Source organism: Anolis sagrei, chromosome 6, assembly GCF_037176765.1.
Source record: "Anolis sagrei isolate rAnoSag1 chromosome 6, rAnoSag1.mat, whole genome shotgun sequence".
Lineage (NCBI taxonomy): Eukaryota > Metazoa > Chordata > Lepidosauria > Squamata > Dactyloidae > Anolis > Anolis sagrei.
Window position 1 is genome coordinate 132202861 of NC_090026.1, and position 242240 is coordinate 132445100.

Below are 242240 nucleotides of genomic sequence, written 5' to 3' on the forward strand. Positions count from 1 at the left end.
TGGATGTTTGTGCAGGCGTTTGAGTAATTTAGTGCAATCTGGTAATGGAACATAGGAATGGAACAATGGACGACGAACCTGGACTACGCTTGGATGATGAGAAGATTGGCTACGGTTGTTTTTCGTAATAATTGTGCATTGTAATTGCTTATTGGTAATTTATGGATAACGTGTTAAGTCAATTGTTCTATGTTGTATGGAACCACTGCTGTTTCTACTGTTTTTACTGTTTGTGAACCGCTGTGAGTCGCCTTCGGGCCTGAGATACAGCCGTATAGAAGCAAAGTAAATACATAAATAAATAAATATTATTATTATTATTATTTTATTGATACATTCTATAAAGCAGTTTATACATTTTATATATGGTATACAAAAAGATACAAGTTGTAAGAAAATCAAGAAAAATATATACAATTTGTTGAAGGGTTAGAAACAATAGCGTATACAGCTGCTACTGGTTTGGTCTCGATCTTCTAATGCTTTGAACTTGCACAAGTCCAGAAAGGGTCTTTTCAAAAATGAAACATTCTGAGCCCTTGGTGAGCTATAATTCTTCTGGGGGGGGGGGGGGGGAGGGGTATCATGGCTTGACAAAAAGAAGACTTATAGATAGCAGTAGTTTGGATGGCGGCTTTGCTCCAGCACAGAAGAAATCCAATCTTGAAAGCCTTTGGCTGTTTGACAGGGTTCAGCTTTTGGATCCAAAGGAGAAAAGCTGCATCTCTTCTTGAACTTGAAAGGTGGACTTTTGAGGATTGTAGGCAGAGATCCAAAGCACAGGTTCAACAGAATGTCCAAAGAAGTCCAGGCCACTTGGGTCATTTCCCAGTTCCCAATATTTTCCTCCAGCTGGAAGAAGATATGGATGGAAATCAAGGGGTCCTCTTGGCAGAGGACAACCTGGACCACCAGAGGAGGCTTGTTGTGGGGAGAGGCATACGGATACCTGGTGTTGGATGTTCAGGATGCCATTGACATCCAGGGGTGGGGTCAGTTTTGGTGTCTTGTTATTCAGATAGCATCACGTACACCAAGAATACACCAAGGAAGCCACAGAGAGGAGGGAGCAAGCTTGTTTTCTGCTTCCTTGCAGACTAGGACACGGAGCAATGGCTTCAAACTACAAGAGAGGAGATTCCATCTGAACATTAGGAAGAACTTCCTGACTGTGAGAGCCATTCGGCAGTGGAACTCTTTGCCCCGGAGTGTGGTGGAGGCTCCTTCCTTGGAAGCTTTTAAGCAGAGGCTGGATGGCCATCTGTCAGGGGTGATTTGAATGCAATATTTCTGCTTCTTGGCAGAATGGGGCTGGACTGGATGGCCCATGAGGTCTCTTCCAACTCTTTGATTCTATGATTCTATGAATAGTACTTCATGAGAACTTTGTGGGAGCTGAGCAGACTGCTCGGTGTGGGATGTTCAGGATGCTACTGATGTCCAGGGTGAGGTCAATCTTGGGATCTTATAATTAAAATGGTAGCACCTACATCAGGCCTGCACAACCTGTGGCCCTCCAGGTATTTGGGACTCCAACTCCCAGAAGCCCTGGTCAGTCTGTTTAATGGTCAGGAATTCTGGGAGATGGAGGGCCACAGGTTCTTCAGGCCTGATCTACATGAAGGAGAGAATTCATGAGAACTTTGTGGGCGCACATTGGCTTCTTCAATGCAGGAAGAAGTAGAAAGGGTCTTGGCATGGGATGTTCAGGATGCTGTTGACATCCAGTGTGAGGTCAATTTTGGGGCCTTATAATTAAAATGACAGCATCTTCACCAAGGAGAAAGCGTTATGAGAACTTCATGGGAGCAGAATGGCTTTTTCAACGCAGGAAGAAGGAGAAGGGTCTTGGCATGAGATGTTCAGGATGCCATTGCCATCTGAGGTGAGGTCAGCTTTGGTGTCTTGCTATTCAAATGACATCATTCACCCCAAAAAGAAGACTTCACAAGAACTTCATGGGAGTGGGATGGGCTCCTCAGCGTGGGGAGAAGCAGAAGGGGACCTGCCGTGGGACATTCAGAATACCACTGACTTCTGGGGTGAGATCTATTTTGGGCACTCCAGGAGCGTGTTTGAGGCAGAAGCTTTGCAGGATGGTGGTGATGAAGATGAAGAGCTCCATCCGGGCCAGTCCTTCACCAAGACAGTTCCTCTTTCCTGTAGGAGAGGGGAGCAGAAAATACGTACTTCATTAAGGGTGGAGGGAATTGTTTACAGTCAACCAGAGGCTGGATGACCATCTGTCGGGGGTGCTTTGAATGTGATTTTCCTGTTTCTTGGCAGGCAGTTGGACTGGGTGGCCCAGTCCAACTCTATGATTCTATGATTCTATGACCCTCTGGAACCACAGACTCTTCATGCATGGATTCTACCACCCAATAATGGAAATTATTTCTTTTAAAATCAAAAAAGTAAACCTTAGTTTTGCCACTTTATATGAAAGACACCATTTTACTATTCAGTTATATATAAGTAGCATATCTACCCAATGTTACCCAGGTATGCATTTTCCAATGCATTTCCCAATAGGACCTATTTTGCATTCATAAAAAATACACTGCTCTGAGTACAGGATTCTGTCAAGGACTGAATTATTATTACCCAAGTATTTCCATCTTAAGAGCTCCTTCCTCCCTTCTCCAGATTGCTTTCTTCCTGTCTGATCCTCTGAGAAGGCTTCTCTTAGAATGTCTTCATGGCAATACTCTTGCCCTCTAGAAAGGATTCCGAGCATACCTTCCTACTGATGCTATAAGCCACAGGGAAGAGGGAGCAAGCTTGTTTACTGCTTCCATGGAGATTAGGACAAGGAACAATGGCTTCAAACTACAAGAAAGGAAATTCCACCTGAACATGAGGAAGAACTTCCTGACTGTGAGAGCTGTTCAGCAGTGGAACTCTCTGCCCTGGAGTGTGGTGGAGACTCCTTCTTTGGAAGCTTTTAAACAGAGGCTGGATGGCCATCTGTCAGGGTTGCTTTGAATGCAATATTCTTGCTTCTTGGCAGAATGGGGTTGGACTGGATGGCCCATGAGGTCTCTACCAACTCTTTGATTCTATGATTCTTCTATTTGTCATATCTCCCTCTGAGTTAGCCTTTCTATCTCTATACTACCCTCTTGTGGTTATATTCGAGCATTGCATGTATACATACCCATTTATTAGTTTTTGGGACCTACTCCTGAACAAACTGGATTGTTTAGTTGAAACCCTACCAGTATTTTAAGTTAGATAATGATGGGTATTTGTGTCAAGTTTGCTGCACATTCAGGAAGCCATGTAGGAGTCTTTGTGGAACAAATATATATATGTTCTATCTATCTATCTATCTATCTATCTATCATCTATCTGTCTGTCTGTCTGTCTATCTATCTATCTATCTATCTATCTATCTATCTAGTTAGCTATCTATCTGCCATCTATCAATCTACACACACATACACACACGTGTGTGTGTGTATATGTGTGTGTGTGTGTGTGTGTGTGTGTATATATATATATACACCCTGATACATATCAGGGAATCCCTATAGGATTACATGTAGCCTTGTAAGTCAGTCTATGGCTAGCTATTCCCCAAAGCTGGCAATTCAGAAATACTTACCTGCAGAGAAAGGCATGTCAGCTTCATTCTTCTTGAAGTGCCCATCTTTGTCCAAGAAGTGCTCCGGGTTAAACTGATATGGATCTGCAAATTGCTTAGGATCGCGGAGCGAAGAACTCAGGATGGTGCAGACAGTCGCACCCTGTTCCAAAAAAACAAAAACAAAACCAAACAGGGAAGAGAACTAGGTAAAAATCTACACACAACTACTAAAAGAGCCAGCAATTCTTTTGCAAAGCTTATACAAAGGTATGGGAGGCATTGAGTTGCATGTTGGCCCCTGGACTCCTAAAATTCCCCTAAAAGCTTCCCCAAGAATCCCAACTCCTTAATTTAAGTGGATAGAGGTTTAAGCAATTGGCGTTCCCAAACCATATAGAAACAACTCCAAATTATGAAATATCCCCACCTCTATGGGGTGCCCAAGAACCACATACAGCATGCATATATGGCTTTTCCCCTTCTCAAAATGGTGACAGGAAATGGCATGATTTTGCTTCCTTTCATCATTTAGAGAGAGAAACACAGGTACTTGGACTTGGAATGAGGATCAAGTCTATGAGAGGAGTTGAATTTGTGACCGTATGCACATATTGAACAATATGTTCTACCTCCAGAATCATAAAGAAAACAGGAAATTGAAAGTTACCTGGGAAGGTCAAGAGCTTGAACATTGTTTCTATTGTTTCCATACTAAATATCTTGGTGTCACCTTAGATCGAACATTAATATATAGGAAACCCTGCTTGAACACCAAGCACACAGTAGCTGCACGCAATGACATCCTGTGGAAATTTACTGGCAGCACATGGGGACCCAAAATTAATAAGATCCTCAGCTCTGGCCTTGTCTTACTCAACTGCCGAGTATGCCTGCCCTATTTGGCATAAGTCTGCCCAGGCGAAACAGGTGAACGTAGCATTGAACTAAACGTGCAGAATAATCACAGGATGTCTTAAACCTAAACCTGTTGATAAACTCTACAAGCTAGCTGGCATTGCCCCCTCTGATGTGCAATGGGAAGTTGCTGCTAACTGCGAGAGAAATAAGGTTGAACACTGTGAAAGCCACTCACTGCATGGCTATCAGCCTCTTCCCAGTAGACTCAAATCAAGGAAAAGTTTCACGAGAACCTCCACTCCTCTTAACATTCCCCCAGCAACATCAAGAATATCCCTGTGGGCAGCAAAATCAGGCAATTTCAACTGGATGGCCCCCCACGAGGGAGGGTCTTCCTTCAGGGGCAAACCAAGAATGGGCAACTTGGAAGTCCCTGAACAGACTCAGAAGTGGAGTGGGCAGATCCAAAGACAACCAGGCAAAATGGCACTACTTAAAAGTATCCCACACCTTGTGTGACTGTGGAGCAGAACAGACAACTCTGCATCTGTATGCTTGTCCGCAATGTCCTGCCTCATGTACAGAGGAAGAATTGTTGGAGGCTACAGACAGAGCGGTCATTGACCGCTGACTGCTTGATTGTTTTTATACTGTTTTATATTGTTTTATACTGTTTTATATTGCTTTATATTGTTTTATATTGCTATTATGATATTGCTGTTAAATTGTATATTTGTGTTTTGATGTGGGCGCCGTGGGGTGCTGATTTGTTAGTCGCCCTGAGTCCCTCTGCAGAGGTTGAGATAGGACAGGATATAAAAGGCCCAAATAAATAAATAAATTTTTGCCTGTTTTTGGTCAAAAGATATTTAGCCACTGTAACGACGCCACCAGTTGTAGGGGCGTTACTGATTTGTCAGGGTCTCCTACAATTTGTAATGGATCTACAACTTCGATAACACAGCCACTAGCCTGTAATATTTTGTTTGTCTTCCTTCGATGTGTAGCGCAGCTTGATTCCAAAGTATACGAAACAGAGGCTTGGATTTAAGAGAAACTGTAATAAGTTTATTGATGTGTAGAAGAAGCTTAATGGTTTCAATGTTTCCTAACTCCTAGAGGCACATTCCTTTAGTGGTTACATTTATAACTTTTCATAAAACAACTCTTAAGAGGGCTGTTCTTTCCACTAGACAGGTTTTAAACCTATTTTCTTCAAAATGTGTCTCTTTCCTTAACAGATCGCTCCAGGTACTAGCCTGCTCTTTCCCTCTGTTATCTCTGTTACAGTAAAGATTCTTACTGGGGTTCTGTTCCCCTTTTTGCTCAAACTCTAACTACTAATCTAAATAAGTCAATTTGACCTATCTAAACCACACAGGCTAAAAGCCTAAACCTTCCTGATTCTCAACACAGTAGAATCAGCCTTCCCTGCGGTTCTCTGACTACAGACTGCCTATTTAAAATGCCTGCTCCTGCCAAGTGGCAGTTGGCTCCTCCCCTTTTACCATGGCAACCCATCTCAGAGTGAGCTGAGCTGGCTACCATCCCCCCAGTTATGCTATTTTAAATACTTAACCCTTTAAACACCTACCGATAATTATACATGACTGTAGGTTAAAATTCACACCTCACCACAGTTACTTGTGCTCCTTCTATTTTTATCAGTTGTATACTAATGTATGCAATGCTTTTGCTACAAAATAAATAAATAAGCTATGAACTTGCCAGAACCTCAGTGTGTGTGTGTATAATTTTTAGGAAGCAATTAAACAATGTATGGATCTTTTTTTAAAAAAAAGGTGAAAAGACAACTAAACAGCATACTGTTCATATGCTATAATCTACCAGTATTCTTAAAAGCCCCATGGTATAGGAGGGCCCTTTTCACTTGATAGCAGGGGGCATCCCAGTCTCCCAAAAATTTAAAATTGGGAAGCAATTGCCGAGGTTTATCTACACAGTCAAATGAATGCAGTTTGAGACCACTTTAATTTCTATGGCTCAATGCTGTGGAACCCTGGGATTTGTGGTTTGGTGCAGCAGGACTCTTTGGCAGAGAAACCTAAAGATCTTGTAAAGCTCCAGATTCCATGATTCCATTGCATTAAGGCATTGAAGTGGTGGTGTCAACCTGCATTAATTCAGCAGTGTAGATGCACCCGCTTATCTTCCTTATGCCCATCAAATGTGCCTGCAAGGACATTGGGAAACAAGAAGGACCTTCTGTGGAGATAGTAGATCTCAGGAAGGCTCATATGGAGAGATATGGTCTTTCAGAGATCTGCTGAACCTAAATAGAATTGGACCCGGAATTGGACTTCAGGTAAAACTGCAGCCAGTACCTTTGGGATGGTGAAGCCTTCCAGCTCGATGTCCCTTTTCGTCACACGGAAGATGCCTAAGGGGACAAGGTCAAGGAACCTCTGGCCTTCATGGATGGCGGCCTCAGTGAAGGGCATATCCAGGCGGTCCTTCATGGTGGGTATCCGCTCACGGCCAATCACGCGGTCTATTTCATCATGGATTTTGGCTGTAAGGAGATTCAAGGGCAGTGCATGAACAGTATCCAGAAAGACAACCAGTGCTGTTCCCCTTCATTCAACATATTGCAATCTCTTAAGGCTTCCATACTAGGTATCCTTCCAGGTTTTCATTCAGAATTCCATGAAACTCCCCAAGATATTGGAACCGTTTTGGTATCAGCACTTTGGAGAGTGTTACGCAGCACGTGTTTTATTCCAGCGTCCTAACACCCAAAAACCCAGATGCAAAATAGTCTCAGAGCAATAGCCAAGGTAAACAGCAAATCTTTACTCTCTTAACTTTGCAGAGATGAAACAAACTGGCAATGCAGCACACAAAAATCAGCAGTGCAACATATTTACACAGTCTTTGTAATATGCATAAAATAAAGCATCTTCTAAGCAGCAAATGGGAAATCAAAGCAACCTGAAGTAAATAGCCATTTCACCATCAGCATCTCCTGCTGGTACTCTACATTGGTGAAACAGAACTCCAGCAGCAGCCCTCCAGAAATCCAGCACTCACCACAATGTATTGAAAAACTCAAACAGTTCTAGCCCCTTGGGTGTGGCACAAGATTGCTGCTTGACCTACTTAGTCAGCTGAACAAGATAATTACAAACAATAAGATTTTTTTCACACACATACTTGTGTCCTGCAAGGATTTCCGTAACACTCCTCCTTGTGTTAATAAAAACCTTCATAATTCAAACTCAAAAACTCCTAATTCTTCCAGGACCTGGTTGTGTTTCTGTGCTCCTAGTGGCTTGGTCAAAATATCTGCAAGGTTCTCTGTAGTACTACAATAGGTCAGTGAGATTTTACCATCTCTTACAGCATCCCTGACACAAGTGTACTTAATGTCTACATGTTTGCTCCTTTGCTTCACCCTTGCTTGTGTGGCCATTAAAATACAAGTCTGGTTGTCCTCGAAAATATTGGTTGGTTCCTCAACAGGAATTTGTAGATCCTGCAAAATGAATTGACTGCACTTCTAATAGCATACCAGAACAGTGTTGGAAGAGACTCCAGGACTATCTGCCAAAGGTCTTCTGACATAATGTGGATGGCAACAGCTGACAGGACGGAGCAAAGCTATACCAACAGCTGATAGCACTGGGCAAAGCTATACCTGATGCTAAACGGTCAGGTTCAGTTGCCTGAAATCTTAGCAGGCTGGGTGGTAGGACTGAGAATGAAGCACAAACAAAACCAAACAGGGAAGAGAACTGGGTAAAAATCTACACACAACAACTAAGATAGTCAGCAATTCTTTTGCAAAGCTTGTACAAAGGCATGGGGGATACTGAGTTGCATGTTGGCCCCTGATCCCCAGCTTTGGGACGCCAAAAATTCTCCTAAAAGCTTCCCCAAGAATCCAAACTTCTTAATTTAAGTGGTTAGAGGTTTGAGCAATTGGCGTTCCCAAGCAATATAGAAACCCCTCCAAATTATGAAATACCTCCAACTCCATGAGGAGCCCAAGAACCACATATGGCATGCAAATATGACTTTTCCCCTTCTCAAAATGGTGACAGGACATGGCATGGTTTTGCTTCCTGTCATCATGTGGGAAACCAGCAATGATTATCTTCCAGTGTTTGTACTATTAAGTATTATAGTTTTTTTCTGTAGTGCCTAATGCACAGGTCTTGGTCCTTTAAAAATATGGAGCAGTTTAGTGGAAGGAGCAGACACAGCATGGTATAGATATTTGGGCATTAGACAATGACTTTGGGGAAACATGGGAACCCACTAACAATGGGCAAGTCATATTCTCTCCTCTGAAGTCCCCTCTGAAAAATAATTTGCCAAGAAAACCCCATGATGGGGTCATCTTAGGGTTGCCAGAAGTTAGAAATGACTTGGAAGCATTCAATAACAAAGATGAAGAAACTTTTCTGGTAAACAATGACCCAAGACATCTTGCTTATGAAAATAATTGGTGCACTTTTGAGAATATACAGCAAAATAGACAAGGTAAGAGAAACCTGGAGTTGAGTCATGTTGGGGGTTGGGAGGCTTGCTTAGAGCAAAGCTTTACTCTTTAAGTAGGAAGGACATCTGAGGAAAGCTAAGATGTCTCTCCTCCAAGAGGATGGAGGGGTGTGTGAGAAGGAAGAGGAAGTGACATCAGCAACCTCACCAAATATGTCAATCCAAAGTCTGGACTCTTTTAGTAACCTCAACTAGAGTGAATCTCATTGAAACTGAAAGCCATGGCAAATTCCATTAATTCAGAAGATGAGACAACAAATGAGACAACAAATGGGATTCTGAAGGTCCTCAGAAGGGAGAGCAGACTTGAGGAAGGAGACAGTCAAGGAAACCTGGGGAGATCTTTTCCTCTTCACCATCCCAAGATAAGACACTCCAGGTGCAACTATGTATGGGGCCACCAGCTGAAAAAAATGAGTCAAGTACTACAGGAAAAGGCAATGGACTCAACTGCTGGGAAATACCTTGGACCTCTGGGTGCTCCACCAACGTCATGAAAAAGTATCTCATGGTGGTGCTGCTGGTTTCCGTTCCGGCAATAAATAAATCATAAATGGTCATCATCAGATTCTCTTTAGTAAATTCTGTGTTGGGGTTGTCCTTCTCCTGCAAATGGGGAGAATTATGGTGGAACCATCATCCACAACACAAGAGTCCAGTCAGCTTGGTCATCTCTTTGAAACATGAAAGAGTTTGATACCACATTAACTGCCACTACCGCATCCTATGGGATTCTGTTATTTGTAGTTTGCTGTGGTATCATTGCTCTCTTGCATAGAAGGAGAAATATCCCACAAAATCACAACCTCCAGAATTCTCTGTGTGTCCTCTGAAGAAGCACATGATGGTTTTGCAAGAACACCAATGCCAGGGTCTTAACAGTCCAGGTGTTCTCACTGACCCCCCCTCCCCCACAAACACTGGGTGTTTACTTGTCATGTCCCATCCATCCCCAATGTCCCACCTGCTCCATTTTGAGGAGGAAGGCATCTACGAAGTTCTGAGGAACATCAGTGTGATCCGAGGTCTTCTCACGCTCTTCTACTTTTCGGGCAATAAAGGCCTGGACACCATAAAGGTTTTTGAATAAGTTTTGGTGTTCACCAGGCAAATAGTCCATGATCCTGGGGAAGAAGTTGTAAAGCTGAAGGGGAGAAGAAGAGGGAGAGACAAGATATTGAATCCCTTCAAGGAATTAAATCCACCTCCTTAGTTAACTTGATACAATTGTTTAGCAAGTTGCAACTAGCAGAGACAACCATCTAGTGAATTAAATGGACCTTGGAATGGAAAGTACAGGGTGGACATCATTTTTCATGGTCGTATCATCAAGTGGATACCTGGGACATTTCTACTGAGGTCACCCTTCATGATGGTGTCCCCAGATGTCTTCAGACCCCTCCTAATAGTACCACTCATCCAAAAAGCAAATTTTCCTCTCTGCAGTCCTTCACCTGATTCCAAGTTGCTTTCCATTCCTTTGGTGACTCTTCCTCCTTCTCCATCTCTTCCTCAACACTTCTTCTTCCTCCTCCTCCTCCTCCTCCTCCTCCTCCTCCTCCTCCTCCTCCTCCTCCTCTTGCTCCTTCATGTCCTCTTTCTTTTCTCCACCTCCATTGCTTCCTTACTCCTTCTCCTTCCCCTCCTATTCTTCTTCTCCTCTCCTCCCCCTCCTATTCTTCCTCCTCTCCCATCCTCCCCCTCCCTCTCCTATTCTTCTCCCTGTTTTCCTCCTCTCCCTCATCTCCCTCTTCCTTCTCCTCTTCACCTGTCCTGAGACTGAACTCTCCAGGCGGGTGCCATCAATGAGCTGCTTGAGGGTCTGGAGGTACTCCTCATCATGGTAGTCAAACCGTTCCCCCAGAAGGATGTGGCTGATCACATTGGCTGTGACGCAGTTGAAAAGGTGTTGTGGGTTGTAGGCTTGCCCTGGATGGAAAGAGAACAAAAGTGGCAGAGGTTTGAGAATGAGACAAGGACTGTAGGAGACCAGGTTTTGAATCCTACTTGAAAGTCAGAAGTCCACATATTTCTTTAAAGTGGCTGTTATCTGATGTTTCACCAGTGCTAGGAGACCCTTTTTGCACATGACTTTTCTTTCATGGAAGTATCACCTTGTAGTCAAGTAGGACCGCGGTTAAAGAGGATTCGTACCTGGTAAGCTATATGCTAAAAACCAGATAAACCAGGACAGAGAAACCAACTGACCAAGTTGAAGATAAGCCACAGAGGTTTATTTCAATTTGACCAAAACAGATAATAATAACTTAATTTGTACCCCACCATCATCTTTCTATATCTCATCTTTATTTTCCATTGCCCTTTTATCACTTCTAGACGTATATATAGATTACTACATTTTACACTTGAGAGGTAGAGGAAGGAATGGGATGGCACAATGGCACGTGGAGATGGCTTCTACATCTGGAAGCTAGCTTCGGGAACTTCTGTATCCAACCCTGGATTCCACCCCCCTCCAGAAAGAAACCTTTATCTTTTCATAGATTTCCTAAAATGGCAAATATGGTTCTTCTTTTCCTTTTGAAGAACCATTCCATTTAATTGCCTTAAATTCAAAGCACCAGACCAGCGGTCTTCAATAATATAAGTACTAACTAGACAGCCAAATTCAAAGTTAGATTTGTAGCAATGACTAGGAAATTAGTATTTCTCTCAATGGTCACCTTAAGTAACCAGATAACAGAAAAGATGGTCACATTACTTCTCATTTGGATTAATTATTAAAAAGTGCCAGGTGTCAAGGTGTGGGCACTCACCCCTTGTGGCCCTGAGCTCCTCCATCATGTGCTCCGCCTCATCCTGGATACGTTCCTCGATGCTCTTCTTTCCCATCCCAAAGTTCCTCAACGTCATGAGTGAGAAGCGGCGAAGTTGAACCCACCGCTCACCGTTGGACATGATGATGCCTGGAAGAGGAAAGCCAAATGAACATCTAGCCCATCATGTTTGGAGAAGAAATCACTGGACTCTGCTCCAGAGATATAAGGCCTATCCTGTGTGCATGATTTCAAGTCACTGGCTGATTTATGGTGACACCACGGATATCAGAGGATTTTCTTAGACAAGGAAAACTCAGAGGAAGTTCCTTCCTCTTATATACAGTTTATGCATTAGTTGACAGCCTCCTATCCAAGTCCCAACCAGGGCTAACTATGCTTAGTTTCCAAGATCAGATGGGATCTGGTGCCATTATGTCATTTGGCAATGGGATAACTCTCTTTATCTTCCTGGGTTAAGAGTTTAAGTTCATCTGGTTCATTTCTCAGCCTCTCTGTCTGTCTACCTTCAGGTTGCCTATCAACTTAGGTGTGAGGATTTGGAAATTACCTCATTTTTTAAGCGATAGAAGGGTTAATATCTCTGGCCTAACCACCTGTGAGACTTCAGTCACTGTAATTAGGGTGTGGTTGGAGTAATACATAGGTTGTAAGTTTTGATGAAGTTTTGTTGAAAGTTGTTGAGAGACAGATGGTGTGCTGCTATGAGTAGTGAGGAAGAAGAAGCTGTACAGTTTGTATATTTTGTATATACTTTGTATACTGCTGCAAAAAAGGAGGAAGAAAAGCCTTCTTGTGTATTTTGGAAAGAACAAAAGTATCTCTGTATTTTGTTCTTCTAGTAAAAGACCATTATACAAATGGTTCTCTTACCGGAACAGGAGTTTTGTGAGTGCATAGAAGCCCTGACATCATGGTGACTGCATTGATTTCAGTGGGTTTTCTTACACAAGGAAGACTCACAGGTAGTTTTGCCAGTTGCTTCCTCTGAAGCAGAGCCTAGGGTATCTGGGATTCCTTGGAAAAGGTTCTTTTATTTGGATGACCACAGTCTTAAAAGGCACTGTTCTCCAAACTCTGGAAGTTCTAGCCTGTAGGACTTGATTGCCTTCAAGTCCCTTCTTGACATATGGTGACCCATGAATTTCACAGGGTTTCTTTAGGCAAGGAATCCTCAGAAGTACTTTTGCCATTACTTTCCCCTGAAATACAGCCTATAGTATCTGGTTTTCCAAGGCAGTCTTCTCACCATGGGGCTAACAAGGGTCAATACTGTTTACCTTCCAAGATCAGATGAGACCTGGTCCCATTAGGTTATTTGGGCAGGCTAGGATGTTGTCGTTCATTCGTTCAGTCTTTTCCGACTCTTCGTGACCTCATGGACCAGCCCACGCCAGAGCTTCCTGTCATCCGTCACCACCCCCAGCTCCCTCAAGGTCAATCCAGTCACTTCAAGGATGCCACCCATCCATCTTGCCCTTGGTCGGACCCTCGTCCTTTTTCCTTCCATTTTCCCCAGCGTCATTGTTTTTTCTAAGCTTTCCTGCCTTCTCATGATGTGGCCAAAGGACTTCATCTTGGCCTCTACTATTCTTTCCTCCAATGAGCAGTCGGGCTTTATTTCCTGAAGTATGGACTGGTTGGATCTTCTCGCAGTCCAAGGCACTCTCAGAACTTTCCTCCAGCACCACAGTTCAAAAGCATCTCTCTTCCTTCGCTCAGCCTTCCCTATGGTCCACCTCTCACATCCGTAGGCTAGGATGTATCATACTTACATTGTTGGTATGGGCTCCAAAATCTGTTGAGTTTGATGCAAGACCTCCATATACAGCTTCCCAAAAACAGGAAGATATCTAGAAAATAAGAGTGTTTTGGACAGTGGAAGCAATAGTCCAAAGAGAGATGGTGGGCCCAGAGAAGAAGACCCATCGCCTTTCTTTGGGCACTTGGGTCCACCATCCAAATGTTCTTTCTGATGTTCAATCAAAATCCAATCTGGTTTTGGAATGGAAATGGAGAAAATTGTCCTTAGATGGGGTGGTCCTGGAAATAAAATGATGCCACATCCAGTAGTCATAGAGCAGATACAACAATTCCCTTATTTTGACATGTTCTGGCAACTTCTGGAGAATTTTCCTCTGGATATTTGTATGAATTTAGATGGGCATATGGCACAGTTTTGGCCAAATTTTCTCCAATTATGGCAACTTTAAAAAATTGGGTCTTTTGGGGTGTCAATCTGGTGCTTTGGTTGGTTGGTTGCAAAAATGAAGATTTGGATTACACACTTTTTTTGGGTGTCAATCAAGAGATAAAAGCGGGGTGAAGAAGAAGTAGAAGCAACAGCAGGAGCTTCCAACCAAGACATGAACTCTGTAGAAAGCTTGTTTTACAAGGAAAGAAAAAAGGGGTTCCAGTACTGGGTGATCTTGAGCATGTCATCTTTTCTCAGCCTCATAGTGTCACCACAACTTGAAGGCACACAACAACAATAACATCAACAACATTAACCACAAACCGAGTCCTTTGTTGGTCTTATCTGCCGAAGGGAAGCTTCCCCTGTTGAGGAATTCCTCTCCGTTGTCCAATAACACCTTCCTCACCACCTCATAGCCGTAGACGATGACCATTGGGTCTGAGCCGAAATACACCATGAAGACCGATCCATACTTTTTACTCATCTGTAAAGATATTGGAGGAATGTCAGAATAGGTTTTGGAGCTAAAAGAGTCACATGTATTGTATTTTGCAATAAAGGCCATGGAAAAACAAGCTAAACATGGAATATAGATGATTCATTTAGTCTAGGGCAGTGGTTCTCAACCTTCCTAACACTGTGACCCCTAAATATGGTTCCTCATGTTGTGGTGACCCCCAACCATAAAATTATTTTTGAGAGTGCGAGGCAGGCAAGGGTGGCTTTGTGTGAGACCTGGCCTTGTGCAAAGCCTTGAGGGATGGGGGCCAAAGCCTTGGGAGGTGGGGCCAGAGGAGGTGGCCTCGCGACCCCTCCGAAATGGCCAAACGACCCCCTTGGGAGTCGCGACCCCCAGGTTGAGAACCGCTGGTCTAGGGTTAACCCACTAAGGCCCCTTCCACACAGCTGAATAAAACCCCAGATTTTCTGCTTTGAACTGGACTATATGGCAGTGTGGACTCAGATAACCCAGTTCAGAGCAGATATTCTGGATTATATGGCTGTGTGGAAGGGCCCTGAATCAACTGTTGAAAGTTGAGTCAAATCATAGACTCATAAAATTCTAGAGTTGGAAGAGACCTGGTGGGCCATCCAGTCCAACCCCATTCTGCCAAGAAGTAGGATAATCACATTCAAAGCACTCCTGACAGATAGCCATCCAGCCTCTGTTTAAAAGACTCCAAAGAACAAACCTCCACCACACTTTGCAGCAGAGAGTTCCACTGCTGAACAGCTCTCCCAGTCAGGAAGTTCTTCCTAATGTTCAGATGGAATCTTCTTTAGGAAGAACTTCCTGACTGTGAGAGCTGTTCAGCAGTGGAACTCTCTGCCCCAAAGTGTGGTGGAAGCTCCTTCTTTGGATGTATAAGTAAGCTCAATGGATTGGATGAGTCTACTCTACTTGCAATCAATACTGCATTTTTCCAACTAGGGTGAACCCACTGGATTATCTGTTGAATGAATCAATTGCTAAGTAAGTCCTATTGATTGACAGGGCTATTCTGATTGATTTTTGGACTTAGGCCAAGGCTTTAGTTTGTGAAAAATAGGCTGTGCGAGGCATTATTCTGGAATAAAAATAGGATTTGAAAGCAACCAGTGAGTCAACAGCCACACCCACCATCTTCATGCTTTGACCATTGGGAGCGCTTTGACCATTGGGTGACCTCAAAGGTGGGGTGTCTTAGGGTGCATCTACACTGTTGAACTGATGCAGTTTGACACCACATTGACAGACATGGCTCTGTGTTGTGGAATCCTGGGAGTTGTAGTTTTACAAGATCTTGAGCCTTCTCTGTGTGCATCTTTCCAATAGAATGAGTGCAATTTCAAACCACTTTGGCTGGCATGGCTCAGTGTTATGGAATCCTGGGATTTGTAGTTTGGTCACTCCCCAGCTCTCTATAGCATTGAAGGCTAAAGACCTTGCAAATCTACAACTCCCAGGATTCCATGGTATTGTGACACAAGTTCCAGTCATGCTCAACTGTATTGATTCTGCAGTGTAGACCCACCCCTTAGCAAACAGCCCAGCTCAACTCTGCTTTATAGTTATGCAATGCTCAAAGTATTCTTGGCCAATGCCAAGCTGTTGCGCTCCTTCTCTCAAACACACAAGCACACAATCTCTCCTCGTCTAAGATGGATTCTGCTCTTTTAATCTTTGCCCTGAAATAACTGCGATATCCACATGCTTTGGCTTTCTGCCCTCGGGAAACAACATCTCTCGGAAAAAGACTGTATCTCCAGGAGGAACAATTATACAGGCCAACATACATTTTGGGGTCTCAAATGTTGGATTTGCTTCTGGGTCTGTTTATCCTGCTGTCTCAAAAATGGCACCAGTTTCCCCCTTACTCTTAGATGGCATATGTTTTGAGATATAGAACACATGGCGTCTCAGAGTAAGAAACAAGCCCTATGAGGAGTGGCTTCAAGAGCTGGGCACCTTTAGCTTGCAGAAGAGAAGGCTGAGAGGAGACATGATGAGGGTCATGGATCAAGATGTGAGGGGAAGTCCTAGGGAGGAGAGAGCAGGGCTTGCTTTCTGCTGCCCTGGAGACTAGCATGCAATGGAGCCATGGCTTCAAACTACTGGAAAGAAAGGAGATTCCACCTGAACATGAGGAAGAATGTATTGTCGAAGGCTTTCATGGCTGGAATCACTGGGTTGTTGTAGGTTTTCTCGGGCTCTATGGCCATGGTCTAGAGGCATTCTCTCCCGATGTTTCGCCTGCATCTATGGCAAGCATCCTCAGAGGTAGTGAGGTCTGTTGGAACTAGAAAAAAGGCGTTTACATATCTGTGGAATGACCAGGGTGGGACAAAGGACTCTTGTCTGTTGGAGCTAAGTGTGAATGTTTCAACTGACCACCTTGATTAGCATATAAAGGCCTGACAGTGCCTGGACACAGCATGTTATTTGAGAAGACAGAAATGCTGGGCCACTCTCACAACCACCATGTCAGACTACACAGAGAAGCCATTGAAATCCACAAGAAACATGTGGACAATTTCAACAGAAAGGAGGAAACCATGAAAATGAACAAAATTTGGCTACCAGTATTTTAAAAACTCTAAAATTACAACAGCAAAACAACAGAGAGTAAACAATCTGGGACATCTAATCACCTCTCATCAAAAGATTCCCCCAGGCACTTCCAGGCTATCAAATGCTAATCAAGATGGTCAGTTGAAACATTCCCACCTAGCTCCAACAGTCAAGAGTTCTTTGTCCCACCCTGGTCATTCCACAGATATATAAACCAATTTTCCTACTTCCAGCAGACCTTACTACCTCTGAGGATGCTTGCCATAGATGCAGGTGAAACGTCAGGAGAGAATGCCTCTAGACCATGACCTTATAGCCCAAAAACATTTACAACAACCCAGCAACTAAAATAATGTTAAGGTTGGGGGTCACCACAACATGAGCAACTGTTTTAAGGGGTCTCTGCATTAGGAAGGTTGAGAAACACTGTATTCGAGGCATAAAGGGGACTTCTGCCCAGCTCTGGTGGTGAGGTTCAGAAGCCCCTTCCAAGGTCTTGCTCCTTACCTTCTTAAACTGTTCTGCCATGTTGGTGGGCTTCAGCTGGAGGAGGTTTCCAATGACCGGGAGGGGTGTTGGGCCTGGGGGCCAATTCTTCCTCTTGGCCTCCACTTTCCTCCAGGCCACAAGGAGGACCAGGAAGACCACCAGGAAGAGAGTGGTGGTCCCCAAAATCTCCATGGCTCTTCAGCTCTTTTCTCTCTCTTTTGCAGTGAAAAGTAGCAAAGAGACTGAAGTCCAGAGACCTTCTCTGAAGTCCACAATCCTAATCAACAGGAAGCATGAAATGGGATCAGTTATCATCAGAGAAAAAAAAAAAACCAACCACTGTTATATAACCATGGAACAGAGCCCATGTTTGTATGCCTCCTTTATTTACTAGATTCATTTCTCAACTTTGTCCTGGGATGGGACTCAAGTTGGCTCATGCCAAGTTTGGAACAGAGTTTACGTACAAATGAAAAGGAGGCTCCACACTTGCAGGGTTTAAAGGCACGGGACTCCCATCGAAGTAGGAACAACAGACTGGACAAAGAACACTCACATTACAATACTTGTTATGTGTAAAATCATAAGTATTTCCCTGTATTTTCAGTGCAAAAAGAGAAACAAATAAAGTTCTATGTCCAAAATACTGTTTTCTGCACACACAAAAAAAAGCATGGGTGAATTTTCTACACAAAAAAAAAAGCATGGGTGAATTTTCTGCACACACAAAAAAAAGCATGGGTGAATTTTCTGCACACAAAAAAAGCATGGGAGAATTTTCTGCACACAAAAAAAGCATGGGAGAATTTTCTGCACACAAAAAAAGCATGGGTGAATTTTCTGCGCACAAAAAAAAGCATGGGTGAATTTTCTGCACACAAAAAAAAGCATGGGTGAATTTTCTGCACACACAAAAAAAAGCATGGGTGAATTTTCTGCACACAAAAAAAGCATGGGTGAATTTTCTGCACACAAAAAAAGCATGGGTGAATTTTCTGCACACAAAAAAAAAGCATGGGTGAATTTTCTGCGCACAAAAAAAAAGCATGGATGAATTTTCTGCACACACAAAAAAACCATGGGTGAATTTTCTGCACACAAAAAAAAGCATGGGTGAATTTTCTGCACACAAAAAAAGCATGGGTGAATTTTCTGCACACAAAAAAGCATGGGTGAATTTTCTGCACACACACACAAAAAAAAAGCATGGGTGAATTTTCTGCACACCAAAAAAGCATGGGTGAATTTTCTGCACACAAAAAAAAGCATGGGTGAATTTTCTGCACACACAAAAAAAAGCATGGGTGAATTTTCTGCACACCAAAAAAGCATGGGTGAATTTTCTGCACACACACAAAAAAAGCATGGGTGAATTTTCTGCACACAAAAAAAGCATGGGTGAATTTTCTGCAGAATATACTCAGAACTGCAAAGATCTCCCTCAATCCAGGATTTTCCCTTAATGGGATTTAAGGGTTTGGAAAATGATTTGGGTATGAGATCATGACTTGATATTTTATATGGTTTTAATCTGCTTGATGATTGATACGTGTTTTAATTGCTTATTTATTTAGATCGTTTATGCTTTGATGAGATGTGTTTTATTGTTTGTATGGCATTGAATTTTTCCCGGATCTGTAAGCCGCCTTGAGTCCCCTTCGGGGTCGAGAAAGGCGGGGTCGAAATGAAGTAAATAAGTAAATACTAGGCCTGGGTAACAACGGAAAAATTTGTTTCTAAAATCGATTCGTTTTTTGGGGGTTTTTGCGTTTCGTTATTTAAAATAATTACAAAATTTTCCTTTTAAAAAGTTCGATATTTACAAAATTTCGTAAATGTGAAAAAATTACAAAACATTAACGAATCGATTTCCGAAACAATAACGAATCGATTTGTTAATGGCGGACGCGACCGCGAAATGCGCTAAAAAACCTCCAAAAACTTCTGAAGCTTCCCTCTCCCTCTGTTGTTGACTGTTGGTGTGATATTATAATTTTTTTTTCACTAATTAAACAAAAAACTTGCCCCAGACATGCGGAAATAATATCGAAACGACCTCAGAACAATAACGAAACGAATACAATAACGAAATACGAAGCATTTACAAAACGTGTTTAAAAATTTGTTTTTTTTAAAAAATGCTCCAGAATGGTTCGTTATCATTTTGTAATTGAAAAAATTAACGAATTATTAACAAATTACGAATTAACGAAACGAAACCACCCAGCCCTAGTAAATACATTTCCTAAAACTCAGCAAAAATGATCAATAGTATTTGAGATATATGAACTAGCTTAATTTTGCACATATAGAGGAAACATAGTGTAATAGAAGAATTTGGAAGAGTCTGTTTATGGAGCTCCAAAGTCCCACTGGAGTTCCCATTCTCTGATTTTGCAAAAAAATGCAAAAACACCTGCTTAGAAAGAAGAGGCAGATTCTCCCTCCAATCCAAGCATAGGGCAAGACGTTTCATCTGACCCTAGTCTGAACCATATGCAAATACAGTGTTCCCTTGCTACTTCGTGGTTCACTCTTCGTGGACTCGCTGTTTCACGGTTTTTCAAAAAATAGAAATTTAAAATATATATACCCGTTACTTATGAGGACCTCCATGTGGATTTGGTGGTTGTGGTTTGTTAACATCATCCCCTCCAATGCCAGGGAGGAAGAGAGAGGGAAAGAGGAGAGGAAAGATTTATTTATTTATCGGGTCAGGAGCAAGCCAAACAGTTGTATTGCATTTTTTTAACAAACAGATAAACAAACAAAACACAAAGTTTGCAAGCTTTGTAGTTTATTAAATGTCCTTTGACCAGTATCTGGCCCCTTGGAGTGCCTCTGGTGTTGCTGCAAGAAGGTCCTCCATTGTGCATGTGGCAGGGTTCAGGTGACATTGCAGCAGGTGGTCAGTGGTTTGCTCTTCTCCACACTCGTATGTCGTGGATTCCACTTTGTAGCCCCATTTCCGAAGGTTGGCTCTGCATCTCGTGGTGCCAGAGCGCAGTCTGTTCAGTGCCTTCCAAGTCGCCCAGTTTTGTGTGTGTCCAGGAGGGAGTCTCTCATTTGGTATCAGCTACTGATTAAGGTTCTGGGTTTAAGCCTGCCACTTTTGGACTCTCGCTTGCTGAGGTGTTCCAGTGAGTGTCTCTGTAGATCTTAGAAAACTCTGTAGATGCTCCTTATAACCAGTAAAACCCAGCTGCAACTCATCTCTTGCATGCCTCCACCCTTAACTGCTTTCACCTGTAAACTTACTTATGGATTACTCTGTCCTTTAGAACTAAGACTTACATTAACCCATTCCATCACCAACTTCTAGGCCTTCCACCACCAACCACCACCAACTGTGGAACATGATACATGACAACTATAGTTCTGAGCACTCTCTGGGTTTGGTCTGCCCTAAAATCAAGATATATTGCATTCTCTGCATTCCCCTGATCTACCAAACTTACATTAACCTCTTCCATCACAAACTGCTAGGCCTGCCACCACCAACCACTACCAACTGCGGGACATGATACAGGACAACTATAATTCTGAGCACTCTCTGAGTTTGGTCTGCCCTAAAATCAAGATATATTGCATTCTCAGCATTCCCCTGATCTACCAAACTTACATTAACCCCTTCCATCACCAACTGCTAGGTCTGCCACGGCCAACCACCACCAACTGCGGAACATGATACATGACAACTATAGTTCTGAGCACTCTCTGGGTTTGGTCTGCCCTAAAATCAAGATATATTGCATTCTCTGCATTCCCCTGATCTACCAAACTTACATTAACCTCTTCCATCACAAACTGCTAGGCCTGTCACCACCAACCACCATCAACTGTGGAACATGATACATGATAATAGTTCTCTTCTTGAAAATAAGTGATCAGTGGGGGTGTCTCTGGGTATCTTATAAATGACTTAAATGATGGAATATGTAACATCCTCAGAAAAATGGGAGATGTTAAATTAGGAGGGATAGAGTATAACCCAGCGGTCAGAATTCAGGAGTGACACCAGGGTTGGAAGCAGTGCTTGTGAAAGGGACTTAGTAGACCACCAGCAAATGTATTTGCTCCTCGCAGCTTCCTCGTCATTCTCTGGATAGCTTTGCAATGAACGGTTGTGTGCTTGGGCCTAGTTAGTGCAGACACCACATAAAATGTAGAATTGTGGGAAACATCAAAGGAGAAGTTGCAGAATCATGCGGCTTGGCAGAAGATGCTCCTCTGTGGTAGAGAAAAAGTCACACCTGGCTGAAGAAGAATAGGAATCCTACACAAACAAGAGATTTTCCAGGCTGAAGGTGTGCCAGACTTGGCAGCTCTGCGACATCTGCCACCCAGAGAGTCAAATCTTCTCTGGAGGGTTTTGAGCAGAGGCTGGATGGCCACCTGTAGGGGGTGGTTTGATTGTGCTTTTCCTGCATGGCAAGGGGGTGGACTGGATGGCCTCTGGGGGTATCTTCCAACGCTATGATTCTATTATCAACTCAAAGAAGAGACAGGAGTATGTTGTGAGTATGAAAGGAGAAGGACAGTTTGAATGGGATATTTCACCTTCTCTGAGTAATCAATAAAGCAACTATAACATCCATGTGTGTCTACTTGAGTTCTCCATGAGTTTGGGAAACTCTGTCCCAGGTTCAAAATGTGCAGCATCCTCACACAGAGAGTCCCAATGGCAGTGGGCTCCCTTTCATCCTCAGCCCCCTCCATGTCCGTCCCACAATTCTCCAGCAGCCCCCAAGTCCTGGAATGGATGCTTCATGCCTGTGGTTGCCACATCTACTCAACTCAAGGAGACTGAATGGAGCCAAAACTTAGCCAAAAGGAGAGGACCAGGTGGCCGTGAGCAGAGAACAGAGTTCCAGGTGGAAGTGGAGGCAGATAAAGCAAGAGAAAGCATGGCAACCAAGTAACAAGAGTCTTCTAAGTCAAATGGCATCATCAACACCAACGAGAGAACTTCATGAGAACTTCATGGGACGAAATGAGCTGCTTAGAATGGGATGTGCTTGGGATATTTAGGAAGCCACTGATGTCTGGGGTAAGACTGATCTGGTTTCATAAATGTTGATGTGCACTGCCCCATATATCTTGAGCTTCCCAGTTAAGATTAGAATGGCAGCTTCAACACCGAGGAGAGAACTTCATGAGAACTTCGTGGGAGCAGAGCAGGCTCCTCAGCGTGGGGAGAAGCAGAAGGGGATTTGGCGTGGGATGTTCAGGAAGCCACTGACATCTGGGGTGAGGTCGATCTTGGTGACCCCAGGAGGGTACTTCAGGCGGAAATTCTGCAGGATGGTGGTCACAAAGAGGAAGAGCTCCATCCGGGCCAGTCCTTCACCAAGACAGTTCCTTTTGCCTGTAGGAGAAGGAAACAGGAGACATCGCAAAGATCATTCATAGCTTGTCCATATGTAGAATATCTTTCTAAATCAGTGGTTCTCAACCTGGGGTCCCAGATGTTTTTGGCCTACAACGCCCAGAAAACCCTGCCAGTTTACCAGCTGTTAGGATTTCTGGGAGTTGAAGGCCAAAAACAGGGACCCCAGGTTGAGAACCACTGTTCTAGATCATTGGAGAATTACACTCTTTGACTACAGCTTGTTTAATCCTCCAACTATTGGCACCCCACAGAATACAGGATTCTGGGAACTGTAGTCCAAAAAAGTAACTTTCCCAAGCTTTGTTTATTTCACCATGCCAAATCTACTTTAATTGGGGTACTTTGATTCCTTAAGTTATACCACTGGGCAGATAATGGCAACTGGCTTGACCCAATGACTTTCCACTGGCTGACCACTCCCATTATTCTTTCTGATTTCTTTCATGTAGAATCATAGAATCCTCGAGTTGGAAGAGACCTCGTGGGCCATCATCTAGTCCAACCCCATTCTGCCAAGAAGCAGGACATTTGCCTTCAAAGCACCCCCAACAGATGGCCATCCAGCCTCTGTTTAAAAGCCTCCATAGAAGGAGCTTCCACCACACTCTGGGGTAGAGAGTTCCACTGCTGAACAGCTCTCACTATCAGAAAGTGGTTCCTAATGTTCAAGTGGAATCTTCTTGATTCCGCCTGAACATTGTTGTTGTTGTTCATTCATTCAGTTGTCTCCGACTCTTCGTGACCTCATGGACCAGCCCACGCCAGAGCTCCCTGTCGGCCGTCACCACACCCAGCTCCTTCAAGGTCAGTCCAGTCACTTCAAGGATGCCATCCATCCACCTTGACCTTGGTCGGCCCCTCTTCCTTTTGCCTTCCACTTTCCCCAGCATCATTCCCTTCTCTAGGCTTTGCTGTCTCCTCATGATGTGGCCAAAGGACTTCCGCTTTCCCTCTAGTCTCCTTCCCTCCAGTGAGTAGTCGGGCTTTCTTTCCTGGAGGATGGACTGGTGGGATCTTCTCGCAGTCCAAGGCACTCTCAGCACTTTCCTCCAACACCACAGCTCAAAAGCATCGATCTTCCTTCGCTCAGCCTTCCCTAAGGTCCAACTCTCACATCCGTAGGTTACCTGAACATTAGGATGTGATATTTCCCCTTGTCATCATTATTGTGTTAACAATACAGATATCATAGGTCACATTTTCTGTCCAGGCATAGGGCCTCTCTTCATAGGAAACCATTTCTTCTGTGCAGGAAATGTCCCTCCTTCTTAGGAAAGTCATGTTCTATTTCAAAAGATCTTATGGGCTCCCTCTGCTTCCCACAGAAGAGGTCCCATAATGCAAAGATTCTTACTCCAACTGTTTTGAAACCCGCTTTTCATCTCTCCCCCTCCCCAGTATTTGAATCTATCCCCTTCTCCACTGCTCCAAAATCCAGCCATTTCTCCAGACCTGCAGAGAAGGGCACGTCGGCTCCATTCTTCTTGAAGTTCCCTTTCTCATCCAGGAAATGTTCCGGGTCGAAACGTTGTGGGTCTTTAAACTGCTTGGAATCATTCAAGAGAGAGGTCAGCATGGGCAGGACAGTCGCACCCTGACAGAAGGAAACACACAACGGAACAATGTGAGAACCCAAAAGTGGCAAATAAATCCCTAAAACTAACTGCAATTGGAATGAAACGTTGGCTGTTTATTTACTCTAGTGGATCAGTGTATCTACACTTAGAATGAGTGCAGTTTGATGCCACTTTAACCACCATGGATACGTACTAGGCATGGTTAGGTCCAGTCGAAATCTTCAGAATTCGGAATAAAATCGGAATAAATCCCTTTTTGAAGCGATTTCGAAGCGATTTGGGAACCCGGAAGTATCCTTGCCATTTCAAATTTTATTTATTTATTTATTTATTTATTTATTTATTTACAGTTCTTATATTCCGCCCTTCTCACCCCGCAGGGCCGATTACAGTCAACACATGTATGGCAAACATTCAATGCCAGTTTGACAAACAACGTTTAACACACAAATAGAATCATAGAATCAAAGAGTTGGAAGAGACCTCATGGGACATCCAGTCCAACCCCCTGCCAAGAAGCAGGAATATTGCATTCAAATCACCCCTGACAGATGGCCATCCAACCTCTGCTTAAAAGCTTCCAAAGAAGGAGCCTCCACCACACTCCGGGGCAGAGAGTTCCACTGCTGAACGGCTCCACTGCTGAATACACCGAGGCTATTTAACTTTTTTCTGGCTGCCGGGGGAGCTGCTGCTTTTCATCGTCCATCAGCGACACCGATGAAGTTCTTCCGCATTCCACATTCCCCGGAGTCTTTTTTCTTTATGGCTTCATAAATTAGTTAAATTTAGCCTCCCACACAAGGTGGTCCCTTATTTTCCTACTTGACAGATGCAACTGTCTTTCGGGTTGCAAAGGTTGACGACGGGCTACACAACGGGTTACACAATGGCTGGACACCCACTTCAGCCCGGGCTGGCTTCGAACTCATGACCTTTTGGTCAGAGTGATCTTAATGCAGCTGACACTCAGCCAGCTGCACCACAATCCCGGTGCCACTGTCACCATCAAAGCCACTGTCACCATCTTTTTTTCCGATTCAGGAAGTGAATCGGAAATGAAACAACGTTTGGAGGCAAGCAGATGGGGCGGGGTTTCGGCACGGCAGCCATTGCCCTTTAAAAAGGGCCACACTTTTTAAAGTTCGAAGCCAGCCCGGGCTGGAGTGGGTGTCCAGCCATTGTGTAGCCCGTTGTCGACCTTTGCAACCCGAAAGATAGTTGCATCTGTCAAGTAGGAAAATAAGGTACCACCTTGTGTGGGAGGCTAAATTTAACTAAATTAACTTCGCTGGGAATGCGAAGGGAAAGGGACGAGGGCAGGCTTCTTCAGTGGGAATGGTGCCACGCCACCACTTTGCAAGGGAAGGACAGGGTTGGGAACAAATAATTTCCTTGGAGAACCACTCAAAATACTAGGGCTGGGCGGTTTCGTTTCGTAATTTCGTAATTCGTTAAAAATTCGTTATTTTTTTATAACGAAGCGATATTGAACCATTCAGGAGCATCTAAAAAATGAAACGAATTTTTCAATTCGTTTCGTAATTGCTTCGTATTTGTTTCATATTCATTTTGAAATTGTTTTGAAATCGTTTCATTATTATTTCCGCATGTCTGGGGCAAGTTTTATAGCTGTTTAATCAGTGAAAAAAAATTATAAATATCACACCAACAGTCAACAACAGAGGGAGAGGGAAGCTTCAGAAGTTCCCCCTGTCCCATTTGGAGGTTTTTTAGCGTATTGCGCGGTCGCGTCTGCCATTAACGAATCGATTCGTATTCGTTTCGTATTCGTTTCGTATTGTTTCATAATTTTACGAAATTTCGTAAATATCGAACTTTTTTAAAGAAAAATTTCGGAATTCTTTTAAATATCGAAAAGCAAAAAACCCCAAAAAACGAATCGAGTTTAGAAACAATTTTTTCTGTGGTTGCCCAGCCCTACAAAATACCACTAAGGAGCCCCCTATGTCTGTTTTGGGTTACACGTTGTTGTTTTGGAAACTAGAAATCTACTACAATCTGCTTGATAATTCCCTTCCTGAAGCAGGGAATACAAGTTTTAAGAGCCTTTCCTCTCCTGGGGTTTGACTTCTCTCATGAAAGCCGAGTTGGTACAGAACTGCACCCATTCAAAAGTGTAGTTACTAGGGCTGGGCGATTTCGTTTAGTTAATTCGTAATTCATTAATAATTCGTTAATTTTTTCAATTACAAAACGATAGCGAACCATTCTGGAGCAATTTTTTTAAAAAACGAATTTTTAAATAGTTTTGTAAATGCTTCGTATTTCGTTATGTACTCGTTTCGTTATTGTTTTGAGGTCGTTTCATTATTATTTCCGCATGTCTGGGGCAAGTTTTATGGTTGTTGTTTGTTTAATTAGTGAAAAAAAAATTATAATATCACACCAACAGTCAAGAACAGAGGGAGAGGGAAGCTTCAGAAGTTTTTGGAGGTTTTTTAGCGTATTTCGCGGTCGCGTCCGTCATTAACGAATCGATTCGTTATTGTTTCGGAAATCGATTCGTTAATGTTTTGTAATTTTTTTTTCACATTTACGAAATTTCGTAAATATCGAACTTTTTAAAAGGAAAATTTCGGAATTATTTTAAATAACGAAACGCAAAAAACCCCAAAAAACGAATCGAGTTTAGAAACAATTTTTTCTGTGGTTGCCCAGCCCTACAAAATACCACTAAGGAGCCCTCTATGTCTGTTTTGGGTTACACGTTGTCGTTTTGGAAACTAGAAATCTACTACAATCTGCTTGATAATTCCCTTCCTGAAGCAGGGAATACAAGTTTTAAGAGCCTTTCCTCTCCTGGGGTTTGACTTCTGTCATGAAAGCTGAGTTGGTACAGAACTGCACCCATTCAAAAGTGTAGTTGCACCCTTGGCCTGATCCTGATTCCAGCCCACCTCACTGTACCTTTGGGATGACAAATCCTTCCATTTCCACATCCCTCCTTGCCCTGCGGGCCAGTCCTAAGGGAATGAGATCGAGGAACCGCTGGGCTTCATGGAGGGTGGCTTCTGTGTAGGGCATCTTGGGCCTGTCCGCCATGGTGGGCATCCGCTCTCCGCCAATCACTTGGTCTATTTCCTCATGGACCTTCGCTGGAGGAGAAACAAAGGTAGGGAATAGACAATGAAAAATGGGAGGTCTATTTTAGTGGATTGTCCACCCCTCCTTCAGATTAGGCAGTGGTAATTGACTAATCCTCTGCCATCCTGGTTTCTCCCTTTTCCCATTGTCCTCAGTTTACTCCACTTGCTGCATCCTCAACTTTAAACTGCAAAAGGAGTTAGTCTATAATTTTTCATTGGGGGAAAAGAAGGTAGAAAAGTAGAGTTGTGCCCTTCCCAGGGCCAGCAAACCTGCCACCGCCGGGTGTTCCAGCAAGAGCATCAGGATGAACCTCAGGGTGGTGCTGGTGGTCTCCATCCCAGCAACAAACAGGTCGTTAATGGTCATCGTCAGGTTCTCTTTAGTAAATTCAGTCTTGGGATTGTCCTTCTCCTGTGAAGAACAAGGGCAAAAGGTTTCTCACCAGCCACCAAGCACGGATATATTTGAATCAGAACCAATAGTCCAGCTAGATGGGAGTTTAGTCTAGAAAGAGCGACACTTTCATAGAATCATAGAATCAAAGAGTTGGAAGAGACCTCATGGGCCATCCAGTCCAACCCCATTCTGCCAAGAAGCAGGAATATTGCATTCAAATCACCCCTGACAGATGGCCATCCAGCCTCTGCTTAAAAGCTTCCAAATAAGGAGCCTCCACCACACTCCGGGACAGAGAGTTCCACTGCTGAATGGCTCTCACAGTCAGGAAGTTCTTCCTCATGTTCAGATGGAATCTCCTCTCTTGTAGTTTGAAGCCATTGTTCCATTACGTCCTAGTCTCCAGGGAAGCAGAAAGGAAGCTTGCTCCCTCCTCCTCCCTGTGGCTTCCTCTCACACAGTTATACGTGGCTATCATATCCTCTCTCAGCCTTCTCTTAAGCTCCTTAAGCCGCTCCTCATAGGGCTTGTTCTCCAGACCCTTGATCATTTTAGTCACCCTCCTCTGGACACATTCCAGCTTAGAGTCAATATCTCTCTTGAATTGTGGTGCCCAGAATCGGACACAATATTCCAGGTGTGGTCTAACCAAAGCAGAATAGAGCATGGGGAGCATGACTTCCCTAGATCTAGACACTAGGCTCCTATTGATGCTCCTTTAAAGTGCTCAGCATCAAACCAACATTGTAATGCTAAATTGTGGTTGGAATTGTATCTTCCTATATCTAGTTAAACTAGGTCTCCCAGCACGCTTTATTTTAACTATATTGTCATGGCCAGCTCCAGTAGTGAGGACGAGGAGTTACTGGAAGGGTCAGCGGAGGAGATGAAGGTCAGCAACCCCCAGTGTCATGAATGTCAACAAGTTAAACATGAGCCAACAATGTGATGTGGCGGCAGAAAAAGCCAATGGGATTTTGGCTTGCATCAATATAAGCATAGTGTCTAGATCTAGGGAAGTCATGCTCCCCATGCTCTATTCTGCTTTGGTTAGACCACACCTGGACTATTGTGTCCAATTCTGGGCACCACAATTCAAGAGAGATATTGACAAGCTGGAATGTGTCCAGAGGAGGGCGACTAAAATGATCAAGGGTCTGGAGAACAAGCCTTATGAGGAGCGGCTTAAGGAGCTGGGCATGTTTAGCCTGAAGAAGAGAAGGCTGAGAGGAGATATGATAGCCATGTATTATAAATATGTGAGAGGAAGCCACAGGGAGGAGGGAGCGAGCTTGTTTTCTGCTTCCTTGGAGACTAGGACGCAATGGAACAATGGCTTCAAACTCCAAGAAAGGAGATTCCATCTGAACATGAGGAAGAACTTCCTGACTATGAGAGCCGTTCAGCAGTGGAACTCTCTGCCCCGGAGTGTGGTGGAGGCTCCTTCTTTGGAAGCTTTTAAACAGAGGCTGGATGGCCATCTGTCAGGGGTGATTTGAATGCAATATTCCTGCTTCTTGGCAGAATGGGGTTGGACTGGATGGCCCATGAGGTCTCTTCCAACTCTAGGATTCTATGTCTCCCAGCACGCTTTATTTTAACTATATTGTCATGGCCAGTTCCAGTAGTGAGGACGAGGAGTTACTGGAAGAGTCAGCGGAGGAGATGAAGGTCAGCAACTCCCAATGTCATGAATGACTTTTCAATAACTCTGAAGCATGGGTTCTTTTTATTGCAATTTCCAGTGTGAGAGGGTAGATCAGATTACAGAAAAAACATTTAGACAAAGAATGACATTGGACAGACAGACATGCAGATTCTATGCAACTACATTGGATTTACAATTGCATTGATTAACAAGCAAACAAAGAGGAATTACATTCATCCACATGCATCCAAATATGACCATATCCTTTTCTCCCTCCTTGGAGAAGCACCTGTTAGGCCAGACCCTGCTTTCCTGCAGCCTGTCAATGCATAGTTCCATATCTTCCATAACACCAAAACTTCAAAATGCGGAGATGCCAAAACTTCTTTCCCTAAGTACAATGCCAAGGACCAGATCTCTGTTTTCTATACAACAGAACCTGACTCCCTGCAAAAAACCCAAGACTCCAAAAGCACACTTCTTTCTCTTCCCTTGAGAAAGAAGCCCCAAAGTGTCCAGAATCATGCTTTCCCATAGCATATCTGACACTCTCAGGATACACCACCTCTCTCCTTCCTATGGAACAACCATATGGGTGAACCAGACTCCTCAGGTCTGCCACACTTTGAGCATTATTAGACTGAGTCTTTTATAGGAATATTCTGCTGATTTCATCCCAAAGTTGTAAATTAATAATAGACGACTTCCATCCTGGATCCATCTCAGTTTCCTGGCCAGATGTTGATCTTCTTGATTGGTGTTGACAAACACAAGGATTCTAGCTTATTCGCCTAATATTTGTTGAAACCCAAGTTCCTGATAATCGGGTTGTGGTCACAACAAATGCAAGCCAAGGCCATTGATGTTGCATTCCAAGAAACTCAGGAGGGCTGCATGATTTCCATCCGTGTCTTAAATCTTTGATCCAACACAGGGACTAAATCTGCACTCTAACAATGGAAAGCTAAAACACCCGTGGCATTCTTTCTCAAAATCCCAGATGTTCTCAATTTCCCTCCAAAAGGAAGGAACCCTCTCTTGTTTAGGCTCACCTGCTCCATTTTGAGGAGGAAGGCCTCTATGAAGTCCCGAGGAACATCCGTGGCATCAAAGGTTTTGACGTGTTCCTCGATCTTCTGGTTGATGAAGCCCTGGATGCTGAAGGCCTCTTCCAGTATTCTTAGATGAGGACCAGGGAAGTAGTCAATGATCCAGTGGAACATGTTATAGAGCTGAAAGGGAAAGAGAAAGAGGATGAAGGTGGTGGCCAACAAAAGACGGGCTAGGAAACACATCGCTAATTGGAATCCAAATTAAACCTGCTCTCAGATTCTAATGTCACAAAGCCATTCATGGGTCATTGTCAACAAACTTATTTCAAATGGATTTAATGACTTTCTGGTTATGTGTACAGGACCTAAATTAATTTCATGATTAGACTTGTGTCCTATATCCAAGATCTTTCATGATGATGATGATGAAGCATAAAGTACATGTATATGTAAATAATGGTATTCCAAAATTTTGGAAAACATCTGAAATACCAAACACAAATGGTCCCAAGCATTTTGGACAAGGGGACTCAAATGTGGTCATTTGGAGCTTGGGAATATTACCTAGTTGTATCACAAATCCCATAATCCTTTGACCACCACAGATATTCTGTCTGGGTGCTTCTGGAAACCGTTGTCCTTTCTCATCGACAGACTCTTCTCTCAGATCATAGCTGCCTTTTGTCATGGTTGTCCTCCTCCTCCTCCTCTTCCTCCTCCTCCTCTTCCTCCTCCTCTTCCTCCTCCTCTTCCTCCTCCTCCTCCTCCTCCTCCTCCTCCTCCTCTTCCTCCTCCTCCTCCTCCTCCTCCTTCTCTTCCTCCTCCTCCTCCTCCTCCTCCTCTTCCTCCTCCCCCTCCTCCCCCTCCTCCTCCTTCTCTTCCTCCTCCTCCTTCTCCTCCTCCTCCTCCTCTTCCTCCTCCTCACCTGTCCTACTAAGCTGCTTTCCATTTTGAAGCCATAGGTGAGGATTTTGATGATTCGGAGGTACTCCTTATCCTGGTAATCAAACCGGTCACCCAAGAGGATGTAGCTGATCACATTCCCAGTGGCGCAGTTGAAAATGCTGGTTGAGCTCAAGGGTTGACCTGCGTTGGAGAGCAGCAGAGTTAGTGGGGTGGCAGAAACATGTCTCAACCCAGTGTCACCAACGCACAACCCAAAGCACCCCATCCTGATCCTTCTATGGTTGCTGGTGGCTTCCAGGTTAGAAACGCCTGAATCCACTCTGGGTTTAGTCCAGATTTGAAAGCCCGACATGGTTCTGAACCTGAACCAAAGAAAGGATGCCAAGATGGTCCATGTTCTGAAAACCATGTCTTGTGAGACATGACTAAGGGAGCAGAGTTTGTTCAAGCTGGAAAAGCGAAGGGATCTGAAGGGAGCTTTTAAACAGAGGCTGGATGGCCATCTGTCAGGGGTGATTTGAATGCAATATTCCTGCTTCTTGGCAGGGGGTTGGACTGGATGGCCCATGAGGTCTCTTCCAACTCTCTGATTCCACGATTCTATGATGTCATGGAGAAGATGGAGCCATCTTGTTTTCTGCTCCTTCAAATATTAGGACAAGAACCAATGAATTGAAATGGCAAGAAAGAAGACTTTATTTATTTATTTGTGAAATTTGTACCCCACCTTTCCCCAATCAAGGGCCCAAGGTGACTTACAGCCAATAAAAACATACAGTATACAAATTAAGAGCAAGTTAAATCCAAACATATTAGTAAGTGCTGTTAATCCTTATTAAAACCCCAACAAGATAGATAAAACCACCCTAATAAAACCTAATGGAATCAGATGGTCTTTACCAAAACATTGGGAAGAACTTGCTGAGAGTTAAAGCTATTTTCTTGAAGGGTAGTGGGACTCTCGATCTGTGAAAGTTCCTAAATGGAGGTTGGATGGGCATCTTTCAAGGATGCTTTATTTGGGTATTCCTTCATGGGTGAAGGGGGTGGAATGCACAGCAATACCCTACTTTGCTCACAATAATTATCAAATGTTGTTTCCAAACTATAACTGGAGACTTCACACCCTCAGTAAACCAAGGACATTTACAAAGACTGGGATAAGATTTCTTCAAGAAGCAAATACAAAAGCAAAGTATGGGCACGCACCCTTGGTCTCCCTGAGCGCCTTCACCAAGTGCTGGGCCTCCTCCTGGATCCGTTCCTCAATGCTTTTCTTCCCCATCCCAAAGTTCCTCAAGGTCATGAGGGAGAAGCGGCGGATCTGGACCCAGCGCTCACCATTGGACATTAACACACCTGAAGGAGGCAACCAGAGAAGCAGAATGTCAACTGTATCCACCAGTTGAACAAAGGACAACAAAGCCATTGTTTGCCATTGAGAATCTGTGTATTTCCACTTGGCGAGTAGGCAAGATTGGACTCACATCTCCTCCACAGTGCATGACCTGGAGAACAGAATGGTGACCGTGGCTTAGGTTCAAGGGGAACGCTTATAGCCCCAAAGCATAGTGAATGTCTTGTGCACAGAAGGCTTCCCAGAAGGGATTTGATGATTACACCAAGGCTACTCACTAGATCAGTGGTTCTCAACCTGGGGTCCCCAGATGTTTTTGGCCTCCAACTCCCAGAAATCCTAACAGCTGGTAAACTGGCTAGGACTTCTGGGAGTTGTAGGCCAAAAACATCTGGGGACCCCAGGTTGAGAACCACTGCAGTAGATGTTAGCAGAGATTTAAAACCAGAACCCCAAAGTCATGTGGGAGGGAAATCTGTGGTCCTCCTCATCAACTTCTGATGGTCCCAGGCCATTGGCCTTCTGACCTGAGGCTGATTGGAGATGGAATAGTGCATCATCTTGAGGGACACATGAGGTGGACCACTCAAACTCTAGAGAAGGGGAGGGCAATTGCCTGGGAACCAGGCCCCAATGTGCCCCCCCCCCCCCCCGTCCCAGACACCATCACAATTACAAACACCTCTCTACTTTTCCACAATCCTCTAGAACAGTGAGAGGAAGGGACATCTTATATGGGGACAGTATGGGGTTCTGGGAACTTGTAGAGGAAATGATGTGGACACTGGAGGGGCTTTTTGTGGTGTTTGTGGGGTGCAATGCAAGAAGCAGCTTGAAAAGTGTCAAATTTGAGTGGGGGGGGGGGCAGGACAGCCAGATTTCTCCCCAGCACCATGGGCTTCCTCATATTGCCTCTCCCTTCTCCTGGCTACTGGTGTCTTGCTTGGTTCAAGGACCTTACCAAGTCCTCGGCTGGCCTTTTCTGCCGACGGCAAACTTCCCCGGTTGAGGAACTCATCCCCCTTTTCCACAAGAACTTTCTTCACCAAGTCAGACCCATAGACGACCACCATCTGATCTGAGCCGAAAAACACTGTGAAGATGGGACCGTACGTTGCGCTCAGCTGCAAAGAAACAATAATACGTGAAGAAGACAACAATTGTCTCAGGAATCCTAAAGTGATTTATTTGTATATGCCATGAGGCTTCTAAATGAAGTTGAGTGATGTCAATCATACTCAGGAAATTTGGCGAACAGTCTCAAACTGCATGTAATCAATTGTATTCAGATAGATAAATGTGAAGGAAGAAGACACATTACACTGGGTCACAATCATTGTGTTATTGTTTTGTTAGCTAGCACATAGAACCATAGAGCTGGAAAAGACCACAAAGCCATACAGTCCAAAACTCCTGTAAAATCATTTAGACCAGAATGGTGCAGTGTATCTATATACAGTATGTGCCTTCAAGTTGTCTGTTGACCCATGGCAACCCCATGGATGCCTTGGGATTTTCTTACCAAAGGAATCCTCAGAGGTTCCTTCCTCTGAAATAGAGCCCACAGCACCTGAGATGCAAAGAGACAGAATGGGGGACAATGAGGCCTGGCTCGAGAGCAGGACGTGTGGAAAAGATCTTGGAGTCCTCGTGGACAGGAAGTTAAACATGAGCCAACAATGTGATGTGGCGGCAAAAAAAGCCAATGGGATTTTGGCCTGCATCAAGAGGAGCCTAGTGTCTAGATCTAGGGAAGTCATGCTACCCCTCTATTCCACCTTAGTTAGATCACACCTGGAATATTGTGTCCAATTCTGAGCACCACAATTGAAGAGAGATATTGACAAGCTGGAATGTGTCCAGAGGAGGGCGACTAAAATGATCAAGGGTCTGGAGAACAAGCCCTATGAGGAGCGGCTTAAGGAACTGGGCATGTTTAGCCTGAAGAAGAGAAGGATGAGAGGAGATATGATAGCCATGTATAAATATGTGAGAGGAAGCCACAGGGAGGAGGGAGAAAGCTTGTTTTCTGCTTCCTTGGAGACTAGGACGCGGAACAATGGCTTCAAACTCCAAGAGAGGAGATTCCATCTGAACATGAGGAAGAACTTCCTGACTGTGAGAGCCGTTCAGCAGTGGAACTCTCTGCCCCGGAGTGTGGTGGAGGCTCCTTCTTTGGAGGCTTTTAAGCAGAGGCTGGATGGCCATCTGTCAGGGGTGATTTGAATGCAATATTCCTGCTTCTTGGCAGGGGGTTGGACTGGATGGCCCATGAGGTCTCTTCCAACTCTTTGATTCTATGATTCTATGATTCTATGACTCCCATCCAAAAAGTAACCTGGACTGATCTTTCTTGGCTACGCTAGTGGGAAAACTGTTGCACTCTTAGAGGCTGTTTCAGCATGATTTAATGTGCGGGCAATGGTCTCCAGGTCACAAATAAACACAAGTCTCTTGCATGCATTTCTGACTTAGCGGGTGGAGAGCGATTTGACTGTTGCACCTCCAACCCATGGGTTTCCACAGGGCCATTGCTCTCATAGCCTTTGCTCTCATTTCATGTTGTGCTAAAAAGGTATAAAAGTTTGACCCCTCCCAAGCCATCCTTCTATTTCTTGTGCCTCCCATCCACTAAGTCTGTCTTTCCGTTTACAGGCGGAGTGCAGTCCCCGCCCACTCCACATTCTTTTTCGTAATGAAGGAAATCTTTGAAATCATAGAACTCTGAAACCTCATGGGACTGAAAAGTTTCTTCTGTAGTTAGGAATCTAATTTCCCATAATGAGGAAATTTAACATTCGAGGGAGGACGTTGTTATAATTCAAGTTATTTTGAATGTAAAGACTGTATTGTTCTGTCGCCGCTGGACCTGAAATGAAGTGCCTTTAAGAGAGGATGTATGGCTTGGATCCAGCGGGAAGCCAGGCCCCTCGAAAAGAAGACTTTAGAGAAATTTCCCTTATTCAACAGTCTTTATGAGGCTTGAGCTTAAATATAACAGTCTTTTATTGATGAACAAACAGGAATTGTAAACTTTTCTTAACAGTCTCTTAGCTCTTGCAGTCTTGTTCACAGGGAACAGGCACTATCTTCAAAAACCTTGTTCAAAGGAATATTCCCCTTTCTAGCTCCTCCCAGGCTGCTGTGAACCTAAACCTGACTGATTTGAATCCACTACCGGCTGAACTGCATCTCAGAACCGAGTAGACATACCAGCAGGCCTGTAGTCACTTAGCTGCTTTGATGGTTAGAGCTGTTATTCCCTCCGGAATTCCTCAGGGCTGTAAGGCTGTTTCCCCAGAAAGTCTTAAGGGACAAAGCCTTTGTACAGGAGGACGTCTGTATACATCCTCTGCATTGACTTCCTTTGCTGAGACTAACTGAAAAATGGCCTCTTCCCTCCAAAAAAACCCAGAGAGGGGCGGGACCAGGGATCCTAACTATAATAGACTTGCCCTATGATTGAAAACTATAACAGGAAGCCACCCTGCTGCAAAATCCCAAGCCTGGGATTGCAAACCAACATTTAATTCAAAGCAAATAAAATTGGAGCTCCTGGAACAGCTGTTCCAGAACAGTATATATTAGATTTCAACTATATAAATAGAATTGGCAAAAAATTCAATGGGCTTTTGGCCTGCATCAATAGGTGTCTAGTGTCTAGATCCAGGGAAGTCATGCTCCCCATGCTCTATTCCGCTTTGGTTAAACCACACCTGTGTCCAATTCTAGACACCACAATTCAAAAGTGATATTGACAAGCTGGAATGTGTCCAGAGGAGGGTGACTCAAATGATCAAGGGTCTGGAGAACAAGCCCTATGAGGAGCGGCTTAAAGAGCTGGGCATGTTTAGCCTGAAGAAGAGAAGGATAAGAGGAGATATGATGGGGGCCATGTATAAATATGTGAGAGGAAGCCACGGGGAGGAGGGAGCAAGCTTCCTTTCTGCTTCCCTGGAGACTAGGACGCAAAACAATGGCTTCAAACTACAAGAGAGGAGATTCCATCTGAACATGAGGAAGAACTTCCTGACTGTGAGAGCTGTTCAGCAGTGGAACTCTCTGCCCTGGAGTGTGGTGGAGGCTCCTTCTTTGGAAGCTTTTAAACAGAGGCTGGATGGCCATCTGTCAGGGGTGATTTGAATGCAATATTCCTGCTTCTTGCAGGATGGGGTTGGACTGGATGATGGCCCAGGAGGTCTCTTCCAACTCTAGGAATCTATTCTATGAATGTGGGTATCTATTTTAAAATAATAATTTTGGCCACTCAGAAAAAAAGAACACTTATAATTTAGAGGATTAAATGTAAGGAAGATATATGATGGTGTAAGTAATGATTATTGACCTTTGACGTGACTGCAGTGGGTCAAAAAAAAAAAAAGAGTTATAATAGTGCTATTGTTAAAGCATAGCATACTACCGAGGGAGGAAATACACTTATATTACAATTGGTATATCCTTGTTGTTGTTGTTCATTTGTTCAGTCGTCTCCGACTCTTTGTGACCTCACGGACCAGCCCACGCCAAAGCTCCCTGTCGGCCGTCACCACCCCCAGCTCCTTCAAGGTCAGTCCAGTGGTATATCCTTAAATTGCATAATTGCTTCTATTAAAATTAAATTGTTAAAAGATCTAGCTCATATGGAAGGACTTGGGACAAGAACTGGGTCCTTGCTACTCTCCAGAAGACCCCCCTTAGGAATGCCCATTGCTTCACGTCACTTAACCAAAACAACATGGGCAAATCTGACAGATCGCATCCCATGTGTTTTCCCTCACTGTCTCCCATTTCCAGGTGCATCAGGAGCTCAGAAGATGACTTATCTCTGTCCCCTGACCACCACACCCCTTTTACCTACACTTCCACTACATTTCAGGACAAAGTGCAATGAATGGCAACAGGAAGTAGTTTTATGTCATGTAAAGGACTTCATGACCATTTGTTCCTGAAATGCCTTGGAAGTATGTGGAAACAAGGGTGGACTTCCATCTAATGAGGTCCTAAGTCTTGGGGTCTTCACCCAAAGCCACAACAATCACAAATATTTTGAAGTCTAATTTCAGTTTTACTCCATGTGACGAGTTCAAAATACCAATGGCTAGAATTACAAATGAACATGGCCAACTTTGAAAGGGCCGGGCAAGCGCTAGTGCAATAGAGTATCCTTGGGCCGGGGAAGTGGATAAAGTGCAGAGCGGGGTCTTAGCTGATGGCCAAGAGAAGGGTCTGGGGACTAATCATTCTCAAAAACCTGCTGGAACAACAAGATTTTCAGATCCCTACGGAAGGAGGGGATTGCCTAATTCCTCTGGGGAGGGTGTTCCTCTGGAGGGGCAACCACCGAGAAGGCCCTCTCCCTCATCACCACCAACCATGCTTATGATGGTGGTGGGAGTGAGAGGAGGACCTCTCTGGCAGATCTTAGAGCCCGCGCCGGTTCATAGGGGGAGATGCAATCACAAATATAGGCCAAAACCATTTAGGGCTTTGTAGATCATAACCTGCACCTTGAATTGGGACTGGCAACCTATTGGCAGCAAATGGAGCTGCTTTAGTAGGGGTGTTGTACGCTCCCTATAGTTAGCTCCAGTTAGAACAGTAATTCTCAACCTTCCTAATGCTACAACCCCTTAATACAGTTCCTCATGTTGTGCTGACCCCCAACCATAATATTATTTTTGTTGCTACTTCATAACTGTAATTTTGCTACTGTTATGAATTGCAGTGTAAATATCTGATACGCAGGATGTATTTTCATGCACTGGACCAAATATGGAACAAATACCCAATACACCCTAATTCGAATACTGGTGGGGTTGGGAGTGGGTGTGTGTCTGATTTTGTTATTTTGGAGTTGTCGTTGCTAGGATATATTAGGGTTCACCTGCAATCAAAACGCATTCTGAACACCAGCAACGATGGAATTGAACCACACATGACACACAGAACTCCCATGACCAACTGGGAGTGGAAGGATTTGGTGGGCATTGACCTTGAGTTTGGGAGTTGTAGTTCACCTACATCCAGAGAGCACTGTGGACTCAAACAATGATAGATCTGGACCAAACTTAGCATGAATACTCAATATGCCCAGATGTGAACACTGGTGGAGATTGGGGGAAATAGACGTTGACATTTGGGAGTTGTAGTTGCTGGAATTTATAGTTCACCTACAATTAAAGAGCATTCTGAACCCCACCAATAATAGAATTGGCCCAAACTTTCCACATAGAACCCCCATGACCAACAGAAAATACTGTGTTTTCTGGTGGTCTTTAGTGACCCCTCTGATACTCCCGCATGACCCCTCCAGGGGTCCCGATCCCCAGGTTGAGAACAACTGGTTTAAGGCTTTGTAGATCATAACCTGCACCTTGAATTGGGACCGGCAACTTATTGACAGCCAACGGATCTGCTTTAGTAGGGGTGTTGTATGCTCCCTATAGTTAGCTCCAGTTAGAAGCCTGGCTACGGTCCTTTGTACCTGTTGGAGTTTCCTATCCATCTTCAAAGGCAGCCCTACATAGAGTGCATTGCAATAATCCAATCTGGATGTAATGAAGGTGTAGACCACTGTGACCATGTTCAACTTCTCAAGATACTAGCCACCGCCAACACCTGAGCATCCAGTGTCAGCCATGAATCCTGGGGGACCCCCAAGCTACGGACCTGTGTCCTCAGGGGGAGTGGAACCCCACTGAGCACAGGTTGCCACCCGATACCCCAATTGGTCCCACGACTGACCAGGAGGACCTCTGTCTTGTCTGGATTAAGCTTCAGCTTGTTAGCCCTTCAGTTTTGCCTTCTGCTGAGGTCTCGTTCCTTACCTCCTTCAGATGTTTTGAAATGTTGAACCCCTTCAGCTGGAGGAGGTTTCCAATGATGGGAAGAGGGGTTGGCCCAGGAGGCCAGTTCTTCCTCCTGGCCTCCACTTTCCTCCAGGCCACCAGAAGGACCAGGCAGACCACCAAGAAGATGGTCGTGGTCCCCAGAAGATCCATAACCCCACAGCCTCTTTCTCTTTTCTTTGTGGCAGAAAGACTGAAGCCCAGCCTCTTTCCCTCTCCAGATGCAGAAGGACTGAAATCCAGAGACCGCTTCCAAACTCCAAACTCCAAACGCAAAGGAGAGGCGAGATTAGTTCAGTCAGTGGCAGCAATTCATGGCTGTTCCTGAACTTTGGAACCGTCTCTGTGTTTATGTCCTTCCTCTCTTTGTTTGATTCAGATCTCAGCTTTCTCCTGGGATGAGAGCCAAGTTGGCTCAGGTCAAGTTAAGGACAGTGTGCGCTAAATAAAAATCACAATCGGTCTCCACATTTGCTGGTGGGAGAGAACAGAACCCACACAAAATTGGGAAAATATCAAATGAAAAGCTCTTTTTAAAAAACTGGGCATCCTTCTAGGAATGTCTAGGTCTCTGGCACAAATCTATGGCCTATTTCCTGCTCTGATAAACTTGGCAAAGGCTCTCTCATAGAGCCAGGGAATTACCAAGTATTATAGAATCAAAGAATCAAAGAGTTGGAAGAGACCTCATGGGCCATCCAGTCCAACCCCATTTTGCCAAGAAGCAAGAATATTGCATTCAAATCACCCCTGACAGATGGCCATCCAGCCCCTGTTTAAAAGCTTCCAAAGAAGGAGCCTCCACCACACTCTGGGGCAGAGAGTTCCACTGCTGAACGGCTCTCACAGTCAGGAAGTTCTTCCTCATGTTCAGATGGAATCTCCTCTCTTGTAGTTTGAAGCCATTGTTCTATTGCGTCCTAGTCTCCAAGGAAGCAGAAAACAAGCTTGCTCCCTCCTCCTCCTCCCTGTGGCTTCCTCTCACATATTTATACACGGCTATCATATCCCCTCTCAGCCTTCTCTGGACACATCATTTTAGTGTCCCTCCTCTGGACACATTCCAGCTTGTCAATATCTCTCTTGAATTGTGGTGCCCAGAATTGGACACAATATTCCAGGTGTGGTCTAACCAAAGCGGAAGAGAGCATGGGGAGCAGGACTTCCCCAGATCTAGGCACTAGGCTCCTCTTGATGCAGGCCAAAATCCCATTGGCTTTTTTTTGCCGCCATGTCACATTGTTGGCTCATGTTTAACTTGTTGTTCATGAGGACTCCAAGATCTTTTTCACACGAACCGCTCTCAAGCCAGGCATCATCCCCCATTTTGTATCTTTGCATTTCGTTCTTCCTGCCAAAGTGGAGTATCTTGCATTTGTTGAACTTCATTTTGTTAGTTTTGGCCCATCTCTGTAATCTGTGAAGATCCCTTTGATTCCTGCTCCTGTCCTCTGGAGTCTTGGCTCTCCCTCCCAATTTGGTGTCGTCTGCAAACTTGTGATCCTGCCTTCTAGCCCTTCATCGAAGTCATTAAGAAAGATGTTGAACAGGACCGGGCCCAGGACGGAACCCTGCGGCACTCCGCTCCACAAGTATTAAAATATGTCCCCCGTGCTAGGAATCATTCTATAGCATGTTGATACTATTTTAACCTGGGAATTAATGGAGTATTCTGTAAATTATGTGATCATGCACAACTCATTGCAATAACCAACACATTCTTGTTATTGCATTGTGTCATTCTTCACAATGAACCTTGGCTGAACCTTCGCAATGGTGGATTGGTTGGGATTTGTTGCCCTTTGCAAGAGTGGCTTGCAGCAATTCTGAGCATTCAGGCACTGGACAGCTGCCCTTTGAAATGGTAGATTGAGTGAAACATTGGATTTGTGAATCTGAGAAGAGTTGCAATGTATCGATCTCTATATCTATATATGTGGATACCTAACATGACCTACTTTAAATACTACTAACAAGTGTATTGTCGAAGGCTTTCATGGCCGGAACCACTGGGTTGTTGTAGGTTTTTTCGCGCTATATGGCCATTTTCTCCTGACATTTCGCCTGCATCTATGGCAAGCATCCTCAGAGGTAGTGAGGTCTGTTGGAACTAGGAAAAAGAGTTTATATATCCATGGAATGACCAGGGTGGGACAAAGGACTTTTGTCTGATGGAGCTAGTTGTGAATGTTTCAACTGACCACCTTGATTAGCATTTGATGGCCTGGCAGTGACTGGAGCAATCTTTTGTTGAGAGGTGATTAGATGTCCTTGTTTGTTTCCTCTCTGCTGTTTTGCTGTTGTAATTTTAGAGTTTTTTTATTACTGGTAGCCAGATTTTGTTCATTTTCATGGTTTCCTCCTTTCTGTTGAAATTGTCCACATGCTTCTTGTGTATTTCAATGGCTTTTCTGTGTAGTCTGACATGGTGGTTGTGAGAGTGGTGCAGCATTTCCGTGCTCTCAGATAATATATTGAGTCCAGGTTGGTTCATCAGGTGCTCTGCTATGGCTGATTTCTCTGGTTGGAGTAGTCTGCAGTGCCTTTCATGTTCCTTGAAACACAGAAATGTTGGACCACTCAAACAACCACCATGTCAAACTACACAGAGTCTGGCTACCAGTATTAAAAAACTCTAAAATTAGAACAGCACAACAACAGAGAGGAAACAAACAAGGACATTTAATCACCTCTCAACAATAGATTGCTCCAGGCACTGCCAGGCCATCAAATGCTAATCAAGATGGTAAGTTGAAACATTCACACCTAGCTCCAGCAGACAAGAGTCCTTTGTCCCACCCTGGTCATTCCACAGATATATAAACCCCTTTTTCCTAGTTCCAACAGACCTCACTACCTCTGAGGATGCTTGCCATAGATGCAGGCAAAACGTCAGGAGAGAATGCCTCTAGAACATGGCCACATAGCCCAAAAAAACCTACAACAACTACTGACAAGGTTTGGGAAAAATTGACCTTGAATGCTGGGAGTTGTAGTTCATCTACATCCAGAGAGCACTGTGAACCGAAATGGCAATAGATCTTGACGAACTTTGGCACGTATACCTAACAGGACCAACTTTCAATATTGGTGGAGTTTGCAGGAATTTATATTGGATGCTGTTAGTTATAGTTCACCCACATCCAGAAGGCATTGTGAACCTGGACTATGATGGATTTAGACAACATATGGCACACATACCCAAAATGACCAACTTTGAAAACTGGCAGGATTTTGGGGGAAAATGACCCATGATGAGGGGAGTTGTCGTTTATCCACAATCAAAGAGCACTATGAACAAACCAACCATGAATCTGGACCACACTTGACACTTTTATTCAGCATTGCCAACTAGTGTATTCCAACTATGGAACTCAACCAAACTTGGCACGCATACCCCTATGGCAGTGGTTCTCAACCTTGCTAATGCCGTGACCACTTAATGCAGTTCCATATGTTGTGGTGACCTCCAATCCACAATATTGTTTTCGTTGCTACCTGTCATTTTACTACTTTATAAATTGTAATGTAAATATCCAATATGCAGGATATATTTTCATTCACTGGACTAAAATGAGCACAAATACCAAATATGCCCAAATGTGAATGTTAGTGGGGTTTAGGGAGGTTGATTTTGTAATTTAGGAGTTGTAGTTGCTGGGATTTATAGTTCACCTTTAATCAAAGAGCATTCTGAACTCCACCAGTGATGGATTTAAACCGAACTTGGCACACAGAACTCCCATGATGATTAGAAAACACTGGAAGGGTTTTGTGGGCATTGACCTTCAGATTGGGAGTTGTAGTTCACCTATATCCAGAGGAGTGCTGTGGATTCATGCAATGATGGATCTGGACCAAACTTGGCACGAATACTCAATATGCCCAAATGTGAACACTGGTGGAGTCTGGGGAAAATAGACCTTGACAATTGGGAGTTTTAGTTATTGGGATTTGTAGTTCACCTACAATCAAAAAGCATTCTGAACTTGACCAACAGTAGAATTGGATCAAACTTCCCACACAGAATCCCAATGACCAACAGAAAATACTATGTTTTCTTATGGTCTTTGACGACCCCTTTGACAACCCCTCACGACCCCCTCAGGGGTACCGACCCCCAGGTTGAGAAGCACTGCCCTATGGGCATGGGCATGCAATATTCAGCATGTTACTGAGGTCTGAAGTAAGATCAGCTTTGGAAGTGGAAATAGATGCATATGAGGCGAGACAAGGTATTACAACAGGGTTACGAGAGTCTTGTAATTACATCAGCAAAATGTAAACGGAGGAGAGAACTTCAGGAGACAGAGTGGGGTGTTCAGAATGGGACTCTGCATGGGATATTCAGGATGCCACTGATGTCTGGGTAGGATCAGTTTTGGTTTCATGTAATTAGAACAGCAGTGTCAACACCGAGGAGAGAACTTCATGAGAACTTCATGGGAGCGGAGGGGGCTCCTCAGCGTGGGGAGAAGCAGAAGGGGACTTGGCGCGGGATGTTCAGGAAGCCACTGACATCCGGGGTGAAGTCCATCTTGGTGACCCCAGGAGGGAACTTCAGGCAGAAATTCTGCAGGATGGTGGTGAAGAAGAGGAAGAGCTCCATCCGGGCCAGCCCTTCACCGAGACAGTTCCTTTTGCCTGTAAGACAAGAAAACAGGAGACATCGCAAAAGTCACTCATAACGTGTCCATGTGCAGAATATATTTCTAGATCAGTGGTTCTCAACCTTCCTAATGCCACGACCCCTTTATACAGTGCCTCATGTTGTGGTGACCCCCAACTATGAAATTATTATCATTGCTACTTCCTAATGTTAATTGTGTTACTGTTATGAATCATAATGTAAATATCTGAAATGCAGGATGTATTTTCATGCACTGGACCAAATTTGGCACAAATACCCAATAACAGCACTCCCTGTAGTCATGCCGGCCACATGACCTTGGAGGTGTCTATGGACAACACTGACTCTTTGGCCTAGAAACTGAGCACCAACCCCTAGAATTGGACACTACTGGACTTAATGTCAGGGGAAAACTTTTACCTTACCTTACCCAATATGCCAAAATTTGAATGCTGGTGTGGTTGGAGGGAGAATTGAGGGGGTTGGTGGGCACTGATCTTGAGTTTTGGAGTTGTAGTTCACCTACCTCCAGCTAGAGCACTGTGGACTCAAACAATGATGGAATTGGACCAAACCTGGCACAAATACTCCATATGCCCAAATGTGAACACTGGTGGAGTTTGGAGAAAATAGACCTTGACATTTGTGAGTTGTAGTTGCTGGGATTTATAGTTCACCTACAATCAAAGAGCATTCTGAACCCCACCAATGATAGAATTGCCCCAAACTTCCCAGATATGACCAACAAAAAATACTGTGTTTTCTAATGGTCTTTGGCAACCCCTCTGACAGCTGCTCACGACCCCTCCAGGGGTCCCGACCCCCAGGTTGAGAAACACTGTTCTAGATCATTGGAGAATTACACTCTTTGATGACAGTTTGTCAAATCCTCAAGCCATTAGCCCCACAGACTAAAGGATGCTGGGAGCTGCAGTCCAAAAAAGCAACTTTCCCAAACTTTGTTTATTTTGCTATGTCAAATTAACTTTAATTGGAGTACTCTGATTCATTCAGTTCTGCTGCGGGGCAGATAAGGATAACAGGGTTGACCCAATGGTTTCTATTTTGCCCCACCCGCACCCCCAAAAGTCTACTGCTCCCATTATTCTTTCTGACCTCTTTCATGTGATCTTTCCCCCTTTGTCATCATTATTGAATTAACAATACGGATATCATAGATCACATTTCCTGTCCAGGCATATGGCCGCTCTGCACAGGAAACTCTTTATTCTGTGTAGGAAATGTCCTTTCTTCTTAGAAAAATCATGTTTCAGTTCAAAGGATCTTATGGACTCCCTCTGTTTCTCACAGAAAAGATCTCCTACTGTCCCAACAGTTTTGAAGCCTCCTTTTAATCTCTTGAATATATTTCAATGTATCCACCACATCCACTACTCTGCTGATGAGTCTGCATGCCCAGTGTGGAACACATCTCACCACGCTAAAACTGTGGATGTGGCTCTTAATGAGACATGCCGCATTATCACGGGGTGTCTGCACCCTACACCACTGGAGAAATTACACTGCTTAGCCGGTATCGCACCACCTGACATCCGCCGGGAAGTAGCATCCAATAGTGAAAGGACCAAGGCAGAGACATCTCCGGCTCATCCCCTGTTTGGGTATCAGCCAGCACGTCAATGACTTAAATCAAGAAATAGTTTTCTAAGATCTACAGAGACACTCGCTGGAACACCCCAGCAAGCGAGAGTCCAAAAGTGGCAGGCTCAAACCCAGAACCTCAATCCATGGGTGATACCAGATGAGAGACTCCCCCCTGGGCACACAGAAGACTGGGCGACTTGGAAGGCGCTGAACAGACTGCGCTCTGGCACCACGAGATGCAGAGCCAACCTCAAGAAATGGGGCCACAAAGTGGAATCCACGACATGCGAGTGTGGAGAAGAGCAAACCACTGACCACCTGCTGCAATGCAACCTGAGCCCTGCCACATGATGCACAAGGGAGGACCTCCTTGCGGCAACACCAGAGGCACTCCAAGGGGCTAGATACTGCTCAAAGGACATTTAATCAACTACCAAACTTGCAAACTCTGTGTCTTTTGTATGTTTGTTTGTTTTTGTTAAAAATGTAATACAAATGTCTGGTTGCTGATGACACGATAAATAAATAAATAAATCCAAAATCCAGCCATTCTCCAGACCTGCAGAGAAAGGCACGTCGGCTCCGTTCTTCTTGAAGTTCCCTTTCTCATCCAGGAAATGTTCCGGGTCAAAACGGTGTGGGTTTTTAAACTGCTTGGAATCATTCAAGAGAGAGGTCAGCATGGGCAGGACGGTCGCACCCTGACGGAAGGAAACACATGACGGAACAATGTGAGAACCCACAAGTGGCTACCAAGGGAGCATTGTTGTTGTTGTTGTTGTTGTTGTTGTTGGAGCAAATTACCGGGAGTGGTCAACCCCCCTGTTCAAATAGCTCCACTGGCTTCCAATAAGTTTCCAATCCCAATTCAAGGTGCAGGTTATTACCTATAGAGCCCTAAATGGTTCGGGACCTGCTTTCTTTGAGATAGCATCTTCCCTTACAAACTTGCACAATCTCTAAGATTTTCTGAGGAGGATCTTCTCTTGCTCCCACTCCTGTCTCTGTTATGGTTGGTGGGAATGAGAGATAGGACCTTCTCGGTGGTGGCCCCCGAGAAGGATGTTCTGCTGTGTTTTTGACTAGACAATTTCCCAGGCTAACTTGGTCCCAGCCAGAGCCCAAAATCCTCGCACTTTACTATTGTTCTGTGCCCAAAGTTATAATGTTCTATCTTACATTGCCCTCTATCTCCAATGTTGCCATTTGACTTATGCATTTTATCCATCAGCCCTAGCTTGCATGCTGGTCGACATGCGAGTGTGGAGAGGAGCAAACCACTGACCACCTGCTGCAATGCACCCTGAGCCCTGCCACATGCACAATGGAGGACCTCCTTGTGGCAACACCAGAGGCACTCCAAGGGGACAGATACTGGTCAAAGGACATTTAATCAGCTACCAAACTCGCAAATTCTGTATTTTGTCTGTTTGTTTGCTTTGTTCTGTTAGAAATGTAATATAATTGACTGGTTGCCCTGACACGACAAATAAATAATAAATCAGACCTAGTCTCACAATTGATTTGCACCAGTCCGCCCACCCGTATCCAGAAACGGATCATTATTGCAGGTTCATTGGATATTGGTTTGATGGTTGCTCTTGAGCACTCTAGCTGGAGGTCAGCTGTGACCAGCAGTGCTGTAGAATTTGAAGAGGCACGAATGGAGGGCAAAAAAGAGAAATGTGCCACGAGGAAGGAGATGGCCTCACTGCGGAAGGGAGAACATGCAGGTCACGAATAGGGCTCCACAGCCACCTTGTTCTTGGAGGACAATCTTACTCGGACAGTGAGGGATAGCCTAAGTAAGTAAGTAATTGCCTTCAAGACATTATGACAACCTTAAGGCAGGCAGAATTTGTTCAGAGGGGGCTTGCCTTTGCTTTGAGGCTGAGAAAGTATGTCTCACATAAGGTCACCCAATGGGTTTCCACGGCCAATTGGAAATTCAAACTCATCTCCAAAGTCATAGCCTGAGGGTCAAACCACTTTGCCATTAAGAGACATTATCACTGAATTTTTCAGTGCTGATGTGCTCCAAAGTACTCAGATTCTGGGATGAAGTTCTATTGTGGATAAAGCAAATACTGGGGGAAACAGTGCTTTTCAGGGGAGCTCTACTTATGATTTCTATATGCGAAAATAAGAATAGGATTTGGCAAATAAAAACCTTATATTGCTCCTCAGGATCCCAATGATGTGGAATCCTGAGAGTTGTTACTGCAACTCTCAGGATCCCACATCATTGAGCCATGGCAGTTCAAGTGAAGGCAAGCGGCATTAATCCCACAGTGTAGATGTGTCCTTCACCTCCTGGTGAGACCCCAGTCTCCTCTCTCCAAGTACCTTTGGGATGACAAAGCCTTCCAGCTCCACATCCCTCCTTGCTCTGCGCGCCAATCCCAATGGAACCAGGTCGAGGAATCGCTGGGCTTCGTGGATGACAGCCTCTGTGTAGGGCATCCCAGGGCGATCCTTCATGGAAGGCATCCGCTCACGGCCGATCACCCGGTCGATTTCCTCCTGGACCTTTGCTGGATGCAGCATCAAAGACAACGTGTTGTTACAGTAAGTCACAGCAGGATCAAGTGTGTGTTGAAGAAAAACCTTATGATGGTAATTATTCTGTGCAGCTGGTAATGTAGGTCAGCAAGCATGTTTGGGCCACACCCGATGGGGTATAACTGTATGGGTTTTAGAATACAGTTCAGCTTTTGCTCTGAGGAGGTCTATGCTCAAAGGCTTTGCTCTGGGGAGCAGTTTGGAGAAGCAACTCTGAAGGAGGCTATGGAGGAATAGCTGTTTACTCAAGGTTTATGTTTTGCACAACACATGTTTACATACATAAGGAGAAAAAGGAGGCCGGTTTTAGTTGATCATCCCCATCCTCTCGATTAGGCAGCAACAGTTGGTTGTTCCTATTGCAACTCATCTATTTTACCATCAGAATCTTAGAGTTAGAAGATACCCCAAAGGCCATCCAGTCCAACCTCATTCTGCCAGGCAGGAAGAAACCACCCAAGCCCTCCTGACTGATTGCCATCCAACTCCATAGGTATCAGCAGACCATCCAGTCCAATCCCATTGTGACAGGAAGTAAAAGCACAATCACAGCACTTCAGGCAGATGGATATACTGCCTTTGCTGAATGTAAGACACTATCTAAGCCAGTGGTTCTCAACCTGTGGGCTCACAGATGTTTTGGCCTTCAACACCCAGAAATCCTAACAGCTGGAAAACCTTTCTGGGAGTTGTAGGTCAAAACACATGGGGATGCACAGGCTGAGAACCACTGATCTAAGCCTTCCCAACATATGGCTGTCCAACCCCATGGATATTAGCAGGCTCAAGGAGAAGTAAGGCTCTAGAGTCATAGACTCACAAAGTTGGAAGGAACCCCAACAATCATCCAGTTCAACCCCTTCTTCCAGGCAGAAAGACACCAACAAAGCCCTCCCAACAGTCATCCAACCCCATGGATATTAGCAGGCTTATGGAGAAGTAAGGTTATAGTCATAGAATCTTAGAGTCAGAAGGGACTCCAGGGGCCATCTAGTCCAGTCCCATTCTGCCAAGGATCCTATGTTCCTCCTCACAAATAAGTGAAACATGTGCAAGCCAATAAGTGCAAAAAAGAGGTAACCTTGCACGGAGGGGTGTCCCACCAGGAGCATCAGGGTGAACCTCAGAGTGGTGCTGGTGGTCTCTGTCCCGGCGAAGAACAGATCATTAATGGTCAACATAAGGTGTTCCTTCGTGAATTCGGTCCTGGGGTTGTTTTTCTCCTGTAAAGGATTGGGAGAACAAGGGTGAAAGTGCCTGCTGTAGCTGTGCCTTCTCATCAGCCACAAGCCCTGAGTCTGAATCATAGAGTTGTAGAATCATGGACTTGGAAGAGACCACATGAGCCATCTAGTCCAACCTCCTGCCAGACAGGAAAAACACCATCAAAGCATCTCTAACAGATGGCCATCCAGACTCTTTAAAAGCCTCCAAAGAAGAATCCACCACTATGAGACAGAGAGTTCCATAAAAATATCTCTAAAATGTTGTACATTTTAGAATTAAAGACATATGCATAGGCCCAACTTCCAAAGGTTTTCACAGTTTTGAGGCAGAGGATCTCAGATGGAAATTTATATGCAATCTTATGACACTTCTGTGATCTGAAATTCATACAGACAGGAACAGATTAGATGTCAAGCATCATTAATCTGAAACATTCCAAAATCCAAAATTGCATCCTGGGAGTGTGAGAGAGTAACACCATTGCTTTCTGATAGTTCAGCATACACAACCTTAGCTTTGCACATAAAACTATGTAATAATTCAGACTATATATACATATAAAGGATATTTGAAACATCAACAGAATGTCTATCTAGACTTGGGCCCCACATCCAAGATATCTCACTATGTCTACACAAGTATCCCCAAGCTTCCAGAAATCTCTGTAATCCAGTGGTTCTCAACCTGGGGTCCCCAGATGTTTTTGGCCTTCAACTCCCAGAAATCCTAACAGCTGGTAAACTGGCTGGGATTTCTGGGAGTTGTAGGCCAAAAACATCTGGGGACCCCAGGTTGAGAACCACTGCTGTTATCCAAAGCCCTTCTGGTCCCAAGTGAAGGGAGCTAGGACTAAGGTAGTGATGGAAAAATCAGCTCAGATGAGGGAGGGAAAGGAGATAAAGAGAGGGGACCGTGAATTGGAAATTTCCCAGCCAAAACAGAGATATCACACAAGGGGAAAGTTTAAAAGGTTTTTGCCTAGTAACAAGCAGGCATAGAAGGGGGTAGGAAGAGGAATGTAGGCTGTGGAAGAAAAGCAAACACAGGAATACTGAGAAGAGGGAACAAAAGAAGAGATAGAGATGAAGCCTGGGCACATGATCAAAGTATGCTCAGTGTTGATTATAAAAAAACTGAGCTGCATCTCCGACTGTGTGGCATTTTTTCCTTTTGTTCACCCAGCAGGGTGAGTTGGCCAAATAAACCTGTTGAATGATCTCCTTGCTTCCAGTATTGATTGGAAAGAAACCCTGGAGGTTTTGGTCCATAAAGAAAAGAGGGAGACTTGCATAGTCAAAATGTTTCTGCAGTGCAGCAAAAGAGATCGCTTTCCCACATTACATGCTTTTCCTCTATGTGTCTTGCATGTAGCATTCTTTTCTTTGGGATGGGTCACCAAGAAACAAATATGAGTTTAATCTGTGTTTCAAGGCTGAACCTCGCCCCACCTCTACCTTGTGTTTAATGGCATTTGGGGGGATCCCTTTCCCCAAGATACTTTTCTATTGCCCTTCCTGTTTGGTCTAATGAAAACGAGGCTATCTTGCGCACCAGGGCAGCCACTTTGTGAGTGTGTCCCCCATTCTGGCAGCTGTTTTTGCCCTTCCGAACTCTTATTTTCAACCCATTTTTCCCAAATGCTCCCCAGATGTTGCTTGTTCTCCTCCAAATGGAAGAGCACTCTCTTGTTTAGGCTCACCTGCTCCATTTTGAGGAGGAAGGTGTCTACAAAGTCCCGAGGCGTGTCTGTGGCATCAAAGGTTTCAATGTGTTCCTCAATCTTCCGATTGATGAAGTCCTGGATAGCGTAGGCCTCTTGGAACATGGTTTGATGGGGGCCAGGCAGGCGGTCCATGATCCGGGGGATCATGTTGTAGAGCTGAAGGGGAAAGAGGAAGAAGGTGAATATGATGAAGGGTGAGGAGGCTGACAAGCACATTGGCGATTTAGAATCCAAATTAAATCCACTGAGAGAACCCAATATTACGTAGCCATCCATAGGGCTCCTGCCGTCTTCCTCCCTCAATCACCTTTGGTCACTTTGATGACTGGGAAATAGAATATGGATGAAACCTTATGGGTTCACCATGAATTCCCATTCTATCCTTAGTACAGGTTGAGCATCCCTTATTTGTACTTCCAGAATCCAAAATGGTCCCTGAGGGCAGCTGAGGTACCTGAAATAGTGTCCCCTTTGCTTTCTAATGATTCAATGTCCTCAAACTTGGCAGAAATTATTTAAAAGATTGTATAAAATGTCCTCTTGGCTATGCGCAGAAGGCATCTAGAAGACTTAAATGATATTTTGTTGGAGATAGCAACCTTCTCAAGCCTCCTCTATCCAATTTTTTGTCTGTTTATAATGTGTTGTTTATTCCATGAAATGTATGTCTTCTTTGGTTTGCAGTTTTCTTATCTCTATGTACCTGAGGCAGTGGGAGGGGCTGCAGACCACGTGACTGATTCAATTCCTGTTTAGAACGCAGTTTTAAAAAGGATGACAGCTGAGGAAAAACAGTTGTTGCTTGAGTCTGTTTGAGTGCAGAAGCCAATGTTAGAAGTTCAAAGTCTGTTGAGGCTTGAGTTCCTTGGAAGTAGACTCCTGAAACTCTGCTATTCAATGTGTTATGACCCTAACAGGTCATAATCCAACAGTCCAATAATTTTATGTTTAGACTTGGGTCCCATCTCCATAGAATCATAGAGTTGGAAGAGACCTCCTGGGCCATCCAGTCCAACCCCATTCTGCCAAAAAGCAGGAATATTGCATTCAGATCACCCCTGACAGATGGCCATCCAGCCTCTGTTTAAAAGCTTCCAAAGAAGGAGCCTCCACCACACTCTGGGGCAGAGAGTTCCACTGCTGAACGGCTCTCACAGTCAGGAAGTTCTTCCTCATGTTCAGATGGAAATCTCCTCTCTTGTAGTTTGAAGCCATTGCTGCCTTGCGCCCTATTATTTATTTATTTACTTTATTTGTATACCGCTCTTCTCAGCCCTTAGCCCTTTATTACATGGCTATCATATCTCATCTCAGCCTTCTCTTCTTCAGGCTAAACATGCCCAGCTCTTTAAGCCGCTCCTCATAGGGCTTGTTCTCCAGACCCTTGATCATTTTAGCCGCCTTCCTCTGGACACATTCCAGCTTGTCAATATCTCTCTTCAATTGTGGTGCCCAAAATTGGACACAATATTCCAGGTGTGGTCTAACCAAAGCAGAATAGAGGGGTAGAGAGAAGCTATGTGCAAATACAGGTATACCAAAATCCAGAACAACAACACAGTGTTTTGTATAGATACTTGTTAGATGTTGTTTCTTTTGATGTAAATGCATATGACCATTGTTCGGAGCAGTAATAAATGTATGGATTGATTGAGCAATCAAAACCCAAACATTTCTGGTCCCAAGCCTTTTGGATAACGCATACTCAACCTGTATTTGCCTGTAGAAGTTGGGAGCTTTGCAGGATTGAATGTGGTTCTTCAGGAAGTCAAAAGACCAGAGCAAAAGATTTAAGAGAAGGCAGGTTTCCCGAAACATTTTTGGTCAAGATGCTTAACATACTACACTGACCAGCCAAAACTCATTTTAAAACAAGTAAGATTGTTGCATCTAAAGTGAAGCTCAATGGTAAGCTGATCTAGATGACATGTCACTGTTTTCCAGGTATAGCAAAGGGGACAGGTACATTTGAACAGTAATATGTATGCCATCAAATAGTTCTGGACTTTAGCTCTAAAGGACAAAATCAGAAGACAATTAGTGGCTCAAGGAAGGGAAGAATCTTGACAAATTGCAAACATATCATGGCCAGGGATTTTAGGCAAAGCTGTAGCTAGCCCTTTGATCTAATGATGAAAAGATGGCATTCCAAAGCCCAAACTTCCTGTGCTCCCGAGCATTTCAGGTGAAGGATTCTCAACCTTTGTGATACAATTCCTCCATTTGGAGCTTGGGAATGTTGCACAGTTGGAACACAAATCCTCAAATCCTATGGCCACCATAAACATTCAACCTGGTGCTTTTGTAAACAGTTGGTCTTTCCTATCACTCGGTTCATAGCTGCCTTCGATCCCCTTGATGTCTCAGTCTCAAAATGACCATTACTATCGTCCTCCTCCTCACCTGTCCTGCAAAGCTACTTTCAAGCCGGATGCTATTGATGACGAAATTGATGATCTGGACGTACTCCTCGTCCTGGTAGTCGAACCTTTCGCCCAGAAGGATGTGGCAGATCACGTTCCCTGTGACGCTGTTGAAAAGGCTGGCGGGACTCAAGGGCTGGCCTGAGTTGAGGGAGACAACAAGTTACTGTAGGTGGACACATGCCATAGAATTAAAAAATCCTAGAGTTGGAAGGGACCCCCCAAAGGCCACCCAGTCCATCCTCTTTGGCCAGGGAGGAATGCACATTTGGAGTCCTCCTGACAGAGTCATCCAGCCTCTGGTTGGGAAACTCCAGAGAATGAGACTCCACAGACTCCCAGGTAGCAACATATTCCACAGTCAAACAGCTCTTCCTCTCAGGAAGTTCATCCCAATATTTAGGTGGAAACTTTATTTTTTTTTCTTGTAGTTTGGCTCTGTTACTCCATTGTGTCTTATCCTATGGAGCAGCAGAAAACAAGTTTCCCTCCCCATTCAAATATTTAAATACGACTCTCATGTCCCCGCTAGAAACTGAGCCTTGCGAGACTTGACCTGTGAAGCTTGGAAAAGTGTGCATCTACACTGTAGAATGAATGAAGTCTTACACTGAATTAACTTGCACAGTTCTTTCAAAAAGCAAGGTATGGGCACGCACCCTTGGTGTTCCTGAGCGCCTTCACCAAGTGCTCAGCCTCCTCCTGGATCCATTCCTCGATGCCTTTCTTCCCCATCCCAAAGTTCCTGAAGGTCATGAGGGAGAAGCGGCGGATGTGCACCCAGCGCTCACCGTTGGACATAAACACACCTGAAGGAGGCAACCAGAGAAGCCAAATGAATTCAGAGCTCAAATCCCAAGCTGGATGTGAACTAGACCCATCAGTTGGGCAAAGGACAACAAAGCTCCCCTTCACCATTGAGAATCTGTGCCATCTCCCCTTGGGGAGGAGGCAATATTGGACCAACATCTCTATACGGTTTTGGGCCAGCTTACTTGTCCGAACGCATCTGCCTCTACGTCTCACCTCGTAACTTAAGATCATCCGGGGAGGCCCTGCTCTCGCTCCCACCAACATTGCAAACGCGGCTGGCGGGGACAAGAGACAGGGCCTTCTTGGCTGTAGCCCCCCGCCTGTGGAATTCCCTTCCAAATGAAATACGTTCGACTCCATTCCTCCTGGCGTTCAGCAAGAAATTATAATCTTGGTTTTGGGACCAGGCTTTTGGACAATAAACATAAAGCAGCACTTTGACTGGAAATAGACTGGCAAGACGATATGTATGAGGATACGGTTTTATTGTTCTATCAGTGGGTTTGTGGACTGCGTATTGTTTAATGACTGTTTTAATGACTGTTATGATAATTTGGTTAATTAATTGCTATTGTTTTAACTCTGAATGCATTTATGGTTTTATACTGTGTTATTGATTGTGGCATCAAACCGTTGCCATGGTGTGGTTCAAAGGGAATGTTTGTAGCCCCACAGCAGAGTGCATGCCTTGCGCACAGGAAGCTCCCTGTCTGTGTAGTGTTCACCGAACAGAGATTGCAGGTATCAAAATCATTCAGTTGTTATAGAAGAACTAAAAAGCCATTTGAGTTAGCACATGCAGACCTTACTGGGCCATTTCCACCTAGCGAAGGAGGTTCAAACTATCTTTTGATATTGGTTGATGACTACACCAGGTTTACTTACTGTGTTATGCTAAAAATTTAAGCTTCAAGTGTTTGCTAAATTCAAAGAATGGTTGGCAACGATAGAAAGAAAATTTCCCTAGAAATTAGGCAGTTTGATGTCAGACAGAAGAGGAGAATTTATGGGGAAACAAATACAAGATTGGTTAAAAGAAAATGGAATTGTAGAGAACCAATTCTTATTCTCCAGCAGAGAATGGTGTAGCTGAGAGAAAGATTAGCGTGCTCAAAGTAATGAAAGTTTGCATGACAGACAATGCAGAGGCACCTAGCAGGCAGTGGGCTGAGGCGATACAAACAGCTACACATATTCTAAATAGAAGGTGGAGCTTTTGTGTTAACAAAACTCTATTCTTCCTGCTATACAATAAGAAACCAAGCATAAAATATTTGAGAATATTTGGTAGGTTTGCCAATGTACTGTTTCCTAGGCAGCCTGGAAGAAAGGAGCAGAAAAGTGGCAAAGGTTTAGGTTTATTGTCTATGATGAGAGACCCAAGAATGATCAATTATCAGGAATTTGACTTGGAAAATGGAAAAGCAATGTCGTCCAAAAGTGTAAAGTTTTTGTAAGATTGTGAGTTTCAGGCACTAAAAGGTCTAAAGCTGGAGAAGGGGAGTGGAGCAGCTTCTAAGTAGAAGCAGATAAGGAAGGAATGCAAAAATGCAGGCACCCTGTTCTCCCCGGTATTTACTTTTAGTTTGCTCAAAGACATAAAGACAAACTATTTAATTTGGTAATGTTTCTGAAATGTAAAATGATTGCAATCAAATCTGTATTGTGAAATGTTTTTGGTGGTGGTATGATGGAAGAAAAGTATGCATTTGTTTTGGAGCTTATCACTTAAAAAATGAAAGGGGTGTCAGGATTTGGAAATTACCTGACATTTCCTAAGTGATAGCAGAGTTAATAACTATGGCCTTGAAGGAGGCATAAGCCTAAGAAATATTAAAAATTAAAAGCTTTAACCGAAATGTTAGTATAGAGGTCATACAAAGTTCAAGGTTTTGGCTTTTTGAAAAATTGCTATATTAGCGAGCTTACATAGGAAATTGGTTTGTGGTTAAGCGCAAAGTCTGCAGGTGCGAGAAGGTACTTTCCATCAAGAGGCTGATGGGAGGGGGACAGGAAGAGAAAAGGTCAAGGTACTTTCCATGACAAAAATATTCTTGTTTACCTGAGGGTATAAAAGTTTGCAAAAACCAAGGAGGGAATAGCAGTCTCTTGCAAGTGTTGGTGCCTGCGTGCACTCACCTTGACTGTCCGACTTCCTCATGGCTATGATGAAAATAAAACCTTGCTTTTGATCTTACTCCTGGGACTGAATCATTTCTTGTGCCTCCTGTGGCCTGGACCTTAGTGTTGAGACTCAAATTAGGATCCCTAATAGCCTAACCCCTTGTACAAGAATTAAGCTCCACTAGCTGTCAGTCTGCTACCGGACAAAATTCAAAATGCTGGCTTTAGCCTATAAAACCCTAAACGGTTCTGGTCCGGTTTACCTATCCGAACGTATCTCTCCTTATGGACCATTTAGGACTGGGGAGACCCCTGTTCTCGATCCTGCCTTCCTCACAGATGTGTTTGGCGGAGACGAGAGACAGGGCTTTCTCAGTGGTGGCCCCTCGACTATGCAATGCCCTCCCCAGGGATATAAGATCAGCTCCATCCCTTCTAACATTCCACACAATGGTTAAGACCTGGCTCTTCGAGCAAGCTTTTACTACTGGAGTATAATTAGACGAAAACGGAAATATGGAATGACTGACAATGCAATTTGACAACGATTTCAGTAAGGAGATGCTGAGGATCTTGTTTTTTTATAGATATTACTCTTTCTTTTATATTACATTTTAAATGTTGAATTGTTTTTATAATTGTTTTAACTGTATTTTGAGATTTGTTATGGCAAATCGCTGCCGACTGTGAACCGCCTTGAGTCATCTCAGGCTGAGAAAGGTGGTATACGAATGCAGTAAATTATTTATTTATTTATTTATTAAGCCAAAGTAATTAGTGTGCTGTGGTTAATGCAATGGAAGTAGTATATAGGCTGTAGTCATACTGAATAAGTTTGATGAGGGTTGAAGAGAGTTGTGAAGGGGTTTGGAGCAGCAACATTTCTTCCTAGCTTCATGGACTCCCTCATATTGCCTCTCCCTGCTGCTGGTCAATGGTGTCCTGCTTGGTTCAAGGGCCTTACCGAGTCCTTTGCTGAGCTTCTCTGCCGACGGGAAGGTTCCCCGGTCAAGGAAATCATCCGCATTGTCCACAAGGACTTTCTTCACCATGTCATAACCATGGACAACCACTGCTTGATCTGAGCCGAAATAGACCATGAAGACGGGTCCATATTTGGCGCTCAGCTGCAAAGGGAGAAATCCAAGCAACGTCTGTGGTTCAACCAAGTGGGAAACTCCAGAATGATGCAGCCAGCCTCCCACAACTCCCAACTGTTTCAAGAATCATAGAATCAAAGAGTTGGAAGAGACCTCATGGGCCATCCAGTCCAACCCCCTGCCAAGAAGCAGGAATATTGCATTCAAATCACCCCTGACAAATGGCCATCCAGCCTCTGCTTAAAAGCTTCCAAAGAAGGAGCCTCCACCACACTCCGGGGCAGAGAGTTCCACTGCTGAACGGCTCTCACAGTCAGGAAGTTCTTCCTCATGTTCAGATGGAATCTCCTCTCTTGTAGTTTGAAGCCATTGTTCCATTGCGTCCTAGTCTCCAGGGAAGCAGAAAACAAGCTTGCTCCCTCCTCCTCCCTGTGGCTTCCTCTCACATATTTATACATGGCCCTCATCATGTCTCCTCTCAGCCTTCTCTTCTTCAGGCTAAACATGCCCATCTCCTTAAGCCGCTCCTCATAGGTCTTGTTCTCCAGACCCTTGATCATTTTAGTCGCCCTCCTCTGGACACATTCGAGCTTGTCAATATCTCTCTTGAATTGTGGTGCCCAGAATTGGACACAGTATTCCAGGTGTGGTCTAACCAAAGCGGAATAGAGCATGGGTAGCATTACTTCCTTAGATCTAGACACTATGCTCCTCTTGATGCAGGCCAAAATCCCATTGGCTTTTTTTGCCGCCACATCACATTCCTGGCTCATGTTTAACTTGTTGTCCACAAGGACTCCAAGATCTTTTTCACACGTACTGCTCTCGAGCCAGGCATTGTCACCCATTCTGTATCTTTGCATTTCATTTTTTTCTGCCAAAGTGGAGTATCTTACATTTGTCACTGTTGAACTTCATTTTGTTAGTTTTGGCCCATCTCTCTAATCTGTCAAGATCGTTTTGAATTTGAAGGAGAATGTTATATTACGACTCATGGACACTCATCCTGAAGCACCCCCTTTGATCCCACCAATAGACTTATCTTCATACAACAGCTCTACTGTGCTTATGGTGGGATTTGGGAACAATCTTGTCATGATCATGAGTACAGCACAGTGATGAACCTTTAACTAGTTCATCACACTAAAGAATGAATTCACTTTAAATCTGGTTTCTGCCTCCTGCAGAATTCTGGGGTTTGTAGTTTAGTGAGGATGTTAAAGGCTCCTTCATAAATTACAAACCCCATCATTCTGCAGGGGGCAGCAACCAGATTTAAAGTGGCTTCATTCTCTCGTGTGATGGATAAATTCATACTTCCAATGATACTTTGGTAAAAGTATGATAGCTGATACTGAGTGCTGGTAGTGTTACGCTGATTCTGCAACTGTGGTTGTAACTGAGGAACACGTGTGTGACCACGTGGTCACGAGAGCGGGTGGAGTGAGACTGGGTGGAGTGAGAGACGCAGTTATAATCTTTGCTTTTGTTTTTAGGAGACAGCATAATGGCAGTTTTTTTTTAAAAAAAAGTATCGGTAAAAGTATGATAGCTGGTACCGAGTACTGGTAGTGCTACGCTGATTCCGGTACACTACTTCATCAATGCTGATAGCACAACCTGGCAGCAGGATAGCACTGAACTCAGTTAACACAGGCAGAACACAGATAACAGTGAAGTAATCCTTCCCTATTTATTGTCCCCCCCCCCCCTTTCTGTCCCTTCCCCTTTCTGACCCACGTACGGCTCATCTTCCGTTCCTACGAACTATCTTGGCGACTGTGTCCTGCCTGTGTCTCTCACTCTGCCCGGTCTCACTTTACACGCTCTCACGACCACGTGGTCACACATGTGTTCCTCATTCACAACCACAGTTGCGGAAACAGCGTAGCACTACCAACACTCGGTACCAGCTATCATACTTTTACCAAAGTATCATCTTATAAAGAAAGGTAGAGGTTTTATAGCTATGCAGTAATAACCACAAATGCTACGTTTCAGAAAATAGTATCTGAACAGCATCCCAATAAATACAAGGAGATTGAGAAGAGGATTCACAGTCATGGTTTGGCAGAAGAAGGGCCTAGCAATAGGGCCCAAGGCCAGACCCTCACAATATTCTCCTTGCTGCTGATGGTTTCCATGTCAGGAAGGCATGGAGCTACTCTGGGGTTTAGTCCAGACTTGAAAGCTCGGCACAGTTCTGAACCTGTACCAGAGCATGGTAACCAATGTGGTCAAAGGTCTAGAAACCAAACCTTGGAAGATATTACCGGAGAAGTGGGTCTGTTGAGCTTAGAGAAGGAAAGATGGAAGGTGCATCTACATTGGAGAATTAGTCTTGGTCACTGCTAACTTGTCTCTCTTTTTTCTCCCAATTCCATCCATCTCTCCATTTACTCCAATTTCACCTATTTTAATCTCTGTTCCCATATAACTGCAGTACCCAACTCCTGGAAGTCTTTCTCTTCTTCCCACCTCCAATGTGACATGGCGGCAAAAAAAGCCAATGGGATTTTGGCCTGCATCAAGAGGAGCATAGTGTCTAGATCTAAGGAAGTAATGCTACCCCTCTATTCTGCTTTGGTTAGACCACATCTGGAATATTGTGTCCAATTCTGGGCACAACATTTCAAGAGAGATATTGACAAGCTGGAATGTGTCCAGAGGAGGGCGACTCAAATGATCAAGGGTCTGGAGAACAAGCCCTATGAGGAGCGGCTTAAAGAGCTGGGCATGTTTAGCCTGAAGAAGAGAAGGCTGAGAGGCGATATGATAGCCATGTATAAATATATGAGAGGAAGCCACAGGAATGAGCAAGCTTGTTTTCTGCTTCCTTGGAGACTAGGATGTGGAACAATGGCTTCAAACTACAAGAGAGGAGATTCCACCTGAACATGAGGAAGAACTTCCTGACTGTGAGAGCCGTTCAGCAGTGGAACTCTCTGCCCCAGAGTGTGGTGGAGGCTCCTTCTTTGGAAGCTTTTAAACAGAGGCTGGATGGCCATCTGTCAGGGGTGATTTGAATGCAATATTCCTGCTTCTTGGCAGGGGGTTGGACTGGATGGCCCAGGAGGTCTCTTCCAACTCTTTGATTCTAGGATTCTATAAGGCATGGAGCTACTCTGGAGTTTAGTCCAGACTTGAAAGCTAGGCATAGTTCTGAACCTGAACTGGAGTAGGGCAACCAATGTGGACAAAGGTCTAGAAACCAAACCTTGGAAGATATGACCAGAGAGGTGGGTCTGTTTAGCTCAGAGAAGGGAAGATGGAAGGTGTATTTACAATGGAGAATGACTCTTGGCCACTTCTAACCCGTTTCTCTCTCTTCTCCCAATTCCATCCATCTTTCCATTTACTCCAATTTCACCCCTTTTACTCTCTGTTCCCATATAACTGTAGTACCAAAGTGCTTGACATTTGACTCCTGGAAGTCTTTCTCTTCTTCCCATGTCCCATCAATTTCTCCCTTCCAATCATTTCCCCCAAATGACTATGATGTCAATGTGCTTGGCCCTCTGTCTCAAGGTCTCATTACCTTCAGTCTAGGCACTGGGTGAGTTTAGCCTGGAGAACCAGCCATCTTTAAGGACTTGAAGGGAATTCAGATATCTTAGAATCATAGAATCATAGAATCAAAGAGTTGGAAGAGACCTCCTGGGCCATCCAGTCCAACCCCATTCTGCCAAGAAGCAGGAATATTGCATTCAAATCACCCCTGACAAATGGCCATCCAGCCTCTGCTTAAAAGCTTCCAAAGAAGGAGCCTCCACCACACTCCCTCCGGGGCAGAGAGTTCCACTGCTGAACGGCTCTCACAGTCAGGAAGTTCTTCCTCATGTTCAGATGGAATCTCCTCTCTTGTAGTTTGAAGCCATTGTTCCATGTCCTAGTCTCCAAGGAAGCAGAAAACAAGCTTGCTCCCTCCTCCTCCCTGTGGCTTCCTCTCACATATTTATACATGGCTATCATATCTCCTCTCAGCCTTCTCTTCTTCAGGCTAAACATGCCCAGTTCCCTAAGCCGCTCCTCATAGGGCTTGTTCTCCAGACCCTTGATCATTTTAGTCGCCCTCCTCTGGACACATTCCAGCTTGTCAATATCTCTACTTTTTTGTCTCCCTTTTCTCTCTTTCACCCACATATAGTCTGGAAGGCCTGCAGAGCTAGTCTTCAGGTCTTCACCCAACCTTACAGAGTCCTCTGGACTCTGATTTACATCCTTCTTATTCTACTTTTCTAATTATGATTAATCCTTTCCAATTATGATTTCATCCCTTGAAGTCTTGTTCCTTACCTTCTTCATCTGTTCTGATATGTTGGTTCCCTTCAGCTGGAGCAGGTTTCCAGTGATGGGAAGAGGGGTTGGACCAGGTGGCCAGTTCCTCCTCTTGGCCTCCACTTTCCTCCAGGCCACCAGGAGGACCAGGAAGACCACCAAGAAAATGGCCGTGCTCCCCAAAAAATCCATAGCCCCCCAACCTCTTTCTCTTTTCTTTGCAATGGAAAATCCGGAGCTCAGCCTCTTTCTCTCTCCAGCTGCAGAAGGACTGAAGTCCAGAGACCTTCTCCAAAGTCCAACATGCAAATAAAACGATAAGCACAATGATCACCGCCCAATCATGGCTGTTACATAAGTTTAGAATGGGTTGCGTTTATGCCCTTTCTCTATTTATCTGATTCATGTCCCAACTTGCTCCTGGGATGGGAGCCAACCTGGGTCAGGTGAAGTTCAGAACAATGTGTACTAAAGAAAATGACCATCTGCCTCCAGATTTGCTGGTGTCAGGAGACAGGATCCTCACAAAAGTGGGAAAATCACAAATAAAAAGCTCATATTTTAAAATCTAACTTCAGTCTACGAAGTCATGCTATCTCTCTATTCTGCTTTGGTTGGACCACACCTGGAATATTGTGTCCAATTCTGGGCACCACAATTGAAGAGAGATCTTGACAAGCTGGAATGTGTCCAGAGGAGGGCGGCTAAAATGATCAAGGGTCTGGAGAACAAGCCCTATGAGGAGCGGCTTAAAGAGCTGGGCATGTTTACCCTGAAGAAGAGAAGGCTGAGAGGAGATATGAGAGCCATGTATAAATATGTGAGAGGAAGCCACAGGGAGGAGGGAGCAAGCTTGTTTACTGCTTCCATTGAGATTAGGACAAGGAACAATGGCTTAAAACTACAAGAAAGGACATTCCATCTGAACATGAGGAAGAACTTCCTGACTGTGAGAGCTGTTCAGCAGTGGAACTCTCTGCCCCGGAGTGTGGTGGAGGCTCCTTCTTTGGAAGCTTTGAAACAGAGGCTGGATGGCCATTTGTCAGGGGTGATTTGAATGCAATATTCCTGCTTCTTGGCAGAATGGGGTTGGACTGGATGGCCCATGAGGTCTCTTCCAACTCTTTGATTCTATGATTCTATGTTTAGGTCTCCAGCACAAATTTGTAGTATATTCCCTGCTATTTCTGACACACTTGCCAAAAGTTTCCACATGGGGCCAGGATACTATCTAGTGGTAAATTATGTCAAATGTGCCTGGAATCTGTAGCATGTTGATAAAATTTAAAAGGTGGCATCCTTGGAATTCATGGACCCTTTGGTGTCACCACAAACTACAAATCCAAGGATTCTGTTGGGTGCTGCTCAATTGGGAACTCCTGGTTGGAACCCCTTTTTAGGATTCTATTTAAAGATGGGCTTAAAGACAACCTTAAAACCTGTGGCATAGACAACGAGAACTGGGAAGCTCCAGCCCAGTAGTTCTCAACCTGGGGTCCCCAGATGTTTTTGGCCTACAACTCCCAGAAATCCCAGCCAGTTTACCAGCTGTTAGGATTTCTGGGAGTTGAAGGCCAAAAACATCTGGGGACCCCAGGTTGAGAAACACTGCCCTAGCCCTTGGGTGCTCTAGCTGGAGGTCAGCTGTGACCAGCAGTGCTGCAGAATTCGAAGAGACACGAATGGCGGGCAAAAAGGGAGAAACATGCCAAGAGGAAGGAGGGGAATCAAACCAACGCTGACTGGGACTGTCTTCCACCTGGAAACTGATGTCCTCACTGCAGGAGAACATGCAGGTCAAGAATAGGGATACACAGCCACTTATGAACCCACCGCCAAGACACCAGACTTGGAGGACCATCATCCTTAAACTATGAGGGATCGCCTCAGTAAGCAGAATTCTCTTGTTTGGTGGCTGGCCACCAATGAGGCACAAAAAGGCCACCCAAATCCAAACTTTATTGTAAATGTGCACAGGTAGAACTTTTGGAAAGCAATCATGCACAACCGAATGCAAAACCCAGCATCCATACTTTGTTTTTTAACACAATTGTGAGGTCAGGAGTATTGTACTCCAAAACTCTGTCTGTCTGAATTCAGAAGTCCCAGAATATCTTGATGTGTTCATTTTCTGTAACTTTTTCTGGCTTGTGACTCCACCAGTTCTTTGTCGCAGGCAGATGGTCTTTGTGGCACAAGTTCCAATGAATCATCTGAGCAAGGGTGTTGTGCCTCTGCTTGCAGTCTGTCTGTGCGATCTTCTTGCAGCAGCTGAGGATGGGATCGATGGTTTCATCTGCTTCCTTGCAGAGTCTACACTTGGGATCTGTCATCGTTTGATGGCATACTATAGTTGGAGAATTTATTATTATTATTATTATTATTATTATTATTATTATTATTATTCCAAGATGGCTCCCACTTTGAAAGAGCTCTGTGAATCCCACTGGTGATGAATCTGGAACAAACTTGGCATAGAACCCCCCCCCCCCCATGACCAACAGAAAATACTGGAGGGGTTTGGAAAGGGATTGACTCTGGATGATGGGAATTACAGTCTACCTGCATCTGATGTCAAGCACCCCCCCCCCCCCAAAATAAGGGATAGTGATTTATAGTTCTGCAAAGGGCAAGGGCACCAGACTACACAACAAGGGTTAAGTCTTGGTCACATTGCCAAGGCACTGACAACAATAAGGACCCCACGAGGCTTTTGGGAAACGGCTGGATCTTGGGACTTCTGCCCTTTGTGAGAGTTGTAGTTTCCCAAGGACCAAAGTGTGAATCAGTTGCAGCACAGCTGGGGTTTCATCTGCCAGCCTTCCCAATGATCATGGACTCTCTGCCTGCATGTCTTGGACTTCAGTACATACTATCTCCCTCATGAACTTTCCTCAAAGACCTTTTAAAACATTGGACTTCAGGCTTCTTCATGAAAATTAATTCTCTTATTAAATATACTTGGAATGTGGGACAAAGATAGGGTTTTGTTGCTATGAAATGCTTATGATTATGAATGTATGTATCTTGCTATGAAATATTGCCTTTCCCCTTTTGCCTTTTGTCCTAGAAAATGTGACCCAGGACTGTTGAAATGCTTGAGGGAGAACCACCACCTCTCTTTCTTATTTGATTATTTCACATCTGCATGGAACAATAGCCATTTATGGTTTCCTTTGTCTCGCCCTCGGAGTTGGTCCAGTGAGATGAGGAAGTCTATTTGGAATATGGACATTATGATTGATTTACAAAGGGCAGCATTGATCCCCCGCCCCCCCGAGGTCCGCTGCCCTGAATCCTGTTTGTTTCCCTCACCAAAACCCCTCAAAGGACAATAAGCTGCATCGGCTGGAGACATTTTTTCTTTGTTTCGCTGAGCACATGGCTAGTTTCCATTGACCCATTCATGAACTCTCTTTGTGTTCTGTCGTCCCGCCTCCCCTCTTCTGATTCGCTGGCCGGCGGGCGACAGGAGCCCTCCCCCTTGGATCCAGCACGCCCCTGAAGCTCCCTGATTGGTCCAGGAGCCCAGGGGGTGGGAGGCTCCTCCCCAGCTGCTCGCCCTGTTGCCCAATCACAGTGGGGAACGTCAGAGGAGCCGGGGCGGGAAGTTTGAACTTTGGGTTTTCAAATATTGTATAAATATGCCTGCATCACTGTGCTCCTGCATGCTTGTGGTGGAATTATTCCTACAATGCATCCGATCTCAGCTGAATCGCTAATAAAGACACCTCGATTGCTGAACTTCTTCCGCTTTGGTGAGGATTTATTATTTAATTATTTTTGCTGCTGAAATTGGCTTCGCTGGCCTCCCCAAGGTTCCAGGACTCTCTTTGGTGCAGTCCTCAGGGATCTCCTCGGCTGGGGAGACCCTCCTAAAAGCAGCTCGATATCACATCCAGGGAGAAATTCCACTATGAATCTCTCCACCCTGACGATGGAACTGGACCAAACATGGCACACATACCAACCATGACCACTTTACATATTGTTTGGGTTTTCCTTTAGGGGCGGAGTGACTCTGCATGATGGGAGTTATGGTTCACACACACACACAGAGCATTGTGAGTCCCACTGATGATAACTCTGAACCAGACTTGGCACACACACTCACCATGACCAACTTTACATACTGGTGGTGTTTTTTTGGGAGGCGGGGGAGGGCGACCTAATCATACTCATCGTCATCAGTGTTAACAACAGCTGCAGATAAATGGCAATGACAGATGATGAGTGTATTTAAAAATAATTTGGAAACAATGGTTTAAAAATACAGATAATTGGTAGCATTAAGACAGGACAACATTGAAAGTGGAGTGCATTCAGCCAGGAGGAAAGCCTCCCCGGTGGGTAGTTTAGCTTGGCTATTTATTTATCGTGTCAGGAACAAACCAAACAGTTGTATTGCATTTTTTAACAAACAAACCACAAAGTTTGCAAACTTGGTAGTGGATTAAATGTCCTTTGACTAGTCTCTGTCCCCTTGGAGTGCCTCTGGTGTTACTATAAGAAGGTCCTCCCTGGTGCATGTGGCAGGGCTCAGGGTGCATTGCAGCAGGTGGTCAGTGGTGTGCTCTTCTCCACACTCGCATGTTGTGACGGCACGGGTGGCGCCACCTGTGTGTAGAACTTTAAAGTGCAAAGGTTTAAACTGTATAACATGCCCAAACGTGCCTAGTTTGTGAATGTACAGTTGAATTGTTTGGCTATCTATTAGGGCTGGGCGGTTTCGTTTCGTAATTTCGTAATTCGTTAAAAATTCATTATTTTTTTGATAACGAAGCGATATTGAACCATTCAGGAGCAACTAAAAAACGAAACGAATTTTTCCAATTCGTTTTGGAATTGATTCATTATTGATTCGTTATTGATTCGTTATTGATTCGTTATTATTTCCGCATGTCTGGTGCAAGTTTTAGGGTTGCTGTTTGTTTTCTCAGTGAAAAAAAATATAATTATCACACCAACAGTCAACAACAGAGGGAGAGGGAAGCTTCAGAAGTTTTTTTAGCGTATTGCGTGATCGCGGCTGCCATTAATGAATCGATTCGTAATCGATTCGTAATTGTTTCGTAATTGTTTTATGATTTCCGAAATTTCATAAATATCGAATTTTTTTTAAGGAAAATTTCGGAATTCTTTTAAATAACGAAATGCAAAAAACCCCTAAAAACGAATAGAGTTTAGAAACAAATTTTTCCGTGTTTGGACAGCCCTACTATCTATTGCTTTGTATCAATGTTGTTTGCATCTGTTAAAATTGCCTCCCCTGCTTAATTGTTTGGCTCCTCCCCTTCCTGGGGAAGAGGGCAGGGCTTTCTTCTCATTCCACCATCAAACATCTCAGCAGATAGACGTGAAAAAGGACTTGGGTCTAAAAGCCCTTGGATAAGTTATATCTCATTCCCAATTCTCAGGTTTTACCCTTGGGACTCATACTTCATGCCCAGTTCACCCTGGACGATGTTGAGGAGACCCAAGCGCCTTCAAACTGGTCCTTTGGCATCAAAAGGAAGACTGTGCCTTCAACATAGGCCATTGGACTGGGGGTTGTGTTTGTTCTGACTTTCACAGCCATTGAGAAAAGAGGGAACAGGGAAAGCTTCTCAGCTGCAAAACTCCTTGGACCTAAGGCTTCAGAGACTGTAAAGTATATTTTCCTTGTCCCTTTTGAAATATCAAGTTTAATCCCCCAGAAAGATAACACTTTCTCAACAATAAATACCATTTCGAGTTATCTGTTGTGTCCTGGTCCTTGGGAGTTCCAGTTCCCTAAAGGAGGGCAAGAAGCAATCCCCTGGGGAAAAGATGTCACGTCCATGTCTCTTTCACTAAGAGCTGCAGCCCCAGGCGTGACGGCATACATGTCGTGGATTCCACTTTGTGGCCCCATTTCTTAAGATTGGCTCTGCATCTCGTGGTGCCAGAGCGCATCCTGTTCAGTGCCTTCCAAGTCACCGAGTCTTCTGTGTGCACAGGAGGAAGTCTCTCATTTGGTATCAGCCATGGATTGAGGTTCTGGGTTTGAGCCTGCCACTTTTGGACTCTTGCTTGCTGAGGCGTTCCAGCGAGTGTCTCTGTAGATCTTAGAAAACTATTTCTTGATTTAAATCGTTGGCGTGCTGGCTGATACCCAAACAGGGGATGAGCTGAAGATGTCTCTGCCTTAGTCCTTTCACTATTGGCTGCTACTTCCCGGCAGATGTCAGGTGGTGCAATACCGGCTAAACAGTGTAATTTCTCCAGTGGTGCAGGGTGCAGACACCCCGTGATAATGCTGCATTTAGCTCGGCTAAAACCCCGGGTTTGGAGCCTGGAGTGCCAAGCTTCCAATGAACCAGATAAGACACAGGTGGGATAAAGGCTTTCTTCTCAATGGCCAAAGAGGATGTCAGCAGAGATAGCTCTCCAAAGAACTGACATCCCTCAATGTAAACATGCATTATAGCACTTTGGCCACATTTTGAAATAGGACTTCTTAACCTAGTTGGAAGCCTTAGTTATACTTGAGAATCTTAGCAAGTTTGGAGTAAAATTATGTGAGTTATACTACTTAATATGTTATGAGTATACTTTGTGAATAGTGGATAAATAGAATACCTATATGAGAAGTATTATACTACTCTATACCATACACCCTCTTTCCTGTCTACTGCATATTATAGACATCTGTGTGTCTAGTTAGTCTTTAGGAGGAGCCTGAAAACATGGCTGTTCCAGTGTGCCTTCCCAGAATAAGGAAATTCCCAGCAATATGTCCTCAAAATGCACTTTACTATTAGTTTAGGATTGATTGCGCTCCCTCAATTCTTTTAAAACCCTATACCAGATATATCCTACCTTGTTCATGTCCAGATTTTTTTAAAAATTTTAAACTATTACATTTGGCCCAGCCATAGGTTTATAAATTCTTGTGTGTTATTGTTTATTGGTTACTAGCTGTCCCCTGCCAGGCGTTGCTGTGGCCCAGTCTGTTGATCTGGAAAATAAAGTAATGAGAAAGTGTTGGTTTCTAATCTATGTAATGTCTTTCTGCTTGTGGGTTAACAGTATTTCTTGCTGTTTCTTTGTCAGTGTTGATGTGGAGAGTGCCTGGTTTGCCTACTCTGGAACATGCAAGATGTCATTGTCCTTCTTTAAGGGTCCCTTTCAAATCTTTGATACTATATCTGTGTGTGTGTGTGAATCATATCTATCTATCTATCTATCTATCTATCTATCTATCTATCTATCTATCTCTATGGCTGGATAGCTCTTTGTCTGGAGGTCTTTGATTATGTTTTCTTGCCCTGGTGAAGGGAGTTGGATTGGATGGCCTTAAGTATTTTCTGTAGGTCATGAGTGTTCTGTGTGGGAAGTTTGCCCCGATTCTGTCGTTCGTGGGATTCATAATGCCCTTTGATTGTATGTGAACTGTGAATCCCAGTGACTACAACTCCCAAACTCAAGGTCAATGCCCACCAAACCCTTCCAATATTTTCTGTTGGTCATGGGTGTTCTGTGTGCCATGTTTGGTTCAATTCCATTGTTGATGGAGTTCAGAACGCTTTTTGATTGTAGGTGAACTATAAATCCCAGGAACTACAACTCCCAAATAACAAAATTATAATTTAATGTGTGATGTTCACTCCTTGTGTTGTGAGATGTTTTGTTGCCAAATTTAGTGTGATTTCGTTCATTGGTTCTTTTGTTTTTAAGGTATTCATTATGCACAGAGCATTTTTATATATATAGATTGTTTATATATGATTTATATTAATTGTATTGTATTTATTGTTTTTGTTTATTGCTTTTTGTGTTTATTGATGTGTTGTTGTTGGGCTTGGACTCATATAAGCCGCTCCGAGTCCCTTGGAAAGATGGTGGTGGGAGTATAAATAAAGTTTTATTAATTAATTATTATTATTATTATCATTGGAAGTGGAAATGGACACAGAGGAGGCGAGGCCAGGCATCACAACAGGGTTACAAAAGTCTGGTAATTAAATCAGAAAAATGGAAACTTGGGAGAGAACTTCAGGAGAACTTCAAGAGGCAGAGTAGGCTGTTCAGAATGGGACTTTGCACAGGATATTCAGGATGTCACTTATATCTGGGTAAGATCAGATTTGGTTTCTTGTAATTAAAATGGCAGCATCTACATTGAGGAGATATCTGACTGCTCACTGGAGGGAAGGACACAAAGATGAAGTCCGTTGGCCACCTCATGAGAAGACAGGAAAGCTTGGAGAAGACAATGATGCTGGGGAAAAGGGAAGGAAAAAGGATGAGAGACCGACCAAGGGCAAGGTGTATGGATGGTATCCTTGAAGTGACTGCCTTGACTCTGAAGGAGCTGGGGGTGGTGACGGCCAAGAGGGAGCTCTGGCCTGGGCTGGTCCATGAGGTCACGAAGAGTGGGAAGCGACTGAACAAATAAACATCAAGGAGAGAACTTCACGAGAGCAGAGTGAGTTAGGTTCTTGTGGGTTTTTTCGGGCTATAGGGCCATGTTCTAGAGGCATTTCTCCTGACGTTTCGCCTGCATCTATGGCAAGCATCCTCAGAGGTTGTGAGGACTGTTGGAAGTAGGGCAATGGGTTTATATATCTGTGGAATGGCTGGGGTGCGGCAAGGAGCTCTTCTCTGCTGGAGCTAGGTGTGAATGTTTCAACTGACCACCTTCATTAGCATGTGAAGGCCTGGCTGAGCCTGGGAAAATCTTTTGCTGAGAGGTGTTAAGATGTGCCTGGTTGTTTCCTCTCTGCTGTTTTGCTATTGTATGGCTACCAGTATTAAAAAACTCTAAAATTACAACAGCAAAACAGCAGAGAGGAAACAACCAGGCACATCTTAACACTTCTCAACAAAAGATTTTCCGAGGCTCAGGCAGGCCTTCAAATGCTAATGAAGGTGGTCAGTTGAAACATTCACACCTAGCTCCAGCAGAGCCCCACCCCAGCCATTCCACAGATATATAAATCCATTTTCCTAGTTCCAACAGACCTCACTACCTCTGAGGATGCTTGCCATAGATGCAGGCGAAACGTCAGGAGAAATGGCCCTAGAACATGGCCCTATAGCCCAAAAAAACCCACAAGAACCTAGTGATTCCAGCCATGAAAGCCTTTGACAATACGCAGAGTGAGTTCCTCAGCGTGGGGAGAAGCAGAAGGGGACTTGACGTGGGATGTTCGCGAAGCCGCTGACATCCGGGGTGAGGTTGATCTCGGTGACCCCAGGAGGGAACTTCAGGCGGAAATTCTGCAGGATGGTGGTGAGGAAGAGGAAGAGCTCCATCCGGGCCAGTCCTTCGCCAAGACAGTTCCTCTTTCCTGGAGGAGAGGGAAACAGAAGATGTTGCAATAGATATCACAGGGAGGGGACGTATCCCGTGGGATCACTGGAAAGTTCCATCTTTAGACTACAGCTTCTACAACTCTCCAAAAGACTGAGGGATTCTGGGAGTCAGAACAAGTAACTTTCCCAAGGTCTGTTCATTTCATGATGCCATATCTACTTTGAATGTCTTGGATTTGGAAGTTTGAATGTCTTTGATTTAGAGTACGTTGCTTAGAGTACTTGGAGAGATGGAAGGGTCCTCTCAATGCCCAAGTAGCCACAGACATGCATTGTGTGCTGGGAGCAGCCTGATTCCAGCATTTCTGAAACCTGGAGATCAAGGCCCTTGAACATTATGCATGCATTGATTTTCCATCCCATGTGTCCACCCCATATGTCCCTTTAACTACAGTCTACTGTCTACAGACGTCACATGCAACTCCTGGAACGATTCCATCAGCGTTGTCTCCAAAAAATCCTGCAAATCTCTTGGAAAGACAAGCAGACAAATGTCAATGTGCTGGAAGAAGCAAAGACAACCAGCATTGAAGTGATGGTCCTCCACCATCAACTCCGCTGGACCGGCCACGTTGTCCGGATGCCTGACCACCGTCTCCCAAAGCAGTTGCTCTACTCCGAACTCAGAACGGAAAACGGAACGTTGGTGGGCAGGAAAAGAGATTGAAAGATGGGCTCAAAGCCAACCTTGAAAACTCTGGCATAGACACCCAGAACTGGGAAGCCCTGGCCCTTGAGCGCTCCAGCTGGAGGTCAGCTGTGACCAGCAGTGCTGCAGAATTTGAAGAGGCACAAATGGAGGGTGAAAGAGAAAACGTGCCAAGAGGAAAGCACATCAAGCCAACCCCGACCGGGACTGCCTTCCACCTGGAATCCGATGCTCTCACTGCGGGAGAAGATGCAGATCACTTATGGACCCACTTCCAGGATACTACACTTGGGGGACCATCATTCTTGGACTACGAGGGATCGCGTAAGTAAGTAAGTCCCCTTAACTATCTCTTCACAATGTGTCCCAGAAATGGCCAAATGAACACTTAATGAAGACAGTTCCCAGTGGTTTTGAGCACCCTTTTTGATCTTTTCTACAAATATTCATATATATTATCCCCCACCCTTTACAAAATCCAGCTATTCCTCTGACCTGCAGAGAAAGGCACATCAGCTCCGTTCTTCTTGAAATTCCCTTTCTCATCCAGGAAATGTTCTGGGTTGAAACGGTGTGGATTCTTAAATTGCTCGGGACAATTCAATGCTGAGGTCAGCATGGTCAGGACGGTCGCACCCTGATGAAAGGAAACACAGCAACAGCAGACAAGAGTCCTTTGTCTCACCCTGGTCATTCCACAGATATATAAATCCATTTTCCTAGTTCCAACAGACCTCACTACCTCTGAGGATGCTTGCCATAGATGCAGGCGAAACGTCAGGAGAGAATGCATCTAGACCATGGCCATATAGCCCGAAAAAAACCTACAACAACCCATAAACTTATTAGTATTTCAATGGAGAGTGTGTGCCTGCTTTTGGCTGATGATATAGGATTGTGGTTGTTGTTGTATGCTTTCAGGTCATTTCAGACTTAGGTTGACCCTGAGCGAGGGCCAGGTAAATGACCTTGGAGGGCTGTATCCAGCCCCTGGGCCTTAGTTTGAGGACCCCTGGTTTAGGGCTTTGTAGGTAATAACCTGCACCTTGAATTGGGACCAGAAACTTATCAGCAGCCAGTGGAGCTGTTTGCATCAATACAGCGAAAAAGGGCAAAATCCATACACTTGAGAACAAAACGGAGAGTAAATCAGATCAAAAACCATGAAGACATGAACAAGACCCAAAATCCAGAAACTTGAACACATGAAGCAAGGCCACAGATCTTAAGAGTTGTTCCCACTTGAAATGCAACATTGTTCTCACAAAGAGCTGTACACTCGGAGCCCACTTAAAAGCCTCAATTCCCTCCCATGACATCACTCCTCATACACCTGGTTCTTCACTGCTTATCTCAAAGCCACTGAGAAAAGTGAGCCTGTCCCTCTCTCACACTCTTTCAGCACATTCCCATGGGAATAGATTTTGCTTTCTCTAATATCCTGAGAATTACAAGCAGAATCACTAACACATCTCTCCATGACACTTCTACCCCCCCCCCAAAAAAAACTCCTCCCTCCTGAGACTCCCCCTTCCTCATCCTCTGAAGCATCAGATTGTTTACAAACCACAATACACTGGAGTCTCTGCCTTCCTAGAAAAATAATCCCAGGTCAGCAGAAGCCGGGTGGTGGTGGTGGTAGTAGAATACGTTCCTAAGAGGACACCACTGAATGCACACTGGAGTATGGTCACACTGCTGAAGCCATGCCTTTGACATGCACTGAGGGGGAAAACATGATTTCAATCCCATATTTCTTTACTCTATTTCTGACAACCTCTGCCTATAGTTGACTATGGGTAGCTTATGAAGGGGACCATGATTCATGTGAAGGTTCCATCAGATGAAGAGTCTCAAGACTGTGTGAGGAGGTCCTCTGTCACAGTAGGAAGACATTGCTGAAATTACCAGTGGCTTCCATCACTAATGAAGTTGGTAAAAAATACATCCCTAAAGCAGTCTGCATCTCCCAATCAGAATAAAGATCTGACTGTCCATTCAATAGGCCTACATCAATAGGAGCCTAGTGTCTAGATCTAGGGAAGTCCTGCTCCCCATGCTCTATTCTGCTTTGGTTAGACCACACTTGGAATATTGTGTCCAATTCTGGGCACCACAATTCAAGAGAGATATTGACAAGCTGGAATGTGTCCAGAGGAGGGCGACTGAAATGATCAAGGGTCTGGAGAACAAGCCCTATGAGGAGCGGCTTAGGGAACTGGGCATGTTTAGCCTGAAGAAGAGAAGGCTGAGAGGAGATATGATAGCCATGTATAAATATGTGAGAGGAAGCCACAGGGAGGAGGAGGGAGCAAGCTTGTTTTCTGCTTCCTTGGAGACTAGGACGCAATGGAACAATGGCTTCAAACTACAAGAGAGGAGATTCCATCTGAACATTAGGAAGAACTTCCTGACTGTGAGAGCCGTTCAGCAGTGGAACTCTCTGCCCCGGAGTGTGGTGGAGGCTCCTTCTTTGGAAGCTTTTAAGCAGAGGCTGGATGGCCATTTGTCAGGGGTGCTTTGAATGCAATATTCCTGCTTCTTAGCAGGGGGTTGGACTGGATGACCCATGAGGTCTCTTCCAACTCTTTGATTCTATGATTCTATGATTCTATGATTCAACACCATGGCGTCAAGGTATTTTTTTGTCTCCTTAAAAGAAACCAACAGTTGCGGATCCCCTTATGTTCCATGATACCTTTGGGATGATGAAGCCTTCCAGTTCCACATCCCTCTTTGCCTTTCGAACAAGCCCAGAAGGGATAATATCAAGAACTCGCTGGGCTTCATGGGTGACTGCTTCTGTGTAGGGCATCTTGGGGCGGTCAGCCATGGCGGGTGGTCGCTCCTGCCCAATCACGGAGTCTATTTCCTCATGAACCTTTACTGGAAGAAGAATCAAAGGCAATGTGTTTCCATACATATAGAAAAAAAGAGACCCAGCTTTGGTTAGCTTCCCATCCTTTTTTCAACTTGTCTGCACAGGATAGTGAGAGTCTGTTAATTCTCAGCCATCCCATGTGCTTTAAATGTGTCCTGGTTTCTCCCTTCTTCTCCTACCTTTCCTCTTTGTCCTTGGTTTACCCCACTTGCTTATTTATTTATTTGTCGTATCAGAACAACCAGTCTAACAGAACAAAGCAAACAAACAGAAAAATACACAACTTGTGAATTTGGTAGCTGGTTAAATGTCCTTTGACCAGTATCTGGCCACTTGGAGTGCTTCCAGTGTTGCTGCAAGAAGGTCCTCCATTGTGCATGTGGCAGGGCTCAGGTTGCATTGCAGCAGGTGGTCAGTGGTTTGTTCTTCTCCGCACTCGCATGTTGAGGATTCTCCTTTGTAGCCCCATTTCTGAAGGTTGGCTCTGCATCTCGTGGTGCCAGAGCGCAGTCTGTTCAGTGCCTTCCAAGTCGCCCAGTCTTCTGTGTGCCCAGGGGGGAGTCTCTCATTTGGTATCAGCCATTGGTTGAGGTGCTGGGTTTGAGCCTGCCACTTTTGGACTCTCGCTTGCTGGGGTGTTCCAGCGAGTGTCTCTGTAGATCTTAGAAAACTATGTCTAGATTTAAGTCGTTGGCGTGCTGGCTGATACCCAAACAGGGGATGAGCTGGAGATGTCTCTGCCTTGGTCCTTTCACTATTGGCTGCTACTTGGTGGTGCAATACCGGCTAAGCAGTGTAATTTCTCCAGTGGTGTAGGGCGCAGACACCCCGTGATAATGCGGCATGTCTCATTAAGAGCCACATCCACTGTTTTAGTATGGTGTTCTGGCAGTGGCTGGTCATTTGTGTAGATGTTGAACATGGATGGAGCGAGCACGCTCCCCTGAGGCAGGACATTCTTCTGTTTCTGCCATCTGCTTCTCTGGCCCTGGAACTCAACAAAAAAGCTCCTGTTTTGGAGCAGGTTTCCTATGAGGCGGGTGAGGTGGTCGTCCTTTGTGATATGATACATTTTTCTCAGGAGGAGGCGGTGGTTCACAGGTGGTTCACAGTATCATAAGCTGCTGACAGGTCTATGAAGACAGCTCCTGTGATCTGCTGCCTTTCAAAGCCATCTTCTATGTGCTGAGTCAGGTTCAGCACTTGCGATGTGCTACAAATTGACTTCAAATTGCAAATGCCCTTAATGAACTCTTACCCTTCCCAGTTGGCTCAACCAAAATCAAACTGCTGCAACCTCTGCTCAAGAATAAGGAATATGAGTTCAAGCAACAGTGTGTGGCGCAGCTGGCTGAGTGTCAGCTGCATTAAGATCACTCTGACCAAAAGGTCATGAGTTCGAAGCCAGCCCAGGTTGGAGTGGGTTTCCAATCAATTGTGTAGCCTGTTGTCGACCTTTGCAACCCGAAAGACAGTTGCATCTGTCAAGTAGGAAAATTAGGTACCACCTTAAAGTGTGGGGAGGCTAAATTAACTGATTTATGAGGCCATAAAAAAGACTCCAGCAAAGCACTCCAGCAAAAAAAAGCAAGCAGGGAATGCGGAAGTACTTCATCAGTGTCGCAGATGAACGATGAAAGCAACAGCTCCCCTGGCGGCCAGAAAAAGTTAAATAGCCTCTGTCTATGTCTGTATATGTTGTATGTCAAAATTGGCATTGAATGTTTGCCATATATGTGTACACTGTAATCCGCCCTGAGTCCCCTGCGGGGTGAGAAGAAGGGCGGAATAAAGATGCTGTAAATAAAATAAATAAATAGATAATTTTAGATAGATAGAAACGGCAAAACATTTCTAATCATAGAATAAAATAGTGTTGGATGAACATGTGGTATATTGATAGCACCTGGGTATGACTGAATGTCGTAATGCAATACCTAAGGGGGTGTGGTAATGGCTGAGTCCTAACCATAGGAGAGTTATTGCAAAGAGGTTGCATCAGCCAGTGACCCTTACTGATCTATGAGCAGGTGGATATACAAGAAGCATGAAAAAATCCATCTTTCTTTCTCCTGTGTGACTCAGTGTGAATATCTGCTTATGTTGTATGTGATTATTAGATAAACTCTGATTGTTTGCAAAGACAACCTGAAAGTGGACCTGTGAATCCTGTTTATACATTGTGTAAATATTGCAACGGTGAAGATTAAAACCTCCGGATATTTTGGATGAACACCTGAATCCATGAGTTTACTAAACAGGACTCTGCTGATAGATGCATGTTTATGCCATGAAAGAACTCTACTGTATTTTGCTTGCTTCTGGGACACTTGCAGCGGTTCAGGGAGATTGCCTGAATATCAAGCACAAAGTGGGTGCTAGAAACAATATCATACGAAAGCTGACTGGCACAACCTGGGGATTACAACCAGACACAGTGAAGACATCTGCCCTTGCGCTACGCTACTCTGCTGCTGAGTATGCATGCCCAGTGTGGAACACATCTCACCACACTAAAACAGTGGATGTGGCTCTTAAAGAGACATGCCGCATTATCATGGGGTGCGCCCTACACCACTGCAGAAATTACAATGTTTAGCCGGTATTGCACCACCTGACATCTGCCGGGAAGTAGCAGCCAATAGTGAAAGGACCAAGGCAGAGACATCTCCAGCCCATCCCTCGTTTGGGCATCAGCCAGCATGTCAACGACTTAAATCAAGAAATAGTTTTCTAAGATCTACAGAGACACCCAGCAAGCGAGAGTCCAAAAGTGGCAGGCTCAAACCCAGAACCTCAATCCATGGCTGATACCCAATGAGAGACTCCCCCTTGGGCACACAGAAGACGGGGCGACTTGGAAGGCGCTGAACAGACTGGGCTCTGGCACCACGAGATGCAGAGCCAACCTTAAGAAATGGGGCCACAAAGTGGAGTCCACAACATGCAAGTGTGGAGAGGAGCAAACCACTGACCACCTGCTGCAATGCACCCTGAGCCCTGCCACATGCACAATGGAGGACCTTCTTGCAGCCACACCAGAGGCACCCCAAGGGGCCAGATACTGGTCAAAGGACATTTAATCAACTCCAAGTTTGCAAACTTTGTGGGTTTTTTTAACCTGTTTGTTTGTTTTGTTCTATTAGAAATGTAATACAATGGTCTGGTTGCCCCTGACATGATAAATAAATAAATAAATAAAGGGAGATTGTGATTTGAAAACTATAAATCACTTCATGTATCAACATCCCATGACAAATAAGACACAATAGGTTCCCGGGCTGGCAAACCTGCCACTGCTGGGTGTTCCAGCAGGAGCATCAGGATGAACCTCAGGGTGGTGCTGGCGGTCTCCATCCCAGCAACAAACAGGTCATTAATGGTCATCATCAGATTCTCTGTTGTAAATTCAGTCTTGGGGTTGTTCTTCTCCTGTGAAGGGAAAGAGCAAGTGCAAAAGTTTTTTCACCAGCCAACAAGTACAGATGTAAGATCAGAACCAATCCTGGACTGGATGGGGAATTCTGGACATTGGTAGTAATGCTTCATGTCACTTGGGCATAATATCAACATCCTCCTGCTAAACGGAGGTCAGAATTCGATATCTTCCCAGATCATACCATGTGGTTCTCAGCATTCCTGATTTTGACTACACAATCAAAAACATAAATAAAATATGTATAAACATAAATAAAATACGACAAACTGATCAGCTTTGATGTGGTATCTCTATTTACCATGGTCCCGGTAGCAGACACCATGGCACTCATCAACCAGAGGTTCCCAGAAGACATCATGGCTCTGTTTCACCATTGCCTCACCACCAGTTACTTTCAGTGGGACAATGAATTCTACGAACAGAAAGATGGAGTAGCTATGGGGAGCCCTCTCAGCCCGGTCATAGCTAACTTCTACATGGAACACTTTGAAGAACAAGCCCTGGAGACAGCAACCAAAAAAGCCCACAATATGGTTCAGATATGTGGATGACACCTTCACCATTTGGAGCCATGGAGAAGAAGAAGTCAACAGGTTCCTGGACCATCTTAACAGCATCCACCCAAACATCCAGTTCACCGTGGAAAAAGAAAATGAAGGAAGACTGCCTTTTCTAGATGTCCTAGTCATCCGCAAACCAGATCAACAATTGGGTCACACCGTCTACAGAAAACCCACACACAAAGGTAGATATCTACATAAAACCTCCAACCATCACCCAAGTCAAAAAAGAAGCACCATCAAAGCCTTGGCAGACCGTGCAAAAAGAATCTGCGAAGCCCACCTCCTTCAAGAGGAACTGAACCACCTCAACTGGGCTCTCCAGGCCAAGGGAGACTCCACCTCAGACATCAGAAGAGCTGCAAGACCAAGAACAAGCCACGAGAGTCAAGATGAAGATCCACCCAGAGGAAAAGTGTTCCTGCCATACATCAAGGGAACCACTGACTGCAGAGGGAAGCTGATGAGGAAACACAACATACAAACAATCTACAAACCCACCAAGAAAATCCAACCAATGCTACGTTCAGCAAAGGACAAGAGGGATCCTCTCACCTCTGCAGGAGTCTACCATTGTATACCATGCAGCTGTGGACACGTCTACATAGGGACTACCAAACGCAGAAATGCCCAAACACGCATCAAGGAACATGAAAGGCACTGCAGACTACTCCAACCAGAGAAGTCAGCCATAGCAGAGCACCTGATGAACCAGCCTGGACACAGCATATTATTTGAGAACACAGAAATGCTGGACCACACCAACAACCACCATGTCAGACTACACAGAGAAGCCATTGAAATCCACAAGCATGTGGACAATTTCAACAGAAAGGAAGAGACCATGAAAATGAACAAAATCTGGCTACCAGTATTAAAAAACTCTAAAATTACAACAGCAAAACAACAGAGAGGAAACAACCAGGCACAGATTAACACCTCCCAGCAAGAGATTTTCCCAGGCTCAGGCAGGCCTTCAAATGCTAATGAAGGTGATCAGCTGAAACATTCACACCTAACTGCAGCAGGGAAGAGCTCCTTGCCCCACCCCAGCCATTCCACAGATATATAAACCCATTGTCCTAATGGGTTTAACTACCTCTGAGGATGCTTGCCATAGATGCAGGCGAAACGTCAGGAGAAATGCCTCTGGAACATGGCTCTATAGCCCGAAAAAACCCACAAGAACCTATAAATAAAATAGTCTTGATTTGTAGGCCTGTTTCTGGGGTTATGTGGGGTGCCAGTTCAAAGAACTGTTGGAGAACATTGTTGGAGAACACCCTCTCATGCTTCTTCCTGTTTTTATGACCCCCCCATCTCATTTGCATGCCCCATTCTCCACGACACATGGGACTAAAGGCCATTCCCCATCTCCTTTGAGGTAGGAGAGTTAAAAGTTGTTGTTTCTTTGTTCTCAGTCTGTGTTAAAATGCCAACCTGTCGTATTTGTTTTTACCATTTTGCATGATGCTCTAGTTCAGTGGTTCTCAACCTGTGGGTCCCCAGGTGTTCTGGCCTACAAATCCCAGAAATCCCATCTAGTTTACCAGCTGTTTGGATTTCTGGGAGTTGAAGGCCAAAAACATCTGGAGACCCCAGGTTGAGAACCACTGCTCTAGTTGATTTGCATCCCTGTCTTAAACATTCATCCAACACAGGGACTAAATCTGCTCCTCATTGGAGATCATAGAATCCTAGAGTTGGAAGAGACCTCATGGGCCATCCAGTCCAACCCCATTCTGCCAAGAATCAGGAAAATCGCATTCAAAGCACCCCCGACAGATGGCCATCCATCCTCTGTTTAAAAAGCCTCCAAAGAAGGAGCCTCCACCACACTCCGGGGCAGAGAGTTCCACTGCTGAACAGCTCTCACAGTCAGAAAGTTCTTCCTAATGTTTAGGCGGAATCCCCTTTCCTGAAGTTCGAAGCCATTGCTTCATTGCATACAAGTCTCCAGGGCAGCAGAAAACAAGCTTGCTCCCTCCTCCCTATGACTTCTTATCACATATTTATACATTGCTATCATGTCTCCTCTCAGTCTTCTTGTTGAGATTGACTTCACAATTCAGCAGCAAATCAGTTACACAACTTCAGTGCTTTCCAGTAGCTTCTTCCTGCACAGGATTTTCAGTCAACTGCTCCCACAGCCTGCAGTCACTCTGGAACTCTTTTACAGACACTTATTTATTTATTTATTTATTTGATGCACTTATTAACCGCCATTCTCAGCCCATAAGGGCGACTCACTTGAGCACATGTCTGGCCATTCTCAGTTTTACAATTGTTTTCCCCTCCAGTCTAAATGACACTACAAACTTGCCACGGCACATGGTTATATCTTGTCTTAGCAGACAGGTTCCTTTAATAAATTACACAGAGCCTTCAGCAAACAGCATCACAGCACAAGGAGAGGAGTATACACTGTACATGACTTCCTTATATACAATTCTATACAATTACACATAGCAATCTCTGATTGGTTCTCAACTCATTAACTTAACTCAGACCCAGGATTACATCATTCACAATCACCTGGACTAGGCCAGAACACATTCCCCAAATGAAGTTCTATATACAGTTAATGCATGACTCAGCATTTCCAATAGAAGCCCATTAGCAGTGCATGACTCAACTATATTACATTACAATACATTGTAAAACCTGACACTTCTCTTCTGAGATCTAACATCTGTGCCAGATGTTCCCAGTTTCCCTCCAAAAAGGAGGCGAACTCTCTGGTTGAGGCTCACCTGCTCCATTTTGAGGAGGAAAGCCTCTATGAAGTCCTGAGGAGCATCTGTGCCATCAAAAGTCCTCTCATGTTCCTCAATCTTCTGCATGATAAAGTCCTGGATACCGAATGCTTCCTTGAACATGGTTTGATGTGGGCCAGGCAAGTGGTCCATGATCCAGGGGAAAATGTTGTAGAGCTGAAGGGGAAAGAGAAAGAGGGTGGCATCACCAGGCAACCAAGTCACATTTTCCTTCCACCCTGAGCATCCCTTATCCAGAACTCAGAAACCCCAAATAATACAAGATCCAACAATGTCCCAATGCTTCTAGAACATGGCCATATAACCCGAAAACCTACAACCATCCCAATGGTTGGCTGAGACCTTTGCTATCAGATGATTCAGTGTAATGAAACCCAGTATACAATGACCACCAGGCTATGTGTATAAGCTGTCCATGAAACCTAGATTAGACATGGATCCCATATCTAAGATCGAGAATTGTTTTAATCTGTTTTTACCTAAATATTAATTTAAGAGGTTATTTAATATTGTATGGAACATTGAACATCTGCCTTGTTTTGGAGTCCCCTTGGGGAGAGAGGGTGGGTTAGAAATAATAATAATAATAATAATAATAATAATAATAATAATAATAATCTATCATTATGTACATATCTATAAATACAAGCATTCCAAAATCTGGCAGAAAAAAATCCGACATATCAAACACATCTGGTCTCAAGCATTTTGGACAAGGGAGACTCAACCTGTAGTCATTTGGGTCTTGGGAAGATTACATACTTGGAACCCAAATCTCAGAATCCTCTGCCCACCACAGATAGTCTAGCTGAGTCATTCTGGAAGCTGTTGTCTTTTCTGAGCTGCAGACTACAGCCCCACTCACACTCCTGTTTAAAATCCAGATTATCTACTTTGAACTGGATTATATGGCAATGTAGACTCATATAATCCAGTTCAAAGCAGATAATCTGGATTATATGGCAATGTAGATTCGGCCTCCATCTCCCAGTTCATAACTGTCTTTTGTCCCTTTGGTGTTTCCTTTCCAAGGTGGTCATCATGGTCCTCCTCTTCACCTGTCCTGCAAAGCTGCTTTCTATCCGGAAGGCGTTGGAGATGAAATGGAGGATCTGGAGGTACTCTTCATCTTCATAATTGAACCGTTCGCCCAGGAGGATGTGGCAGATCACGTTCCCTGTGGCACAGTTGAAAATCCTGGATGGGCTCAAGGGTTTGCCTGTGTTGGGGGGCAGCAGAATTAGTGGGGTGGCAGAGACATGCCTCAACCCAGTGTCACCAATGTACTGCCCAAAGCACCCCATCCCAGTACTCCCATGGCCGCTGTTGGCTTCTAGGCTAGGAAAGACTGAATGTACCCGGGGGTTTAGTCCAGATTTGAAAGAAGGACATGATTCTGAACCTGAACCAGAGAAGGGATGTCAAGATAGTCTAAGTTCTGGAAACCAAGTCTCGTAAGACAAGACTAAGGGAGCTGGGTCTCTTTAGCTTGGAAAAGAGAAGATAAATAGGTGTCATGGGAGCCATCTTTAAAGGTCTGAAGGGAAGTCATGGAGAAGATGGTACCCTCGTGTTTTCTGCTCCTGCAAACTGTTGCATCCCAGTTCAAGAAACAAGACCATAAGATTAAATCCACCACTCTGGACTGTAGGAAAAGCAATCCTTGTTTATTGATGAAAAATTGGTTACAAAAGAAAGGTAAATGCAGAGTAAAAAGCCACAGAAAAACACAGCAGTCAGTAGAATCTCTGAACTTGAGCAAAACTTCAAAAGCCACAAAACAATAACCAGGAGTCTGTTAGCCTTTTACTAACCATGAACTTGGAAACTACAAGCCTCTGGGATTACTGGCCATGGAACACAGGAATTCTGCCAAGACCAGCCACAGTCCCGAACGTTGCTTGACCTAAAGAAGCACCCGGCAGGGATGCTCTTAAACCAAAGAAGCTATTCTTAGAAACGCCCCTTTACTTTTCTGTTTGGGCCTCTTTCTGCTGAAGACGCTGTGACCTTCGTACAGACTGGGAAACAAATCTATCTCTCACTATCTGTTCTCTTCGGACCTCATTATCAAGCCCAGGTGGGGAGATATCACGGCTAACTTCCAAAACATTCTCTTCTAACTGCTGGGTTTCGTTTTCATTCCCACTGACCTCTGCATCAACAACAGATTCCACACTGTCAGAGTCAGGGAGAGCTTGCTCAGTTTGAAAAACTATCAGAGAATCCTGTTCACACAGATCACAATCAGACTGAACCCCAACACAAACATTAAGACAAGAACCAATGAGTTCAAATTGCAAGACAGGAGACTGTACCTAAACATTGGGAAGAACTGCCCGATGGTAAAAGCTATCTGACGGTGGAACAGAATCTCTTGAAGGGGGGTGGACTTTCCATCTTTGGAGATTTCTAAATGGAGGTTGGATGGGCATCCTTCAGGGATGCTTTATTCTGGTATTCCTGCATTGCTGAAGGGGGGGGGTGCGATGTACACAAATACCCCATTCCAGGCATCCTCAAATTGCGGCCCTCCAGCTGTTTGGGCTTCCAACTCCCTGAAGCCCTAATGAGCTTGTTCAATTGTCAGGAATTCTGAGAGTTGAAGGCCCAAACAGCTGGAGGGCCGCAGTTGGAGGATGCCTGCTCCATTCTGTTCACAATAAGTACCAAAAGCTGTTTCCTAAATATGACTGGAGAACAAATGTTACTACTCACACCTTGTTGTGGTAAGTCATAGCAGGACCAAGTGTGTGTGTGTGTGTTGAAGAAAACTCTTATAGTGTTAATTATCATGTGCAGCTGGTAATGTAGGTCAACTAGCAAGCTTGAGCCACACCTGATGGTGTATAACTGTATGGGTTTTTGAATACAGTTCTGGAGAGCTTTAGGAGAGCTTTTTCTCTGAGGAGATCTATGCTCAAAGGCTCTGCTCTGGGGAGCAGTTTAGAGAAGCTACTCTGAAGGAGGCTATGGTGGAATTGATGAAGGCAAGATGAAAATACATAATACACATATTGGAAAATATATATTGGATGTAACCATATTAGAAATAGGAATTAGAAAATATAAAGGATGTATGTGTCAGGATCCAGTTTCCGGAGCCTGGGCTTTGGCACCGAAAACTAGAGTCCTGACGCTTCACTCTGATAAGGACCGTGCAGCTGGTGGCCTTGGAGGAAGGCAGTTGCCTGGTGGCGGGAAGCTTTACGCGGGGGTTTTGGGTTCGGCAGGAATCTGCTCTTCAAATAAGTGGGTGTGTATATAAGGAGCTGCCAGCCATGGCCAGTCAATCTCGGCTTTTTCCATGTCCATGCATCCACCAGTAAAGTTCTTCGTTTGATAACGATGGAAGTCTCGTGTCATCATTGAGCATGACTGTTGTGAGCTGACATTAAGCCGAGATTGACTGGCCACGGCTGGCAGCCCCTTATATACACACCTTATATACACATGTTGTGAGCTGACATGTATGCATGCATGAACTTCACTTCACTTGGCTTCTTAAAAGCTGCAAAATTAGATGCCTCAAGAGAGGCTAGGGTCTAGGAAAGGAATGTCAAGAGACCTCTGGCAAATTTCGAGAGACTCTTTCCATTTTGGTGCCACGTGAAGCTTATCATAAGATTAATGAGCTGGCCATCAAGAGGCTTCAGGAAGGACTTATCTCAGGATGGAGGGAAGCGCTTGCTATCAGTGGCCTAGTAGAGACTCTGGCGCATGGTCCTCATTAATAGCAGCTCCTACGATAAAGATGCTTAAATGAAGATTGACAGGTGTTGAAGTTAAAATATGTAATTGAAGTCAATGTAAAAGTAGAATTTTGTGATGCACATTGTGATGCCTGTATGATGCATGCATATTATTTTAAAGGGTATATAAACCTAGGTGTTTCTTTGTTCGATACCCTGCCCCTGACTACCAGCAGGGTCCATATCCGGTTGGCACCAACCGAGAATAAACCGTGCTTTTGCAGACCTCAGGAACTCTCTTTGTCTCTTTTCCTGAAACCTTCTCCCTGCCATTTCAGAATAGCTATTTACTCAAGGTTTATTATTTTGCTCTCTCATTTGATTCAAGATGAAGATGCCTTATTCTATGTTTCTTACAAGGACTATGTAAGTTTGTTGAACTGTCTGATTTTTGTATGCAGCATTCAAAGTTAATGTTTCATCTCTGCTATGAAGAGTAAAGGTTTTTCTGTTCATTTTTACTCTTGTCTGTGAATCTATTGCATTTGGACTTTGGGCACTGGGTAAAATCCGCTGCTGCACAACAACGCTTAGCTAGCCATGCATTGTCTACAAAGGCCAGGATGTGAGTTCTTCAAGAAGCAAATACAAAAGCAAAGTATGCGCACGCACCCTTAGTCTCCCTGAGCGCCTTCACCAAGTGCTGGGCCTCCTCCTGGGTCCGTTCCTCAATGCTTTTCTTCCCCATCCCAAAGTTCCTCAAGGTCATGAGGGAGAAGCGGCGGAGCTGGATCCAACGCTCACCGTTGGACATGAATAAGCCTGAAGGAGGCAACCAGAGAAGCTGAGTGAGCTCAGAGCTTAGCTCAGTAAAGATAGACATGGATTGAACATTGCACATCATTTCTGGACATGTTGCCTTAGGACAGTGGTTCTCAACCTGTGGGTCCCCAGGTGTTTTGGCCTACAACTCCCAGAAATCCCAACCAGTTTACCAGCTGTTAGGATTTCTGGGAGTTGAAGGCCAAAACATCTGGGGACCCACAGGTTGAGAACCACTGCCTTAGGAGAATGTTACACGGCTTATGGGATGATTGGGGGCTTTCAAGGCCACAAAAGCAATGATCTGGTGTTGGATGTGGCCTACAGGCTGAACTACATGCCAACTTCTACTTTTGAGCAGGCAATAGCATGTTTACATGTCCCCAAGATTACTGGTCCTTCTTGGCTCCATTGTTGGTGGTTCACATGTCCCTGAGATACCTTCTTTTAAAAAGAAACAGCTTTCTTTGTGGAACATTTCAACAATGAAGCCAAAGGTGGGCAATGGCACCTAATGCCATTTCTGGTGGATTTGGGGCCAGTCAAATTCCTCCCCAGCATCATGAGCTGTATCAGACTGGTTCTCTCTTCTCCCAATGAATGGTGTCTCACTTGGTTGAAGGACCTTACCAAGTCCTCGGTTGACCTTATCTGCCGTTGGAAGGCTTCCCCGGTTGAGGAAATCATCTCCACTTTCCAGAAGGACTTTCTTCACCACATCGTAGCCATAGATGACAACCACCTGATCTCTGCCGAAATACACCATGAAGACAGGACCGTACTTGGCGCTCAGCTGCAAAGGGAGAGCAGATGGGAGGTGTTTCAGCACACTGTCAAATGAATGCAACCACTTCAACTGTAATGGTTCAGTGCTGTCGTTCAGTGAGCCTCCAGCACTTTTCGACATAGAGGAGTAAGGACTTTGTAAAACTATGTGTCCCGCAATTCCACAATTCCACAGCATTGGGCAATAGCAGTTAAATTATTATTGCAAATAACCTGCTCCTATTTTTATCTCATTAGAACAGTGGTTCTCAACCTTCCCAATGCCGTGACCCCTTAATACAGTTCTTCATGTTGTGGTGACCCCCAACCATCACATTATTTTCGGTGCTGTTTCACAACTGTAATTTTGCTACTGTTGTGAATTGTAATGCAAATATCTGATATGCAGGACATATCTTCATTCACCTGACCAAGTTTGGCACTATTTATTTATTTATTTATTTATTTGCTTTATTTCTATACCGCGTTTCTCAACCTAATTAGGCGACTCAATGCGGTTTACACAATTAATTACCACAACAATAACAATTAAAACACAGCATACACAATAGCAAACACACAACAATTATACATAATGCCTCGATCACAAACAAGATCCAGTCTCATATCCTTATGCCGTTCCTATTTCAGTTTACCGTCATTCTGTGTTCAATTGCGCTGATTAGCCAAACGCTTGCTCAAAGAGCCAACTTTTGAGCTTCTTCCGAAACGCCAGCAGCGAAGGGGCCTGTCTGATGTCGTTTGGTAGGGCATTCCATAACCGAGGGGCCACCACCGAGAAGGCCCTGTCTCTCGTTCCCGCCAGCCGTGCCTGTGACGCAGGCGGAACCGAGAGCAGGGCCTCCCCGGACGATCTTAATCATAATAACCAATATGCCCACATTTGAATACTGGTGGGGTTGGAAGGGGGATTGATTTTGTCATTTGGGAGTTATAGTTGCTGGGATTTATAGTTCACCAACACTCAAAGAGCATTCTGAACTCCACCAATGATGGAATTGAACCAAACTTGGCACACAGAACTCCCATGACCAACATATATATACTGGAATGATTTGGTTGGCATTGACTTTGAATTTGGGAGTTGTAGTTCACCTACATCCAGAGAGCACTGTGGATTCAAACAATGATGGATCTGAACCAAATTTGGCATGAATATTCCATATGCCCAAATGTGTCCACGGGTGGAGTTTGGGGAAAATAGACTTGACATTTGGGAGTTGTACTTACTGGGATTTATAGTTCACCTACAATCAAAGAGCATTCTGAACCCCACCAATGATAGAATTGGGCCAAACTTCCCACACAGAACTCCCATGACCAACAGAAAATCCTGTGTTTTCTGATGGTCATTGGCAACCCCTCCAACACCCCCTTGCGACACCCCCAGGGGTCCCGACCCCCAGGTTGAGAAACACTGCATTAGAGTTTTTAAAATCATTTTATCCTGTACTTGTGGCCCGCCCATTGTTATCGTGAGTGTGCTTATTGAATTATTATTTTATGACGGTGTTTATATTGATTTTCTTTCTTTTTAAATTTCTCTTTATGTAATTTTTGATGATGTAGTTTGATGTTTATGTCTTGGTGTTGTTTTGCTGTAATATGCTGCCCGGGCTTGGCCCCATGTAATCTGCTCCGAGTCCCCACTGGGGAGATGGTGGCCAGGGCCGTAGCCAGAAAAAAATTTCGGGGAGGGTTGAACATTTGGGGGGGGGGGGAGTTTTGAAAATTTTTTGGGGGGGGGGGTTAAAAATTTGGGGGGGGGAGAGTTGAAACCTGCCTCTTAGGTCACGCTGAAGCAAAGAGCACAGCGGGGGGGGGGGGGGGCAGAACAACCTTCAATAGCCTGCAGCTCCGCCCCTGTCAACCACCTCCACCAAGTCTGGCCTCCTTAGTGAGAGCATTCAACACCCCCCCCCCCCCCCAACATGGTTGCTTTGCTACATCGGCTATTGCTGCAAGTAATGACAGTGTGAATAAATTGTCAATATTTGCTTGAGATAGTGCTTGCAGGGAGGGACTCTTAATTTTTTGCGTCTCATAGACTTAGCATGGGTATAAGCCAATGCCAGAAGGGACAGAAAGTTTCATCTATGCTGATGATCGTGCCATTACTGCTCAAGCAGGGAGCTTTGAGATGGCGGAACACAAGCTCTCCGAAGCTCTAGGTGCTCTAACTGCCTATTACAGGGAAAACCAACTGATCCCCAACCCATGTAAAACACAGACATGTGCCTTCCATGTCAAAAAACAGACAAGCATCCCGAGCTCTGAGGATCACCTGGGAAGGAATCCCACTGGAGCATTGCAGCACACCCAAGTACATGGGAGTCACTCTGGACCGTGCTCTTACCTACAAGAAGCACTGCCTGAACATCAAGCAAAAAGTGGGTGCTAGAAACAACATCATACGAAAGCTGACTGGCACAACCTGGGGATCACAACCAGATATAGTGAAGACATCTGCCCTTGCACTGTGCTACTCTGCTGCTGAGTACGCATGCCCAGTGTGGAACACATCTCACCACACTAAAACAGTGGCCCTTAATGAGACATGCCCCATTATCATGGAGTGTCTGCACCCTAAACCACTGGAGAAATTACACTGCTTAGCCGGTATTGCACCACCTGACATCCGCCGGGCAGTAGCAGCCAATAGTGAAAGGACCAAGGCAGAGACATCTCCAGCTCATCCCTTGTTTGGGTGTCAGCCAGCACATCAACGACTTAAATCTAGAAATAGTTTTCTAAGATCTACAGAGACACTCGCTGGAACACCTCAGCAAGCGAGAGTCCAAACCTGGCAAGCTCAAACCCAGAGCCTCAATCGATGGCTGATACCAAATGAGAGAATCCCTCCTGGGCACACAGAGGACTGGGCAACTTGGAAGGCGCTGAATAGACTGCGCTCTGGCACCACGAGATGCAGAGCCAACCTTCAGAAATGGGGCTACAAAGTGGAATCCACAACATGCGAGTGCGGAGAAGAGCAAACTACAAACCACCTGCTGCAATGCAACCTGAGCCCTGCCACATACACAATGGAGGACCTCCTTGTGGCAACACCAGAAGCACTCCAAGTGGCCAGCTACTGGTCAAAGGACATTTAATCAACTACCAAGTTTGCAAAGTCTGTCTTTTGTATGTATGTATGTATGTATGTTTGTTTGTTTGTTCTGTAAAAAATGTAACACAACTGTTCGGTTCCCTGGCACGATAAATAAATAACGCTATGGAATTCTGGCAAGTTGTAGTGTGGTGCATGCTGAAGACCTTGCAAAACTACAACTCCCATAATGCTCAGTTTAAAGGGATGTCAAGCTGCAGCAATTCTACAAGTCTAGGGGCACCCTTAGAAAGGCATATATAAAGGGAACGCTCGTGATTCAATATATATATATATATATATATATATTGAATCACGAGCGTTCCCTTTATATATGCCTTTCTAAGGGTGCCCCTAGACAATAAATATATTGGATCACGAGCGTTCCCTTTAAGAGACAGGCTCTCCTTGGCCGGCTCTGCCTTCTTCGCCTGCTCCTGTCAATCAGGCTGGGAAGGGGCGCAAGGCCGAAGGCGATTGGCTAGCTGGAGGGACGCCCCTCCCCGCGCTGCTTCAGAGAAGAGAGAGAGGGGAAAGGAGAGGCAGAGATGGCAGCAGCAGCAGAGGCGCACCGGGTGCTGGTCTATGGAGGGCGGGGAAGTTAACCAGTTAACCAAATTCATTAGTAAACCTGTTAAAATTAATGAGTAAACCAGGTTTATTTTTATTTAACGTGAAAAATTTCGGGGGGGGGGGTTGAACCCCTAAACCCCCCCCCTCGCTACGGGCCTGGGTGGCAGGGTATAAATAAAGTTTGTTGTTATTGTTGTTACTCTAAAGTAGCTTACAGAAAACCAACACAACCCAATTTAACCCCCCAAAATATGCAAGCATTAAAATAGAATTGAAAATTAGCAGTATTAACAACGGTGTTGAACTGCATTCATTTGAGAGGAGGTGTGCCAAGGGTTGCCGTTCCCAAGCAGCCTGAAAACCAGGGTTGCCAAAGTGGAGGGAAGAACCAAGCCGGCAAAAAAGGCATGTCTCGACTTACTGGGCAAGGAAGTTGCCCCACCGCCATTCTTGCCTCAGGGGGCTTCTTCCTCCCAGAAGCCCCCTCGGGTGGCGGGAAAGTTTTCCGCCGTCTGGCCAAGTAGCCAATGGCCAGTTGACCATGCCTCACAGCGGGAGAGGCCGGAGCTGGCCTCTCCCCATTTGCTGGCAGCCTACATAAGGCTGCCTCAAGCCCCCCAGCAGGCACTGTGCCTGCACCAGCTGATCCACCCCACCCACCCTGCATGCTGTTTATGTTTTCTTTGGCGGTTAGCTCTGTTTTGTTTTCACCTGTCCTGGTTACCTGTTAACAGTTACTTGTTTCTATGCTCCTCGTCACAACTCCCTGTTGGAGTGGGGCATGGGCCCTGGATCTGGCTTGGTATCCCCCCTAGCAGAAAGGGGGAATGGCTGGTGGTCCCAGGAGTGCCGAGTTACGTTGACCTGGTATTGTGCCAGCGGCACCCTGGCAATTTTGCGGTATCGGACAGCAGCGGGCTGCCCGATCTTGATCCAGGACCCATGCATGGCTGCCAACCCTTGTTCCTGATATCCCCCCCAGGCGGCAGGATCTCCCGCCTTCAAGCTGGTCTGAACCGCAGCAAGGAGTTCCGCAGTTCCGGAGAGCCAAGTTGGGTCTGACTGATGGAATGTGCCCCAGCGAGCAGCTCAAGCTAAATGCAAGGCTGCCAGAAGCCTTTCTTTCACTTTCCCCTCTCCCTCTCTTTGTAACAAAGCCCCTAATAAAACACTTAAGATTTGAAACTTTGAATCCTTTCCGCTTGATACTTTGTGTCCTTTACTGACTGGAACTTTCCTAACACAAAATAAACCTTTTTCTGAGCTTCGGGGAACCGTGAGCTCACCGGGGGTGCCTTCCTGGCTTCCCTGGGCCCCCAAATGTGCGTTAGTTAAAACCGTGGAAACGGAGGTTTTCCTAATGGGCCCCCTTATCCGCCAAAACAACAACATGGCGGATCGGCCCCGTTCAAATTTCATATTTTTCTGCATTAAATTCTAAGACTAACTGCCATCTTGGTTTTCTCATTTTGGACTCCTGCACCCGGGAAATAATTGTTTTTTGTTTAAATATTAAATCTGGCCAAGTCAACAGCTGATTGTCAAATTTTCGCTGACTTTTCTGGACCGCTGCATCCCGCTCGCTGCTGCTTGCTCCTGTATGGTCCCCGCCGCCGGGGACCCACCGCCGCTGCCCAAGGGGGAGCCTTGGGAAAGGAGGGTCGGGCAGGGAGGCCCGATCCTCGGTTGGGAACACTAGTTCTACCAAGGACAGAGTAGTGGGACCCAGCTCCCCCTTCAGCTCCAGCTCCTGCTTCAAGGAAGAACCAATCTTCTGTTGGCCAGCCCGGACCATGGGCTGACCTCCACCTCCAAGCCCCTTCACCCGGACTTTGGGATTTCCAGTTTTCCTTTTTTTCTTTTTTATGAAATAAATAAAGATATTTTCTTACCGCAATGAACTGGGGCTGGGATGGATTGTGGGTTGTAAGAATATGAAATGCCTGTAAGTTTGTGATGCCTATGCCTTATGATTATGATATATGTAACCCTTATGAATTCCTCTGGATCCTCACCCCCCTTGACCCTCGCCCCACAAAGAACCAGCGTGACCAGGAACTGCCTGAGGAAAGAGCCCCAGCCTCTTCCTCAATCACCCATTGATTGACTCATCAGCACGGACAATGCTACTGGTCCCCAACCCTAGCCCTCGGAGCAAGGCCAGCGAAGGGAGGGGGTCAGCAGAGCCTCAGAAAAAGAGACTGATTAATTCACCCAGATGTTGTTGACCCTCCGGGTGGTCCGATATCGATCTAGCCCATTCAAATCACTCGCCAGACCCATCAAGGACAGGAAAGCTCTTTGTTTACCAAATATCACCCTTTTCCCACCCAAGACAAAGCCCGCATTCCAGCGGACAGGAAATCCAAATCCCATCATCTCTTCCCTTTGTCTACGGCCGTCCCGCCCTCCTCGCTCCTGATTGGCCCAGGCTCGGAGGCGAGCGGAGGGCGCCCATTGGCCCTCCCGAGGCGCGGGAACGTTCTGATTGGCTGAAAACCGAGGCGGGCCGCCAAGCCTCCTCCCAGCTGTTCCAGCCTCAGCCAATCAGCGTCAAGCCGGCCGGCAAGGGGCAGCGGGAGTTTCAAACTGCTTTCTTTTGTCCTGTACTGTATAAAAATGCCTGAAATCTTTGTATCTGTATGCTTGTAGAGGAACTATCCCTACAGTTGCATCCAACTCAGCTGAATTGCAAATAAACCTCGATTGCTGGACTTCTTCCGCCTCTGGTGAGCTGATTTCATATTAAAATATTCCTGCGCTCTTGGATTGGCTTCCGGAAAAATCTCACCAAGGTATCCAGGACTCTCTTTGGTGTAGTCCTAGGGCTCTCCTCTCCGGAGGGGCCCCCAAAAGGAGCTCGATATCATTCCTGTTATCAATAAATGAGTTGTGGCCATTGCTCATCCCAACAACATATTGTCAGGATAATTGCAAATATGATATGTATGTTTTTCAATGTGTTAGTATTGTATTTCAAGATGGATTCAGTCATGTTCATTTTTGTTCATTCGTGTAGTAGATTATTATTGTTATAGGCCAGAGAGTTAAGACCTTGGCTAACGTTAGATAAGACTTTTCCTTTGCTGTGAGAAGAAAAGGGAGTTAACTGGCAAGAGACAGATAAGACAGGAGGGCAGATGTTTCTTTGTCTGTGTATTTTATGCTGTACTTGTGTCAGTTGCCATCTTTCCTCATTAACATGTAGTCGCATATAGAAGATGCTTCCAGTAAAGTTTATTGTTTTGAAACCGGAGAAGACTGCTGCGTGTTAATTGAATCTATGTGTTTTTGTATGCTGCACAGCCCGGAGGGGCTCACCCTGACACATGTGTGTGTGTATTTCTTGGGTTGGCGGTGGGAGGTGTATCGCCCTTGCACACGCAACAGGTCACTTATAAATTCAATGTTTTAAAAGATCCCAAAAAGATAGGGAGCAGGGAGCCAAGCATTATACAGTTTTTAAAATGTTGTTTTTGGGGCTAAAATGAATTGAAATATTTGCTCCCTCTCTCCCTCCTTGTCTCTCATTCTCACATGCAGAGTCTGGCTGGCATGCAAACTCATCTTGTATTCGCCCAGCACCATTCTTGCTTTATTATCCATTCTGGAAGGATTCCCCGGTTGAGGAAACCATCTCCACTTTCCACAAGGACTTTCTTCACCACATCGTAGCCATGGACGACCACTGCCCTCCATTTCCTACCTCTCTAATTGGGTTTAATTCCATATTCTGCTTGAACTCCTGCAGTTGATTCAGGGCTGTTTCCTATTCTTTCCCAGAATAAAAAAGCATCCTCTTGGAACTACAGTTCCAAGTACCTCCCAAAGGACTATTTTTGAGTCATGGAACAATGGCTTCAAACTACAAGAGAGGAGATTCCACCTGAGCATGAGGAAGAACTTCCTGACTGTGAGAGCCGTTCAGCAGTGGAACTCTCTGCCCCGGAGTGTGGTGGAGGCTCCTTCTTTGGAAGCTTTTAAGCAGAGGCTGGATGGCCATCTGTCAGGGGTGCTTTGAATGCAATATTCCTGCTTCTTGGCAGAATGGGGTTGGACTGGATGATGGCCCATGAGGTCTCTTCCAACTCTTTGATTCTATGATTCTATGCTTCTATGGTGAGCCTTAAAAATAACCCCCAAAGTTCTCTCCCCTTAAGTCCAGTTCTTTTGCCTTTCGCTCCTTACCTTCTTCAGCTGTTTGGCAATGTTGGTTCCCTTCAGCTGGAGGAGGTTGCCAATGACGGGGAGAGGGGTTGGCCCAGGTGGCCAGTTCCTCATCTTGGCCTCCACTTTTCTCCAGGCCACCAGAAGGACCAGAAAGACCACCAAGAAGAGCATGGTGGTCCCCAAAGGATCCATTGCCTTTCTTCCTTTCTCTCTCTTTCTCTCTCTTTTTCTTTTGTCAGCAAAAAGTCTGAAGTGTCAAGGTCCGCAGATCAGATCAACAGGACACTTGGAGTTGGTCAATCAGTAGCAGCACAAGGCCAGTTGCACACCCTTGGACGGAGCCTATGAATGTGTCCAGAGGAGGGCGATTCAAATGATCAATGGTCTGGAGAACAAGCCCTACGAGGAGCGGCTTAGGGAACTGGGCATGTTTAGCCTGAAGGAGAGAAGGCTGAGAGGAGATATGAGAGCCATGTATAAATATGTGAGAGGAAGCCACAGGGAGGAGGGAGCAAGCTTGTTTTCTGCTTCCTTGCAGACTAAGACACAGAACAATGGCTTCAAACTACAAGAGAGGAGATTCCATCTGAGCATGAGGAAGAACTTCCTGACTGGGAGAGCCGTTCAGCAGTGGAACTCTCTGCCCCGGAGTGTGGTGGAGGCTCCTTCTTTGGAGGCTGGATGGCCATCTGTCAGGGGTGCTTTGAATGCAATATTCCTGCTTCTTGGCAGAAGGGGGTTGGACTGGATGATGGCCCATGAGGTCTCTTCCAACTCTTTGATTCTATGATTCTATGCTTTTATTTTGGAGAATTTCTTTCCAGGAATGCCTTGAAGATCCTCTAGCACAACTCTGGGTCAACTCCCAGCTGTGAGAAACTGGCCGAGAACACCCTCTTGTGGCCATGGAATCAGCTAGTGTTATAATGTGTCTGCCATGCCAGGAATCCGCAGCATGTTGATACCATTTTAATCCTGATAATTTATTTATTTATTTGTTATTCGAACTTCTATGCGGCCACTCCCCTGGGGCTCGGAGCGGCTTACAAGAACAGGCTAAAATCGAACACAATTTAAAAACAATTTAAAAACAGCAATATCAAAGATCAAAGTCCTGTCGAAACCGATATGTCTTACATGCCCTGCAGAAAGCTGATAAATCCCGCAAGGCACGGACTTCAGGTTCCAGAGTATTCCAGAGCGATGGTGCCACTGCTGTGACGGCTCTGCATGTGGTTACTGTTAGACACAAGGTCTTGACACTGGGAATTTCCAATAGATCTTGGTCCTCAGAATGGAGGGATCTCTGGGGTTGGGAGGGGGTGAGGCGGTCCCTCAGGTACATCGGCCCCAGACAATGCAAGCCCTTCAAGGTGAGTACCATCACTTTGAAAGTGATCCGGTGCTCAATTGGTAAACAGTACAGCTGCAGTCAGATTGGAATGATGTGGCATCTCATCGGAATTCCCACAAGAAGCCGAGTAGCTGCATTTTGTACCAACGTGAGCTTCCGGATCACCGACAGAGGAAGGCCAATGTAGAGGGCGTTACAGTAGTCCAGTCTTGAGATGACCGTAGCCTGGATCACCGTAGCTAGGTCGTCCCTGGACAGGGAGTGGGCCAGCCGTCTAGCCTGACGCAGGTGAAAGAAAGAAGGCGGTTCTGCTCGCGGCGGAGACCTGGGCCTCCATCCTCAGCAGAGGGTCCAAAAGGACTCCCAGACTCTTGACCAACGATGATGGGCGTAGTGCCTCGCCATCCAGGGTAGGCAGCTGGATATCCCCACTGCCCGGTCGACCCAGCCATAGGATCTCCGTCTTTGCTGGATTCACCCTCAACCTGCTGGCACGCAGCCATCCAGTAACGACCTCGAGGCACTGATGGAAATAAATATGAAGTATTTATATCTCACAAACTACAAATCCCAGTGATATTGATCAGTTGAACCCCCAAAATATGAATTATATAAAATTATATGAAATGGTAACTGTGGGTCCACAAGACCCAGAGAGCTGTGCCTTTTGTTTTTCCTTAAGCTTTGGACCTCATCAAATGGAAGATTTTTTCCTTTTCTACATACCTTTAAAACATTTCAAAGATGGAGTCCCATGGAGCCCATCTAAAGATGCAAGAGTACTTCTGCCCGTTGTTTGTGGGACTCAGTTTCAAAGTGAGTAGAAATGGAGGTTTTTGAGTCGAGAAGCAGACGAACCCAGAGAGTGCTCACCAATGCTTCCTCTTCACCTTGGAAAGAAGTGACGAGTGGAGCGCCATCAGCAGGGTTCCGTCCTGGGCCTGGTCCTGTTCAGGATCTTTATTAATGACTTAGATGAAGGGTTAGAAGGCAGGATCATCAAGTTTGCAGATAGGACCAAATTGAGAGGGAGAGCCAAGACTCCAGAGGACAGGAGCAGGACTCAAAGGGATCTTGAGATGAATGGCCAAAAGTAACAAAATGAAGTTCAACAGGGACAAATGCAAGAGACTCCACTTAGGGAGAAAAAACGAAATGCAAAGATACAGAATGGGGGACGATGATGCCTGGCTTGAGAGCAGTACGTGTGAAAAAGATCTTGGAGTCCTTGTGGACAACAAGTTAAACATGAGCCAGGAATGTGATGTGGCGGCAAAAAAAGCCAATGGGATTTTGGCCTGCATCAATAGGAGCCTAGTGTCTAGATCTAGGGAAGTCCTGCTCCCCATGCTCTATTCTGCTTTGGTTAGACCACACCTGGAATATTGTGTCCAATTCTGGGCACCACAATTGAAGGGAGATAATGACTCTAAGCTGGAATGTGTCCAGAGGAGGGCGACTCAAATGATCAAGGGTCGGGAGAACAAGCCCTATGAGGAGCGGCTTAAGGAGCTGGGCATGTTTAGCCTGAAGAAGAGAAGGATGAGAGGAGATATGATAGCCATGTATAAATATTAGGCCTGGGTAACAACGCAAAAATTTGTTTCTAAAATCGATTTGTATTTGGGGGGTTTTTTGTTTCGATATTTAAAATAATTACAAAATTTTCCTTTTAAAAAGTTCGATATTTACGAAATTTCGTAAATGGTAAAAAATTAACGAATCGATTTCCGAAACAATAACGAATCGATTCGTTAATGGCGGACGCGACCGCGAAATACGCTAAAAAACCTCCAAAAACTTCTGAAGCTTCCCTCTCCCTCTGTTCTTGACTGTTGGTGTGATATTATAATTTTTTTTCACTAATTAAACCATAAAACTGGCCCAGACATGCGGAAATAATAACGAAACGACCTCAGAACAATAACGAAACGAATACAATAACGAAATACGAAGCATTTACAAAACGTGTTTAAAAATTCGTTTTTTAAAATAATTGCTCCAGAATGGTTCGTTATCGTTTTGTAATTGGAAAAATTAACGAATTATTAACGAATTACAAATTAACGAAACGAAACCGCCCAGGCCTAATAAATATGTGAGAGGAAGCCACAGGGAGGAGGGAGCAAGCTTGTTTTCTGCTTCCTTGGAGACTAGGACGCAATGGAACAATGGCTTCAAACTACAAGAGAGGAGATTCTATCTGAACGTGAGGAAGAACTTCCTGACTGTGAGAGCCGTTCAGCAGTGGAACTCTCTGCCCCGGAGTGTGGTGGAGGCTCCTTCTTTGGAAGCTTTTAAACAGGGGCTGGATGGCCATCTGTCAGGAGTGATTTGAATGCAATATTCCTGCTTCTTGGCAGAATGGGGGTTGGACTGGATGATGGCCCAGGAGGTCTCTTCCAACTCTAGGATTCTAGGATTCTATGATTATATCTTCAGAGCTTCTAATTTACACAGAAGCGACTAAAGGCACTTATTTGAAGGTGGGATGGGAACTGTAAGATTCCTCCATTTTAGATCGTTGTCGTGACATCAATGGGAGGGCATTCTTGCCTGCTAATACATCTTCTGTTTCTATTAGTGGTTTCAAGATGGCATGGGTCTCATTGACAGAAGTGAATTTTAAAACTGCATTGTCTTCTTTAGTGTAAGGGGCTTAAGGCCTAAAGGATCCCAAGGAATAATAGTGTGCCTTGTCTCTCCTCTAGTGTAAGGCAAATGATCCCAGGGAATGTAGTGCCTCAAAAAGTAGTGTTGTAAGAAGTGAACTGGGAGGAGACATTGTGTGCTCGTGTGATGGGAATTAAGTAGGTGGTTTAGGGATGGGCTTTAGCACAGCTGGTAAATCACCAGCAGCAATAGATCTTACCAATTGGAAGGTTGGCTGTTCGAAGCCCAGGTTGGGTTGAGCACCCAACTTTCAGACCAGTTTACTGTCCACCTAAGTTTGATAACAACTGTGAGTAGAGAAATTAGGCCTTGCTTAAGAGATGAGTTATTTTACGGCACCATAAATACCCGAAAAATGCCAGCAATCAAAGGTTCAAGGCTCATTGTCATAGAGCAGTGTTTCTCAACCTGGGGGTCGGGACCCCTGGAGGGGTCGCGAGGGGGTGTTAAGAGGGGTCACCAAAGACCACCAGAAAAGACAGTATTTTCTATTGGTCATGGAGGGTCTGTGTGGGATGTTTGGCCCAATTCAATTGTTGGTAGGATTCAGAATGCTCTTTGATTGTAGGTGAACTATACATCCCATCAGCAATAACTCTCAAATGTCAAGGTCTATTATCCCCAAACTCAATCTGTGTTCACATTTGGGCATATTGAGAATTCGTGCCAAGTTTCATCCAGATCCATCATTGTTTGAATCCACAGTGCCCTCTAGATGTATGTGAACTACAACTCCCAAACTCAAGGTCAATGCCCACCAAACCCTTACAGTATTTTTCTGTTAGTCATGGGAGTTCTGTGTGCCAAGTTTGATTCAATTCCATCGTTGGTGGAGTTCAGAATGCTCTTTGATTGTAGGTGAACTATAAATCCCAGCAACTACAACTCCCAAATGACAAAATCAATACCCTCTCCCAATCCCACCAGTATTCAAATTTGGGTGTATTGGGTATTTGTGCCAAATTTGGTCCACTGTATGAAAACATATCCTGCATATCAGATATTTACATTACTATTCATAACAGCAGCAAAATGACAGTTATGAAGTAGCAATGGAACCAATTTTATGGTTGGGGTCACCATAACATGAGGAAGTGTATTAAGGGGTCGCGGCATTAGGAAGGTTGAGAACCACTGTCATAGAGGATGGAGTGACAGCACTCCCTCTGTGGCCAGAATCAAGTACAACTTCCAAGACGCCGAAGTTGGGAAAATTGCCAATATACCTCTATCTGTTGTCTGTTCTGACTGTTTAACGGCATTGATTATTTGCCATTTATGTGTTTTGTGATTCGCCCAGATACAATTGCAGATTGATTATTTGCCGTTTATGTGTTCTGTGATCCGCCAGACATAATTGTCTCTTTCGAGCTTCCCGGCATGTTTGAAATGGCTGATTTTCAAGTGTGTTTTGGTCTGTTTTTAAGTGTTTTTCCTTTGTATTGATTTAAATGGTTTTTATTCATTCATCACCTTGGAATCCCTGATGGACCTGGAGGCAATATGAAAAACAACAATAGATTTATTTATTTATTTATTTACAGTATTTATATACCGCTTTTCTCACCCCGAGGGGGACTCAAAGCGGTTTACACATAGATAATGGCAAAAATTCAATGCCTTACCACTACAACAGTAAAACCACACTTTGAACATAAATCATATTAAAAACAGTACATCACCAAATAGCAAAAGTGATTAAAACCATAAAACAATCTCATCAGTCGAGTCGCCGTTCCAGTCCTCGTCCCACTAAAAGCTGCATACATCTATTGTTCAAAGGCCTGCTCCCAGAACCATGATTTTATTTTTATTTTTCTAAAGGTTAGGAGCGAGGGAGCAGATTTTACCTCCTTTGGGAGTGTTTTCCATAGGCGGGGGGCCACAGCTGAGAAGGCCCTGCTCCTCTTCCCCACCAGCTGCATTTGCGCTGTTGACGGGAGCGAGAGCAGGGCCTCCCCAGATGATCTTAAATTGTGAGGTGGGACGTAGGGGCAGATGCGTCCAGATGTTTTTCAGCACATAGTCCCTTCAATGCTTAACGCTCTTGTCACATCCCGGTTGGATTACTGCAACGCACTCTACGTGGGGTTGCCTTTGAAGACTGCTCGGAAACTACAACTAGTCCAGCGAGAAGCAGCCAGATTGCTCACCGGAGCGACGTACAGGGAGCACACCCCCCCCCCCCCCTGTTACATCAGCTCCACTGGCTGCCGATCCAATTCCGAGCACAATTCAAAGTGCTGGTTTTAACCTACAAAACCCTATACGGTTCCGGCCCAGTGTATTTGTCCGAACGGATCTCCTTCTACATCCCATCTCGAAATTTACGATCGTCCGGGGAGGCCCTGCTCTCGACTCCGCCACTATCACAAGTGAGGTTGGCGGGGACGAGGAGCAGGGCCTTCTCAGTGGTGGCCCCTCACCTGTGGAACTCACTCCCCGGGGAGATTAGATCAGCGACCTCCCTTCTGATGTTCAGGAAAAAACTGAAGACCTGGATATGGGACCAAGCTTTTGGACATGCTGGCAGCTAAAGGAAGATCTGACGACAAACATGGACGAATGGAATGGAATGGATATACGGAACTCTGAACACTGAGCATGAGATTGTTTTGCTATTTTATTATGTACTAATGTTTTTAACTTGTTAACTGTCTAAATTGTTGTAGGTATTGTTTGTTTATTGATTCAGGCATTGAATTGTGCCGTTGTTTGTAAGCCGCCCTGAGTCCCCCCTCGGGGGTGAGAAGGGCGGGGTAGAAGTAATTGAAATAAATAAATAAATAAATAAATTAACCCGAAAGAAGCAAGTCAACTGCAAATCAGGTTGCGGGTTGAGTCTTCCTTATCCAAAATGCTTCGGACCAGAAGCATTTTGCATTTTGGAAGCTACATTTCATTCTGTTGGTTTATTGATCAAGTTGAACATTGTATTGGCCCACGAGTAGGCATTCCATTTCACACAGAAACCATTCTTGTTGTGAGAGAAAGGGGAAATTCTTCTTCTGATGAAGACCCCATTGGCTCTGATGGTTTTGGAAGCAGTCATCCACAAAAAGTCCCTTTTCCCGTAAATATATGCACAGGAACAAGTAATCAATGAGGAGCCCCAAATGTGGCCTTCTGCCAATTCACTCAAATCTGAATTGCAGTCCCCAGCCTGCCTGCACAGCAGGGCTAATGATTAATCTGATTGAAAAGCCCATTGGTTTTGGGGCAGGCGGGACCTGCTTTCTTTCCCCGAAATGACCAGAGAGGAAGAGTCAAGGTCCCGGAGTAGAGATAGATATCAGCAAGAGCTTCCAGAGACACAGGGATACTTCCAACCATGAAGAAGGTCTGGCTGTTTCTGGCATTTGCAGCAGTCGCTGTTGCAACAACGGAAAGGCAGGTGAGCTGGTTTCTCCATCTCAAACATCAGGAATGTGGGGACCATGGAGGGAGGACCCATGCTGAAAAGAGAGACAGGGCACTCAAATCTGAAGAGTTCATGCTAGGTTTGGACTGCAGGTGGAGTGGATACGGGATTCCACCTCTGCATTGAAGCTGCCACACTCTGGGCAACCAAATGCTTCCCCCTTTAAACAGGATATAAAGAAACAACAACAACAACAACAACAACAATAGTGTACCTTCAACTTGGATTTCAATAGATCTCTTGTTGTTTATTCATTCAGTCATTTCCTACTCTTCATGATCTCCTGGACCAGCCCAGGCTAGAGCTCCCTGTCATCCGTGGCCACCCCCAGTTCTTTCAAGGTCAATCCAATCACTTCAAGTATACTATCCATCCATCTTGTCCCTTCTTCCTTATTCCTCCCATTTTCCCCAACATCATTCTCTTCTCCAAGCTTTCCTGTCTTCTCATGATGTGGTCAAAGTACTTCACCTTTGCCTCTCATCTCCTTCCCTCCAGTGAGCAGTTGCGCATTATTTCCTAGAGTATGGACCGGTTGGATCTTCTCGCGGTCCAAGGCATTCTCAGGATTTTCCTTCAGCACCACAGTTAAAAGTGTCTCTCTTCCTTTGCCCAGCCTTCCTTATGGTCCAGCTCTTGCATCCATAGGTTACTATGGGGAATACAATTGCTTTAACTATAAGAATCTTTGTTGCCAGTGTGATGTCTCTACACTTCACTATTTTGGGGCTGGTTTAGCTCGGTTACTCAAGAGGGGGTGTTCCGGAGTGATTGTGTCTATTGCCCTGGTCATCTCACTGTCCCAAAGAGAGACCAGAGCATCAACAGAATCACCTACCGAGGAGGTGAATAAATCCCCAAGAGCCATCAGTAAACCATTTGGATCCATAGGTCTTCTGGGGCGGACCATTCTACTGCGGAGGCTAAGAGACGCAGTGAGTCTAAACCTGATCAGGTGGTGGTCGGTCCATGGCAATGGAGCGATGGACTACCTGTTTGAACATATCTCCTGCCATGAACCATCACAAAATTTAAGATCTTCAGGAGAGGCCCTGCTCTCGATCCCACCACTATCGCAAACAGGTTGATGGGGATGAGAGATAGGGCCTTCTCAGCAGTGCCCCCCCCCCCCCGCCTATGGAACTCCCTTCCTAGAGATATCAGATTGGCCACCTCCCTCTTGTCTTTTAGAAGGAAAATCAAGACCTGGTTATGGGACCAAGCAGTGAGCAGCAAGTGGAAGAAGGTCACATAACTTATGGCAATGAGTTGACCCGGACTGGTTTTTTGGATTTCAATTTTAATGGATGTGTCTTAATTAATTGTTTTAATTGTTGTTTTAATATTTTTAATATTTTGATTGTACTGTGGTTGTTTTTATGATGCTAGCATTGTATGATGCTTTTGTTAGGCTGCCCTGAGTCCCCCTTCAGGGGGTGAAGGGCGGGGTATAAATATAGGAAATAAATAAATAAATAAATAAATGGTCAGCTCCTCCACCCCGCCACCTTCATCCCATCCCTAACTGAAAACCATATCCAATGTGTGCCCAGCATTATGGGTGGGATCAGATACTAATTGGGACAGGCCCATGGTTGCCAAGGCAGCCATAAAGTCCTGACAGAACAGTCTCGGCATGTACATTGAAGTCCCCCAGCACTAGGAGCCATTGAGACTCCAATGCCAGGTTCGAGACCACTCCAGCTAGCTCAGGTAGGGAGACTGTAGTGCAGCGGGGTGGTCGGTACACTAACAGAATCCCTAGCCTGTCCGGTCACCTACCCTTAGGCCGACACACTCAAAGGAGGTTGAATGTGGGATGGGCACTTGGTCAGGGAGATAGAATGGACTACTGCGACTCCACCTCCATGCCCTCCAGGTCTCAACTGGTGCTGCAGAGAGTAGCCTGGTGGACAAAGCTGGGAGAGATTAACCCCTCCCGCCTCATCCAACCAGGTCTCTGTTATACAAGCCAGGTCTGCGTGTTCTTCAAGAATTAAATCCTGGATAATAAGATGTCTTCCCATGCCCTGACCTGGCATTAAACAGCACCACTCTAACCCAGAGGGGACACCAACCTGGGTCCTCATCTGTACCGTGTCAGGAGAATGTTTTGGGATTGCCAATGTTCTCTCATAAATTTGGGGCCAAATTGGTTGTTTCGTTCTCCCTTTCCCATATCTCCCCCTCCCCGTCACCACCTCTATGGTGGCCCCTCTGCCTGAAGAAATACCGCCCGCCTCCCCGGAAAAGCTCCCACCTCTCCCCCCCGGTCCATGATCTAGTTGTTGATATTTGATGATACTGTGGCGCAGTTGGCTGAGTGTCAGCTGCATTAAGATCACTTCTGACCAAAAGGTCATGAGTTCGAAGCCAGCCTGGGTCAGAGTGAGCTTCCGACCAATTGTGTAGCTTGTTGTCAACCTTTGCAACCCAAAAGACAGTTGCATCTGTCAAGTAGGAAAATTAGGTATCACCTATGTGTGCGGAGGCTAATTTAACTAATTTACGAGGCCATAAAAAAGACTCCAGCAAAGCATGCAGGGAATGCGGAAGTACTTTATCAGTGTCGCAGATGGACGATGAAAGCGACAGCTCCCCTGGCAGCCAAAAAAGTTAAATAGCCTCTGACTGTCTGTCTATATGTGTTGTGTGTTTTTGGCATTGAATGTTTGCCATATATGTGTACATTGTAATCCGCCCTGAGTCCCCTGCGGGGTGAGAAGGGCGGAATATAAATACTGCAAATAAATAAATAATGAACTGGATTATTAATTGAATCTGGACCTCAATATTCCCTCCCCCAGCGCCCCATTCCCCAATGCCTCCATTTCCCTCCAATATCCCCAGAATCCGCAAAGTGCATGTGCAAAAAGCAGTTGGGTCAAGAGAGACATGTAAACATGGATTATAAAGGCAAATTGAGATTATAAAGTTCTGGTAGCATAAATATTCCTATGGGTAGGTGGTCTAAAGTGCTAGTGCAGGGCCACAGTTCAGTTATCTAAAGTGCTAATGCAACAACAACAACATGGTGTGGGACCAGTCAATTGCAATGTATAGCAGCAATCTTGATAATTTAATGGTGATAAGGGGGTAATGGGGTTGGGGAAAAAAGGAGAAAAAGAAAAAAAAGGAAGGGTAATAAAAATGAGAAAAAATTGAATAAAAAGTAAGAATTATGGATAAAAATGGAAAAAGGGGGGGGGGGGAACAAAATGGAAAGATGAAAAGATGAAAAATAAAAAATGTTGATTTCCAAAAAAAATTCTGTTCAAGTTATTAGTTTCTTAGATATCGATTGTAATTAGTCTCTCCGTCCTCTCATACTTGCTTCATTTCCTTCTGCTTTCAAAAAGAAAAAAACATTTAGTACATCCAGTCCATTGGGCATTTGGGTTTGCCTTGATGTCCTTTCAAAAAATAAGTCAATCTGTCCATATTCATTATATTCATTATTTTTCATTTCCACTCCTCTTCCGTTGGATTTTCTTTAGTCTTCCACTTTCTAGCGTATACAATTCTGGCTGCAATTATCATTTAATTAAATAGGATATCTTGATTCTAAAAATATGGAGCGCTTCTCGAATTTGCATGTCATCCTTGCGCAGGGGCCATGCTAATCTTCTCTGTATCGTTCCAATTTTAGTATATGTGCTGCCAAAGTGAGCATGCAGCAGTGTTGTATTTCAGCATCGACTTCTGTGGAGCGGTGGCTGCCAATGTAGCAGAAATGGTCAAAATTTTCTAGCAACACACCATTAAGCGGTGTTTATGGCATTACAGAGAGACTGGTTGAGGCCAAACTTTTCATAAGCTTCTTTGAAGAAGATATTTGGAGTGGCTTGTAGGTCTTTTTCTGAATGAGCACAGACTACCTTATCATTAACATATTGGAGTTCTAAAACAGACATTGTTGTGGCCTTACTTTTGCTGAGGTTAAAGAGCTTGGATGGGCAGCCTGGGTTGGTCTTTCCTGTCTGAAAGAGGGTGTGCTGGATGTGGGGATTCTTGCTTAGGAGGAGAAGTCTCTGACCTCTCTTTGCTCTCTCTGGACAGGACCAAATCACAACGGAATTACGAAGATGGCCTTGCTATGGATGCTACTCACCTTTTGGAGACGTAAGCACAGGGGGGATCATGGGAGTGAGTTTGCCAGGTTTGCATTGAGACAGCGAGACCCTGAAAATGGAGAAGGGTCCATCGGGGCAATGAGAACATGCTGCATTTGAATGGACTGGCCACTTAGGTCCCAGAAAGTATCAAGTACATAGTAATGTCCATTGTAATCTATATAAAATGACAAAAAGCTAAATGGCAATACAGAAAAAAGGGAAGAAAGAGGGAGGGAAGGGGAGAAAAAAACAAAGAAAGAAAGAAAGAAAGAAAGAAAGAAAGAAAAGAAAAGAAAAGAGGAAAGGGAGAAGGAAGGAAGGAAAGAAGTAGTGAGGAAGAAAGGAGAGAAAGAGGGTGGGAAAGAAAAAGGGGGTATAATGTAAAATAAACCACGTGTAGTTCATGTTTAATCAGCCCACACACTTCTTGTCAGAGAAAGAAAATATGCCACGCAGTGAACCATAAAGTAGTTTACTCTTCTTAGTTCAAAGCAACATATATACAATGTGATCAGTTGCATCAACTGACATAATGTCCCTTTATGAGAGATTGAAAATGGTCTTTCTTTCTCATGTGGATAAACTCCTTCAGCAGCTCATGAAGCGAGAGCATACTCCAAACTCTGTCTCTCTCTGCTTCTCTCTCTGAACACCCGCATAGCTCAAGCCTGAACAAAAATGTAACAGTAACCCAAAGTCCCAGGCACAGCTATCTCCCTGGGCATTGCCCGACTAATCAGTTTCATACATCTTATTTTACAGTTGAGACACACATTAACTGATTCCTTGTGCCTTTGTGCATAGTTCATAATTCCCTTGATTTCGCCGTCCCCCAATTAACGTTGCTCTTCCCAATAGGATTAGGAAAAAGCAAACTGCAGCAGCCTTTTATGTCTTGTGTGTTCTGTGGTGTAATGTAAAATAAACCACGTGTAGTTCATGTTTAATCAGCCCACACACTTCTTGCCAGAGAAAGAAATTATGCCACGCAGGTGAACCGTAAAGTAGTTTACTCTTCTTAGTTCAAAACAACATAGATACAATGTGATCAGTTGCATCAACTGACATAATATCCCTTTATGAGAGATTGAAAATGGTCTTTCTTTCTCATGTGGATAAACTCCTTCAGCAGCTCATGAAGCGAGAACACACTCCAAACTCTGTCTCTCTCTGCATCTCTCTCTGAACACCAGCATAGCTCAAGCCTGAACAAAAATGTAACAGTAACCAAAAGTTCCAGGCTCAGCTATCTCCCTGGGCATTGCCCGACTAATCAGTTTCATGCCTCTTATTTTACAGTTGAGACACACATTAACTGATTCCTTGTGCCTTTGCGCATAGTCCATAACTCCCTTGATTTGGCCATCCCTCAATTAACGTTGCCCTTCCTAATAGGATCAGGAGAAAGCAAACTGCAGCAGCCTCTTCTGGCGTGTATATTCTTCCTTACTTATACCTTTCTCCCTCTTGACCATAACCTGACGTTATTTGGCCACCCAAATCCTGATTTTGAAATGGTAAAGGATGCGTATGTGTGCCTATCTATCTCCCATTAATTACTTAACCATGGTTCTTCTGGACAAAGACACAGGCGTGGGTGTTGCTGAATACTCACTAATGTTTGTTCTTTCCTCAGCGAGTCCCTCAGGAAAGAGTCACTTTGGGAGAAGATGTCTCTCTTCAAATGGCTGTGAAGGACAGACAGGTAAGAGGCTTGGGAATGGGGAAGATGACAAGTGAGGGGCTTCAAGGGGTCAGATGGGGAGTGACACTCTCTAAACTCCCACAACGAAGGACCAGCAGCATTCCTCCTCCCCATACTCACAACTGGACCCTCACCAGCCACCAAGACACACATTTGGGATGAGTAGATGTTCAGCTTCCCAGTAGTAGTTGTGTGAGTGCTGGGCCAGGATGGGAATGATCCCGGAATGGCAGGGAGGTGGATCAAAAGTCAAAGCCAAAACCAAGGTTACAACAACATCTATTATAGAACTCCAGTATGCTGATGACAACGTCGTCTGTGCGCATTCAGAAGAAGACCTACAAACCACTCTAAACACCTTTGCAGAAGCATATGAGAAGCTCGGCCTGTCATTAAACATCAAGAAAACCAAAGTACTCAAGGTTACAACAACATCTATTATAGAACTCCAGTATGCAGATGACAACATCATATGTGCGCATTCGGAAGAAGACTCCAAGCCACTCTAAACACCTTCGCAGAAGCATACGAGAAGCTCGGCCTGTCATTGAACATTGAGAAAACCAAAGTGCTCTTCCAGCAGTCACCAGCCAATCCCTCTCCAATGCCAGAGATACAACTTAATAGTGTAATATTAGAAAATGTTGACCATTTCCGCTCCCTTGGCAGCCACCTCTCCACCAAAGTCAACATCGACACTGAAATACAACACCGCCTGAGCTCTGCGAGTGCAGCCTTTTTCCAAATGAAACAGAGAGTGTTTGAGGACCGGGACATCCGTAGGGAGACCAAGGGGCTTGTTTATAAATCTATTGTCCTCCCAACCCGGCTATACGGCTGCGAGACGTGGACTGTCTACAGACATCACATGCAACTCCTAGAACGATTCCATCAGCGCTGCCTCCGGAAAATCCTGCAAATCTCTTGGGAAGACAAGCAGACAAATGTCAGCGTGCTGGAAGAAACAAAGACCACCAACATTGAAGCGATGGTCCTCTGCCATCAACTCCGCTGGACCGACCACATTGTCCGAATGCCCGACCACCATCTCCCAAAGCAGTTGCTCTACTCCGAACTCAAAAACAGAAAACGGAATGTTGGTGGACAGGAAAAGAGATTGAAAGATGGGCTCAAAGCCAACCTTAAAAACTCTGGCATAGACACTGAGAACTGGAAAACCCTGGCCCTTGAGTGCTCCAGCTGGAGGTCAGCTGTGACCAGTAGTGCTGTAGAATTTGAGGTCGAAAGAGAAAAACGTGCCAAGAGGAAGGCGCATCAAGCCAACCCCAACCGGGACCGCCTTCTGTCTGGAAACCGATGCCCTCACTGTGGGAGAAGATGCAGATCAAGAATAGGACTCTAGTTTCTTATGGACCCACCTCCAGGACACCAACCTTGGAGAACCATCAACCTTGGTGTACAAGGGATCGCCTAAGTGAAGTGAAGTGATCCCAGAATGAGAAGGTGATGGATCCAAGCCTCACAAGAGAATGCAATATACAGGCAGATCCGACTTACAAAAAACTCCTAGTTCAGAACGGGCCTGAGACAACAGGAAGCGAGAGAAATCTTCCCGTAAGAAGGAAGGGAAATCCACTCCTGAAAGACTTATTACCATGGGTGAAAGGTGTCTCCACTGAAATGTTCTAGCATTGCAGAGAAGGAAGCAAGGCAAATGGTTCACGTCTAGAAGTTTCTCAATGTCCTGATTCCCCTTGATCAGTTTGCCAGCCTTTCTTCTCAGTAAACCCAGATTGAAGCTGAGCATTGAGATCCAAGGAAGCCATGCTGCCCATGCTCTATTCTGCCTTCGTCAGACCACACCTGCTACTTCATCACGACAATAAGAAATCCACTTAAAATCTGCCTCCTGCAGAATTCTGGGGTTTGTAGTTTAGGGAGTTGAGGCCTTTAACAGCATCACTAAACTACAAAGCCCAAAAATCTGCAGGAGGTAGAAACTAAATTTTAAGTGGATTTTTCTCTCTAGTGTGATGAGGAATCACATTGTGACCAATTCTGGGCACCACAGTTGGAGGGAGATGTTGATAAGTTGGAATGTGTCCAGAGAAAGGTGACTCAAAGGATAAAGGTCTGGAGAATAAGCCCTATGAGGAGTGGCTGAAAGAGCTGGACACGTTTAGCCTGAGGAAGAGAAGAAGAGAAGAAGGCAGAAAGGAGACATAATGAAGCCACGGGTCACAATGAGAGGGGAAGTCACAGGGAGGAGGAAGCTTGTTTTCTGCTGCCCTGGAGACGAGGACGCAATGGAACAATGGCTTCAAACTACAGGAGATTGTTGTAGGTTTTTTGGGCTGTATGGCCATGTTCTAGAAGCATTCTCACCTGACATTTTGCCTACATCTGTGGCAATCATCCTCAGACCTCTCAACCTCTGGGGATGCTTGTCACAGATGCAGGCGAAATGTCAGGAGGGAATGCTTCTAGAAAATGGCCATACAGCCCAAAAAACCTACAACAACCCTGTGCCGTTGCACCTGGGGGCTATTATTCTCAATAAAGGAGGGATGGACGTGGCATCTTTTCCCCAGGGGATTGCTTCTTGCCCCCCTATAAGAAACTAGAACTCCCAAAAACCCAAAACGCTGTAAATAGCTCAAAATAAGTTTTATTTATCACAAAGTCATTTCTTCAAAGCAATGAGCTGGAAAACTTTAGAGGGGTGAAGAAAAACATACTTTACAGTCTCTATTAGTCCTGGGTCTAAGGGGTTTGAAGCTGAGAAGCCTCACCAAGTTTCCTCTTTCCTCAATGGCTGTGAATGACGGAGCAAACCACAACCCCAGTTCAGATGGCCTATGTTTTGAAGATTCAGGATCTTCCTCTGGAGCCAAAAGAACCGGCTTGAAAGTGCCTGGGTCTCCTCAATAATTGTCCAGGATGATCTGGACATAAAGCATGAGTCCCAGGGGTAAAAAACCTCAGAACTAGTGCTAAGAGGTAACTTAAATCAGGGTCCTTTAGAGCCAGGTCTCTTACTCACGTCCATCTGGTATGAACTCTGATGGCAGAATGAAAAGAAAAAGGAAGTTCTCCCCTCTTGCAGGAAGAGGTGGAGCCAAACAGTACTGATTGACAGCTACAAGCAACCAATCCATACAACTATACATAAGCAGGGTAAAAAGGGGCAGGATTAAGCATGATACAACAGTTTAAATCTTGCAACTAACAGTTCTATACATAGGTGGTGCCACTCGCGCCGTCACAAACCCAAAGGTTTTATTTCAGAGCTGGACCAGGGGACACAAAAGGTGGGCACCATAATTGTGCAGAGAGTGTTATCTCGTCCTGGAGTCATCACAGCCACCTCCTGGTTTCTTTCATATCTTCTTTTCTGCTTCCACAGTTTCAGCTTCCAGAGGAAAGGACTGAAATCCTTGAAGAGCCCAGGCCCTCTGCTCCAGAGCGCAGCAAACTGGTATGTTGGTTTCTTCCCAAAGGGAGCGTTGGCAAGGCTGTCCAGAGGACAGGAGCAGAATTCAAAACGATCTTGACAGATTAGAGAGATGGGCCAAAACTAACAAAATGAAGTTCAACAGTGACAAATGCAAGATACTCCACTTTGGCAGGAAAAATGAAATGCAAAGAGACAGAATGGGGGACAATGCCTGGCTCGAGAGCAGTACGTGTGAAAAAGATCTTGGAGTCCTTGTGGACAACAAGTTAAACATGAGCCAACAATGTGATGTGGCGGCAAAAAAAGCCAATGGGATTTTGGCCTGCATCAAGAGGAGCATAGTGTCTAGATCTAAGGAAGTAATGCTACCCCTCTATTCTGCTTTGGTTAGACCACATCTGGAATATTGTGTCCAATTCTGGGCACCACAATTCAAGAGAGATATTGACAAGCTGGAATGTGTCCAGAGGAGGGCGACTCAAATGATCAAGGGTCTGGAGAACAAGCCCTATGAGGAGCGGCTTAGGGAACTGGGCATGTTTAGCCTGAAGAAGAGAAGGCTGAGAGGAGATATGATAGCCATGTATAAATATGTGAGAGGAAGACACAGGGAGGAGGAGGGAGCAAGCTTGTTTTCTGCTTCCTTGGAGACTAGGACGCAATGGAACAATGGCTTCAAACTACAAGAGAGGAGATTCCACCTGAACATGAGGAAGAACTTCCTGACTGTGAGAGCCGTTCAGCAGTGGAACTCTCTGCCCCGGAGTGTGGTGGAGGCTCCTTCTTTGGAAGCTTTTAAGCAGAGGCTGGATGGCCATCTGTCAGGGGTGATTTGAATGCAATATTCCTGCTTCTTGGCAGAATGGGGTTGGACTGCATGGCCCAGGAGGTCTCTTCCAACTCTTTGATTCTATGATTCTATGATTCTATGATTCTTGGAAAGGCTCCGAGCCAAGGGTTTTCCAGGGAATCTGGAGGCCAGTTGCGTCCCATGTCAATATTGATGGACTTTGATGGCTAATCATTAGCTGGTTCTGGCAAGGCCTTCCTAAATCCCCAGAATTGGGATGGGCGGGGCTTATCTTTGCTAATAGCAACCCTCAGTCTAATTCCTGTGCTTGAATTGGAGCAGGCTTGTTGGGAAGGGAATGGCCAGGGAACCGTAGACCACGGGAGCCCTTTTCTCTGATCCCAAGATAGGGCTGCATCACTTCAGTTGCCCTGGGGTTCACCTACACCAGTGGTTCTCCACCTTCCTAATGCCGTGACCCCTTAATCCAGTCCCTCATGTTGTGGTGACCCCCCAACCATAACATTGTTTTTGTTTCTACTTCATAACAGTCATTTTACTACTGTTATAAATCATAATGTAAATATCAGATATGCAAGATGTATTTTCATTCACTGGACCAAACTGGGCACAAATAACCAATGCACCCACATGTAAATGCTAGTGGGGTTGGGGAAGGATTAATTTTGTAATTTGGGAGTTGTAGTTGCTGGGATTTATAGTTCACCTATAATCAAAGAGCATTCTGAACTCCACCAGTGATGGATTTGAACCTAATTTGCCACACAGAACTCCCATGACCAACGGAAAACACTGGAAATGTTTGGTGAATATTGACCTTGAGTTTGGGAGTAGTAGTTCACCTATATCCAGAGAGCACTGTGGACTCACGCAATGGTGGATCTGGACCAAACTTGGCACAAATACTCAATATGCGCAAATGTGAACACCGGTGGAGCCTGGGGAAAATAGACCTTGACTTCTGGGAGTTTTCAGAGAATTTTGGGGTAATTTCAGAGAAGTTAACAGGGTGTAAGCAACATTGCACTGACAAAGGATAGACTTCAATCATATCGTTAAATATGTTTCCCCAGCATGAAAGCATTGCGTTGACCTCAAATTTCCCATTTGTTGGCAAGTTGCGCACTTCAGCGAACCCTTAATTGCAAACGGTCCTCCCTAATCAATTCTCCACCATCTTCAAGGCCGGATATCTCATTAACTTGGGACTGGTCACCCTGGGAACCAAGAGGCACTGAACTCCCAGATGGGGCCGACTCTTCCACCTGCAGCTGTGAAGTTTCACTATCTTAATCTAAAACAATATTCTGGGAATATTGGGGATCTAAAACAATATTTGTTGCTGGGATTTGTAGTTCATTACAATCAAAGAACATTCTGAATTCCACCAACGACTGAATTGGCTCAAACTTCCCACATGGAATCCCAATGACCATCAGAAAATACTGTGTTTTCTGATAGTCTTTGGTGACCCCTCTCACATCCCTTCACGACCCCCTCAGGGGTCCCGACCCCCAGCTTGAGAAACACTAACCTACACTGTAGAATTGATGCAGTTTGGCCATGGCTCAATGCGACAGCATCGTAGGAGTTGTAGTATCACAAGGCTTTTTGCCTTTCTCTGCCAAAGGGTGCCGATACGTACCCAAACTACAGCTCCCAGGATTTCACAGCATTGAGCCACAGCAATTAGAGTAGCATCAAACTGCATTAAGTCTACAATGTAGCTGCAGCCTTAGTGACTTAGTGCACCCTTTGGACTGTTGAAATGCAAAGGTGCAAACCTTCCCTCCAACTGTCCAGATTTGGAGCATATGATGCTTTCAAACCTCCTTCTTTAAAAGCCTTCCTAATTAAAAAGGCGAATCAATTAAAGTGATCTGAGGACAATGAGGGAAAGTGGAAGAGAGAGAAAGCAGGGCATTTTACAAGTGGGACAGTAGAGGACTGTACTGATCCATTAGCCCAGAGGAGGCCACAAGGGGGTGCTAGAGAGAGAAGGATCGTGTTGCACTCCAGAACAGAAACGATACCTTCTGACTTTAAAACACACCACACATTGAGTGAAAAACCAATCTTTTTATTGAAGCTATTTTTATTAAATAGCCAGTAGAAAGAAATGCTTTAAAAAGAGGAAAATTTCAAAATGTAAAAGATCAGGAAATGCAGTAATTCAAAGCAATGTCCACAAAAGATATAAAAACAATCCAAGGCAGTATTTTTCCAGACAGTAATCAACAGGTTGCAAAGATAATCCAGAAGGTGCTAGTCCACAGCAAAATGCTGAAAATCTCTATAAGAACAAGGCCCCTTGAACAGGATTTCCAAGGCACAGGAACATGATTTCCAAACGATGCCTGATCTAACAGGCTTTCCCTTGAAGCAAACCTTATATCCCAAAGCCCAAAAATTGGTTTCGTTTCCCCCCACTCTTGCCTTTTATCTGACAAAGCCTTTCAGAGCGACGTAAACATTGAGTTTGTCGATCCTGGCTGAACTCTACCCGCCTATTTTTCAACTCCCTTTCTGGCTGCTCATTAAAATTCCCAGGTGTCAGATTGTTTTCCAAACAGAAATCTTGAGAGCTCACAGAAAGAGGGAGTAAACCATCATCCTTAAGCCCAGCAGGAATATTCTCATGAGAAACTCCCCTTTGCACTGGGGCCTCTCTATCATTGTCTGCATGAAAATCATTGACCAAACCATCTCCATCTTGCACCTCAGCCTCAGCACCATCGTTTTCCTCATCATGTCCCATGTCAAGAGCATCATGATCTTGAGCATCAGGAAACACAAACACAGGATGATTCCCAAGAGATAGTACATTTTACAGAGAGGGGGAGTTGAAGGAGGAAAACAATTTCTCCCGTTTCCATTGGTTACTTCCCCTCCCCACTCTCCATATCATATATATATATAGTTTTACTGGCTGTACCCGCCACGCGTTGCTGTGGCCAACCTCTGCATGTCAGGGGAAAACCTTTACTTTGCCTCTAATAATAATTGTCTACTCTCCTCTTCAGGCTCATTTTCTGGCCACTTGGCGGTCCAAGAGGGAGGAGCGGAGGGCCGGCCCGGTCCGGCGCAGGGAGAGGCAGCGGTCAGGCTCTCGTCGGGTCTGCCGGGGCTGCTATTCCGGCCTGATGATCGTGGCTCCTCCCGTCGACACCAGCAACAACACCCTCGGCGCCCTCATGACCAGCCACTCAGAGTCGGGTGCTGATTCCAGTGGCGAATATTAGCCCCCTTGTGCTGCATAGGAACCCCTCATTATATGAGAACGTCACCTTATTGAGGGCTGGAAATCTTGTATAAGATTCCCCTTAGTATAAGAGCACCTTGAGATTACTAACAAATGTTTGAGTACAAATGGATTTGATACTGCTCCGTTATCTGGGTGGAAACCACAAGGGGGAGCTAGAGAGAGAAGGAGAATCTATTTTATGGTGGTGGGTTGATGGAGGCGAACAATTTCCGCCTATTATTTCCCACATCCATGACCCTCTCATGGAAACAATTCGTTTATGAAATGGGAAGTGGGGAGGAAGTATAACCAGCAAAATGGGGAAAATGGTTTTCCTCCTTCAACCCTCTTCCTCCCATAATATGGACTATACTTCTCTCTCTCTGGTGCCCCCTTGTGGCCTCTGCCTGGATAATGGAACAATATCATGGATTTTTATTGCTATGTTCCCTACCGCTTTCATGGGGGTCCTGGTCCCCTGACCCAAGCAAATATGGAAAGCTGGCTGTAGACTGAACGAAATGTACAAAATTCCCATCTTTTAGTGAAACCAAAATAAAGAGGATTTGCTGCTGAATGAAATGTGCAGTGGGGGGAAAGTGCAATTATTATTATTATTATTATTATTATTATTATTATTATTATTAGAAACACAACAAGATGAGTCCACAGCAGACAAGATCACTCTGCTGGCTTATGTATTGGATCACACGTTGGACACTTCCAAAATGTCTAGGACTGTGTGATGTATTGGTAAATCCCAGTAAGGTGGCCTTTTGCAGCTGCTCCGTTATGGTAATCTCGTCCGCACCGATTGTGTTGAAGTGCAAGCCAAGGTCTTGAGGCACTGCACCCAGTGTGCCGATCACCACTGGGACCACCTTTACTGGTTTGTGCCAGAATCTTTGCAGTTCCGTCATTAAATCATCATATCGTGTCAGCTTTTCCAGTTGTTTCTCTACAGTCCTGCTCTTGCCTGGGATTGCAACATCGACGATCCACACTGTTTTTTAACACGATCATGAGGTCAGGAGTCTTGTGCTCCAAAACTCTGTCTGTCTGAATCCGGAAGTCCCAGAGTATCTTGACGTGTTCATTTTCCATAACTTTTTCAGGCTTGGGATCCCACCAGTTCTTTCTCGCAAGCAGATGGTATTTGTGGCAAAAGTTCCAATGAATCATCTCAGCAATGGTGTTGTGCCTCTGCTTGTAGTCTATCTTGCAGCAGCTCAGGATGGGATCGATTGTTTCATCTACTTCCTTGCAGATTATTATTATTATTATTATTATTATTATTATTATTATTGACGCAAAAGCACAGTATGTCACAGCAATCAAGAACTCTATGCTGGATTTCGTATCACAAAATCACAAGCCGAACACTTCCCAAGCGTCTAGGACTGTGGGATGTATTTCCAAATGATGCACGCAGATCCAAGTCAGCTGGCCTTTTGCAGTTGACAGATCGTGATTTTGTCGGAGTTGATTGTTTCCAAATGCCGTCTGAGATCTTTTGGCACGGCACCCAATGCGCCCATGATCACTGGGACCACCTGTGCTACTTTATGCCACCAGAGCCTTTGCAGTTTGATTTTGAGGTCTTGATACCGGCTGAGTTTTCCTGTTGTTTTTCCTCAATGTGACTGTCACCCGGTATGGCGACATCAGTAATCCAAACTTTTTTCTTTTCCACAATTGTGATGTCTGGTGTATTGTGTTCCAAAACTTTGTCAGTCTGGATTCGAAAGTTCCACAGTATCTTTGCATGTTCATTTTCCACTACCTTTGCAGGTTTATGATCCCACCAATTCTTTACTGCTGGGAGGTGATACTTATGACATGTGTTCCAGTGAATCATCTGGGCCACAGAGTTGTGCCTCTGTTTGTAGTCTGTTTGTGCAATTTTCTTGCAGCAGCTGAGAAGATGATCCAGGGTTTAATCAGCTTCCTTGCACAGTCTGCATTTTGGGTCATCCGCTGATTTTTTGATCCTGGCCTTAATTCGATCCCGATGGGTGCCACCTTGTCGTGGTGGGGGGCTCAACTACTCCAAGGATGCTGAGAGCTGTGCTGGTGGTAGTGTAACTACTAGTAGGCCCAACCAAGCCAGAGTAGTTTCAGCTGAGGAGTGGAACCAAGAGCACCTAACCTATTAGCACTATGGAGAAACAAACCAAAACCAAGTCTATACTGGCTCAATTGATGCCCAGGATAAAAAGGATCGTGGTGGATGCTGCTGATTCTGGACGCCCATCGACAAGTGGGCTACAGAATCAAAATACAAATGAACAATCACATTGAACAAACCGCATTATTATTATTATTATTACTATTATTATTATTATTATCATCCCATTTCTTTCTCCATACAGAGACTCAGTATTAAAACAGTATTAAACATCATTAATAGTAACCACAATTCAGGTTACAATCATCAAAGCATATATAATATTCTTTGTCGTTTATCCATTAGAGTTGCTGCCTGTTTAGAATTCCTTCTTTCAAAACAAAACATCACAATTCAAGAGAGATATTGACAAGCTGGAATGTGTCCAGAGGAGGGCAACTAAACTGATCAAGGGTCTGGAGAACAAGCCCTATGAGGAGCGGCTTAAGGAGCTGGGCATGTTTAGCCTGCAGAAGAGAGGGATGAGAGGAGATATGATAGCCATGTATAAATATGTGAGAGGAAGCCACAGGGAGGAGGCAGCAAGTTTGTTTTCTGCTTCCCTGGAGACTAGGACGCAATGGAACAATGACTTCAAACTACAAGAAAGGAGATTCCACCTGAACATGAGGAAGAACTTCCTGACTGTGAGAGCCGTTCAGCAGTGGAACTCTCTGCCCCAGAGTGTGGTGGAGGCTCCTTCTTTGGAAGCTTTTAAACAGAGGCTGGATGGCCATCTGTCAGGGGTGATTTGAAAGCAATATTCCTGCTTCTTGGCAGAATGGGGTTGGACTGGATGGCCCATGAGGTCTCTTCCAACTCTTTGTTTCTATGATTCTATGTGTTAGAGCACCAAAGATAGAAAGGAAAACTATGAATCTATGTATCAGTGCTACATAATGGATCCACTTTAATTGCCCTGGTTCAATGCTATGGCATTGCTTCTCTGCCCAAGAAGGCTGATGCCTCACCATACTACAAATCCCAGGATCACATAGCATGGTGCTGTGGCAATTCAAGCACAGATGATGTCACTCAGAGGAGCTCCAGCCACAGCTCCAGGTGCAGCTTCTCCTTTGGCTTTGGCTTGGCACTGAGATAACTGTATGATGCAAATCTCATGCTCAGCCTAATTTTGGCCAGGTCAATTAGCCAAAAAGGTGAATATTAGATGCAAGTGCATAGGGTGAGTTTTGCCACCTTGGCTGGACTCATGTGCTGCTGAGCTCTACGCTTCATCCATGAAATGTTTGAAAGTATGTATCTGCGGCAAACATTTGAAAATGCAAATATCGTTACCAAAATAGATCAGTTCTGAGACTGGGGAGAGCCCAGTCTCTGAGAGCCAGTCTAGCGTTGTGGTTTGGCCATTTAACTAGATTTCTAGAGACCAGGATTTGGATTCTGCTCCACCATGGGAGCGCACTGGATGACCATGGGCACGTCACACTCTCAGTCCCAGAGGAAAGGGATGGCAAAACCATGCCAAGGAAACCTCATAACATGGTCACCTCAGGGTCACCACACTGAGAACAGCATCTGATAGGATTGGAGAGCCACACTTTTGTCCACATTGGCCACTACTGAATCAGATGCAAGAACTGCAAGGGTCAATTGGATATCTCTGTCTCACGCCCATACGCTGAACATCCTCTGGAATGTGGCACTCTGTTCTTGTGGAGAATACAATGGGACACCAAGGGAACGATGTTGACAAGAGGCTTTGCCGTATTGCAAACATGATGGTCCCTTGTTCCTCGGCACAGTGCAAATATTGACACACGTGAGATATCAGGGGCCCACCATCTGCCGAAAACGAAACCCTCATACAGAGGCCCTGGGATTCGAGGAATGCTGGGGGACACTGATAACAATTACTCTGCTATCAGTGTCCCCTGGCATTCCTTGAATCCCAGGGCCTCTCTTTGAGGGTTTCGTTTTGGGCAGATGGTGGGCCCCTGATATCCACTGCAGCTTGGTTCCAGCACTCCCCTGTGGATACCAACAACCATACTCAAACCCCATTATATACAATTGTGTAGTAGATTGGCATCCCTTATAGAAAACGGAAGAATCAAGGTCTGCTTTAGGGATTTTTTATGTTTGTGTGTGTGTGTGTTTTGATGCTAGTTTCAAGCCATGGTTGGTTGGATCCATCAGTTGAATCTGGAGAGCCAACTGGAAGAAGAAGGTGAGATATTTTGAGATATTTTGGAGATAGGACACATTCAGTTGAATCTGGAGGGCCAACTGGAAGAAGAAGGTGGAAGATGAGATGTTCATATACTATTAATTCCCCCCTTCCTTTTTCCTAGCAAACTTTGCATCTACACCAAGAGATATTTTGGAGATAGGATACAAAATGCAAATTTTGCATCTACACCATTAGATATTGAGGAGATAGGACACAAAATGGAAACTTTGCATCTACACCATGAGATATTTTGGATATAAGACACAAAATGGAAACTTTGCATCTACATCAAGAGATATTTTGGAGATAGGACACAAAATGGAAACTTTGCATCTACACCATGAGATATTTTGGAGATAGGACACAAAATGCAAACTTTGCATCTACATGATGAGATGTTTTGGAGATAGGACACAAAATGCAAACTTTGCATCTACGCCATGAGGTATTTTGGAGATAGGACACAAAATGGAAATTTTGCATCTACATCAAGAGATATTTTGGAGATAGGACACAAAATGGAAACTTTGCATCTACACCATGAGATATTTTGGAGATAGGACACAAAATGCAAACTTTGCATCTACATCAAGAGATATTTTGGAGATGGGGCACAAAATGCAAACTTTGCACCTACATCAAGAGATATTTTGGAGATAGAACACAAAATGGAAACTTTGCATCTACATCAAGAGATATTTTTGAGATAGGACACAAAATGGAAACTTTGCATCTACATCAAGAGATATTTTGGAGATAGGACACAAAATGGAAACTTTGCATCTACACCATGAGATACTTTGGAGATAGGACACAAAATGCAAACTTTGCATCTACACCATGAGATATTTTGGAGATAGGACACAAAATGGAAACTTTGCATCTACACCATGAGATATTTTGGAGATAGGACACAAAATGGAAACTTTTCATCTACATCATGAGATATTTTGGAGATAGGACACAAAATGGAAATTTTGCATCTACATCATGAGATATTTTGGAAATGGGACATGAAATACATACTTTGCATCATGAGATATTTTGGAGATGGGACCCACGTCTAAAAATGAAATCCACTGATGTTTCCTATGCACCTCATACAGCCCATTTTAGAAACAACCTCTTCCATACTTTTGGGACAGAAACCAAATTTGTGTCCATTGGACCCTCAGAAAGGAGAGGTGTCCCTCTTTCAGCCACTTGGGTAGACAATGTTGGTTTCTGGAATTCCGGATATGAGATTCTCAATGGGTTTGATGGCCTGGAAGATGTTGACTTCCTCTCTGTCCCTAATGGAAGGAGCAGTCCAGTTTGATCCACTGGTCACTCGCTGCCTCCACTTCTGTTCACAGGAATCCTTCCAAGCCACAATGGAGCAGAATCTTTATGGCTGTATCTTGAATCTGTCCATTGCCAAGTCCCCTGTTCTACCTTTCCACAATTTCCACTTGCTCCTCTGTCCTGGTTTTTGCACACTTCCCTTTACCCTAAAGTCAGGAAGGTCACCTCTGTGCCAAATGGAAAAATCCCAGAGGACTGAGGAACGGGACCAGCGTCAAAAGGGATTCCTCTGGTCTGCTCTCCCTTTCTCCCGGGAACATTTGCTAAAGTTTAACCAGGGATTTGGGATCTGTGTCTCCTCCCCTCTGATGTCTCAAAGGGGCCCAGAAAGGCACTGAAGGAGCAGAAGGCTCAGGGAGACCTTCCAGGAGACCCTCAAGGATGAGATCCTGGCTGCTTTTGGGCTTGGTGACCACCACCTTTGTGCTTGTGGCCTTCCCTGGTTCTGGACATGGGGCTGAGCCCGGAAGGTCTTCTCTGGAGAAAGAGGTGAGTACGATGTGGAGGCAGAGAGGGGTTTGGGGGACATTCGTGACATCTAAAACCGTTCCTAGGGAATGTTGATTTGCCGTTGTGTGCCTTCAAGTCATTTCTGACTTAGGGAGACTGTAAAGTGGTTTTCTGGGGCTGAGAGCTTGTGATGTGTCCGTAGATTTCCATGGCTGAGTAGGAATCGAACCCTCTTCTCCAGAGTCATACTACAATACTCAAACCCCTATGACACCATGACTCTTGATTAAAGATATATATATATATATATATATATATATATAATATGCTTCAAATAGTATATTTTATTTCTTGATAGATTTGTTTCAAGTGATTTTAATTCTATTGATAGTTTAATTCCATGATAATAGCAACATTTTGTGTGTCCTCCCATGTAAATGTTCGTACTTAGGTCTTTGCATAGGCTTCATTTTTGATGTGAAGGCACAGCTATGGCATACTCAGAGATGTTAACCCACTGCCATTATCTCTCCTTCCTTCTTCTCCTTCTTCTTCTTCACCTCCTTCATCTTTGCCTTCTTTTCCTTCGTCTCCTTTTCCTTCTCTTTTTCTTTCTTCTCCTCCCCCTCATCTCCTTCTTCTCTTTCTCTTTCTCTTCCTTCTTTTTCTTCTTCTCCTCTTTCTGCTCTTTCTCCTTCATCATCTTTTCCTCCTCCTCTTTCTCCTCCTCCTGATTTTCCTCCTTCTTCATCATCTATCTTCTCTATCACTTTCTTCTGCTCTTCCTTCTTCTCCTCTTTCTCCTTCTCCTCCTCTTCCTTCTCTTTCTCCTTCTTCTTTCTGCTCCTTTTTCCTTCATCATCTCCTTTTCCTCTTCCTCTTTCTCCCTTTTCTCCTCCTCCTCCTTATTTTCCTCCTTCTTCATCATCTATCTTCTCTATCATTTTCTTCTGCTCTTCCTTCTTCTCCTCTTTCTCCTTCTCTTCCTTCTCTTTCTCCTCCTTCTTTCTGCACCTTTTTCTTCACCATCTCCTTTTCCTCTTCCTCTTTCTCCCTTTTCTCCTCCTCCTCCTTATTTTCCTCCTTCTTCATCATCTCCGTCATCTCAATCACTTTCTTCTGCTCTTCCTTCTTCTCCTTCTCTTTCTCCTTCTCCTCCTCTTCCTTCTCCTCTTTCTCCTCCTCTTTCTGTTCCTTTTTTTATCATCTCCTTTCCTCCTCTGCTTTCTCCCTTTTCTCCTCCTCATTTTCCTCCTTCTTCATCATCATCTCTGTCATCTCAATCACTTCTTTTTGCTCTTCCTTCTTCTCCTTCTCTTTTTCCTTCTCCTCCTGTTTTACTTCTTCGTCTCCTTCTCCTCCCCTCTTTCTCCTCCTCTTCCTTCTTTTCCTTCTCCTCTGTCTCCTCCTCCTTTCTGCTCCTTTTTCTTCATCATCTCCTTTTCTTCCTCCTCTTCCTCCTCTTTTTCCTCCTTCTTATTTTCCTCCTTCACCATCTGTCATCTCTATCCCTTTCTTCTGCTCTTCCTCCTTCACTTTCTTTCTCCTCCTGTTTTCCTTCTCCTTGTTTTTCTCCTCCTCTTATTCCTTCTTCTCCTTCTCCTCTTTCTGCTCTTCCTCCTTCATCATCTCCTTTTCCTCCTCCTCTTTCTCCTTCTCATTTTCCTCATTCTTCATCATCTCTGTCATCTCTATCGCTTTCTTCTGCTCTTCCTCCTTCACTTTCTCCTCCTGTTTTCCTTCTTCATCTCCTTCTCCTTGTCTTTCTCCTCCTCTTATTCCTTCTTCTCCTTCTCCTTTCTCCTTCTCCTTCTTCCTGCTCTTCCTCCTTCATCATCTTTTCCTCCTCCTCTTTCTCCTTCTCATTTTCCTCCTTCGTCATCATCTCTGTCATCTCTATTGCTTTCCTCTGCTCTTCCTCCTTCTCTTTCGCTTTCTCCTCCTGTTTTCCTTCTTCATCTCCTTCTCCTTCTTCTCTGTCTCCCCCTCCTTTTTCTTTTCCACCTTCTCTTTCTCCTTCTTTCAGGGAGACCCTCGAAAGGGGGACCTGGCACTTTCCCGCTTTCCCAGGACCACCCTGCGCCAGAGACACCGCATTGGGAGCTTTTCGGCCCTGAGCAGAGGCTTGATGGCAAACATGGTGAGCGTCTGGCAGTTGCATGATGCCACACTGTGGCCATAGTGCAAGAGATGGGTGCAGAGGGCCTTGCTGGCATCTGGGCCAAGGCTCAGCAGCTGACCAGTGGCTCTGGGGGTGGTCAATTTGCATTTGGGAGGCCCTGCTGGACTGTTTGACTCTGTATTGGAATCTATTTTGGGGATTATGTATCAGCGCCTAAGTCCCTTTAGAGTTCGCACTAAAATCCGGAGCAGATTTCCTTCCTCCAGCAAATAGAGGACCTATTTCAGGTCACAGGTGACCCTGACACGTTCTTTTGCACCATACAGAGTAAACTGGAAGAAGGAGAGGTCCCATGGCAGGAGAGAGAGGCCAACAGAACCCACGGAGCCTGTTGGGGATGCTGCGGGACTCGGCTTCCTGACCGCAATGGAAGCCAACAGGTAAGAGATGGAGGGAGTATTTTGAATTGTCCTTTTCCTAAGATACTCCTGCAAAATTCTTGGCATCACAAGGCGAAAGCACAGCAACATTCATGGGTTCCCCATAAGATAACCCTACAAAAGAAAAACTGACAAAACACAGACAATCTAGCTCAAAGAGATTCCTTCTGGACTAGCAGCAGAGACCACTGAAGACCATAATGGCAGAGACGGCTTTCTGGTTCTGGGCCCATAACCTGTTGAGATTAACTTCACAATTCAGCAGCAGATCAATTGCACAACTTCAACGCTTTCCAGTAGCTTTTTCCTGCACAGTATTTTCAGTCAACTGCTCCCACAAACTGCAGTCACTCTGGAACCTTTTACAGACACTTGAGCACATGCCCGGCCATTGTCAGTTTTACCATTGTCTTTCCCCCAGTCTAGATGATATTACAAACTTACCACAGCATACAGTTATATCTTGTCTTAGCGGACAGGTTCTTTTAATTACATATAGCCTTCGACGAACAACATCATAGCACAAGGAGAGAAATACACACTGTACATGACTTCCTTATATACAATTCTATACAATTACACATAGCAATCTCTGATTGGTTCCCAACTCATTAACTTAACTCAGACCCAGGATTACATCATTCACAATCACCTGGACTAGGCCAGAACACATTCCCCAAATGATTCCCTATATTCAGTTAATGCATGACTCAGCATTTCCAATAGAAGCCCATTAGGAGTGCATGACTCAGCTATATTACATTGCAATACATTGTAAAACCTAACTGGGGGGGGGGGGGGGTCATCAAAGAAATCCTACAACATTCATGACAGGTCAACAATAAAACTTTTTGGGTCCTCTTAAGATAATCCTACAAAATCCAGGGGGGAAGTCACCATAAGAAAACCCTATGATATTTATGGCTTCCCCATAAGAGAATTGTACAAAATCCATGAGGTCACCATAAGAAAACATTTCTAAATCATTAGTATGAGTCTTATAATATTTATTCAATGTTTCCAAGGACACCACCACCCTCTCCATATAAACTGAGCCTGCTTAGAATCGGAGACGATTAAATATAAATAAAGCTTTTTATTCTATTGGTGGCACTGAAATTAATGTGTGTCTTGTTGGATTTATGGTTGACGAGGCGATAAAAACTGCTGCGACACACAGTCGTAAAACAATAAACTCATTAGCTTTTATTTACAAGACTATATACACAACAGAGTTGCATTGCGATCTGCTCGCGGCAAAAACAACTTCAGTAATGGCGTCTAGCCTCCTCCTTCTCCTTCAAGCTCAGTAGAACACGAGAACACGCCTACTTCACATACAAGACATTATATGTCACACACAGGAAACAGAAACTAATACACTTAACCCTATGCCTGCTGGACATTATTTCAAACACATGCTTATAGCATTAAATCACATTTTGGAAATCTACTACATAACCCAACAATATAGATACTGACATGTCTTACCATCAATGACATGTTAGAGTCGAAAAACTACGGTATTATTATTATTTCATATTTATTTATTTATTTTATTTTATTTCAAGCATTTATACCCTGTCCGACCTCCAGAGAGGGACTCAGAATGGCTTCCAAATAATTCGATCCCAGACATAATATAAAACACATAATAAATACATCCACAACATTAAAATAATTCAAAATATGCATTAAGAACTCGCTCGCCAGATTAAAGTCACCAGAATTAAAATCCTCATCCAAAGCAGTCCAAGTCTGGTCCAATAAAATATTGTCTTTCCCAGTAAACAAACTATTCTGTGAATGGGTTGTTGTAGGTGTTTCCAGGCTCTATGGCCATGTTCTGGAGGCAATTTTTCTTCTGACGTTTCGCCTGTATCTCTGGTAAGCATCCTCAGAGGTAGTGAGGTCTGTTGGAAGTAGGAAAAATGGGTTTATAATCTGTGGAATGACCAGGGTAATGTTTCAGCTGATCACCTTGATTTGCATTCAATGGCCTGGAAGCGCCTGGGGGGAATCTCTTGTTGAGAGTGAATTGATGTGCCTGATTGTTTCCCCTCTGTTGTTGTGCTGTTGTAATTTTAGAGTTTTTTAAATACTGGTAGCCAGATTTTGTTCATCTTCATGGTTTCCTCCTTTCTGTTGAAATTGTCCACATGCTTCTTGTGGATTTCAATGGCTTTTCTTTGTAGCCTGACATGGTGGTTGTTGGAGTGGTCCAGCACTTCTGTGTTCTCAAATAATATGCTGTGTCCAGGTTGGTTCACCAGGTGCTCTGCTATGGCTGACTTCTCTGGTTGAAGTAGTCTGCCGTGCCTTTCATGTTCCTTGATGTGTGTCTGGGCAATGCTGCGTTTGGTGGTCCCTATGTAGACTTGTCCACAGCTGCATGGTATACAATAGACTCCTGCAGAGGGGAGAGGATCCCTCTTGTCCTTTGCTGAATGTAGCATTTGTTGGATTTTCTTGGTGGGTCTGTATGTTGTGTTTCCTCATCAGCTTCCCTATGTGGTCAGTGGTTCCCTTGATGTATGGCAAGAACACTTTTCCTCTGGGTGGATCTTCATCTTGACTCTCGTGGCTTGTTCTCGGTTTTGCAGCTCTTCTGATTTCTGAGGTGGAGTATCCATTGGCCTTGTCATAGATGCAGGTGAAACGTCAGGAGAAAAATTGCCTCCAGAACATGGCCATATAGCCCGGAAAAACCTACAACAACCCAGTGATCCCGGCCATGAAAGCCTTCGACAATACATATTCTGTGAATGCCTGATCCTATAACCAGGATTTATGGTCAGGAGGGAGGGGGCAGATCTAACCTCATTGGGGAGGGAGTTCCACAGCCGAGGGGCCACCACGGAGAAGGCCCCGCCTCTCATCCCCACCAAACGTTTCTGCTATGGTGATGGGACCAAGACCAGGACCTCCCTGGATGATCTGAAGGTCCTAGACGGTTCGTAGGGGGAGATATGTTCAGACAGGTAAATTGGGCCAGAACTATATCTGCCTTCCTCTATGGATTGAGGAGGGAACAACATACAACAGAGTTCAAAGAGTATGCAGAACCCGTAAAAGAGCATATAAAATTAATATGTATTAAAAGCACTCAATGCAAATTTCCATATTCATAATTTCACTTGGATAAGCTTGTCAGAGGAGATGAGTTTTGGGTTCTGTCTCTTGATGCTTGTGTGGCAGGTCATTCCTGGATTTGGGGGCAGCCATAGGATGTATTGTTGAAGGCTTTCATGGCTGGAATCACCAGGATGGTATGTGGTTTCTGGGTGAAAATGTCATGAGCAAATGCTGCTAAAACACAACCATACAGCCCAGTCACTGCACAACACCCCAGCCATAGAATGGTTCTAACCTCTCTTTCCTTCCCCCTTTGACCCAACCAGCCCTCGAAGGGGGACTCAGGGCCCTTGGGAAGCACCCCGCCACCCCATCCGCCAAAGAGGAATGCCACCAAAGGATACCACCGTCCGGGCGCCTACACCCCAATGGGGAAGCTGCGGCGGTCAGACCAGGCCCTGGACACTGGGAAGGTGGGCATGGCTCCAGGCATGGCCAGTGACCAAAGGAGAGGTATAGGTGGCCAGAGAGACCATCTTGCTCTGGGTTCAGGGAGGGATTCTGCACAAGATTGGAGCCCAATGCCTGGACCGGGTCCTTCTCAATTAAATCTGTGCATGGCTTGGGATGGGTCATCCAATGGATTATTCCCAATTGAATCAGCATCATTCAGATCCAACCCTAACATTAGTTGCGTTACACATAACCAAGGTTGGGTTGTCCTTCTATCACCCATTGAAATAATTCCCAATTAATTCTGCATAATCAAGAATCATAGATTGGGTTAAACAATGGATAATTCCCAATTAAAACTTCATTGTCTGGGGTTCTGGAAAGGATTCTGCAAGATTGGTATCCAAAGCCAGGATCAGGACCTTCTCAGTTCAGTCCATGAAACTAAAATCTATGCATGGGTTGAATGGGTTGCCCAATGGATTATTCCCAATTGAATCTGCATCATTCAAATTCAACCATAATATTACCCTTCTATTGCATATTTTGGACTACTCATGGAGTATTCCCAATTAATTCTGCATAATTAAAAATTGAATAATATCAGGTGGGGTTAAACAATGGCCAATTCCCAATTAAATCTGAATCATTAAAATCAAACCGTAACATTAAACCATTGTGTTATGGCGCGTGCTGGGCCTGTAACAGCTGTACTTTTCTATAGGACGTATACTTTAAGCCCAGCGGGAAGCCAGGGGTGCCTCAAAGAGAGGTTCTCGGGGATTTTTCTGAAGTGATGGTCTTTAGAGTCTTTAATGATACAACAAAGTCTTTATTATGGAACAAATAACAAATCTTCAATGGTTCAAACAACCAGGCTTTCTTAGTCTAGTCCTCAAGGGACTGGTACCTGACTTTGATTAACTGTACTTTCTCTGCAAGAAAAAACCCTTTTTAACCTCTCCCAGGCTGTTTATTACCTAGGCCTCGTTAATGTGGGTCCTACTACCAATTCCAAATGCGTCTGGGCATCGAGTAGACCTACCAGCCAAGGCTTGTAGATATTTCAGCTGGAGTTCCATGGATCTGTAATGCCGTTCTCCCTTCGAGAATTCTTAGAAAACTTCAGGGCTGTTTCCCTCTGATGCTGAGAGGCTGTGAGCTCTCAGCCAGAGCCTTTGGGACCTTTCCCCTGGAATTTCTGTTTCTGTATCCCCGGATGTTCTTGAGAAAGGAAGCTTTTCTACTGGACGAGCTGGTCTACGTCCTATAACTTAACTACCTTATGTGAGACTGCCCAAAATGGCTCCTTTCCCTCCCAGAGTCCTGAACAAGGGGCGGAACCAAAGCTTAATTATGATGGACAGATGGCCTGCCCTATGATTGCAACCTTTAACAGAAAGAAAATAAAATTGGAGCTCTTGGTACAGCTGTACCAGCACACAATGCAATTCTTGCCAGACTTCTTGCTGATTTGACGTTGTTGTTGTGGTTGTGGTTGTTGTTGTTTTACAAGCAACACGTTCTTTAATAATATTACACACTTGCTTGAATCAGGCCTAGTCAGGCCAAGGATGCTGGTGCTGGCTCTTATTTGGGCTTCCTCTCATCTTTTAGGGTGTCTCTGTTTTCTGGGTGAAGCTTAATATCCACCAAGAATCCAACACCACCCTGGACCGCTGCCAAGGATGCTGCAGAAGAAACAGCACCACTAAGCTCCCGGAGAGGAAGGATGAGGAGGGCAAGGGGTCTCCAAGCCCTGGGGTAAGGGTCCCTTTGCAGGGCGAGCATGCTCCAAAACACACCACAAACTGAGATCCTCATTCAACTATATCAGGCACAGGCAAACTTCGGTCCTCCGGGTGTTTTGGACTTCAACTTCCACAACTTGTAACAATTGGAATTGTGGGAGTTGAAGTCCAAAACATTCGGAGAGCCAAAGTTTGCATGCCTGTAGTATATGGTGGTTGGACTGCAGTTTGCTTTTGCATGAGCTGCCTGGGAAGGGCAAGATTGTTTTTGCATATTGAACAGCTGGCAATCATTTCAATGCATTGAGGATGAAGTTAAAGAGAAGGGGAAAGTGCAGCACTTTAAAAGCAACTGGAAAAGTGAAAAAGTGGAGGATCAGTTGGGATCGTCCCTCCAAATTGGAGTACTGTAGTATCTATCTGTCAAAGTCTGTATGTAAGTTTTTTAAATCATCTTTATTGTGTAGTTTCCATTATTTTGGGCATAATACAGATAAAAGAAAACAAAAGAAGAAAAGAAAAGGAAGAAAGAAAGAAAAAATAAAAAGAGATATAAAATAGGGAGGGGAAAATGGGTCAGGCAGGGAAAGTAAGAATGGGGGTGAAAAGGAAGTGTGGGGAGTAAATAGAAAAAAAAAACAGTGATAGACCAAGTAATATTGAACTTCCAATTAGGTTCACAGAGTTAGCTATAGAAAAAATACATGTTGCTTATAGTCTGTATGTAAGTTTGTAGATTTGTTTGTACCATACAGATTCCTATCTGGCTTGATGGATCTGGACCAAATTTGAGAGACAGACCTGCCATGAACCAAATTACAGTAATTGAATGGCATAAACTAAAAGGACCACCCCTTTTAGGCCCCAATCAGGGGGAAAAGAAAAGGAATGAAGCTCATTGGTTGTAACTAGATGAAGAATTGGCTGTTGCTAGGTAAAACAGCCCTCTGTGGAGTCCCTGGGAAACAAGGGGAGAGAAGCAGATTGGCTACTGCTAGGTGACATGTGTATGAGGAGAAGGGAGCAAGCAAGGAAAGAAAGAGTAAGAAAAAGAAAGGAAATAAAGGGAGAAGGGGGGAGGGTGCGAGGGAAAAGAAAATGGAAATAGGAAACGAAGAGAGAGGAAAGCAGAAAAGGTAAGAGGGGATGGAAGGGGAGAAAGAAGGGATGAAGGAACAGCAGAAAGAGAGAAAAAGAAGGGAAGACAAAGGAAGAGAATGGAAAGAAAGGAGAGGGGGAAGGTATAGGATGGAAAGCAAAAGAAGGAATGAAAGAAAGAAAGGAAGGAAGGAAGGAAGGAAATGCCAAAGTGTTGCCATGGAGACATTGTGTGGTAGGCCTTCCAGAGCTGGAGAAGGGAGTAAGCAAGGAAAGAAAGAGTAAGAAAAAGAAAGGAAATAAAGAGAGAAGGGAGGGAGAGTGCAAGAAAAAGGAAAATGGAAAGAGGGAAAGAAGAGAAAGCAGAAAAGGTATGAGGGGATGGAAGGGGAGAAAGAAGGAAGGAACAGCAGAAAGAGATAAAAGGAAGGGAAGATAAAGGAAGAGAATGGAAAAAAGGAGAGGGGGAAAGTATAGGATGGAAAGCAAAAGAAGAAGGAAGGAAGGAAGGAAGGAAGGAAGGAAGGAAGGAAGGAAGGAAGGAAAGAAAGAAATGCCAAAGTGTTGCCATGGAGACATTGTGTGGTAGGCCTTCTCAGAGCTGGAGAAGGGAGCAAGCAAGGAAAGAAAGAGTAAGAAAAAGAAAGGAAATAAAGAGAGAAGGGAGGGAGGGTGCAAGAGAAAAGAAAATGGAAAGAGGGAAAAAGAGAGAGGAAAGCAGAAAAGGTATGAGGGGATGGAAGGGAAGAAAGAAGGGATGAAGGAACAGCAGAAAGAGAGAAAAGGAAGGGAAGACAAAGGAAGAGAATGGAAAGAAAGGAGAGGGGGAAAGTATAGGATGGAAAGCAAAAGAAGAAGGGAAGGAAGGGAAGAAGGGAGATGTATGAGGCAGATGGAAGACAGACGTGAGAGCATTGCCAAAGTGTTGCCATGGAGACATTGTGTGGTAGGCCTTCTCAGAGCTGGAGAAGGGAGTAAGCAAGGAAAGAAAGAGTAAGAAAAAGAAAGGAAATAAAGGGAGAAGGGAGGGAGGTTGCGAGGGGAAAGAAAATGGAAGTAGGAAAGGAAGAGAGAGGAAAGCGGAAAAGGTATGAGATGGAAGGGGAGAAAAAGGGGATGAAGGAACAGTAGAAAGAGAAAAAGAAGGGAAGACAAAGGAAGAGAATGAAAAGAAAGGAGAGGGAAAAGGTATAGGATGGAAAGCAAAAGAAGAAGGAAAGGAAGGAAGGAAGGAAAGAAGGAAGGAAGGAAAGGGAAAAGATGTATGAGGCAGATGGAGGAAAGAAAGAAAGACGTGAGGAAATTGCCAAAGTGTTGCCTTGGAGACATTGTGTGGTAGGCCTTCTGAGAGCTGGAGAAGGTAGAAAGCAGGTGGGCAGTGGTCCCATTGATTGTTTAAAAATAATCTTTATTAATTTTCCATTAAAAACATACAGTAGCTGATGGGTAGGGTGGTAAAAGGGGGGTTTAGGGTAGTGGGAGGGGAGGGTAAAAGCAAAGAAAAGAATAGGAGGTAGTGTGATTAATAGATGTTGTAACAATGTATATATACATATATATATATAATGTGCCAGGTGTGGGAATCGAGAATTGGGGAATAGAGTTGTGGGGAAAGAGTGGGGGAGTGGGATATGCATGATGATTCTGGCGTTGACTTCCCGGTATCTTTTGGAGGTTCTTCCTAATCCTTCATTCTTTCCCTCTTTTGCTTTTCCTCTTTCGTCTCTTTTCTGCTCTCCCCTTATTTATCTTTTCCTTCAGTTTTTCATGTGAATATTTCCATATTTCTTTCTTCTGCTAGGTATGTTGTAACTTGTTTCCAGTCCGTTTCAGCTGTTGGAGTACCCCTTCTTTTTGAGAGTATATATGTTAATTTGTCCATATTTCTTATATCAAGAATCTTCGTTAGCCATTCCTCTTCTTCCGGTGGGTCTTTTCCTTTCTAATGTCTTGCATAGACTATTCTGGCGGCCGTCATTAATAGGAATAGTATTTTATCCTTGTTTTTTTCCATTTTTATATTGTGCATCCCTAGTAGGAAGGTTTCAGGCTTCCAAGGTATGTCAATCTTCAATATTCTTTGTAATGCTTTTTGTATTTTTTTCCAATAATTTATTGCTTTTGGGCAGGTCCACCATAGGTGGTAGTATGTCCCTTCTTGTTTCCCGCATTTCCAGCACTTTGTATTTGTGTTTTTATTAAATTTCCCTAGTCTATGAGGCGTTATGTACCATCTATGAGCTATCTTTACCCAATTTTCTTTGAGTTCCATTGCATTTGAATATTTTAGCTTCTTGTTCCATATTTCTTCCCATACTTCTTTCTTTATCTCTCTTCCTATGTTGTCCTTCCACTTCCTCATGTAGGTTTTCTCTTTTCCTGTATCTCCTTCTTCTTCTAGAAGTTTTTTTTATATATCTTTGATATTAATTTGTTTTCTGTTTGCATCATTTTGTCCCAGAAGCAGGAACCTTCTTCAAATCCTTTTTCTTTATCTCTCTTGAAGTGTTGTTTAATTTGTTTGTATTGGTACCATGAAATTTTGCTATTTATGTCTTTTAATTCTTGTTGCGTTTTTATCTTGAATTCTCCTCCTTCTTTTCTTATTATGTCCTTGTAGTTGGGCCAATCATTCCATCCTAATAATCTTCTTTGGGAAGCCTCAAGTGATGATAGCCATAGTGGAGTTTTTTTTATAAAATTTATCTTTATATCTATTCCATACTTTAATTAGGGATGAACGCACAAAATGGTTGCCAAAGTTTTTTTCTTTACTTGCTTTGTCGTATCCTAGATACGCGTGCCATCCTAATCTCAGTCCTTCTCCTTCTATATTTAGGATCTTCTCTTTCTTTAATCTCGCCCAATGGGCAGTGGTCCCATTGATAACTGGGTAATTCTGGGTATATAAGCTAGTGCAGTAAAAAAATGGGCAGGACGTGGAATTGAGCAAAGGGGAGGTGAACCTTGGGTGAATGAGAACTTCCTCCAACCTGGTACTGTTGTCTCTTTGTTCAGGGAGGACCCATCAGACGTCCCTGGAAACCCATCCTGGAGAGAGAGGTCCCGAATGAACGTCCTTCTCAAAAGGGAGAAGATGGCAGGTGGTCCTCTTTCCCCATTGACCCCATTGAGCCCTGGAGGCACCAGAGAGGCCCCTGAAGACCCCAAGGCTACGTGGACGAGGAAACGGAGAGCCAGGAAACGTCGAAAGCGACCAGCTTGAGAATGCCATCCCTGCAGCTTGGAATCAGTGGGGGGTCAATGAGGTTGGACCCGGCGTGCATATCTTTTCACAAAAAGACTTAATGTAAAGAGACAACGTTCACCATTTACTGGTCCATACTCAGGAGATCTCACTACTTTAGAAGTGTGTGTGAATGTGGATTTCACAGACACCAGCTTTGAAAACAATGTATATATTGAGATAGGTCTTGAGCATCTCTTCTCTGGAAATCTAAAATTGCCTGCTTTGGTGGCTGAAAGAATAACACTTGTGCTTTAGGGTGGTTTGATGTACACTAACTATTGTGCTTCATGCACAAAATTATTAAAAATGTTGTTTATAAAAGTACCTTCAGGCTTGTACTTCACCAAAACGACAGCTCCCAGGATCCCATCGGATTGAGCCATGGCAGGTCAAGTGGAGTCACGCCGCATTCATTTTACACCTTGAGTTAATTCAGCACAAACCCCTTTTGCATTATGAATTCAATATCATTTGCTATCCCTCTTTCTTTTTATTGTCAAAGGCTTTCATGGCCGGAATCACTGGGTTGTTGTAGGTTTTTTCGGGCTATATGGCCGAGTTCTAGAGGCATTCTCTCCTGACGTTTCACCTGCATCTGTGGCAAGCATCCTCAGAGGTTGTGAGGTCTGTTGGAACTAGGAAAGTGGGTTTATATATCTGTGGAATGACCAGGGTGGGACAAAGAACTCTTGTCTGTTGGAGCTAGGTGTGAATGTTTCAACTGACCACCTTAATTAGCATTTGATAACTTGTGATATTATTGTTGGAAACCGGCCTGAGTCCCTCCACAGAGGTGAGAAGACCGGTATACAAAAGTTCTAAATAAATAAATAAATAAATTGATGGCTTGGCAGTGACTGGGACAATATTTTGTTGAGAGGTGATTAGCTGTCCCTGATTGTTTCCTCTCTGTTGTTTTTCTGTTGTAATTTTAGAGTTTTTTTTAATGCTGGTAGTCAGATTTTGTTCATTTTCATGGTTTCCTCCTCTCTGTGGAAATTGTCTACATGCTGCTTGTGGATTTCAATGGCTGGTTCATCAGGTGCTCAGAGAAGTCAGCCATAGCAGAGCACCTGATATATAAACCCATTTTTCCCAGTTCCAACAGACCTCACTACCTCTGAGGATGCTTGCCATAGATGCAGGTGAAACGTCAGGAGAAATGCCTCTAGAACATGGCCCTATAGCCCGAAAAAACCTACAACAACCCTCTTTCTTTTGTTTGAACTGAGAAATCGGCATCCTGGAAACCATAGCCATGTTTATTCAGCAGTGGCCATCTTTGCTGCATCTGAGATAAAAGAAAACATACCACCAAATACAGATACATTATGAGTGGGCGCAGATGGAGGAAAACTTTGGGTTGCTTTATTGTTTAATTCTCTGGCCTTTTGAGCACAACCATGTGGAATTACCTTTTAAAAAAAGATTATTACTATGTTTATTATTATTATTATTATTATATGTATTTATACCCCGCTTTATCTCCTCAATAGACGACTCAGAGCAGCATGACATAAATGCATTAGTGTACGATTTAAAATTTGCAAATATGCAAACAGTAAAACAGAATTAAACAATTCACAGGTAAAATTCATCAAAAATTATTCAAAATCAAAAACCACAGCACAACACCTATAAATGACCTATTGCCAAATAAATGGCCAATAAAATCACACCAATGATGAGAGCACCAACACCAAGAGCAAGCGGCCCTATTATCAGCCACCTTTTTTCGAAATTCTGACTTTCCTTTGGCTTTGGCCTGGTGCCTCTACTCTTTGCCATGAACATTTGGATCTTTTCATCTGTTAAGACAGGCTCCACGTAGAGCCTATTGGAGAAATGCCTCCCTCCGTCCTCTTCCAGCATTCGCTGGACTACCTCCATCAGCTCAGAGACCTGCGTCTCCCGCTCCTCCCCAGTTGCCCTGTTATTGAAAGCACATACGCACCCCCCACACTTCCGGATTAGCCCCTGGAGAGCCTGATTGCCTGAGCCCCACACATAGTCCTCCAAGGAATCTCCATCTAAGTCCTCTTTGCGAGTGAAGAGGATGACCATGTGCCTGGAGGCCTCTTCCCCAAACACAACCTGGACTTGATTGGCTGCTGCCTCGTCTTCGGCAGTGAAGCGGCCCACCTGGGTCACAAACACCAAGGCGTGAGGGCCGGGCTTGGAGAGCTTAATGCAACGCTTGATCTCTGGCAGCGGTATCCTGCTGGAGGGGTCAAAAAGATCTGGAGTGTCGATCACAGAAAGGTCCACATCTCTCCACTTCCCTGTCCCTCGTTGGCACCTGAGTGTGGTTGTCCTTGGTGCTGCAATGGAGTCAAACGCCTTCCGGCCAAGAATGGTGTTTCCTGTAGCGCTCTTCCCGCCTCCGGTCTTTCCAACCAGGATCATCCTGAGTTCTGATTTCTCCTTCCATGGTTCTGAAGAACAAGGCAGTGGAAAGAGAGACAGGGTGGATCTTACTAGAAGGTGAACTCAGTTGCCCAGTTTTAAGGTGGTGGTGGAGAGTTGAACATATCCAGGCAGGCCAAGGGCAGCTTTGCCCACCTGCAGGTTCATCCTTACAAATTGTCGTGGCCTTCATGACAAAGCGTGCTCATAATATCAAGAAGGATATGGACAGCTTCTGAGGAGGGCATCTAAAATGACCAAAGGTCTGGAGGCCATGGACCCCTCTGAGGAGAAGCTTTGGGATGCTTATTTTGGAGAACCACATTTATATATATGAAAGGATGCCATAGTGAGGAGAGAGCAGGCTTATTTCTCTGCGGCTTTGGCAATCAGGACACAATGGACCAATGGAGTCAAACTGCAGAAAAACAGATTCCCCTGAACATTAGGAAAAACTTTCTGATCTTAGAATCATTGAATCATTGAGATGGAAGTGGCCTCGTGGCCCATCCAGTCCAACCCCATTCTGCCAAGAGGCAGGAAAATCACCTTCAAAGCACCCCCAACAGATGGCCACCCAGCCACTGTATGAAAGCCTCCAGAGAAGGAGCCTCCACCACACTCTGGGGCAGAGAGTTCCACTGCTGAACGGCTCTCACAGTTAGGAAGTTCTTCCTCATGTTCAGGTGGAATCTCCTTTCCTGTAGCTTGAAGCCATTGATCTATTGCGTCCTAGTCTCCAGGGAAGCAGAAAGGAAGCCTGCTCCCTCCTCCCTGTGACTTCCCCTCACATCTTGATCCCTGGCCCTCATCCTGTCTCCTCTCAGCCTTCTCTTCTGAAGGCTAAACACATGCCCAGCTCTGTCCTCGTAGGGATTGTTCTCCAGACTCTTGATCCTTTGAGTTGCTCTCCTCTAGACAGAGTATTCCAGCTTAGAGTCAACCTCTCCCTTCAACGGTGGTGCCCAAAATGGGACATAGTGTGATTCCAGGTAATGTGGTCTGACCAAGGCAGAATAGAGCATGGGGAGCATGACTTCCTTGGATCTAGACACTAGGCTCCTATTGATGGAGGCCAAAATCCCATTGGCTTTTTTTGCCGCAGCATCACACTCCTGACTCATATTCCCCTTCCTCCCCATGAGGACTCCAAGGTCTTTTTCACACATCCTGCTCTCGAGCCAGGCATCATCGTCCCCCATTCTGATGGTAAGAGCTGTTTCACAATGCAATTTCCAGCTGCCTAGACTTCAGTGGAGCCTCTTTCTCTGGAGGTATTTAAGCAGAGGCTGGCTGGCCGTTTGTAGTGAGTGTTTTATTGTGTCTTCCTACCTGGCAGAAGGGGGTTGGAGTGGATTGTCCTTGTGGTCTCTCCCAACTCTATGATTCTGAAGTTGAGCATGCCCCCCGCCCTAACAAGGTAACTTATAGTTCTGCAAAGGGCAAAGGTACCAGATTGCACAATAGAGGTTAAGCCTTGGTCAATTTGCCAAGACCTTAACAACAATGAGGACCCCATGAAACTTTGGGAATGGCTAGACCTTGGGGTCTCTGCCTCTCTCTCTCGAGCTGTAGTTTCCAAGGACCATGGGACCGGCTTCCATCCCAGCGCTGCAGGGCTTTGTGTCTTGGCCCAGTGGAACTCCATAGACTGGAGTTGGTGGCCTTTTGAATTCTGCTACATTCCTGGACTTCGCTCTCTTCAAGGACTCGCTCCCTACCTATGAACTTTCTTCAAGACAACTTATGAATTCATGCTGTGTCCTGATATCGTCTGCTTTTTATAATTGGTATTATTAATTTCTCTCTGAATGGGAAGGTACCTGCATATGATTTCCCTGTGTATAATTCCTACTTTTTTTTAATGTTTCCTTGTATTCCTGACCCTTTGCCCCTTCTCCCTCCAAAGAAATATGTAAGGGAACCCCCTGGGCTTCAGAAACAAAAGCCATTAGCGGTTACTGAACCCTCATGCCAAAGACACACTTGCATGGATAAAAGAAGGAAATTCTTATCTCTAGCATCGGAAATGGCCCACTAGAGTAAAGAATTGTTTGACAAAAGTTTCTGTAAGATAAGGGGAAATCTTCCCCTCTGCTTTTGTTCACTTCCCATTGATAGCATTAAACCTCAGGCTGCCATCATTGTTCTCCTGTCTTACAGCCAGGAAGGATCTGGATATTTTTACACATGTTGATTCACAACACTCATGAACACAATAGATCAGCCCTGTTTGAGCTTTTTGTCTCAGGCCACATGGCATTTCCTTTGTTTAAAGACTCCTTCCCAGATTCCTCTGTGCTCTCTCATCCCACCTCCCTCTCTCCTGGTTTGCTGTTGCCACCAGGTGGCAGAGGTCTCCCCATTGGATCCTACGGACCACTGGAGCTTCCTGATTGGTCCAGAGGCACCGGGGGCAGGAGGGCCGCCTCCCAGCTGTTCGCCTATCGCCCAATCATGGCGGGGAACAACAAGGAAGCCGGGGCGGGGAGTTTGAACTCTGCAACTTTGAATTTGCTATAAATATGACTGTATTGGTGTACTCCCCTCATGCTTAGCTTTTGCAAATGATTGCAGCTCAGCATGCTTTTCAGGTGAATTGCATTAAACCTTGATGGCTTTTCTTCAACTGGTGAGACTTTTCATTGGGAAATGAGGGAAAAATATGGGATGCTTCTCTGTCTCGCCAGGGAAAAAGAACTCTTTGATGAGTCTAATTGGTCTCTGCCTCCTGGCAAAGACCCCAAATTTTTATCTCTACATCAATTCTATGATTTTTATATGGAAGGCAAAGAACTTATCAACAGTTGGACCCAATGGTTTCTTACTTCACTGCAGCTAGTTCAAAAGTCCGAAGGGCCTTACCTTTGCGGACTCTGGACATTTCTGAAACTCCCACAAAGGATGGAGTTCCAGGAAGAAGCGAGGATTCCTGTGCAAAACACACACACACAACACAACAGAAGAGAAAGACACACTGAGAAGAAGAACACTCTAAAAGCACCCACAAGCTTCAAGGCCAAAATAAATGCAAGCTTTGAACTGCTCCCAAGGAACCTTCTTATGGACGCAGGCCACTCTACCTTTCCATGTTTTTAATGATTTGGCATTGTATTGGTTTTCAAAAAAGTTCTTTCGTTGTGTTGTGTTTTACTGGATTCCTTTTATGTAGACACTAGGGCCCCTTGAACACTGTCCTTATATCCCAGGATCTGATCCCAGGTTATCTGCTTTGAACTGGATTATATGAGTCTCCACTGCCATACAATCTGGGATAAGATGACAATTCGGGATCAGATTGAAGACACCTGGCTGGAATAATATAATAATATAATATTAATTGTTAGAGAATGAAATCTGTAATTTCCATTTTGTTGAAATGTTGGTTCAGTAACATGTCAAGGGAAGGTTGTGTGGGAAAAAGAGTTGGTTTTCACAGCAACAGGGTGCATTCTGACTCTCAAGACGTCAGCCTGCAGAAGCAGCCAAAAAGATAAGATAATGCAAGTTGCAAACTGAGGGAAACAATGACTTCATGGAGAACCTCACACACACTCACTTCATCACATGAGTCAGGGAAGTGTGCGGCAGAGAAGAGCAGAGAAGAGCTCAGTCTTACTCAGTTCTTTAATGAAACGGATGTTTTCCCTACCTTCTATCACACTGTTAAATGTCTCAGTTTCAGTATTCTTTCACACAGCAGAAATTTGGCCCCACCCACGATCCCTCTCCCTGCTCATTGTTGGAAACTGAAATGCTTTTTGATTGAACTATAAATCCCAGCAACTATAACTCCCAAATGACAAAATCAACCCCCCCCCCCCACACACACACACACTTCAACCCCACCAGTATTCAAATTTGGATGTATTGGGTATTTGTGCCAAATTTGGTCCAGTGAATGAAAATACATCTTGCATATCAGATATTTACATTGAGATTCAGAAAAGCAGCCAAGTTGCAGTTCTGAAGGTGCAACGAAAATAATGTTATGGTTGGGAGTCAGCAGAAGAGGAACTGTGTCAAGGAGTCGCGGCATTCGGAAGGGTGAAAACCACTGATTTAGAATAATCAATAAAATGTATAGAAGGAAATTGGCCATCTAGAAGGAGATCATGTAATCAGATTGAGGAAAAATGTGAAGGATACTCTGGCTAAATTCGCCAAGCTCAAATTGTCATGGTTTGGGAGGATAGCATTAATAAAAATGGAAATCTATGTATATAATAAAAGTCAAAGTTTGTATGCGGAGGACAAAAGTGTGGCGGTGTGGCGGTGTATGTGCCAGCATTCTGATTGGCCAGCCTGAAAGTTCCAAGATTCTGTTTGGCTGCCACTGTGGTGCTATTTGCATATGGTCTCTGATTGGCCAGCTTTACAGGAGCCCCTGGTGGAGAAAAGGGTTCATGACAGAAACGGAGACATGAGAGAAGGAGATTTGCATATGGTCTCTGATTGGCCAGCCTCAATTCCAAGATTCCGAGATGACAAAGAGAGGAAAGGAAAAGGCCAGAGGGGGTTGAGTCAGAAAATTACCAATACAGACCAAACTTGGCACACAGAGCCCCCATGACCCACTCGACATCCTACTGCAGTTTGGAAGAGGATGGACCATGGATGTTGGGACTTGCAGTACCATCACTCACATTCTGAAACCGCTGTTAACCTCATCCAATGACTGATCAGGACCAAACTTAGCACATAGACCTCTCATGACCACCTTATGTCCTGGTGTGGTTTGGCTGGGGATGGACCATGGATTATGGGACTTGCAGTACCTTTGCTCAATTCCTGAGACCACTGCAACCCTCATCCAATTACCGATAAAGACCAAACTTGACACACTGAGTCTACATGATGCACTCTACATCCTGGTGCAGTTTGGAGGAGGATGCACCATGGACGATGGGACTTGCAATACCTGCACTCCCTTCCTAAGACCATTACAACTGCCAACAATGATGGATCAGGACCACAATTTACACAGAGAGCCCCGCATGACCCACTCTACATCCTGGTGCGGTTTGGAAGAATTTGACAATGGATGAAGGGACTTGCAGTCACTTCACTCACTTCCTGAGACCACTGAGACCCTCGCCAATGACTGATCAAGACCAAACTTGGCACACAGAGTCCCCATGACCCACTCTACATCCTGGTGCACTTTCAAAGAGGACAGACCATGGATGATGGGACTTCAAGTACCTCCACTCCCTTCCCAAGACTGCTGCAACCCTCATCTAATGTCCGATCAAGAACTTGGCACACAGAGCCCCCTTCACCCACTCTACGTCTTGATGCTGTTTGGAGAAGGAGGGACGATGAATGATGGGACTTCCAGTGTGGTTCAGGGTTAGGGTTAGGGTTAGGGTTAGGGTTAGGGTTAGGGTTAGGGTTAGGGTTAGGGTTAGGGTTCCCACTAATCCCACTAATGATGGGATTTGCAGTACCTTCACCTGATTCACTTCCCACAGAACATTGTAGCCCCTACAAATCACAGACCAGGCCCAAACTTGGCACACAGAGTACTCATGGTCCACTCTACATCCTGATGCAGTTCTAAGGGGGATGGACCATGGATGATGGGACTTGCAGTATCTTTACTCACTTACTGAAACCACTGCGACCCTCATCCAATGACCAATCAAGGCCAAATTGGCACACAGAGCCCCCATGACCCATTCTACATCCTGGTGCACTTTCGAGGAGGACAGACCATGGATGATGGGACTTCAAGTACTTCCACTCCCCAAGACTCCACATCTAATGACCAATCAAGACCAAACTTGGCACACAGAGTACTCATGGTCCACTCTACATCCTGATGCAGTTCTAAGGGGGATGGACCATGGATGATGGGACTTGCAGTATCTTTACTCACTTACTGAAACCACTGCGACCCTCATCCAATGATCAATCAAGGCCAAATTGGCACACAGAGCCCCCATAACCCATTCTACATCCTGGTGCACTTTCGAGGAGGACAGACCATGGATGATGGGACTTCAAGTACCTCCACTCCCCAAGACTGCTGCAATCCACATCTAATGACCAATCAAGACCAAACTTGGCACACAGAGCCCCCATGACCCACCTACATATTGCTGTAGTTTTGAAGGAGGGTTGGCCATGGATGATGGGACTTTCAGTACCTTCACTCACATTCTGAGACCTCTGCGAACCCCATCCAATGACTGATCAAGACCAAACTTGGCACACAGAGCCTCCATGACTCTATCTACATCCTGTTTCAGTTTGGAGGAGGGTGGACTTTGGATGATGGGACTTCAAGTACCTTCACTAACTTACTGAAACCACTGCCACTCTCATCCAATGACTGATAAAGACCAAATTTGGCACACAGAGCCCCCATGACCCACTCTATATCCTGCTGCTGTTTGGAGGAGGGTGGAGCATGGATGATGGGACTTCAAGTTCCTTCACTCACTTCCTGAAAACAATTTAGCCATTATCCAATGACCAATAAAGACCAAACTTGGCATACAGAACCGTCATTACCCACTTTCTGTAATAACCCGGGCAGCGCCGCGTCCTCAAGCTAGTATCGAAAATAAACCCTTTGTTTAGGATGCCATTTATTAAAATCTCAGTGGGAGAAATTACAAATGGGCGGAATATGACAAACACCTTCTGTGATGGGAATTAAAAAGCTAGAACTAGCAGAAGTCACCTCAGAACCATTGGCATTCATCTTTGAGAGTTCTTGGAGAACGGGAGAAGTTCCAGCAGATTGGAGGAGGGCCAATGTGGTCCCAATCTTCAAGAAGGGAAAAAAGGATGACCCAAACAATTCCTGATGTCCAATCAGCCTCACGTGGATACCAGGCAAGATTCTGGAAAATATTGTTAAGGAAGTAGTCTGCAAACACTTAGAAACAAATACGGTCATCGCTAATAGTCAACATGGATTTATCAAAAACAAGTCATGCCAGACTCATCTGATCTCTTTTTTCGATAGAGTTACAAGCTGGGTAGATGCGGGGAATGATACCGTGGATGGAGCGTGTCTGGATTTCAGGAAGGCCTTCTTTGACAAGGTCCCCCATGACCTTCTGGCAAGGAAACCAGTCCAATGTGGGCGAGGCAAAACTACGGTGAGGTGGATCTGTAATTGGTTAAGTGGACGAACACAGAGGGTGATTCTCCCCAAGGCTTCCTCTTCATCTTGGAAAGAAGTGACGAGCGGAGTGCCGCAGGGTTCCGTCCTGGGCCCGGTCCTGTTCAACATCTTTATTAATGACTTAGATGAAGGGCTAGAAGGCAGGATCATCAAGTTTGCAGACGACACCAAATTGGGAGGGAGAGCCAATACTCCAGAGGACAGGAGCAGGATTCAAAACGATCTTGACAGATTAGAGAGATGATGGGCCAAAACTAACAAAATGAAGTTCAACAGTGACAAATGCAAGATACTCCACTTTGGCAGAAAAAATGAAATGCAAAGATACAGAATGGGGGACGATGAGGCCTGGCTCGAGAGCAGTACGTGTGAAAAAGATCTTGGAGCCCTCGTGGACAACAAGTTAAACATGAACCAACAATGTCATGTGGTGGCAAAAAAAGCCAATGGGATTTTGGCCCGCATCAATAGGAGCCTAGTGTCTAGAACTAGGGAAGTCCTGCTCCCCATGCTCTATTCTGCCTTGGTTAGAGCACACCTGGAATACTGTCTCCAATTCCAGGCACCACAATTGAAGGGAGATATTGACAATTTGCAATGTGTCCAGAGGAGGGCGACTAAAATGATCACGGGTCTGGAGAACAATCCCTATGAGGAGTGGCTTAATGAGCTGGTCATGTATAGCCTGAGGAAGAGAAGACTGGGAGGAGACAGGATGAGGGCCATGTATAAATATGTGAGAGGAAGCCACAGGGAGGAGGGAGCAAGCTTGTTTTCTGCTGCCCTGGAGCACAGGATGCGGAACAATGGCTTCAAACTACAAGAGAGGAGATTCCATCTGAATATAAGGAAGAACTTCCTGACTGTGAGAGCCGTTCAGCAGTGGAACTCTCTGCCCCGGAGGGAGTGTGGTGGAGGCTCCTTCTTTGGAAGCTTTTAAACAGAGGCTGGATGGCCATCTGTCAGGGGTGCTTTGAATGCAATATTCCTGTTTTTTGGCAGAATGGGGTTGGACTGGATGGCCCATGAGGTCTCTTCCAACTCTAGGATTCTAGTATTCTATGAATAAACAAACAAATGGCATAAAATACCAAAGAAGGGAGGTCTGGGAAAACCACTATAGGAAACCAACTGAGGTATATTACTGAAGGGGTGAAAGGCTCAAATCAGCCACCTCCTGACCAGAGCCCATCCATTGGAAAGGGCCCAAGCACAGAACCCTTGCGGACTCTTGAGCTGCATTATCTCTCTTGGGCATTGCTGGCTGTCCTCTAAAGAGAGGAATGGGAACAGTTTTGTAGGACACTGCTCTTTTCCTTGCAAACCTCAACCAAGCACAGGCAGGTGGGTGTGGAGAAACCACCACGTGAGATGCAATATTGATCCAGTCACCCTCCCTTGCAGGTTGCCCCTCCTCCACTGGCTGCCATGATATTCACAAAGCCACAGACTCTTCGGGGGTTTGTACAGTTGGGTTAATAAAAGAGATACTCTTCTTCTGTGACAGGAAGGTGATAGACAGAAGCCAGGAGAGCTGCCTTGCATCACCTCTTGATGCACAAAGGATAATAGAAGGGAACATGCCATATGCAAGCACTAAATGGGTAGAGTGGGCAGGCAATTCCCTGGCTTCTTCTTGTCCAAACGCTTTTGTCCTGAAGGCAGTGGAGACTACAGGAGGCCGCTCTGATTCCTCTTTCTGCAAGAGAGAAGGAACCAAGCACTCTGAGCAGCCTCCTCAGCCAGCTCCATCCCTTGCTTCAAAGCCCCCCTCCCGCTGCCTGGAAGTTCTCCATGGTTCACTCCCAGCTGCTCTCCTTCTGGACCACCTCCCTCCCACCCTGAGCAGTGTCTTCCCCTTTGAAGGGCTGCTCTTCATCACACCATCCCAGCTTACTTTTGGGTGGTGCTATTGGACACTGACCCTTTCCTCCCAGATGTGCCCCTCCATGACCCACCAGCCCCCTGCCTTCCACCACTCATCCTTCCTTCACTCTAGGACAAGGGCTTCCTTCCATGAGTGTGCCCCTGCTACATCCACTTAAGCCTCATTGCTTCAAGTACAAAGGCTCCTGCTTTCACATCCAGCCTACTTCATGATTTGAAGCCTAACCTGTTGAGGTGGAGAAGAGCCATTTCCCAAATGAGCCAAAAAGATACCTTAGAGCTTGCATCCAAGAAAGCCTTCTTTTCAGGAAAAGAATCCATTACCTTTTCGGGGAGACCAAAGACCTGTCTCTAGCAATCCCCTCCTGGGCCAGAGATGCACTCCCGACTTCTCTGAAACAGAAATGGACCATACGCTGCTCTTCATTGTTGGCCACGGCCCAGCTAAGTAAATCTTTAACAGTTTTCCTTTTCCCAGAAATGATCCTTATTGCTTTAAGGCCAAAAAAAACCCAACATGAATTCTCCTGTCATATTGATTCGTTGATAAGCAATGGAAAGGGAGCCCATTATCTGGAGAAATGCTTTTACAGCCCATTATTCGTACGGGAGCGTTAGGGTGAAGGTCCACCAACCCCAGGGCCTTACGAACCTCCTTTAAGACTAGATGCACTTGGGGGGGGTGGGGTGCCGTCCTGCTGCCCAGTCACTCATTTCTCCCTTGTGGGCAGCTCTGTGGAGCACCCTGAGTCACGGGGTATCCTTCTCGCATTGTTGGGAGAGAAGGATATGTTACCCACAGGGGGATCCCACAGGGACGAACATTGCCTGGGTAGGGGTCATCGGAGCAAATGGTCATACCCAGTTCCTCTTGCAGTGCGGATTTGTACTGGTTTCACATTTTCTTGGAAGCGACACTTACTTTCTTATGATGTCGAGCACCCCCCCCCCCCAAAATAAGGGATAGTGACTTATAGTTCTGCAAAAGACAAAGGTACCAGACTGTGTAATAGGGGTTAAGTCTTGGTCACATTGCCAAGGCATTGACAACAACAAGGACCCCACGAGGCTTTTGGGAAACGGCTGGATCTTGGGACTTCTGCCCTTGGTGAGAGTTGTAGTTTCCCAAGGACCAAAGTGTGAATCAGTTGCAACACAGCTGGGGTTTCATCTGCCAGCCTTCCCAAATGATCATGGACTCTGCCTCATGTCTTAGACTTCAGTACATGCTATCTCCCTCATGAACTTTCCTCAAAGACCTTTTAAAACATTGGACTTCAAGCTTCTTCATGAAAATTAATCCTCTTATTAAATATACTTGGGATGTGGGACAAAGATGGGGTTTTGTTGCTATGAAATGCTTATGATTTGAATGTATGTAAATGTGTATGAAATATTGCTTGCCCTCCTGCCTTGCTCCCTGACTTTTGCCCTAGAAAAATGTGGCCAAGGACTGTTAAAATGCCTGAGGGAGAGACAAGCTTCCCCGAAACCAACCAAATAATCAAACATCTTGCATGGACAATAGCAAGTTGAAACATTCTCTTGTTTGCTTTCTGAGTTTTGTCTGGCAGGCAGGGAAGTTTATTTGAACACTTTGATTGATTTACAAAGGGACAGGAACGACCCCCGGGGTCCCCTGTCCTGACCCTGTTTGTTCCTTTTGCCAAAACCCATCAAGGACACACCTTATCTGATCCTGGAAGGGAAAACCTGAATCAAATGGTTATCCCTAAATCACTGATCCATCACAAGAACAAAAAACTGGTTTCCTTGGCTGGCTGATCCCTCGGGCACAGGATGGTCATCATCCTCTCTGGACACGACGCCCCTCTTCCGTCCTGCCTCCCTCTCCCTGATTTGCTAAGGAGCTGAAGAGGGAGGGAGTTTTGAAACTTTCAAACCTATATTTTGCCTATAAAAATGCCTGTAAATTCTGTATTGCTATGCTTGTAGTGGAACTATCTCTGCAATGCATCCGATCTCAGCTGAATCACTCATTAAACCTCGATGCCCCTTCTTCGCTTTGGCAAGAGTCTCATTTCAATTATTAATCTATATCTATATATATAATAAAAGAGAATGTTTGTATCGGACAGAGGAAGGAGTATGTGGCAGCGTTCTGATTGGCTGCCGCTGTGGTGCTATTTGCATATGGTCTCTGATTGGCCAGCTTCAATAGGAGCCCCTGGTGGAGAAGAGGGCTCATGGCAGAAACGGGGCATGACAGAAGGAAATTTGCATATGGCCTCTGATTGGCCAGCCTCAAATCCAACATTCCGAGATGACATAGAGAGGAAAGGAAAGGCTGGGGGCTGGGTCAGAACACTACCAAAACAGACGACACTTGGCACAGAGCCCCCATCACCCACTCTACATCCTACTGCAGTTTGGAGGAGTATGAACCATGGATGATGGGACAGTACCATCACTCACATTCTGAGACCGCTGTTAACCTCATCCAATGTCTGATCAGGACCAAACTTGGCACATAGACCTCTCATGACCCACTTTACGTCCTGGTGTGGTTTGGCCAAGGATGGACCATGGATTATGGGACTTGCAGTACCTTTGCTCAATTTTTGAGACCACTGCAAACCTCATCCAATCACCGATAAAGACCAAACTTGGCATACTGAGTCTCCATGACGCACTCTACATCCTGGTGCGGCTTGGAGGAGGATGCACTATGGACGATGGGACTTGCAATACCTGCACTCCCTTCCTAAAACCATTATAACTGCCAACAATGATGGATCAGGACCACAATTTACACAGAGACCCGCATAACCCACTCTACATCCTGGTGCGGTTTGGAAGAAATTGACAATGGATGATGGGACTTGCAGTCACTTCACTCACTTCCTGAGACCACTGAGACCCTCACCAATGACTGATCAAGACCAAACTTGGCACACAGAGTCCCCATGACCCACTCTACATCCTGGTGCACTTTTGAGGAGGGCAGACCATGGATGATGGGACTTGAAGTACCTCCACTCCCTTCCCAAGATGGCTGCAACCCTCATCTAATGTCTGATAAAGATCAAACTTGGCACACAGAGCCCCCATCACCCACTCTGCATCCTGCTGCAGTTTGAAGGAGGATCGACTTTGGATGATGGGACTTGCAGTACCATCACTCACATTCTGAGACCGCTGTTAACCTCATCCAATGTCTGATCAGGACCAAACTTGGCACATAGACCTCTCATGACCCACTTTACATCCTGGTGTGGGTTTGGCTGGGGATAGACCATGGATTATGGGACTTGCAGTACTTTTGCGCAATTCCTGAGACCACTGCCACACTCATCCAATTACCGATAAAGACCAAACTTGGCACACTGAGTCTCCATGACGCACTCTACATCCAGGTGCAGTTTGAAGGAGGATGCACAATGGACGATGGGACTTGCAATACCTAAACTCCCTTCCTAAGACCATTACAACTGCCAACAATGATGGATCAGGACCACAATTTACACAGAGACCCAGCATGACCCACTCTACATCTTGGTGCGGTTTGGAAGAATTTGACAATGGATGATGGGACTTGCAGTCACTTCACTCACTTCCTGAGACCACTGAGACCCTCGCCCATGACTAATCAAGACTAAACTTGGCACATGGAGCTTCAATGACCCACTCTACATCCTGGTGCAGTTTGGAGGAGGACAGACCATGGATGATGGGACTTCAAGAACCTCCACTCCCTTCCAAAGATTGCTGCAACCCTCTTCTAATGACCAATGAAGACCAAGCTTGGCACATAGAGCCCCCATGATCCACTCTACATTCTGCTACTGTTTGAAAGAGGATGGACTTTGGATGATGGGACTTGCAGTACCTTCACTCACTTACTGACACCACAGCCACCCTCATCTAATGACTGATAAAGACCAAACTTGGCACACAGAGCCCCCATGACCCACTCTATATCCTGCTGCTGTTTGTAGGAGGATGGGCCATGGATGATGGGACTTCAAGTACCTTCACTCACTTCCTGAAAATAATGCAGCCGTTATCCAAAGACCAATAAAGACCAAACTTGGCATACAGAACCACCATTACCCACTTTCTCTAATAACCCGGGCAACGCCGGGTCCCCAAGCTAGTATATAATAAAAGAGAATGTTTGTATCGGACAGAGGAAGGAGTATGTGGCAGCGTTCTGATTGGCTGCCACTGTGGTCTCTGATTGGCCAGCCTGAAAGTTCAAAGATTCCGATTGGCTGGGCAGCGGTGCTATTTGCATATGGCCTCTGATTGGCCAGCTTCAAGAGGAGCCCCTGGTGGAGAAAAGAGTTCATGACAGAAACGGAGTCATGAGAAGGAAATTTGTATATGGTCTCTGATTGGCCAGCCTCAAATCCAACATTCCGAGATGACCAAGAGAGGAAAGGAAAGGCCAAAGGGGGCTGGTTCAGAACACTCCCAATACAGACCGAAATAGGCACACTGAGCCCCCATCACCCACACGACATCCTACTGCAGTTTGGAGGAGTATGAACCATGGATGATGGGGCTTGCAGTACCATCACTCAAATTCTGAGACCGCTGTTAACCTCATCCCATGACTGATCAGGACCAAACTTCGCACATAGACCTCTCATGACCCACTTTACGTCATGGTGTGGTTTGGCCGGGGATGGACTGTGGATTATGGGACTTGCAGTACCACTGCTCAGTTCTTCAGACCACTGCAACCCTCATCCAATTACCAATAAATACCAAACTTGGCACACCGAGTCTCCATGATGCACTCTACATCCAGGTGCAGTTTGAAGGAGGATGCACCATGGATGATGGGACTTGCAATACCTGCACTCCCTTCCTAAGACCATTACAACTGCCAACGATGATGGATCAGGACCACAATTTACACAGAGACCCAGCATGACCCACTCTACATCCTGGTGCGGTTTGGAAGAATTTGACAATGGATGACGGGACTTGCAGTCACTTCACTCACTTCCTGAGACCACTGAGACCCTCGCCAATGACTCATTAAGACTAAACTTGGCACATGGAGCTTCAATGACCCACTCTACATCCTGGAGCTGTTTGGAGGACGACAGACCATGGATGATGGGACTTCAAGTACCTCCACTACCCAAGACTGCTGCAAAACTCATCTAATGACCAATCAAGACCAACGTTGGCACACAGAGCCCCCATGACCCACACTACATCCTGCTGCAGTTTTGGAGAAGGGTGGACCATGGATGATGGAACTTCCAGTACCTTCACTCACATTGTGAGACCTCTGCAAACCTCATCCAATGACGGATCAAGACCAAACTTGCCACATAGACCTCTCATGAACCACTTTACGTCCTGGCATTGTTTGGAAAACTTTGGAGATGGATGATGGGACTTGAAGTACCTTTGCTCACTTCCTGAGACCACTGAGACCCTCGCCAATGACTAATCAAGACTAAACTTGCCACATGGAGCTCCAATGACCCACTCTACATCCTGGTGCAGTTTGGAGGAGGACAGACCATGGATGATGGGACTTCAAGTACCTCCACTCCCTTCCAAAGATTGCTGCAACCCTCTTCTAATGACCAATCAAGACCACACTTGGCACACAGAGCCCCCATGATCCACTCTACATCCTGCTGCAGTTTGAAAGGGGATGGACTATGGATGATGGGACTTGCAGTACCTTCACTCACTTACTGACACCACTGCCACCCTCATCTAATGACTGATAAAGACCAAACTTGGCACACAGAGCCCCCATGACCCACTCTATATCCTGCTGCTGTTTGTAGGAGGATGGGCCATGGATGATGGGACTTGAAGTACCTTCACTCACTACCTGAAAATAATGCAGCCGTTATCCAAAGACCAATAAAGACCAAACTTGGCATACAGAACCACCATTACCCACTTTCTCTAATAACCCGGGCAACGCCGGGTCCCCAAGCTAGTATTAAATAAAATTGCTGGAATCAGGCTTCTCTGAAGACTTGCCAAGGTAGCGTTCCCTCTTTGGTGGGAACTAAGGGTCATCTCTCCTTGGAGTTGACCCCCCTAAAGTCTAGTTCGATATCACTTATGGCCAAAGAAATCGCCTTGGTAGTTTTACTGTAATGTTGATTCTTGGGAAAGAATCAGGCCGCAATGTCAGCATCTGGAGAAACTATTTTACAGCCCACTATTCATGCTATCGAATCAGATTGCAGCCTCACTCACCTCTGAAGTTTATCTGTCGTCTTCGGTGAAAGTGAAAGTGTGGGGCTTTCAGCCTGGGCTGCTGATAATGCGAGGGTAGATTCCACTACACTGATATCCTAATGGCCAAACAAATCACCTTGGTGGTTTTATTGTAATGCTGATTCTTGGAAAAGATGCTGGCAGCCATGTCCGTATCTAGAGAAACTATTTTACAGCCCACTATTAATGGGGGTGAATGAGACTGAAAGTCCACCAACCCCAGGGCCTTATCTCTGGTCCATGATGATACTGGTCTAAGGACCAAGAGCCCACTGGTAATGGAGGGTGCTCATTCCCTTGCACTTCTGGAGAGACCTTGGAGAAGCTTTGCTGGAGGCTCCTTCTTTGGAAGCTTTTAAACAGAGGCTGGATGGCCATCTTTCAGGGGTGCTTTGAATGCAATATTCCTGCTTCTTGGCAGAATGGGGTTGGACTGGATGGCCCAGGAGGTCTCTTCCAACTCTATGATACTATGATTTTATAAGCTTCCAGGTGGACATTGCTTCCTTTAAGCCCAAGGATTGGATGGAACTGCCTTTGGGTGACCCAGACAATGGTGGGTGTTTGTCCCTTCCACTCCTACTGATCCCTTAAGGGCCCCAGGTCTATTCCCCTCTTTTGGAAAATAGAAATGTATCGGCCCCACATTGGCCCCCTGCCCCCCCCCCCCCCCAGGAGGCCAAGGGAGCTCTCCCATTACCAAGACAGAGGAGATGTTCCACTGGATCTGCTCCAGTCAGGAAGGGCTGCCGTTTTGTCCTTGGCTTCAGGTGGCAAAATATCCAGGCCTGGCTATGCGGCTGCTCAATCCATCCTGCTCCAAACTCTCCCCACATATTTCACCCTTTGAGGGTCCGTTGTGCGACAATGCTCTTCCCGTGGCAAGAGACATGAAGAGAAGGAACATGGCCCCAGCTGGAAGGACAGACCACTCTCCCAAGACACCCACAGAAAGCAGCCCCATCTTTCTATCGTGATGTCATTATCCGCTCTTCGTGGATAAAATCGCTCTGACCCGCTCCGACCGGGACGCCACAGTTACTGCAGTCTCTGAAGATGTGGGGAGAGCAACTGCTTCTCTGGTTTTAATGGATCCATTTCAATGTGTGCAACCCAAGGACGTTGATGTGATCTTTGGAGGGGCGAGGGTGACCACATGCTTCCTTTCCTGGCCAATAAAGGACGCCAGAGGGGGTTTGGCAGAGTGGGTCAAGGTGGCGGTGAATGCCTCCCTTTGGGAAGGCAAAATTCCAGCCAGCTTAAAAGAAGCTGTGATAAAACTGCTGTTGAAAAAGCCATCACTGGACCCCACTGATTTCAACCACTTTTGGCCAGTCTCCGGTCTCCCCTTTCTGGGCAAAGTCCTGGAATGTGTGGTTGCCTCCCAGGTGCAGAGGTTCTTGGATGAAACTGGCTATCTAGATCCATCGCAGTCTGGTTTCAGACTGGGTCATGGAACTGAGGCAGCCTTGGTCGCCTTAGTGGGTGATCTCTGCAGAGAGCTTGACAGGGGGTGTGTGGCCCTGATGGCTCTCCTGGACCTCTCAGCATCCTTCGATGCCATAGACCACGGTATCCTTCTGGGTCTTGAAGGTTCTGCTCTGGAGTGGCTCTGGTCCTTCCTGGAGGGTCGTACCCAGAAGCTGTTGCTGGGGGGCTCCTGCCCGGCCCCACAGCCATTGTCCTGTGGTGCCCCACAGGGCTCGGTATTGTCCCCTGTGCTGTTTAACATCATGAACCCATTGGGTGAGCTCATCAGTCCGATGCCATCTGTACACAGAGGACATCCAACTCTATTACTCCTTTTCACCAGATGCTAAGGGGGCTGCCCAGGTCGTGAACCAGTGCCTGGCCGCTGTGATGGTCTGGATGAGAGCGAGCACATTTTCTCGGAAATGACCCTTACCTTCTTATAGCCAAACAAATCAACTTGATGGTTTTACTGTAATATTAATTCTTGGATAAGAAGCGGGCATCAATGTCAGCATCTGGATAAACTATATTACAGCCCACTATTCATGTTATCGAATCAGATTGCAGCTTCACTCACCTCACACACTTATCTGTCGTCTTTGATGGAAGTGAAAGTGTGGGGCTTTCAGCCTGGGCTGCGGATAAGAAGGGCAATGCCTGGGTAGATTCCACTACACTGACTTCCTAATGGCCAAACAAATCACCTTGGTGGTTTTATTGTCATGTTGATTCTCGGAAAATAAACCGGCAGCCATGTCCGTATCTGGAGAAACTTTTTTACAGCCCACTATTAATGTGGGTGGATGAGACTGAAAGTCCACCAACCCCAGGGCCTTATCTCTGGTCCATGATGATACTGGTCCAAGGACCAAGAGCCCACTGTTAATGAAGCAGAGGGTGCTCATTCCCTTGCACCTCTGGAAATGCTTTTACAGTCCACGAGTGGTGCAGGTGGGTGAGGCTGAAAGCCCAGCAGAGTGCAGGGGTTCTTGGATGAACCTGGCTATTTGGTTCTGTTGCATTCTGGTTTCAGACTGGGTCATGGAACCGAGACGGCCTTGGTCACCTTAGTGGATGATCTCCGCAGAGAGCTTGACAGGGGGAGTGTGTCCCTTTGGAGAAACTATTTCAGTTCTCCTGGACCTCTCAGCAGCCTTTAATGCCATAGACCACAACATCCTTCTGGGTCACCTCGCGAGGATGGTCTTGAAGGTACGGCTCTGGAGTGGCTCTGGTCACTCCTGGAGGGTCATATCCAGAAGGTGTTTCTGGGGGACACCTGCTTGGCCCCTCAACCATTGTCCTGTGAGGTCCTGCAGGGCTCAGTAGTGTCCCCCGTGCTGTTTAACATCTACATGAAGCCATTGGGTGAGATCTTCCGAAGCTTTGGAGTCCGATACCATCTGTATGCAGATGACGTCCAACTCTACTACTCTTTTCCACCAGATGCTAAGAAGGCTGTCCAGGTCGTGAACCAGTGCCTGGGCACTGTGATGGTCTGGATGAGGGCAAGCAAATTGAAGTTGAATCCAGACAAGACAGAGGTCCTCCTGGCCAGTCACAAGGCCAAACAGGGTTTAGGGTTCCAGCCTGTGCCAGATGGGGTTACACTCCCCTTGGGAAGTCAGACTTGGCCAAGGTGGTCCACACTCTTGTTACATCTAGAATAGACTACTGCAAGGCGTTCTATATGGAGTTGCCTTTGAAGACTGTTTGGAAACTTCAGATAATCCAACGAGAGACAGCCAGGCTAATAACTGAGGCAGTGTACAGGGAGCACACAACTCCCATGTTGCGTCAGCTCCACTGGTTGCAGTTTGCTACCAAGCACAATTCAAAGTGCTGGCTTTGGCTTATAAAGCCCTATATGGCCATCTCCCCAATCAACCTGTCTGAATGCATCTCCCTCTATGAACCACCACAGAGATTAAGATCTGCTCTTGGTCCCACCACCCTCGCAGGCACAATTGGCAGGGAGGAGAGAAATATTGCCTTCTCAGTGGTGGCCCCTCGGCTATGGAACTCTTTTCCTGGCGAGATGAGATTGGCCCCCTCCCTCCTGTCCTTCAGAAGAATGATAAAAACTTGGCTGGGGGACCAAGCCTTTGGGACAGTGCAATAAGGCAGCAATAGGAAACCATACCCTGCCAACTGGAGTCGATATAGAGGATTTGAGAGGGTTTTAAACCGTTGATTTTAAGGTGGGATGACTAGTTTTAGTGTCTCTGTTGTTTATAGTTTATGTTATGTTCTGGCATGGAGTGTATGTGTATATGTCTTGTGCTCCGCCCTGAGTCCCCTTTGGGGTGAGAAGGGTGGAATACAAGTGTTCTGAATAAATAAATACGAAATAAATAAAGATTCATATGAGAACATGCCTGAAGTGAGACTGCCAAGGGACGCCACTCCACAGGGATTTCCTTTTAGCTGCAGAAAACCCAGGGCCCATTCTCTTTCCCTGCTGTTTCTCCTCGAACCCCCTTTAACACTAGATTCACTTGGGGGGTGGGGGGGTGGATGCCGTCCTGCTGCCCAGTCACCCATTTCTCCCTCATGGGCAGCTGTATGAAGCACCCCCAAGTCACGGCGTATCGTTCTTGCATTGTTGGGAGAGAAGGACATGGTTTTATTTATTTATCGTGTCAGGAGCAACAAGACAGTTGTATTACATTTTTAACAAAAAAGGCATGGCCTGACTTACCGGGCCAAAGAAGTTGCGGGGCAGGGCGTCCCCCACCGCCATTCTTGCCTTAGGGGGGCTTCTTTCTCCCAGAAGCCCCCTCTGATGGCGGGAAGGTTTCCCGCCGGTGGGTCGAGGGGCCAATGGCCAAGGACCACGCCCACAGCAGGTGAGGCCTGAGCTGGCCTCTCCCACCTTGTGGGCAGCCTTCTTAAGGCTGCCCCAGGATCCCCGGCAGGCATTCAGCCTGCAACAGCTGATCCATCCCACCCACCTTGCATGCGGTTTATGTTTTCAGTGGCAGTTAATTTTGTTGGTATTTACCTTGTCATGGTTCCTGTTAACAGTTACTTGTTTGTTTTGTGCTCCTTGTCACAACTCCTTGTTGGCGTGGGGTATGGGCCCTGGATCTGGTTTGGTATCCCCCCTAGCGGTTAGGGGGGACGCCCGGTGGTCCCATGGGTGGCAAGTTGCGTCTGCCCGGGATTGTGCTGGCGGCACCCTGGTGTGTGCGGGATTGGGCAGTATTGGGCTTCCCAATCATGATCCAGGACCTATGCTTGGCTGCCAACCCTTGTTGCTGTTATCAATAAATGAGTTGTGGCCATTGTTTATCCCACATCTTGTGTGAGCGTACTTCTTGGGTTGGCGGTGGGTGGTGTATCACACTTGCACACACAACAAACAAACAAACAAACAGACAGACAAAACACAAAGTTTGCAAGTTTGGTATTGTATTAAATGTCCTTTGACCAGTATCTGGCCCCTTGGAGTGCTTCTGGTGTTGCTGCAAGAAGGTCCTCCATTGTGCATCATGTGGCAGGGCTCAGGTTGCATTGCAGCAGGTGGTCAGTGGTTTGCTCTTCTCTGCACTCGCATGTCATGGAGTCCACTTTGTGGCCCCATTTCTGAAGATTGGCTCTGCATCTCATGGTGCCAGAAGCCTCCTCGCAGGATTGCAAGACATCCAGGCAACGTCTTCGTAGATGGCTGATTCTCTCACTCCAGAAGCGACCAGAAGAAGGACATGGTGCCCATGGGGGAATCCCACAAGGATGAATATTGCCTGGGTAAGGATCATCGGAGCAAATTAATTTTCCACACCGATTGCAAGTTCCTCTTGTACAGTGGATTTGTACTGGTTTCACATTTTCTTGGAAATGACACTTACCTTCTTATTTATTTATTGCAAACATTTATATTCCACCCTTCTCACCCTGATACAGGTTGGAGCACAGCATATATACGGCAAACATTCAGTGCTGGGACATAAAACCATAAATATATACAAACATTAAAATCACCTAAAAGTTGCTTAAAAGCCCTTTCAGGACTCCATTTTGCCTCATTGTCCTGCCCCAAAGGCTTGGCCCCACAGCCAGGTCTTATGGCCCAACAAATCAATGGGGGAGATTTACTATAATGCTGATGCTAAGAAAAGAAGCCGGTAGCAATCTCAGCGTGTGGAGAAATTATTTTACAGCCCGCTATTCATGTTATCGAATCAGATTGCAGCTTCACTCACCTCAGACGCTTATCTGTCCTCTTTGATGGAAGTGAAAGTGTGAAGCTCTCAGCCTAGGGTGCTGATAAGAAGGGCAATGCCAGGGGAGCTTCCACTGCCCTGACTTCTTTATGGCCAAACAAATCACCTTGGTAGTTTTATTGTCATGCTGATTCTTGGCAAAGAAGCCGGCAGCCATGTCCGTATCTGGAGAAATGCTTTTACAGCCCCACAAGTAGTGCAGGTGGATGAGGCTGAAGGTCCACCAACTCCAGGGCCTTATCTCGGGTCCACGATGATACTGGTCCAAGGACCAAGAGCCCACTCTTAATTAAGCGGAGGGTGCTCATTCCCTTGCACTTCTGGAGAGACCTTGGAAAAGCTCCCAGGTGGACATTGCTTCCTTTGTTGCAAAACTCAACTAAGCCCAAGGATTTGATGGGTGGTGGGTGTCTGTCCCTTCCACTGCTACTGATGCCCCTCTTTCAGAAAACAGAAATGCATCTGCCCCAAGGAGCTCCTCCATTCCTAACACAGGCGAAATGTTCAACTGGATCAGTTCAAGTCTTTTGCTTCAGGCAGCAATGTTCAACAAAGGCTTACCCAAACCTTATGAATTTGGAGGTGCGGCTTCCTTGGGGCACACAGTGGGCCCTGCATGGCCTTTTCTCATTGTCCTGTAACCCCCCCCCCCCCCCACCCAATGAATTCCCTGAATGGCCCAAGTCCAGGCTATTGTCTGACTTCACCCCCTCAGACAAACCTGCCTTCCAGGTTCTGAGATCCCCTTCAGGAAAGTCTCTTCCCTCTCTTGGTCCCACAACCATCTCAAGCCTGGTTGGTGGGAACAAGAGAGAACTGGGCCTTCCTTCCTTCCTTCCCAGTGGCAAATGCCCCTCCATTCTGGAACTCCTTCTTCCCGGGGAAGCCAGAATGGCCCCCTCCCCGCTGTCCTTCCTTCCGGTGGCAGGTTACAACCTTCTTATTTGGGCAGGCTTTGAAAGAAGAAGGTTTTCATCACAAGTTCAGGGCTGCTGGTGTTTTTATGGGTTTCATCTCCATGGTTATTAATACTAATTATGTGTAAGGCTGCTTTAATATGTGTATGTTTGTATATTTGATATTGTATTGTAATGTTTCTAATGTTAGCCGCCTTGAGTCTCCGTATGGAGAGAAAATGCAGCATATAAAGAAACATAATAATAATAATAATAATAATAATAATAATTTCTGCAGCTTCTGTGATGGTTCATTTGTATTTTGATTCTGTAGCCCACTTGTCAATGGATGCCCAAAATCAGCAGCATCCACCGCGATCCTTTTTATTCTGGGCGTCGACCGAGCCAGTATAGACTTCGTTTTGGTTTGCTTCTCCATAGTGCTAATGGGTTTGCTGCTCTTGGTCCCACTCCTCAGCTGAGACCTCTCTGGCTTGGTTGGACCTGCTAGTAGTTACACTACCATCAGCACAGCTTTCAGCCTCCTTGGAGCAGTTAAGCCCCCACCACGACAAGGTGGCACTCATTGGGGAGCTGTACATGGATGACCCGAAGCTGTATGGGAAAACTGAAATTCAATCTCTGACTAACACTGTCTGAATCTTTAGCACAGATATCAACATGAAGTTTGGTTTGGACAAATGTTCGACTGGCATTGAAGAAGGGAAAAAATCATGGAAAGTGAGGACATAAATATGCCCAACGGCCAAACAATCAAGTGTCACCAGCCAGAGGCCTATAAATATCTGGGCATACTACAGCTGGACAACATCAAACATGAACAGGTGGAACCTGTGGTCAACAAAGGGTCAGAAAAATTCTCAAAAGCAAGCTCAATGGAGGCAACACCATCAAGGCCATAAACACCTGGGCCATACCTGTCATAAGATACACTGCTGGCATCGTAAACTGGACTCAGGCAGAACTGGACAATTTGGACAGAAAAACAAGAAAACTCATGACCATTCATCATTCATTAAATCCTCGCAGTGATGTGACCAGCTCTATCTGCCCAGGGAAGGATAGAGCTGGGGGCAGAGGACTCTTACAAGTCAAACAAGCAGTCGAAGAAGAAAAACATGATGCCACACACATTCCACTCAGGCTTCTCTATTCAATTGTGTTTTTGCTACTGGCAAGCCTTTTCCTGCAGCTTTTGCTCATCTCTCATTGGTTGTCATTTACTTCTGATCTTGGTCATTTGCTTAAACTTATGCTCAGTATTTTTTGGGGAAAGGACATTAAAGGTTGCAAAGAAAGAGTCCATGGTGTTCTATGTGGAGTATGTCTTTAGTAGTGTCTGTTGTATAGGTAGGGTGAGTGTTTTAGGTAGAGTTCTGTTTGTTGGAGTCGTCTTTTTGGTTTTCTTTCTGGGGTGGAACTAGATGGTTCCGAAGCAGTTTTGAACCATGCAGGAAAAAGTGGGAGGGGCAAATCCGAATTTGAACCACTTACCTTTTTTTTGTAAACATTCCATAATGTTCATATGTCTCCCAAGGTTATTTTAAATTTCAGAACCATTAAGCAACTTTGGTAAAGCCTAAACAGTTTTAAAATATTGTGGTTTCCCTTCACAGGAGATGCAAAGAGGGATGAGGTGGGCATGGCTAAGCACAGCCATTCTTGAAGGCCAGGACCCCAATGGATGATTGACCATTGTAGTTATTGATTGCAACTGCTGTTTTAATGTTTTACTGTAATATGAATTATGATATTTTACTGATTGTCTGTGATATTATGGTTGGAAACTGGCCTGAGTCCCTCAATAGAGGTGAGAAGACCGGTATATAAAACTTTTAAATAAATAAATAAAATAAATGGTAGAGATTGCAAAAGGCCCTGCTGTTAAACTACATTTCCCACACTGCCTTGCTGCTCATTAGCCAAACTGGCTGAGCAGTAGTCTTTGTCTAAATGTAAAATAAACTAATTGAATCTACACAGGTGTCTAAAGAGAAGGCAGCAAAGCAATAAGCAACCCTAACCCTTTCTTTTTCTGTCATCCCTGCAGTAAAGATACGTGTCCACCACAAAAGGGAGCCTCCATGACTCTCCACACCTTCCTTTTGAGCAAAACGTGTGTGTTGGCTCCTCATTGTTTGCCATTATTTGCCACCATTTGCCATGATTTTTCCTTTTTGTCATTTTTCTCTGGCAGGGATTGAACCCACAACCTTCTGCTTCTGGGGGCGGTGCGCTCTATTTGAGCCACAATTGCTCTGTAGTAAAATCAATTGGGAACTTATACTTCAGTGGGAAGCCAGTTCTTCTTTTCCTTGTAGTGGGGCCATTCCAGCCCAGATTCTCCCAAAACATGAAGACATTCCTTCCTTTATCCCTCCCTTTAGAGTCCCCTAGGATTGATGCACTGGGGAGTTTGGCTTGCCACGGTACTTTGGGAAACTACATCTCTCATGCATATAAAATTGCCTCAAAAGCTCTGTGTTTTTTCCTATGTGTTCCTACTTCCCATGTGTTATGTTGTCTCATTGTCTTGTGCTCCTGAGACCCCATTCCCTTCCCTTTGGTGGGAAACCGTGTTCCTGAGCCCAAAGAAGGGGGTCAGTCTAGATGTCCCTTGATGGGGTCTGTATATGATTTCTGTTCTCCCCCAAGTGTATGTGTGTCTGCCATTAACGAAGTGATTTCGAAGTTTTGGAAAGTTTTGAATTTTTTTTAAAAGGAAGTGACTTTAGAATCGAACCACCAGCCCCCCCCCCCCCTCCCCACACACACATCCGAAACGGGTTTTGAACCATTTTTTTTGGATCAACCAAGCCTAGTAGATAGATGTACAAAGTAATGTCTCTAGTCCATCAGGAGTCACAATCTGTTTATTTATTTCATGTATTCTCTCATAAGTGTTCAGAATAACTAATACAGGGTCATTTCAGAGTAGCAGAGAAATACATCACTGAACTTACAAACCGCACCTAATAATCAGGTACTGAATATTATAAAATCTGTGCCCAAAATCATACATCCCAAATATTCGTGGGAACAAATAAACTTATGGAAACAGAAGCTGTGGCAAATCAGTCATTTTTGCTACTCCCCTGAAACAATTAGGAACAATACTTGATTAATGAAATCATTGCAAAAATTGAATTAAATTTAAATGGAAATTTACAATATATGTAGATGGAGAGCGCTTTGGGATATTCCAGGAGCAGTGCCACCAGCAATTAGCCGCCGGCTGGTAAATAAACATTACATCCTATCCCTTTTCACACCTGATTGACAAAATATCTTATTTGGAGAACCATATGACCACTTGGATTTCTACAGGTATGAAAAATGGCTTATCCTGTTAGAACATATGCTGATAAATGTTGTCCTAGGGTTAAAAATGAAATATGAGGCGCTGGTTTATCATTCAGTATGCTCCTTACACACATTCTTACACGGATATGCATTTGGTTAATACTGTTTCCTTTGTTTTCTGAGGGGTTGTGCCTACTAAAAGTATTACCAAGGTGTGTTTTGGATTTTGTGTAAAAAGCAACATGATTGTGTCTATTAGAGTATGTTGCATGAGCCTTGGTTCTCTTCTGTCAATTTTTCATTCTCCATCTTCAGCTTTCTGTTCTCCCTTTGCAGGCGTTGGAATTCTTCCACCTGTTTTCGGTCTCTGGCTAGCATCTCTTCAGTGTAATGGGGGGCCTTGTTCTTGTTCTTTTCCACCATGTCATCTATCATGCCAAGCAGCTCTTCCACCTGCTCTTCCTTCTCCTCACCTTGAGCCCTGTTGTTGAAAGCAAGGTAACGGTACCCACATCTCTCAATCTGCTTCTTAAGATCTGCATCTCCTTCATTTATGAATGTTTTCAAAGACTTTTCTTCCAGATCATCTTTGCGGGTGAACAGAATGATCAAATAATCCTTTGCCTCAAGGCTAAAAATATTTTGGATTATTTGAGCCACTTTTTTTTCTTCCTCAGTGAAACGACCCACTTGCATGACTTGTATAATTGCATGTGGACCTGGATAGCAATGTTTTACGCACTTTTCAACTTCCATGGAAATGTCTTTCTCTGCTTCATTGGGGTCAAAAAACCCAGGCGTGTCAACAACCACAATCTTCCTACCATCAATCATAGTCTCATTCCTTTGACACTGGGTTGTCACTGATGTGGGGGATGTGGCAGACGTAAACTTCTTCTCCCCCAGGATGGTGTTTCCTGTGGCGCTCTTCCCGGATCCAGTTTTCCCCACGAGGACAATCTTCAGTTCAGCGTCTGAAACAAGGGAAGGAACAAGAGAAGAAGCTGTCAGGCAAGGGGAACTCACTTTAACTAGTCTGACCCATCCTTGCGAACTAGACCCCATGAAGCAAGGTGGCAAACGAGGGGTTATTCTGCTGGAATAAAGGTATCCTGGGGGCTCTGCCTGGCCACCCCTCCCCAACTCCCAGGCTTCAGGTGAGCTCTCTTTTCCTTCCTGTTTCTCTTGGAGCTCTCCCTCCTTGCGCTTGGGCAGGTCAGGCAGAATGGGAGGGACTGGCCTGCGTGAACAGGAAGGCCTCTCTCTGCACAGAATGCCTGACACCCGGGTCCCAGCTCCACCTCATGCCTAGGCGAGAGGGCCTGGTGGAGGGGCGCCTCCTGGCATCCTCTGACCTGGCCTATGGAGGGCCCTGGCAGTCCATTGCCCCCACCTCTGGGATGCAGCCCCCCTCTGCCATGGGGCAGGGAAGGACTTGTGTGGCTCCACAGAAAGGCCAAGGACTGCATGGTTCCATGGGCAGAGCTGTGGCTTTGCTGAGCTATTCAGGATTGTGCCCTTTTCTTATGGGACATTCCTCACAAAGGTACAACGTACACCTTTTGGTAGATAATACAGATAGGCTTGATTGGGTGCAATGAAGGCCCCATCTACACAGCCCTATAACTCAGTATGTGATCCCAGGTGATCTGCTTTGAACTGGATGGTATGAATCTACGCTGTCCTATAATCCAGTTCAGAGCAGATACTATGGATGTTATGTGGCAGGGGAGATGGGGCCTGAGCCTTTGCCATTCAATTCTCACCTTCACTCCATTCCATGTCTGCCATATTCTTAATGCAATGGTACGATAGATTTCTGTGCTCAGGATTTCTCAATCTGAAAGAGAATGAAAACAGGAAATCAGGGAAAGCATGGAAGGGCCAAGCAGTTTGGCTTTACATTCAGCTGCAAGCCCCATTGTGCCCCCCACCCCCAATTCAGGAGAAAAAAGAGCGCATTCTGCCACTTCCTCCTGCCCGCCTGCCAAACCTGGCATCAAATACCTTGAAGGTGCTCGACATCCGGCAGTCCCATATATTCAGCCAAGATTGCATTCTTAATGTAAACATAAACAAGCAATCCACCTCATTTTCATGAAAACTGGCTTTCATCTGTGATGAGCGGCACCATTTTATTCAAGGATGGCTTTAGAATAGATTTCTTTATGCTTTATTATCTGCAAATGTTGGATTTCTATCTCTGTCTTACATTCCTGACTTCCTGGGATCTCGCCAAAAGTGACTCAGGCTCAAAGTGGTTGTGAGTGGCAAAGATTTACAAAAGTGCAGGAAAATCCCCTGAAATCCATAAAGATGGCAACTGGCCCTTTGTTGGCACTTCCATTTGGAGTCCACCACCTTCCCACTAAGTACACTCTTTCCTGTTCTCAGCTGCCCAACTGTTTCCGCTTCCTCCTGTGGCTGTCAAGCTGATTGTACCTTCCAGAGACTCTAGGGATGAGAGACCCCCCAAGACCCCCTTGTATTCTGTCACGTATCGCAGTGCCAGGTTATAGGACAGTATAGACCAGGCCTCCTCAAACTTTTGAAACAGGGGGCCAGGCCACCTGTTGGAGGGCCAGATTGTTGTTTGTTGTTCATTCATTCAGTCGTTTCCAACTCTTTGTGACTTCCTAGCCGGATTATAATTTGAAAAAAGCACGAATGAATTCCTATGCACACAACACGTATCTTATTTGTAGTGCAAAAAACGCTTAGAAACAATACAATTATTGAAATGAAGAACAATTTTGACAAATATAAACTTATTGGTATTTCAAGGGGAAGTGTGGGCCTGCTTTTGGCTGATGGGATAGGACTGTTGTTATTGTTGCTGTGTGCTTTCAAATAATTTCAGACTTAGGTTGACCCTGAGCAAGGGCTGGGGAAATGATCTTGGAGGGCTGCATCCGGCCCCCGGGACTTAGTTTGAGGACCCCTGTCATAGAGGCTCCGCAGCGGGGGATTTAGTTCCCCGGTAAACCAGGGTGGTCGTAGTTGTTGTTCTTTTAACCCCCCTCCCTGGCCTGGCAGGAGGACTCCCGTGTGCTGTGGGGCGCCAGTCCTAAAAGCACACGGGGCGCATCCTGGCGTGAACGGCGTGGAGTGTCCCGATGCGCCCTCCCGGGGAGACTCACCTGGGTCCCGCCCTGCCAGCAGCGCCTTCCGCCTCTGCCTCTGCCTCGCCTCCAGGTGAACGCCGCCTCCTCGGAGGAGCGGGACCGGTCTTTATACTGTCGAAGCGCTTTCGCTTTCCCGGGCCACTTCTCCCTGGCCAATGGAGGCCCAGGGGGCCACCGGGATCCAATCACCCTTCTCGGGGGGGGGGGGGGGGAAGGGGAGGACATCTGAGGCGACCCCTCCTCTGCCTCCGCCCCTCCCTGGGCAGAAGAGAGGCGGCAGCGGTGCAGGCGGGAGGCCAGAGCCAAGCCCCGAGCCAGCGAGGGAGCACCGGCACCGGCACCGGAGGAGCAGACCAGGTACGGGCGGGTCACTTCCTTGCCTGGCTGTAAGGGGGGGGGGCTCTCTCTCACGATCCCCGGGCGGGCGGGGTCACCCTGGGACCAGCCAAGGACCACCCTGCCGGGGCCAGCACGCAGAAGGCGGCGCAGCATCGCTCCCCTTCCTGGAGGGTGGTTTTTATTTATGGTGTCAGAACAACTAGTGAAATTATATTACATTTCTAACAGAAACAAAGAAAACAAGCAAGTTACAAAATTTGTGAGTTTGGTAGTGGATTAAATGTCCTTTGACCAGTATCTGGCCCCTTGGAGTGCCTCTGGTGTTGGCGCAAGGAGGTCCTCCCTTGTGCATGTGGCAGGACTCAGGGTGCATTGCAGCAGGTGGTCAGTGGTTTGCTCTTCTCCGCACTCGCATGTTGTGGATTCCACTTTGTGGCCCCATTTCCTAAGGTTGGCTCTGCATCTCGTGGTGCCAGAGCACAGTCTGTTCAGCGCCTTCCAAGTCACCCAGTTTTCTGTGTGCCCAGGAGGGAGTCTCTCATCTGGTATCAGCCATTGGTTGAGGTTCTCGGTTTGAGCCTGCCACTTTTGGACTCTCGCTTGCTGGGGTGTTCCAGCGAGTGTCTCTGTAGATCTTAGAAAACTATTTCTAGATTTAAGTCATTGGCGTGCTGGCTGATACCCAAACAGGGGATGGGCTGGAGATGTCTCTGCCTTGGTCCTTTCACTATTGGCTGCTGTTTCCCAGCGGATATCAGGTGGTGCAATGCCAGCTAAACAGTGTAATTTCTCCAGTGGTGTAGGGCACAGACACCCCGTGATAATGTGGCATGTCTCATTAAGAGCCACATCCACTGTTTTAGCGTGATGAGATGTGTTCCACACTGGGCATGCATACTCAGCAGCAGAGTAGCACAGCGCAAGGACAGATGTCTTCACTGTATCTGGTTGTGATCCCCAGGTTGTGCCAGTCAGCTTTCGTTTGATATTGTTTCTAGCACCCACTTTTTGCAGGAGCCGATTGGATGGCGCGCGCGTGCTCACCCTTACAACCGGCCTCTGCGCACCATCCGGCTCCGGCTCCTGCGCCCTCCTCCTCCTCCTCCTCCTCCCAGCTGTGTTGCAGGAAGTGTCAGGAGGAGGAGGAGGAGGAGGAGGGCGCAGGAGCCGGAGCCGATTGGATGGCGCGCGGAGGCCGGTTGTGTGAGTTTTCAGGGCTGTATGTATGACCATGTTCCAGAAGCATTCTCTCCTGACATTTTGCCCACATCTATGGCAGGCATCCTCAGAGGTCTGTTGGAAACTAGGCAAATTGAGTTATCTAATATCTATGGAATGTCCAGGGTGGGAGAAATGAAAGCCATTCAATGCTAATCAAGGTGACCATTACTGCAACATTCACACTTACAAAATGTTTTGTAAATATTAACGAAATTTCGTAAATAACAAAACATTTTTTTGGAAAGTTTTGTAAATATTTTAAATATCGAAACAAAAAAACACCCCAATTACAAATCGATTTTAGAAACAATTTTTTTCTTGATCAAACAGGCCTAATGGCTATGGCTGTTGAAGTCACTAATTACTACTGCCCTTCGGTGCCTATCAAAGTTCTCGGGGGAGGAGAAGCAGAACTCTTCATTTGGGGGCTTGTACACAGAGGTGATGGTGATGTTATTCAGCTCTACTGTTATAACCTCGATGTTGTTTTCTTCAGTGTTGTGGGCACTGCTGACTTGGAGGCCTGATTTGACAAAGACGGTGCTTCCATACTGCGCATGTGGTCTTTCCGCTGCTAAGACCATTCCTGGAACTTGGGGTCGTTTCTGTTGTTCATCCCTGTGTGCTTCTTGGACACACAGCACATCGCATTTCTTATCTCGGCACAGTTCATAGAGCAGTTGTTCTTTGGCAGCTGACATGCCTTCGATGTTGATAGAGATTATTGTCATGGTTGGTCCTGAAAAGGACCGTTGGTTGTTTTGCTTGCTTGTTTGCATGCTGGTCTCTTCTGTGGTGAGAGAATTGGCCGTCTACAAAGACGTTGCCTGGAGGGTGGTTGTAGTACTTTAATTACCTGTTGGCAGGCATGTAGCCAGGGAGGGGGGGGGCAGCTTGAGGGGCTTCAGCCCCCCCCCCCCGAAATTCTCATGGTGGTCCGCGAGAAGGCCTTACTGGTACATTATTTAAACTGTTATGTTTATTCCTATCATGATCTGATCACCATGCTCAATATATCCCATATGCATGGGGGTATTATTGGGGTAACGATACAAAAGGTTTGCTAGAATAGATCCTCAGCCCCCCCCCCCCCCCCGAACCAAACTCCGCACCCCCCGAATCAAAATCCTGGCTACGGGCCTGCCCATTGGGTTGCTCTTTACTTTTGATTTAAAACCCTCCTACTAGATACATCCTCTGTTCATGTCCAACATTTATTTTTAAAGTTTTAACTATTACATCTGGCCCAGCCATCGGTTTTTAAATTCTTGTGTGTTATTGTCTACTTGTGAGTTATAATAATTGTATTGTTTATTTTGCTTATTGTTTTTGATGTGCTGTTCGGCTTGGCCTCGTGTAAGCTGCTCCGAGTCCCTTGGGGAGATGGTGGTGGGGTATAAATAAAGTTTTATTATTATTATTATTATTATTATTATTATTTATTCCTTCAGTCACTTCCAACTCTTCTTTGTGACCTGCTGGACCAGCCCAGGCCAGAGCTCTTCCCTGTCGGCTGTGGCCACCCCCAGGGTCTCCTTCAAAGTCAAGCCAGTCACTTCAAGCATCCCATCCATCCATCTTGCCCTTGGTTGGCCCCTCTTCCTTTTTCCTTCCACTTTCCCCAGCATCATTGAATTCTCTAAGTTTTCCTGTCCCCTCATGATGTGGCCAAAGGACTTCATCTTGACCTCTCATCTCCTTCCCTCCAGTGAGCAGTCAGGCTTTATTTCCTGAAGTCTGGACTGGTTGGAATTTGGATCTTCTTGCGGTCCAAGGCACTCTCAGAACTTTCCTCCAGCACCACAGTTCAAAAGCATCTCTCTTCCTTCACTCAGCCTTCCTTCTGGTCCAGCTCTTGCATCCGTAGGTGACTATGGGGAATACCATTGCTTTAACTATGCGGATCTTCATTGCCAGTGTGATGTCTCTACTCTTCACTGTTTTATCGAAATTGGTCATTGCTCTCCTCCCAAGAAGGAAATGTCTCCTGATTTCCTGGCTGCAGTCTGCGTCTGCAGCCATCTTGGCACCTAGAAATACAAAGTCTGTTGCTGCCACCATAGAATCACAGAATCATAGAATCAAAGAGTTGGAAGAGAGCTCATGGGCCATCCAGTCCAACCTCATTCTGCCAAGAAGCAGGAATATTGCATTCAAATCACCCCTGACAGATGATCATCCAGCCTCTGTTTAAAAGTTTCCAAAGAAGGAGCCTCCAACACACTCTGGGGCAGAGAGTTCCACTGCTGAACTCTCTGCCCCGGATGGCCATCTGTCAGGGGTGCTTTGAATGCAATATTCCTGCTTCTTGGCACAATGGGGTTGGACTGGATGGCCCATGAGGTCCCTTCCAACTCTAGAATTCTATAAGGACTCCAAGATCCTTTTCACACGTCTTGGTCTCAAACCAGGCATTGTCCCCGATTCTGTATCGTTGCATTTTGTTTTTTCTGCCTAAGTGGTGTCTCTTGCATCTGTTCTTGTTGAACTACATTGTGTTAGTTTTGGCCAATTATCTCTCTAATCTGTCAAGATCGTTTTGTATCCTGCTCCTGTCCTCTGGAGTATTGGCTCTCCCTCCCAACCATGTTTTCTCCCTCTATTTGCCAGTTCTCAATCAGTCTGGTTGCCATCATCTTGACATTTTTGATGTTTAACTGTAATCCAGCTTTTGCCCTTTCTTTTCGCTTTTGGCCATCAAAGTGGTATCATCTGCATATCTAAGGTTGTTAATGTTTCTTCCAGCAATTTTCACCCCACCCTTGCATTTGTCAAGCCCTGCACCTTGCATGATGTGTTCTGCATACAAGTTGAATAGGTTGGGTGAGAGGATGCAACCCTGCCGTATACCTTTTCCAATCTTGAACCAGTCTCTTGTTCCAGGGTCAGTTCTGACTGTTGCTACTTGGTCCTTATACAGATTCCTCAGGAGAGAGACAAGGTGATTTGGTATGCCCAGACCACCAAGAACTTGCCACAATTTATTATGATCCACACAGTCAAAGGCTTTAGAATCTACATAAATAAAAATGTAATGTTCGTTTGTGGGATTAACAGAACTCAAAAACCACTGGACGAATTGACACCAAATTCGGACACAAGACACATAACAACCCAATGTATGCCCTTCACACAAAAAAATGATTTTGTCATTTGGGAGTTGTAGTTGCTGGGATTTATAGTTCACCTACAATCAAAGAGCATTCTGAACCGCACCAACGATGGTATTGAACCAAACTTGGCACACAGTTATCCCATAACCAACAGAAAATACTGGAAGGATTTGGTGGGCAGTGTCATTTGGTTTTGGAATTATAGTTCACCTACATCCAGAGATCACTGTGGACTCAAACAATGATGGATCTGGACCAAACTCTACACAAATACTCAATATGCCCAAATGTGAACACTGGTGGAGTTTGGGGATAATAGAATCTTAACATTTGGAAGTTGTAGTTGCTGGGATTTATAGTTCACCTAAATCACAGAGCATTCAAAATCCCACCAGTGATAGAATTGGGCCAAACCTCCCACACAGAACCCCCATGACCACCAGAGTGGGCCATAGCAACGCGTGGCAGGGGACGGCTAGTAGTCAATGAAACAGAAATAGATGTTTTTCTGAAATTCCCTGCCTTCCTCCATTATCCAGCTGATACTGGCAATTTGGTCTCTCGTTCCTCTGCCTTTTCTAAACCCAGCTTGTGTATGTGGCGACTCTCTCTATATAGAATGTCTGCAATTGAAGGCTCCACTGTGCATTTGAAAGCTTTGTTCCACAGGTATTCCCATTTATCAAGATCTACATTTCTCCCTAGATCTTTTGCCCATGAAATCATGGAGGTTTTCACTTAGTTGTCTTCCAGGTTAAAACGTAAGATATATTTGTACAATGGCTATTCAACCTTTTCCCGCTTTTTCTAATATAGTTTCCAGTTCAGATTTTTAAAGGCAACCCCCCCCCCTCTTTTTGGTCCTTTTAAAACCTATAATTGGTGATATCAGAAACAGTGTTTCATACCTAGTTCACCTTTCCCCTCAGGGCCCGTTGGCCGCATTGTGTCCGAGTTCCCCATGTGTCCTTACTTCTTCCTTGGAGTCTCGCAATGGCTTCTACTCGTCTCAGCTAGAGGGGTGTTTTGGTTCCATGCCTAACTTCTACCTGTTCCAGACATCTATGAGACTTCCTCTAATTACATGGTTGCTAAAATCCTTATTTAGTTTCTCTCCTTCATACCATAGGTATGTGTGCCACCCAAAACTTAGTCTGTGTCCTTCCAGATTAAGTAGGTTTACATTCTTTAGTTGTATCCAATCTCTAAGCCGTCTTACGCAGGCAGCTTCATAATCTCATCTCATCTCATCTTTAATTACTTATTAATCGCCCTCCATCCGAGATGCTCCAGGTGATTTACACTGCAGAAATTACACAGGATAAAACACATACATACAAATATTAAAATTAATAATAAGTTTTTAAGTCTGGTAAATTTAGTTCCTCCCCTCTCTTTGGCATCAATTAAGTTCTTGTATGCAATTCTACTTTTCTCCCTGCACAAACGAATTTCATGATGCCCCTTTTCCATAGATTAAGATTTTGGTTCCTTTCATGATGAGTATATTCTGAAATTAAAAAATCGTTTTGGAGAGCATCATCATCTTGATTATGGCTACCCTGCCATGTTAATGGTAGTTTCTGCCAGTTATCCAGGTTTCTTCTGTTCTTTGCCCATGTCTTTTCATAGTTATCTTGAAATAAGTTGATGTTTTTGCTCGTAATCCTTATTCCTAGATATTTTATCTTCGGAAGTACCTTACGTTCAGCCAGCCTCTTCTAGCTTCCTAATCATTTTGATGTCTATATTTGGTTTGTTGACCGAAATAAAGGCTACTGACTGACTGACTGACTGTAATATATTTGGATTTGTCTTTATTTATTTTAAATCCTGATACCTCACCTTACAATTTGATTACCTCTAATAATTTCAGAAGACTCTTTGTTGGGTTAGATATAATACAAACTGTGTCATCTGTGTTATGAATAACTTTCCCACATTGGAAAAGAATGACTTTTCAATGACTTTGAAGCATAGGTTCTTTTGATTGCAATTTCCAGTGTGAGAGGGTAGATCAGATTACAGAAAAACATTTAGACAAAGAATGACATTGGACAGACAGACATACAGATTCTATGCAACCACATTGGATTTGCAATTACATTGGTTAACAAACAAACAAAGGGGAGTTACATTTTCACTCAGCATTCGCACCACATGTACACACATTCATCCTCAGGCATTCAAATATTACCGCATCCTTTTCCCCCTCCTTGGAGAAGCACCTTTTAGGCCAGACCCTGCTTTCCTGGAGCCTGGCAATGCATAGTTCCAGAACGCCAAAACTTCTTCCCCTAAGCGCAATGCCAAGGGCAAGATCTCTGTTTTCCATACAGCAGAACCTGACTCCCTGCACAAAATCTAAGACTGCAAAAGCGCCCTCCTTCTTCCTCTTCCCTTGAGAAAGAAGCCCCAAAGTGACCAGGCTGCTCCCGTGCAGATCTGCCACTCTCCATAGGTACATTGTCTCTCTCCTTCCCATGGAGCAGAGCATGGCGGGTGGAACAGACTCCTCAGGTCGGTCACACTTTGAGCATTATTAGACTGAGTCTTTCATAGGAATATTCTGTTGATGTCATCCCAAAGTTGCAAATGAGTGATAGACGTCTTCCATTCTGGATCCATCTCAGTTTTCTGGCCAGATGTCGATCTTCTTGATTGCTGTTGATGATAGGCCTGGGTAACAACGGAAAAATTTGTTTCTAAAATCAATTCGTTTTTTGGGGGTTTTTGCGTTTCGTTATTTAAAATAATTACAAAATTTTCCTTTAAAAAAGTTCGATATTTATGAAATTTCGTAAATGTGAAAAAAATTACAAAACAATAACGAATCGATTTCCGAAACAATAACGAATCGATTTCCGAAACAATAACGAATCGATTCGTTAATGGCGGAAGCGACCGCGCAATACGCTAAAAAACCTCCAAATGGGACAGGGGGAACTTCTGAAGCTTAATTAAACCAAAAACAACTATAAAAACCCTTAGAAAACCAAAACCAACTATAAAACTTGCCCCAGACATGCGGAAATAATAACGAAACGACCTCAAAACGATAACGAAACGAATACAATATCAAAATACAAAGCATTTACGAAACGATTTAAAAATTCGTTTTTTAAAAAAATTGCTCCAGACAGGTTCGTTATCGTTTTGTAATTGAAAAATTAACGAATTTTTTAACGAATTACGAATTAACGAAACGAAACCGCCCAGCCCTATGTTGATCTTATGTTGACTTCCTTCTTAACATAAGGAATTTTGCAAATATTTCCTTAACTTGAAAGAAACATTGTCACAGTTCTTATCAATTCTCATTAGCAGGTTTTGATCACAGTTTCAGCAAGCAGGTAGTTAAGTCATTGCAGGCATAATATCATACTGGTGCTTCCAAACTTATTAACTCCATTCATACATCCTTCCATTCTTCCATTCATTCCCACACATCATATTAAATTCATATTTGTCAAATCTGCACATTGAATTTCTTGTGATACCTGCACATGTTCTAGCTTTAATTTCCTGACCTCTTACTTTGAATCCTCCGATTTGCTTGTCCTCTCTGATTCTTATGCTTAGAATTTCCAATCATTGAGAAGAAAGGGGAATACTTCTCAATGATCTTAACACTTCTTGGTGCTAAAACAGGTACTTTTGGGACCAACTGTTCTGTGTGCCCCCAAGACATTGCTTGGCACCAAAACCTAGGTTACACCATTGCTGCAGGTGAAGCATTTTGGGAGCTGGTGTGGCAAAAGATCTGGAGCACAGAAAGCTGATGGGCTTGAGTGCTGTGGCCCCAAGCAGCCCTTTCTCCAGTCTGTCTCAAGGATGTTCCTCCATCTCCCTCTGGCTGGTGGATGGAGTCACTGGCCAGAGTGCCCATGCCCTCCCTGACCTCCCGATGCCTATATAGGGCAGCTGACTAAGGAAAAGGAACAGTGGAAGATCGAGTGGACGATCGAGTGGATGTCTCCTATGTTGCAGCAGCTCCACTGACTGCCGATCTGCTTCCGGTCTAAATACAAAGTGCTGGTTATTACCTAAATAACCAGCACTTTGGGCCCTAAACAGCTTGGGCTCAGACTATTTGAAAAACCTCATCTTCATATATAAAGCAACATGAGCACTGCGTTCAGCCAGGGAGGCCCTCCTCTCGGTCCCACCCCATCTCAAGTGTGGCTGGTGGGAACGAGAGAAAGAGCCTTCTCCGTGATTGCTTCCCCTCCCCACCTCTGGAACGCCTTCCCTAAAGAGTTAGAAATGGCCTACTCTTTCATCTCCTTCAAAAAGCTATTAACACACATTATGCAATTTAACTTACAGAGAGGAGAAGGAATAAGTACATCTATTTGCACTTTACCTAGCTGCTAGCATCCACCTAGTTAAATTGTTGTTTTCCATCTCTCCCCCAACAATTTTTGCTGAATTTTAGGGATTTTAAATTATATTTTAGGGATTTAATATGTTAATTATGTGGATTATTTCATGTCTTGTTTATTTATGTCCATTTATAACTTGCTGAGTTGTTCTCGATTCGTTTATTGATTTGTTTACATATTACTGTCAGCATTGAATGTTTACCATTGTGTATTTCATTGTGAGCCACCCCGAGTCCCTTCGGGGAGATAGAGCAGGCTATAAATAAAGTTTCATTCCATTTCATTTTCTTGTGGTCAAGAGGAGAGAACATGCAGGTGGCTAATTGGAAGTCCAACTCCACCACTCTGTTCCCAGCCACAGACCCTTCCTCAGCCTTGGTTTGCCAATCAACAGTGAAATGAGAATATCTCGCAGCCTTTTAAAGACAGTGGGCTGTTTTTCATGTTTGGCAATGATGTGGATAATGACCATTGGAGTCAAATGCCCAGCAATGGGACTCGAACTCTCTGTACTGACCAGGAGGAAGGTGTGACCATTCCAACCCCCCTGCCACATACACCTTTGGAAGGAAAGGGCACATCCATCCATGGCAGGCATACTTGTTCTTCTTCTTGTTGTGTTCCTACAAGTCATTTCCAACTTAGAGCCACAGTGGCACAATGGGTTAAACCCTACCGGCTGAACTGCTGACCTTAAGGTTGGCGGTTCAAATCTGCGAGACAGGGTGAGCTTCCCATGCGGGGACATGGGAGAAGCCTCCCAGCAGGATGATAACACAGCCGGGCGTCCCTGGGCAACAACTTTGTGGATTGCCAGTTCTCTCACATCAGAAGCGACTTGCCTCAATTCGCTTCTGACACGACAAAAAAAATTCCAACTGAAATGAGCCTAAGGACTTCATCCCATGGACTTAGGACTCCATTTCCATGTGCTTTAGAAACAGGCCACAGGAGTCTCATGGAGGTCATCAGATGATGTAAGGGCACTTCTGGTGGGATTCCATGGGGCTATGTTCCCTCAGTGACCGGAAACAAAGCCCTAAGTTTGTCTTCAGGAGTCAGGTAACATCAGGTCAAAGAGAGAAAGCAGAGGAAAGACAGACCTCGGTGGGGAAAGGACGTGAGATGGCTGGTCATCCCAGAAGAGGGTTCCGTCCCTTTTACCCCGCTTTCCCTTTGTTTGTGGGATGAAGTCCTAAAAGGAACTGGCCATGGGGTTTTCTTGCCAAGGTTAGTTCAGAGTGAGAGTTGCCATCACTGCCTTCTTCTCTGCCTAATATTTTGGCCAAAAACCCCAAAGTATTTCTTCCTTCTCACATTTCCTTGTGTGCAGAACTCAGCTGGCATTTCCAAGTGCATATGGCGTGATGGCAGAGCCTATGGCCTGTCTTTTGGTTTTCTCTTTTCCTTATTTGTCTATGAAGGAACGCAGTGACATTGGATCAGAATACAGATCACTGCTTCCATCACTCCTAGAGAAGTATTCTAAATTATCTTAATCTGTGCAAGGAGCCCCGGTTCATCATGGAACAACCCCTGCCTTATTCCTGATGGCATCACCCATTCGTTCACAGGTCAAACGAGAGATCGCTCCCTTCCTTCTCTGATTCTTTTCCAGTTCTGGAATCTGTCAGAATGGCTGATAAACAAAGAAAGGGAGATGGTAAGTCCTTCATTCCTGATGCTTCCCTAAAAAACAACCATTATCTTAACAAGGCAGCCATGAGAATTAGAGTCAGTGCAACATAAAAGGAGCAACATAAAAACCACCTTGAATATTAATGAATATAATACCACATTGATTTTGGAAAAAGTGGATTTGATCGGTTTAAACACTTAGATAGCTTTTGAGTTGGGGCCCTTAATGTGTTAGCTTGCATTTGGTTAGTTACGATTTGGTTTTTTAGGTTACAGACTTAGTAATTCATCTTAACTCTTGTCCTAGATTAATTTTGGTCATATATTAGGCTTCTGCAATCAATTAAAAATGTTTCAATAATCATTACTAAATTAGGGGGGTGCCAGAAAATTGTTTCTAAAGTGTTTTGAAACTATCATAAGGGGTCCTTTAATGAAATAACAATTTTATTGCTATTTTTTCATTAAGTAACTGGGGAAGGTTCTGGGGCTTCTTTCTTACACATTTTTAGAGCTGTTGGGATGATGAAACTTGCTACAATGGTAGAACACATTTACCACTGTTACCCCTGCCTCCCAAGTGTCAGAACGTTTCAATCATCCATCGATTTTATGGGGAATTTTTTGGTTTTTGCAAAAAACGTTTTTTTAAAAACCTACGTGAGAGAAGAGAGATCTGGTGAAGAAGAGCAACTAATGATTGTGGAAGGTAGGAATTAAGAGCTGTAGTGTACTGAGCATGAACCTTCTACTAACCTCACCTATAGTTGAGTGGGACCTAGGAGCAGGATCAGAATGTTACCTAGCATTCCTCTCTCCTCGTGACTTCATCCCATTCCATCCCATATTGCACCAGTGTCCTGAGGCAGGAGGGGACAACCCTCTGACTGCTTTGCTCTTGGCAGAATCATCTGTCTTCGGAATCTCCTTTGTGGGTGACTCAAGGGGAAAGCCATCTTGAGAAGAGATGAATGATTCCCTCTCTCTGGAGTGGTTATCTTAGTTGGCTGAGGGCAAGCTGATAGAAGGAGGCATTTGTAATAAGTGGGAGGCATGCAGGGGAAAACAACGCCTCTGCCTCGGAATATCGCGTCATATGTACAAATCTAAAGAATTAGATCCAACATATGACATAATAATGACATTTTGCACAGGCCTATGATATGTGTGTGTGTGTGTACATTTTACATATGTAAAGTTTCTCTCTCTTTGTTTGCTTGCGTTGTCCTTGCTTCTTCATTTTAATTGTGAACTAAACTCTTTTGTTCAAAATCAATAAAAATGGTAGAAATGAAGGAGGAGGCAGGAAGAAATGTGCCGGCGAAAGAAGGATGTTCAGAAGGAAGGCCAAGGGACAGGGTGCCAAGCGACGCGAGAGAAGAGAGATCTGGTGAAGGAGAGCAACCAATGATTGTGGAAGGTAGGGTGAAGAACTATAGCGTACTGAGCATGAACCTTCTACATGCTAACCTCACCTATAGTTGGGTGGGACCTGGTAGCAGGATCAGAACGTTACCTAGCATGTTTCTCTCTTCGTGACTTCATCCCATCCCATAATAGACCAGCGTCCTGGGACTGGGGCAGGAGAGAACCCTCTTAATGGTTTGCAGTTGGCAGAACAATCTGTCTTAGGGAGCTCCTTTGTGTGTGACTCAAGGGGAAAGCCATCTTGAGAGGAGACGAGAGATTCCCTCTCTCTGGAGTGGTTATCTTAGTTGGTCAAGGGCCTGCTGATAGAGGGAGGCATTTATAAGAAGGGGGAGGCATGCAGGGGAAAACACAAAACAGCACTACTACACCTAATCAAATGACCTACCTGCTACTTTGCAGTTCTGGGTGCCTATATCTGATGAAGGGTGCTCAGGACAGACGTGGGATTCCTTTGTTCTCTTAGTGATGCTCCCCTGGGCTGTTGCTTCCATTCCCAACAGAACTCAGGGGTGCAAACGAGGCAGGAGGAGATTGGCTGATGGTGACTAAATGGTACAAAACAAAGATGACCATTATCCCCCAGTTTATTTGTAATAGCAATAGAAACACTAACCAAAATTATGAGGAATACAGTACTCCCTCACTATATCGCGGTTTGCTTATTGAGGACTCGCTGTTTCATGGGTCCGCAATGAGCGGGGGGAGCCAAGTGCTGGGACTTACCCTGGGGCTTGTCTCCAGGCTCTTCAGCAGTGGCCTCCTCCTCCTCCTCGCCACCTCCGCTGCTTCCCGCTCCTTCCTCGGCCTCAGTCCAGCCTGGCAGTCCACCAACGGCGCCCAAGGGACCTCCGAGGTGGGGAGCCACAGAAATGGCAAAGAGGACAAAGCCACTGCTGAGTGGGCGGAGCATCCCTACTTCACAAATTTTCACTTATCGTGATCACCCACGATAAGTGAGGGAACACTGTAGCACCAATTGGACAGGATATAAAATAGAAAAGGAAGGTGGAAAAAAGGAAGAAATAAACCTGAATCTCTTTGCCGATGATGCAATGATTATTACCAATCAACCGTTAATCATGATAAAAGGTATGATAAAAAATGGGAAGAGTTTAAGACTATATCAGGATTATTCATTAACATCAAAAAGCCAGCGATACTACGTCTTAACACCCCACCAAGGGAACAACTGGAGATTAGGAAAATATCAGGATTAAAATTAGGATCAAAGAAGCTAAAATATTTAGGAGTGTGGATATATAAAAATCCAAATAGTTAAGGGGAATTACAAACAAAAATGGAAAGTAACAGAGAAACATCTTAAGAATTGGGAAGGGAAAACCTTCACAAGAGTGGACAGAATAAGGGCATTGAAAAGGTTCATAATACCCAAATTATTATATATATTCCAAATATTACCAAATACAGAAGAGATGAAGACGTTAAAGACATGGGACAGAAGAATAAAAATATGGGCAGTTGGAGGGAAAAGACCCAGAATAAGGGACAAATGGTTCAATGCAAAAGAGGAAGAGGGAGGCTGGGGGATCCCAAGATTAGAAGTCTATCACGATGCATTTCAAATCCAAAGATTGTTGGAAATACAGTATACGGGGGGAAAATGGGTAAATGTGGAGAAGATAATCTATATAAATAAAAATGTAATGTTCGTTTGTGATACCATCAGAACTCAGAAACCACTGGGGCAATTGACACCAAATTTGGACACTATGTCCCTAACAACCCAATTTATGTTCTCCACTCAAAAAAAGCAACAAAAACAAAAAGCAGAAAGGACTTCTAACCTGCATGTCCACAAAGAAGAAACTGCATGTCTACAGAGACCCATGACCGCGCCCCCTCCTCCTCCTCGCGGGGAAACAGCTGGCCTTTAAAGCCAGGCGCACACGGCCACACACACACACACACAAGCAAGTGGAGGGGAAGCTTGGCACATGAAGCCCCTTCTCTTCCCCTCCCATGTCAGGAGAGCAGTCTCCTCCTTTCCCCGTTGGAAGAGGAAAGGGTGGATGAGTGCCACAAGCAGCAACGGAGCCTCTGCGCAAGGGAGGAGGAGGAGGAGGCGAGGAAGGTCCACGGTGCTTGAATGAAGGACCTTCCTTCTCTCCCTCCCTTCCCTTCTTTCCTCCCTTTTCTTCCTTCCTTCCTTCTCCTTCCTTTCCTTCTTTCCCTCCTTCCCTTCCTTCCTTCTTCCTTTCCTTCCTCCCTACCTCCCTTTCCTCCTTCTTTCCCTTTCTTCATTTCCCGCCACAGCAACGTGTGGCGGGTACAGCTAGTAAATAATATTAAAGAAAAGGAAATAATATTTAGAGAATGGAAGAGGAGAGAGGAAACAGAACTTAATGAACCCTTTAAAAGAACATTAAAAGTGTGAGAAAAAAAAGAAGTTAAATCCTAGCAATGAGAATAACATAGCAACTACATGGCAAATTAATTATAATAATGATGAAATTATAGGCAGAACATTGAGATTAATTGAAAGTAGAGGGAAAAGGTTAATGGAGGATTTGCATACAAAGGATGGAAACCCTGTAGAAAAGTGGTTCTCAACCTGGGGGTCCCAACCCCCAGGGGGGTCGTTTGGCTATTTTGGGGGGTTGCGAAGCCACCTTGGCTGGCCCAGCGCCCTCCAAAATGGCTGCCAACCTCCCCCCCCCCCCCAGCCAGCCAAATGGCAAAGTCAATGGGATTTTGGCCTGCATCAAGAGGAGCCTAGTGTCTAGATCTAAGGAAGTAATGCTACCCCTCTATTCTGCTTTGGTTAGACCACATCTGGAATATTGTGTCCAATTCTGGGCACCACAATTCAAGAGAGATATTGACTCTAAGCTGGAATGTGTCCAGAGGAGGGCGACTAAAATGATCAAGGGTCTGGAGAACAAGCCCTATGAGGAGCAGCTTAAGGAGCTGGGCATGTTTAGCCTGAAAAAGAGAAGGCTGAGAGGAGATATGATAGCCATGTACAAATATGTGAGAGGAAGCCACAGGGAGGAGGAGGGAGCAAGCTTGTTTTCTGCTTCCTTGGAGACTAGGGCACGGAACAATGGCTTCAAACTACAAGAGAGGAGATTCCATCTGAACATGAGGAAGAACTTCCTGACTGTGAGAGCCGTTCAGCAGTGGAACTCTCTGCCCCAGAGGCTCCTTCTTTGGAAGCTTTTAAACAGAGGCTGGATGGCCATCTGTCAGGGGTGATTTGAATGCAATGTTCCTGCTTCTTGGCAGAATGGGGTTGGACTGGATGGCCCATGAGGTCTCTTCTAACTCTTTGATTCTATGATTCTATTATTCCCCCTCCCTGGTGAATTTCAGGTGACTAACCAGGGCTTTGACACAAAAGCAGTTCCATCCTTCAGGGAGCCCTCCTCCAAAAGTTAGCAAAGGTCCCGGAAGGTGTGGAAACGGGGGCTGAGGCTGTCCCTGTGTTATTATTATATTATTATTATTATTAACTTTATTTGTACCCCGCTAGCATCTCCCGCAGGACTCGATGCGGCTTACACGGGCCGAAGCCTCAAAACACAATACAATAGAAAACATAACACAACAATAAACAAGCAAATCAAACAATTAAGCAAAATAACCACAATGACAATACATCAAGACACTATTAAAACTGGTTCGGCCAGCGCAATGGGGTACAGGGTTAAAAGTGCTGAGATGGCAGGAGGAACGTGGGATTAAGTGCGGTGTGCAGCAACATTAGTTGTGCTAAAATGCATCTAGGACTTGGGATGGGGATTCCTAATCTGCGAAGGCACATCGGAACAGCCAAGTTTTTAGGTTCCTTCTGAAAACTGCCAGAGTAGGGGCCTGACGAAGCTCTTTTGGAAGGGCATTCCAAAGTCGGGGGGCCGCCACAGAGAAGGCCCTGTCTCGCGTCCCCACCAAGCGCGCTTGCGACGTGGGTGGGATCATGAGCAGGGCCTCCCCAGATGACCGGAGCGAGCGTGTGGGTTCGTAGATGGAGATACGGTCACGCAGGTAGGGTGGTCCCAAACCGTTCAGGGCTTTGTAGGTGAGCACCTGCACCTTGAATTGGGCTCGGAAAATAAATGGCAGCCAGTGGAGCTCCTTGAACAAGAGGGCTTTTGTGTGCAAACGCTTAGCCTCGGGACAGCCGCCTCGCCTCAGCATTTGACCCTCCGCTGCCTCTCCAAGCGAGAGGAAGCAGCAGCGGCGGCGGCAACCCTGAGAGCCGTCTCCTCTTTGCTCTGCTCTGACTGCTGGGACCTCCACCTCCCTGCCTTTTTCCCTCAGTGTGGGTTTCTCTCTCTCACTCCGTCTCCTTGCCGACGCCCCCCCCCCCAGCTTTGCCTAAAAAACTCTCGCTTCACCCTCCTTCTCCTCTTCTTTCTTGCTAGCCCAGACCCACAACGTTTTAGCCAGAGACAGATCTCTCTGTGCAAAGGCACAGCAAACCCCCCATATAAAAAACAGAAGAGAGCCTCCTCTTCCCTTGTGTATCTATCTATCCCCCTTTCTCTTCTCTAGGGAGGGGAGGGGAAAGAGAAGAGCCCAAAGGCAGGGGGAGAGGAAGACACACACTATGTCGCTTTTGTCAAAGGCTTTCATGGCCAGAATCACTGGGTTGTTGTAGGTTTTTCCGGGCTATATGGCCATGGTCTAGAGGCATTCTCTCCTGACGTTTCGCCTGCATCTATGGCAATCATCCTCAGACATAGTGAGGTCTGTTGTTTTGCTGTTGTAATTTTTGAGTAACAGAGAGTAAACAATCAGGCACATCAAATCACTTCTCAACAACAACAACAAAAATTCCCCCAGGCACTTCTAAGCCATTAAATGCTAATCAAGGTGGTCAGTTGAAACAGTCACACCTAGCTCCAGCAGACAAGAGTCCTTTGCCCCACCCTGGTCATTCCACAGATATATAAACCCATTTTCCTACTTCCAACAGACCTCACTACCTCTGAGGATGCTTGTCATAGATGCAGGCGAAATGTCAGGAGAGAATGCCTCTAGAACATGGCCGTATAGCCCGAGAAAACCTACAACAACCCTCTGTCGCTTTCTCTCTCTCTTAACACACACAAAGGAGAAGGAGGAAGGGGAGGGGGGAATTAAAAGGACATAAGGCTGTTTATCACTAACATGCTGCCTCAACTCAGACCTTAAAAGGAGTACTGCAAACGCATGGTCTTCGTCAATTTCACGTCTGAAACCCTAAAACTAAATGGCACAAAACAAAGGGAGGAAGGAGGGGAGGCAGGCAGCGAAGAAAGACCGGGTTTGGAGGTGGAAAGAGAGAGAAAATAATAAAGGGGGAACCTAGAAGGGTTGAGAGAGAGGCAAAGGAGGGCACTCACGTGAAGAAGAAAGGTGCTTGGGCTGCTCCTCCTTCCTCCTAGCATTTCCCCCCCCCCCGCCCCCCACACTTCTTTTGACCGGGTTAAGGAGCGAGAGAAAAAAGGAGCCAGGGCGAGAGGTTGGAGGGGGGCAAACGGTGCCTGGCTTGGTTGCCTTCTTTTGGGTCGCTCGCGCGCACCTTCCTCTCCCCAGTTCTTCCCACTTCCCCCTTTCCTACATCAGTTTCCCCCCTCTTTTCCAACACCCCCTTTCCACCCCTTTCTTCCCTTTTTCTAGTTTTCCCCTTCCTACCCCAGTGTTTACTATACCCAGCCCCTGTGTCCCACTATTCCAGCCTTCTTTCCACCCCAGCCTTTCCCAGGTCCCAGGCTCTCTTTTCTATTTCAGTTTGCCCCTTTCCCTACTACAGTTTCCCATTTTCTCAGCCCATTTCTTGCCCCAGTCTTTCCCATTTTTCCAGCCCCCTTCCCCACCTCAATCTTTCCCACTTGCCCCCTTGCCACTTCAATCTTCCACCATTCCAGGCTCCCCTTTGCATCCCCGTCTTGCTCATTTTGCAGTCTTACTTTCCCCATTCCAATCTTTTCCAGCTGCTCCTCTTCACCACCCCAATTTCCCCAGCTTTTCTCAACCCCCCCCCCCCCACACACACACTAGACTGGAGACTTTCCTACTTTTCCTGCCCCTCTTTTCATCCCAATCTTTCCCAGATTCCAGCCCCCCTTTCACACCTGAGTCATTCCCCCTTCCCACCCCAAATCTGTCCTACTTTTTCAGCTACCCCCTTTCCACTTCATTTCCCCACTTTTTCAACCACCCAATCCCAACCCTTTCCCACCCCCTTCCCAAATTTTTCTCCCTTTTTCTTATTCATATACACACAGCATTTCCCCCAAAATGTATACCATAGTGAAAATAAACTAGAATAATGGTTTAATCAGAGTTGGACAGTCTTATCTTAAATTACAGTTTTATGTAAATATTCGAAAACATTTAACCTACAGATGCCTCACTTATGTAGTTTTATTGGTATCTATTTTTATTTGGAAATTTACCAGTAGCTGCTGGATTTCCCACCCTTGGCTTATACTCGAGTCAATAAGTTTTCCCGGTTTTTGTGGTAAAGTTAGGTGCCTTGGCTTATATTCAGGTCGGCTTATATGGTAAGTCCAATACCATCTTTGGTGGAACTCACTAATTGCAGGAGAAACTGTAACTCCCTCATGTCTGAACATATTTTCTTCAAACTTCCCAATGCCAAGGTCTATTTTCCCCAAGTCTCTCCAGTATTTTCTGTTGATCGTGGGAGTTCTGTATGCCAAGTTTGGTTCAATTCTATTGTTGTTGTAGTTCAGAATTATCTTTGATGGCAGGGGAACTATACATCCCAACAACTTCCAAATGTCAGAAAAATAACTCCAAAATTCTCCAGTAATTTCTGTTGGCTATGGGAGCTCTACCAAGCTTGTTCAATTCCATTTTTGTTGGAGTTCAGAATGCTCTTTGATGGCAGAGGAACTATAAATCCCAGCAACTGCAACTTCCAAATTTCAAGATCCATTTCCCTAAACTCCACCATTGTTCAAATTTGGGCATATTGAGTATTCATACCATATAAAGTGCAGCAGCATTTAGTCAAAGGCATTGAGAGAGAGAGAGAGAGAGAGAGATGTATACGACTGGGCTGCATTTCAAAAGGCACTTATAGTCCCATCTCAGTGATGCTGAACCTCTTCATTTTGTTCCTCTCAGGGCCCGGAAGATCAAATGAGGAGGAACGAGAGTTGCGGATTGTGCTTGTGGGGAAGACGGGAGGAGGGAGAAGTGCCTCCGGGAACACCATTCTGGGGGAAAAGAGGCTCAAGTCTGAACTTTCACAGAAGCCAGGGACCCAGGCATGTGTCAAGGAAGAACGGGCAGAGAAGTGGGAGGGGAAGAGGATTACCATCATTGACACTCCCAACATCTTTGATACCAGCCTCCAAGAACCACAGAAATCCCAGGAGATCCAGAAGTGCCGAGATCTGGCCAAGCCTGGGCCTCACGCTCTGGTGTTTGTGACCCAGGTTGGCTATTTCACTGAGGAAGACATCGTGGCTTTGAAGAAGGTGGAGGAGCTCTTTGGCCAGGAGGCCACAAAGTACATGATTGTCCTGTTCACCCGCAAGGAAGACCTGGACACAGTGGGCGGTCTAGAAGATGATGTAGAGACATCAGGCAACCCAACCTTGCAGGATTTGGTCAAGCAATGCCAGGGTCGATGCTGTGCCTTCAACAACAAATTGACAGGGAAGGAAGGAGCCTACCAAGCCACAGAGCTGCTCTCTCTGGTTGAGAAGATGGTGCGGCAGAATCAGGACAGACCGTATCTCATGGAGCCTCCTGAGAAGGAGATGGAAGTGCAGACAGCAGATGGGGCATCTTCAGAGGAAAGTGAATCAGGGGCGTCTGCAAGGAAATGTGACAAAAAGGAGACTCCCGAACCAGGTAAGCCCAATGAAATTCACTTAAGGGATGGTCAATTCTCCAGGAGGTAAAAGTCCTGGAAGATCTTTGGATAGAACAATATTTACATTCCCACACTGCAGTGTAATGTCAGGGCAAGGTATGATAAATGGTTCAAAACCATTTAGAATGGCTTTTAACAATGTGAAACCATGCCTATGACTGCAATGAATTACATCTCAAAGATTGTCATGAAAATACACACACACACATATGTTGCCTCAAACTGGCTATTAAATGGGAGCTATTCTACACATCTTAATATTCCAGAATTGCATGTCTTTGTCTGCTGAGACTGATCAGTCCATAGAACATGTTCTTTAGAAACACCGGACTCGTTTTTGTTCTGGTCTCCAGATATACAGGCTTGGCCTGGGAAAGCCTGGGTGCTGAGCCCCGTCTTCCCAAGGGGTTCTGCCTCCTCCATTCCCTCTCGCCTGCCTGTAAATGAGCCAAGAACAGGCAGCGAGGAGGAGGAGGAGGGGGAGGAGGAGGGGGGGGCATAGCAACAGTTTGGTTTTGCCTCCCGGTAGTGTTTGGTTGCTCTGTGAATTAGAACGGCATCACAGAGAGTTACAACATTTTCGTAACTCACACAAAACTACAGGGTTAAAGTTTTGATTCTTAATTTTTTTGGTGTGGGTGCCACCCTTGACTTGGAGTTTTGCATCATATGTACAAATCTAATGAATTAGATCCAACATATGGCATACAAATGAAATTTTTCACAGGCCTATGATATATGTGCGTGTGTATACATTTCACATATGTACAATTTCTCTCTTTGTTTGCTTGTGTTGTCCTTGCTTCTTCATTTCAATTGTGAACTAAACTCTTTTCTTCAAAATCAATAAAAAATGGTAGAAATTAAGGAGAAGTCAGCAAAGAATCTGCCGGTGAAAGAAGGATGTCCAGGAGGAAGGACAAGGGACAAGGCGCCAAGTGAGGCGAGAGAAAAGAGATCTGTTGATGAAGAGCAACCAATGACTGTGGATGGTAGGATTAAGAGCTATAACATCCTGAGCATGAACCTTCTACGTGCTAACCTCACCTATAGTTGAGTGGGACCTAGGAGCAGGATCAGAACGTTACCCAGCATTCCTCTCTCCTCATGACTTCATCCCAATCTATTCCATATTGCACCAGCGTCCTGGGACTGGGCCAGGAGGGGACAACCCTCTGACTGCTTTGTGCTTGGCAGAACCATCTGTCTTAGGGAGCTCCTTTGTGGGTGACTCAGGGAAAGCCATCTGGAGAGGAGACGAGAGATTCCCCCTCTCTGGAGTGGTTATCTTAGTTGGTCAAGAGCCTGCTGATAGAGGGAGGCATTTGTAATAAGGGGGAGGCCGAGAGAAGGCCATGGGGAGGAGAGCATTACCATCCCTGATTAAATGACCTACCTGCTATTTTGCAGTTCTGGGTGCCTATATCTGATGAAGGTGCTCAGGACAGACGTGGGATTCCTCTGTTCTCTTAGTGATGCTCCTCTGGGCTGATGTCTCCATTCCCAACAGAGCTCAGGGAGTGCAAACGAGGCAGGAGGAGATTGGCTGATGGTGACTATGGGGAAGAGGAGGAGGGAGAAGTGCCTCTGCAAACACCATTCTTTGGGGAAAGGGATTGAAGTCTGAACTTTCACCCAAGTCAGCGACCCAGACATGCTTTAGGGAAGGACAGCCTGAGAACTGGAGGGGGAAGAGAACTACCATCATTGATGAGTGGGGTTGTGTGATTTCACAGATGACCCCTCATAGAAGCACATTTACAGGGATGCAACCTGTCTTTAGTAATCTAATTCATCAAATTACAAGGTGAGAATAAAGGCGAATGATAGAAGGACAGGAGAGATACCCATTTTAAATGGTACAAAACAAAGGTGACCATTATCCCCCACTCCATTTGTAATATCAATAGAAATACTAACCGAAAGTATTAGCAATACAGTGCTCCCTCGCTATATTGCAGTTTGTTATTGTGGACTCGCTGTTTCACGGGTCCGCAATGAGCAGGGGGGGGGGGGGGAGGAGCTGTGGTGGGGCAGAAGGAGGAAAAAGAGGAGGCTTGTGGTACCCAAGTGCTGGGACTTACCCTGGGGCTTGTCTCCGGGCTCTTCAGCGGTGGCCTCCTCCTCCTCCTTGCCACCTCCGCTGCTTCCCACTCCTTCCTCGGCCTCAGCCCAGCCTGGCAGTGCCACCAACGGCGCCCAAGGGACCTCCAAGGCAGGGAGCCACAGAGATGGCAAAGAGGACAAAGCCACTGCCGAGTGGGCGGAGCATCCCTACTTCACAAATTTTCACTTATCGTGGGTGGTCCTAGAACGGATCACCCAAAGTAAGTGAGGGAACACTGTAGCACCAATTGGACAGGGTATAAAATAGAAAAGGAAGGTGGAAAAAAGAAAGAAATAAAGCTGAATCTCTTTGCCGATGACGCAATGATTATTACCAATCAACCGTTAATCATGATAAAAGGTATGATAAAAAATGGGAAGCGTTTAAGACTATATCAGGATTATTCATTAACACCAAAAAGCCAGAGATACTATGTCTTAACACCCCACCAAGGGAACAATTGGAGATTAGGAAAATATCAGGATTAAAATTAGGATCAAAGAAGCTAAAATGTTTAGGAGTGTGGATATATAAAAATCCAAAGAGTATAGTTAAGGGGAATTACAAACAAAAATGGAAAATAATAGAGAAACGTCTTAAGAATTGGGAAGGGAAAACCTTAACAAGAGTGGACAGAATAAGGGCATTGAAAAGGTTCATAATACCAAAATTATTATATATATTCCAAATATTACCAAATACAGTAGAGATGAAGATGTTAAAGACATGGGACAGAAGAATAAAAATATGGGCAGTTGGAGGGAAAAGACCCAGAATAAGGGACAAATGGTTAAATGCAAAAGAGGAAGAGGGAGGCTGGGGGATCCCAAGATTAGAAGTCTATCATGAGGCATTTCAAATCCAAAGATTGTTGGAAATACAGTATACAGGGGGGGAAATGGGTAAATATGGAGAAGATAATAAATAATATTAAAGAAAACGAAATAATATTTAGGGAATGGAAGAGGAGAGAGGACACAGAACTTAAGGAACCCTTTAAAGGAACATTAAAAGTGTGGGGGAAAAGAAAGAAGTTAAATCCAGGTAATGAGAATAAAATGGCAACTACATGGCAAATTAATTATAATAATGATGAAATTATAGGAAGAACATTGAGATTAATTGAAAGTAGAGGGAAAAGGTTAGTGGAGGATTTGCATACAGAAGACGGAAACCCTGTAGAATAAAAAGAAACTCAGAATTGGATTGGATCAGGGAACTGGATTTAAATCTGGGTTATAAGACAGGAAATTGGAGGGAAAAGTTAGAGAACAGGAGAGTCCATTTGAGAAGGTGATTATAGAATCATAGAATCCTAGAGTTGGAAGAGACCTCCTGGGCCATCCAGTCCAACCCCATTCTGCCAAGAAGCAGGAATATTGCATTCAAATCAATATTCAAATGATTAGGAAGTGTTTGAGAGAGGAGAAGGAGGTGGCAGGACAACTGTACGACCAAATCATAACAGTAAAAGAAGAAATAATAGAGGAAATTTTCCAAATACAGAGAATGGACATGGAAATGGAGAGGGAAGACATCCAAAGGGAAATAAGTAATACAGCAAAAGGAAAGTATAATGTATGAAGGGAAGCAAGAAGGAAAATGTTACAGAAATGGAACAGAACTCCTGCACAACTTTCACGCTTTGTACCAGGGATCAAGGAGAGGTGTTGGCATGGCTGTGAACAAAGAGGGGTATTTAATCATACAATATGGGGATGTGATTGAGTGCAAGAATGCTGGAGAATGACTGAAGGAGAAATCAATAGAATGTTAAATTTACAAATAGTAACAGTTAATAAAAAATGTACTACATGCACGGGTAACAGGAGCGAAGAAAATACAAGAAGAAGAATGGATTGACAAATTAATAGTGTGTGCACAAATTGTTTTAGTGAGTGGTTGGAAAGATAAAACAAAATGGACATTGACTAACTGGTATCAGTATATAGTTAATATGTTAAATGTGGAAACAACAAATTGTAAATGGAATAATATAGATAAAATTGAAAAGGTTACAATAAACAAGAGGATGTGGGAACCAGTTAGGAATTGTATTGTCGAAGGCTTTCATGGCTGGAATCTCTGCATTGTTGTAGGTTTTTTCGGGCCATATGGCCATGTTCTAGAAGCATTCTCTCCTGACATTTTGCCTGCATCTATGACTTCACCTCTGAGGATGCTTGCCATAGATGCAGGTGAAACGTCAGGAGAGAATGCCTCCAGAACAGTGGTTGTCAACCTGGGGTCCCCAGATGTTTTTGGCTTACAACTCCCAGAAATCCTAACAGCTGGTAAACTAGCTGGGATTTCTGGGAGTTGTAGGCCAAAAACATCTGGGGACCCCAGGTTGAGAACCACTGTTCTAGAACATGGCCATATAGCCTGAAAAAACCTACAACAACGCAGTTAGGAATTATTTAGAGAAGGTGCTAAGACTGATATTTCAAATGTAACTTCTGTAGTTTGATGTATAAATCGCATGTACAAGGAGGGGAAGGTGGGAGTGGGATAAAACAATAAAACATTAATTAAAAAAAGGATAGTTCATCAAATCATTAATTTATTGGAGGGGAAATGCATTCTTTATTTGCTTTAAGTTATCCTAAGCTAGAGGAGAGAAACTGAATGTCAGACAGGGGTTAAGTTTCACCCCCAACATTGCGACATTGCCTATCACGTCATCCCCATCCTCAAATGACTTTCTTAATTTACTTTTTGGGATTGGGTGGAACATGATATTAGCTATAGGAAAACCCATATAAAATCCAGCATTTGGTCAAAGGCATTGAGAGAGAGAGAGAGAGAGAGAGAGAGAGGTATATGACTGGGCTGCATTTCAAAAGTCACCTATAGTCCTATCTCAGTGATGCTGAACCTCTTGATTGTGTTCCTCTCAGGGCCCGGAAGAGCAAACGAGGAGGAACGGGAGTGGCGGATTGTGCTTGTGGGGAAGACGGGAGGAGGGAGAAGTGCCTCTGGGAACACCATTCTGGGGGGAAAGAGGCTGAAGTCTGAACTTTCACAGAAGCCAGTGACCCAGGAATGCATCAAGGAAGAATGGGCAGAGAGCTGGAAGGGGAAGAGGATTGCCATCATTGACACCCCCAACATCTTTGATGCCACCCTCCAAGAACCACAGAAATCCCAGGAGATCCAGAAGTGCCGAGATCTGGCCAAGCCTGGGCCTCACGCTCTGGTGTTTGTGACCCAGGTTGGCCGCTTCACTGAGGAAGACATCGTGGCTTGGAGGAAGGTGGAGGAGCTCTTTGGCCAGGAGGCCACAAAGTACATGATTGTCCTGTTCACCCGCAAGGAAGACTTGGACACAGTGGACGGTCTAGAAGATTATGTAGAGACATCGGGCAGCCCAGTCTTGCAGGATTTGGTCAAGCGATGCCAGGGTCGATGCTGTGCCTTCAACAACAAATTGACAGGGAAGGAAGGAGCCCACCAAGCTGAAAAGCTGCTCTCTCTGGTTGAGAAGATGGTGCAGCAGAATCAGGACAAGCCGTATCTCATGGAGCCTCCTGAGGAGATGGAAGTGCAGACAACAGATGGGGCATCTTCAGAGGAAAGTGAATCAGGGGCGTCTGCAAGTAAACGTGACAAAAAGGAGACTCCCAAAGCAGGTAAACCCAATGAAATTCACTAAGGGATGGTCAATTCTCCCGGAGGTAAAAGTCCTGGAAGATCTTTGGGTAGAACAATATTTACATCCCACACTGCAGCGTAATGTCAGGGCAATGTATGATAGACTCCATTTGGACACCAAGCAATCCTTTTTAAAAGATGATTTCAACAGACTAAGTTTTAGAATTTGAAATCTGATGGCTCAAAACCATTTAAAATGGCTTTTAACAAAGTGAAACCATGCCTATGAGCGCAATGAATTGCACCTCAAAGAATGTCATGAAAACACACACACACATGTGTTGCCTCAAATTGGCTATTAAATGGGAGCTATTCTACACATCTTAATATTCCAGAATTGCATGTCTTTGTCTGCTTAGATTGATCAGTCCATAGAACATGTTCTTTAGAAACACCGGACTCTTTTTTGTTTTGGTCCCCAGATATACAGACTTGGCCTGGGAAAGCCTGGGTGCTGAGCCCAGTCTTCCCAAGGGGTTCTGCCTCCTCCATTCCCTCTCGCCTGCCTGCAAATGAGCCAAGAACAGGCAGCGAGGAAGAGGAGGAGGAGGAGGAGGAGGAGAGGCATGGCAACATGTTTGGTAGTGTTTGGTTGCTCTGTGAATTGAAATGGCATCACAAAGAGTTATGACATTTTCGTAACTTACACAAAACTACTGGGTGAAAGTTTTGATTCTTAATTTTTTTGGTGTGGGTGCCACCCGTGCCTCAGAGTATTGCATCATATGTACAAATCTAATGAATTAGATCCAACATATGGCATAATAATGAAATTTTTCACAGGCCTATGATATATGTGTGTGTGTACATTTTACATATGTAAAATTTCTCTCTCTTTGTTTGCTTGTGTTGTCCTTGCTTCTTCATTTTAATTGTGAACTAAACTGTTTTCTTCAAAATTAATAAAAATGGTAGAAATGAAGGAGAAGGCAGGAAGAGATGTGCCAGTGAAAGAAGAAGGATGTCCAGAAGGAAGGCCAAGGGACAGAGTGCCAAGCGAGGCGAGAGAAGAGAGATCTGGTGAAGGAGAGCAACCAATGATTGTTGGAGGTAGGAATTAAGAGCTATAGCATCCTGAGCATGAACCTTCTACGTACTAGCCTCACCTATAGTTGAGTGGGGCCTAGGAGCAGGATCAGAACGTTACCTAGCATTCCTCTCTTCTCATGACTTCATCCCATTCCATCCCATAATGGACCAGCGTCCTGGGACTGGGCCAGGAGGGGACAACCCTCTGACTGCTTTGCGCTTGGCAAAACCATCTGTCTTAGGGAGTTCCTTTGTGGGTGACTCAAGGGGAAAGCCAACTTGAGAAGAGACGAGAGATTCCCTCTCTCTGGGGTGGTTATCTTAGTTGGTTGAGGGCCTGCTGATAGAGGGAGGCATTTGTAATAAAGGGGAGGCATGCAGGGGGAAACAGCACTACTACACCTAATCAAATGACCTGCCTGCTGTTTTGCAGTTCTGAGAGCCTGTATCAGATGAGGGTGCTCAGGACAGCGGTGGGATTCCTCTGTTCTCTTAGTGATGTTCCTTTGGGCTGTTGTTTCCATTCCCAACAGAGCTCGGAGGGGCAAACGAGGCAGGAGGAGATTGCCAGAGGGTGACTACGGGGAAGACGGGAGGAGGGAGAAGTGCCCCTGGGAACAGCCTTCCATGGGAAACGAAACTAGCTTTTTTATACATTTTATATCATTATATACATGATGTTAGCTATATAAACACACATGTTCTTACTTGATTCTCGAGTGACCTCAATGTTGCCTCAATTTGGCTATTGAATGGAAGTTATTCTACACACCTGAATAGTACACAATTGTGTTTCTTTGTCTGCTGAGACTGATTGATCCATAGTACATGTTATGTAGAAACACCTGACTCTTGTACTGGGCCCTGATATACACAGACTGGGCCTGGGAAAGCCTGGGTGCTGAGCCCAGTCTTGCCAAGGGGTTCTGCTTCCTCCGTTCCCTCTCGCCTGCCTGTAAATGAGCCAAGAACAGGCAGCAAGGAGGAGGAGGAGGAGGACTGATCAGCCTGGGAAGTGAGGGGTCGGGGAGAGTTTTGGCCCCTTAAGGAAGGAAACACCTCCCCTTCATACCCAGCCCCCAGATACCTTTATTCCTGCCAAATTACCCCTTGGCTTGCCATCTTGCTTCAAGGGTTCTTGCTAGCACCATTGGATCAGAAGCATAAAAGAGAGTTTCCCTTGCATGACAGATTCTTCTCTTGTTCCCTTCCCTTGTTTTAGACCCTGAACTGAGGATTGTCCTCGTGGGGAAAACTGGAGTTGGGAAGAGCGCCACAGGAAACACCATCCTGGGAAAGAAGCACTTTAAGTCTACCATGTCACCCAAATCAGTGACAAAAACATGTAAAAAGGAGGAGATTGTAATTGATAGCAGGAAAATTGTGGTTGTTGACACTCCTGGTTTTTTTGACAACAGTGTCACACCAGAGGAAACTTCCAAAGCACTTGAAAAGTGTGTAAAATGGTGCTCTCCAGGTCCACATGTAATTATACAAGTCATGACAGTGGGTCGTTTCACTCAGGAGGAAAAAGACGTGGCTCAGTTAATCCACAATAGTTTTAACTTTAATGCAAAGGATTACATGATCATTCTGTTCACCCGCAAAGATGATCTGGAAGGAGAGCCTTTGAAAGCATTCTTAAATAAAGGGGATGCAGTTCTTCGGAAGCAGATTGAGAGATGTGGGGGCCGTTGCCTTGCTTTCAACAACAGGGCTCAAGGTCAGGAGAGGGAAGAGCAGGTGAGGGAGCTGCTTGGCATGATCGATGCCATGCTGGAAAAGAACAGGCAGGCCCCCTTTTACTCTGAAGAGATACTCACCAGGGACCAAAAAGAGATAGAAAAAGAGTGCAAACGTCTGCAAGAGAAGGACAGGGAGCCGAAGAAGGGGAAGGAAAATTTTTCAAAAGATAAGAAAACCCTTTGGTGCAACATACTCTAATAGATGCAAGGGAATCCAAAACACAGCTTGGTGATACTTTTATTAGGCACGAGCCCTCAAAAACAACATTCACCAGCCTATGTTCTAACAGGTGAAGCCACTTTACATCCCAATAGAAGTCCACATGGTCACACAGTTCTCTAAATAACATATTTAGTTAAGCAGGGGGGAAAAAGGAATAGGATGGAATGTTTCTTTACCAGCCGGTAACTAATCACTAATGACACTCGAAGCAGCCATTACACTAGGAATATCCCAAAGCACTATTCATCTGCATGTATTCTGTATTTCCATTTATATTCCATTCCATTCCTGTAATGATTCAATTAAGCATTAAGTGTTAATCCTATTTGCTTCGGAGGAGTAATGAAAGCAACTGATTTGCCATAGCTTCTGTTCCCATAAGTTTATTTGTTTCACCTAATATTTGGGATTTATGATTTTGGGTGCAGAATTTGTAATGTTAGGTGTCAGATGATTAAGCGCCTGATGCTTAGGCAGTTTTTGATTTCAGTGATGTATTTCTTTGTTACTTTGATATAGCACTGTATTGCTTACTCTGAACTCTTATGAGAAAATACATGAAATAAACAGATTGTGGCTCCTGATGGAAGAGAGACATTATTTTAGACCTCTGTCTACACATGGACAATGCTGTATCCAGGGCCTATGTGGAGCTTTCACTTCAGCTCTATGTCTGTGGAAAACCCCACAGTGTTCATTTCTTTTTCTCACACGCATTTCATTCAAGATAACAGAACTCTAAGCAGAAACAGACTGGGGGAAAAAAAGAGTTACACAAAACAAGAACCATCTCCCTTTGCTTCAGAAAGAAAACAAAAAGACCACATCAATGAACAGAACTCTACCTTAAACAATTATCCTACCCGAGTGTACAACATGCATTACTAAAGACATACTCAACATAGAACAACAGAGATTCTTTCTTTGCAACCTTGAATGTCCTTTCCTTTAGAAATCCTGAGCATATGTCACGGTTCGGCTGGAATTTCCCTTTTGCAAGAGGGAACCCTCCAGGGCACCTGCTCCCCAAGTCTTCATCTTTGCAGGAGAATTTCTTGCCTTCTTAAAGGAAGGCTGGGGGCTTGCCGGGGCCGTTAGGGCTGGTTTTGTGATCCGTTCCAAATGGCCACTCGTGGAAGGAAGTTGCATGTGGTGAAGTGGACCTCAGAACACATTTTGCACCAACTGCCACTCTGGGGCCAGAGTGAGGGAGGAGAGCCAGGAAGACAGAGTCCCACCATGTCTCATGCGTCATCGGTTGGGAGCCCTTCCCACAGCAACAATAAAGTAATATATAATACTAATGTTGTGCTGTGCTAATAATATAATATATTGTATACACATATAATATTGATAATATAATGAAATATCATATAATACTAATAAGGATACAACATAATTATGGGGGGGGGGGTAATATACAGAAATCTGTATGATGGTATGCAGAAACATATGATGTAGCATGGATGTCGTGCACCTGGATTTCTGGCAAGGAAACTAGTCCAACGTGAGTTAGATGGATCTGTAATTAGTTAAGTGAAAGAACTCAGAGGGTGATTCTCCCCAAGGCTTCCTCCCCTTCATCCTGGAAAGAAGTGAAGAGTGGAGGCCCTCAGCAGAGTTCCCTCCTGAGCCCGGTCCTGTTCAGGATCTCTATGACTTAGATGAAGGGTGAGAAGGCAGGATCATCACATTTGCATACGGGACCAAATCGGGAGAGCCAATACCCCAGGAGACAGGAACAGAATTCAAAACCATCTTCACAGATTAATTAGAGAGATGATGGGCAAAAACTCACAAAAGGAAGTTCAACGGGGACAAATGCAAGATACTCCACTTGGGCAGAAAAAATTGGAATGCAAAGATATACAATTGGGGGGGGGGGGGACAATGCGTGGCTCCACAGCAGCATGTGGGGAAAAGATCTTGGAGTTCACGTGGGGAGGAAAGGGAACAGAAGCCAGGAATGCCACGCGGCAGCTAAAAAGCCAATGACATTTTGGGCTGCATCAATGGGAGTCTAGTGCCTAGACCCAGGGAAGTCCTGCTCCCCATGCTCTATTCTATTCTGCCTTGGTCAGACCATGTTACTTGGAATCACACAGTGCCCAATTCTGGGCACCAAATTGAAGGGAGATGGTGACTCTAAGCTGGGATGTGTCCAGAGAGAGGTGAGTCAAAGGATCAAGGGTCTGGAGAGGAAGCCCCGTGAGGAGCAGCTTCAAGAGCTGGGCATGTTTAGCCTTCAGAAGAGAATCATAGAATCATTTAATCATAGAGTTGGAAGAGACCTCATGGGCCATCCAGTTCAACCTCATTCTGCCAAGAAGCAGGAAAATTGCATTCAAAGCACCCCTGACAGATGGCCATCCAGCCTCTGTTTAAAAGCCTCCAAAAAAAGGAGCCTCCACCACACTCCGGGGCAGAGAGTTCCACTGCTGAATGTCTCTAACAGTCAGGAAGTTCTTCCTCATGTTGAGATGGAATCTCCTTTCTTGTAGTTTGAAGCCATTGTTCTGCATCCTAGTCTCCAGGGCAGCAGAAAACAAGCTTGCTCCCTCCTCCCTGTGGCTTCCTCGCACATATTTATACATGGCCCTCATCAAGTCTCCTCTCAGCCTTCTCTTCTTCAGGCTAAACATGCCCAGCTCTTTAAGCTGCTCCTCATAGTGAAGTCGATGGGAACTTTAGAAGGGTCTGCCCCAAGACGGGAGACCCAGCGGCCCCAAGAAAGAGGGAACGCTACTTTGGCGAGCAACGAGAAGCCTGATTTTTGTAATTTTATTTCCCTAGATTCCCAAAAATAATCTCACCAAAGTTTGAAGAAGAGGCACCGAGGTGTTTATTAGCGATTCAGCTGAAAAGGATGCTAAGCAGCAATCATTCGCCAAAGCAGAGCATAATGAAATACAAAATAAAGGCAATTTTTATAGAAATACAGAGTTATGTGGTTCAAATTCCCTGTGCCCGCCCTCCAACTGGTCTTCATGCTGATTGGTTGATGCATTAACAGCTGGGGTGGAGGCTCATCCACCTCCCAGCATCTGGGCCAATCAGAGAGCAGCTGCAGAGCGCCAGAGCCAATAGGAAGTCTCCCCCCGCTTCCGCGCCTCAGCAAATCAGGAGGGAGGGAGGCAGGCTTGAAGGTGAAAAATGTGCTTCTTGATTGAATTATAATAAAATGACCTGAGGCTTAGCAAAATCCGGGACAAGCCAAGCCAAGCTATTGTTTGCTTGAGTGAAGGCAATAAACATGTAAAAAAGAAATTCGGCTCTTTTCCTGGTTGTGAGACAGGAGAACAATGAAGACAGCCTGGGGTTAATGCTATCAATGGGAAGTAAACAAAAACAAAGGGGAAGATTTCCCCTTATCTTACTTGAAGAGTGACAGAAACTTTGCCAAACAATTCTTTACTCTAGTAGGCCGTCTCCGATGCTAGAGATAAGAATCTCCTTCTATTATCCATGCAAGAGTGTCTTTGGCTGGGGATTCGGTAATCGCTAATGGCTTTTGTTTCTGAAGGCCAGCTGGTCCCTTTACATATTTCTTTAGAGGGATAAGGGGGCAAAGGGTCAGGTTAGGGTCAGGAATATAAGGAAACACAGACATTATACAGAAATTATACACAGGGAAATCATATGCAGGCATCTTCTTATCCAGATCCCCAGAGAGAAATTAATAATGACAATGATAAAAAGCAAACGATATAATGATACAACAGAAACTCATAAGTTGTCTTTGAAGAAAGTTCATGGGCAAAGAGTGGGTCTTTGAGGGGAGTGAAGTCCAAAAGATGTGTCTGAAACCAAAAAGTCAGGCAAAGGAATTCATGGAGTTCCACTGGGCCAAAGCACAAAGCCCTACAATGCTGGGATGGAAGCTGGCCCCGTGGTCCTTGGAGAACTATGTCTCCCTCCAAGGGCCGAAGCCTGCTGACTGGCCTGGTCCCCAAAAGCATCCTGGGGTGGGCACATCGAGTCTCCGTGGCAGGGGCCTTCCAGATGGGGCGAAGGAACAGACTGCAGTAGCGCAGCAGCAGTAAGGCTCACAGTTTGACAATCAGCAGTTTTTCCCTTTAAAAATAATACTTAAAAACCAATGGTTATTTCCTGAGTGCAGGGGTCTGAAACAGAAAAGGCGAGATAGCAGATAGGGTTAGAATTTGGTTAGGAAAAATATGGCACCAAAATGGAGGCGATCCGTCAACTTGTGGATACGGGGACCCGAGCGATTTCCATATTCACGGTTTGAGGGAACGCAGTTTCGGCCTCCCCGGGACGCCAAAAAGGCATGCCAGGCGAGCCAGTGGCTGCCTGCGGCTCAGGAAAGGGTAAGTTCATGCATTGAGACAGTTTCAGTCAGGAAAGGGACACAAAGTATCAGTCTGGAGGGGTTAAAAGGATACAATTCAATTAATCTTTATTAGGGGTTTGTTACATAGTTTGGGCTGGGAAGCGGGAGGAAGAAAATCATTAGGTTGTAGAGAGTCCCTAGTTGAAGCTGCTGCGGGGGCACATTTCATCAGTTGCAGCCACACTGGGCGTCCAGGAACTATGGAACTCCCTGCAGCTGGTCAGATCAGCTTGAAGGCAGAGGTCTGGGATGCCCTCGATGACAATAGGGCTTGTTCTCCAGACCCTTGATCATTTTAGTCACCCTCCTCTGGACACATTCCAGCTTGTCAATATCTCTCTTGAATTGTGGTGCCCAGAATTGGACACAATATTCCAGGTGTGGTCTAACTGAGGCAGAAGAGAGCATGGGGAGCATGACTTCCCTGGATCTAAACACTAGACTCCTATTGATGCAGGCCATAAGGCCATTGGCGTTTTTGGCCGCCGCATCACATAGTTGGCTCATGTTTAACTTGTTGTCCATGAGGACCCCAAGATCTTTTTCACACATCCTGCTCTCGAGCCAGGCATCATCCCCCATTCTTTCTCTTTGCATTTCATATTTTTCTGCCTGTGGAGTATCTTGCATTTGTCCCCGTTGAATTTCCTTTTGTTAGTTTTCGCCAATCATCGCTCTAATCTGTGACGATCATTTTGGATTCTACTCCTGTCCTCTGGAGTCTTCGCTCTCCCTCCCAACTGGGTCCTATCTGCAAACGTGATGATCCTTTCTCATAACCCTTCATCTAAGCCATGAATGAAGGTCCTGAGCAGAATCGGGCCCAGGGGGGAACCTTGCTGATGGCACTCCACTAGTCACTTCTTTCCAGGATGAAGAGGAAGCCTTGTTCAGGGTGTTCAGGGTGGTATGGCCGTAGGGTTTTTTGTTTTTGTTTTTTTTAAGCCTACAGCACCCAGTATTCCCAGGCGGTCTCCCATCCAAGTACTAACCAGGCCCGACCCTGCAGATAGCAATCCAGCTTGTATTTAAAAGCTTGCAAGGAAGGAGATTCCAGCACACTGGCTTTGATTGGAGAGCCGTTGGCCAAAACTCACAAAATGAATGTCAACAAGGACAAATGGAAGATACTACACTTAGGAAGAAAAAACGAAGTGCACAGATGCAGAATGGCTGTGTTCTGACCAAGACAGAATAGAAGATGCAGAGGAAGTATTGGGGAGAAACACTCTCAGGGTTCATTCGCTGAACCACTTTCAGATCCACCTCGCGTAGTTGTGCCTAGCCCACATTGGACTAGTTTCCTTGCCAGAAGGTCATGGGGGACCTTGTTGAAGGGAGGCCTTTCTGAAATCCAGGCACGCTCCACCAAATATGGCACACAGAACTCCCACAATGAACAGAAAATATATATCAGTGATTGGTTGGGGGGGGGGGGGGACCAAAATACTGTTTGCTTACAGTTGAAAATTACCTAGGGCCGCCTCTGCCTCCACCACACTCGGGGGCAGAGAGAGAGTTCCACTGCTGAGAAGCTGTCTCTCACACCAGGAAGTTCTTCCTCATGTTCAGATGGAATCTCCTTCATTTCCTGTAGTTTTAAGCTATTGCTCCATTGCGTCCTGGTCCCCAGGGTAGCCGAAAGGAAGCCTGCTCCCTCCTCTCTGTGACTTCACCTCACATCTTGAGCCATAGCCCTAATCATGTCTCCTCTCAGCCTTCTCTTCTGCAGGATAACATGCCCAGCTTTTTAAGCCGCTCTATCCTCATAGGGCTTGTTCTCCAGACCCTGGATCCTTTGGGTCGCCCTCTTCCTCAGGACACATTCCAGCTTAGAGTCAACATCTCCCTTCAGAATTATAGAACCCTAGAATCCTAGAGTTGGAAGAGACCTGGTGGGCCATCCAGTCCAACCCCATTCTGCCCAAAAGCAGGAAAATTGTATTCAAAGCCATTGGACACTGTGATTCCAGGTGTGGTCTGACCAAGGTAGAATAGAACATGGGTAGTATGACTTCCCTGGATCTAGGCACTACACTCCTCTTGATGCAGGCCAAAATCCATTGGCTTTTTTTGCCACCATGTTCCCCTTCCTCCCCATAAGAACTCAAAGATCGTTTCCACACTGCTGTCGAGCAAGGCATCACTGCCCCCCATTCTGTCTCTTTGCATTTCCTTTTTTCTGCCTAAGTGGAGTCTCTTGCATTTGTCCCCATTGAACTTCATTCTGTTAGTTTTGGCCCATCATCTCTCTAATCTGTTCAGATCCCTTTGAGTTCTGCTCCTGTCTTGGCTATCCCTCTCAATTTGGGTCCGTCTGCAAATGTGATGATCCTTCCTCCTAACCCTTCATCTAAGTCATTAATGAAGATCCTGAGCAGGCCCAGGCCCAGGAAGAAACCCTGCTGATGGCACTCTGCTTGTCACTTCTTTCCAGGATGAAGAGGAGGAAGCCTTGGGGAGAAGCACTCTCAGGGTTCGTTCGCTGAACCAATTCCATATCCACCTCCTCGTAGTTGTGCCTAGCCCACATTGGACTAGTTTCCTTGCCAGAAGGTCATGGGGGACCTTGTTGAAGGGAGGCCTTTCTGAAATCCAGGCACGCTCCACCCACAGCGTTCCCTGCATCTACCCAACTTGTAACTCTATTGAAAAAAGAGATCAGATGAGTCTGGCATGACTTGTTTGCTGGTGCTTTTCCTGCGAGGCAGGGGGTTGGACTAGGTGGCCCATTTTGTCTCTTCCAACTATGATTCTATGATTTTGTGAAGGATTGTTTCCTGGAATCTGGGTGTGTTGGGCAACATCATCATCATTATCACTACTATTACTATCATTACTATTAACAACCATGGAGATGAAACCCATAAAAACACGAGAAAGCACAGCAGCCCTGGACTTGTGGTGAAGACCTTCTTCTTTCAAAGCCTGCCTGAATAAGAAGGTTGTAGCCTGCCACCGGAAGGAAGGACAGCGGGGAGGGGGCCATTCTGGCTTCCCTGGGAAGAAGAAGAAGAAGGGAATTCCAGAATGGAGGGGCATTTGCCACCGAGAAGGAAGGAAGGAAGGAAGGCCATGCCCTCTCTCGTTCCCACCAACCGTGCTTGAGATGGAGGTGGGACCAAGAGAAGGAAGAGCCTCTCCTGAAGGGGATCTTGGGGCCCGGAAGACAGGTTTGTCCGAGGGGGTGAAGTCAGCCAATAGCCTGGACTTGGGCCATTCAGGGCAATTCATTGGGGATGGGGGGAGGGGTTTACAGGACAAAGGCCATGCAGGGCCCACGGTTTGCCCCATGGAAGCCACATCTCCGAATTCATAATGTTTGGATATGACTTTGTTGAACATTGCTGCCTGAAGCAAGAGACTTGAACTGATCCAGTTTTGCCTGTTTTAGGAATTTGTGTTTTCCACAGTCACCCCAGAAGCGCAAGGGAATGAGCACCCTCCGCTTCATTAAGAGTGGGCTCTTGGTCCTTGGATCAGTAACATCATGGACCAGAGATAATGCCCTGGGGTTGGTGGACCTTCAGCCTCATCCACCCGCACTACTTGTGGGCTGTAAAAGCATTTCTCTAGATACGGATATTGTGGCTGGCTTCTTTTCCAAGAATCAGCATGACAATAAAACTACCAAGGTGATTTGTTTGGCCATTAGGAAGTCAGTGCAGTGGAAGCTCCCCTGGCATTGCCCTTCTTATCAGCAGCCCAGGCTGAAAGCCCCACACTTTCACTTCCATCAAAGAGGACAGATAAGCGTCTGAGGTGAGTGAAGCTGCAATCTGATTTGATAACATGAATAGTGGGCTGTAAAATAATTTCTTCACATGCTGAGATTGCTGCCGGCTTCTTTTCTAAGCGTCAGCATTCTAGTAAATCTCCCGCATTGATTTGTTGGGCCATAAGACCTGGCTGTGGGGCCAAGCCTTTGGGGCAGTACAGTGAGGCAAAATGGTGTCCTGTGGTGGCTTTTAAGTGACTTTTAGGTGATATTAATGTTTGTATATATTTATTGTTTTATGTCCCAGCACTGAATGTTTACCGTATATATGCTGTGCTCCAACCTGTATTGGTGTGAGACGGGTGGAATATAAAGGTTTTCAATAAATAAAAAGATAAGTGTCATTTCCAAGAAAATGTGAAACCAGTACAAATCTGCTGTACAAGAGGAACTTGCAATCAGTGTGGAAAATTAATTTGCTCCGATGACCCTTAACCAGGCAATGTTCGTCCTTGTGGGATTCCTCGGTGGGTGCCATGTCCTTTTCTCCCAACAATGCGAGAACGATACGCTGTGACTCGGGGGTGCTTCATAGACCTACCCACGAGAGAGAAATGGGTGACTGGGCAGCAGGACGGCATCCCCCTCTCCAGTGAATCTAGTGTTAAAGGGGGTTTGAGGAGAAACGGCAGGGAAAGAGAATGGGCCCTGGGTTCTTTGCAGCTAAAAGGAAATCCCTGTGGTGTCCCTTGACAGTCTCACTTCAGGCATGTTCTCATACGAAGCTTTATTTATCTCTGTGGTGGCTCATAGAGGGAGATGCATTCATACAGGTAGATTGGGGGGACAGCCATATAGGACTTTATAGGCCAAAGCCAGCATGTTGAAATGTGCTCGGTAGCAAACTGGTAACCAGTGGAGCTGAAGCAACAGGGGAGTTGTGTGCTCCCTGTAGACCACCTCAGTTATTAGCCTGGCTGCCTCTTGTTGGACCATTTGAAGCTTCCAAACAGCCTTCAAAGGCAACTCCATATAGAATGTGTTGGAGTAGTCTATTCTAGATGTAATGAGAGTGTGGACCACCGTGGCCAATTCTGACTTCCCAAGTGGGGAGTGTAATCCCATCCAGAACAGGCTGGAACCTTATATCCTGCTCAGCCTTGTGACTGACCAGAACCTCTGTCTTGTCTGGATTCAGCTTCAAATGCTCACCCTCATCCAGACCGCCACAGCGGCCAGGCACCGGTTGACGACCTGGGCAGCCTCTTTAGCATCTGGTGAAAAGAAGTATTAGAGTTGGACGTCATCCGCGTACAGATGGCATCAGACTCCAAAACTCTGGATGATCTGATCCAACAGCTTTACGCAGATGTTAAACAACACAGGGGACAATACTGAGCCCTGCGGGACCCCACAGAACAATAGCTGTGGGGCTGGGCAGGAGCCCCTCAGCAACACCTTCTGGGTATGACCCTCCAGGAAGGACTGGAGCCACTGCAGAACAGGACGTCCAAGACCTATCCCCGCGAGGCGCCCCAGAAGGATACCAAGGTCTACGGTATCGAAGGCGACTGAGAGGTACAGCAGAACCAACAGGGACACACTCCCCCTGCCGAGCTCTCTGCGGAGATCATCCACTAAGGTGGCCAAGACTGTCTCAGTTTCATGACCCAGTCTGAAACCAGACTGCGATGGATCCAGATAGCCAGTTTCATCCCAGAACCCCTGGAGCTGTGAGGCAACCACACATTCCAAGACTTTGCCCAGAAAGGGGAGACTGGAGACTGGCCAAAAATGGTTGAAATCAGTGGGGTCCAGTTACGGCATTTTCTACAGTGGTTTTACCACTGCTTCTTTTAAGCTGGCTGGAATTTTGCCTTCCCAAAATGAGGCATTCACCACCACCTTGACCCACTCTGCCAAACCCCCTCTGGCGTCCTTTATCGGCTAGGATGGGCAGGGGTCCAGGATGCATGTGGTCATCCTCGCTCCTCCAAGGATCACGCCAAAGTCAATCATTTGCACACATTGAAATGGATCCATTAAAACCGGACAAGCGGATGCTCCCCCCACATCTTCAGAGACTGCAGTAACTGTGGCGTCCCGGTTGGAGCGGGTCAGAGCGACTTTATCCACAAAGAGCGGATAATGACATCATGATAGAAAGATGGGGCTGCTTTCTGTGGGTGTCTTGGGAGAGTGGTCTGTCCTTCCAGCTGGGGCCATGTTCCTTCTCTTCACGTCTCTTGCCACGGAAAGAGCATTGTTGCGCAATGGACCCTCAAAGGTTGAAATATGTGGGGAGAGTTTGGAGTAGGCCTGGATATGTTGCCACCTGAAGCGAAGGACAAATCAGCAGCCCTTCCTGACTGGATCCAGTGCAACTGAACATTTCCTCTGCCTTGGTAATGGGCGGGCTCACTCTACCTTCTGGGGGAGGTGGGGGCAGGGGCCAATGTGTGGCGGATGCATTTCTATTTTCCAAAAGAGGGGAACAGACCGGGGGCCCTTAATGGGTCAGTAGCAATGGAAGAGACAAACACCCACCACCCTCTGGGTCACCCAAAGGCATTTCCATCAAATCCTTGGGCTTAAAGGAAGCAATGTCCGCCTGGGAGCTTCTCCAAGGTCTCTCCAGAAGTGCAAGGGAATGGGCACCCTCTGCTTCATTAACAGTGGGCTTTTGGTCTTTGAACCAGCATCATCATGGAAGACGGTGGCTGAGATAAGGCCCGGGGTTGGTGGACCTTCAGCTTCACCCACCCGCACTAATAGTGGGCTGCAAAAGCATTCCTCCAGATAATGGGCCCCCTTTCCATTGCTTATCAAAAATCAATATTACAGGAGAAGTCACGTTGGTTTGTTTGGCCTTAAAGCAATAAGGATCATATCTGGGAAAATGAGAACTGTTAAAGGTTTACTCAGCTGAGGAATCCTAGAATCGTAGAGTTGGAAGAGACCTCATGGGCCATCCAGTCCAACCCAATTCTGCCTAGAAGCAGGAATGTTGCATTCAAATCACCCCTGACAGATGGCCATCCAGCCTCTGTTTAAAAGCTTCCAGAGAAGGAGACCCACCACACTCGGGGGCAGAGAGAGAGTTCCATTGCTGAACAGCTCTCTCTCACACCAGGAAGTTCTTCCTCATGTTCACGTGGAATCTCCTTCCTTTCCTGTACTTTGAAGCCATTGCTCCATTGCATCCTAGTCCCCAGGGCAGCAGAAAACAAGCTTGCTCCCTCCTTTCTGTGACTTCACCTCACATATTTATACATGGCCCTCATCATGTCTCCTCTCAGCCTTCTCTTCGGCAGGCTAAACATGCCCAGCTTTTTAAGCCGCTCTATCCTCATAGGGCTTGTTCTACAGACCCTAGATCAGGGATCCCCAAACTTTTTAAACCGGGGGCCGGATTACTGTCCCCCAGACCATTGGAGGGCCGGACTATAGTTTTTTAAAAAAACCATGACCAAATTCCTATGCACACTGCACATGTCTTATTTTGCTACTGTTATGAATCGTAATGTAAATATCTGATATGCAGGATGTATTTTTATTGTTACAATCTGAACATAAAGCATAGTGATTAATCACAAAAACAATATGTAATATACATTGTGAAATATTTATTTCTAATTACAAATAAATGAAATTTTGATTTCAAGCATGTCACAGCATATGTAACAGTCTTAATATAACAGCAGGGAATCCATGAATATGTTGACTGTTCAGCCCTCCCTGAGGACAAAACTACATAATTTGTATGTAACTTGGGGACTGCCTGTCCAGGTTGGGTCACAGGGGTCACAGAGATGACAGTACAGAAGAATAATACCTGGCAAAGTCAATGAAAGATTAAATGTCTCTGACCTGGAATGCTAAGCAGGGCCAGTTCTGGTTAGTATTTGGATGGGAAGCCACAAATCAATAGTAGGTGCTCTATTTCAGAGAAAGAAACTGACAAAACTATTTTTGAGTATTTCCTCTCAAAGAAAACCCTATTAAATTCACGGGGCCGCCATAAATAAAAGGAGAACACACCCAATAAAAGGAGAACACACACCCAACCATGGGCTGCGGAAAGCAATATAGGAGTACATAGAAAAAGATAGCTTTAGCATTTCTGAAAATAAAGTAGTTCCAATGAAAATGAGGAAAAAAATTACATTTTCTGTCGTTTTGAAAGTGGTTTTTTTGGAATATGTAAGCATGAGATCCCCTTTCAGGGGGAGAAGGGCAGGGTATAAATATAGGAAATAAATCTATATAAATAAAAATGTAATGCTCGTTTGTGGGATTAACAGAACTCAAAAACCACTGGACACCTAACAACCCAATGTATGTCCTTCACTCAAAAAAATTGATTTTGACATTTGGGAGTTGTAGTTCCTGGGATTTATAATCAAAGAACATTCTGAACTGAACCCCCCCCCCCCCCACCCTGCCCCGCCAATGATGGAATGGAACCAAACTTGGCACATAGTTCTCCCATGACCAACAGAAAACACTAGAAGGGTTTGGTGGGCAGTGTCCTTTGGTTTTGGAGTTGTAGTTTACCTACATCCAGAGATCACTGTGGAGTCAAACAAGGATGGATTTGGACCAAACTTGGCACAAATACTCAATATGCCGAAATGTGGACACTGGTGGAGTTTGGGGGAAATAGACCTTGACATTTGGAAATTGTAGTTACTGGGATTTATAGTTCACCTATAATCAAAGAGCATTCTGAACCCCACCAACAATGGAATTGAACCAAACTTGGCACATAGTTCTCCCATGACCAACAGAAAACACTGGAAGGGTTTGGTGGTACCTACATCCAGAGATCACTGTGGAGTCAAACAAGGATGGATTTGGACCAAACTTGGCACAAATACTCAATATGCCCAAATGTGGACACTGGTGGAGTTTGGGGGAAATAGACCTTGACATTTGGGAATTGTAGTTATTGGGATTTATAGTTCACCTACAATCAAAGAGCATTCTGAACCCCACCAACGATGGAATGGAACCAAACTTGGCACACAGTTCTCCCCTGACTAACAGAAAATACTGGAAGGGTTTGGTGGGCAGTGTCCTTTGGTTTTGGAGTTGTAGTTTACCTACATCCAGAGATCACTGTGGACTCAAACAATGATGGATCTGGACCAAACTTGGCCAGACCAGGCTTCTCCTTCTTCCCTTCCTTCCTTCCTTCCTTCCTTCCTTCCTTCCTTCCTTCCTTCCTTCCTTCCTTCCTTCCTTCCTTCCTTCCTTCCCCTTGCCCCTTTCTCTTCCCTTCCCCTTCCTTCCTTCCCTTCCTTCTCCTTTCCTCTCCCTCCTTCGCTCCCTTCCTTTCCTTCCTTCTTCCTTCTCTCCGTGGGGACACCGAGCCAGGCGCCGCCTCCGCTTGTCTCCTGGCACGGCTGGGAGGGAAGCAGGCGGCGTCTCGTGGCCATGGAGAACAAGGGAGCGCAGCAGAAGAAGATCCGCAGCCCTCATGAGATTCCTCCTGTTCCCCTCCCAGCCACGGCAGGAGAACAAGCGGAGGTGGCGCCGGGTGGGCATGGCCAGGCAGCGCTGGCTTCCCCGGGCCGGCATCCGAGGGGAGGAAAGGAAGGAAGGAAAGGGAGGGAGGGAGGGAAGGAGGGGAGGAAAGAAGGAAGGGGAAGGGGAGAGAAAGGGGAAGGGGGAAGGGGAAAGAAGGAAAGAAAGAAAGAAAGAAAGAAAGAAAGAAAGAAAGAAAGAAAGAAAGAAAGAAAGAAAGAAAGAGGGAGAAGCCTGGTTCGGCACGACCCCGCGTGAAGCCGCTCCGGAGGGAGAGAGAGAAACGGCGAGGGGCTTTGCGCCAGGCCAGGCCATGCCGTATACGGCCTGCGGGCCTGAGTTTGGGGACCCCTGCCCTAGATGATCCTTTGGGTCGCCCTCTTCCTCAGGAGACGTTCCAGCTTAGAGTCAACATCTCACTTCAAAATTATAGAATCCTAGAATCCTAGAGTTGGAAGAGACCTTGTGGGTCATCCAGTCCAGCCCCATTATGCCAAAAAGAAGGAAAATTGCATTCAACGCCATTGGACACAGTGTGATTCCAGGTGTGGTCTGACCAACGCAGAATGGAACATGGGTAGTATGACTTCCCTGGAACTAGGCACTACACTCCTCTTGATGCAGGCCAACATCCCATTGGCTTTTTTGCCACCACATGACATTCCTGGCTCATGTTCCCCTTCCTCCCGATAAGGACTCCAAGATCGTTTCCACACGTCTGCTGTCAAGCCAGGAATCATTGCCCCCCATTCTGTCTCTTTGTATTTCCTTTCTTCTGCCTAAGTGGAGTCTCTTGCATTTGTCTCCACTGAACTTCATTCTGTTAGTTTTGGCCTGTCATCTCTCTAATCTGTTCAGATCCCTTTGTGTTCTGCTCCTGTCCTCTGGAGTCTTGACTATCCCTCCCGATTTGGTCCCATCTGCAAACCCAATGATCGTTCCTCCTAACCCTTCATCTAAGTCATGAATGAAGATCCTGAGAAGGACCAGGACCAGGACAGAACCATGCTGATGGCTCTCTGCTCGTCACTTCTTTCCAGGATGAAGAGGAAGCCTTGAGGAGAAGCAGTCTCAGGGTTCGTTCACTGAACCAATTTCAGATCCACCTCACCGTAGTTTTGCCTAGCCCGCATTGGACTAGTTTCCTTGCCAGAAGGTCATGGGGGACCTTGTTGAAGGGAGGCCTTCCTGAATTCCAGGCACGCTCCACCCATGGCGTTCCCTGCATCTACCCAGCTTGTAACTCTATTGAAAAAAGAGATCAGATGAGTCTGGCATGACTTGTTTGCTGGTGCTTTTCCTGCGTGACAGGGAGTTGGACTCGGTGGCCCATTTTGTCTCTTCCAACTATGATTCTATGATTCTGTGAAGGATTGTTTCCTGGAATCTGGGTGTGTTGGGCATCATCATCATCATCATCATCATTACTACTATTACTATCATTGCTATTAACAACCATGGAGATGAAACCCGTAAAAACACCAGAAAGCACAGCAGCCCTGGACTTGTGGTGAAGACCTTCTTCTTTCAAAGCCTGCCCGAATAAGAAGGTTGTAGACTGCATCAAGGAAGGATAGTGGGGAGGGGGCCATTCTGGCTTCCCTGGGAAGAAGAAGAAGAACGGAACTCCAGAATAGAGCGGCATTTGCCATTGAGAAGGAAGGAAGGAAGGCCCCGTCCTCTTCTGTTCCCACCAACCAGGCTTGAGATGGAGGTGGGACCAAGAGAATGAGGAGACTGTCCTGAAGGGGATCTTGGGAACCAGAAGACAGGTTTGTCCGAGGGGGTGAAGTCAGCCAATAGCCTGGACTTGGGCCGTTCAGGGCAATTCATTGGGGGAGGGGGGGTTACAGGACAAAGGCCATGCAGGGCCCACGGTGTGCCCCATGGAAGCCACATCTCCGAATTCATAATGTTTGGGTATGACTTTGTTGAACATTGCTGCCTGAAGTAAAAGACTTGAACTGATCCAGTTGAACATTTCGCCTGTTTTAGGAATCTGCGTTTTCCACAGTCTCCCCAGAAGCGCAAGGGAATGAGCACATTGCGTTTCATTAAGAGTGGACGGTTGGTCCTTGGATCAGTATCATCATGGACCCAAGATAAGGCCCTGGGGTTGGTGGACCTTCAGCCTCATCCACCTGCACCACTCGTGGGCTGTAAAAGCATTTCTCCAGATACGGAGACTGCTGACAACTTCTTTTCCAAGGTTCAACATGACAATAAAACTACCAAGGTGCTTTGTTTGGCCATTAGGAAGTCAGTGTAGTGGAATCTACCCAGGCATTGCCCTTCTTATCAGCAGCCCAGGCTGAAAGCCCTATACTTTCACTTTCACCGAAGACGACAGATAAGCTTTAGAGGTGTGAAGCTTCAATCTGATTTGATAACATAAATAGTGGGCTGTAAAATAATTTCTCCAGATGCTGACATTGCTGCCGGCTTCTTTTCTAAGCATCAGCATTATAGTAAATCTCCCCCATTGATTTGTTGGGCCATAAGACCTGGCTGTGGGGCCAAGCCTTTGGGGCAGTGCAATGAGGCAAAATGGAGTCCTGAGATGGCTTTTAAGTGACTTTAAGATGATTTTAATGTTTGTATACATTTATGGTTTTATGTCCCAGCACTGAATGTTTGCCTTATATATGCTGTGCTCCAACCTGTATCGGGGTGAGAAGGGCGGAATATAAATGTTTTCAATAAATACATAAATAAATAAATAAATAAGAAGGTAAGTATCATTTCCAAGAAAATGTGAAACCAGTACAAATCTGCTGTACAAGAGGAACTGGCAATCGGTGTGGAAAATTAATTTGCTCCGAAGACCCTACCCGAGCAATGTTCATCCTTGTGGGATTCCCCCATGGGCTCCATGTCCTTCTCTCTCAACAATGCGAGAACGATACGCCGTGACTCAGGGGTGCTTCATAGAGCTGCCCACAAGGGAGAAATGGGGGACTGGGCAGCAGGACGGTACCCCCCCCCCCCCCCCCCAAGTGAATCTAGTGTTAAAGAGAGTTCGAGGACAACGTCAGGGAAAGAGAATGGGCCCTGGGTTTTCTGCAGCTAAAATCAAATCCCTGTGGAGTGGTATCCCTTGGCAGGCTCACTTCAGGCATGTTCTCATACGAAGCTTTATTAATCTCTGTGGTGGTTCATAGAGGGAGATGCATTCGTACAGGTAGATTGGGGAGACGGCCATATAGGGCTTTATAGGCCAAAGCCAGCACATCGAAATGTGCTAGGTAGCAAACTGGTAACCAGTGGAGCTGAAGCAACGGGGAGTTGTGTGCTCCCTGTAGACCGCCTCAGTTATTAGCCTGGCTGCCTCTCGTTGGACCATTTGAAGCTTCCAAAAAGTCTTCAAAGGCAACTCCATATAGAATGTGTTGGAGTAGTCTATTCTAGATGTAAAGAGAGTGTGGACCACCGTAGCCAAGTCTGACTTCCCAAGTGGGGATTGTAACCCCATCCAGCACAGGCTGGAACCCTATACCCTGTTCAGCCTTGTGACTGACCAGAACCTCTGTCTTGTCTGGATTCAGCTTCAAATGCTCGCCCTCATCCAGACCGTCACAGCGGCCAGGCACCGGTTCACAACCTGGGCAGCCTCTTTAGCATGTGGTGAAAAGAAGTATTGGAGTTGGACATCATCTGTGTACAGATGGCATCAGACTCCAAAACTCCAGATGATCTCATCCAACGACTTCATGTAGATGTTAAACAACACGGGGGACAATAGTGAGCCTTGCGGGACACCACAGAAAAATGGCTGTGGGGCCGGGCAGGAATCCCCCAGCAACACCTTCTGGGTACGACCCTCCAGGAAGGACTGGAGCCACTGCAGAACAGGACCTCCAAGACCCATCGCCGTGAGGCGCACCAGAAGGATACCGAGGTCTACGGTATCAAAGGCGACTGAGAGGTCCAGCAGAACCGACAGGGACACACTCCCCCTGCCGAGCTCTCTGCGGAGATCATCCACTAAGGTGGCCAAGACTGTCTCAGTTCCATGACCCAGTCTGAAACCAGACTGCTATGGGTCATATCTGGGAAAACGAGAACTGTTAAAGGTTTACTCAGCTGAGGAATCCTAGAATCCTAGAGTTGGAAGAGACCTCATGGGCCATCCAGTCCAACCCCATTCTGTCAAGAAGCAGGAAAACCACCTTCAAAGCACCCCTGACAGATGGGCATCTTGTCTCTGCTTCAAAGCCTCCAAAGAAGGAGCCCCCATTACACTCCCTCTGGGGTAGAGAGAGAAAGAAAGTTCCACTGCCAAAAAGGTCTCTCACACAGTCAGAAAGTTATTCCTCATGTTCAGATGGAATCTCCTTCATTTCCTGGAGTCTGAAGCCATTGCTCCATTGCATCCTAGTCTCCAGGGCAGCAGAAAACAAGCCTGCTCCCTCCTCCCTGTGACTTCCCCTCACCTCTTGATCCTTGGCCGTCATCATGTCCCCTCCCAGCCTTCTCTTCTGCAGGCAGAACATGCCCAGCTCTTGGAGATGCTCCTCATAGGGCTTGTTCTCCATACCCTTGATTACTTTAGTCACCCTCTTCCTCTGGACACCTCCCAGCTTAGAGTCAACATCTCCCTTCCATTGCGGTGCCCAGAATGGGACACAGTGTGATTCCAGAGTAGCCTTGTATGTGAAAAACAGTTACGTCGCAGAAGAGATGCAAGACTGCAACCTGGAAATCAAGGGAACCAGGACCATGTGTTCCTGCAGTTTGCAATATGAAGGAAGGCCAGAACTAAGACAAGTCACTGATTTACTGTAGGTTTTTTGGGCTGTCCGGCCCTGTTCCATAAGCATTCTCTCCTGAAGTTTCACCTGCATCTGTGGCAAGCAACCTCAGGGGTTGTGAGGTCTGTTGAAAACTAGGAAAATTGAGTTTATTATATCTGTTTTTCTTATGTATGTTTTCAAATGTTTAAGAGTTGAAAACAGCCTACACACACACACACACACACACACACACTTTAAATTGACATATCTAAGAATCAAGATCAATGACCCACACATTTTTAGAAACTACATAATACACTTTTAATCTGGTACCTAATTATTAAAAAAATACTTTGTTTAGGGGAAATAAAAGTATAAACTTTTAAACCAAGAACAAATTATGTAACAGTTGTTATACACAAATTATCTAACAGTTGCTCCCCCGCCTTACCCCCCCAACCCTATAGCCCCCTACTTCTCACAACCCAGCCAAATAGCTCCGTCCCCCTCCCCCTGAATCCAACAGCCCCCCCCTCCTATTCCCCAGGGCAATAGCTTTCTTCCCCCTTTCCTACAGCCCAATAGCCCCTCACCCTCTCTCCTTATCCCCCAGACTAATAGCTCCCTACCCTTTACTCCTCAGTCCAAAAGCCCCCATTTCCTATTCCCCAGCTCAGCAGCCTTTGTTCCCCCATCCCTCAGTCCAACAGCAATGCTGGACCACAGCCTAAGGACAGGAAGAGAGATCAGATAAAGGATGAGGGGAGCTCCAGTCCTAGGGAGGCCTCTATAGCGACAATATTGGGGAGAGGGAGATGTGGGAAAAGGAGTTCAAATGTGTTAATTCGGCTTAGGGAATATGAGAGAGAATTTGTAGTTCCAAAACGACTTCAAAAACAGTCTCCTGACATGGTGAATTTGGGTAACCAGGATGACGGTCCCTCTGGGTTAAGGATGATGCTGTTGAATGCCATGTCTGTGAAGGAGAAAGCTGTAATCATCCAGGACTTGATTCTGGATGAGGACGCAGATCTGGCGTGCATAACAGAGCCCTGGCTGGATGAGGCGGGGGGGAGGGGTCAATCTTACCCAGCTTTGTCCACCAGGCTACTCTATGCAGCATCATCCAAGATCTGGAGGGCGGGGAGGTGAGGCTGCAGTGATCTATAGGGATTCCATCTCCTTGACCAGATACCCCATTCCATAGACACCCTAATTTGAATGCGTCCACCTGAGGGTAGGAGTCCGGGACATAATAGAGATACTTGTAGTATACCGACCACCTCGCAACACTACAACCTCCCTACCTGAGCTACCCCGCCTGATCTCAGGCCTGGCATTGGAGTCCCAATGGCTTATAGTGCTGGGGGACTTCAATGTTCATGCAGAGACTTCCCTGTTGGAAGCGGCTCAGGACTTCATGGTAACCATGGCAACTGTGGGGCTGTCCCAAGTGGTTTCTGGCCCTACTCACAGTGCTGGACATACATTGGACTTGGTGTTCTATCAGAGATGGGAGGAAGGTGGCGGCGTGGAGGAACTCTCTTTAGTCCCACTGTCCGACCACCACTTGGTCAAGTTTAGACTCACTGCACCACCTAACCTCCGCAGAGATGGAGGGCTCATTAAGATAGTCTGCCTTCGGAGCCTTATGGATCCAGAAGGATTCCTGACAGCTCTTGGGGAATTTCCCACCACCAAGGTAGGTGATTCTGTTGATGTCCTGATCTCTCTTTATAACAGGGAGATGACCAGGGCAATAGACACATTCACTCTGGAGTGACCCCTCTTGAGTAGCAGAGCTAAACCAGCACCCGGGTTCAACGAAGAGCTGGCAGCGATGAAGCGAACAGAGAGGAGTCTAGAGGGTGTGTGGCAATCATCTCGCAACGAGTCAGACTGAACACGGGTGTGCGCCTATGCAAGGATGTATTCCGCGAAAGTGAAAGCGGCAAATAAATCTCACATTACGGCCAACATTGCATCCGCGAGGAATCGTCCAGCTGAGCTATTTCGAACGGTCAGAGGTTTGTTGGACCCCGCTACGTATGACGAGGTCCCTGGCCGCTCGCTGCGAGGCATTTGCTCGGTTCTTAGTGGATAATGTCACTCTGATTCGCTCCGACCTGGATGCCACAGTTACTGCAGTCTCTGAAGATATAGCGAGAGCATCTGCTTGTCCGATTTTATTGGATTCATTTCAATTAGTGCAACCCGAGAACGTTGACAAGATTCTTGGAGAGGCAAGTGCAACCACCTGCATCCTGGACCCCTGCCCATCCTGGCTGATAAAGGAAGCCTGAGGGGGTTTGGCATTGTGGGTCAAGATGGTGGTGAATGCCTCCCTTCGGGAGGGCAAAATTCCAGCGAGGCTAAAAGAGGCTGTGATAAAACCGCTGTTGTAAAAGCCATCACTGGATCCCACTGATTTGAACAATTTTCAGCCAGTTTCCAATCTCCCCTTTTTGGGCAAAGTCTTGGAATGTGTGGTTGCCTCGCAGCTCCAGAGGTTCTTGGCCGAAACTGATTATCTGGATCCGTCGCAGTCGGGTTTTCAAACCGGGACATGGAACTGAGACAGCCATGGTCGCCTTAGTGAATGATCTCTGCAGAGAGCTTGACAGGGGGAGTGTGTCCTTGTTGGTTCTGCTGGACCTCTCAGCAGCCTTCAGTACCATAGACAATGGTATCCTTCTGGGGCGCCTTGTGGGGATGGGTCTGTAGTGGCTCCAGTACTTCCTGGAGGGTCATACCCAGAAGGTGTTGCTGGGAAACTCCTGCTCGGTCCCACAGCCATTGTTCTGTGGTGTCCCGCAGGGCTCAGTATTGTCCCCCATGTTGTTTAACATCTACCTGAAGCCACTGGGTGAGATCATCTGGAGTTTTGGAGTTTGATGCCATTTGTACACAGATGACATCCAACTCTTTCACTCATTTCCACCAGATGCTAAGGCTGTCCAAGTCCTGAACTGGTGCCTGGCCGCTGTGACGGTCTGGATGAGGGCAAGCAAATTGAAGTTGAATCCAGACACGACAGAGGTCCTCCTGGTCAGTCGCAGGGCCGAACAGGGTATAGAGTCACAACCTGTGCTGGATGGGTTTACACTCCCCTGGAAGGCACAGGTTCGCAGGTTGGGAGTTCTGGACTCATTGCTGAGCCTGGAATCCCAGGTTGCAGCGGTAGCCAGACTTGGCCACGGTGGTCCATGCTCTGGTTACATCTAGGATAGAGTATTGCAACGCACTCTATGTGGGCTTGCCTTTGAAGACTGCTCAGAAGCTTCAAATAGTCCAGCGAGAGACAGCCAGGTTAATAACTGGGGCGGCATACAGGGAGCATACAACTCCCATGTTACGCCAGCTCCACTAGCTGCCGGTTTGCAGAGCTAAACCAGCACCCGGGTTCAACGAAGAGCTGGCAGCGATTCAAAGTGCTGGCTTTGGCCTTTAAAGCCCTAAAATGGCCCTGGCCCAAATTACCTGTCTGAACGCATCTTCCCCTATGAGATCCTCCGGGGAGGCCCTACTTTCCGTCCCGCCATTGTCACAGGCGCGCTTGATGGGGATGAGAGACAGGGCCTTCTCGGGGATTGCTCCCCGGCTATGGAACTCCCTTCCTGGTGAGATCAGGCTGGCCCCCTCTCTTCTGTCCTTCAGAAGGATGGTCAAAACTTGGCTGTGGGACCAAGCTTTTGGGACAGGGCAATAGAGTGGGAATAGGAAAGATGACCAGGCCAATTAGACTTGATGTGGTTGACTAAGACGGTTTTAAATGGTGTATTTTAATATTTTGATAAATGTTTTTTAATATCTATGTGTATGTAAATTTGTGTCCCGGCATTGAATGTTTGCCATGTATATGCTGTGCTCCGCCCTGAGTCCCCCTCGTGGTGAGAAGGGCAGAATATAAATGTTTTAAATAAATAAATAAATTATATACCTGGAAACATCATAAAGTGTATTTAAACTTAAGTTTTTCTTATGGAGTTTTTTGGGATGACAATCCCCCAAATGGAGGAGGCTTGGCATAAGACAAAAGCACAGCCCTGAAAGACTCTGCCAGGATATTCCCCATCATGAATAGAAGTAATATCATGAAGATTTATTCTTAAGCTGAGTGTGTGTATCTTACCCTATGGCTGAGAGAGTGTGACTGCTTAATGTCTTCTGTGCCTTTCAGGGGGCCAGGCTATGAGCCTGAGCATTTGTCAAGGAACTTTTCCATGGTCTCTCCAGAAGCGCAAGCGAATGAGCACCCTCCACTTCATTAAGAGTGGATGCTTGGTCCTTGGATCAGTGTCATCATGGACCAGAGATAATGCCCTGGGGTTGGTGGACCTTCAGCCTCACCAACCCGCACTACTCATGGGCTGTAAAAGCATTTATCCAGATACAGACATTGCTGATGGCATCTTTTCCCCAAGAATCAACATGACAATAAAAGCACCAACGTGATTTGTTTGGCCATTAGGAAGTCAGTGTAGTGCAATCTACCCAGCCATTGCCCTTCTTATCAGCAGCCTAGGCTGAAAGCCCCACACTTTCACTTCCATCGAAGACAGCAGATAAGTTTCAGAAGTGAGTGAAGCTGCAATCTGATTCGATAGCATGAATAGTGGGCTGTAAAATATATTGTTGAAGGCTTTCATGGCTGGAATCACTAGGTTCTTGTGGGTTTTTTCGGGCTATAGAGCCATGTTCTAGAGGCATCTAAATGCCTCTAGAACATGGTTCTATAGCCTGAAAAAACCCACAAGAACCTAGGGCTGTAAAATAGTTTCTCCAGATGCTGACATTGCGGCCTGCTTCTTTCCCAAGAATCAACATTACAGTAGGACTACCGAGGTGATTTCTTTGGCCATAAGAAGGTAAGTGTCATTATTAAGAAAATGTCACATCAATATAAATCCGCACCACAAGAGGATCTTGCAATCGATGTGGATTGCACTAATAGTGGGCTGTAAAAGCATTTCTCCAGATAATTGACTCCCTTTCCATTGCTTATCGGGTGTGTTCAGGGTGGTATGGCTGTAGGGTTTTTGTTTTGTTTTTTAGCCTAGAGCACCCGGTATTCCGAGGTGGTCTCCCATCCAGGTACTAACTAGGCCCGACCCTGCAGATAGCCATCCAGCTTGTATTTAAAAGCTTGCAAGGAAGGAGATTCCAGCACACTGGCTTTGATTGGAGAGCCGTTGGCCAAAACTCACAAAATGAATGTCAACAAGGACAAATGGAAGATACTACTCTTAGGCAGAAAAAAATGAAGTGCGCAGATGCAGAATGGCTGTGTTCTGACTAAGGCAGAATAGAGGATGCAGAGGAAGTATTGGGGAGAAACACTCTCAGGGTTCATTCGCTGAACCACTTTCAGATCCACCTCGCGTAGTTGTGCCTAGCCCACATTGAATTAGTTTCCTTGCCAGAAGGTCATGGGGGACCTTGTTGAACGGAGGCCTTCCTGAAATCCAGGCACGCTCCACCCACGGCGTTCCCTGCATCTACCCAGCTTGTAACTCTATTGAAAAAAGAGATCAGATGAGTCTGGCATGGCTTGGGCTGTAAAAGCATTTCTCCAGATAATGGGCTCCCTTTCCATTGCTTATTGGGCGTGTTCAGGGTGGTATGGCCGTAGGGTGTTTTTTTTAGCCTACAGCACCCGGTATTCCCAGGCGGTCTCCCATCCAAGTACTAACCAGGCCTGACCCTGCTTAGCTTCCAAGATCAGATGAGATCGGGCATTGCTTATCAAAGAATCAATATTACAGGAGAAGTCACATTGGGTTTTTTTTTTTTTTTTGGTGCTAAAGCAATAAGGATCATTTCTGGGGAAAGGCAAAACTGTTGAAGGTTTACTTAGCTGAGGAATCCTAGAATTCTAGAGTGGAAGAGACCTGGTGGGCCATCCAGATCAACCCCATTCTCACACTCACTAACCTACACTCTCCCGACTGCGTACAGACAACAACATAAAACACACACTAAGAGAAGGTCATTAGCAATCTCCAGATGGAACAAATACAAAATCTTCCTGTCTCATGCACAAGCTGTGGCATGTTCAGCTTTTTCGTGCAACAATTACTCAATTACATTTGTCCCAAGTGTAAACAGATCACTCAAATGGAACACAGAATCCGACAACTCAAGGACCGTATTAAGACCCTTAAGGGCATTCAGGAACTCGAGCTGTTCTTAGACACCACACAGCATGCTGTCCTAGACACGCAGCCCATATCACATCAACATTATGGGGAGGCTCAAGAGGAGATCACCTCAGATGTGGACAACCCTCAGACTTGGAGGAATGTCACCCTTAGAAAGAGACATAGGACCCGGAAGCCTCCTCAGAATACTTCTGCTCAGCTGCAGTTACACAATAGATTCCAAATTCTCACACAGCTATCACTTGACCAAGAAACACAACACATTGAGGAAGACCAGAATGGCTTAGATACTGACCAGTGGCTTGTCCTTGATCAGTGTGTGGGGGATAGCCCTGTTTGGGACAACACTTCACAACATTCACACTTACACAATCATGCAGGCGTACCATCCCCAACCATAGACCAGGCGCAACAGGAACACATACAGGAGAACGCTAGGCTCTTGGACAAATCTCAATGGATTGTCCTTGATGAATGCACTGGGGATGTCGAGGAGGAGGACAACCCTTTGCACCTACACAATTCACACCAACAGGATCACTTTTCTGGGGACCTATACACTACATTGCGCAAAAGGGGCCCTGCCAATCCTGAAAGTAAACAGGTCTTGGTAGTAGGCGACTCCCTCCTTAGAGGAACGGAAGCTGTCATTTCCAGACCGGATGGGATGGCTCGAGAAATATGCTGCCTACCGGGGGCAAAAATACACCATATCACTCAGAGGCTCACCAGGCTCCTCAAGCCCCATCACCGTCCTCCCCTCATGTTGATTCATGTAGGAACCAATGATACTGCAAGGCATACGTTTCAAAAGATCACAAAAACAGCTCAGGGGAAGATCCCAGGGGCTCACATGTCTTTACACTAATGCACAGAGCATGGGAAATAAACAAGACGAACTCCAACTTTTAGCACAACACCACAAATATGATATTATAGGCATCACTGAAACCTGGTGGGATGACTCCTATCGCTGGAATGTAGACATCGAGGGCTATAACCTCTTTCACAGAAACTGAACAAAGGGGAGAGGAGGCGGAGTAGCCTTATATGTCTAAAACTCTTATGCTGCAGAAGAGATGCATGACAGCAATCCGGGAAACCAGCTTGAAAGCATCTGGATAAGAATCAAGGGAACTGGGACTCAAAAAGATCTTGTTGTAGGAGTCTACTACAGACCTCCAAGCCAGGAGGAAGAACTTAGAATCATAGAATCAAAGAGTTGGAAGAGACCTCATGGGCCATCCAGTCCAACCCCCTGCCAAGACGCAGGAATATTGCATTCAAATCACCCCTGACAAATGGCCATCCAGCCTCTGCTTAAAAGCTTCCAAAGAAGGAGCCTCCACCACACTCCGGGGCAGAGAGTTCCACTGCTGAACGGCTCTCACAGTCAGGAAGTTCTTCCTAATGTTCAGATGGAATCTCCTCTCTTGTAGTTTGAAGCCATTGTTCCATTGCGTCCTAGTCTCCAAGGAAGCAGAAAACAAGCTTGCTCCCTCCTCCCTGTGGCTTCCTCTCACATATTTATACATGGCTATCATATCTCCTCTCAGCCTTCTCTTCTTCAGGCTAAACATGCCCAGTTCCCTAAGCCGCTCCTCATAGGGCTTGTTCTCCAGACCCTTGATCATTTTAGTCGCCCTCCTCTGGACACATTCCAGCTTGTCAATATCTCTCTTGAATTGTGGTGCCCAGAATTGGACACAATATTCCAGATGTGGTCTAACCAAAGCGGAATAGAGGGGTAGCATGATTTCCCTAGATCTAGACACTAGGCTCCTATTGACGCAGGCCAAAATCCCATTGGCTTTTTTTGCCGCCACATCACATTGTTGGCTCATGTTTAACTTGTTGTCCACGAGGACTCCAAGATCTTTTTCACACGTACTGCTCTCGAGCCAGGCGTCCCCCATTCTGTATCTTTGCATTTCATTTTTTCTGCCGAAGTGGAGTATCTTGCATGAAGTCTTCTGCCAACAGTTGACCAAACAGGCACAGAGAAGAGATGTAGTAGTCATGGGCGATTTCAACTATCCCGATATTTGCTGGAAAACAAACTCGACGAAGAGTACAAAGTCCAACAAATTCCTCGATAGAGTTACAAGCTGGGTGGATGCGGGGAAGGCCGTGGATGTAGCGTACCTGGACTTCAGTAAGGCCTTCGACAAGGTCCCCCATGACCTTCTGGCAAGGAAACTAGTCCAATGTGGGCTAGGCAAAACTACGGTGAGGTGGATCTGGAATTGGTTAAATGGACGAACCCAGAGGGTGATTCTCCACAAGGCTTCCTCTTCATCCTGGAAAGAAGTGACGAGCGGTGTGCCATCCGCAGGGTTCCCTCCTGGGCCCGGTCCTGCTCAAGATCTTTATTAATGACTTAGATGAAGGGTTAGAAGGCAGGATAATCAAGTTTGCAGACGACACCAAATTGGGAGGGATAGCCAAGACTCCAGAGGACAGGAGCAGAATTCAAAACGATCTTGACAGATTAGAGAGATGGGCCAAAACTCACAAAATGAAGTTCAACAGTGACAAATGCAAGATACTCCACTTTGGCAGGAAAAACGAGATGCAAAGGTACAGAATGGGGGGTGCCTGGCTCAAGACATTACATGTGAAAAAGATCTTGGAGTCCTCGTGGACAACAAGTTAAACATGAGCCAACAATGTGATGTGGCAGCAAAAAAAAAAGCCAATGGGATTATGGCCTGCATCAATAGGAGCATAGTGTCTACATCTAGGGAAGTAATGCTACCCCTCTATTCTGTTTTGGTTAGACCACATCTGGAATATTGTGTCCAATTCTGGGCACCACAATTCAAGAGAGATATTGACAAGCTGGAATGTGTCCAGAGGAGGGTGACTCAAAGGATCAAGGGTCTGGAGAACAAGCCCTATGAGGAGCGGCTTAAGGAGCTGGGCATGTTTAGCCTGAAGAAGAGAAGGCTGAGAGGGGATATGATAGCCATGTATAAATATGTGAGAGGAAGCCACAGGGAGGAGGGAGCAAGCTTGTTTTCTGCTTCCCTGGAGACTAGGATGCGGAACAATGGCTTCAAACTACAAGAAAGGAGATTCCATCTGAACATGAGGAAGAACTTCCTGACTGTGAGAGCCGTTCAGCAGTGGAACTCTCTGTCCTGGAGTGTGGTGGAGGCTCCTTCTTTGGAAGCTTTTAAACAAAGGCTGGATGGCCATCTGTCAGGGGTGATTTGAATGCGATATTCCTGCTTCTTGGCAGAATGGGGTTGGACTGGATGGCCCAGGAGGTCTCTTCCAACTCTTTGATTCTATGATTCTATGATTCTCTGAAGGATTGTTTCCTGGAATCTGGGTGTATTGGGCAACATCATCATCATCATCATCACTACTATTACTATCATTACTATTAACAACCATGGAGATGAAACCCATAAAAACACGAGAAAGCACAGCAGCCCTGGACTTGTGGTGAAGACCTTCTTCTTTCAAAGCCTGCCTGAATAAGAAGGTTGTAGCCTGCCACCGGAAGGAAGGACAGCGGGGAGGGGGCCATTCTGGCTTCCCTGGGAAGAAGAAGAAGAAGGGAATTCCAGAATGGAGGGGCATTTGCCACCGAGAAGGAAGGAAGGAAGGAAGGCCATGCCCTCTCTCGTTCCCACCAACCGTGCTTGAGATGGAGGTGGGACCAAGAGAAGGAAGAGCCTCTCCTGAAGGGGATCTTGGGGCCCGGAAGACAGGTTTGTCCGAGGGGGTGAAGTCAGCCAATAGCCTGGACTTGGGCCATTCAGGGCAATTCATTGGGGATGGGGGGAGGGGTTTACAGGACAAAGGCCATGCAGGGCCCACGGTTTGCCCCATGGAAGCCACATCTCCGAATTCATAATGTTTGGATATGACTTTGTTGAACATTGCTGCCTGAAGCAAGAGACTTGAACTGATCCAGTTTTGCCTGTTTTAGGAATTTGTGTTTTCCACAGTCACCCCAGAAGCGCAAGGGAATGAGCACCCTCCGCTTCATTAAGAGTGGGCTCTTGGTCCTTGGATCAGTAACATCATGGACCAGAGATAATGCCCTGGGGTTGGTGGACCTTCAGCCTCATCCACCCGCACTACTTGTGGGCTGTAAAAGCATTTCTCCAGATACGGACATTGCTGACAGCTTCTTTTCCCCAAGAATCAACATGACATTAAAACTACCAAGGTGATTTGTTTGGCCATAAAGAAGTCAGGGCAGTGGAAGCTCCCCTGGCATTGCCCTTCTTATCAGCAGCCCAGGCTGAAAGCCCCACACTTTCATGACAGATAAGCGTCTGAGGTGAGTGAAGCTGCAATCTAATTTGATAACATGAATAGTGGGCTGTAAAATAATTTCTCCAGATGCTGACCTGCAGTAGCCCTTTGCTCTCTTTACTCTTCAGACGTAAGACAGCAGGCATCCAGACCAAAGGTGAGAACAAAACCCAGAGCAAGAAGGAGCAGCACCAGCAGGAGAACAGAGAAGGTACTGTTTGCTTCCCTTTCCTGGTGCTTCAGGGCCAAGGGCTCCTGGCTTTTGTGTACTATCGATGGGGTGCCCAAAGGATTCCAGGGGTGGATTCACCCAGGCCTGTAGCTGGGGTGTGTGTGTGTGTGTTAGGGGTTCAAACCCCCCCCCCCCAAATTTTTCAGGTTATAAAAAAACCTGGTTTACTCATGAAATTTAACTGGTTAACCAAATCCCCGTGCTAAGTGTATGAGACGCAAAAAAATTAAGAGTCCCTCCAGAACTCCAAGCATTATCTCAAGCAAATATTGACAATTTATTCACACTGTCATTACTTGAGGCAATAGCTGATGTAGCGAAGCAACCAAAGTGTGTGTGTGTGTGTGGGGGGGGGGGTGTTGAATGCTCTCATTAAGGAGGCCAGACTTGGTGGAGGTGGTTGACAGGGGCAGAGCTACAGGCTATTGAAGGCTGCTCTGCCCCCTCCTGTGCTCTTTGCTTCAGTATGAGCTAGGAGGCAGGTTTCAAACACCCTCCCCGAAATTTTCAACCTCTCCCCCCAAATTTTCAATCCCCCCAAAATTTTCAACCCCCCCCCCCCCAAATTTTCAACCCCACAAAATTTTCAAACTCTCCCCCCCCCCCCATTTAAAAAGAAACCCAATTTTTTTCTGGCTACAGCCCTGGATTCACCCTTAAGCAAAATCAACCCCTACCTAGAGCCTCAAGGGGAGGGATGCACTGCTCCCTTTGTCAGCTCCAGCTCCTCATGTGGGGACATGAGAGAAGCTTCCTACAAGGATGGTAAAACATCATAAACATCCCCTGGGCAACATCCTTGCAGACTACCAATTCTCTCACACCAGAAGCTATATATATATTTACCATGAACCCCATGGTGCAAATCTGTAAAGGATGTAGCAGAACCACGATCCACAGCAATGGCTCTCATTATAAAGGGGAAAAAAGGAGAAAACTTTTCCAATATAAAGGGACTCTACGTAAATATTAGGAAGAACAGGGCCTCATCATATGAGATTTAAGCCCTGTCCTAGGACACTGCCAAGATTGCGGGGCTCCATGCCAGCTGTGTTCACTGTGCGTCTCAGCAGCATGCTAGGTGGCAGTTCTGGGAACACAGATGACTACTCGTGTTCTCATTGACTAAGCTGGGGACAGCATGGATCAAGCTGGGGACAGGTGGGTTTCTGCATAGGATAGTAAGAGGGTGATGGGGGGCACTGCCCCTCAGTTTACCCTGCTACTCAACGGACTTGCCTCACTGCCCCACTGATGTCCCTGCTGCCCCTACTTAAGGACCGCCATGTGATGAGGTCCATAGAGCAGTTCAACCATGGACAATGCTGCTGCCTTGGAGTCTGGGGGAGTCTCCTTCCTTCCCTGGAGGTTTTCAAGCACAGGTTGAATGGGCCTCTGTTAGGAGGACTTGGTTGTCTCTTCCTGTTTGGCAGAAGGGGGCTGGACTGGATGGCCCTTGGGGTCTCTTCTAACTCTAAGATTTAATGCTTTTATAAAGTTAGTGGATGGATACAAACATAACCATTATATCTTATTCTTATGTCAGTAGAAAAAGGAAAAACAAGGAGGCGATAGGGCCTCTTCGAGGAGAAGATGGGGCAATGCTGACAGGGGATGATAGGGAAAAGGCAGAATTACTTAATACCTTCTTTGCCTCGGTCTTCTCACAAAAAGAAAGTCATCTTCAACCTCAGCAAGACGGAGTGGATGAGGGATTTGAGGACATCCAACCCCAAATTGGGAAACAAGTCGTCCAGGAATACCTGGCTGCTCTAAATGAGTTCAAGTCCCCTTTCAGGGCCCGATCAACTACACCCAAGAGTACTGAAGGAACTAGCGGAAGTCATTTCGGAACCATTGGCAACCATCTTTGAGAGTTCTTGGAGAACGGGAGAAGTTCCAGCAGATTGGAGGAGGGCCAATGTGGTCCCAATCTTCAAGAAGGGAAAAAAGGATGACCCAAACAACTACCGTCCGGTCAGCCTCACGTCGATACCGGGCAAGATTCTGGAAAAGATTGTTAAGGAAGCGGTCTGCAAACACTTAGAAACAAATGCGGTCATCGCTAAGAGTCAACATGGATTTATCAAAAACAAGTCATGCCAGACTAATCTGATCTCTTTCTTCGATAGAGCTACAAGCTGGGTAGATGCGGGGAATGATGCCGTGGATGGAGCGTGTCTGGATTTCAGGAAGGCCTTCTTTGACAAGGTCCCCCATGACCTTCTGGCAAGGAAACTAGTCCAATGTGGGCGAGGCAAAACTACGGTGAGGTGGATCTGTAATTGGTTAAATAGACGAACCCAGAGGGTGATTCTCCCCAAGGCTTCCTCTTCATCTTGGAAAGAAGTGACGAGTGGAGTGCCGCAGGGTTCCGTCCTGGGCCCGGTCCTGTTCAACATCTTTATTAATGACTTAGATGAAGGGCTAGAAGGTGGGATCATCAAGTTTGCAGACGGGAGCACATTGGGAGGGAGAGCCAAGACTCCAGCGGACAGGAGCAGGATTCAAAACGATCTTGACAGATTAGAGAGATGATGGGCCAAAACTAACACAATGAAGTTCAACAGGGACAAATGCAAGAGACTCCACTTTGGCAGGAAAAACGAAATGCAAAGATACAGAATGGGGGATGCCTGGCTCGAGAGCAGTACGTGTGAAAAAGATCTTGGAGTCCTCGTGGACAACAAGTTAAACATGAGCCAACAATGTGATGTGGCGGCAAAAAAAGCCAATGGGATTTTGGCCTGCATCAATAGGAGTATAGTGTCTAGATCTAAGGAAGTAATGCTACCCCTCTATTCTGCTTTGGTTAGACCACACCTGGAATATTGTGTCCAATTCTGGGCCCCACAATTCAAGAGAGATATTGACAAGCTGGAATGTGTCCAGAGGAGAGTGACTCAAATGATAAAAGGTCTGGAGAACAAGCCCTATGAGGAGCGGCTTAAGGAGCTGGGCATGTTTAGCCTGAAGAAGAGAAGGCTGAGAGGGGGTATGATAGCCATGCATAAATATGTGAGAGGAAGCCACAGGGAGGAGGAGGGAGCAAGCTTGTTTTCTGCTTCCCTGGAGACTAGGACGCAAGGGAACAATGGCTTCAAACTACAAGAAAGGAGGAGATTCCATCTGAACATGAGGAAGAACTTCCTGACTGTGAGAGCCGTTCAGCAGTGGAACTCTCTGCCCCGGAGTGTGGTGGAGGCTCCTTCTTTGGAAGCTTTTAAACAGAGGCTGGATGGCCATCTGTCGGGGGTTATTTGAATGCAATGTTCCTGCTTCTTGGCAGAATGGGGTTGGACTGGATGGCCCAGGAGGTCTCTTCCAACTCTTTGATTCTTTGATTCTATGATTCTATCCCATCTTGCAATAAGCTTCATTTGAAAAAAATAGGTTTATTTTAAGGCTGCTTATATTTTGAATTAGATCTCTCTCTCTCTAAAAGTCTTAATGTACTTGGGTGCACTTGAACGCTGTCCACTAGATTAAAGACAGCACGGAGTGAAATAAAAAGTCTTCAAAGAGGCACTTCTTCCCAAAAATGAGTCTCTCTGGCAGAGCCTGTCCTCCAGAGTTGCTCAGCACTAGGGACAAGTTAAGCCATCCTTTCCTGATCTAAGAAAGAGAAGTAATTCAGGGAGGCTTTGACAGGAGAAAGGCAGAACTGCTCCTGACCAAGAGGGCATGTTTCACAATGCAATCCTAACGCAGGCACTCCTGGATCCGACTGTTCTGAGCTGGAACTGCTTAAATTCCTAGCAACCCCCAAGACTTTTCTTCACACCAACATTAATTCATGGCACTGCTGTGTTTGTGAAATATTATGGGTAATGCATGCATCAGGAGATCTGTAGCACAGAGAACACTCCAATTCTTAGGCAGATGGGTTCTCGCACTCTCAGCTGGAAGTGGGAGCACTGAGGCCATAAACAGCCTTTTGCCCCACTCTGCGCCATGGCTAACCCTCTGGCTCCCTCTCGTGTGCTGATGGAGTCTCTGAACTGGAGTGGATATGACTTTCTCCACAGGAAAACCCCTGAAGATGGAGCCCCATGGGGCAGAATGTATTGATCTATTTGCCACACTTGTGCCCCGCCCTTCTCACCCTGAAGGGAACTCAGAGCGGCCTTACAAAGGAAACAATTCTATGCCACATATACATATTGATAAATAAACAAATGCATTAAAACATCAATTACACAAGGTTGTTGTAGGTTTTTCGGGCTATATGGCCATGTTCTAGAGGCATTCTCTCCTGACATTTTGCCTGCATCTATGGCAGGCATCCTCAGAGGTAGTGAGGTCTGTTGGAACTAGGAAAATGGGTTTACAAATCTGGGGAATGACCAGGGTGGGACAAAGGACTCTTGTCTGTTGGAGCTAGGTGGGAATGTTTCAGCTGACCACCTTGATTAGCATTTGATGGCCTGGCAGTTATTTGTTGTGGCTTGTTAGTCCCTGGGGCAATCTTTTGTTGAGAGGTGTTTAGCTGTCTCTGATTGTTTCCTCTCTGGAGATTCCCTGTGTTTGAGTGTTGTTTTAATGTTATAATTTTAGAGTATTTTTAATACTGGTAGCCAGGTTTTGTTTATTTTCATGGTTTCCGCCTTTCTGTTGAGATTGTCCACATGCTCGGCGAGACCGCGAGGGAGCCGAGGGAGCCTTCAGGCGAGCCCTCGGCTGCTTTGCGGCCTTGGCCAGCTGGCGAGACCATGAAATAGCTGAGGGAGGGTTCACGCAAAGGAGACCTCGGCTACCTCGCGATCTTGTGAGCTGGTGAGACCGTGAAGGAGCCGAGGGAGCCCACACATGAGCCCTCGGCTGCCTCGCGGTCTTGCCAGCTGGCAAGACCACAATGCAGCCGAGGAAGGGCTCTCACGAAGGAGCCTTCGGCCGTCTCGCAGCCTTGCCAGCTGGTGAGACCGTGAGGGAGCCTTCACGCGAGCTCTGCCTCCCGGCCTTGTGGGTGGGGCCTAAGGAGGTGGCCTTGCGACCCCTCCAAAATGGCCAAATGACCCCCCGGGGAGTCGCGACCCCCAGGTTGAGAACCGCTGTTCTAGAGGCATTCTCTCCTGGTGTTTCACCTGAATCTATGGCATGCATCCTCTGAGATTGTGAGCCACAATCTCTGGGGATGCCTGCTATAGATGCAGGCAAAATATCAGGAGAGAATGCTTCTAGAACATGGCCATATAGCCCGAAAAGCCTACAATACTCAGTGATTCATGCCATGAAAGCCTTCGATAATACATGTATACATATGTGTAGGGCATATGTCATAGGGAGGAGGGACCAGGCTTGTTTTCGGCAGCTCTGGAGACTAGGACGCAGAACAAACTTCAAATTACAGGAAAGAAAGGAGATTCCATCTGAACATTAGAAAAAACTTCCTCACTATGAGAGAGAGCTGTTCAGCAGTGGAACTTTCTGCTCCAGAGTGAGGTGGAGGCTCCTTCTTTGGAGGCTTTGAAACAGAGGCTGGATGACCATCTGTTGGGGGCTATCCTACTTTGAATGTGACTTTCTGGCTTCTTTGCACAATAGGGTTGGACCCTATGGCCCACGAGGTATCTTCCACCTCTAGGATTCTGATTCTATGTCTTTCCCTTCTGTGTGTGCTTCTTTGCACAGGAATTTGCCTGGACCTTGGTCCTACGTGGAAGTTTCAAAAATGCCCAGAGTCAGCCAAGGTAAGCTCCTCCTCCTCATTGCTTGGGTTTCGGAATAAGGTGCCATATGATGACAGGAATGTGCAATATTGGGGCCCCATGTAATTTCAGTGAATAAATCATTGCACAATAGACCAGGTCCTCCTCTTGATGAATTTAGACCGCAATAAAATGGGAGGGAATGGCCTGCTGAGCATTATGCCAACCAGACCCGTAGCCAGGATTTCGTTTCGGGGGGGGGGGGGGCTGATTTTTTTTCAGGGGGGGTTTGGGGGGGCTGAGTTTCGGGGGGGGGGCTGAGTCTGAGTGAAAGAGGGTCTAGCCTAGCAAACCTTTTGTATCATTACCCCAATCCCCCCATCATGCATATGGGATATATTGAGCATGGTGAGCAGATCATGATATGAATAAACATAACAGTTTAAATAATGCACCAGTAAGGCCTTTTCGTGAACCACCATGAAAATTTCGGGGGGGGGGGCTCGGGGGGCTTCAGCTACATGCCTGATGCCAACCATAATTAAAAACCTATTTTCCAGATTAAAAACTAACCACTGAAGCAAAGAAATAAGACACAGGCATTTGATTGCCTTCTTGGCCAAGAAGCGATGCCTGTGGGCTCTTCCCCAAAATTACAAGCACAAGAGCATAAGCTCTGTAAAAGAGTTTTTATATAATCAGGCCCCCATTGTTTCAGATTGAATTGTCCTTCTTCTGTTTCTGGTTGGCCAGAAAAAGAGACTGGCTTGGATCCACACCTGGACTGGTCCAGAGTGAAGGCTGCAGAGCCACCCCCATGGGAGGGCCCAGCCTGGAAATGGGGCTTAATCCCATCTTATATTGAACAGAAAACAACAAAAGAGGCACATTTCAGGCCTCCTGCTTCTGAAAGCAACCCCCCTCCAAAAAAACCCAGTTTTTTCCAGGCGAACAAAGGAGGGTCTTCAGGAAGTCCATTGTCTGAGGTTGAAGATACATTCTTGGGTAATAGATCTGTGGCCTGAGACACACAGTTTAGAAAGAAAGGAATCAATACTTTACATTTAAGAACAAGGTAGGATAAAAGTATAGTTCATACATTTCAGACTTGCAAAACAGATGTATTATATAAAAGGATAAAAACTATACAGAAAGAAATAGATACAAATGTGGTACTGTAGCTACTTGATCTTTGTCTTTGGATATCTAAGTATGAAGATGTTGGGATTATGTAGATCTCCTTTCCCGGGATAGCCAAATGAGGAATGCTGAAATGGGCCAAAACTTCTTTTGTTTGTATACCACACCCGGGACTGTTTCCCAGTGTGAAACAACAGCTATATAATTTGGATCCTGATCTAGGTCAGGCAGAGGTCAGTATTTTCTGTCCCAGAAATAAAACAGGAATTAAAGTGGAATAAAATAGAGTTTATGGTTAGGAGGATAGAGAAGAAAGTTGGGGGGGGGGGGGGGGAGGTCTAAAAGTGGAGAGGCCTGGGAGGCTTTATCCAAAAGAGAGGATGCTGCTTATCTCATTCTGGCTTGTTGCCCTTGGAAAACTATATGTTCCTATCTATAAATACTTTTTTATTAGGGGTAGGGTAGAGGTGTTCGATAACGCTCTGCAACATGACCACATAAACCATATCAAGCCCAGGGCAGGGAGATTCTTGGAGATGGCAGACTCCCAGATAATCTGGCTAAGTTCAGCACAGGGCCTTATCGGTCAGAAGCGACCCCCTGCCCTTGGCCCAGGAGATCACTAAAACATCAGCAGAGATGAGGGATTCTGCTAAGCGCTCAAGTTACTGGTGCCTGAAGGCCACAAGCCATACATTTCCACAGTCCAGTCTTGTGGTTGCATTGCATGGAATCATTGTGGTGGAATCGTCCCCTGAATCTGGAAGGGAGAAGGCTTCGCCACAGAGGCCTCAGTATTCTGTTTCCATGGTTTTGTAGGACTGAACTTGCAGATGGGAAAACTGCTCATGTTGTAACCCCCAACACCATCATCATAAAATAGTTCTCAGATTCTTAAGGAACTGCTAGCCAAGTGAATAGATTTAGCATCTGTGTGAGTGTGAGATGGGCATTTAAGCAACAAAGAACACTTTCATTAGAGAACGAAAGTAATTGTTATTACGAGAACTCCATTATCTGGTAGAAATGGTTACTGAGTCCTATTCCAGTCTGAGTCCTATTCCAAAGGAAGTTGAGAGAGAAATCAGGAATGAAAGTGGAATGGAAAGGAGTTGGGGAAAGTATATGAGTTATATCAGTCTCCACCTCACAGAGGTTTTCCATAAGAGGGAAGAGATTCTGTTTACTCTAAAAAGCTAAACACTGTCTCCTGTTTTACCTCTGGTACTGTCAAGCCACTCTTGCATTCTTTTTGTGTACAGCATTGTTGATTTCCAGCAGGAAGATCAGCTCTGTCTTTCTTTCCCCACTGATTTGTTCTTCAGGCCCCGGAAGGGGGGAATTGGGACTCAGGATTATCCTTGTTGGAAAGACCGGAGGCGGGAAGAGCGCTACAGGAAACACCATTCTTGGCCAGAAGGTGTTTGAGTCCATCGCAGCACCAAAGACAACCACGCTCAGGTGCCAACGAGAGACAGGAAGCTGGAAGGACTTGGATCTTTCTGTGATCGACACTCCAGATCTTTTTGACCCCTCCAGCTGGATACCACTGCCAGAGATCAGGCGTTGCATTGATTTCTCCAGGCCCGGCCCTCACACCTTGGTGTTTGTGACCCAGGTGGGCCGCTTCACTGCCGAAGACGAGGCAGCAGCCAATCAAGTCCGGGTTGTGTTTGGGGAAGGGGCCTCCAGGCACATGGTCATCCTCTTCACTCGCAAAGAGGATTTGGGTGGGGATTCCTTAGAGGACTATGTGTGGGGCTCAGGCAATAAGGCTCTTGAGGGGCTCATTCGGAAGTGTGGAGGGCGCATGTGTGCTTTCAATAACAGGGCATCTGGGGAGGAACGGGAGAGGCAGGTCTTTGAGCTGATGGAGATAGTCCAGCAAATGGTGGAGGTGAATGGAGGCAGGCATTTCTCCAATAGGCTCTATGTGGAGCCTGTCTTAACAGATGAAAAGATCCAATTGTTCATGGCAGAGAATAGGGGTACCAGGCCAGAGCCAAGGAGAGGTCGGAATTTGGAAAGGTCGTGGCTGAAAAAAGGGCTGTTTGCTCTTGGTGGTTGTGCTTTAGTCATTGGCATTGTTATACTGATTATTCGTTTGGCCAAAGGAAATCAACATACTTAATCTTCTTTCCAAAACAGTTCAGTAAACGCCTCATGCTCTTTCTAAACTTTTTATTTCTCATAGGGTGCATCTGCACTGTAAAATTAAAGCAGTTTGGCACCCCTTTGACTGCCATGACTCAGTGCTATGGAATCTTGGGAGTTGTGGTTTGGTGAGGCACCTGCACTCTTTGCAAGAGAAGGCCAAAGACCTCATAGAAATACGACTCCCAGGATTCCATCGCATTGAGCAATGGCAGTCAAAGAGGTACCAAACAGCATTAATTCTTCAATGCAGCCTTAGTTGCAGTAAGAGCAACAGTGGTGGCAGCACACTGGCTATAATCATGTCATTTGGAGCCTGAGCTTTGGGGATATATTCACTCACAAATGCATTATGGGTCTTTTTCCATATTCTTCTTCTAAGATGAAGCAGATCACCATTTTTCTTTTCATTCTTGTTCCTGATTTATTATGTGTATAGCTTGTGTTCTGTTGTGTGTAGCTATTTTCCTTCTTTGCTGTGTCTTCCCTTCAAACTCAGGTGAATATCCATATACTGCAGTAACTACAACTCCCAAATAACAAAATCAATCCCCTCCCCAAACAATCGAGTATTAAAATTTTGGTGTATCAGGTATTTTTGCCAAATCTGGTCCAGATCCATTGTTATTTGGGTTCACAGTGCTTTTGAACCTTGCCTCATATCACCCATTCCTGATGAAGGGGATCCAACCGGGAAGTGTTCAAGAACATGTGGCACTTTTTCAGATTGAATTCTGGGTCTAATGTGTGATGTATTGAAGGAAATAAGGTGCTTTTTGTAGATCGAGGCTGGAAAACGCTTAAGGGAATGAAACTGGTTTGATTTTCGGGTTTGGACCGAAAGTGTTGAAGGAAAATATAGCATGTTTTTTTATTTGATTGAAGGGAAACATCAGAAGTGTTTAGTGAATATGGCATTTTTTTTTGAAAGAAGGGAAAACAGCTTGCATGAGAAAGTGACTCTAAGGAGATCCTTATGAATGTTGTTATGACAGAACCTGTCCAAATAACATGGACTGTGATCTGTTTGGAGTCAATAAAAACAGAATTAAAACAGTAACTACTAGGATTCAAAGAACAGAGACACAGGAGGGAGCAGGCAAGCTCGGCAGTAGATTTCAAAGACCCATTGCAGGAGGAATGTGGAGAAAACACAGTTTAAACATTACAAACTGTAACTAGGATGCAGGTAAATATAAAAAAGAAGAACAGAATAATCTCTCTGTGAGGAAGCCGTATAATTACCAATACCAATTTAGGAGCTGTTTGCAAAGGGACTACTAATTAAGGAGGGTTTACTTATTTGATAGCGTAGCTTATGTTTAATAACCCTGATTTGGCCTTTCTTCTTGTGCAGGGCGACTTAACTTGGAAGAAACTGTATCAGAGGCAAGGCTTGAGAAAAACAGTAACAAATTTATTGGAATATAACAGGAGAATAATAGATTCAATGTTACTTCACTCTAGAGGCACAAAACTTCGCTGGTTACACTTATAACGTTTCTTGAATAACTAAACAGGCACTAAACAGATCTCATAGGGTTTCTTCAGGAAGATGTTTCTTTCTTTAACAACTGTTTTTTTTACTACAAATAAGCCACCTGACTTATTGAACTGTATTGGCTCCAAGCCAAACCCTGATTCTTAATCAAAGAATCAGTCTTCCCTGTAGTTCTATCACTACAGGATTCCTGCTGGATTTCCACCTCCACACAGGTTCAACTACCTCTATAGTTCACCAACCACAGATTAGTTCCCTGATCCTGTCACTAGAGAATCATCTCCTGTAACTCTCTGGCTACAGACTGACAATTTGAAATAGCTGCACTGCCAAGTGGCAGTTGGCTCCACCCCCATTTCTATGGCAACTCAGCTCAAGCCAAGCCAAGCCAGTTACCATCCCCAATATAATGCAGTTCTACATACTTATCATTATTAACCCTTGTCTAAACAATACATAACTGTAAGAGGAAAAACACACATCATCACACCCTCAAAGACAGTCCTTATGATTGTTGTTACAAGGGAATGTGCCCTGACAATCCTGACTGTATGCCACCTTTAGAAGGATTGCAGAGAGAGAGAGAGAGAAAGGGAAAAAGCCAGCAGACAAAAGCACTGTTTAGGCAGACAAATGGGAACAAATCGATTCAATTCATAACAAAATTGGAATTGTAAGAACACAGAGAAATAAAGTATTCAAAGAAGAATTACGGAGGATGAGGGAACAAAGGAAAGTTCCAATTCTCTGAAAAGTTAATGTCCTGGAGTGGTTTAAATGGGATTGGAATTCCCATATGGAATGGGGAAGAAAGTCTTTGGTGTAGAAGCTTGGAAGTCTTGTTTTTAAGCCATAAAAAAGCTAAAGATGTTTAGGGATTTTTAAGAAAAGGGGAAAATCTTTCCAATGAAGGGAGACAGCATTTGGAATTTGGAATTGTTTTTATAGGGGACCTCTGTGTCAAAAGTCAGGTAATAAGTAACAGAGGTTGTAATTTGGAGTAAGATGCAGTTTTTGACCCTTGATATATAGAGAAAGAGATCAAAAATGAATTTTAAGTCTTGGTGCAGGAGGAGTCTTGGTAGCTTTTAAGAAGAAAATGTGCAGGAGGGAAGAACAAAGGAGAAACTAAGTTTGTTTTTTGGCAGTTTTTTTTTAAGGAAAAGCCTACCTAAGGAGAAAATGTGGGGGTTTGTTTTATAAAATGGCAATAGAATGTTATCTATAGAGAGTATTTTATGGTTCACTAAAAGGTAATTGGAGTTACGATTTTGCAAATTGGTTAAGGAAAATGGAAAAGATCAGACAGATGAGTGGCATTTTGGTTTTAATAGTTAGATTAGTAAGTTTTTGCAGAGAAGTTAAATGAAATGGATACAGTGAGAGGAATTTGCTACAACCAGTTTGGGAGCCTTTATCTGGAAGCGTTACCTTTTGTTAATTCTGTCAGTTTAACCAAGTTTACTGATAAACAAAAGAGCTGGAGTTTTAAATAATGGACAGTAATGTTAAACCAGAAAAAAATGTATTGTCATGGCTGGAATCACTGGGTGAGTTTATTGGGCTGTCTGGCCATATTCCAGAAGCATTTTCTCCTGACGTTTCACCCATATATATGACAGGCATCCTCAGAGGTTGTGAGGTCTATTGGAAACTAGGCAAGCAAGGTTTATATATCTGTGGAATGTCCAGGGTGGGAGAAAGAACACTTGTCTGTTTGAAGTAGGCATGAGAGAAATAGATTTTCTGACATTACAAAGTCTGGATTTAATGTTATCAGTGTGAAGGAGAAAAGTTTGCAGGGGGAAGTAGTTAACTAGAAGATATCTAGGATTGTTTTGCAGGGTTGAAAGATTATGGTAGGGAAAAAGCAGAGTGTGTGGTTGGAGCTGAATTAAATGTTCTTTCATTCATAAAAGAACAAGAGGGGGAGGAGAAGAGGAAAGTTTTATAATGACAGTGAGAATGTATGTAAGGTTTTAACTGAAGGAAAGGCAGGTTGAATTGGATACAGAAGGGGACCATACGTGATTTTGGATTTTATTTACCCTCAGTCTTATTGATTACAAATTAATGACAGTTTTCATAAAGTGTTTGCAGTTTTGAGCAGAAGACCCTCATTCTTATTGATTATAAACAGAAGCAGGTTCATCAGAACCAGGAAAAACTTGGAAAGCTGTGCAAGTTAATTAACAGTTTTGTTTGGTTTCGAAACAGGAATGCAAGTGGCCACCAACTAAAAGGATGCAAAGCTTATGAAAAAATTGCAATTGGAGTATTAATTGTGATGCTATTGCTTTTAAATGCTTAATGATTTTGTATTGTGTATACCTAAATTGTTGTAAATCGCTCTGAGTCGCCTAAGGGCTGAGAAGAGCAGTATACAAATAAATAAAATAAAATAAATAATTGGAACAGTGAATATATGTATTGTTTGTATTTTATAGTTTTTAAGGAGTGCACTACTCATTTTAAAAATAATAATATTGGTGATTCATATTATTATCTGGTACCAGAACCTACTGGAAGTTGTTTTTCCAGAGGCCAGAGCTACTCAGCATCAGACCTTTTGAAAAACAAAGCAAATGAGATATCAATCTGCAGAATTTGCTAAGACTGATTTACATGAATGGGAAAGAAACACTATATGGTATAAAGTATAAGATTAATTGTATAAAGGGTATAGAAGATATAAGACTGAAATGATGTTTTGAATAAGAGGAAACACAAACAGATAATCAATTAAGATGCAAATGTGATATAAGTTTTGTTCAAGATGTTCAGACTGGGAATTTAGTATATAGAATCATAGAATCATAGAATCAAAGAGTTGGAAGAGACCCCATGGGCCATCCAGTCCAACCCCATTCTGCCAAGAAGCAGGAATATTGCATTCAAATCACCCCTGACAGATGGCCATCCAGCCTCTGCTTAAAAGCTTCCAAAGCTTCCATATGTGATGGAGAACAAAGATACTGGAATGCATTTCACATTAAAGAGACAATCAATGGATGTAGAATTAGGAATCAATTGGGAAAGATTAAATGCATTAATAAAAACAAATAAGAAGATATTTGGAAAGTTATGAAAACTAAAAAAGATTTTGTTAGAATCCAACAGGTTAATGGAGAATTCCAGAGAGTAGCCGCAGAGGAGAGTGCTCTGACAGAACACCACTGGTACGATATCTTCACAGGATATTCACCAAAAGCAACAGCATTTTTACATTTAATGATACATCCAATAGTATAGATAGGGGCACTTATTTTGCTGCTAATATTTTGGATCTTATGGCTTCTTAGACGGATGACAAGATTGACAAATCGCTTATCTGTATTTGAAAACAAGTTAACGCATTTAAAAACACAATTATGAACTATTATGCTTGATTAATCGTATAAGTTCAATATTAACCTAAACATATATACTCAACACCTAATCAAGTTTGATTATAAATATAACCAACACTGAATTGTGTATCATGTATGAATCATGTATGTGATGCAATAAATTAGTATTTATGTATCAAGGGGAAGAATATGTAAAGAATGAATGTTTGGATGCATGCAAAGGAACAGAAGAAGGAACAGGCCCAAAAACCAACATGGAGTTCTTGCAAGGCATGATAAGGGACGGCTTTGGCAGTCGAAGCGAGGCGGCAGCAAGGCATAACTGAATGACAATGAACAATAAGGTATGCAGTCAAGCAAATAAGGAGGATAAGGAGTGTGCAGGTGTATGTATCCCATAAGTCATGAGGCCTGGAATGCGAATATCCTGAAGTTGAAAGGAACAAGGACTTGAAAGGATTATTAAAAAGAAGAAAAATGGATTTTGGCCTATAATGCAGGGGACCCCAAGAACATGCATGCGTCCACACCTTCTCGGAAAAGACTGATCATCTTCACCGGAGGAGGCTTGTGTGTGCGTGAGTATGTGTGAATGTGTGTGTGCACGAGAGCTCTCCCTTGATGTGATTCTGATATGATTCTGTAATGATTGTATTTCAATAAATGTTACATGAAGAGTGTCAAAACCAAATTTGGTCTCTAAAGTGTCTCATTGGTCTAAACTGCCTTACTATCCTTGAACACTCTGCACAAAAAAACAGGAACCTCTTTGGGTTCATAAAACCTTTATGAACTTTATGCCTCCCTTTATGAACTCTAGGTGACAAGGACAAATCTTGCATGCTCCCTTTTCCCTTTATGAACTTTGTATATGACCCACACCCCCAATAATTATATGTATGTCTGTAATAAATATTAAACAAAGTGATCTCTTTGTGAACTGTGACCAGCATCTCAGGATCCAGGTATTGCAAAACTTCTTGGATCTTCACCCTTGAACAATGGACTTTGCTCTCAAGCATGGACAATAGACAAATGACCCCTTTCCTTGGGCCTTGGAGGGACTAGGCTACCTGAGTATCGGGGACCCATGGACATGTTGATCACTTCCCACAAAGGACATTTCCCAACCATGGGGAGAAGGGGATGTCACCGTTTCTCCAACAAAGCCACCTCCCCTTCCCAGAAGAATGAATCCAAAAGATCCTATCAAGGAAAGCCAGTATCACCAACTTTTGACAATGGACTTGCTCTGAGGGGGCAGACAAAAATGTTATTTCAGACTTCTGTATCAATAGCCAGGTTGGGACCTGAGGGCTTACAGCAATCATTTTGATTGCCTGACATTTGGGTCTAGGATGGGCCATTTATAATCCTATCATCAAGCCATTTTTCCATTGTTTTCTCTACTGCCGCACTTCCTTCCTCACCATTGGCTGAGCAGCCTAAGCGGGGCTTGGGCTCTCATTGGATGAACTGCATCGGCCCCTGGCTGCTCCTCCTGGCTCGATGACATCACATAGTGAAGGCAATAGTAACTTAAACGCACAGATGTCTATAATTTACAGTGAAAAGGAAAGTAGGTATATAGTATGGAATATTAAGTTCAATATATGTAATGAAATGTCTTCTATAGTTCTTCACATGGAGATATTCAATTTAGCAACACTTCACACAAGTATTACTATAACATTGTTACACTTTCAGTTTAAATATCAATACTGTCAAAAGGAGAAATGAAAACAAACAAACACAGTTTTACTATAGACTTGATAATATTTTCAAGTGCTGCCGAAGCTTTAAATCAAGTTACTAATGCATACTCAACATAAAGATATACATATTAGTAACACTTTACATCAATTTTACAGTACAATAATAGCAGTTTCGGTTCTGTCCAAACGTGGTCTTACTCCTGTCTTGACAATGTTCTCAAGCGTTACTGGAGTCAATAAACTGACTAATGCAAACGTAAATATCAAAGTTCTTCATACGAATGATGTCAACATAGAGTTGTTCTTGGATAAGTCCTTTACCAATGTGTAACAGAGTTGTTGTTTCAGTCCTTCATCAATGTGTAACAGAGTTGTTGTTTCTGGACGTCAGGGATGGCCAAGAAATTTGTAATGCCGGGGTGAATACAACTGGTTTCCCGGGTACAGGCCAGTTTCTTCCCACACAGAACCCCCATGACCAACAGAAAATACTTAAGGCCATCCAGTCCAACTCTCTTCACCAGGGCAAGAAAATGTAATCAGAGCCCTCCTGACAAAGAGCCATCCAGCCATAAATATAGATAGATAGAAAGATATGATTCTCTCTCTCACACACACAGATATAGTATCATAGATTTGAAAGAGACCCTTAAAGAAGGACTATGATATGTTGTATGTTCCAGAGTAGGCAAACCAGACACTCTCCACATCAACACTGACAAAGAAACAACAAGAAATACTGTTTACCCACAAGCAGAAAGGAATTACATAGATTAGAAACCAACACTTTCTCATTACTTTATTTTCCAGATCACCAGACTGGGCCACAGCAACGCCTGGCAGGGGACAGCTAGTAGAAAATAAACTTTGATGGCCTTCCCTTATCCTGTTGAGATTTATTGGGAAATATCAACACTTTTATTGGTGCACTGCTTATTGTCTCGCCAGGTGTAGCGAACCCTCCTTTTCACCCACATCAGTGGCAGGCATCCTCTGTGGGAAGTGGGAATGTAGCAATTGGTGACCTTGATTAGCACTGAATAGCCTTGCAGATTCAACACCTGGCTGCCATTATGCAATGATGCAAGTATCCAGATCTTTGGGATTCAGAAGCTTGATTATATGGCAGGGTAGATGGGGCCCTAAACTGTAGATGATGCCCCCACTTATCAGAGGCAAGTGGGGACCTTGATTAGCATTGAATAGCCTTGCAGCTTCAAAGCCTGACTGCAATGATGCAAGTACTCGCTTTGAGTCCCCCAAGGGGTAAGAAAGGCGGTATATAAATACTGTAACTAAATAAATGTCCCCAGAAATGTGTTTGTATGTGGTTATGAAAGTATTATACTGTGTACATGCGCCTTGGTTCCCAGAACACACACAGCTAAGTGGCAGAGTTTGTCCCCCTTCCCCCATGCCAGAAATGACACTGAAATCCCTCATCCCTCTTTCTACCCGCCTTCCTCCTCTCTCCTTGGCAGCATCCCAAAGGGACACACTGAGGTTTCTTTAAGAAGAAAAAGAACACAGAGAGGGATGGTTCATTTATTTATCGTGTCAGTAGCAATCAGACAATTGTATTACATTTTAAACAAATTTTTAACAAACACACAAAACACAAAGTTTGCAAGCTTGGTAGAATCATAGAATCATAGAATCATAGAATCAAAGAGTTGGAAGAGACCTCATGGGCCATCCAGTCCAACCCCCTGCCAAGAAGCAGGAATATTGCATTCAAATCACCCCCGACAAATGGCCGTCCAGCCTCTGCTTAAAAGCTTCCAAAGAAGGAGCCTCCACCACCACACTCCGGGGCAGTTGATTAAATGTCCTTTGACCAGTATCTGGCCCCTTGGAGTGCTTCTGGTGTTGCCGCAAGGAGGTCCTCCATCATGCATGTGGCAGGGCTCAGGGTGCATTGCAGCAGGTGGTCAGTGGTTTGCTCTTCTCCCCACTCGCATGTCGTGGATTCCACTTTGTGGCCCCATTTCTGAAGGTTGGCTCTGCATCTCATGGTGCCAGAGCGCAGTCTATTCAGCGCCTTCCAAGTCGCCCAGTCCTCTGTGTGCCCAGGGGGGAGTCTCTCGTTTGGTATCAGCCATTGGTTGAGGTGCTGGGTTTGAGTCTGCCACTTTTGGACTCTTGCTTGCTGAGGTGTTCCAAAGAGTGTCTCTGTAGATCTTAGAAAACTATTTCTTGATTTAAGGCTTTGACTTGCTGGCTGATACCCAAACAGGGATGAGCTGGAGATGTCTTTGCCTTGGTCCTTTCACTATTGGCTGCTACTTCTTGGCAGATGTCAGGTGGTGCAGAGTAATTTCTCCAGTGATGTAGGGCACAGACACCCCATGATAATGCGGCATGTCTCATTAAGAGCCACATCTACTGTTTTAGCGTGGTGATATGTGTTCCACACTTGGCATGCAGACTCAGCAGCAGAGTAGCATAGCGCAAGGGTGGATGTCTTCACTGTGTCTGGTTGTGATCCCCAGGTTGTGCCAGTCAGCTTTCGTATGATATTGTTTCTAGTGCCCACTTTTTGCTTGATGTTCAGGCAATGCTTCGTGTAGGTCAGAGCACGGTCCAGAGTGATTCCCAGGTGTTTGGGTGTGCTGCAATGCTCCAGTGGGATTCCTTCCCAGGTAATAATCCTCAGAGCTCGGGATGCTTGTCTGTTCTTGAGGTGAAAAGCACATGTCTGTGTTTTAGATGGATTAGGGATCAGCTGAGGGATGGTGGACGAGGCCTAATGTTTGCTATGTGGAGACAGCATCAAGAAAGATTTCGCAAAAAAAGCTGAGTGCACTGCAAAAGGAAACCAATCTATTTATTTATTTATTATTCAAACTTCTATGCGGCCACTCCCCTGGGGCTTGGAGTGGCTTACAAGAACAGGCTAAAATCAAACACAATTTAAAAACAATTTAAAACAATTTAAAAACAATCAGAGATCAAAGGCCCATCGAAACAGGTATGTCTTCCATGCCCTGCGGAAAGCTTGTAAGTCCCGCAAGGCATGGACTTCAGGCGGCAGAGTATTCCACAGTGATGGTGTCACTGCTGTGAAGGCTCTGTGTCTGGTTGCTGTTAGACGCAAGGTCTTGACACTGGGAATTTCCAATAGATCTTGGTCTTCAGAACGGAGGGATCTCTGGGGTTGGGAGGGGGTGAAGCGGTCCCTCAGATACATCGGCACCAGACCATGCAAGGCCTTCAAGGTGAGTACCATCCCTTTGAAAGTGATCCAGTGCTCAATTGGTAACTAATTTAGCTGCAGGAAGATTGCGGTGATGTGGCATCTCATCGGAGTTCCCGCAAGAAGCCGAGCAGCTGCATTTTGTACCAACTTGAGCTTCCGGATCACCGACAGAGGAAGGCCAATGTAGAGGGCGTTACAGTAGTCCAGCCTTGAGATGACCGTGGCCTGGATCACCGTAGCTAGGTCGTCCCTGGACAGGGAGGGGGCCAGCCATTTAGCCTGCCGCAGGTGAAAGAAGGCAGTTCTGCTAGAGGCGGAGACCTGGGCCTCCATCGTCAGCAGAGGGTCCAAAAGGACTCCCAGACTCTTTACCAATGATGACAGGCGTAGCGCCTCGCCATCCAGGGTAGGCATCTGGATGTCCCCACTGCCCAGTCGACCCAGCCATAGGATCTCCATCTTTGCTGGATTCACCCTCAACCTGCTGGCACGCAGCCATCCAGTAACGGCTTCAAGGCACTGATGGAAACAATCGGGTACAGAGTCCGGTCAGACTTCCATCTTCAGCACCAGCTGAGTGTCATCGGCGTACTGGTAACACTCAAGCCCAAAACCTTGAACCAGCTGAGCAAGTGGTCACATATAGATGTTATACAACAGAGGGGAGAGAATGGCCCCCTGAGGAACCCCACAAGAGAGAGGGGACCTCTCAGAGACCAGGCCTCCCCTCTCCAATGTGGTAAAAGGTAGGGAAAACACCCTTCTTTTTACAAAATGGATTCAGAGACAACTCTCCTCTTTGAAACACTTCCCAGCTTAATGTGGTGAAGTAAGCTGAAATGTGTCCAGAGGAGGGTGACTCAAAGCATCAAGGGTCTGGAGAACAATATGGGGACAGAGCTGGGCACGTGTTTAGCCTTC

At 45.3% G+C, this 242240-nt stretch overlaps 9 protein-coding genes, 1 non-coding gene and 1 pseudogene across 10 annotated transcripts; 3 read left to right on the forward strand and 8 right to left on the reverse strand.

Annotated features, from left to right (window-relative positions):
* Positions 1 to 301: 301 nt before the first annotated feature.
* On the reverse strand, positions 302 to 17828 carry LOC132779085 (cytochrome P450 2C20-like). Its single transcript, XM_060782783.2, has 9 exons — positions 17526 to 17828; positions 14288 to 14450; positions 11749 to 11898; positions 10740 to 10900; positions 9936 to 10115; positions 9436 to 9577; positions 6793 to 6980; positions 3608 to 3749; positions 302 to 2160 (listed from the first exon to the last, which is right to left on the reverse strand). The coding sequence occupies exons 1-9, from the start codon at positions 17697 to 17699 to the stop codon at positions 1979 to 1981; spliced, it is 1482 nt and encodes a 493-aa protein (XP_060638766.2). The 5' UTR covers positions 17700 to 17828; the 3' UTR covers positions 302 to 1978.
* Positions 17829 to 20193: 2365 nt separating this feature from the next.
* LOC132779086 (cytochrome P450 2C19-like) lies at positions 20194 to 40240 on the reverse strand. The gene is made up of 9 exons (XM_067470443.1): positions 39774 to 40240; positions 33908 to 34070; positions 32799 to 32948; positions 31609 to 31769; positions 30684 to 30863; positions 27857 to 27998; positions 27408 to 27595; positions 24352 to 24493; positions 20194 to 22875 (listed from the first exon to the last, which is right to left on the reverse strand). The coding sequence occupies exons 1-9, from the start codon at positions 39945 to 39947 to the stop codon at positions 22694 to 22696; spliced, it is 1482 nt and encodes a 493-aa protein (XP_067326544.1). The 5' UTR covers positions 39948 to 40240; the 3' UTR covers positions 20194 to 22693.
* A 3796-nt stretch (positions 40241 to 44036) lies between these two features.
* Positions 44037 to 62589, reverse strand: LOC137094718 (cytochrome P450 2C25-like). The gene is made up of 9 exons (XM_060782779.2): positions 62298 to 62589; positions 57866 to 58028; positions 54624 to 54773; positions 53945 to 54105; positions 51518 to 51697; positions 49673 to 49814; positions 48376 to 48563; positions 46589 to 46730; positions 44037 to 44438 (listed from the first exon to the last, which is right to left on the reverse strand). The coding sequence occupies exons 1-9, from the start codon at positions 62469 to 62471 to the stop codon at positions 44257 to 44259; spliced, it is 1482 nt and encodes a 493-aa protein (XP_060638762.2). The 5' UTR covers positions 62472 to 62589; the 3' UTR covers positions 44037 to 44256.
* An 8735-nt stretch (positions 62590 to 71324) lies between these two features.
* Positions 71325 to 95318, reverse strand: LOC132779084 (cytochrome P450 2C19-like). Its single transcript, XM_060782782.2, has 9 exons — positions 95095 to 95318; positions 87069 to 87231; positions 86289 to 86438; positions 82983 to 83143; positions 81901 to 82080; positions 78439 to 78580; positions 74966 to 75153; positions 72763 to 72904; positions 71325 to 71593 (listed from the first exon to the last, which is right to left on the reverse strand). The coding sequence occupies exons 1-9, from the start codon at positions 95266 to 95268 to the stop codon at positions 71412 to 71414; spliced, it is 1482 nt and encodes a 493-aa protein (XP_060638765.2). The 5' UTR covers positions 95269 to 95318; the 3' UTR covers positions 71325 to 71411.
* A 10772-nt stretch (positions 95319 to 106090) lies between these two features.
* Positions 106091 to 106197, reverse strand: LOC132779848 (U6 spliceosomal RNA). Its single transcript, XR_009631842.2, has one exon. It is a non-coding gene; the product is annotated as a U6 spliceosomal RNA (small nuclear RNA).
* A 27887-nt stretch (positions 106198 to 134084) lies between these two features.
* LOC132779725 (GTPase IMAP family member 2-like) lies at positions 134085 to 136796 on the reverse strand. Its single transcript, XM_067470581.1, has 2 exons — positions 135910 to 136796; positions 134085 to 134200 (listed from the first exon to the last, which is right to left on the reverse strand). The coding sequence occupies exons 1-2, from the start codon at positions 136565 to 136567 to the stop codon at positions 134085 to 134087; spliced, it is 774 nt and encodes a 257-aa protein (XP_067326682.1). The 5' UTR covers positions 136568 to 136796.
* Positions 136797 to 161903: 25107 nt separating this feature from the next.
* Positions 161904 to 163767, reverse strand: LOC137097448 (GTPase IMAP family member 9-like). The gene is made up of 3 exons (XM_067470582.1): positions 163736 to 163767; positions 163509 to 163582; positions 161904 to 162716 (listed from the first exon to the last, which is right to left on the reverse strand). The coding sequence occupies exons 1-3, from the start codon at positions 163765 to 163767 to the stop codon at positions 161998 to 162000; spliced, it is 825 nt and encodes a 274-aa protein (XP_067326683.1). The 3' UTR covers positions 161904 to 161997.
* Positions 163768 to 184064: 20297 nt separating this feature from the next.
* LOC137097300 (GTPase IMAP family member 8-like) lies at positions 184065 to 190614 on the forward strand. The gene is made up of 2 exons (XM_067469541.1): positions 184065 to 184830; positions 189872 to 190614. The coding sequence occupies exons 1-2, from the start codon at positions 184065 to 184067 to the stop codon at positions 190612 to 190614; spliced, it is 1509 nt and encodes a 502-aa protein (XP_067325642.1).
* Positions 190615 to 190617: 3 nt separating this feature from the next.
* LOC137097301 (GTPase IMAP family member 4-like) lies at positions 190618 to 193586 on the forward strand. Its single transcript, XM_067469542.1, has 3 exons — positions 190618 to 190636; positions 191036 to 191194; positions 192865 to 193586. Exons 1-3 carry the CDS (start codon positions 190618 to 190620, stop codon positions 193584 to 193586), a joined length of 900 nt encoding a protein of 299 aa, XP_067325643.1.
* Positions 193587 to 213373: 19787 nt separating this feature from the next.
* On the forward strand, positions 213374 to 231531 carry LOC132779685 (GTPase IMAP family member 1-like). The gene is made up of 6 exons (XM_067469543.1): positions 213374 to 213646; positions 222068 to 222168; positions 222509 to 222591; positions 227232 to 227388; positions 228244 to 228302; positions 230726 to 231531. Exons 1-6 carry the CDS (start codon positions 213374 to 213376, stop codon positions 231529 to 231531), a joined length of 1479 nt encoding a protein of 492 aa, XP_067325644.1.
* On the reverse strand, positions 217589 to 217711 carry LOC137097471 (5S ribosomal RNA; annotated as a pseudogene).
* Positions 231532 to 242240: the final 10709 nt, after the last annotated feature.

Bases quoted from the DNA above. Each gene is read 5' to 3' on its own strand.
- LOC137094718 (XM_060782779.2), bottom strand. From the start codon at position 62,471: ATGGATTTTTTGGGGAGCACGGCCATTTTCTTGGTGGTCTTCCTGGTC. The intron at 54,106-54,623 runs GTGCGTGCCCAT...CCCTCAACTCAG, and splicing joins GGCGCTCAGGAACACCAAGG to GCCAGCCCTTGAGTCCCGCC. The intron at 44,439-46,588 runs GTCTGGAGAATG...CTTGTCTTACAG, and splicing joins CGACGTGCCTTTCTCTGCAG to GCAAAAGGAACTGTCTCGGT.
- LOC137097448 (XM_067470582.1), bottom strand. From the start codon at position 163,767: ATGTCGAGCACCTTCAAGGTATTTGATGCCAG. The intron at 163,583-163,735 runs GTTTGGCAGGCG...ATTCTCTTTCAG, and splicing joins TTCAAGGTATTTGATGCCAG to ATTGAGAAATCCTGAGCACA. The intron at 162,717-163,508 runs GTGAGAATTGAA...CCCTTGTTTCAG, and splicing joins AGACATGGAATGGAGTGAAG to ACGCTGAACTGAAGATTGTC.
- LOC137097301 (XM_067469542.1), top strand. The intron at 191,195-192,864 runs GTAGTGTTTGGT...CCCTTGTTTTAG, and splicing joins GAGGCATGGCAACATGTTTG to ACCCTGAACTGAGGATTGTC.
- LOC132779086 (XM_067470443.1), bottom strand. From the start codon at position 39,947: ATGGATCTTCTGGGGACCACGACCATCTTCTTGGTGGTCTGCCTGGTC. The intron at 34,071-39,773 runs GTAAGGAACGAG...GTTTCTTTGCAG, and splicing joins TTTCAAAACATCTGAAGGAG to CTGAGCGCAACGTACGGTCC. The intron at 32,949-33,907 runs GTAAGGTCCTTG...TGCCTCCTTCAG, and splicing joins AAAGGCCAGCCGAGGACTTG to GTGTGTTAATGTCCAATGGT.
- LOC132779085 (XM_060782783.2), bottom strand. From the start codon at position 17,699: ATGGAGATTTTGGGGACCACCACTCTCTTCCTGGTGGTCTTCCTGGTC. The intron at 10,116-10,739 runs GTGAAGAGGAGA...TCTCCCCTTCAG, and splicing joins AGAGTTCAGTCTCAGGACAG to CTTTACAACTTCTTCCCCAG. The intron at 9,578-9,935 runs GTGGGACATTGG...CCCCATTTGCAG, and splicing joins TCCTCCTCAAAATGGAGCAG to GAGAAGGACAACCCCAACAC.
- LOC137097300 (XM_067469541.1), top strand. From the start codon at position 184,065: ATGCTGAACCTCTTCATTTTGTTCCTCTCAGGGCCCGGAAGATCAAAT. The intron at 184,831-189,871 runs GTAAGCCCAATG...GGCCCGGAAGAG, and splicing joins AAAGGAGACTCCCGAACCAG to CAAACGAGGAGGAACGGGAG.
- LOC132779084 (XM_060782782.2), bottom strand. From the start codon at position 95,268: ATGGATCCTTTGGGGACCACCATGCTCTTCTTGGTGGTCTTTCTGGTC. The intron at 82,081-82,982 runs GTGAAGAGGAGG...TTTCCCCTTCAG, and splicing joins AAAGCAGCTTTGCAGGACAG to CTCTACAACATTTTCCCCTG. The intron at 75,154-78,438 runs GTTTGCCAGCCC...TTCTTCTTCCAG, and splicing joins GGAACACCCAGCAGTGGCAG to TAAAGGTTCATGAGGAAATA.
- LOC132779685 (XM_067469543.1), top strand. From the start codon at position 213,374: ATGGCAACTGTGGGGCTGTCCCAAGTGGTTTCTGGCCCTACTCACAGT. The intron at 227,389-228,243 runs GTGAGACCGTGA...TTCTTTGCACAG, and splicing joins CCTCGCGATCTTGTGAGCTG to GAATTTGCCTGGACCTTGGT. The intron at 228,303-230,725 runs GTAAGCTCCTCC...TTTGTTCTTCAG, and splicing joins AATGCCCAGAGTCAGCCAAG to GCCCCGGAAGGGGGGAATTG.
- LOC132779725 (XM_067470581.1), bottom strand. From the start codon at position 136,567: ATGATCCTGGTTGGAAAGACCGGAGGCGGGAAGAGCGCTACAGGAAAC. The intron at 134,201-135,909 runs GTCAGAATTTCG...TTTTGTGAAAAG, and splicing joins CAGGCCAAAGCCAAAGGAAA to ATATGCACGCCGGGTCCAAC.